The sequence below is a fragment of the Drosophila montana genome, unplaced genomic scaffold (genome assembly GCF_035044405.1).
Source record: "Drosophila montana isolate Dmon_TW-CO22-7 unplaced genomic scaffold, ASM3504440v1 contig_1853_1, whole genome shotgun sequence".
Taxonomy (NCBI): domain Eukaryota; kingdom Metazoa; phylum Arthropoda; class Insecta; order Diptera; family Drosophilidae; genus Drosophila; species Drosophila montana.
Window position 1 is genome coordinate 1,270,548 of NW_026996772.1, and position 228,333 is coordinate 1,498,880.

The window sequence follows — 228,333 nt, forward strand, 5'->3', positions numbered from 1 at the left end:
AAAATGAAAATGCGTCTGGCATAATTTTATAAAGGAATTAAATAAACGAAAGCCACAGTTTGAATTCAACCAGTTTGTGCTGCGAAACAAAAATTACAAATTGTAAAACTTCAAATTCCCAACTTGACTAAATTGACTTGAGAACAAATAAGTGTAGAGAAATTTCGCTATATACGAATATATACAAATAAATATATATATATGTATATGTATATGTATATACAAGCTGAAAATTATGTTACCAAAGGGAGAAGAAGACGCAATTTACTGCCACAACTTGCAGAAAGTTTTTTCATACATATAAATTAAGTATAAAGTTGTTGTACCTCATTTTCGTTGAAAGGGCTGCTCCACCAAAAAAGGACTTCAACGAATGTGTGTGTGCGTGTGTGTGTGTGTGTGTGTGTGCGTCTGTCAGTTTTTTAATTGAAATGAAAGTGAATGCAAAGTGAATATACTCATAAGTCGGCTAACAGCTTATGCAAAGGGTTCGGACTGAATTTCGTTTCGTTTCGTTTCGATTTTGTTTTCAGCCTACGCTGCGGACCCTGTTTCGCTAGGGACTTAAACTGTGCTGGGGTAGAGGGGAGAGGCAGGGTTCAAGCCTAAGCAGCTTTGGCCCAACTCTTGGCATAACCTTGCCGCCGTCACCATTACCAACAGCGTCGCCGTCATACACGTCATCAGCCAAAGAAATCGCATGACAAGCCGCAATTTTTATGACAGGAAGCGGCAAACTAATATACACAAGAAGTTTTTCATTTACATTGCGGTTAATGTTGTTATTGTTATTGGAATGACGTCACTGGGCCAAGCTAGAAGCGGGCAAGTTTCATAAAGCAGATACCCTGTAAATGGCGCGAGCACATTTTAATCACGTTATGAGCTTTAATATCTGAGCTTATCCGTTTGACATTTAGCTACTTTTTCTTTAGGGATTTGCGCTTTTAAAGCGATTGAAGCTTAAACTTTGACGTGCGTCTTTTAAGCTTAAGGTATATGTGAACTTGTTGGCAATTAAAGCTATGCGATTTAATGCGATCGAACAGAGAGAAGGAGCAGAGAGTTAAAAAATAAATTATCGCTGAAAGATATATATTCATTCCCTTCGTCTATTTATCCATCTATCCGAAGCTGCGCTTGACTTGGGTACACTTTTTACAGGGTATCAACTGTCTATAAATAGTGAAGCACAGCTTGTTGGGTAAACATCTCAATAGTTTTCTTCCTTTATTATGTTTTTTATTTAATTTGCTTCTCCTGCTTGTCCTGCTTGTCCTTTGCTGAATATTGCGCATACGCCACGCTGCCCCTCGACCTTGGGCAACGGGTTGAGAGTGCAAGTTGCAAGTGTTCAGTTACAGCTGTAGTGTTTGCTGCCTTTGTTGTTTGAGGTGAAGTCCGTTGCCGCAATTAGCCAGTTTATTTGACTTTCATTACCTTAACGATATTCCAGTTAATTATGCGCATTTAATCGCCGCTTAAATGCAACATTGTTTTCGCCATCCGCGAGCAAACTTAACTTTGATGGATGCCTTATCAACTTAATGCAGCCGGCGCTTATATTTTGCTTAGCGCAAATTAACGCATAAAAGCCACAATGTTTTCTATTGTCTGCAGCAAGTTTCCATAGAAACCTAGCGCGCGACTGCAACAATAGACATTTAATATACCAAACAAATTAAAAAGACATGATGAATCCCTGCATTGTGTGCAACGAAAATTATAAGTTTTGCAGCTTTAGTCGTTTGCACATGCGAGAGGATTTTCAATTTATTTAATTAAAGCTTTTAGAATAAACATTAATTGTGGTGGTAAAGCACAAATCAGTCTTTATTGTTCATATTTAGTTTTTTCTTTATTTTATGTTATTTAATTTAGACAAATAAAACTCTCTTTAAATATGTTAGACGAGCGGCTATTTCCCGGGCTTGCCCGTTTTCCACTCATTTACTTGCCTATTAAAGTTTTTCCCTTGAAAGCCCAATTTCACTTCGCAGCGTGGATTTTCCAGAGAGAAAAACTGATGAAAAATGTTTTAATTTCATTAAAATGATAAACTTTATAAAACATGTTTAAATCAGATGGAATGGTAAATAACGAAGTTTCGTGCAATCGTTTTCCACCATTTTTCCACACTTTCGCGTGGAATTCTCCATATAATGGCAGCTATTAATCACTCAGTCATTTAGTTAATCAGTCAAGAAAAACTAATTGATATAAATAGCTAAAGAAAATCTATTTTAATAATAATTTTAATTACTACGCTGAGTGTCGCTTAAAGTTGAATTGAAGCCTTGGCAATGTTTATGCAGAGAACCTTACTAGTTAATGTGGCTGAAGTGAATTATGTGTAATTGATATACCCATTATGGCCCCGCGCTGCTTCTCGCATCACAATTTCCTGTGTAAGCCAATTGTCATAAATTGACATTTGTAAGTTGCTCGCACTGCAATTAAATGTAATCGAATCGTGTGCTTTTGTCAAGGTCTAATCAGAAGCGGGTAGTTAAGGGAGCGTGAGGTTCGTTAATGACAAGGAATGGGTATTTGAGGGTCCAGACTTGGTCGGACTGGTAAATTTCCATAAGCAGCTTTTGTCAGTTGGGCGCTCAGTCGGTTAATCAGTCCACTTGCCATTCAGTCAGCTAGACACGTTCAAATTTCATTTAGTTAATTCAATGAACAGTCGCTGCCTGGAGTTGTTTTAGCCGCCAAGGGCTGGGCGCAGCGGACAGTTTCTGTGGCTGTGGTATTGTGACTTTGTTGGGGTTTCGCAGTTGCTGATGGGCTTTTGCCTTTTGGTTAAGACTGTGGTTAGGACTGTGGGTAGCTGCATTTTACTTTGGCTCTGTTTGCGGTTTTGTCACAAGACGTGCCGCAACTGAAGATGGCAAAACGTGCTGAACAGCTCTACAAACAGTGGGTCGGGGGCAACGAATGGCGCCTGCGGATAAACCAAATATCGAAAGAAGCTGACAATGCAAATGACAAACATGAGGACCCAACTGTAAGCAAGTACGTAAAAAAGGTTAAAAGTTGATATGTGGGAAATATTTATTCGCTTGATATAACATTAGTAATATAATAAATGAGCTCTGTGCATATTCGGTTTTCCCTCTTACCCCCACTTCACTCGCAGCCACTTGCTTTTCTTTCGCTTGCCCCGAATGCCGCCTTTCTATGCGATTTTCATGAACTTAAGTGACATTTAAAGTGTTTTTGGTGTGAATACTTTAAGCTTCTCTTCTCTCTCTATTGCTTCTTATTTGCTCGTCGCCCTTCTATCCGATTTTCAGGATCTTAACTTACACTTAAGGAAATACGTTACTTTGTTTTCTTTATCCTTATGTAGCTCGTACAGCTCTTTTTCAGGATAGACGATAGTATTGACACAAATTGTTGTCTATCGCTTTTGAGTTTTCTTCTTCACAGTTTTTGCTTAAATCCACATTGCTGCGTCCTTTTGTGAACTGAATTGTAAAACGGATCTCAAAATGTACTTTTTTTTTTAATGCCGCTTTTAGTATGTGTAGAGGTATGTGGAGGTATCTGCCACACCTCAGTTGAGCATTTCGACGGCAAGAGCCAGCCCTGACGGCGTTTTGACACTTTTCTCTGGGATTTCGGGTGAATTTGAATGGGAATATGCGGATAGAAGTGCAAAGTTGGCTGGGCGACTGCCGCTGTCAGAATTTGTGTCCCGTGATGAGTTTCTGCTGCACGGCTTAATCAGTGAAAGTATTCGTGCCACTTCCGCTGCTGCCAGCTCGCGTTCTTAAAAGCATTATTGCAATATTACGTATTCGCAGCGGTACGCGTTACATAAATAATTAATATACAGAAAACAACATCGCAAATGCCATACAGCTGGAGGGTTGGGTCAACCGCACAGCAGATGTCCTGCCACCCCCCCTCCTCTTTCCCTCTAATGGCCCAGCCGGAAGTGGGTGTGTGCATGTGTATGTTTGCGTTTGTGTGCTTGTGAGTTGCTGTGTATTTCTGTGGCTTAGTCCCAACCGCAAGGAGCATCTGTGTTGGTTGCTCCTGACCTGCCTCACCTGCAACTGCCACTGACAGTTAATAGCCTTCCGGCAGACCACAGCTATGTTAAAATTTTCCCAAGCAACAACCACACACACACACACACACACCCGCAGCTGTCACTGGAACTTGTAAATGTGAATGTAAATGAAAAAATAACACAAAAAATAAACCTGGCAATTAGTCGCATTAAAAAAGTCCATTCAAAATTATTTAAGTGCCCATAAGCACACAAAAAACAATTACTCAGTCGCGCAATCTAACATTAATTTTATCTCTCTTCTCTATTTTAGGTAAGCTTGACTGTACCCCTGCGCTACGGCGATATTGTGCCACAATTTGGATCAGGTCTGAGCAAAATATTTTATTAAAACTTGGCTTGATATCATTTTTTGTTTTGTGCATCTTTTTAAATATTGCAAATCGTGGAATTGCGGGCAGATTGCGGACAGAACTGTACAAGGTTGATAAGCAACAAGGGGAAAACAAGCAAACAAATAGCTTCAGATTAACTGTCAAATATGTCTTTCACAAAAACTCGATTCGCTCTGCCAACTTGTCAATAAGTTTTCACATTATGCAGACAAGAACTGAAATTTCGGAGGAATCGAATGCAGTTTTAGTCAAATAAACTTAGATAGAGAAAAGGAAAGGAAGAAGAGTTGAGTTATTTGTTATCTAACGATTTTCAAAAAGTTCATAAATCAGAAAAGAACGCCAGGCCAAAGATTATCAGAAACGCTTGAAGACATGTGGCTCAAAAGTGCTCATATTAGAAAACTTTATGTCTAACCGATTGTTCCTATAAGCCCCATATGATATCTAGACCGATTTGTTTTGGTTTTGCAGAGTTGTTAGTATATGTATGTTAGTAAAGTTCATAGGCGCTGTGTTTAAGCAGGGTATTTTCTGTCCATTTCTCGTATATAGCTAAATGATAAATTGGGCCGAAGTTGAAAAGTCTTCAGTCTGCCCACATCGAATCGACTTTAGCTAATGATTAGGAATAATATATATATATATATACACGTTATAAGATAGGCAACGTTTTTCTTTATGCATAACACATTTTGTTTCACAATTATAATACCATCTGGCCGGCTATAAAATTAATTATAAGTACATATTCATAATAAGAAATATAAATATTTCCTAAGCCTGTTATTAAGTTTTTAATAGCTAGCTGTGGCTTTAGTGGCTGCGTTCTTGGCGTTAAGTAGAATATAATATTAATTTTCATAAAAACTTGGCTAATGTGCCCTCAAGCAAATGCAATTAATGTTTTTTTCTTTCTTTCCTTTTTCGCCGCTTTCGGCCTTTTGCTGTTAACGTGGCACAAATGTTCATTTATTTCTGGTCCAAAGTCAACAAAACAAAATGAAAGTGTAAATCATATAACATCAATTTTCATTAGGGCGTTGACAGGCGCTGCCCATTTGAGGGTCAGTGCGCCGAAGGATGAAAGCGACAAATGGCGGGGGGGAAATGGTAGGTGGTAGGGGGTGGAGAGAGGGGGAGTGTTATTATGCTGGTAATTTAGTTGATTTGCTTAAAGTCTTTGCATTCGGTGAACAAAATTAATTGCATACAAATAGGCGGCCAGCAGTTGGCTCAGCTAAATAAATATGGGCGACAAACTTAGGCAAGACAGAGCGAAACAGAGAGAGAAAGAGAGAGAGAGAGAGAGAGAGATAGAGAAAGAGCACAAAAGCAGGCATAATAATTGGTATGCCCAGGAAAACACACTCTGTGACAGCAAGTGCCGAGCATCTGACAATGAGCATCAGCTAAAACTTTTGCCACATCCGCCGTATGTGGAACGCACATTTCCGATACTTGCCCCACGCCGCTCGCGGCCTTCAACTAAAGCTTTAAAATACGTGCAACGTGCACTTAAAGCTCTGACTATGGCGTGCCTTCTAAGTGCTGCTCGAGACAATCTCCGGATGGTAAAGTGTGAACCTTTTCCAAGTGGGAGTCAAGAAGGCATCTAATGCCCGCATTGTAGCTACTTTTCCTACAATCCCCAGCCAAGGATATTATCGTATTTTCAACAATATTGTTAAGTTTTGAAGCAGATATCTTGGGGGAGATATCTTGGAGGAGATATTTTGAAGGAGACATCTTGTTGGTGATATCAGGAGAGATATCTGAAGATATATCTTTGTGAGTACTTATAATTATAATTATAATTATAATATGCTCCCAACCAGGACTGCGATTCAATTGAACTTAGATTTATTCATCCTTGAAACCAGTTTCTGCTTCAAGCTTTGACTTACCATTTATTTACTAAGCTCTTATTGAGACAATTTAGTTTTTAATTTAATTTTTTATTTACTAGCCCGTTCTACTGAAAAAATATCTGTAAAATACAATATACCTGCTGTGCTCTTAATTTGAGCTCTAGTCAAAGTTCTCAGCCACCAAATATGTTTAGATAAATGGAATTGTGCGAGCATGAATTAATTTTGTTTTGTGGCTGCGTCTTCCTTCAAAGATTTTTATGTCTAACAATTCTTGGTTAGTATGTGTTTCGGTTTAACTGTTGTTGCTGCTTTGGTTAAAGATGTGGCTCAGGGTAAAAAAATTCAAAGTGGAATTCCGAATGGTTCAAAGTAGAGCAAAAGCTGCTTAGCACTGGAATTTTGATATCAAATAGCTTCCATGGGCACAATCGTGCCACAAGTAAGTTGTCTGAAGACAGATTAAAAATCAAAGAGGATAAATATTACACATTCAGCAAGCAAAATCTAACCGTTCCATCTTGCTTTGTGTCCATCTATCGCTGACATGAAATTTGTGCTAACAGCTCCATTTATGCAAGCTCAAGGATATGTTAAGAGGCAGTTTACGTTTGAATAACACGCACACATATACGCAGTCTCATGATACGATCTTGAATGGATTTCCTTCTGGAAAAGCACAGAAGGACAATGGTGAACCCTGGAAAAAGCTGCTTCAGTAAAAGAAAATGTTTCTTGTTGCGCTCTTTAAAGCCTGTGTCTCTTTGTGTCTCAATTTTGCGTTCGCCACTCTGTTGGGCCAAAGGAAATGAGAGTGGTGTAGGAGTGAAATGGAGCTGTATGAAGATGAAAGTTCTGGGTAGCGGCGTGACAGAGAGTGGGAGGGATGAAGAAGGGGGGGACAGGGGCATGTAATTGCCTGCCATGTGGCAAAGTGGCAATGACGAGTACAAAACTGAAATGTAACTGAAAGCGAAAGCGAAGGCAACAAACACGACAACGATGTTGACAATTTGTTGTTGTTCATGTTGCTGTTGTTGTTGTTTTTGTTGCTTATTTATTTCATTCCATTTCAATTTGGCGCTCATTTCATGCATATAATTTTAATTTTGGCTTAACATGTGTGTGTGTGTTTGTGCCGGTGCAAGTCCTCTCTCTTTTTTCACGCGCTATCTCTACTTGTTGTGCGCGTATGTGTATGTGTGTTGTGTGTATGTGTGCGCACATTTGCTCAGTTTTGTAATTTAATTTGTTGTGCACACGCATTGGCAAGCAAAATGAAATTGGCGCCAGGCAAGGCATCCCAAGATTAGCAGGGACCCAGGCCAGAGGCAGTCCAGGGGTCACCCCGCATGAAGCTTAGACAGCTGGAGCAACTGTCAAATGCTGCCAACAGATGGCGCCACACAAGCAGTCTCTTGTATGCTGCAAGCCAAATCATCAAGTGTCATTATACAATGAAATTGGTTCTGACCAGCAGCAGCAGCAGCAGTCACAATTGTCCGGCAGCAACAGTTGCACACTTGTTCATTCCGACTAATTGATTTTTGTATGACTTTTTGGCTGGCTCTCAGCTTTAATTAATCAGTTTGCACGCATGACTTCAAACATTTCTCTGAAGATCTCTGTAATAATTCGTTTTGGGAGATGTCTTCGCAGTTCAAGGAGAATTTCTCTCTTTAGGTGAATTAGAGTTGTTCTGAAATTTGCAAAATCAACTCGGGCAAAGCCGGATAATAAGCTTTGGGATGTAAAAGATAAATGGAAAAGCCAACTCAACGTTTGTTTATCATGAAAAGGAATCAACTTATTATCGATCCTCCATTTACATATACAAACATTTGATTTTATTTCTGAAATCAATTTAACAAATCAAAAAAGAAATGTCGCTTTGCTTGTTGGGCAAACGAAGATGTCCTGGAGCAATTGCCGAGTTGGCTTGGAGATGTGGAATGCCATGAAGTCGTGCGTCGTGTGTAAAACCGGAAATGCGAGTTATTTCAATGATAATTCGGTTGGGCCAAGAGTGAGGAATTTACGACTGTTGACATTGTGAGCAGAAGTTGCGTCACTTTTTTAGTGCTCGACTGGCAAACGATGTGTGAAGTTACTCAAGTTTGCTCTTCGACTTTTGTCCAAAATAAATGGGCGTGGCCAGTTGAGGGCGTGCAATTCATGCAGCTCGTCTGAAATTTACAACTATTTTTATGAAGCCAAGGCCAGGCAAAATGTTTACGAGCAAACAAACAAATGCGTGCAGATAGTCACAGCTAGAGCGACAGAGAAAGGGAGTGAGAGCAAGTGACAGAGAATTTTGGGTAGAAAGTTGCGAACCTTTGTCTGCCCACTGTCAAGGGGCAATCAGAAAAAATTTGTATACTGTTTGCCGCGCATACAAATAGCTGAGAGTTTGCTCAAATGAAGCCATTTGTATGGCCCGCCGGCCGGCGGATAAGTTGGGGCTGCTTTGTTATGCTGACAGTCCCATAAACGCAATGGAGACGCCGCCATGGAACTAACTGAAGAAGCGCAAGAAGTTGGCCAACTTGCCGCCTGGAAGTGGGCATAGATGGACTATGGTCTATGCTTGTTCAAACTGAAACTTGCCCATAAGTAATTTGCCTCATGAAAATGGCCAATTTGACTAAGAAACTGGTCAGGTGGCAGCTGGGCTGGTGCGTGGGGCGTGGCGCTAGGATCTCCGACTATATACGATACATTCACGCTAAAGTCTAGCGTTCATGGGGCGGGCTGGGGATGGGCGGCGCATGACTATGAAAAGTTTTGGGAAATTTGTGTGCGAGTTTCGGTTTGAGTTTAGGCCGAGGCTGAGGCTGCAAGGGACGGGTCTCATTGTTTCCGAGTTTCAGTCTAGTTTCGTGAATAGACAACAACAACACACACATAGCAAGGCGGCATTAAAGCCATACTCAAGTTATTTTCAAGTTGCAGTTGTTGTTTTCTTTGACTGACAAGCGATTGAAATACCGTTGAAATTCAAACTTCTAGGAATTTACCCAAGTTGCTTGCACATTCCAAGCGAAAAATACTTTAAAACAACTTGCGGCAGCAGCTGCAAGCCATAAATGCATACACAGTGATGTGGCGAAATATATCATCAGTGTGTCTGCGTCTGCATATGCAAATGCGAATGCACATGCGAATGCAAATGCAGGCCAATCGATCAATCAAGCAAACAACATCAATCAATTAATCAAACAGCCAAACAATCGAACAGGCCCTGCGACAGCAACCAACTGCAAAAGTGTTGCACAGTGTTGTCACACTGGTTGATATTCTTGATAGTATTGTTTTGACCATTGTCAGAAGAATTCAATTGTTATCTAACTGGCTTTGAATTTTTCTATATTTATTTTAGATTTTATTATAAAAATAAGCATTCAAATAAAATGGCTTCAAATATTGAAATAAATTAGATATAATAGTGAAAACGACGAAATATGGCGTAGCTTTTTAATATTTGCGTTTTTCAACTCTGGATTAGCTCGTGTTGAAAGGATGCTTGCCATGCATTGTTCAACACTGTATTAGCTCGTCTTCAATTTATGCTGGCCTTACATTGTTCAACACTGGCTTAGCTCGCGTTTAAATGGTGTGTGAGATATGTTGAACAAATGTGCTGGTTAAGTTTTGATAAAAATTATCAAGAATTTGAACTATTGAAAATATATGGAAGATTTTTTTGTCATCATTTATATAATTTAATATGAGTTGTAATCGTAATGAATATTATATTGGTTTATAAATAAATTCTATTCCACATTCAACAAAATAAACTGAGCGGCTTAACAATCCTTTGAAACACCAATGGAAATGCAAATAGAAGTTTTTCATTGGCATTTTCTTGTTGTTCTTCCACTGTAGCTCACCTGACTGCAGCTGTTGATGGAATTTTTACAATTAAATGTTGCTGCTGTTTAAATTGTTGTTATGCAATTGAAAAATGTGCTAAAAATTTACTCAACTGCGGTCAAGAGCAAGCAGAGCGACTCACCACCTGGTGGCTGTATTTGTTGCTGGTCCTATTGGTCTATTAATAGAAGTGGATCAGGTGGAAGCAGAGGCAGCTATCGATTTTCAGCATACACCATATACAAATGTGAACATCAAATGAATGAGGAAGGCGCCACACAAAAATAGTTACAAGCAACACGAAGGCGGCTGTTGTGTGTGTGTGTGTGTGCGTGTGCATGTGTACATGTGTGTGTACGTGTTAATTTTAAAATATTGACCAAATGGCTGAGTTTTATTACTAATTGTGTCCATTTGTCAATTCGTTAAAATGGCGAGCAACATTTTGCTGCATACTTTTGGGGCAGGACGTGAAGCTTAAAGTCTCCGCGCATGTGTGTGTGTGTGTGTGTGTGTACGTGCGTGCGTGTGCGTCTGTGAGTGCGGTCTGTGAGTGGCACATTTTTAATGGCCATTAAAATTAATTGCATATTAAGTTGAATTCATTATTTAAACAAATAATTGAAACTTAATAATGCAAATTGTTTGCTTGAAATGAAATTTTCGTAATGAAATCGACTCTTATGGAAAATTCATGAAATTGTTTTAGATTATTATTAATATTATTTTTATTATTCAAATCATTATTATCATTATTATTATTTTAAGAATAACATATCAAAATTAGCTATCTGCTAAACTTGTAGAAAAGCATTGGCAACTTTCGTATTTGACTATGAAATTAAGACATTCATAATCTAGCGGGGACTCCAAGGCGTATCTTCGCCGTACAACTGACCAAATAATTGGGTCATTTAAATAACTCCATCTGCCGTACACTGTGGTTATTTCAAACATTGTTTGCTCAATAATATGCAGTAATTATCATTATTTACTGGCATATTTTCACTCGATTTATCTGAAAATATTCGCAAATTCTTGTGTGACAATCTGTTGGCATTTACTTGCATGGAACGTGACCGAGTTGTGGTTAGTTTTATGGTGGAGCATCTTCTGTATTGCTGCGCTTGTGGCAGGGCATTATTTTTATGCATTAAATGCGTTGACAGCTTGTTTGGCACGCCCACAAGGCCGGGCCACACGCAGGCGTGCCAGCAAAGTTCATAGCCGGAATTTTGGGTCAAATTTTAATGCACGCAATGCCGCAGACACGACCGCAAATTTTGTGTAACAGTAAAAAGCAACAGCAAGGACATCCACATCAACAAAGGCAACAGCAGCAGCAACGGCAGCAAAAAAATGGCACAAGAAAAGCGACTCTGTTTCCCCCATATCTACCGCAACTCAGACCATCCCTCTGTAGGCCATCGTCCATGTGCCATTTAAGCACCTAACAAACATGCGCATAAACCTGTCCACACGGTAAAGCCAACTGCAAACAATGTGGAGCGGCTGTGAAGAACATTGGAAACAGGGGGAAACGAAGTAAAAGAGCAAACAAAATTGAAAACCGCAGGCAAATCTAAGGATCTGTCAGAGAAATAATAAAAACTATATATAAGGTTATAGGTCAGAGTAATAACATTTTCTTTATTAAACTCAGGGAATTTCTCCGTAAACATACAAAATTTGAAAGCAGTAAATATTATTGGGAGTATATATTTATTATTTTTTTCATTATCATTACCATTATAATTATTATCATTATCATTATCATTTGATTTGACCGGGTTATGGGGATGAGAAAAGTTGACCTATGTCTACATAGGATATTTAAGGGTACAATTTTCACTTAAATTTCGACCTAGAAAAAGGTTGCCAGATTTGGATGCCAAATTGATCAAGACGCCAAGCAATGAACAAAAAGCCAAACCTTATGAAAATCTGATGAGATTTGGCCGATTTATGGGGGTGGGAAATTTGGACCTATGTCTATATAGGATATTTGAGGGTGCCGTTTTCACTTGAATTTTGATGAAAAAAATTGTTGTTAGATTTAGATTCCAAATCGATCTAGAGGCCAAACCATAAACAAAGAGCCGAACCACGTGGAAATCGGATGAGATTTGACCGTTTTATGGGGTTGGGAAATTTGGACCTATGTCTATATAGGATATTTGAGGGTACCGTTTTTACATGAATTTTGAAAACTTTACTTACTTATCTTAGATCCGCACTTTTCGCCGATTTTGATTTTGCAAAAAATTGAATCACGTCTCAAATGATTTTCCATATAGATCCTTGAAAATGAATTTGAGCGCGAAACGTCACCCACCAAATCTTTGACCCCCATTTCTACCAAGAATGAATGCATTTCTTCGAAGATTGTAAAACACCTTTTAAATGAACTTCAACAAAGATCTTTGAAATTAGTTTAGGGCCATTCGGATGGTAAATGAAAAAGTTTCATACAAAAGTTTTTCGCGATTTGTCGACACATGCGGGTGAAATTTCCCGAAACCTCGTCTTAACGTGCACCTTCATCACAAAAGGTAACTACAGTGAAAATTTCAGCTGCCTAGCGCCTCGCACACCAATTAGTCAGTCAGTCAGTCAGTCATTCAGTCAGTCAGGAAAAACAGTTTTATAAATAGAGATATTGATAAAAAAAAAAAAGTTATTTATTATCTTATAAATAGCATTGTCTACTACTTATTAAAGCTATGACGTCATAACTGAAACAATACTTTCTTTGAGTACTTTCGCATAGTTTAGGATTATAAATATAACATTTTGAAGGTACTCTCAGAAAAAGAATAGAAAACATTTCTCTTAGGCATCATTAATATGAACACTCTATAACTGATGTGCTAAGATAACTGAAATTGACGGAGGGATACAATACAACTTAATATCGAATATCGAATGCTAATGCCAACATCATTATTGTTAAACACAATGCAACGAAATGTCAGTTATTTATTTTCTTTTTGGCGATTAGCTTCTGGTAGCCACTTCTGCTCTGATTATAGACACTTTAAGCTGACCAGGGCTAGAACTGATGAACAGCTGTAAGTGTCGCAATCGCTGTCAAACTGCCGTGACGTCAGACGACGTGATTGATGATGATGATGAGATAGACAGAGAACGGCAAATAGAGAGAGAGAGGGAGAGAGGGAGAGGGAGAAGAGAGTGATTTGTATGCGTATAAACCAGCAAATTGGGGTAGAGAGGAAAGGGAATGTTAATTATCAGCCCAGTTGGGCGACAACGGTAATCAATGGCGAACGCAACAATAACAACGATAACGAGAAAGTCAATGCACGTCATAAAATAATCGATGTACATCAATAAATTGGCATTAAATGAAAATCAGTTGAATTTGATTGATGCATAGATGCTTCAATTAATTGAGTGATTGACGAGAATACCTGTACGTACTTGAAGCGTAGGTCAAACATGCACGGTAATTTGCTCATTGCTCGCAATCATTGTAAATTCAAACGTTGGGCGGAGCAATAAAATGATTATTGTTTGTGCGTTGAGGTATCTGAATGATGGAATAGACACCCTATTTAAATGCTGGATGGACGAATCGACTTAGTGATGGCAATCAATTGGCTCGGATGATATATAGCTTAGTTATTTTCTTGTGCAGATACAGAGCATCTGAAAGTCGTGCACTCATGATAAGAACATACTTTCTATAAGCCAGATGTACTTGGCAAACGAAAGGGAAAAAATGGTATCTAGGGTATCTGCCTGAAAGTCTTCTGACCCTGCTATCTATCTGGTATATCTGACTTTTACAAATGATTATAAAGTATCTATAATCTAAGAAAACAGACAACTGGCTATACCCATTACTTTTCTGTGTGTGTGTGTGTGTGTGTGTGTACAGGGTATATTCCAGCTACGTAAACGTGGTGAAATCATGTAGAAAGCAATTGAATTCATGCATTGCTCCGATAGACACTTGTAATGCGGGACCGCATAACACTCACACACATATAGACACATACATAATTACAGGACAGTTCGAGACAGCTGACAGACATGTCAAAAGTTGCTTTATTGGCTTAGCACACACAGGAAATTGCAACTGGCAAAGGCAACACCAAAAGAAGAAGTGAAAATCAATGATGGCAACGCCTAGCCAATGCCAAAATGGTAAAGCATTTCTATTCCGTTTGCCTGCCCCAAGGACTCGCAACACTAACGCCAATGCCAACACCAGATCCTGCCGCAGGCACTGTCTCTGCTCTGTCTGTTAAGCGTTCGGCACGTACGTGTGCCATATATACATATGCATACAAAGCTAGGCACAGCCTGGATAGTTGCCTAACACGCAGATGTGTCTTACAACATGTATGCATGTTTGTATATATGTATGTGTGTGTCTATATAAATGTATGCGGCCACACCCACCAAATGGCAGCGCCCCGTAAAACTAACTGATTAAATTTATGTGCCCTTTGCATACGAAATTCACACGAAAATTCATTCTGCAAAGAAATACACAAAAATCCCAAAACCAAAGTGTGGAAACATAAGAAATAATAATAATAAGTTCAGCAAATTGGGTGCGTTATTATTTAGTATACACAGAAAGCAAAAAGTTGGCGCTAAAGCAGCGAGTTGCGCTGGCTACGACATGCTCTATAAGCAAAGCAAAGTTACCTAAAACTTTTCTGCTCTCAAACAGTGTTTGGATAGACATGATTTAACTTTATTCACTCACATAAACGTTGCCTAACTTTTATATACCATATATTTAAGTTTAAGCTCTTGTCGTGCCCGGTAGATGAGCTGTCTGAGTGACTCAGTCATTCAGGCAACTAAACAGGAAAGTTGCCGGTTCAAATCGCATTCTAGTATGCAATAGACAGTGCTGTTGTATAACTTTTAACTATATCCTATGCCCATAATAATTATTTATAATAATAATGCATTTAACTATAGTAATAACATTTAAGTTCCATATTAGATTTTGGCTATTGCAATCGCCAATCTTAAGAACACATGTTACTGACACAGAAACTTCTCCTACTTATTAGGCTACACCATTTCAATAGCTGGCTTTATAATGGCGTAATGATTGCCTTGCTTGGCATCTAACAAGGCTTGTTCTATGCCTTAATCTATGAACACGGAACAACACTTACTTGTTGCTGCTTCTGTCCCTCTCCATCTATCGCCCTCCCCCTCACACTTTAATAGTATTCCAGCGGGTTCCATTGTTTGTGGTGGCCCTCTAACAAGCCGCGCAAAGCAAATAACAAAACAAAATAAATAAATAAGAATGTGCTAGTCATGAGTGTATGACTAAAATATGCCCTGTGAGGCTATATATGGCTATAAGGCTATAAGGGTGAAGTTGTTTTATTAGAATATGTTTCTTATTTGAATCCGGATTTCTCTATTTTGTATTTACCATGATATGAACCTTTAACTGGTTCAAAGACAATCCTAACCTTTAAGAAAATCTTTATGGCATAATTGAAAATCTTGTTTCTATCATATTTTTTGACATTGCTTTGATATGAAAAGCCATCTAGTTTCGATAAGTTAAAAAAAAATAGGCAGGTGCCAGAAATATACTTTTGAAAATTGTAAAATTGTGCGAAACCAGGCTCAACCCAAAGCCTGGTTTCATGGAGAACCACTTTTACGAAAAGAACTTAAAGGCGAGTCCATTGTTTCGAATAAAGATTCGAGCCACATTTAATTTTTGTTGTATTTAAAGCTTCTAATGTCTAACATAGGCTAACTTAATATAGCATATACCCTTTTTACGCATGCCCATGATTAAAAGGTAAACAAATCCGTATACGCCGTGCTGTGATCTATATGGATATATCCACTGCATGTTTTGTTGTGGTTGCTGCTGTCGCTGCTTACAAATCCGTGGACTTTATGCTTGAAGTATTTGCAAATAAGAAGTACGGCACAATTTTCCCAAAAATTTGACAGCTCAACAATGATAACAAACAAAATGGAAACAAAAAAGAAAGGAAAAGAAAAGAAAAACCCAAAGACACCGACAAGGCAAACAAGGAGCAAGCTGCGTAATTGTGTGGTTCTTGTGTCAGCAGGAGTATGTATGCACACGTTTGTGTTTGATATGCATAATTGTGCTTATACGAGCCAGACGTGAATGTATATGCGTACATATACATGTAAGTGCGTACAGAACGTGTAATAAGGAGGCATTACAATGCGCTACGCACCGTCACGTCAAGCATATCAACATCAGGGTCGTCGCATGCCTGTGCAGTACAGGGTGTTCCACTTCGATTGTATCATGAGTTCAATTGAATACATGCCTTGTATTTTTCAAGCACTACGGGAACTTCACTCTTAATTGATTATATTTTACATACTTATTATATACGTTGAAGATGTGACAAATGAATAATGTTGAAAATGCGAGTAGTTCCCAAATTGTTCTTGTAATTCCCTCCAACTATAGGCAGAATTGCAACAATACGCTATTTATTCGTAATTTATTATTATTAACTTTTTCATTGTAAATATAAACAACTGAATTAGAATCAGCGACCCCTTGCTTGTTGGTCCAACGTTCATACGTCAAATTTGCAAGTTTCTTATACTATGGCCTATTGCAATTTATTATTAGTAAGTTTTTTGATGATGAACAAGCGACCGCCTGCTTGTTAATCCGAGGCGCTATGACCTCACGTTTGCAAAGCACATTTATATGGCTGCATTTTCTCCACTTCAGTTCACTTTTTATCCAATAAAAGTTGCAGGTTTCAAGCTCCAACGGTTGGGGCTGTACTTCGATCTCCAATCAGTCGGCCAGACAGACTAATCCCTTTTATGTTTATTATATATAGATTTTGCTCTATAGCTATAGATTTATTTCATGTGCGTGTCACCCTGTATGAACGAGTGTATTTCTGTATTCACATATTTTCCGTGTCTTTGTGGGCGTGTTAAAGACGAATGTCATTTCCATGCGATTTCCGCTGGCAACAACTTGGCTCTTCATCTTGCCCCTTTGCACCTACCCTAGCCCGCCGCAGCCCAGTCGAACGTTCATCAGCTCCCCCTCGACCGTAGCCCTGCGTTCGGTCTCCTTATTGTGTGGCACTCTTTCTGGCTGGTTTACCAGTTTCGCTCGCTTCTCATTATTTGGAAATGGCAGCAGCAGCAGCAGCAGCAGCAGCAGTAGCAGTAGCAGCAGTTACAGCAAGGTCCACAGCAACAGTTGCTGCCATTGTGTTGAATGGTTGCCGTTGTTGTTGTTGTTGTTATTGTTGTTGTTGTTGCCAGTTGTTCGCGTTGTTCTTTTGTTATTGTTTTCCATTTTTACAACCATTTTTATGTGCAGGAATTGCTGATGGGCTTTGGGCCTTGATGGCTTTGCTTTCGTATAGTACTTATTCCAGTAAGTATATTACTCACAAGCACGCACACACGCACACACACACACATATATATATCTATATTTATATGTGTGTGTATATTCAACTTGTTGCTTTTTCATTTCAACTCGCCATTTGCGTTGATTTTTGTTTGTGATGGCTTGAGACAACTTTAACCTTTTTTCCCTGGTGTGCAACAAAGTGAAGCGCGGCTATATAACCAAGGCAATCGTTTATGTGCATTTTAAATGGAGGCACTACAATTTCTTATTACCAAACCCCCGCTGTGACTGCGACTGCGACTGTGACTTTAAATGGCATTCAGTCGGTCTGTCAGTTCTTGGCGCGCGTCCAAATTAAATTTGCAATTTTTACGCCCAAAAAATTGAATAATTTCAACTGTTAAATAGTAGATTGTAAATTCCATTTGATTTAGCTAACAGCATCAACAATTTTTGAGGCACTAAAATTACGTTTCAAAAAACTGCTCGCATTCTATATGCCCCATCCCCGTAAAGTCCTTTGAGAGCGTCAATTTGGCGGAGTCCTTGAGCTCGGGCATGCAATGAAATTACTTAACAATCTTTGATATGAATTAAGATTCCAAGCTCTTCAGCAGAAAATGAAATACTTTAAGCGTATAAATTGCTCTTTAGCTTTCTTGATTTTTTAGCTGAGTTCCAGCTTAAACTATGAAATTCAGAGAACCAACTAATTGACAAGTTTAAGTAAGGGCGTTTTGTCAAGAGAATCTTCAGGGGACCTTGTAATTGGGAACTGGGTAACTGGCAAACATTTGTGAGCAGCCGTTCACTAAAGCGACAAAGACTTGAGTATCTGATTCAATAAAACCAAGCAATTCACTGAGCAGAAAACCAACGAAAATTCTTAAAGGGGTGAAATATGTAAAACAAAATGCGCACACAGCAAATGCAAGAAAATTAAAATAAAATTGAATCGAAGACTTTTGGTAATTGGTCACGATTTTCACATGGATTGCAAAATGTTTGCACATGAAAAAGTTTTGCTGATTTACATAATAAAATAAAATGCCAAAATGGAAATTTTTGTGCAGCACTTTTCGTAGCTATCGCATAACAGCGTAATACGTTTCTCTGGCCACGCCCACACAGTGGCTGACTTTAGAATAATTTTTAAGAATTGATTAAGCTTTGAGTAAATTTTTTGTGCTGCACAGTTAAAGCTGAATTCGATCTGTTTTTGTTTGTTAAGAGCCATCAATTAGAATCAATCAATCAATGTGCATAATTAAATTGCTCATTAGGCGCAGGGCAACAAGTAAAGCAGCAACAGCAACAGCAACAACAACAAAAACAGCAACAACATCAGCAACGTCAGCAACAACTTCAATTGAAGTTCATGTTGCTTTATCTGGCATACAATAATATATTATATTTATGTTTACAGGGCCAGCTCCGTGATGCAGGCACATTTTCATTTGCTTGTTGCCACGCCCAGATGCCGCATAAACCATGTGGCATGTGTGTTTACATTTATAGCTGCCCATTAATTGCTGCGTATCCGTTGACGTCTTCATTTCTGATTGATTCATGCTGTGCCATTGTTTTTCTTGACGTTTTTTTCCACCTTGCCCCGCCCACCTTGACTTGTATTGGCTTTCGCTTGCCAAACGTTGCAAGTCCTGGCAGCTGAATGTCGTTGAAAGCAAGCAAAATATAAATAATAACAACTCAGCGTATGCTAGTCCGTGTGAAATGGACTGCCTATTACCCTGTACTCATGTTTAATATATCAAATAATTAAAGTCTGATAAATTTTTTTGAAAATCTGTAACTCTTTGTGACAAGGTTTATCAAGCACAGCTAAGCCGACTCAACCTGCTGCTGTTATTGAAAAATATTGGCACTCTTTATGGTCGGAGAGATTTTCATATTGCCCGTTGCATAAGATTTTTATTGCTACAGGGTATTTGATCTGCTGTTCAGTTCATGCCAGCATCACAAATTTGATTCACCTGTTTCACAGCCACAGCGGGTGGTCTCCGACTTGGGCAAAATACCTAAATGCTCCCCGGGGCGCCGCTCAATGGAGAAACATTTAAAGTGCCATTCTGACCCGCATATGTGACAAAAGTGCAGCTCAGGCACACGCCATAAGGCCGAGGCCATTATATTAGCTCATATAAGTACTCGCGATTATGTTAATAAGCTGGTCCAAAGCGCCAACGAAAATTTGTCCGTTGTGCCCAAAACTGGCAAAAATGCTTGGCATCAAAATCTGTGGCAAATGACACAGCATAAAAAGCATGGGAATATATGAGAAATACTTTAGAATAATGACCAAACTGACCTGCTTTCGACGATCCATACTGCGTTGCTTTAAAAAGTATTTTTATTGAGCACTTGTGGCTAAAGTGGACCCATTGCATTCCTATCGAATGAGCTGGCATCGTTTTATATACACTCCAATATAGTTTCAAAATTAATGACAATTCCGATGTGTGCACATTAATCAATAAAAAAGCACGTATTGAATTGAGAGAAATCCACTTGGCGCAACATAACTTGAATTTTACACAACACTTATCACGCATACGCCGCATTGTACAGTCAAATATTTAGACAGGCACATACTACACACACACACACACACACACACACACAGGCACGCGCGCGCACTCGTTTATTTGAGTGGAAAGAAGTGCCATCAATGCGCAGCGAATTGCAGCAGACCTCTCAAATTATTTGCCATCAAATTCTATTGATTTATTAATGCCGCTCATCATTCGACAGTTCCCATAAAGTTGACAACGTTATCCGTGGCCATATCGAATGTTCACCGGGCACCCGCATTGCAAACATTAATTTTGAAAATGTCTCAATAAAAATCAATATCAAATATATTTTGTACTTTATGGCTTTATTAAGATATGGTCGCTCTGGTAATAAAAACATAAAGATTGTCGCATTGCACTTGAGTGATATTCGTTTGGAATTGCTTTCTCTACAAGTTTTTGGCAAATAACTCGCAAAAGGCTGTACATTATATGCAATATAAAAAAAAATATTTTTATCATAGATGTACATTGCGCAATATTGTTAGACTTTAAAATGTATTTGCACATTAACCGTTAAGGTAGATGGACATTTTAACAAATTCCCTAATTGGCGACTTGGCTAAAAATGGGGTGCTGAAAATCGCGAAAAAATTACTTACTATTGAAATTTTGATTGTTGTCATTATGAATAAAATTATCTTAACATTTGCTATGTGCTCTCTGTCTTGCATCACACTCTCGCATTTAACGCCCTTCTATGCAATTCTCACTTTGATAAAGTAGTGCTCATTGCTCAAGTGAAGCCTTTTTTTGAGTCGTCTAAAGTTTTGAGTGCTCTCAAACAAATGACAAATTGCTCTTGTTTATTATACATATTTAGCCATTAAAATTTGTCGTCTGTCTGGCGCCCATTGGTAGCCCATTGAATGCAAATTGCTCAACTTATTTGCTTAGCTCTTAAATTGAAAAGCTCTCTGCCACATTTTTGATATTACCACTAAAAATGTTGAAGCATATGTGTGGCTTCAGGTAAACAATAAGCCAAGTGTCATTCAGGAATGCAGCAGTTTTAGCCCAGTGTTATTTTTGTGCTCTGTGTGTGCTGTTGTTGAAAACTTGATCAGAGAATAGTTGTGCACACACTTGGGGCTGTTAGACAGCTCATTTAGCTCGCACGCCCGAGAGTATGCTTCAAAATTTTAATAATTTATTAAGGTAAAAACCATTTTTGCCTTTTTAACGTAAATTGACATTGAGTGGCAAGTGAAATTTGGGTTCTTGTTGCTATTGTCTCTAATGTAGTTGTCGTTCTAGCTGCTCTCGTTGCTGTCTGTGGCAAGTTGTTGAACCCATTCACCTGAGCTGTTGGTGTTGCAACTGTTTTTTTTTGCCTAACACACCGCTTGCCGTATCTATGGAAACGCTGACAGTTGGTATTTGTGTTGCCTGCCAACAAGTTTTCGGCTTTAAGCTTCAATCTCTCGACTGTGGTTTGTCTTGGCCTGAGTGCGCACTTGCGTTTAGTTGGCTCGATTTGACTTCTGGTCTTGGGTAATGGCTCATTCGGAATGGATTTGGCTTTAAGCCGAAGCTTTAAAATTGCCAGAAGTCAGCTGCTAATGGAATTATGTACAATTGTACAAAGTTCAACTTGAGTATAAGCAGCTCGCTTAATGTGTAGCTGGAAGTTGTTATTTTCTAGACAGACAGCTATTCCAATTGCTGAACACTGAACCAATTGTTTAAATATTTAAACATTTGTTGCAAAATGAATTGAGCGCATTTGCTGTACACTGTTTTGAACTGCATATGTTTTAATTTAGGCTGGCCTTAAGTTAAAAATTGCTATTATCCAATTTAATATTTACCTTATATACATTAAAATAGTTTATTTTCCTTGCTTTTATTTGGACTCATTAAAATGATGCCATTTACTCCTATTTCTGAAGAAAACGTCTTAAGGTTCTGTTAACCTATTCAAAATAGTCATGCTCCTGCAGTCCTGTGAATGAATCAATATATTCCTCTTGATAGTCAAAACCATTGTGATGCACATCCATATTGGGATAGTCTGCCACCCTGTAGTGGGAGTACATCAGCAGCCAGGGCAGCAGCAGCCACCAGGTGAAACCCGAACTCGTTCCACTTAAGAGACTTAAGTTCCCGAATGGGCACATTTAGTTGCCGCTGCGGGTGAGCTGTCAATGATACCAACTCGAGCTGGTCCCATCAATGAGAGCGCATGAACGGCTCTGTGTCCCATATGTGGGTCAGTTTGTGCAGCTGCCGTTGGGGTTGAGCAAACTGCTTCATACATACATACATACAATGCTCTAAGTGTGTCTAACCCACATTTAGCTGGGAAAAAGCATTCCTTTGTTGCATACTTTAAGGCGACGCCGATATTTTCTGCCGGAACTCTAAGTGATTTTTTTTCTTGTGTTTGAAATTTAACTTCGATTGAGCGCTTGATCCGCGCTAAGCGCACACAATACCCAACAAATATTCGATAACAAATATTATTTTAGGAAGAGAAGAAAACAATACTTATTATAATAAACATAATAGATAGCTCATATTAACCCTAGCCAAGGCCCACAACAATGAACACAACCGCAAGAATCTGGGTTAGGGAGGAAGTATTTGTTGTGCTCGTAATTGATCCAAATTGTTTAATTGCTTAAACTTACCAATTGAAATTTAATAATAATAATAAAGTAACTAATCAAATGTCTGCATTAACCTCTTTCATTGCAGGCCGAGAACTGAACGCCCAGTGGAGTGAAATGATGCTGTTGACTGCACCGCGAATTTTAGCTGTAGCTTAAGTGGGCGTGGCGTGGTATTCATGATGCGACTGGCGAAGCTGACGCAAAGCTTAACGCTCAAAAATGCAACGCAAAAGTGCACGGATCAGTCGCACTCCAAGGTTGACAGGGGCAGGGGCGGGCAACGAACTCAACTCTTAAAACTGATTCGATTTTTTTGTTTAACTAAATGCATGTGAATTTGGCCTCATTAATACTTAAATCGTTCTCTTTTGCTCGCAGCGTCACGGGAGCAGCAGCAGCAACGGTGCGAGGCAGAGTATTGGTAGCGGCGCCAACGTTAACGGCCTGGCGGCCACAGCGACAGCGGCGACAGCGACGACAGCGACAAGAAGCAGCAGCAGCAGCGGCGGCAGCGGCACCGCCACCGGCTCCGGCAGTGGCAGTGGCAGTGGCAACACCAACAGCAGCAAGCGCAAGTCGAAGCCAAGGACAAAGTGTTTCGGTGGCACAGTGTTTCGCTGTTGCCTACCTTGTCGCGGGGGCGGCTCCGCAGCCCCCGCCACAAGTCCGCCCCAAACACCCGCGCAGACACCGGACGATCTGAAAGCAAAGACACAGCCAGCAATACCTGAGAAGCAGGCACAAAGCGAGCTGCCTCAACAGCAGCAACAGCAACAATTAGACACAGACTTGGAGGCTTGTCGGGCGGGCGAGAAGAAGCATTCGCTCGCCGATACGATTGGCACATCGGTGACCACGCCCATATCTCTAAAGACACTCATCAACGACGTTGACGAGGATTTGGAACAACAGCTGACCGCAGCGGACATTGCAGCCGCCAGCTTGGCCAGCGGTTTGGTAGCCAGGCGCGCCGAACCCGAAACACTCAGTGACGCCAGCGTCTCACCCACCGTGGTGGTGCTGCAGCTGTCCAGCACAGTGACAGCTAGCACAGCGCCCAGCCTGACCCTGCCGGAAGCGACCAGCTTGACGACAGTAGCCACAGCAGCGGCGCCAACAGCAACCCTGCTAAATACAACCACCAGCGTTTCCTCAACGTCGCCTTCGCCCAGCGGCGTCTACACAGTCAATCAGCAGTCCAGCAGCAGCAGCAGCAGCAGCGCTGCTGGAGGAACAGCAGCTACAGCTGCAGGAGCAGCAGCAGGTGGACAGCGTTGCAGCTGTCAGCCGCAGACCTCACCACTGCCGCACATTAAAGAAGAGGAGGAGTCCGAGCATCAACAGCTGCTGCAACACGCCAACAACCGTCAGTTGGTCAGCAGCAGCCCAATCAAGGGTCTTGAGGAACCGCTGCCGCCTATTACTATTGCCGGCGGCGGATATTGCGGCAGCTGCGAGAGTGTGCATCACAGTTCGGGCACCTCATCCTCGGCAACGGCCGGCGGCAGTGCGCAGCCAGAGTACGGCGGCGCCTCGACGCCCTCACCGCGCATCAAACTCAAATTTCGTAAGCCGCACAAATCGTGTTGGTCGCGTATTGTGCTCACGCCCATTGGCAGCACCGGTGGCGGTGGCGGCGGCGGCTCATCCTCGGCCACAGTTATTGGCAGCAATTCGAACGAGACTCTAGCCTCAAGCGGCAGCACCGGCAACACCAATACCAATACCAACAACAGCAGCAGCGTCAGCGTCGCTGGCCATCATCGTTTGGCCTCGTCTTCCGCCTCGGCACTCGCCTCGCATCCCAGCAACTCGCAGCTGCTGCCCACCAGCAAAATGCAGGCCGAACAGGGCTCCATCGGTGATCTCCAAAAGTATCACAGTCGCTACCTGAAGAACCGTCGTCACACCCTGGCCAATGTCCGGTGAGTAGTCAGCCAATCAATATCTATATTTAAGTAGCTGGTATTTCCCGGCCTTGTTCGGTCCAAGTTATATGCTTTAATTTCCTCCATTTCTCGAGAAGCGGTAAATTTTTCGTAAAGTGTGAAACGCGTCTCAAACGAATTCAAGTTTCGCCGGCTCAACCAAATTTTCTATGAAATATGTCTGCATGAATATTCATGAAGCTATTTGGAATTGAGTTATTAACCGTAACCTCACAATTCCAATTTTTCGCCTATATTTCCACCAAGAAGGGCGGATTTGTCAAAGAGTGTGAAACAGCTCTTAAATTAGTTTGAACGAAGGACTTTGGAAATGAGCTGGAGATCGGCCTCCGTTTTTACAACGGGTTTCCTCGATTTTACCACACTTTTTATAATACATATTCGAGTTATGCTTAAATAACATGTCTAAATCTAATATCGACATTTATCGATATTATTGAAATCGAAATCGATATCGAGGCGGACATGGCTGGGCTTACTCAGCTCGTCGTCGTGATCCAGAATATATAGGTATATACTTTATAGAGTCGAAGATGATTGCCTCTGCCTGTTACTTACTCTTGCACAAAATTTGTATACTCTTCTGCCCACATTCAAAGAGTTCATGGCATTAAAACCCACTCAGAATCCTTCGCCAGCAACAGGCTTTATGTTTGTAGCTTGAACATTAATGTAGGCTTTAATATTCAATGTGTTTGAGTTTTATAACATTTCAATTCAAGGAATAAGTCTTTAAAGCTTTAAAGCATTGTGTGCTCAACAGTGTTGCGAAATGCAACGAACATTACCTGCGGCCTAATTACTTGGGCAACAAGAGCTTAAGGCCTCCTTTATAATTCAGTGTTGCGAATTTCGCGAAGCCTGTAAATAAGAGCCTTATTGCCAAGTGCAAAAGCAAACTTGACAGATTTTAAAATGTATTCTCGTTTAAATATATGTTGTACTTGCATTTGAAGGCACATTTATTAAAGATGTCTGAGTGTCAGACTAGCAAGCGAGAAGTCGACGGTTTAACGCCAATATTATCTACTAATAATGTGACCCCGGCGAGAACGGGTAATTTCCAATGAGTGTAGTTTATAAAACCGCGGAAATCAGGTCGTTCTTTGTGTGTAAGTATTGCTTTGTCAAATGCGTTGGGCGGAGGGCAGATGGATATGGGGAGCTCGCGGTTTCATAGATGCTTGGTGGAAATTATAAACCGAAACGCGCGCAGTTAAAGTCGCGTCGTGAAATGCTAGTACTATATAAAATAAATAATGCTTCAAGCGAAAGTTTGATGAAAACTTCGAGTCTCATGCAGCACTTTAAATGACGCCTACAGTTATGAAACACTTTTTTTTGCACAGCTTCTGCTGCTGCCTGCTTTTGGCATTGTGTTGACTTTGGCCTTAAAAATTGACTATGAACAGCTCGCGCCGCTGTTGAAAAAAAAAAAAAAAAAAACTGGGAAGGCGAAGGCAAGTGAGAAAGAAAGAATAACCAAAAAAAACGAAACCAAAACGAAAGCAAATAACATGAACATAAACGGAATCCAAACAAACGCAACAATATTATTATTTTATTTGTCAATATTTAGACAAATGCGGCGGCGGCTGCTTAAAGCCAAACTCATTAATTTTGTATTTTGTGGCAACAAAATGCGTCAACTCTGCACGCATCTGTGTGCCGGCTACGTGGCGTATGCGCTATTTATCCCTGAAAACAAAACATAAAAAAAAGAACTGCACAACGAACTTGGCTCAAAAGTTTGAGAACCAACCAATTAGCGACTTACAATCAAATCAATTTGCAGTTAGTCAACTTAATCGAATCGACAAAGTTAGGTGGCCCGAACACAGACAACGGGCCAGACCACAGCAGCCGGAAGCCATAGACAGTAGAATGCAGACACAGACACAGACACAGACTCAGTAATTGAGTCGGCTTCACCTGTATTGTATAGCTGGCACAAAGGCAGCGTAGTTTAAGGCCAACATAAAAAGGAAAATCCCAATGCATAATTGAATATGTTTTGACAATAATATTGCCAAATGAACTGAATGGGGACCCCGTTTGACAGTTGTAAATTGAATAAATGAATTGCATAAATTTTGCAAAAGTCTCTCTGATTATTTCTGCAGCAAATCAATATATTTATTTGCTTGACTTTTGTTTATTATTTCGCATGTGCAGGCCTTTTGTTTTTGTTGATTTAAGCTTTACACAATTTCCAATGAATCGCAATTATGCTTCTTTTTTGTTTTTGTAAATATTGAAAATTGAAAATTTATGGAAAAAATAAATGAGAATGTTTCAATTGAATAAGAATTAACACAACAATATATATATATTATATTGTTGCAATTAGACCACGTGCAAATGTACTCGACATGTGCTTGGCAGATAAATACCCTGTATTAATTTCTATAATATTCTTAATACTATGCAAATAATGGGAGTTGATTAATTAAAGCCAAATCGTAAAAATGTGTGCAAAATATTTTAGTTATTCCCTTCTCCGAACTGAGCTACGGAATTCCAAGTTGATTTAAACATATGCATATAAATTCTCATGCAGCACAAGTTCAACTTTTATTTTTTCGTTTCCTTTTGTGAGTGGAGAGCTTGAACGAGTTGAATGCCAAAAATGAAAAAATTCGATTGCCGAAAAGAATTCAATGTCAGATATCATGGATTGTTGGTCAAGGCCGCGTCAGCCGGATTCGCGTTCAGGCCCAGCTAGAGATCCTCGGGAGGAAAGCATGGGTGCGCGTTTTGACTGAGATAGAAAATACATTTATTTAAATAATATTGTTAGCTCGACACAATTAGCTACTGATGCAGCTGGTTTTCTTGACCGCTCTCGGCTGTCTTTTCAGAAAGGCATCTCGAGAAGCTGACAAGTTCCCCTTAACCTCAGACTTTCTCAGCCAAAAACTTGAGTTTTGATATAAAATCTTTACCTGGACCTCTTGGTTAATCACAAATTTGAACAACTAGTTTTCATTTATCAATCAAAGCTTTTAATATTCATAATTTAGGCCAAAAAAAAAAAGAAAAGATTTTGATAATTACAAATCGGATATGACACTATCGTTTAATATAATCCAGCAGTTCGGCGTTTTAGTTTAGCCGCGTCTTCTTTTGTTGTTCGCACGTCTGTTGTTGTTGGTTGTGCGCCTGTTGTTGCTGGTGTTGCGTCTGGTGTTGGTGTTGCGCCTGGTGTTGTTCTTGCGCCTGTTGTTACTGGTGTTGCGTCTGGTGTTGTTGCTGCCCCTGTTGTTGCCAGTGTTGCGCCTGTTACTATTTTGCCTGCGCCTGTTGTTGTTGCTGGCGTTCGGTCGGCGAACGGGTGTTCTGCGTGTCGTTCTCCGCACAGCCGCCTGAGTAGTCTCCTCCTCCTCATCCGTGCCCTCTGTATCCGTATCCGTATCTGTATCTATGTCTGTATCAGTGGCTGAATCAGTATCGACGCTGGAATCGGTGCCGGTTTCGGTGTCGGTGGCGTCCTCGCTGCCGCTGTCAACTTCACTATAATCATCCGTGGTGCCTGAGTCATCAGCTTCGTCGTAGGCAATTTCAGTATCTTCGGTGGTCTGTGCGAACGCAGATGATGCCCACAAGCAGAGGCAGGCCAAAATCAGGAAACGCGAGCTGAACTGCATTATGTTAATCTTCCAAATGTCAACCTCAAATTGTCGAAATTGCAGAAGCTGCCAGCCACTTTTATAGCCGGCAGTTTATCTAAAGACGTCAAGTATTTGTCGAATCGCAGAGCCTTTATTTGCTCAACTTGCGATATTATAAATATGTGAATAGAACGATAGACTTTGAAATTGGGTATGGAAAAACTCCATACAATGATCAGGTGATCAAAATTATTAACTATTAATGGAACCGACAGCTGTGCGAATTGATTCAGATGCACACAAATATAAAATTTGAGAAGAACAATCATCATTAAATTCATAATATGTTTTGGCTATGTTTGCTGCTTGAACAAAAACGCATTCATTTGCTTTTGAAAGGTATAACACATTCTTTAGATTTAAATTTTAGCTTCTGGCTGTCAGCCACGCTTTTCTTACTTAGTTAATATAAAATATTCACAATATTTACAGTATAAAGTAAAAGATAATCATACAACACTTTCTTAAAATTCATTTGTGTCAATATAAAATAGTTTGTCGTGTCTAACTGAAATACTGACTTGACGGTGATCAATGCACAAAGATAGGGTTTTAAAAAATTCGACTCTTTAGTATGGGCATTCGGTGGTCAAGGTGTAAAAAAAACAAGTGTGCTTTGCAAACCTTGCGTCATGAGCCTTAGCCTAAGCGTCTGAGCGTCGGACTAACAAGCCAGAGGTCGCCGGATAAAATTCAGCTGCAATTGTTAAGTGATAGATTTAAAGAAAAGCCAATAGAAAATGTAAGGATGTTAACAAAAATGAAAATAGCCAGAACTATAGGCGAAATATATAGGAGCGTAGCTTTGTATGTGGTGCGAATGACACAAAAATAATAGGTTCCACTTACATTTGTAGTAATATTCATATATGAGCGATGTTGGTCAATTTCTTCGAGTATATCATTTAATGGTTAGATAATAATCAAATTTCCCTAATGAAACTTGTAGCCCTACGGTTGTTCCCACTACTTCTACTACTACTTCCTATTATATTATATTGCGCTGTTTTTTACTTTGACATCTCAACAATTTCTTCGAACAACAACTTGCCTAACCCCATGAACCCAAACATTTGATGCTCAGATCATTTACAGTCTGGGGCAGTCTATAAGCGTACCGTTTATATATTAATAACATATAATAACATCGCCATCTGTCATAAAGTCAACAGGTGAGTATACCGAGATCCATAAATGGAAACAGACCTCTATGGGTCACTGCTTGAGGATGAAAATAACTCTGTTGCCCCCAAAGTCGAAAAGCCCAGCCTTTGACTCCCCTGCCTGCAACTGCTATATAAAAGATGCAACAGCCAAACAAGAGCAACAGTTACCTCAACTGCTCTGCGATGCGCATCTTCTGGTTGTTTGGCTTATTGACAGCTCTTCTGGTGGCTCTAGGGCCTGGGGGCGGCGACGCCAGCTGTGCGTGTGAAAGGACAACGACGCCGTGTCCTACGACAACGAAGCCGTGTCCTACGACAACGACGCCGTGTCCTACGACAACAAAAACGTGCACCACTACAAAGCCTCCATGTCCTCCTACAACACCGCCATGCCCAACCACAACAAGATCGTGTCCAACGACCATAAGACCGGTCCCTACCACAAAGAAACCATGTGAAACAACCAGGAAGCCGACTCCTCCAACAGAGAAACCGACAAAACCTACGACAGAGAAACCATGTGAAACAACCAGGAAGCCGACTCCTCCAACAGAGAAACCGACAAAACCTACGACGGAGAAGCCGACTCCACCCACTGAGAAACCGACAAAACCAACGACAGAGAAACCATGTGAAACAACCAGGAAGCCAACTCCTCCAACAGAGAAACCGACAAAACCTACGACAGAGAAGCCGACTCCACCCACAGAGAAACCGACAAAACCAACGACAGAGAAACCATGTGAAACAACCAGGAAGCCGACTCCTCCAACAGAGAAACCGACAAAACCTACGACAGAGAAGCCGACTCCACCCACAGAGAAACCGACAAAACCATCGACAGAGAAACCATGTGAAACAACCAGGAAGCCGACTCCTCCAACAGAGAAACCGACAAAGCCTACGACAGAGAAGCCGACTCCACCCACAGAGAAACCGACAAAACCAACGACAGAGAAACCATGTGAAACAACCAGGAAGCCGACTCCTCCAACAGAGAAACCGACAAAACCATCGACAGAGAAACCATGTGAAACAACCAGGAAGCCGACTCCTCCAACAGAGAAACCGACAAAGCCTACGACCAACAAGCCGACTCCACCCACAGAGAAACCGACAAAACCAACGACAGAGAAACCATGTGAAACAACCAGGAAGCCGACTCCTCCAACAGAGAAACCGACAAAACCTACGACAGAGAAACCATGTGAAACAACCAGGAAGCCGACTCCTCCAACAGAGAAACCGACAAAGCCTACGACAGAGAAGCCGACTCCACCCACAGAGAAACCGACAAAACCTACGACAGAGAAACCATGTGAAACAACCAGGAAGCCGACTCCTCCAACAGAGAAACCGACAAAACCTACGACAGAGAAACCATGTGAAACAACCAGGAAGCCGACTCCTCCAACAGAGGAACCGACAAAACCTACGACCAACAAGCCGACTCCACCCACAGAGAAACCGACAAAACCAACGACAGAGAAACCATGTGAAACAACCAGGAAGCCGACTCCTCCAACAGAGAAACCGACAAAACCTACGACCAGCAAGCCGACTCCTCCAACAGAGAAACCGACAAAACCAACGACAAAGAAGCCGACTCCTCCAACAGAGAAACCGACAAAACCAACGACAAAGAAGCCGACTCCTCCAACAGAGAAACCATGTGAAACGACCAAGAAGCCAACTCCTCCAACAGAGAAACCGACAAAACCTACGACAGAGAAGCCAACTCCACCCACAGAGAAACCGACAAAACCAACGACAGAGAAACCATGTGAAACCACCAGGAAACCGACTCCTCCAACAGAGAAACCGACAAAACCTACGACAGAGAAGCCAACTCCACCCACAGAGAAACCGACAAAACCAACGACAGAGAAACCATGTGAAACAACCAGGAAACCGACTCCTCCAACAGAGAAACCGACAAAACCTACGACCAACAAGCCGACTCCTCCAACAGAGAAACCGACAAAACCAACGACAAAGAAGCCGACTCCTCCAACAGAGAAACCATGTGAAACGACCAAGAAGCCAAGACCGACGACTAAGAAACCATGTGGAACCACAAAGAAGCCCCGACCACCGACAAAGAAACCATGTAGAACGACTAAGAGGCCCCGTCGTACAACAAAGAAGCCCCTACATACGACAAAGAAACCGTGTGCAACGACAAGGAAACCGCACCATACCACAAAGAAACCGTGTGCAACGACAAGGAAGCCGCACCATACCACAAAGAAACCGTGTGCAACGACAAGGAAGCCGCACCATACCACAAAGAAACCGTGTGCAACGACAAGTAAGCCGAAGCCTACCCCAAAGAAACCGTGCGCTACAACGAAGAAGCCGTGTGCCCCGACGAAGAAACCGTGTGGTCCGACAAAGAAGCCACAGAAACCACCAACTTGTAAGCCCAAATGTAAGACTCGTCGTCCAACAAAGAATCGTAAACCATCAAGTACTCCACGACCAAAATGTAAAAATCCTCGTCCACCACAGGAATGTCCCCAGAAAACTGCACCACCGAAATGTAAGAAAGCCACCACAAAAAAATGTCCTTCGCCAAAACAACCGCCAGCCTGCCGTAAACCGCCTCCCCGTCGACCTATCAGAAAAGCGACTCCTCCACCACCACCGCGACGCAGACCAGCTACTCGACGACCGCAGAGAAATCGTTAAGGCACACTGAACGGGACTGTTTGAAATACTTTAATTACCTTCTACTTTTTTGTTAACCTTTTTTTTTTCTTATGTAATTGTTGAATTGATCTAAAAGGTTTAGGTTACACTTGTTATTACGGGCATTTTTGTCTCGTAAACACACACACACATAGTATTCATATTAACCAATATATATTCGCAAAAAGCATTCTATTGACTTTTCTCAAATGTGCCATAGCATTAGTCGGTGCGGGCAAGCTCTAAAGTATTCCAATTGGTTCCTTAACTTCCAACATAATCTACAAACTCAATAACTATCGATAAATATCAATGTAGTCCTTTTGGAAGAGTTGTCTAAGTGGGCTAGTTCTTCAGACAATTGAAAAGGGAGGATGTGGGCTTGAATTCCCAGCTACTGTATTGTGTTTGTCAAATGCTATATGCGACAGTTTTATTTGAGCAGGAAGAATGCAATACAACACTTTCTTAAAATTCATTTGTGTCAATATAAAATAGTTTGTCATGTCTAACTGAAATACTGGCTTGACGGTGATCAATGCACAAAGATAGGGTTTTAAAAAATTCGATTCTTTAGTATGGGTATTCGGTGGTCAAGGTGTAAAAAAAACAAGTGTGCTTTGCAAACCTAGCGTCATGAGCCTTAGCCTAAGCGTCTGAGCGTCGGACTAACAAGCCAGAGGTCGCCGGATAAAATTCAGCTGCAATTGTTAAGTGATAGATTTAAAGAAAAGCCAATAGAAAATGTATGGAAGTTAACAAAAATGAAAATAGCCAGAACTATAGGCGAAATATATAGGAGCGTAGCTTTGTATGTGGTGCGAATGACACAAAAATAATAGGTTCCACTTACATTTGTAGTAATATTCATATATGAGCGATGTTGGTCAATTTCTTCGAGTATATCATTTAATGGTTAGATAATAATCAAATTTCCCTAATGAAACTTGTAGCCCTACGGTTGTTTCTACTTCTCCTACTACCTATTATATTATATTGCGCTGTTTATACCCTAAACCCATTGAAAATGGGTAAAAAGGGTATATTGTATTTGTGCAAATGTATGTTACAGGCAGAGTCGATCTAGCCATGTCCGTCTGTCTGTCCGTCCGTCCGTCTGTCCGTATGTATGAACCGAAGGATCTCAGAACCTATAAGAGCTAGAGAAATTTTAGATATAGGTCCGCGCCGATCGAGTTTGTTTCCGATATTCGATAACTTGCCCCGTTTCCAAGTAATCGATAAAAATCAATATCGAAATCCTGTTTTTTGCGCAATTTTTGTAAATAATAAGAGCTGGAGTCACCAAACTTGACATGTAGCTTCTAGAATAATATATATATATCAAGTATTTTTTATTTTATAGCTATAACCACCACCCTTCTACTACCTCATAGCTATAAATCAAGTAAATAAACCAACTTATGCTGCCCACCAATATAAGCCACAATTTAAATACAATTGTCATTTTGAGAATATACGAATATTTTTTAGTACAATAAGATTTACTGCTGAAAATTTCATAAAGATCGGTTAGATCGGCCTGCAAACACGTGCAGCAGCAAGCGCAAGTTCCAAGAATTTCTGTATACATGTACACACATGCATGATCTGCATTTGGTGTTGGAAGAAGAGGGTTCAGGGTATCCCCTAGTCGGGAGCTCCCGACTAGAACCTCTTACTTGTTTTTACTTTGACATCTCAACAATTTCTTCGAACAACAACTTTCCTAACCCCATGAACCCAAGCATTTGATGCTCAGATCATTTACAGTCTGGGGCAGTCTATAAGCGTACCGTTTATATATTAATAACATATAATAACATCGCCATCTGTCATTAAGTCAACTGGAGAATATATCGAGATCCATAAATGTAAACAGACCTCTATGGGTTACTGCCTGAGGATAAAAATAACTCTGTTGCCCCCAAAGTCGAAACCCAGCCTTTGACTCCCCTGCCTGCAACTGCTATATAAAAGATGCAACAGCCAAACAAGAGCAACAGTTACCTCAACTGCTCTGCGATGCGCATCTTCTGGTTGTTTGGCTTATTGACAGCTCTTCTGGTGGCTCTAGGGCCTGGGGGCGGCGACGCCAGCTGTGCGTGTGAAAGGACAACGACGCCGTGTCCTACGACAACAAAAACGTGCACCACTACAAAGCCTCCATGTCCTCCTACAACACCGCCATGCCCAACCACAACAAGATCGTGTCCAACGACCATAAGACCGGTCCCTACCACAAAGAAACCATGTGAAACAACCAGGAAGCCGACTCCTCCAACAGAGAAACCGACAAAACCTACGACAGAGAAACCATGTGAAACAACCAGGAAGCCGACTCCTCCAACAGAGAAACCGACAAAACCTACGACGGAGAAGCCGACTCCACCCACTGAGAAACCGACAAAACCAACGACAGAGAAACCATGTGAAACAACCAGGAAGCCAACTCCTCCAACAGAGAAACCGACAAAACCAACGACAGAGAAACCATGTGAAACAACCAGGAAGCCGACTCCTCCAACAGAGAAACCGACAAAACCTACGACAGAGAAACCATGTGAAACAACCAGGAAGCCGACTCCTCCAACAGAGAAACCGACAAAGCCTACGACAGAGAAGCCGACTCCACCCACAGAGAAACCGACAAAACCTACGACAGAGAAACCATGTGAAACAACCAGGAAGCCGACTCCTCCAACAGAGGAACCGACAAAACCTACGACCAACAAGCCGACTCCACCCACAGAGAAACCGACAAAACCAACGACAGAGAAACCATGTGAAACAACCAGGAAGCCAACTCCTCCAACAGAGAAACCGACAAAACCAACGACAGAGAAACCATGTGAAACAACCAGGAAGCCGACTCCTCCAACAGAGAAACCGACAAAACCTACGACAGAGAAACCATGTGAAACAACCAGGAAGCCGACTCCTCCAACAGAGGAACCGACAAAACCTACGACCAACAAGCCGACTCCACCCACAGAGAAACCGACAAAACCAACGACAGAGAAACCATGTGAAACAACCAGGAAGCCGACTCCTCCAACAGAGAAACCGACAAAACCTACGACCGACAAGCCGACTCCACCCACAGAGAAACCGACAAAACCAACGACAGAGAAACCATGTGAAACAACCAGGAAGCCGACTCCTCCAACAGAGAAACCGACAAAACCTACGACCAGCAAGCCGACTCCTCCAACAGAGAAACCGACAAAACCAACGACAAAGAAGCCGACTCCTCCAACAGAGAAACCGACAAAACCAACGACAAAGAAGCCGACTCCTCCAACAGAGAAACCATGTGAAACGACCAAGAAGCCAACTCCTCCAACAGAGAAACCGACAAAACCTACGACAGAGAAGCCAACTCCACCCACAGAGAAACCGACAAAACCAACGACAGAGAAACCATGTGAAACCACCAGGAAACCGACTCCTCCAACAGAGAAACCGACAAAACCTACGACAGAGAAGCCAACTCCACCCACAGAGAAACCGACAAAACCAACGACAGAGAAACCATGTGAAACAACCAGGAAACCGACTCCTCCAACAGAGAAACCGACAAAACCTACGACCAACAAGCCGACTCCTCCAACAGAGAAACCGACAAAACCAACGACAAAGAAGCCGACTCCTCCAACAGAGAAACCATGTGAAACGACCAAGAAGCCAAGACCGACGACTAAGAAACCATGTGGAACCACAAAGAAGCCCCGACCACCGACAAAGAAACCATGTAGAACGACTAAGAGGCCCCGTCGTACAACAAAGAAGCCCCTACATACGACAAAGAAACCGTGTGCAACGACAAGGAAACCGCACCATACCACAAAGAAACCGTGTGCAACGACAAGGAAGCCGCACCATACCACAAAGAAACCGTGTGCAACGACAAGGAAGCCGCACCATACCACAAAGAAACCGTGTGCAACGACAAGTAAGCCGAAGCCTACCCCAAAGAAACCGTGCGCTACAACGAAGAAGCCGTGTGCCCCGACGAAGAAACCGTGTGGTCCGACAAAGAAGCCACAGAAACCACCAACTTGTAAGCCCAAATGTAAGACTCGTCGTCCAACAAAGAATCGTAAGCCATCAAGTACTCCACGACCAAAATGTAAAAATCCTCGTCCACCACAGGAATGTCCCCAGAAAACTGCACCACCGAAATGTAAGAAAGCCACCACAAAAAAATGTCCTTCGCCAAAACAACCGCCAGCCTGCCGTAAACCGCCTCCCCGTCGACCTATCAGAAAAGCGACTCCTCCACCACCACCGCGACGCAGACCAGCTACTCGACGACCGCAGAGAAATCGTTAAGGCACACTGAACGGGACTGTTTGAAATACTTTAATTACCTTCTACTTTTTTGTTAACCTTTTTTTTTTCTTATGTAATTGTTGAATTGATCTAAAAGGTTTAGGTTACACTTGTTATTACGGGCATTTTTGTCTCGTAAACACACACACACATAGTATTCATATTAACCAATATATATTCGCAAAAAGCATTCTATTGACTTTTCTCAAATGTGCCATAGCATTAGTCGGTGCGGGCAAGCTCCAAGGTATTTCAATTGGTTCCTTAACTTCCAACATAATCTACAAACTCAATAACTATCGATAAATATCAATGTAGTCCTTTTGGAAGAGTTGTCTAAGTGGGCTAGTTCTTCAGACAATTGAAAAGGGAGGATGTGGGCTTGAATTCCCAGCTACTGTATTTTGTTTGTCAAATGATATATGCGACAGTTTTATTTGAGCAGGAAGGATGATGGTTCAAATTCCCGGCTAGTGTTTAAGACTAAACGTCATCTAAAACAATACTATTTATGCTAGTTGAGCAACTGAACAGTAAGAATGCGGGTTCAAATCCCCAGCTAGAGTTTATACACTAAAGGCCATAGAAGACTATGCTATTTGAGCAACTGAGCAGAGAGGAGGCTAGTTCAAATCTTTAGTTATTGCATTGGGTTAACTGAAGGCCAGCTATTTAAGTGGTATTGACTAATTGGCATCCGTATGAACCATTTTGTAAAATGTTTTCTTCATTTCAAAATGCTTTGTTTCTGTCGTTGGGCAACTTGAAGTTGAGCCATATGGGCCACCAAATTCTATCAATTTCACGCCCAATTGGAGCCGTCACCCGGACAATATGCACTCGATATATTGCGTGGACAATTTGATTTACATAATTCCAATTGATGGCAATCAACTGTTGCGCATTCGCCCTACGCTGGGCCCAAGCTCAAACCCCCAGTCGCAGCCGCAGTCGCAGCAGCACACAGCCTGGCAGCCTGGCACCCCACCCGAACCCTTTCTGAAGCACTTTTGTCATATTTCCGCTAAGCTGCTGTGACGGTCTCGTGCCGTCTGCCCCTTGTTCTCCGCTCCAGCCATCCTGGCAGCGTTTTCCTCAGCCCATTTGGGGTCCTTGGCAATAATTTACGCTTGAATGACGCTTCGTTATTGCTAGTCATTGAACTTTAGCAAATGTGGGCGTGTGAGCTGTGTGAGCTGTGTGAGTGTGGGTGTGTGGGTGTGTGGGTGTGGGTGTGGGTGTGTGTGTGTGTGTGTGTGTGAGTGTGTGTGTGCCACTGCTGGACAAGTTGGCCATAATCCGTAGCGAACGAAAGAGTATTTGCCCCATATTTATAGCTGCACCTTCTGAGGGGCTGCTTTACTCTTTGCCTTTGCCAGCGAGCGAAAATAACTCTTTCATTTAATCAATAAAAACGCACATGAGAAACAATTGCTGAGCCCATTAGCAACAACAATGACAGAAAAAGCTGTACAATTAAAAGAACTGCTATAAATTAATAATAACAAAAATATGCAAACAACAAATGAGAAAGCGAGAAAGAAAACTTAAATGATATACATATGTACATATTCTTTAATTTAACCAAGACACGTGTGTTCAATTGTTACACACGTGCACAGCCAATAAAGATGAATTAAGGAACAATTTTAATTGTTATTTAAATCCCATTAACAAATTTAATGCTCATGAAAATACATCATTTTAATTTAATTATTTCTTAATTGGTTTTTACCAGCTGACAACTTAAATAATACTTTTACGCTTGATAAACCTCGAACGTGCAGAACCGATGATCGAACAAGCATAATGGAGGAGGCTCAACCAGAAATGTCCGTTAAATAGCCGCATTTTTAAAGATAGAGCTTTTATATTCGCTTAAAGTTCGAATAGAACAGAACGTAACATAGAGCTTTGATTTCTTTAAGTTGCCCACGTATGAAATCTTTGGCACAATCTCCTAAAGTCCGCAGTTGAGCTAAAGAAAAGTGTTTAAAACAGTTATTTCAAATAGCTTTAGGTGTAGGGTTTCACAACTAGAAGAAGCTTTTGAAGCTCAAAGTTGCACAAAAGCTCTTCTGGCAGCTTTTTAACACAGCCTTATGAAGCTCAAAGCTGTTTGCGAAAGCTTTTTTGACACGACCTCGCTCCGTCAATATAGTCTGTTGTAAAACCAAAGTGAAAGCACAAAGCTTTCGCAGCTTTCACCACAATTCGAAAGCTGGTCTACATGGATCTGGTCCATTCTGCTTATATGTTATTTAAGACCAGATATGCCTTTTGAATTAACTGTAGCTGTTTCTAGGACTGGAAAACGAGCTGGTATGGACAAAAGTAAAAAAATAACACCCACAGAGTGCTGCAACTGACAGTTATGACATTTAAGAAAGTTATATTTATAAATATACAAACGCATGTCTTATGTGTTTTCTTTTGCGGCTTTGGTTACATTCAGGTTAAGACAGAACTTCTCATTTATTGTACATTTCTATTCTTGTTGCGAAGTTGCATAAAAACAATGGAAAAATATTCATATTTAGCTGTTACACAACCAACACTCGGAATTAAGCTCGATTTAACTTGTTCTCGCTCTTTCTTCGAATATATATACACATTTTGACCAAATAGCAGCAAGAGAACTGCAAATCGTAGATTTTCATGCGAATAATCTTTTATATTTTATATATATGTATATATATATATATATACATATCAACATCTTACTTATAGCCAAATAACATGTTTTATTTTCTCTCTCTCTTTTATCTTTCAGGTAAGCTTGCACCTTCATGTACCTCAGACGTAAGTAGAAACTAAGTTTGATAAGCGATGGGCAAGTGGCATGTAAAAACTTTAGTTAATCGTCGGCTCCATAAACGGAGTTGCAGCCGAAAAAGGCGCCTCCAAATCTTCCGTCCAGGGACAATATTAATAAACTTGGCAAACATTTGGGCCTTACCGCAGTCGGTTTTGCGGCAAGCGGACTAATAGGCCCGCTAACTTCATTATGGTTTAATTACGCAACAAGGTCTGTGGCATACATATTAAGGCCGCCATCAAGCATGCCGGCACTGCAATTTGTGAGCGCTGCCTAAGTCAAAGGGCAGCTGGCAACATGTTCAATCAATTTCATTGGCGTCCTTGCAGCTGCAACTATGAGTCTATTGGTCTATCAATAACAAAGAGCGAGCTGCCTGTCTCCCTTGCCCCTTCAACGTTTCCCCAACAATCTACAACTAAATGGCAGAACCTTTAATTGAAATCGAAGGGCACAGCCAGATGCTGCAAAATGTAATCATCAGTATGCATTTCACTTTCAAATGCAGCTTTAAGAAAGTTGTTGTTCGCCAAAGAAATTTTGCTCATTCTTCAAATAAAGGGACTTATAAATCAAAAGGCATGCGCTAATCCTAAAACTCTCACAGAGCATAAATATAACTAAGTATGACTATTATTGTTAATCTAGCTCATTAATTACTCTGATTATTATAAGCCAGCCAATTGATTTATATTTTGACACTCTTTAAAGTCTTTTTCGGCGACATTGCTAGACTTTAGTTGAACGCTTGGAGGTTCGATGTTTAGATTTGGAATTTAAATATTGTTTGATAATATTTCTCATTTGACTGAAGAGGTTGCCTTGGTCTTTGTTTATCTTTCATTGATTTGAAATACACAATTTTAAAATCAGTCTGTTGCGAACTTTTGCTAGATTGTTTTTAAATGTCGCACAGAAGTTTAAAAACCTTTCCTCCTGCAGCTTCTATTACTGTCAGAGGTAACTTTTCTGCTGTCTGGAATTAGCGTTCTCCAGCAAAAGCTCCTTTTGTTCTCGACCGGACTTAGGATCGGCAATGGTGATGACCTAAGCCGCTTTACCTGGTGCCAACAATTGAAAAACGCTTTGCCAAAGGTCCAACAGCATCTAGTAAAACCTCCCTTTTTTTGTATTTCCATCACAACCTTTGCGATTGTTTTAAGTCGAGAGGACTTCTTCGACCTAGTTTTTTGACGTTCTGGTCAATGTCACAGTTTATTTTCCCCCGCTCCTAAATTCTTGGATCTTAGTTATTCGACCGCGTCCAATTGAGTGCGAAATGAGTCCAAGGTTCGTGCGAGTATTGCCGCCCCAATGAAAACTCACAAGTGTTACAATACAATTGTTTTGTTTGGTCTGTTTGTAGACGGTTTAATTAGATAATCGGCTTCTGTTTTCCTTTGCAGTTGCATTTCAACTATGTATTTTAGAGCTTCTGTGGGCCAAGAGCCAGTTTAAAACACTTGAGCAAACGTAAAACAGACCGGAGAAAGCTTTCAATAGCCTATAATGAAAAACCTAAACTAAAGCATGTTAAAGTGAAGTGAGAGCGGGAGAGAGTGAAAAATAGAAGCGGGAGAAACCCAAAATTAACCTGCTTGTTACAGGATTTATTTAGAATTTTTTTTTTTTTGTCTTATTTGGTTTCAACATCTCTATGGGGAGTCGTCAAGTGCAGAAGTTGCTGATAAATGTTTGGTAATTCTGTTAATCATACGCCGTGTTGCACAACCCCCAATAAAAATCTGGTGCAGGTGCCCCCAAACCCCAAGCTCTGCACTCATAACCTCATCCGCCATTGTTGTCTACCATTTCTATAACTAACGCGCGTCTGGGATTTGCTAGCGACGGCGGCATCAGCGGCTGCTGCTGTTGCTGCTGTTGCTGCTGCTGGTGGTGGCGGTGGCGGCGGTGGCGGCGGTGGCGGTGTTGTTCGTCACAGCCACATCATTAATGCTGCCAGTCAGGCGAAGGCAGCCAACATGTTGGCTAGAAGCGAACTTAGCAACATGTTTGCTTTGGCCCGGGCCGCAGAAAAAACTGTAGCTATACGGAGTCTCGTTTTGTTCTTGTCCCTGCGCTGATTGTATTTATTAGAGGGTGCTTTGATTGCAGAAGTAATTGCAGCTAGTTTGAGACTCTCGATACTCAGCACAGTGCTACATTAATATTTATATGGTTTTTCTCTTTGTATTGATTATTGTTATTGATTGCAGTCCCATATTTACCCAGAGCAACAATTGTTTTATCTTTTAAGTTCGCAGCAGTAGCAAAAGTACACAATATTTTCTGTATTAATATAATCAAGTCCAGTGTGCCTCTCAATCAGGCAACGCTTCAATGAGCATCTCATTAAAAAGCCAATTAATTAGTTGGCAAAAGAATAACTAACACCTGGAAACGGATTCGAAAAAGGTTCCTTCAAACACTTAACAAATATTGCTTAGCAGTTATATCTAACTCCTGCTGCTACTCTAAGTCACACTGCTTCTGCTACTCCCACTGCCAAGCCTGTGCTTGTTTGACTCCTACTGTTCCCTCTGCTAATGCTGGCCATTGAGCACACAAGCACACACGTCGTATAAAAAAATACATTTCGAAATATAGTTTATAACTATATGCTCTACTTATACTAAAAACAAACGAAAAAAACAATAATGAATTTATGTACATAGCATGCGTTTGCTTTCTCTCCTTCTCCAATTGGATGTCTCACTAATGGAGCTGCCAAGTAGATAGTATGCTGAATTTCTGTCTGGAAACACCACACACAGATACTCACACATACATGAGCACGCCATTCGAACTGTACAATAATTCTCTCGAGTAGACTCGCTTGAAAGCATTTGAATTTACGTTTCTGCTTTGGCGTTCTTGACGACCATATCGTAATCCTCTTATGCTTGAAGTGATTTTCGCTCAGTTGGTGTGATAACCGATTTTCTAAAGAATCCCTACTCTACTTCTCTATTTGAAATATATAAGTGCATGCACTTTTGTACCACTATGCAGCATGTTGCTAGGGGTTACACTGCTGCTGCTGCTGCTGCTGCTGATGCAGTTTATTTATTTGCTCTTGTTGCTTTTGTTTGCTTTGTTTGCCCTTTTCGCAGTTGCCCACCAATTTCGTGCCGCAGCCAAACGAAGCCGAAAACTGTTAGTGCCCTGCACCCACTTTCAAGGGGTACCAAAAAGAGACGGCCAAAAGAAGACTTAGCGGACTTCAAAAAGTATATAGCTTCTCGATCAGCCGAGTTGATCGTCGAAAATTAAAGAGTGAAAGGCTTCAAATTTCTAAATATAAAGTAAATAATTCTGATAATCGATAAATATCGATTTTTACAATCGACCCTGAAAATTTAATTATTATTGGACTATAAGGAAGAAGGTGAAGAAGAATAAGGAAGATAAATACGCTGCATATGTATGTGTGTGCTTGTGTGTTTGTATGGGTCGAAGAAATTTTGAATGTTTGTAACAATTACTCGGCCATAGGATATCTTTTAGTCGTACAGTTCCGACTAGAGCACTTTTTCCTTTTTAATTTTATTTGATTTTTTTTCTGCAAGCTGCCAGGCAGCAAAAGCCGAAGAGCCAAAAAGCTGAGTCGGTGCAGCAAATACCACCGCTGCTGCACTTTCATTTGCCGCTCGGTGTTCGCCGCTCGTCACTCGCAACATGTTGAAATCGAACGTACGGCGAACCGAACCGCAGCCGAGTTGCGACTCGTTGTTGGCTCGTCGCAAGTCACGAATCGCTGCCACTTGTCAGTTGCGTAGCAAACGTCTAGCGTGAAGGTTTAGTAGCAGCGACTAGTCAAATAGAAACCGGCGGCAGTAGCAGCATCTAACTACCAGCAGCAGCACGTGCATACAACAGCATCCGCAAAATCAGCATCAGCAAATTCACCATCAGCAGCAGCAGCAACAATTGCATCAAGCAACAACAGAAGCAACAACTTTAACGTGCCCGTGTGTTAAGTCGAGTGTTTTACCATATCTAACTTAGGCACGATTGCTATATGATATTTTTTTGTTTTTGTTTTGGTTTGTTTGTTTTTTTTTTTTTGTTGTGTGTCGCGTTTTGAGTGCAAAAGGTGCTATGAAAGCGAATCAAAGTGCACAGCCCTGGAAAGGTGATGTGCGTGTAAAAGCGAAGCCAACGCGAGACTCTCTTAGATACTTGCTATCATTTTGTGCAACAGCCAACAACAAAAACAGCAAAAACAACAACAACAAAGAAACAGAACTTGTTGCTGGGCACAGAATTCATAGAATCAAAAAATAATAAAATAAATACAGTGTTTTTTTTACAAATTGTGGCACAAATTTTTTGAAATTTTTTGTTTTGGGCGCCATTCTTAGCCATATATGAGCACAATGATTAAGGTACACCATATAGACTATGTGACCCATATATGGTTGTTACAGTTTATGTATACGGCCCAAGCTCTGAGCACGGCACAGAGAATCGAAAAGTTGTCAAAGGCAGCTCTGTCTCCAGTGTGGGCGTCTCTCATTTCAGGCAATTCCCGATTTATTGCAACAAATTAATTGCTTTTATTGAGTGTTGTTGTTTGTTTAGCATCAATTTTAAGCCGCTGCCTGGGAAATTTGTATTGTAATTTATGGCCAGACAGCGAGAGAGAGAGAGAGAGAGAGAGAGAGAGTGACGAGTGTGTGACTGCGAGAGGGACGCGATTTGATGTTTGGCTAAATTTGTATAGTATTACGCGTATTATCGCTATGATCTACCTTGCTGAAACTACGGTCAGGTGGCTCCACAGATAAGCAAAATTTCAATTAATCACAATGATTAATGTTAGCCTTGAATGGCAGCCAAAAAACACCAGAAGAAACAAAATTGGTTTGAAGCAAGCAGCCTCCTTTTAGCCAGATAAAATCTGGATAGTCAACCTGTCACTGTGCTGCCAGCCGTTGTCAACGGGCCAAGAGTCCATATATGTGGCATGACTCAAAGAAATCAAATTCAAAAGCTAACACACGGCAATAATATATTTCTCATATCACTTGCTATCAATTAGCGCTAGAAACGCGTCAACTCTAAAGCGCGATACGACACATGCTCTTAGCCAACTATTAAGGGGTTGCGGCGGGTGTGGGCTAGGGCTGAGGGGGAGCGGCATAGTGTGTTGGACATAAGTAGCAACCAGAGTAGATAGAGAGAGGGAGAGAGCGAGAGAGCGAGAGAGAGAGAGAGGGAGAGCGATAGACGTTGTCCACATTTTCTTAGTGAATTGGTCGCCTTAGCCCAGGCAGGCGAAAATGCGGCCGTCTGTCTACGAATTTTTGGCAGCAATCAAAATTATTGGACGGCCCCCAAAACAAAGGAAAACAACAACAACAACAACAACGAGAGCAGTAAACGCATTTAAACAACAATGTCTAGAAAAATTAACACATATTTTTGCGGCAGCCGAAAACTATTTTAAAATACTCATCAAGCGAAAAATGAAAAGCGAAAAGCAGTCTACAATTTTACAACACAGTTCACCGCAGTTCAAATGCCCTACAAATCTTATAAAGGTCTAACGATAGCAACAAATTCTAAAACAATTTTCTATGCCCCTACTGCAGTTGTCAATATCTGTTGCCCTTAAAAACCAAACTTTTTTCTACTTGTTATTATATTAAATATATTTCCTGTCTTAAGAGATTATCCGATTATATTCTGGAATATGGCTTTTATCTTATAGAATTCATCGCACTGACTAAAGCGTATATTCCCTGCGCAATTGTATCTTATCGCATATATAGCTTCAATATATCAGCATTGATTACGAACGTTTCTTTTTTTTTTTGTTATTTTTACCATTTCCAATCTAAAGTTCCCCAAAATCCCCCAAATTTATAAACACATGATATAACCAAACTAGATATGCTCACGAGATCATATTAAAGTCTAGCATGGCTTTTCATAGCGGGAATATAAATACATTTTGATTTATTTATAGCAAGCCCAACTATTTATCAGTCTGTCATATATTTTGGTATTTGAATAATAATAATAATGCATTAAAATCGATAACACAAAAAAGAAAAAGAAAATAAAAAGGCTTAGTTCCTAAAAGTTCTTAAGTTCTTTAACGCAACTTTTGCGGCTTATATTGTGACAAGTCAGGCGATAGCATTGATGTACTCAATGCAGGGTATGCCACAATATTGTCTGTGGAAATTCATCAAATTGTTTTCAGTTCTTGGGTTTTTGTTTTTGCGGCAATGCTAAGTGCTTGTGTCGCATAATTCACGCACAGCGTAGTGCAACAAAGTGTGCGTAGTTGTATCTCATAGATACGCGTTAAGCGTTTTGGGTGTCACTGGCTCTACCTCTCTCTCTCTCTCTCTCCCTCTCCCTCTCCCTCTTTCTCTCCCTCTCTCTCTCTCACTGTGTATCTGTGAGTCTTTGTGTGCTGGTTTGCAGCTGGGCTTGGGCTTAGAATTTCATTTTGGTGGCCATTAGATGTGAAACTTATTTATTTATAAACACACACAACGCGCAGTCGAGTGTATGAATTCTGTGCTCTGAAACAACGAAGACAGGCGACAAATTTAACGATAAAAATAAAAATAAACCAAAAGCAAACAGAGACCAAATCCGCTGGCCAGCCAAAGCCAAAAGGTGCAAAACCAGGACATAAAATATTTAACGAAAAATTAGTATGAACAAAAGAACGCAACAAAAAAACAAAAAAAAACCAACAACCAAAAAGAATATCATAATAATATTAATAACATGAGCAGAAGCCATTCTCCGTATTTTCACTGTGTGCTTAAAATTAATTCATTCTTTTCTACTCTTTGCGCGTTAATTCCAACAGTTTTGGCCGCTTTTGCAGCCTTCAAAGCGGCCGCTTACCAAATTCCAGACAAGCATACCAAAAAATCTCTGAAAAGAAATTAAAAAAAAAAAACATCACGCATACGCATAAGTAAAAAAAAAAATAAAATAAAAAAAAACACAAAACCAAAAGCTAAAAAGCAATTAAAAACGAAACAAATTGTGCCGTAAGTCAAGTTGGGGGCACTCGCCCAACTACCACACACCGAACCCCACAAGCAACTGCAAAAAAAAAATACAAAATACATTTAAAAAACAAGGAAAATAAATAAAACAGCAACAGCAATAATATACGCATCGCAACAAGAGGAAGGTCGTCAGAAACAGCGATACAAAAGGTAATTTAACAGCAAACGGAACAGAAACTACAAATAATATAATTAACTTTAAAATAATTATAAAACTACAAATTGCAGCTGAAACTCAAACTCAAACTCAAACTCTAACTCAAACTCGAAGCGGTAAACTCAAACGTTAACTGCAGTTGAAGCTCGAAACACTCGAAATTTTGTGCAAAATATATTCGCACAACCGCTAAGGAAATACGGATCAGACATTACGCATCCGCCGTGTGTGCCCGTCGAGAGCACAGGATATTTGTCTGTGCTCATGTTTGTTGTTCTTGTTTGCATGTTCAACATTTGCACTCGGTTGCATTTAATTCAATTTGCGGTTAAATTTTGTTAGCCAACATCTCTTGCTCAAAATGAGAAGTTCAATGCGTTATATACCAAATATATACATATATTATATATATGTGTGTAACAAATAGCAATTATTTGCTAGATCTTATGCGAATGCAACGGCATGGACCTCATATTGTTGCCCAAGCCAATAATGATGCACATTTGTGACTATATTCATATATTCATAGGGTTTTCAGCTTAATTGGAGCTGGCGAAATAATTGCAGTTTGCTTCAATCTAATTAAATGCGGTGTATCAGCATTTGTCTTAGACCAGGCACACAATTTCTCGGGTACTCAGTTTATTCAAATTGCATTCCAATTAAAATGCGAACAAAATATCTTACCCATCGATCAATAAAATTAAAGCGTCTTTTAAAGCTTCTGTTACTTGACAAGATGCCAAATTAAGTTTTCTTTGCTTGCACGGCTCCTGTCAAGTAAACGTCAACAATTGTTTTGGCGACACCTCAACGACAGCCTGACAGGGCATGTTGATATTTAATAAAACGCATAGTTAACTGTCAGTTTCCAGATGTTTAATTTTTCTTTTGGCTGCTGACATATACGTCTGCATATTTACATGAATGTGCATTCTTCTTCAGGCAGTCGACGGCTAACTTTACACAGATAGCTTTGGCTGCTGAATAAATTGTTAAAAATGGTTGTTAACTTTGACAGTTACTTGACTAAATGCTGAAAGAAACTTGACTAAATACTGAGATAAACGTCAGAGAGGTAGCATCGCAGGATTAATTTGATGCTTCGGTGCATACATTCTCGATTTTAATATTCTTGAGTTTATCCAACCTGTGAAGAGGTATCAAAAGTTGATTAACTTTGCAAATCATTTGTGCATTAGATTGATTACAATGATTGCAACTAATTTGATTCAATTTAAGGCCCATGCATCTATTTTCTATGTGACTTTAAATGTTTACACATCCACGCGCACACACCCACACACACACACACACACACACACACACAAACACTCACTTGCACTCAGGCGTCAAAGCTGAGGCGCCACTTGTGAGTCTCTCCCACACGGACACGCACACACGCACAGCCAACTGCAAATGCAATTGCTGTAGCTTCTTCTGCCGCTGTTGATGAGCCAGATAATTGCCACATGATTGCCTTGTAAATTATACAATGCCGCACATAAGTTAGCCCACTTGCTACCTATTTGCGGTTTGATGATTTATTTTTCGTGCATTTGATATGGTTGCCACTTAAGGTACTTATATATATATATATGAGAATATACATATTTTGGGCGGACTGTTTTGCCTACTAAGTTAATCACGCTGGAGAAATGCGACACGTTTCATAATCGTATCGCTGGCCGCTAAAGCTGTTTAAAGCAGCGGGTCTTAGCCAGGCCCGATAAGATAACTGTGCTCGCCCACGGGCACTAGATAGTTGAAAACAGCAGCGACTTAAGACTCGGGTCTCAAGTATTGGGCCGCAACACGCATAAATTGTTTGCACTGTGCGACAACTTTTAACCCGTATCGCGCACAAGTTGCATGTAGTACAATGTTAATGCTTGTTCACAGTAGCTGAAATCTGAACATCAATTAATAGGCGACATTGTGGCTGTGTAGCACATTTTTATCAGCCGACATCCAGGCTCAGTTCACCGCCCCCGCGCCACGCCTCACACTGTCGCGCTCTCTTTTCGAGATTTGAGCTGTTTGATAAGCTGCGACACATGTGTGCGTCGATTGTGATAAGATTGAGATAAAGTGTTAACTTTAAACATATGCCATTTTCTAAATATATATGCTCACAATAGGTGTCTGTGCGTGTGTGTGATTACTTCTCGACATGACTGTGCTGACTGCCAACTGCCACACTGCCAAGCGGCTGAGGCGACGCCCCGCACTCATCACAAGTGGCCTGCACTTCAGCGGCACTTAAAGGATTTGCATTTACAGTGTCAATTACTGTTATGCAATTGCGACGGACAGCACACTCGAAAGCCATAGCCAATCCATTCGCTATCCAACACTCTACCGAGCAGACACTGCCGCTGCCTCTGCCTCTGCCTCTGCCTCTGGCTTACTTTAAATACATTTTGCAGTTGATTGGCAAATTAAGACAAATTTGTTGAAAATTGCTCACATTTTGTCATAGAAAAATGTAAAAAAAAAAAAAAAGTGAGTTTGCCTGGCAGCTGAAAGATGGCTGTGGATAAATTGTGGGTGGGGTTTTTCGTTTTGGGTGTTTGGTTGGTTGCTTGATTGCTTGGCGTGGCATGAGGCATATGCGCCTTAAGGCAATATACATTCAAATGGATGAAGCAAACATCTACTGAGGTTGAGGTTTCGCATGCTTCTGACACACACACACACACAGAGTAACACACTCTGCCATTCATTTCCCCATCCCAAGTACTTGTACTTGGCTAATATGAAATGTAAGAATTGCGTCCTTTATAAACTTTTCTTACGCAATTGCAACAGCGTAAAATGCCAAAGAACTTGCTCTTGCAACTTGTGGCTACAGCTGCAACAGGATCCATTCAAAAGGCTGCATTCATTTCATTCATATGCGTAATTGGTTTGAAACTGACGTTTGCTATTGCAATTCCACACATTCAGCACATTGTGGCTAGATCCTAGGCCGGTGCGTGCTTATACAAACCATTCAACTGCTGCTCATAATCTTGTTTTTGTCCATTTAACCATTGAAAATGTGTAAAAAGGGAAATAGATGCAATTTGCTTTATAAATATATCATACGCAGCGCAAGCTTATCAGTTTTTCAATATCTTCTCCCATTTCCATATAATATCGATAAATATATATTTTTAGATATAGTTTTTGAAGCATTAATCGAGGCTCATAAGAGCTGAATATACCAAAATTGGTATGTTGATTTAAAGTATTTCATTTTTGAATACTCTTCCCCAATTCGCTGACAATTGACGAAAAAACAGCTTATTTTCAAAGGTAAGCTATGAGCCTTGGCATTCACATACTTTTGTACGTCATATTTGTGCCCATAAAATCGAAATAAAAATTTTCATTTATGATTAGGTTCGGCTCTTTTTTGGTTAACACATCCGATTTAAGGTTCGATTCGAAGTAACCTACAACAAACAATAAATAGAAAGTCGGCTTGACTCAAACCCGATTCGCAGCTTTTCTATTTATTTATTCCTCAATTTTCATAAAAACACTTCAAAGCCAAAATCAAAAATTCTATACAGAACCGATTCCATTTGAATAAGCATGTGATTTTAAAGCTGACAAATCTTTTGGTTGACGTATGTGTTCATGGCTATTAAACACTTAATAAATGCCTAAGTAAATAATTAGTATAAATTGTTCTATTTGAAGAATGTTTCTCGTATACACGATTATTTCAATCAAGACCAATCGCTATTGTGATAAAGTGAAAATCTATTGCGGCACTCTCAATAATAGCTGGCATCAAATTACGCTTGAATAATCAACATGATTCAGTTGTATTCGTTGTTGAGCACTTGTTGTCGAATAAATATTCGTGGCTCTTCGTTTGCCACCGACCAACCCGCCCAGCCCGATGTCAATCATTAATTTGGGTTGGCAAGTATATTTATTTGTACTTAGCATTTCCATCTAATTTGTCACTCAAGTTGCCTGTGCAAAACAATTTTCCTCAATTTTCTTGCATTCACTTAGCATTCACTTTGTACTCACACTGTTCGTTATTTTCAATTAACGTTGCTTTTCCTCGTGCTGGCATTTGGCTGGTCGGGCACTAATTACAAATTAAATTCATCATATTTTATAATGTCAAGCCGAATTGTTGCTGTTTTCGTGCATATGAATGGCAGCGCTGCCAGTGTTGCCACTAGGTTAAAATTGTTTAATTTGCGATATTGGCAAATTGTTGTTGTTGCCCATAAAATGGCTGACTTTTGGCCATACGAACTTTAACTTGACACAAATTGCAGGCCCTAATTTGCCATTAGCACGCCACAACCGCAATAACAACAACAACAACAACAACAACAACAACAACAACAACAGCAACACAAAGAACAACAACAATAATAATAATAATGTCCAGCACAATAAATGACTAGCGACAGGTTGGCAGCTTCGATTTGCGTCTCAGTTTGGCATTTTTTTTCTCTCTCTTTTTTTTATGCAAATTGGTTGCCCAACCTGAACCTGAGACCACACAAAACCTATAAATAATCAATATGTGCGTGCATGTATGTCCGCGCGTGTGTGTGTGCGTGTGTGTGTGTGTGTGTGTGTGTGCCGTGGGAACATTTATGGCTGCCATTTTCTATTGGACGAGTTTATGCAACATGCCAAAAAGTGAGGCTCGCTTATTGATTGATTAGAAAGGTTTATCAGTAGCACGATTGCCAAAATGTATTCATTATTTGCTGCCCCCGACGCGTCTAATTTAATGACAAAAACTTTTCAGCTGTTATTAAATGGGCGTGTGTCTAACCGTGTGTGTGTGTGTGTGTGTGTGTGTGCTTGCCTTTTAAGTCAAGCAAAAGTTGTAGCTGCAACCACTAAAGCCAATTAAGCCTAGATACCCGGCGTGTATAATTTAACAAGAACTAAGTGCAAAATAAATGTCACACACGCACACTCACGTACACACACACACAAGCTAGAGCTTTAATAAATATCTGTAAAATGAATAATTGCGTATACGCACAATTGCCTTATGTTGTGTGAATGTTAACAAGTGAAGTTCCCAACGCACTTCTATTCCATTTGAGGTTATAATTTAAGCTCATAAATGAGTTAACATTAGATTTATAAGTTGAAAACAACTCAAAGTTAGTTCAATAAGCCCATTCGAGAAAGTTTCCCGTTGACAAACTTAGACTGGCTGGACTTTACACTGCGCACAGTGTGCAGAGAGCGGATGCTGCAGAGTCGAGAATTCGACAAGTAAAATGGAACTACACTTGGCCAAAGATCGAGTGTGCACAGCCAGATCATTATATTTAAAATTGCATAGAAGGGGAATTAAAATACTTTATTTAACTAACAGCTTATGCGGTATTTCCCAAGACTGTCTACACAGACGATATTATAATTTTGAACAGCTGCAAATATTTTGATTTGAAAAAGTAAATATTGAAGAAAGAGAAAAATTAAATGTATGTATGAGCTGCATATAAATAGATTTTCTAGATGTTACTCAGTGGATTCTATCACCTTGTCATCTTATATCTATCCGGATGTTACTCGTACAAGCCGCAGCACTTCTTAAGACCCAGCGACTTGTGTGTGTATATATATATGTGTGTGTGTGTGTGTGTGTATTTCTTGAGGCAATGGGGAAGTCGAGGATGTGGCCTGCTTTATGTTGACAGAGATTATGTGACAATAAGCTTGGATAATGCATGTGGAGGTGGCCTTGGCTGGGCGGTTGGGGGAGGTAGCTAACAAAATAAGGGCACAATCTTGTTGCGGCTCTTGTTGCTTGCCGCTGCCGCTGCTGCTGCTGCTGCTGACGCCGAAGCTGACGTAGCAGCGAGCAGCGAGCATCTAACAGCTGTCAATTGTGTAAATATTTTGTGCCAAAAGTACAAATAGAAATGCCATTCGATAAATCGAGGCACATGACTAGCCTTGCATTAACAGCTGCAAACTTGTTTCTTGTATCTTGTTCATTCCATATTGTATCTTTGTAATGTAAAATCAAACAGCACATTAAGTGCTGGGGAATTCGCTGTCAATTACAACTCAATTGTTCGATACCAGCACGCCCTGACGAATGCTCCGAATGAAATTATATATATTATTGATAGATATACATATATGTATGTAGGAGTATACATATAAGGGAGTAAGGTTAGCTACTAACAGTCAGTTAAGTTGTCTAAGTGCAACCTTTTGATGTCATGTTACTTTTGCAGCTTGTGTCTTCCATGCGATGTGGAAATGCAAATTTCATTGGCATCTATGCGTTTCCCAGGCGCTCAACGTTCTCGTTGCAGTTGCCGAGAATTTCGAATCGCATGCAAATTGAGTTGACTGTCAATTACTCAGCAGCTGGTCCAATTCAACTGTCATCTCAGTGTATCTACTGTGCGTTCGGTTCGATTATCTATGGTTTTTGTGCGCGTGTGCGTACGCATGGCATTGCATATATGTATGTACAATAAATGCTCGGCTAGAACATCAGACCGCAGAGTATCTGTTAGCCCAAAGCGCGTTTGACGTTTATTAAATGACATTTGGTAGCCGCATTCAAAATTCCCATGCCTTGCCATGCACATTGTCTTCTTCATTATTGTTTGCATTGCGAAAACTAATAAGCAAATCTTTCCGCACTTACATATTTACTGGCGTCTATCCACTGTTGCGTTTTGGCCATTGGCAATTAAAGCTCAATCAAATATTGGGCATCGATTTTCGACCATTGAAATCGCTAGCCAAATCGACGGTCAACATTTCACACCTCTGGTGAACTGCGGCAATATAATAAATTGTGCATTTAATGCTGCAAACGTTTCACAAGTTTATTGCAATTCCCGGCGGAGAGCTCATCGATTTACGTTATCATCGATATGCGAAAAGAAACAGCTTTGCATTTTTAATTGGGCGATTAATTCGCAATATTCATTTACAGATTGTTAAAGTGCTATGTCGATTTATTTTGAGAGCCTTTAGCTGCTCTGTGAGTGCACTCGAAAACATTTAAAACATCGAAAATCGATGAGTCAATTGACTTGTGGCTGGTTACTGGCGGCTCTTCTGTGTGTGGAGCATGTAAATGCTGAGCATTATTTTTATTCACATCTCGTTTTTCCGTGTACTCGATTGATATTGGCAACGGCTGGCTTTCAGTCTATGTTGAGCAACTTGAAGCCAAACAATCAAATTCAATTATTTCAAGACGTCGCCGAAAACGCGACGCAAACGCAATTTCAAAAGTTGTTTTTTTTCTGTCAATTGTCGACACGAAATGGAAAGGAAGAACGCTTGCAATTTAATTTTAAAGCGATTCAGCTTCGAAAAGAAACACGTTTCGATATAAATTGTGTATATCGATATGCATAAGCATTATCGATATGTGGTTTTTCAAACACACACTTGAACAACACTTAACCGACCTATTTGTATTCACCACACTTTTCGATATAAATTAAGCATATCGATAATCGTAAGCATTGTTCATATGTGCTTTTTCGATATAAATTGTGTATATCGATATGCATAAGCATTATCGATATTTGGTGTTTCGAATACACACTTGAACAACACTTAACCGACATTTTTGTATTCACCACCCTTTTCGATATAAATTATGCATATCGATAATCGTAAGCATTGTTCATATGTGCTTTTTCGATATAAATTGTGTATATCGATATGCATAAGCATTATCGATATGTGGTTTTTCAAACACACACTTGAACAACACTTAACCGACCTATTTGTATTCACCACACTTTTCCATATAAATTAAGCATATCGATAATCGTAAGCATTGTTGATATGTGCTTGTTCGATAACATGCTTGATTTTTCCAAAAACTTAGCTGAAATTTTTGCATTTTCCATGCAATAACAATTTTGAAGCTATTAATTGCCTTTTAATTATTCGACACACTTGCTGATAACATCGTTAGGGCATATCGCAGCCTCTTAACGAAATAAATGGGTTTATCGATATGCATATGAATTGAATTAAACAAGTGAATTCATATAAATCGCCTTTTTAACTGAAATTCATTCATCATGTTCTCTGCCAATTGTATCAATATTCAATCAATTTCTCTTATTTATCATATCAAATTGATCGATTGCATAACAATCACAACTGTTGATTGCCACTCTCATCTCGAAGTGGAGCGGCATGCGGCATGCGGCATGCGGCAGTCGTCAGCAACAGTTGCCGCCGGCAGGTGTGGGTCGCATAAGGCGGATAGCCATAGCTGGCCTGCTGCTGCCATTTGCCGATGCCATGTTTTACAGCTCATTGTGCCGTGGACAAAGGCGCAATGCTTTCATTCGGGCCATCAAAGCCGGCAACCAGCAGCAGCTGGCGTGCCAGCAAACCAGCCAAGTAATGCGATGCTGCCCTAAGCCCTGCTCATATACACATGTACGACACATGATAACAGCATTGTAATTAACGGTATGCAGCCGCAACATCATCATCATCATCATCATCATCAACATCAGCATCGGCAACAGTAGCATCGGCATCATCATCATCATTGCGAGGGTTATGCTCCTGTCGAGCTGTTCTGCCCCGCGTGGATTTTCTCTCACGTCTTTGACTCTGCACCTTGTGCCACATCCCATTGGCAACCAAACAGACGCCACATGCTACACCTGATATTAATGCCGCCCACTGCAGCTGACAGCAACTGTTTCGTGCCAGTTGACGCTCAATTTGGAAATATTTATGCGCGAGTATTACGCACAATTGTAGGGAACATGAAAGACAAACGAAATAGTACAGAGCCAAATGGCCTCTCGGCCAATCGCCTTAATGGCCAATATATCATCTTAAATGAATGCCACACTGCCCTTTAATTACACTCGACAGCAAAGTTTGCGGGCTCAAATTTAAAGTGAGCAAAAACAGGCGTCTATAAAAATAACAATATGAAAATCAAATCTTATTTTTAAAAGCTTTATACAAATATTTTCTCATTTAGCTGAAAAAAATCTTTTCATTTGTTTATTAGTTCTGTTGTCCAGTGTTTTATTAGCAATAATTGGATTATTTATTTATTTATTATTTTTTTATTCATTAATTTCTATGGCCATTTGGAAATTCTGAATTTGGTCAATTGGAAATCTGTTTTTGCTCAAACAAAATTACGCGCTAATCAAACAATCAAATTATATCGAAATGCCAAAGTGTTCATATTCACAACAACAACAACAAAAACAGCAGCAATATCACGAGCCACAGCAACAACAAAATTCAATAGAACTTGAAAATATTGCCGAATTTTATACAATTTCTTCTTCTTTTTTTTTTTACTATTTGTCTTTTTATGAAGCTCGAGGCAAAGGCGCCAAAAAAATTCGTTAAATCTAATTGAAATTTACGAAAGCGCTACGTGACCTTCTTTTTTTATACCCTGCCATAAATGTTTTGTAATACAATTTTGTAACTTATTGAGGCTTAAGGCTGCACTGAAAAACCTTTTCTGTTTCGCATCCCTCGAAAGCAAAGCAAAACTCAAACTAAGTCGGTGAACACACAAAAAGATAACTTTGCACTATGTGCTCTTTAGTTTGTTTTGTTTATAATGCGATATGTATTGCGAGTGAACGAGCTTAACTAGATCTTTACTGTAGTCTCGTATTTTATTCGGTAGGTCATATGGAGTTGATTAATGCTAAATGCGATATCTTTAATTTAAATAATCCTTTTAAATCCCTGTCTGATATTGAGTCGAATATCAGATAAACATATGAAGTCAATTAAAGCTAAATTTTAAATCCTTTTAGACCCTTCCCAGCTTCGACTTAAGATTGGAAAATCATATAAAATCAATATCAGATCATCATATGAAGTCAATTAAAGCTAAAACTTATATTTAACATTTAAATTATCATTTCAAAGCCTTGACAGAATTCATCATTCATCGGATAATCATATGAAGTCAATTAAAGCTATATTAGATCTTAAACTTAAAAAAATACTTTCGCATCCTCGACATATTGGACTTCATATCGGCTTATCAATTAAATCTTAAGTTGATATCTAAAATTTAAATAATCCTATCAAATCCTTGACAGATTTGACTCAAGATCAGATTATCAACCGTTTGCATACACACATATAAACTTTCTAATTGATTGATGTCTGTTAGGGTATTTCATCTTTGGCTAGCTGTTATATCCGGTTTAAGTTTAAAGTTGTTTGCTCTCAACTTTGCAACTTTCAGGCGCAGCAAGCTCCCCCAACCGCCCCATAAACTTAATTCGGTTGCCAACAATTTAACAATGTTTTAATGGGGCGCCTACACTCTGAGTGGTTGCCGTTGCTTCTGCTTTTGGTTGTGATGTTTTTGCTGTTTTTGCTATTTTTGCAGCCGCATAAAGTTTTAGCCAAACATTTAAATCCAAGCCTTTTTCTCATTTCGAATTCCTTTTATTTTTCACCTTCTATTTGGCCCCGACCAGCTTTTGATTGGCTGCCTGGCACAGCTCCATGGCGGCCATTTTGTTGTCGCTGGTTTTTGTGTCTTTTGTGTGTAGCTGCTACCTGGCGCCAGCTACCTGTTGTATATGAATTTGCAATGAGTTTTTGATTAGCTTTTGACATACATAACTAAGCAACAACAAACAGACAGCCAGCCAACCAGTCAGCCAGGCAGCATGCACTACAATAATCTTCAATGGAATCAAATGCAAAAGTTTTTGCGGCCATTTGCAACTTTTGCCATGACCACTTTTAAGTGTGTATGTGTGTGTTTGTGTGGGTGTGCGTGCGTGTGTGCTTGTGCTTGTGCGAGTGTGCGGGTGTACTCATGGCAAAGTTGCCCAAAGAGCAAATACTAATTAATTAAGCTGAAACTCTATTTAGTTGAAGCAAAGCCCCAACATCGAATCAAATCAAATGAAGCTGATTAAATACTAGACGAAACTGAGTCACATTTGAGCTGTGTATAAAACCCCAAATAAGTAACAAAAACAAGTTGGGCATTCATGGGAAACCAGAGTATTATGTTTAAAACAAGCCCAATTAATATTGTTGCCGTTCCCAATACACGACAGACTGTTGAAATTTAGATAGTGTTTGCTTATCCACTAGAATATAGTATTATCGCCCTTGGCTAGTTTGCCCGATAGCTAATGTTAATGTGTATGTTATTGCCTTTTAAACAAACTGATAAGCGCTTCAAAACAAATAACAACTAGTTGTTAACTATTAGACATTGCTTTAACAATGATTTTGATTTACAGTGCTCGGATGCTTATCGCACTGTGATAGTTGTTGTTATTAAACAACGAAAACATCAAATGAATCGATGTCTATTAAGTATCCACACCAACAGATTCTGACTTTGATATGAACAGCTCATGATAATATACATATATATATATATTTAGTGATATTTGGTTAGTTGGATATTGATGGGAAGCAAGACTTTAGAATATGCATAAATGTGGCTTGATTTCTATAGCAGTCAATCAATTTTATGGCAATTTATCGAATTAGTGGATAGGCTGTTGAGCATGTACACAAAACTTTTGTGGCGAAAGGATTCAATTATCTGCAAGACTTATGTATGCGTCGATAAAATGATCGAGAATGTCCAATAGCAAGATATAGAAGATATCGAAGCCAATGCTGCGATTGCAATAAACATGTTCTGGCGCAATTTTAATAAAGAAGAATTTGATTAAATTAATAATTTAATATATTAAAGCATCGATAGGAATATCGATAGTATAAAATAGCAGGAAATTAACGATAGCGAATCGATTAACATATAAATATCTTAGTTAGGATTGAAAAAGTAAGAAAAAAGGGAATTTATTTATCGAAGAAGCTTCATTTAAATTTTTGTGTATGCCTCGATAATAATATCGAGAATCTCGAAAATATAAAAGATATCGAATAGATTATAATCAAAGTGCATTAGTATGATTTGGAAAAAGAAGTATTTGATAAGCAATTCAATACGAACATAATTGCAAATATATGTTGAAAATATCTTTAAATTTATCGATAAACATTTCTGAAATCTTCTAGTTATAGAATCGTGCAAATTCGTTGCGAAATTCAATTCTTGAAGGGCTCAACTTTTTGATCTAATTGAATCAGGTAAAAGTTTTGCAACATGCAGGTAAACTTTACCTGCCATTCACAGTGTGGCCGGGCAGCAAAACGAAAAGCTGTGCATGCAATTAGTGACAAGAGACCACCGGCAATGCCAGCAAGCTAACAAGAATTCAAATATATGACATGTGCCATATACAGCCTCAAAGGCCACACCTACACAGTCAGCCCACCTAGTGGCAACTGGCTCAGCGCTTTGTCAACGCTTAAGGTAAATTTGCAAAGGGTAACAGGTAACTGGCAGCAGGTAACAGGTAATAGGTAGCTGGTGGCTGGACTTTCATAAAATTAGAAATATGCACTCATTGGCAAAGCCAATTATGACTAAGCACCAGTATGTGTGTGCATGTGTGTGGGTGTGTGTGGGTGTGTGTGGGTGTGCATGGGCGTGTGTGTGTGGCCTGTCAATGGCTGGTGTGGATGTTGGTATCGTTGACGGGGCCAAAGCAATTTGCCAGTATTTAGGCGGCATCAACCCCGAGAACCACCACCGCCTGCCAATTGGCCCAGTTAAGCTGCCTGCAGCAGTTGCCAGCGGCAGCATCGACTCTTTGCATGTTTCATAATGATTGGTTTTTTGCCACCGTTTGCAGCACAAGCTCCAGCTCCAAGCTCGCACACAGCTCCATCGAGTCAGCGTTTTGTCGACTCTTGAGTGGTGCACATAATAAGGCCATGCTTATTTATATGCCATATTGATTGCACTTGAGTTAACTATGCTCTCGACCATTCTTCTTGGATAACTCGCACTCACATAACTCACAGGGTCCAAAAAAACTTTGCGGCCAGCAACTTGTCTGAGTAGAGCGCAAAGTTGCCCAACATTTGCAGCAATCACCGCCCCCTGCCCGCCCAATCTAGAATGGTGGACCTTTGGCTTACAGCTGTCACTGGCCAGACATTAAAAATGTACAAAAGGTGTGCACGCCACATTGCGTTGCCTGCAACGGCAACTGTAATTTCGCAACGTGCCACTTGCCAGCTGCAGCTCCTCAGTGGCAGTTGCACGTTCTTGCCACGTACCGCAATGGTGCAGAAATTGCGCAACGAATTGGAAAACGAATGAAACCCTGTCAATTTGATTTAATAATGAGTGGCATTTGCAACGAATGGTCCAAACTTTAACCAAACTCTTGCCAAAGTGCCAGCTGCTCGGTAAGCTGCTAATCAGCAAGCCCTGCGATACCCTCTAACAGATAACCCCCATTAGTCAGATCATCTAGTACTCCCACGCCAGAAAAAATAGTTTGTTAAACAACATAGACTCGTGTTGAATTCAACGAAAGTTAACTCAATACTAAGAGGATATAAGCAGGTATCAGATATTCACTTTGATATTATGAAAATATATATTTTTTTGCCAGAAATTCAATTCAATCCAGTCAGGTTTTTATGCGTACAAAAGTCAGCCTTTGTCAGATAGAGATGAAATATTGTTGTTGCCTGCAGCAGGGAATGGGATATCAAATTAAATGTAGCTGAAAAAGGCAGAACAAAAAAAAAATATTAATAAAAAATGTGCTTTACAGTTGTACAAAGGACGTCATATTTAAATAAAATTTAATTATAAAAACTCATTTATTTTCTGTTTAATTGCATTTATCATCATATCTATATCGCATCATGTTCGCTGTGGCTTTATATGATCGCCACACATATTATTTGCGTGGTATCTTTGGGTTGCGCGCACAAAAGTTGCTATGGCGACCGAACGAAATGAACTGTGTGTGGTTTTTCACACTCTTTGTTTGTTTGTGCAATTTTTATGGACATTTTTTTTTCTTCCATTTCTCGTTCTCTGTTTTTTTTTTTTGTCGACATTTCATTGGCATTTTGTTGTACCTTCATTCATCACGTATACGCAGCGTGCCAGCGACTTTTCTTTTACTCTTTCGCCTCAGTCGATTGCCAATGCCGCCTGCCGCCTGCCTGCCTGCCTGCCTGCCTCATAAGTCTTTCATCATTTTTATTGGTTTTCTTTTGCTGCCGCAATCCCGCTGCTACGCACTCCACGCACACACACAAACACACGCCGCCTCCCTTAACACCCCACTTCCAGCCCGTGCTCATTGTGTGTATTCCAAATTTATTAATTCCGCGCGCCCGCAGCTGCTTTAAAGTAAAAATCCCCTGTGCACCCCCCAAAGCGTATGATTAATTACATGTGTGTGTGCGCACGTGTGTGCGTGTGTGTGTGTGGGGGGTGGGGGGTGGCAAGGCAACCAGGGCAAACGGTGAGGGTTAAGTAACCGATAAATAATGGGCCAAAAACTTTGTTGGCTGCCTGCTTCTTGGTTGGCATCTCGTTAAACTTGGCTCGCATCTGCTTGGGCTGTTTTAATGAGCGCTGTCATTAGCTTGTTTTATGTCGCTAATCAGGTTGACCACGCCCACAGCTAATGTTTATGACAGCGCATCTAACACAAATGTGAGCATATTTACGGTCCTAAGGTTATACAGAATCAGTTATATCAGAAACCTGATCAACGGCAGCCCCCACGTGTCCTTGGCGGCTACCTTGTTATTCTATACCCTTCCCAAGGGTATTATTATTTTATTTGTCGCAACGCAAGAGTTTTTATATATTTTTTGTATGTCGCTGTCTATTAGCTTATGCTGACACAACTTGGCGTAGATGCGCCGTCGAAACCGACTGCATAGAACCACGGTTGAAAACTAAATAACTTTTTGTTGTTTTTTAGCATGTAAGTTCTATCATGCGCCTTACAAGATCCGATCAACTTCGAACAACTATATCACATAGCTCTATGCGAAAAATCGGTCTTAAAATTAGTTAGAAGAATTTTCAATCAAACTCAGCAATCACAAGCTACTCGAAGCTGCAGACAAATTTGTAACCCAATTCTGAGCAAAATCAGGCTAAGTTGGAAATAGAATTCATGTCTAATAGAGCTGAAACATTTAGGAACCTTTTGCAATGTTTTTTGTTCGTTTTGTTTTATGTTTAGGCAAGTGTATTTAATATTCGTCACGCCGAAAAGTGAACTCTTTGGGCTTGTTTTCAACTGAAAAAACAGAAGTTGTTGTTTATTTTTGATGGCGCGTCAGCTGTTTTAAAGTTGGCAGCATCCGGCTTATAATCCGATCAAGCTAAACTGGAAATGGAGCCATTGCCATTTTCCACATGCCCTCGGAACTTCGTGGCTTCACTTCACCGGCCATCAAGTTGTCAGCCTGTCATCCGTTCCCAGACCTACTCCACTCCCCTTCCGCCCTTTTATTTTATGTAGTCGCTCGCCGTGTCACCACAACGGCTCGTCGTTTGTTGGAGCAATGCAAATATTTTGCATAAACTACAAGTGCCAGCCGGGAGCAGCAGCAGCGGCAACGTCAACAGTTAGATAGAGAGGGAGCGGGAGAGAGGGAGAGAGGGATGGGAAACGAGGCTACAACGAGGACTACAAGGACGGGCATCAAACATCGAGAGCTTCAAAGCTGTCAACTTGATGCCAAACGCTGACAAGACTGAGACGAAGATGGGGTCTGGAGCAGGCGTTGCAGCTGAATATGGAAATGCAAAAGGAAGCTGACATCTGCGAATAGCATTTACCAGACAGCCAAACAGTCAGCACACCCGCTAAACAGTCATACAGTCATACATATATATATATTTTACCCTGTCTCAGCTGGATATGACGAAAATATGCAGCAAGCACAATAGGCACATACATAAGTCTAATAGATGGTTTTGGGCGTTTGATTTGGGATCGGCGTACGCCTTGTGCGAGTGGATGTGCAAGTGCCATTCGTTCTAGTCTGTGAGAGTGCCTCTGGAAGACCCTTAAGCGCAACAACATTTATGGCTTGGCCAAGCGGCAGACCAGCACAAAGAGTATGAGCGAGAGCTACTGATAGTTGGCCGCAAATAAGCTTTAAGCTGATTTATGATTAAGAGGCAACACTGCACTCGGATACAACGAAATCATATAATGCCTTTGAGTATTATCTTCGGCAAGAGCCGGGCAGTTCCATTGTGCGCTTGACTAAGCCAAAAGCTCGAGCTGTATAAACATTTTTTATTAACTAGTTGCGAAGAATATGCTGAAATTTATTTTGTTTTGCTTTTGCATGAATTGTACATTTTTACTGGCGATGCCTTTGTGTTCTTATTTGATATCAGCTCCAAACTAGAGATGTCAATACATCGATTACAATTTCGATAATATCGATAATATCGATATTTTTGTTTTTCTGTTACTATCCATAAGTATTGATAGTTTTCGGCAGGGAAATATTGTTGGAAAGGTTTATTCAAAACATGTACAAACGTGTGGCAAACGCATAATTTTGAAATTAACGCACTTATCGGCCAATCGAAACGTTCCCGGTGCCATTTCGTTGAAAACAAACTTAAATGCTCTACCAAACGAATTAAACAAATTTAATGACAGACATTTGAAAGAGTCTGAATGCCGAATGGACGGACTCTTTGGTTCAGCTAAGCTCTGGCATGACCGACACTATGGGAAAGCTTAAAGGATTGTGTGAAAATGCTTTGTTATTCTAATTACAAGCTATTTGAGACCCAAAGAGCTGAGCTGGCATTTTCACTTGAAAGCTCTTCCGTGCTGGCCAAGAAGTTAAAGGTTCTGCTAGCCAGCTATCCATTTGGCTAATTGTTGTGCTCTCCAAACGTAACCACCTGAAACTGTCAAACGCTTAAAGCTTAAAGCACAACCACAAAAACTGGCAATCCACAACCGTCAGTGGGAGAATTGCATTAAGGGAGCTCTGTTGCCAACTGGGCTGTCCTGGTCTCGCCCAAAATGTTGTTGCACACACGAGAATTTGACGCGGCACAGCAGGTGAATGTGGCATACAAAGGCCGCGATCCGGGCCACTCTCGGCTGTCAGGCGGGCTGACAACATTCTAAATTGAAAATGAGCCTTCAGCTGGGCTCTAGGCCCAAAGGTGATGTTGCTGAAAATTGTGCAGCACGCGAACTAAATCGAGTTTCCGAATTGATTTTTCATGTTTGATACGTGGCCAGATTCCTTTCCCCATCATTTTGGTTGTGGAATACATGGGCATCGTGTCTATGCAGTTCTGTATCAATTTAAAATAAATCTTTTTTGGGAGCATGTGTTGTGGCTGAGGTTGGTTTTTTTTTATTCATATTTTAAATGGCTTTTAAAAGCTCTAAGCGACTTCTAGCCTGCTGTTTACAGGACCTTAAATTATGCTCCAAGCCTTTAGCCGGCCAATTCAAGCCGATCTCACAGTGAGTCAAATGATGATTGAGCCAGTTCTAATGGCCACGATGTCCATGGGGCATATGCCGTAAGTTTGCACATTAAATCCCTCTACTTGCTATTCCACGAGCAACTTTTTAAATCCCCTGCGGATTGGCGCTTCTCGGAATTTCAGTTCTCGTCTCGTTGCAATACAGTGAGACACAGAATGTCATAAGGCCACAATATTTGTGGGAAATGTTGAACAAGGCTTAAACAAGCGACACGCGCCATAATCCTGGGGGCCAACTAAGCAACAACCTGTTGACTAAACCAACTGCCAGCAACATCAGGAACATCATCAGCTTGTTTTCTTGTATTTCTTTTTTTTTTATTCGGTTCGAGCTTGCTTCCTGCGCTTTTATTGTCGTTTATCTTGTCTGCGCTCACAATTTACTTTTGGCTCAACAGTGAAAATCGATATAAGAACAAAAAAACAACACTGTAAGAAATGACCCCTCAGCTACAGCAGAGCAGCAGTAGCGGCAGTCAAAAGAAATAACGTCACATACACACACATCAGCACACATCAGCACACAGCACACACAAGCACACACATGCATAACAAATTTAAGACACAACATAAACACAAACACAAACCCAAACACATAAGTGAGGCCAATTTATGCCACAAGCAAATTAAAATGCAAAAAGCAAGCAAGAACGCACAAAAGCAGGAAAATGTGTGTAAGCCGAAGCTTAAATACACTTACAAAATCTTTTAAGCAAAGCTGAATACAAAGATAATTTGCCCAAGAACAAAATAACTCGGCCAAAAATCGAAACTCTAAAAATAAAAAATAATTGAAAAATTCCTGATAAATGTACAAAATGTTGTAAGAGTATGAAAGTTCAATACATTTTCCTGCTTATATTTATCTCTGCTGAGCACCAAATGCGTATAGCCTGAAAGGCAGAGTATGTCGACAAGCACAGGATAAGCAATGCGGCATATGGCACATTTTTGGCCTGCAAATTGGTCCATATACTGACTTCTACATATATGCAATCCCGCAAATCGTTATGAATAATATGAAGCATAAAATTTTAACGTGATGGGGCAGATTTTGGGGAAGCGGCGCGGCTGGGGCTGGGCCTGGGGCTGGGGCCTGTAGCTTGGCAGCTTGGTAGGTGTGCGGTACATCAAATTTCCTTTTGCATAACAATGGAAAGGAGAGCTTCACCTAATTATGCCAAATATGACTGGTATCAAAAACAGGACAACAAACACCCACGCGCAAACACGCGCAAACACACCCACACACATCCACACACATCCACACACACGCACTCACAAATTATGTCAAATTATGTAAAGTTAAGTAAAGCCTAAGAATGACACACCGCAACATCAAATCAGAGCCAAGCAAATACAAAAAAAAAAAGGGACAAGCCAGAAAAATAAAATAAATGTTTGGCAACGTATGAACACAACTTCAGGGTAACATACAGAATATGAAATACTCTACCCCAGCAAGAGCTTGCAGGCAAATCAGCTAAGGAATAGATATAACTGTTAAGCTCATTCAATGCAAAATATAAATTTGCTGTTTAAGTTCTAGTCAGTTGCCAGACACTTTCTGAAAGAAAAAATATACCAGCTACTTTAGCCTGCGGCTATGAAATTACAACTTGGCCTTAAGCCAACAACTTATTTTAAAATGTTATATAAATTTATTAAAATCCGATTCTATAACAACTATGCACTCATTACCAGAAGTACTTAAGGTTTTAAGCCAGCTACACATAAAGCACACTCATTAAGTTATTTGCGAGACAATTTTATTATGTTTTTGTGTACGTGTTTATTTTATGAACTTGTCACGGAAAAGTTACCAAAAACTTTCACTCACAATAGGATATTACAGCTTTTGTTTGTTTTCTCCACAACTTAATTTGGCTTTCATTCATATTTTGTAACGATTTATAATGAGGCGACCGCTTAAATTCCGTGCTTAAATTTACCAGGCGCCTGCCAATACAGCCAGTCAGCATTGTAATTGTTATTGCTGTTGTTGACCCTTACATTTTATTTGCCTACTAATTTGTATATAACAAAAGTTCCTAAATAGCCGCCGCGTCGCACACCATCAAAAGCACACACTCACACACACACACCCTCTGATATACATACATATACAGCAGGCAACAAGCCGTGCCGTGTCGTGTCCTGTCGTATCGTGTTGAGCCCTCAAACGCTCAGGCCAAGCACAAACAGCTTCCGTTTCCGCTTTCCTTTTTGCAACTTGAAGCCGTCGAGCTGTCGGGAACTTGGGCCTGCCACCCGCCTGCTGTGTCTGTGTCAGTGTGTGTGTGTGTGTGTGTGTGTGTGTGTGTGTGCGTGTGTGTGCGCAAGGGTTGTCGCCTGGCTGAGCATTTGAGCAGCAGCAGCAGAAACAACATCACAGCTTGCTAGTTACATGCGGATTGGATGCTTGAAGCACTGGCGTTGGGGGGGGCGTGGCATTAACGACGTGGGGTAAATGTAGCATAAAGCACTTCATAATTTAATTAGTGCTGCTGCCCGTTAGACATCTTGACGCTGCCCACGTGTGTGTGTGTGTGTGTGTTCAGGTAGCTCGAAAAAACATTATTAATTATTATAATAAACAATTTTATGCACGTTGTGATGGTAACAACCACAACAACAACAACAACAACAACAAGGGCACAAAAAACCTGAGGCTGCGACTGCTGCGGCTGCTGCTCGAAGCACAGACACGAACAGGCTGGGTAGAGGGGAAGGAACAAGGGCGGGGGCAGGGACAGGGGGCAGGTACAGTAACACTGATAGATATTGAGGCGTAAAAGTAGTTGGCGTGGCTAGAGGGCAACAGACTGATAATTAGCTGCACGCAGGCACAAAAGCAACAAGAGAGCAACAAAGACCCATAAAAGGTGTTGTGCGGACGAAGAGGGGAGCGGGATGGCGAGAGGTATGCGGTGGAGGTGGTAATATCTGGTTGCCCATAAAGAAGTGGGACTTTAAAGCCCGGCGAATAATTGAAAACCAAATGAAATATTCAAGACAAAAGTTTATTAAACATGTGGCATACTTTAAGGCGTCTCAAAGCGAAAAAACAACAACGAAAACACAGACAATGAAAACACATCAGACAGAGAGAAAGCGAGAGCGAGAGCGAGAGCGGGAGAGTGTGGGAGTGGGGGAGAGAGCGAGAGAGTGTTGGAGCAAAGCATAACGCAACGAAACGTAACGAAAGCAAAGCAAACACAAACTGAAAAACTGAAAACTGAAAACTGAAAACAACAAACGCAGTGAGCGCAAAAAAATGTTTTCAAGTAAATGAAAATAAACAATATATTTAAACAAGCGGCTGGGGAACAAAGCAGCTGACTCAAAAAATAAATAACAACAGAAACGAGACAGCGACAGAGCACAACACAATGAAGGCGGGGCGCAATGGAGAATATGCCGCCGATGATGATAATGTGGCCAAGAGTGCGAGATAATGGCTGGAACAAAAGAAGCCACAAACAGAAAATTGCGAGATTTGTGCGTGCTCGGAAAATATTTCAACTGCACTAATTGGAAATGGGAAATCAATTCCGATTACTTGATGAGCTGCAACAAGCTGGCAACGCATTGTTTCAAATTAAGTGCCAGCACTGCCAGTTTCACACAACTGATGGCAAAATTATTTTTGCCAATTAAATTGTTTTCGAAATGTTTGCATATATTTAGGAGTGAGTGTATAGGCCTCGGTGTGCTGCCAATTTCCTATAGTGTATTACCTTTATATTTAGGAGTGGGCGGGTAAATCTCCAAATGCTGCCATTTCACTAGGTTGCTTTTGTTTTCAAGTGAGTGCTGCCAATTTGCTAGATTGTCTTAACATTTAGGAGTGCTTGGTTGAATCTCGTAGTGCTGCCAATTTTTTAGAAGTCGCTTGGACAAGTTAAGGTATAATTGAAGATAAGATGAAATAAAAATACGTCAATTAACTCTCTGCTACAAGTATTTAAAATAGTATGTCATACTAATTGGGTCATATATCTCTATCTCTGTATATAAAACTGTTTGTCCTGACTGACTGACTGACTGACTGATTGGTGATCAACGCACAGCCCAAACCGTAAGAGCTAGGAAGCTGAAATTTTCACTGCAGTTACCTTATGTGATGTAGGTGCACGTTAAGACGGGGTTTTGGGAAATTCCACCCGCAAGTGTTGAAAAATCGCGAAAAACGTTTGTATGTAACTTTTTTGTTTACCATCCGATCGGCCTCAAACTTATATTCAAAGATCTTTGTTCAAATTCATTTGAGGGGTGTTTCACACTTTTAGGAAAATCCGTTCCTCCTTGGTGGAAATGGAGGTCAAAGATTTGGTGGGTGACGTTTCGCGCTCAAATTCGTTTCCAAAGTTCTATAAGAAAAATCATTTGAGACGTGTTTCACACTTTTCGCAGAATCCAAACTTTTTCGGGTGGAATGCGACTCAAAGATTTTTTGTGCGAAGTTTTATGTTGTGTCCGATTTGCTTCACACATATTTTCAAAGCTCTGCATAAGAATGTTATGAATACGTGTTTCAGCGATTTGGGAAATTCCACTCGCAACAGTGGTAAATTGGCGGAAAATGTTTGTATGAAAGTTAGTTGTTTACCGTCCGATCAGTTTCAAAATCATTTGAAATTTGTTTGAGAACATTGATTTTATAACATACTTGCCACGGGCAAGGCCGGGTTATACCCGCTAGTACTATATATATGTATTATAGAAAGGGGGCTTGAAAATCTCTGAGTGCTGCCAACGTGCTAGATTGTGTTTATATTAAGCAGTGATGCCAATTTGCTAGATTACGTTTATATTAAGTAGCGGTATGGTAAATCAGCGAGTGTCCCAATTTGCTAGATTGTCAGTATATTTCAGAGTGGGCGTGTAAATTCCTGAGTGCTGCCAATTTGCTAAATTGTCTCCAGGACTGGCAGCTTATTAAGTTACATATATGTATATATACTTACACTCTGCTACGAGTATTTCGAATAGTGTATCATTTTAATTGGGTCTTATAAATTATAAATACATATGTATATACATATGTATATCAAATAGTCTTTGGCAGAAAATCCAGATGACAAACGAAAGTTTGGACAAATGGCACTCAGGCAAGCGCGAAGTGCGCTTATATCTGTGTGTCTGTCTACAGATTGTCTCTCTGTGTGTGTGTGTGTGTGTGTGTGTGTGTGTGTGTGTGTGTGTGACACACAGCAGCTGCTGGAGTAAAACTTTTCGTTGCGCTTTACCATCAGTTGTGTTCATCATTTTTGGACCTCCCTCTACAAGCAGCCGTTGATATTATTACATAGCCTACTTGCTGACAGCTAAAATAATTTCAGTCGATAATTTTGTTGTTTTATACCGTGTAGTCATTAAACCCTCGAAATGGGGTATATGGTATGCAGTAAGCTGGATTATGCGACTCCATATAGCAAATGCGAAAAGCTAATACCAAGCGCAATGTAAGAGAGAAGCCCAGACATACCGACAACCGCATATACTTATGTCTTTCTATAGTAGAGGGGCAGCGGGTACTGTTGAGGGCATTGTAATTCATGACATATGTAAGCTATAGAAGTTTCACTATACTGTCTATAAGGGTATGTACTCTTTGGCCTGTCAAAGATAGCCGTTCTTTCAGGTTTTATAATAGCCATGTATTCTTTAGATTTCACGGAATTTATTCAAGAATTCTTAATAATAAATAAAGGCATGTCTATGCTCGAGTGCAAATATCATTCGAACCACTTCAGAGCCATTGTGTAGGGTATCTTTAATCTTATGGCCAATAGTGCATAGGTGAGACAGGGAGCACGTAGTAGGACGGAGTAGAGTCTGCAGCTTATACGTTTGATATTCATTGAATTATTATGTTACATAATTTTGCAGCCCCAAAAAGTATGCAACGAAAAATTGGAATCGTCGCAAAATGCCACAATATTGCCAGGCACTTATGTTCGTGTGTGGGTTGTGTGTGTGTGAGGCTGTGTGTGTGTCAGAGTATATGTGTGTATGTGCAGGTAAGAGCCCTTAAATATTTTGACAGCAAATACGGCCGAAAGAAAGAGCTATGCGGATAGAGGCACAGAGCGAGCGAGAGAGAGCGAAAGAGAGAGAGAGAGAGAGAGAGAGAAAGAGACAGAACAGGAGGTAGGAAAGAGAAGCAGCGTCAGCAACATTTTGAAACGAATGCTCAACTGTCCAGGTGGATGCATGTACATCACAGACTGTGATAAGCTATGCATGTGCGTGTGTATGAGTGTGAGTACAAAACAATTTGCTGGAAAATCTCTTCAGCACACACGCATACACACACACAGACATACCATAGACACGGCAAATGTTAGGAATTCGGCGCTTTAGCTGTTTGCATTGACTGTCACAGATACACACACATTGTACTATGAGTGCACACACAAAAGCGCGCACGGCATGTGCTTTGCCACGCACACATACCTATTTAACTCTGTGTAAGTGTGTGTGCGTGTGTGTGTCACAGTGCTATCCGCGCCAAACAGACAGACTGGCGAGCAGCTTCCTTTAAAGCTCAGAGGCCGCCTGAACGCCACAAAAAAAGAAGAGAAAAAAATCCTCAAATTTGCGTCCACATCGATTTTGCATTTCAAACGTGACTGCTTCGTTATTTTTTCAAAATTTCTGCCCATAGCCATAGTCAATTGTGTGTGTGTGTGTGTGTGTGTGTGTGGCAGGACCTTGTCGGGTGACCCAACTCAAGCCCAGCCAAAGACTGTTTGACAGACTTGACTTTGCCCGGCGAACGGCATGATTGGCGATTATGTAACATTTTTCAGCTAGCCATCAGCCTGCAGGCAGTTTATCTAATAGGTAAATACACGGAGTATTTTGAAGGACCAGCCCCTTCAAGATTTTCAATTAGAAACGCCTACACCGACTGCGCAATACTCTGTATAAGCTTTAAGCTGGTGGAAACTACTTCTCTTAATATTATTATTTTGTATCTATTTTTTTCATTATCAATATCATTATCATTATTATTTTTATTATCATTATCATCATTATTATTATTTTCATTATCATTATTATTTTCACTATCATTATCATTACCATTATCATTACTATTATCATTATCATTGTCATTATCATTCGTTTTATTTTTATTTTAACTTGTATTATTTTTATTAAAAGCATAGACAATAGTTAATAGCACTGGTTAATAAAGCCTTTGGCCAAGACAATTCTAAATCCATACGCTGGATTCGAACCGGCGTACTCCTTTCTCAGAGATACGCTCTACCGAGGAATAAGGCTGCGGGAATTCTAAATTTCCTGTTCAACTTTAAAACATCTCATCAGAGTTAATCTGAATGATCCACTTAGACGCTGCTTCTTTCTCTTTCATAAAAAAATTCGTGTGTGTTTCAGACTTTAACCTTGCCAGTTGATAATTGCATAAATGAATCAGCTACTTCTACTTAATATTTATTGGGCCATAACACCTTGAATATGCCAAGTTTATAATCAGATAATAAACTGAAATTGCTTTGCATTTCTCTTTTTCACGCTTCCTTTTGAGCTGCTAGCGAATTTTCAATAGGAAACTTTTCGTATAACTTACACATAATAGGGGAGAGCTCTGAATGCCACAAGTTCTGTTAAGCCATATTGTTGGCCAACTGGAATTTATATAGACTTTTGAACTTTGTTCAAACTTGCAGCCAACAATATGCTCTACAATATAAATGTATATATATATTTATTTATAAATATATATCTGGGAAATTATTATGAAAAAATCATATTGATGAAATTTTCCAAGTCAAAACACAAAACATAATGAGTTTTTCAATAAACTGGTGAGTGCGGCTGCTGCTTTTGACTTATCTTGCCACAATTTACCTTGCACCTACCACGCCCACGTCCCCGCCCTAGTACTTAGCGTGCGCCAGCTAACGAGCTGCCCATCAAAAGGTCGGACCTCTGTCAGCCCACGCCAGTCTTAAAGTCAACTTCAACCTCAACCCCATCATCAAATTGGTTTTGTGGCTTTGTAGCAACATCGCCGTCACCGGCAACGTCTTCTTCGGCCCTCCCCGCACCCCTGGCCACGGCCCCAACCTATTACTGTCTCCATTGTCGTCTTTGAGCTCTGCGCTCCAATTTCGATTGGATATTTGCGTTCAACGTTAGCTTTAAAGCCAAACAGCCCCACACAACACGCACAATAAATTAAGCAAATTTATGGCCGACTCCCTCGAAATTCTATCTTACCAACCCCCTCCCCCCCCCCCTCCCACTCAGCCCCTATACAATCTTGAAGCTTTTGAATTCATTGATTACCACTTTCGCGTACCAGTGGCTCAGCATTAAATTCATTGCTTCTGCCCCCAGCTCATTTACACTGTGTAACAAAATTGAGCTCTTGCTTAAAGTTGACAAATTGGTTGTCCGAAAAAAGTTCATATTCTTTCTAAGAGAACATAAAATTGTTTTGGCAATTAGCGTCAGCCTTAGCTTTATTTACGGGACAATTTAAGAAATGATATATTTATGAAATAGAAAGCTACTGCTGGATTTGAACCGGCGACTTTTTGCACGCAGGGTTATGACGTCACGTTAGCAAATGTCACTGTTAATGCTTTTCTTGCAAACCATGTCCAACATTTCGCCCACTTCGAGATCGAATTGAGCACAAAAGGAAGCTAAAGTATAAATATCAGCTTTTGTATCAATCAATCTATACAAAAAATCCTTAAGTTCTTCAGTTAACTCCTTTTCACTAACCATGCTGAACAGTTTCACCTTATGCTGGCAAATAACATGCCGAATATATTAAATACTTGGGCACCTCTTTTGGCAGCTGTTTGTCGCATCTCAATTTTGGAATTCGCTTTGAATGTGGCCAGCCACAAAAGCCAGCTCTTTGATTGTTGTGTTGCCTTTAAGAAATGACTGACTGACGACTGACTCCGGCCCAGTGCCCCATAACATGGGGGGCCACTCAGAGGCAATCCCCGCGAGCAACGCACGTACGGCTTAAACAAGCTTAAGCAATGTGCGCAGCTACGGGAGGTCGTCTATAATTTCAGTTGGTTGGCTCATTTAATTTAGCAGTACGCGACGGTATTTCATTATTAATGGAACTTTGATTAAATTGCAAGGCTGCCGCGTGGTGGCATATAAAAAATTTACGATGACAAATTTACACAAATAAGACGTAGCGCCAGACGCATCCGGCCCGGTATCCGGCCAAGGTCAGCCGCCTACCCTGCCTGTTGTTTAATATTGCAGAATACTTGATTAACAGTCGCCAATGGGCTTAACATTTAAGCAGTAATCGAGTCTCTGGCCAAAAGGTTAAAGGAATAAAATATACGTTTATGACATGTTGGCGAAAGTGAAAAGTTTAACTAATTTGTTTAATGTCAAACGCTTTTCACAAGATATTGCGATGTGGCAGCTGGGGGGATTTGAACCAGTTAATGGCGTGTGGGGCTTAAGCTAAATTAACTACTTATTGCCCCACTGTGGGATATATTAAGCAATTTGACTATTATATTGAGCGTTGAATAGATGGTTGGGAACTTCGCTAGCAATTGATCAGCTTTAATGAAAATACAAAGGCTGCCTTTGAGTTAACCTGAACCTTTGCTCATAAACTCCACCTGACTTATAAGAAGGCGTGGCTAACTGCAGTATTTCTGACGTTTACCAAATTCAACTCAACCCACACACAATCAGGCACAAGTTGAAGGTCAGCAAGCTGTGCCAAAAATATGAAAGCAACCAAAAATAACATCTGTCACGAGAGATCTCAAAAGTTATATTCAGAATAGGAATGCATTAGCATCGATATCAGTTAGCATCGACGTGTCAATGGGCTAAGAATAAAATCGAAATGTTTAAATTTGCGAGACGCGGCGAGAACGTTCGTATTTTAAATGCCAACTGCCGTTTCTTGTCCTTGGCATTTAATTATTGTTGCCTACTTCGCGGCGCGAGCAACGAAACCAAACGACGATTAAAAATAAATAAATGGCATAACAACTGGATAAAGCTGTCGGTTGTTGTATTTCATTTAGCTGAAATCTCTTACCTCTGTTTCTTGCGTTAAGTGCGCCCGTCTTTGCCAACTTTCGCGTCCAGTTGGCAGCTTAGGTGCAATATTTTATCAAGGGTGCCGGCACGATTCCATGGAAAGAAACAGTTAATCCGTCAACAATGGCCCGTTGCTCAGTTTCGTTTCGGTTGAACTTCCTTTCTGAGTGTGGATTAAACATCCTACTCGAGTTTATTTTCTGGCATTGCTTGGCTTTCGTTTTTATCTGAGAATTGTAGGCGTCACTTCTGCAAACCCTGTTCGTATTGTGGGAAATCGAATCCTTAATACTTAAAAAATAGTTGCAAAATGCATTCGTTCTTTTATAACGTAGAACTTTAAGGCATGAGCTGAAACTTTCACAAGGATCATTGAAAATGAATTCTAACTATTTCCACCAATTTTCCACACATGCGGGTGGAATATTATAAATGCAGCTACCTAGCTCTTACGGTTTGGCCTCAGTCTGTCCGTCGGTGGGTCAGGACAAAGATTCATAGATATAAATAAATATATATATACATATGTATATACTTTCACAAAGATCATTGAAAATGATTTAGAACTATTTCCACAAATTTTTCACACATGCGGGTGGAACTTTAGCTCTAGCGTGTTGGTCTTAGTCTGTCCGTCGGTCGGGCAGAATAAACACGTTAAAAATATATATATCATATATATAGATACTTTCTTCAATCAGTTAACTTGCGTTAAGGACACAGCCTTCATATGATACGCAACTCAAGCTGAAATTTGCATTTGCTAATTAAGTCTGGGGCATTTATGAATGTGCCTTATCAAAATTCAAGCGCATTAACAGATGTATTATTATTTATTTATTTTTTTTGTATTGCAAACGCATTCAGCCATTCATAAAGCCAATTAGTGTTCGATAAACTTGTGCATACACCTCAATAAATCGAAAACGTTTGTTGTATGCCATTTTTATTTTTTTATGTTTTTAATCGAATTACTTGTCTGCGCGTAATGCGAACAGAATTCAACACTGCGCAGTGTTTGTGATTGTGTTTATATTTCTGGGAATTTAAACATTTTCAGCGCTCATGTCAAGCGCTTGTAAATGAGGTTGAAGTATTCGCTCGATGCGACACCCTTTGGGATTGCTGGTTTTCAGGCTCATTTCACTAAAAATCAACTTGATATATGGCTAATGATGTTGACAGCAAACGAGGCGAATAAAAAAAAGGAGAAATATACAACCTTCGGCAACAATGGCGCCCTGGTTGCTTTATTAGACGTTCGGCAGGGGCTGTGGGTGGTGGGTGGTGGGGCGGCAGGGAGGCGGGACGGCGGGGCAATCCACACAAGCCCATACATGCGCTTATTGCAGCTAGGGCACACACGGCTTGTATCAATATAGTCGATATATGTAGGTTTCAGGCATTGTACGCAACAGCAACAATATCTACATGTTTGCGTAACTTGTGTGTGTGTGTGTGTGTGCCTTAATTAACAAATAATAAAAATGCATTTGCAACACTGTTCAATAGATCAAGAGACAAGCAGTTCGATATATTTGCCACAAAGCTATCGTTTCTGTTCCCGTCTCTGGCATTTTGTTATCGATATGCGCACTCGTTGCATCAATATGAATTTCTGCTTATTGAGTTCTTGTTGATTCTAAGAAAATTAATATATAAATAAAAGCTTAAAAGTAGACATGAAAAACTCGTTATTTGTATGAATATTTTTGAAATTTGAGCTTAACTCAATTACATGGAAATGCTTCTCGTTCACTCAACGTTGATTAAAGAGAATTTGTAAAGTTTAAACAAACAATTGCTAGCATACGAAATGCCTGAAATTAACTTTGAGCACTCGCCTGTTGCTTGGAAAATTATAGAAAAATTAAATAAAAAATTATGAATTTAGCGCGCATTCATAGTGTACTTTAGTTGAGGTATCTAATGGTCGGACCCTGCACTGATTGCTGTTGCATGTTGTTTAGGGTTTGCCGTGTGCATGCAAATTAGCATTTTGTTGTTGCCGTGAATTGATTTTAAGAATCGCCAGCAAAATAAGCTAATCAAATGTTCGCCAATTAATAAACAACCCGATGCGTAATTGAAGCCATCAAATAAGTGAAGGCGAGGCCTGCTCGTGATGGTCGCTGTCCTAAAAAAAAAATTCAAATCAAATGAAAAATAAAATTGATTTGCATTTTCATGGGAATTATGCAACATTGCAGCGACAGCTGTCGCTCGGCGCAAGCGCCACAATAACTGAAATGATGCAATCAATTCTTTGCAACTGTAATTACTTTGAGTGGGTCATCATCGCCATCACCATCACCATCAGCATCAGCATCAGCATCAGCATCAGCATGGCGAATAGAGGCAATCGGTGGCGAGGTATTTTTCCAATTCCACAGAAAATGCAAAGCATTAAAGGCTCCAACGTGTGCATGTTTCGCAAATATCGCAAAATGCACTCTCTAAAAGCATTTTCTGCTTCCGCATTTGTTTGCTTTAGTCACGATATCGAGTTGAATGAAACTTTTGGCTGATTTGCATATCGATTGATTTTTAAATAACTGCATTTCAATAAATATTGTTCACCTATCGAGAGCTATCGATTATCGGTAACCTTTGCGAGCTCCCATTAAGGTCATTGCAAGTGCATCAAAATTTCAAAAGCTGCCTTCAATACTATTTCGCAATGTACCGTGTTGCAGATTTCTCCTTATATTTATTCCCAACTGATTGAAAAATGCAGGAAGCGTGTCCTTTGAAGCTGGCAATCAGCTAATAACACCAAACTAAATAAGTCATCCATGCCAGCCAGGTCCAGCTGCCAGATGAATGATGGCCAACTGGCCAAGTTGGCCAACAGGAGAGTTGGCATCTGGCATCTAGCTGGTGGCAGCTGGCAGCTGGCAACTGGCAACTGGCAACTGGCAACTGGCATCAGCAGCAAATCAATTAGCATTGTTATTCGCTGTGATTCAGGGTCAATGTTCACGCCTCATAGTTTTTCCACTTCACAGTTGCTGGCCCGAAAATGTGTGCTCTTAATTATGCAGCTTGTTAGTGGCACAAAAAATTAAAAACACACACAGAACAAAAACTGCCACTACGAACTGAGCCCCAAGGCCAACATCTGGCTGCTACCGTGCAACACTTGGGCAAGAGAGCGAACTGTTGCCGCTGCCGTTGCTTGTGAATGAGCTGAGTTTTGGCGGAACAAATGGCACACACAAATGCTGTCGGGTTACATGTTGCGCTCGGGCCGGAGCCAACTTTTGTGTTGCTTGAGCATGTAGCATGCGATATGATGTGTCTGCGAGGCAGACACTTTTTACATTAGCCACACAGTTTGGCAGCGCCGCAAAAGTTCACTTGTTTTCCATTCTGAACAGGAATTGTGTGCGAATGCGTTTGCCTCACCTATTCCCGTTCTGCAAATGCAGCTCAAATTTGGCTGTAGTAGGTGCGAAAAGTTGTGTAATTTATGTTAAAAAAAAAATCATAGCAACATTCATTGCAACATTTGCTAAGCTTGTTCGAAGCTCGGATCCTGTACACCTCTGTGTTCAGTCTTCAGATCAAGCTGGATTTTAAATATTTGTAGACTTTTAAATACCGATAACATTTCGCTACAAACGAAACAATTTTCGGCACTATCGTTGATCTCTCTTATCGATTATCAGTTTTTTTTTAAACATTCTCGAGTATGTATAGGGTGTTACCCGTCGGCTAAAAATCTTCTAGTTTTAGCTTCTCTACTCGAAGGGAATTTTCAACAACATCTAATGAAAAAGTTGTTTTGTTTTTCGCAAAAGTTCTGCGCGTTGATTGAAGGCATAATGCCCAACAGCCAAACAGAAAGCCAGACAAAATTTAACAGCACGTCGAGACATGCAACAGTTGCGGCAAATTATAAAATTAATAAATAAAATAAAAGTATAAAAGAGAAAAGAGTTTGAGTAAGAGTAAGAGTTTCAGTCGCAGACAACGCGTTTTAATTGTGTTAAACAAAACAAAAAACAACAAGAAAAAAAACATGTTTGTGTTCCGTAGCCAAAGGAAACATCCCACAGTAACGTGACCACCTAGCCACAAGTAACCCGAGCCCAACGCAATGTCCGACAACTCCAGCGACAACAATGGAGTCACAGCTCCGGGCGGCAGTCATGTGCCGCCGCCGCAATACATAATTACCACGCCCAGCGAGGTCGATGCCGACGAGGTGCGCTCCGTGGCAGATCTGGAGCTGGGCTCGCCCGGCGACGACAACGTCTTTGTCACGGGCCTCACCGAGCTGCAGCAGCAACAGCTGCTGCAACAGACAAAGCTCACACACACCCAAAAGTACAGCCAGACATCGAGCAGCAGCAGCACCAGCACCAGCAGCAAATTGGCCACGCGCTCCTATTCCGTGACCAGCAGCAGCAGCAGCAGCAGCACCGCCGCTGCGGCCGCCGCTGCCGTGGCACAGCAGCTCCAAATGCAACAAATGCAGACGCAGACGCAGCATAGCCAGCAGAAGATCATGTCGAGCAGCACACGCAGCCAGAGCCTGCAGTCGAGCGCGATTGTTGGCGAGCAGAGCGGACACTTGCTGAGCACGGCGGCGGCCTTGGCCCAGCAGCTGAAGGCGCAGTCATCGACCTCGATCATCACCAGCGAGCAGCGCAGTGGCAGCAGCAGCAGCACCACACGTTACGTCAGCTCCTCAACGCAGAGCGGCAGCACGGCGACGGGCGTGGGCAAGGCCAAGTTCCAGAGCTTTCTGCAGCAGCCGGAGGCGCACGGCTTTCTAACCGCCCATCAGAAGCATGTGCGTCAGTTTGTGCGCTCGACATCGGCACACTCGGAGGCGGCTGCCAGCATGACACCGGTGAGCGGTGCTAGGCCGGAGAAGTGCATACGGAGCGCCTCCACACAGATCGATGACGCTTCGGCGGCCAGTGGAGATGGTGTTGGCATGGCTGAGGCGGGCATGCAGCTGTCCTTGTCAAAGCTGGGACTGCAGCAGTCCTCCTCGATACTCATCTCCAAGTCGGCCGAAACCATTGAGATGAAGAGTAGCTCCTCCTCGGCGGGCATGCGCACCCAGCTGACCCTCAGCGGTGGCTTTCTGGCGCCGCCCAATCGCAAGATTACCATCCTAAGTCCGATACACGCCCCACCGGGTCTTCATGATATGCTCAAGCGAGCCGGACGCTCGCCCTTGTCACCACGCATCAGTTTCCCGGGCAGCGAGACGGATCTCTTTGGGTATGTATGCAAGAGCAAGAATTTTATAATTGTCTCACGACATCTTCAATCCTACTAAGTTTACCACAATATATAATATCTACTTGGTCTTAACGGGGGCTCGATCCCTAAACTTCGTGCCTACGTTTGGCAAGCACATCAAGAGCAGAGTCCATATAACCATGTCGATATGTGCATCCGGAGCCTCTATCATATAGCTGCCATAACATCTAGACCCTTCGCATGCATCATTTGTATACCCTGTATCTATGGTATCATGAAGAAAGCATATCCGACTCTATAAGTTATATATGAAGTCCGTCTGTCCGTCTATGTGTCTGCCCTTTGGTCTGTCTGTGGGAACGCTTCTATCGTAGAGACTAGTAAGAAATGGGTCTTCAAGTCGACGGCTCCCCTCCCCCATTTGCACGAAATCGATAGTTATCGGAGAATGTCGTTTTTCAGTTTAGGTTTTGGGAGCATAGACAGCAAGAGACAGCAAATTTAGTATGTAAGATCTCGTAGAGGTTTTGGCTAACCCCGACCAGAGCCATTTTACCTTTTTCTTTCTTTTAAATATAGCTTAACCCAATTCACAAAGATAGATGTAGTTCACCCTAAGAAAGCTCCAGGAAAACGATGCAAAAGCTGTTTGGGGGATGCATGTGTGGTATATGCCTGCAAGGGTATTTAAGCTTCGGCACAGCGCAGAAAACTTAGACGATCCTATTCAACTAGCCCCAAGGGGTTGCTGGCAAAGCTGCTTGGCGAGTTGGTTGTCTTAGACACTCTGGACATATTTTTCTTTATTTCTTTTCGTGCCTTCGCATCGAAGCAAAGCCAAATTGCAAACAGTTGCCAAACAGTTCCGTAAAGTATTGACTAAGCGAGTAGACAGGCAAAGTTCTTATGCCATATAGCATTATTTTGAGACTTGTCAAAAGTGCCTCCAGCGGGAAAGCTGAGCTGCCTAACACGATAATATTGTAAACAAAAACTCTTGGATTTCTGTTTATGAACTTAGCTGTTCAACAGTTTTGACACAAAATCGCTTAGCTAAGTGATTCGCATTGTTTGTCTACCGAGAGACAACAAAAATCTTTTGATTAACAACATTGTCGAAACAGACGTCTGCCCTTGCCGCCTGCGGCTAATGCGCTTCCGTGTCCTGTGTCTGTATCCGCTTCCGTGTCCCGCTGCCCTCAGCCGTGCGCCCAGAATTTGCATGTCAAATGGTTCTCTTATTATTAATTGTTGTTTTGGCTGCGGGGCAAATCGCGCATACGCTCCGTGTGCGCTCCAAATGTCACTCGCAGTTCGACAGTTGCCAGTTGTCATTTGTTACCCGCCCCGCCCCGCCCCGCCCCGCCACACACCACACGCCACAAGACGCCCCTCCGTTGCCCACCGGCTGCGATTGCTGCCCTCGGCCCAGTTCGTTGTCAAAATGCCAAAATTGTTTGTCATAGTCGTATAATTAAATTTAAATGTTTTCGTTTGCGACGTGGCAACAACAGCGACATCACAGAGACGCAGAGTGAGAGAGAGAGTGAGCGAGAGACACAGAAGAAGAGAGGGAGAAAAAGAGGCGCACATGTATCTATAGAGAAGAGCAGATAGACCTTATCCACGTTAATTACAAACGTCAGAGCACGAAAAACAATTATGACAATTACCCGCAGCGGCATCCGCGGCTACAGTCAGTGCCATAAATAGGCGAACCCAATGACCAGCAAAGGGGTAACAAAACTTTTCGACGAAATGACCGCGAAATGCATTAATTATAAAATCAACCCAATATCGAATGTTAAATAAAACACGAACTGCACTTGGCCGCACACGTGGGCTGTTTTTACTCAAGCATTATTTAAACAGGTGTTGTCAGCCGTTGCTCTGCTCAGATTATTCACCTATTTATTTTATTTTTGCTTCATTTGCATTCAGCTCTTTTTAAAGACTGACAGATTGAGTGACTGACTGATTGATTGATTGACTGCCTGTTAGCCAGCTCAGCCCTAAGCTCACTTTCAACGATCTTTGTTTGAATTCGCTTTTCGCAAAATCGACCCTCTCGGTTGGAAAAAGGCGCGCGAGAGTTTTGTCAGATTCTCAGGAAAACTTTGCTGCCAACTTTTGGTTCTTTTTTCGAGGGACTTCAAACTCACCTTCAAATATATAAGTACAGTTCGAGAGAGGGCGCAAAATGTGTGGAAAATTGATGTATAAAGGGGCTAAAAGCTGTAAAGCCGGGCAATGTTAGCTAGTGTAGACTGAAACGTTCCACATGCGGCAGATGGGTGAAAATATGTTGCACAAAATTTGTAGCAAAAAGCCGCTGGAGCCGAGCAAGGCCGCAAAATGTCAGCTAGCGCATTATTAATAATAAATTAAAAAAAAAAAACTGGCGCTTTTAATATAACTTTTAATGTATGCACATAACGCTTGTAGTTTCCCTTAAATCCATGAACGCAGCAAAAATTATAAACATAAAAACAAATGAATACATAAAAAAACGGAATGCTATTCCCATATTTCTCTTATTGCCGCCGGCGTAAACGAATGCCAAACGAATGTTTTATATAAAATATAAAAACACATTTAATTCATTTGTTGTTGTTGTTTTTGTTTAAGTGTGCTTCGCCTGCTAATTTATGCAGGAACATGGCTTTATAATACAAATAAAATGCCATTAAACAATCAGCAACAGTTGACTCCGAAGTTCAAATACTCTCGCTTTTACTCATTGTAATAAAGGCAGGCCCAGCTGCTGTTCAAATAATTTAAAGCTATTTAAAGCAAAACTAAAGCTATAATCAAAGCCATCTAAACTTTGGTTAAATGCAGACAAATACAACTTTTTTCACAGTAAACTATTTATTAATAAATTCTATTAAGAAGAAGCAGTTAAACAGAATGAAAATGTATATACCAAACGGACTTTAATTACTTTTTCAGCTTAAAAATGAATAAAATAGGAATTTATTCAAGGAATCTAATGTTGAGCTTTGCCCTTAAACACAAGCTAGTTCGTCCAAAATGTATTTATAAATTCTTTTGAAATATTATATAAACCTAACTTGTAGCAATATTATGTTGCCTGCTTTTAGTGTGAAATTATGTTTTATCCGTGATTTGTTGAGTTTAAAATCCAATTTAAATTTCACTTAAAATGGAAATAGTTGTTTTTAAAAATTATATACAAAAACAAATAAATAAGCCGCACACCACAATGTGGATATTTTAAGGAAAACAAACGAAAACGGGCTAATTTGATCAAAGATTAAATACCCTAGCAGACTTGTTGCCTTTATGCGAGAGCTTTACTTTGGATATATCATATATTGATTTGTCTTTGCTGATATGTTAGGAGCAAAGGTTTCTATAGGAGACTTTTGATTTGAATATATTATGCCTGATATAAATGCAACTTTGCAAATATCTTAGGAGAAGAGGCTTTTATAGGAGAGCTTTACTTTGGATATATCATATATTGATTTGGCTTTTTCAGATATCTTAGAAGAAAATGTTTATAAAGGAGAGCTTTTTCTTGCATCTATTATTTGTAGTATTGAAACGACTTTACAGATATTAAAGTGGAAGAGTAAGATATATCTTTTCTTTAGATTATCCTACATAAGCTTATTCCCAATGTGGATAGGGAAGGAAGCACGGCTCACAATCTAGTCTGAAATTCGAGCCGAGTTCCTATTTGTGTGAAATGACCATAAGACTTGGTTACTTGCGTGTCAAAGCACCTGAATGCAAGTGTCTATGAATGTCAATATATATCAATCAGTTTCGTATATGGGAATAGCATTCCGTATATGTGAATTCATGGTGAAAGCTGTAATTGTAGAATTCCTCGAAGCAAATTCAAGATTGTAAAGGTAATGCCAGTGCTTACTGCAAAGTTTGGCTTAAATGTAAATTATTATTATACTACATATATCCTGATTGGACTGTCGATATTGCTGAGAATGTGTTTTAATGAGGCTATCAATTTGTAGGTGGCAAGTTCCAGCTCCCCCGGGGCGTTAATTAACCACTGATGCATATCAAGTGTATTGCAATGTTTGTTGACTTTAACAACTGCGCATGTTCGTTGCTAATGAACTCTTCAAACATAATAGGCCCGCACCCCGTCGCTTCCCCGCCGTCGCTCGGCGCGACTCTTGCGTTTACTGTGCCGCATTCTATCAAAACGCATATAAACATTCCGGCGGCTTTGTTAACAGGAATGTGTAGAACTTAACTATTTGGTGCTGGCTTTAAATTCCAACTAACCCGCACAGCTCAACCCAGTTCAGCCCCCGCCCCGCCCAGCCGAGCCCACGCTTTGGGCACAACTCTCGGAGTGTACACATAAATCTCTTAAAGCCAAGGGCTCAACTTTTGCGCTTTATGTATGCGTGACTTATGTTTACAGTTTATTTATTATTTAAAACATAACAGACAAATGGACCAGGCCAGGACAGGCCAGGCCAGGCCAGAAAAGCAAAGATAAGAATAATTTTTAAAGACCAAAAGAAACAGAGCGCAACCGACGAGAGAAACGGCAGAGTGGGATAGAGCTCTGGGGAGCCATTGCCCAGGGATTGACTCGACTTACACTCTGACTTGGACTCCATTTATTTTGTGTCCAAGTATTTTTCAATATGCCGCCTTTCTCCCCCCACCCTTCAAATGCAACGCCCAGTGGGCAATTCTAATGCCAAATTAAACTGAGCTGCTAAAGGCGTTCTGGGAGCTCGATTAGAGGCCAAGCGGAAGCAGGGAGATCCCCTCCAAAACAAAACAAAAGCACGCTCACCCGCTCGTCACACAGTTTCAGCCCAAAAAGGCAGTCGGAGAGGCTCCAATGACAAACAGGCAAATAAAACCCGTAGTAAAAGTACAAAAAAAAAAAATACACAAAATGAGACACAGAGAGGCGGATGGCCTGGTTGCTTAGGTGCGGGCCCAAAGGGGCGGGGGGGGGGGGGGGTGTTTGTGGGTTGGCTTTGGCTTTGGCCCGGCTAAGAAAACCCTTTTAAGACATCGGCACCGCGCGTGCCTTTTCGTTTGTATATATTAAATTCGCGTTGCATACTCCTCGGCGATAATGAAGGCATTTTTGCGCGCAGGATAACAAGGGAAGGGGGCGAGGGAGTGGGAGGTGCGGGTGGTGCGGGTGGTGCGGGAGTCGCTGTGAGCGGTGAGTGAGAAAAAGCTGAGCTAACCCCGCAACCCACCCACAAAAATTGTGCTTCGCCTCAATTAACTGCGAGTCGCGAAATGAAATTCCTCCCAACGCCAACATCGAGAGCTTCCTTTGAGGCGTAATGTACCAGAAAGCGTCTTACCTATCAGCTTTACCTGACTTAACTGTTAAATATGTATTTAAAATCACCTCGAAATATTGTCGGAGAGTGTCATTTGATTCCATATTTAAATATTATAAATGCATTCGGCCCAACCAGGCCACATATCCTATTCGAAACAGAGTTCAATTTCATGTTGCACGCAATTCTCATTATTTTATAATCCCTTTCGCGGGAAACCTGTTCTTCAGCAGTTGATAAAAAAAATAAACGTACAAAAACCTACATAAAAATGCCAAATCAGAAATTCATGCGAAATTCCCGGCTTACTCAAACAATTGAAATAACACAGAAAACAAAATACAGTGGGAATGAAAAGTATGTTATTTAATGGATGGGTTTTAAACGGCAAAAAGAAGCCATGAATGGCAAATAAAAAATAAATAAAAATGGAAATGGAAATAAAACAATGGCTTTTAAACAACATATGTACATATGTACGTAATATTGCGTATGCGCCGCGTAGTACAAAGGCCAAAGCGTATTAGATCCTAATTAATAAGGCATCAGAACTTAATATGCGAACGCAAAATGCTGAAGTGAGAAAGTGGCAGAGATAGCATGTGAAAGCAGAGGGGGGGGGGGGGGGGCAGGGGAGAGAGAGATGCAGAGAAGCAGAGAAATGGCGTGAGATTTTTGCGCTTTATTGCTTGTTGTTGTCTGAAAGTCGATGGCGCTTAAGGCTGAGGCAGCCGCAAAGTATGCAACACTGTGCCGCAACTGACGCCGCGGCACGTGCTGCGGCACGCTAAGGAGCACGATGCGGCGGCGGAGAACTGCGGAGAACTGCAGGCAAAGACCTTCAATAATGTCACAAAGCCCACAGAAAATGTGATGCAAAGAGGGGGAAAGCAAACAAAATTCAACGCAAAATATCAAAAAAATAACAAAATCTGTGCGCTTGCATGTGTCCGACTAACACATACCCTCTCCGCGCACATAAACAAGCATTGTTAAATTTATTTGTTAATGTCGTGCCGTTCTATAACTCGCAGATCAAAGGCAGTGAAATATCAAAACTCTAAGCGCGCCCAGAAATAGTGGGAGTTATTTTAAACATGAAATAGTTTCTGTATTCCATACAAGCAGTTATAAGTATATATATTGAATATTCCTTGAAATAATGCACAAAGGAAAAACTACAAATCGACACTAAGCAATAAATCGTTAAAAAAAAAGCTTAAATTATTATTATCTAATACTGACACTGGCTTATCTTGATCAAATATATGTATGTATATATTTATAAATCAAAGATATAATTATATCAATAGTCTAACCACAATCGAAATCTTGTGGGATTTATCTTAACTATGAAATAATATGTAAGCTCCAGACGAGCAACTACGAGTATATCCCAAATGTGGGGTCTGTAGCTCGAATATTACTCGAGATATACAACAAAGGAAAACTAGAAATCGACACTTGGCGATTAATCGGTAAAAAGAAATCCAATATTTATATATATATGTTATTTACGATACAATTCAGGCCGACTCGCTTAAATCCTTTTGAATGGCAACAGGGTATAGAACAAAATCTAACATGTCTCAGCAAAAAAGTGAAGCGCGTGGCATGGCGATTTTTACCTGTAATCAGTGAGGCAAGGATGGCTGCTGGGTGAGAGGGGGCGGCGCTGTGTGTTGTGCATGTGAGTTGAGCAAACCGAGTGGCAGCTGCCTTTCGATTTGTGTCAACACAGTGGGCGTACGGCAGTAGGGGGCCAGGGAGGGACGTGGGGCAGGGGCGCATGCCAAGCGTCTGGTTTGTTTGCATTTGCTTCGCGAGCAACTGAAGACTCACGTAATTACGTAATGCACATTACAGCGCATTAAAGCGGCGTCCAGTTGGGCCAAAGTGCAACCCAAATGGCTTCTTGCGAGGCTCAATCAGCCAGTGTCCTGCACAAAGACTCTCCGGGTCAGCGCGGGGCAAACGCTTGGCAAATGCACGGCAAAAACATTTCTCAAAAGTTAAAAAGCTCTCCGACAGCTTTTAAATACTGTTACTGATACTCCCAGTGCTTTTCACCACGACGAGCTTTTGCCTAGTGCAGACACATGCTGGACAGTTTTTCTGAAAGCTTTTACCCGCCTCGGAGCTTCTTCAAAAGCTTTTAAAAGCTACGCGGCAAACGGAATGTTCTTTACGCTTTTTGTTGCCCCACTGAAAGGAGAGCTTTCAAAAGCAGCTCCAATGTTTGCCAGCTGCAATAAAATGTTTAACAACAAAATTTAACTAGGAGCCAAGAGCTTTTAACAGCACTTTACTTAAACTCCTTGAAGCATTTGACAGCTCCCTTGCTGTTTGATGCTTAAAAGGAAACTGCGAAAAAATAGAATTCAATAAAAACAGAAAAAAAAGCTTTTTATTCTTAAGTATTTTAGCCCTGAAGATTTTGGGAAGCAGAAACGAAAGGAAGACATTTGAACAGAATAAAATAGTTTTCGTTTAAGTGACTGAACAGGTCGCCGGTTCGAATCCCCAATTGAGATGCACTGAGTGTCAGCTTACAACTGTGAAATTAAACTTCTTACTTTGCTTGCTTGGATATGATATCTAAAAAAATATAATACAGTAAACTCAAATAAAACAAAAAACAATTATAAAAAAGTTAAATAAAAACAAATATATAAAATACAATAAAAAAAGAAAATAATGAAATTAAATTAAATTAAAAAAACATTAATAAAATGACATAAAAAAAATTAAACAAAAAGTAAATAAAATAAAAAAAAAAAAATCAAACAAATAAAAATATAATATAAAACAATCAAAAAATCAAAATGATTATAACATAATAAACTAGCGGGTATACCCCGGCCTTGCCTGTGGTACGTATAAAATAAATAAACAAATAACCAAACCTCGTGAAAATCGGATGATATTTGACCGAGTTATTGGGGTGGGAAATTTGGACCTATGTGTATATAGGATATTTGAGGGTACCATTTTCACATGATTTTTGACCAAGAAGAATGTTGCCAGATTTAGATGACAAATTGATTTAGTAGTCAAACCATGATCAAAAAACCATACCTTATGAAAAAGGGTTGGGTGTTGACCGCGTTATGGGGGTGGGAAATTTTTACCCATGATTTTTATAATTACTTATAGGATATTTAAAAAAAAAAACACTTTTACATTCATTTTAAGTAAAAATAATGTTGCCAGATTTGGTTTCTAAACTGACCTAGAGCCCAAGCCACGAACAAAGACCTAAACCTCGTGAAAATCTGATGAGATTTGACCGAGTTATGGGGGTGGAAAATTTGGACCTATGCCTATATAGGCATAGGGATATTTGAGGGTAACATTTTGACATGAATTTTAAGTAAAAATTATTTTGCCTGATTTAGATGCCAAATTTATCTAGAGGCCTAGCCATGAACAAAAAGCCAAACCTTATGAAAATCGGGTGAGATTTTACCGAGTTAGGGGGAAGGGAAATTCCGACCTATGTCGATATAGGATATTTGAGGGTACATGAATTTTGACCAAGAATAATGTTGCCAGATTTAGATGACAAATTTACCTAGAGGCCAAGCTATGAACAAAGGCATAAACCTCGTGAAAATCGGTTAAGATTTGACCGATTTATTATTAGTGGGAAGTTTCGACCTCAGTCTATTTAGACTATTAGCGAGTATATCCCGGCCTTGCCCGTGGCACGTTCAAAATAAATTATCTTTAAGATCTCTTAAAATAACTTTTAAGCCGATCGAACGGTAAACAAAAAACTTTCTTATAACCGTTTTCCGCCAATTTTCCACTGTTGCGGGTGAAATTTCCCAAATCGTTGAAACACTTATTCACTAAGTTCTTATGTAGAGCTTTGAAAATACGTTTTAAGCATATCGGACAAAACTTTAAACTTAATCAAAAAAATCACCAAAATTTTGACCGCCATTTCCAGAATTTCTTCGAAAAGTGTAAAAGACCGCATAAATGAATTTGAACAAAGATCTTTGAAAATGAGTTTGAGGCCGATCGGATGGTAAACAAAAAAGTTTCTCGATTTTTCCACACATGCGGGTGAAATTTCCCCGTCTTAACGTGCACCTTTATCACAAAAGGTAACTACAGTGAAAATTTCAGCTGCTAGCTCTTACGGTTTGGGCTGTGCTTTGAATTACCAATCAGTCAGTCAGTCAATCAGTCAGTCAGTCAGTCAGTCATTCAGCCAGTCAGTCAGTCAGTCAGTCAATCAGTCAGTCAATCAGTCAGTCAATCAGTCAGTCAATCAGTCAGTCAATCAGTCAGTCAGTCAGTCAGTCAGTCAGTCAGTCAGTCAGGACAAACAGTTTTATACATAGAGATAAATAAAAAAATAAAAATAAATTAAATAAAAAGAAAATAAAATAAATTTTAAGATAACAAAACAAATAAAATGTTTTCAGAATTTAATTATTATTATTTTATTATTTTGTAAAAAACAATTATTCCTTAGCGATAAACACATCTAAAACAAAAAGCAACTAAATATAAATAAATGATTTAACCTTTAAGAAATAAACTTAAAGGCTTCTCGTTCTTGACCAAGACCCAAAGCTTTGCTTCTGCCACATATTAAAGCTCCACCTCAAATACTTGAATTCTTCTCAAATTTATTCTACTCAAAACTCGGAACTAATTTGTATGCATTTATTTTTCTCTTTATAGGTAAGTGCAAGTCAAAGTCTTTGCTATTATCTCTGGTATTCCCCATTCCCCGGTAAGTTCGCAAATGAGCTAAATTATTTATTATAATGTTCAAACGCTTGATTTCTTTGGCCACAAAGGGGCGTCGATTTGGTCTAAATATAAATCAATAAACGGTATTTGTGTGTGAATGTTGCGGGCCAGGCGAAAAGTCGTCGCGGCATTGAATTTTAGATATTGCGTATACGCAGGGTGTGCGGCAGCAGCAAGGCGCAACTGGTTGTGCGACTAGAGGAGGGAATGGGGCGGACTCGGCAGGGCGTGGCAGTATGTCGATCGCCGCGCTCAAAAAAAAATCGCAACATTTTGAACTTTGGCATTCCTTCTTTTTTTTTTGTAGCCTTGGACGTTTTTCTGATTAAATTTAAGGGGGCGGAAACGGGTTTTGCTTGCCAACCAGCCGCTCGTGAACTTGCGCGCCCCAAAAGACCACGCCCACCGCTTAAGCCGAGTATGCTGCTCGGTGGAGTGGGCTTGGAGGCGTGTCCAGCATCCGCCCCCTCCCGCAGCGCTCAGCGCCTGTTTGTTATCAAGTGCAACTTTTGCATCATTCACATAGAAAACTCAAAAGCAAGCAAAAAAGAAAAAAACAACTATAAGGAAAAAGAGAAATAGAAAATAATAAATGAGAAAAATATTATAAAACGTATGCAATTTGTTGCCTGGCTGTTGGCCACGCCCACCCGCTGGGCTGGCAGTGCAGTCGAGTTTAGTCAATGCCATGGCCATAATACACATGCATGCATGTATGCGTAAGCGCCACCCTCACACACACGCACACACACACACACACGCACACATACTTAGACACGCGCTTATTCACTCGGCAAGCAAATCTCAAACGAAAACAGAGTTCAAAGCGCAGGAAATTGAAAGCATTTAAGTAAACGAAAACTAGACAAAATTATCAGCTCGAATGTGCCACAGCGCAAATACCCTGTAAATGCTGTGCTCAAAGGGCTAACCCTTAAAAATAATTATGTAATGCCACGTAATGTCCACAACGTTGGAAACTTTTAAAAAAGTGGCTCTTAAGTTATGTCAAGGTCAGAGCCTTGTTTGCTGCCAGCCAGTTTACAGGGTATCGCCTTAGCGAAAGCTCTTAACTGCAACATTATTGTCTATTTCTCCATTAACAACTATTTTGACGTACATTTTCCACATTATTATGCTGGGCAAAAACAAAAGAAAAGTTGCGGGCAAAAAACCTTTTATTAATCTCAGCTTTTAAGTCCACACAGAGAAGTTCGCATATTGATTATAAAAGTGTATAAAAGTACTCTCTGTCACAAACGCCGAAACGCACAAATTAAATTGTCCAATTTATGGACATTTTTTAACAAGACAAAAAAAAAACGCTGTTAACATCCACCAAAGCTTCCAAAAATCTGGCACTTTACATAGAGCTGCGCCAACAAAGAACAACAACTGAAACAATCAAAAAATTTACAGACCAAAAAGCTCGCTCTGCAATATGATTGTTGTTGTTTCTGTTTCTGTTGTTGTTGTTGTTGTTGTTGCTTTTTTGTTGCTATTGTGGGACTAGTATATCTGTAAAGCGAGTGCCTCCTGGGTGCCATTTTCCATTCATTATTTAGTTGCTCTGCCCCTCGTTGTTGCTGCTGCTGTTATTGTTTATTGTTGTTCTCTTTGTTGTTGTTGTTTTGTGTAAAAAACACACAAAGCAGCAAGCACAACAGCAGAAACAGCAGCAGCAGCAGCAGCAGCAGCAGCAGCAGCAGAAGCAGAAGAGTACAAATTTAAAACACCGAAAACAAAGAATCATCGCAACGTTCTGCAAATGCTCTAAAAATGTTTGAGTGTGAGAAGCGAAAAGCCTTAGTCGGAAACGAGCCTGTATATCGATATCGATATATATCGATTAACCAAATAATTGTATATTATAACAATATAAGATTATTGAGCCTGTTTATCGATTTCGATATATCTATCGATTAGCTAAATAATCATTTTATATTATAAAGTCTGTTTATTGTTTATCGATATCGATACATATGGATTATAAGAAATCAATCATTTTTTATTATATTAAAACACGTATGTCGATATGTATCGATTGCGCAAATTATCATTGTATATGACATTTTAGCCTGTATAGCGATATATATTATAAAGTCTGTTTATCGATATCGATAAAACAATCATTTTATATTATGGTAAAGCATGTATGTATATATATATCATTATGTACCGATTACTCAAATAATCATTTTATATAATATTATAGCCTTTTTATTGATATATATCGATTACCTGAATAATCATTTTATTTATTATATTATAGCAGGTATATCGATATCGATATATATCGATAAACTAATAACTAATCATTTCACAATATATCATATATATATGGAAACGACTTGCATTTAATGCAAGGCAAATCAATTTGACTTTAGGGCTTGAAGAAGAAGCTAAAATTAAGTTTGTGCGATAAATTGAGTTTCATAGTGGAAGCTGTTTGATGCGATGAGAGAATACTCTCTTTAGATTCTATGAGAGTATTCTCTCTTTAGATTCTATGAGAGTTTTCGCTCTTTTGATTCCATGTGAGTAGACTCAGATTGTAGACAATTTATATAGATATTATAAGTGGAGCTTCGCATTAATTCGAAAGCTTTTGGGTCGAACTGCAAGTGAATTCGGCCTTATCCATAGAGCCCCAAAGGCGGCGAAAGAGTGTATTTGGTCCGAAAGCGAACCGCAGGCGGTTTGCTGCTCAAGAGCTCATCTTGACAGATCTTAGCTGTGGGCCGCTCTTATGCAAATGATGGCAGAGGGCAGAGCTGGAAAGTGACAGGACCCGCAGCTAGAGGCCATAAAACCGTAAACGTAACCGGGAGCCAGCTGTGGCCTCTTGGCCACCACCTGGCTATGCCGGGACCAACATCAAAATTAGCCACCAAGGAGCAAATATCAGCGCATCCGATTGCCCATTACGGTTGTTGTTGTTGCTGTTGTTGCTGTTGTTTTCAACGCTGGTAATTTTCATTTAAGACCAAGTGGCCCGCTTCACGTTGACCGCTGATGGATAACTCTCGAGGCGAAGCTGGCCGGATAATTGCAATGCGAGCCCGCAGCTCACAGCGTTAGCTCGCCGTGTGGCGGGTTGCGGGTTGCGGGTTGCGGGTCACAGCAGTTTTCTTATTGAATTGCTTCCCAAGAAATTTGAAACTTTGCAGGGGAGCAGCTGATGGACCCCTTGGACGCACCTGAGCCAGGGGCTCAAGAGCCAATAACGAAAAGCCAGCCAACTTGCAGCAGTTGCCACCTCGTGGGGTCACCCGCTCGCAATTGGCAACGGGAAGCGGCGGCATTGGGTTACCCAAAAACTGATGCCTCACCAAATTCACATGACTAACGCTAAGGCAGGGTGGTGGGGGGAGGGGGGAGGGGGGGGGGGGGCTGCTATATAGGCGGGTGGTTGTCGGATTCTTGTCACGTCAAGAGAATTGCGTCAAGTGTCGAAGCGAATCGCCTAATTATAATTAAATTAACAAGTCCAATTGATTGTAATTTCAAACTAGTGTAATTGATTATCATTAATCATAAATATAATTAAACACACTAAGTATCCCAAGTATAAATGGGTTAAAAGAATTTTTAAATTATTATTTTCTTAATCCCAATATTATTCATCATTGTTCATTATTATTATTATTTTTATTTTTATTAGTAATATTATCATCATTATCATTATCATTAACATTATTAGCTTTAACATTATAATTATTATTATTATTATTATTATTATTATTATTATTATTATTATTATTATTATTATTATTATTATTATTATTATTATTATTATTATAATTATTATTATTATTATTATTAATTGGTGTTATTATTATTATTATTGGTGTTATTATTAATACTACTAATATTATTATTATCATTAGTATTATTATTCTCATTATTATTATCATTGCTATTATTAATATTATTCTTATTGTTATTCTCATTATAATAATTAGTGTTATTTTTATTATATTTTTAATTTTTTTTTCATTTTTACAATGAAAAAAAGATAAGTGAAAAATTATTAAAAAAAAAAAATCTTGAAAATCAACAATATTAATTTAAACAATTTAATAATTAACTAATTATAATTAAAACAATTAATATATATGTCCTTGTTCTGTTCCCTTGTCAAAGGAATAATGGCCTTCGGACGCTGGGAAAGAAGTTTGGGATTCTTATCCCCGAGAAAACGGGAGATAGAATATTTCTTGCCTTTAAGTTCAAATTAGAAAAGGCTTTTAATTTGGACACAAGCTCATAGGCAATTTGTAGGAAACTGTACAAACAAAATTTAACATTATTGAATTGAATTAATTTTCATATATTAATGTTCATGTAATAATCTATTTTCACTTGCTTGAGCTACTTGTTTCGTTTTCCCTTAATTATCGGGAATATAATGTATTTGTTTTTTCGTGGAAAGTCTTGTTTTTCATACTGAGCAAGCGTAGCTTGAGAGTGCCTGACTTATGGACCCTGAACTATTTCAATCTGAAGGTTAACATAAACTCTTCTCCTCAACAGAAATCGACGCAATTACTAAATTCTATGAATTAGGAAGCGCTTCGCACAAGAAGCCTTTTCCAGAATCATTAAATATTACGCATATACTGATTTTCGAGGTATAAAGAAGCGAGGCATCCGGATGATCGAGCTCTTGCCGATTTATTAGTATAGGCGTAGATAAACCCCTTACATGGAACTCCAGCTCAGATGCCTATGGGGAATATAATTTATACTATCATCTTTGTTTTTGGGAAAAGAAACAGTTAAGACCATTTGTAGCACAATATTCATAATCAAAATTAATTTAATCCAAGCCCAAATCAGTCTCTCAACGATCAGGTAGTTAGTTAAAGTATTGATTGAATTAGCCAATTTGGGTCTCAATTCGGCAAAACTTGTGGTAGGCATTTTTTGTTGCATCGTGTTAGTCAAGACGGCAACCAGCACCCAATACTTGACCCCGCCTTGGCCGACTCCATTACAAATGCAAATGCCGTTGACTATTCTGGCCTGTGGCAGGGGGCGAGGTAGTCAAGGGGGAGGGCGAGGCTAAGAAGCGCAGCAATGCGTAAATGAAGTTTTCAAGTGCAATGCGCAACAACAACAACAACAACAACAGCAGCAACGGCAACAACAACAACAGCCGCTCTATGATAGCCGCAGCGCAGCAATGCTTGACGCCGGCAGCGCAGCAGCAGAAGAGCGCGCACTTTTGGTGTTGCTGCGCAAAGAGAGACAGCGGGAAGAGAGAGAAAGAAAGAGAGAGAGGGAGAGAGGGAGAGAGCGAGCGAGCGAGCAAGAATGTAGGCATTTAGCTGGCGCTTGCTCTGCTACTTTTTGGGCAACGGCGCTGTTGTTGACAATTGTTTAGCAATTGAAAAGCAGCCACAACAACAATAACAACAACCCAACCTGCAACCGATAAGAAACAACAACAACAACAACAACAACAAAAATACGCTAAGTTTGATAAATTTGTAAGCATTTGCTCTCTGCGCATGCAGCCTCCCACACAACAACAATAGAAACTACAATAACTGTTAGAAGCTCACACTTCAGCTTAAAAAAAAAAAATGATGCACTGCCTACGCAGCAGCATCGACATCGGCAGCGGCATCGGCATCGACATGGACGTCGACGTCGGCGTCAAAGGCAACGCTGGCGTCTACTACTGTTTTGCGCACGTTATTCACGTTGAAGCACGTAGCACGTAGACGGCAAAGCGCCGCTGTCTCCACACAGCTTCCATTGGCACTGGCTGGCTTTGGCTTTGACGTTTGGTGGCGTGCGTGGTCGGTCGGTCGGACGGTGGGTCGCTTGGTCGTTTTGCTCGCACGCTCGGTCAGCGTCGGCGTCGGCGTCGTCGTCGTCGTCGTTGTCGGTGCTCTCCCACAAAAACGTTGGCGTCGCGCGTCGCTGGCTCGATTGGTGCCAGTGTTGTGCGGTCGCTGCAGCTGTGAGCATCGCGAGAGCGCGTGATGCGTGCGTGTGTGTGTGTGTGACAGACAACAAACCGTCTCGCGCTCGAAATTTAAATAAAAACGTTAATTTTTTGTTGTTATTATAAACAGCAAGTGCAAAAAGCACAGCAAATTTTATGCATTTTTTTTGACAATTTTTTTGCAAGTGTTTCGGCAGCGCTGCGGGCCGGCGACTGTCGCAGCAGCAGCAGCGACGCCAAAGAAAGAGGCGCACAAAGCAAACAAAAATTACATAAAACAACAGCAAAAACGAGGCAAACAACATCGCGAGCAGCAGCAGCAGCAGCAGCAGCGACGGCAGCGGCAGCAACGGCAAAACCAAAAAGCGAATCTAAATTAAAATCGTAAATCAACGCAAATCACACAGCGACAGCAGCGGCACCGGCAGCGGCAATAGAAGAAGCGGCAGCAAAGAAAAAAACAGAAAAAAGAACAGAACAACAACAACAACAATCGCCGCTTATCAAATGCCGCGACGTCGACGACGCGCGCCGCGTGCGTGAATGTGCATTGGTGTGTGTGTGTGCGCGCCCTTGTCTGGGTGTCTGTGTGTCTGTGCATGTGTGCGTGAGTGTGCGGCAAAGTTTTGAACTGGCGGGCAAAGGCGACAGCGCTACCGCTGCCGCCGCCGCCTCAGCAGCAGCAGGTGCAGCTGTAGCGCCAGCAGCGCGTCAACGGCGTAGTCACAGTCTAACGGCAGCTACAACAACAACAACAACAACAACTTCAACAACAACAAACGGCGGAACAGCGGCTGCCTCAACGCAAACGCCGGCATTTCGAACAAGACATTTGCTAAAAGCCACCGCCAAAGTAAAGAAGAAGAAGAAGTGGAAGCAAATCAGCTTCGTCGATGACACGCTGCAGTCGACATCGCTGCTAGTGCCAACAGCAGCAGCAGCCGCCTCGCAGCAACGCAAACGCTCCACCTGCAGCGCACCGCCAGCGCTGGGCGCTGGCAGCGCCGCTACCCATTTTCATTCCCACTCGCAGTCGACTGCGGCGCGACGTCTAAGCAAATTCTTAAAGCACAGCGCACACAAAACAAGCAGCGACGCAGCGCCAGCTGCAGTGGCAGTGGCAGCGGCAGCGGCAGCGCAGCGACGCAAATCATCGGCAGCATCGATCATTGTCGAAACGGCGCTCAACGCCGCCGCCGGCCGTTGTGCAGGCGGCCGAACTGCAGATAAAGCAGAGGCAGAGAGAGAGAGAGCAGCAGCAGAGAGCGCCGAGCACACTGCCAGCCGTCACAGCAGCAGCGCCACGGCGGGCACCGCGACCGAGGAGAGCAGCAGCAACTGCAATACGAACACAAATACAAATACAAACGCCACAAGCGCATCCGCGTCCGCGTCTGCATCCGCATCCGCAACGACGTCGACCTGGTGCGGCAGCATCAACTTTCTCGTTTATATGGTTTGCTCCTTCTGCTGTTGTTGCTACAATTATCGCAATTCCCCAACAAGGTTAGTGACTAAGCGCCCACCACCCCCACCCCAACCCCACCCTCTGCAAATTATCCCCCTCCTCCACTTTAAACTCAACTGATCTATACTCTATATACCCTTGCTGTTGGGGTAGCATAAAAATGGAACACAGTTTGTCTGAAATCTTTGCTAACGGACGAGCTCCGCTTGTCCGGACATGTCCTCAAGTCTTCCAATTAGAATTCATCAGCAACAAAAATGATTTTTTTCCGAAAAGCTTTCGGGGTTCCAATCAGAATATCGTTTTATACACATGCCTTATCTGATCTTCTACTATCTGCAAGGGTATTTGAACTTCGGCAAGCCGAAGAACAAAAACTTGTTCGTTTCCTTTTCGTTGTAAGTCTCTCACGTAACCCTCTTGAGTAACATCTTTCTAGCTGTTAAGTTTCCACTCTTATACTCAACTTCTCTCTTATAAACGTAGCTCTTAAGTTTCTCCAGTGTGCTTAGACCTAGTATCGCTTCCTTTGTCACGCTCTATTATTTTATGTACATATGTACTTTACTAACTCGAAAGCCAGTTTTTGTTCCTTTCTTAAATCGATGCTCAACTTCTTGAAAGATCTTCTTATAAGACTTGCGTGTCGCGTGTCATTCGGAGGCTTGATCAAATTGTTGTGTGTGTTCTATTATTATGTTAATTTGAAATATAACAACAGCAAAAAAATAGAAAACTGGTTTGTCAACTGGTTCCCGCATAAAGTTCGCATCATCGAGCTGAGGCCAGATTAGGCAAAGCGGTCTTCAAAGAAACTAGAAACAGGTAAAAACTAGGGGTCGAAAGGGTTAAAAAAACTAGCATATCTTAATTACCTCAAAAGTTCGCCAATTATTCGAGTTCGAATTCGAGTCAACGCAGAATTTCCCAAAGTTTTGTATTTCCTCTTTAGATAGAGCTCAAATCCGAAAACTCTTTAATTGGATCGGCGCAAAAATTATAGTCTAATTGCGATTCCAATTGCAAAAATTTTAGTCCAATTACAATTCCAATTGCTGCATTGAAATTTCCATTTTTGAAAAATCCTGTTGAATTTTAACATTTTCAGGATTTCGAACGGTATAATTGCGGTATTAAGACACTGTTAGCCCCACCCTGCGTATAGTCCACTCGTTAAATTTTCAATTTTCAGGTGTACTCGTTGGATTTTCCGCAAATCATTGCACCCACACACACACAAACACACAAACACACACACACATACACACACTCTATAGACATTGATTCCGATGTTTCGGTTCTTTCTATTTTGTTCACAATCAGAACACTCTAGCTGACCACAAACCCCCCTCCCCTCGCCACCGCCCCAATCCAATCTGCCGTGAAGATAACACGACAGCAGCAGCCGCCCTCTCTGAATCAGGCCTAATGGCCGAGAGGCACTCGTTGCTATGAAACCCACTTGGGACTAATTATTAGTTTGCCATTCCGTTCGAGTTCCAATTCCATTTACCGTTCATCAGGCTCGTTCATCTCGCGGGCGCTGAGCGCGCCGAGTGGGAGAGAGAAGGCAATAAGAGCTGTCGTCACATATCGTCAATGGGCGAGAGGGTTGGGGGAGGCATGGCACAGGCAGGTCAATCAAATTTTTAGGCTCCGATTAGAATGCTTGCGCACACAAAGACACACACACACACACGCGCACATACTTAAAGATGTGCTAGCAAAGCTCTCTACTGGCTGCTTGGCCAGGCGCGAGGTCAAAGTTCAAGGTTGCCACACACAAACACACACACACGCACACGCACACTTGAGTCGCTCGGATTTCCTTTTGCTGCTATGCGAATTCATTCGGCAGCAATTAACTGTACTTCTCTTAAGCTTTTTTCAATTGTGTAAAATGCGAAATCTGCATCAAAGCAAGCAACAAGAACCACAACAAAGCGACAGTCACAAATCCCAATAAGAATTAGGCTGGCAGCGAAAGCTTCAAGCAAACACACACGCACTAACACGCACGCACACGACCACTTCAAAGCAACACCATCTGCATCGTTGCGTTCTCTTGCTCAGTCTCCCTCTCCCTCTCCCTCTCTGCTTAGCGCTGCGCTGTGCCGGCGCCGCAGCCGCTGCCGCTGCCGCTGCTTTGAGCTGCCTGGTGTGTCGTTTTCGATGCTTCTCTGCAGGGGGGCCGGTCCGGCAGGTGCCGTTTCTTGTGCGCTTGTTTGTTTGATAAGCGCACGCGGCGGCTGCGATCATAGCTGCTGCTGCTGGTGTTGTTGCTGTTGTTGTTGTTGCCGTTGTCGTTGCTGCTGCTGATAAGAATCGTCGGCACACTTTGAAGCTGCTGGCCGACTGCAAATAAAACAGTTTTTGTTGTTGCCTTTCTTTAGACCCTTTGCCCATTAAAAGTGGTTAAGCAGGGGTATATTAAAGGGTTGCCAAGGTATGTAACAAATAGAAGGAGGCTACGCATTTCCGACCCTATAGAGTACATTTTCGTGCCCATCTCTCTCTATTAGTCTAATCTCATAAGAAGAAGCACAGCCTCTGCCGTTATGTACTCTACATATCAGTTCAGATCGCATTTACAGGGTATCTTTAAGTCGACCACTCACGACTGCAGCACCTTGTGTATGTTTTTTATCACAAGCGATAAATACAGCATAAGAAGAAGCAGCAGCAGCCGCAGCACAAGATTAGCCCGCGACGCATTAATAAAATTAATAATAAACACAAAAGGTAAATAAAACATGTGCAACACGATATCTGAAGTAAGATCTGTGTCAAGTGCAAAGCAACATTTCGATAAACCGCTCAAAGCAGAATTGAAAAAAAAAAATTGATATGACCGATTTGCTGTAAGTTAGCATGAAAGTATGCATGTGCTTATGTGTGTGTGTGCGTGTGTATGTGTGCAATGCAAAGTAATTCGCAAGTTCGATTCTTCTTTTGGCACTCTTATACACTGTATCACTCACGTGTCTGTGTGCTTGTGTGGGTGTGATTGGCAGCGTCAAGTCATTGTACTTGGGTAAGCTGCAAGTTTTGCCGTCGTCGACGCTGTGTCTGCCCTTGCATTTGGGCTCTGCCGCTGCTCGCTGCTTGTAATTGGATTTCCGCTGTTTACTAAAGAGAGGAACAGGGATAGAAAGAGGGAGATAGAGAGAGAGTACGAACGCGCAAAGGAGAGCGCGATTGTTAGGTGCCGGGTCGAAGAGGACGACAAGCGCGGCAGCTGTTTGATGATGAATCTCTTGCAAGACGACAGCAACGATGCCTGATGCTGCCTGATGCTGTTGTCAACGTCACCGTCGTCGTCGTCGTCGTCGCCGTCGTCGCATTACAACTTTCAATTTCAATTGCCAAATGCTCTCGCAGCGGCACTTATTATGCGAAGGCACGTATTAAAAGGTTGGGGCCACCCAAAATCACCACCCACCTAGAACATGTTAACGCAAGGCTCTCACGCATGGCGACACGCGCTCTTTCCTTCTCAGTCTCATGCCGCGCTCTCTCACTCACGTCGCCTTGCGCCAGCTTCGTGCACTCATTCGTTCGCCTCGTTTTCGTTTCGTTTCGTTACGCTGCTGCTGCTTCTGCTGTTGCTGTTGCTGTTGCTGCTGCTGTTGCTGTTGCTGCTGCTTCTTGCTCGCGCTGGTCTCTGCCTGTGTGCCGTTTCGAGCGCGTTGTTCGTTCCGTTCGTCGTTGCCGTTTCGTTTTCATCATATAACGTATAAGCAACTTTGCTCGTGCGGCGGTTGGTGTGACTTTTCCTATGAAAAAAATTGTATTTTGTTCAAAAACAAATAATAATAAACACATAAATATATTTATTAAATTGCAATAAAACGCCCAAAGCCTACAAGAGATAAAAAAAAAAAAAAACAACTGTGAAAGTTGCATTAAACGCGCGCGCTTTTCGCATAAAATATATACATTTTTTGTAATTGTTTGTGCGTGATAAATGCTTTGTCGAAGAGCGGGCTGAGGGGAGTGCTGCTGCAGCACCAGCAGCGGCGGCTGCGGCAAAGGGGGCGCCGGGCCCACGAGCAACAGTAGCTAACGTCCAATCGAGCGACTAATTCGCAGAGTGTAGTACATAATAATAAAAATTGCAATGCACAAGTGCAAAAGGCGAAAGGCAAAAACAAGTGGAACAGACAAATAAACAAAACGCAGCAGCAGCAGCGGCGGCAGCGGCTGCACACACACACACACACACACACACGCACGCACACACACACATGCTCGAGCGAGAGAGGGAGAGAGCAAATGTTAGTGAGCGCGAGCCAGTGAGAGAGCAAGAGGTAGAGGAGAACGAGTGAGCAACTACTAAAAGTGCAAACTAGCGTAAGACAACAAAAACAAAAACAACAACAACAACAACAGCAGCAACAACAACGTCGCCGCAGAACGAAATTAATTAGAAAAAAAAGAAGCCCCGAACGACCTCATGGCAAAAATTTTAATGTTTTAAATTAATTGCGGCCGAGACGCGATAAAAAAAAAAAGTAAAAAAACAAAACCAACAAGAAAAAAAATCGTCCCATAAAAACAACAACAAAAGTCGACAAAACTGTTAATTTTTTTATCGCGCCGTAAATGCGAAAAACGTAAAATGAAAAGCAGCAGAAGCAACAACAACAACAACAACAAAACTCAACTCAATGAAAATCTTTGCTAGCACCCAAGTACATAGCGTGGTCATATATGTATGTATCTGTGCGTGTGTGTGTATGTGTCTTTGTGTGTGTGTGTGTGTGTGTGCACAGCCGCCTTATAAAAAGGCGCTCAATTGACATCGGGCTTCCCAAATTGTCGCGTGGCTGTTTGCTTCAAATTTGTATTTGCACTTGAAAAAGCAAGAGACATGCACACACGCTCAGACATACATATACACACGTACGTACATATATATATATATATATATATATATATATATATACGCATAGAACGTACGCAGAGCGAAAGCATCGAATAGTGCATACGCTTTCCAATCGAATACATAATCGTATAAAGCCTGGTATATATAATAAATACAAGACAATATAAGATATAATTATTATCTTATACACACACATACATACATATATATATATACATATGTATATGTCATCTATCTTCTTAAGTGCTTGTAAAATTCAACTGTCCCTGTAAATAGTCTTATGCTAATTACTCTTAAATATTTATGGCAATGGCACACTCCGACAATGTTCTAATTAGACCTATTGCCTAATCAAGTGATCGCCCTTTACCTTCTTCGTGCTCTCTTCGGTGCCTTCTCTTCAGCCAGCCGTTGTTTTAAGCGTTGCTTGAGAAATGTCGCATTCTGCTTTACAAAGTAAATCATGTGCATTCGTTTCACTTCCATTCTGTGTCTCGCTCACCTTTTACAACTTGTGATCTCTTGGCTGCAGAGCTTTTCTTCTTCTGCTGCTGCTGTTGCTTAAACTCTTTAAAAGCGACCCAAAACCAACACGCAGCTCAACTCAAGCTGAAGTGGGGTCGATTGAGGGGGGGGGGGGGGGGGGGGGTTGAGTCTTTTTACTTCTATTTCAACTAATTTGATATCATTTCTAAGCTGCTGCTGCTGCTGCTGCTGCTGCTGCTGCCGCCTCTGGTGTGCATTCAAACGAAAACGAGAACGAAAATCAAATCAAATCAAATTGAATTTTCAGCACAGTAAAACGGTTGCGATGTACCCCAGCCACGCCCACATGCCGCCCGGTTGCCAACAGCAGACAACGGGCAGGATATAACGTGCCTCGCCCCCATTCCCCCCATCCCCACGCCTTCACTTAACGCACGCTCACCACTCAATTTTCCCACCCGCAAACATATTGTACATAAGGTTGAATGGATCAGTGAATCAGTTGCTGTCTTCTTTATCTTCTTCTTCTTCTCCGTCTTTTTCTTCTCCGTCTTCTACATCCAACTCTGCTGCTCATCGAGCGTCATCTAATGCGACGCGCGGTTGCCGCACTTCTGCACAGCAGCATCGACACCGGACCCGACCCGACCCCGGCTCCCATACTGCTGGCTTAACTCTATCGGCAGCGCTGCTGGCGTTGATTTCAAAAATGTAATTTACCGTCCAGCAGCTGCTCGGCCCCGGCCAACATTCATATTCTATTTATTTGCCCAGCGCATTTCTATTTGCTGCTTGGCTTGGCCGATGCGACGCGTAAATTAAAAGCGGATGCCAAAATAATAGTAAACAAACAGTGGAACGGTAAAACGGTGGAAGCAGTGGAACTGAGTACTAGGCTAGCTGGAGTGAAAGAAAGAGAGAGAGAGAGAGAGAGAGAGAGAGAGTTGCGCTGGCGTCGGCGGCGGCGTCAGCGTTGGCATTTACGTCGCCGCCTTGTGCTTTGCATAAGCCAAACGCAACAACTTTTTACCTAAACAAATCAAAAAGTTTTCGGGGCCCGCGCCAAGGGACATGAAAGGACAACACTTTGTCTCTCTCTCTCTATACGTGTGTGTGTGTGTGTGCGTGTGTGTATGTAGCATCTTCATCATCGTCGGCGTTGTCTTCTTCTTCTTGTTTGTCGTCCTGGGAGAGCGTCCGTTGATGAAGTGCGGCAACATGGTCAACTGCAACTTTTGGCCAATATTTTAAAATAACAATTAAGACAAACGTAATTTAATTTAGAGCCAAGCAAAAAGCCAGCAACTGACTAAATTTGATTTCCATCCGGACCCCGAACATAGATGCAGACAAAACGGGATAAACTTCAACCCTTTCCACGCATTTTTCGCCCGCAAAATGTGAATTTAATCACATCTAGTTGTGCGACAACTAGAAATGGCAAAAGATCCTAAAATCTTATGCTTTTAAATGTTTTCAATTCAATTTAAATTATTATTTGCTATCAAAACTTTGCACTTTTCACGCATTTTACACCGCTATAGGTGGAATTAAGTGTTAAGCCTTCTTTTAATCTTTGTAGTGAGGTTTATAAATATTTAACTAGATTATCGTATCTTAACTGAACTTGTCATATATTCTCAACGAAGACGATTCCACATCGAAAAGGGTATGGAGCAGGTGAATATGTTCTGAATATGAATGATGAGTGTACTGAATGATCGGCTCGCACTTGGCCAGCGATTCGCCTAGAACTCGTACGTGTCTACGCGGGCTTATCGACCTTTTAAATAATTTGTAATATGTACATGGCCATAGCATTATCATTTTTCGCTGTCGCAATTCTCTCAAATGTCTGCTTAGCTATCACCTTTACCTGTCACGTACCTTGCTTAGCGGCGATTATTTAGCAGCCAGCGCGACAGCCGCCTCGCAACCCGTTGCTCTCGCGCCCGTTCGGCGTGCATACTATTTTGGACGTGACTGTTCGCGCGATTAGCACACAGAGGCACACATACACGCACACGCACTCGCTCACATAATTGATTCAATTTCGCTTGTTCCGCGATCTGCGCTTAATTTGGGCCTTTTCTGTTGGGGCGCCAGCGTTGACGTCGCCGCTGCTGTTCGCATTTAATACCCTGTTTACATAGCGAAAGCGAGCATATTGGTTTGGCGAATTTCCGGATAAAACTTAAGATTTGCTTGATGCACTTTTATTCCCGGCCACTCAACCACAAAGAACTTTAAATCTGTTTGCATTGTCGACTTAAGTAAACGTCAGTCAATCATTTGATTGATAGTTGATGCAATCTATCTGTGTAAAACCTCTGCTAGGGTATTTGGCTTTTTTCTCGGCTTTCGTGCGCACTTTGGCAGCACGTTTTTGCAAATAAGCATTGGCTAACCGCTTGGCTGATGCATTAATTGATTGATTGATTGACTGACCGAGACAGCCACTCAAATCGCTTTGATTCACTAAATGTCCGCGTTGTTCGGTTTGCTTGCAATTTTGATGCATTTGCGATTTATTGGCCGATTGCATTAGCATGCCAATCGCTAAGAGAGCCACACCCACCGCCGCAGCCGCAGCCACAGACAACCGCCCTCCGCCCGCCCCGCCACCCACTTCCGTTGGGAACTACACTACTTAACTTGTACAACAATTTATTGATTTTGTTTTGGCGGTTTTTCGCACATTTAGCTCTCATTTTTAGCTAGTTTTTTGTTGCTTCTATTCTCTTTTTAGCTTATTTGACATTCGCACTAAAAGTTGGCCCAAAGCACACACACACACACAGAGAGAGAGAGAGAGAGAGAGAGAGACACACACACACTCAGGGTCTGGCTACTGGCCGGTTCCGGGTATAGGAACCAGCTTCTGAGCTTCGGTTAGCGATAAAATTTTTATTTATTGATTTTCATTTATGCTCTCCATGCGGTGTTTCGCCCACTAAACAGCTGCCACATGCTTTATGTGCGACCCGCCCCCCTTTGGCCCCCTTCTTTCGCCAACCTTCTGCATTCCGCACAGCTTCCAAATGAGCGCATGTTGCCCTGCCGCACAGTCGACTGCAACCAGCTCCGTCGCAGCCGTCGCTCAGCGGAGCAATTACATGTTTTACCTACTAATAACAGATTTTATGGCCTTGTCCTAGGAAAAAATAGTGTGTGCGAGCGGGGTTTGGGGGAGAGTGTGTGCTTCTAAGGGGACCAGAAGTTAGGATCTCGTGCACATATCTGACCTATATGAACCTGAACTTAACTAAGTATCATATTAGTTGATGAAGAGTAAATATTTCAAGGAAAATATTAAAGGAACTGAAGTTCCGAAAACTTTGCTTACATAATGGTTAACTTATCTATGCTGTATTATAAAATATATATAATTTTCTTTCTTCCTTCCAAACTGTATTTAAGAAAGAAAGAAATATATAGGAATATACATATATATATATATATATATATATATATATATGTTGAGTTAGGAATAAGCAAGAGTTTGTCTCTTCAGCTCAAATCAGGGCTGCTTCAGCGAACTCAAGTTATTCTGGGTCATTTAGGTAGCCCTGGGCTCAATAGATCGTCTCGGTCATAGTATTTGATATATCATTTACAAGTCCTCGATATCTGAAGATCTCTGCAGTCTAAATATGATGGTCTTTCAGGCAACTGAAAAGGCAGGATGCTGGTTCAAATCCTCTGCTTAAGCTGATGCCACACATTAAACTGTGCCATAACTATGTCTTAGACTGTCTGACATTAAATGATATATATATCTTATGTATATAGATATACTTCCCATTTCCAGATAATTCCCATTAAGCTATAACTCCTATAAAAATATTGCTCTTCCATTTCCTAAGTTCCTACCTATTACAAATATTCCCTGAAACTTACATTGATAAAGTTTTATTTCTAGAATTTGTTAGGTAATTCCCAATGAATGTGAAATTGCAATTTTTAATAAGCCCAGCAATTTATTTTCTCTTGGACTTTTATATCTACTTAGTTATTTGTCTTTAAATTAACTTTACTCTGAAGAAAAAATGAAAATTCTTAGTTGGAATATTTTCATTTTCTTGGAAATAATAATTGCAAAATGCCAGCCAGCTTTAAATGTTTATCTCTTTGCAAGTGCATAGGTAATGCACTTTACAGGTATATAATTGAAAAATGTTATTAAAAAAAATAACTAAAAATCCGCAGAGCAACAAGGCAAAAGACTCGGCAGGAGCTGCACACAACATTTGCGATGGCCATGGCAACTGGCTGAAGTATATTCGCAGGCAGCCAACTTTGTTAATATTTGATGGGCGCGGGGCAGCGGCCAGGAGCCAGGGATCCTGGGGGTCCAGGGGTCGGCTTTTGTGCGGCTTTTTTAGCTGGAAGTTTAGTATCTGTTGCTGCTGACAACAACTTCTACTTCGGGGCGCCATAAAATGTCTGCTAAATTATTATGAATGGGCCGCGGTCTTTCAAATGGATGCCGCCATCCTCCCGATCTATTTGAATTATGAATTAATTGTTGTTAGATATTAGATAAAAATGGGATAATATGGGATATTACCAAGTAATTGGGTCGTCAGTTTTACATAATTGGTCTCTCAAATGCTTCCAAATCTTAATAGAGCTTCCTAAAGCTAAGACTCTTTCATTAAATTTGTCTATAAGAAACAGTTCGAGCATTAATCTGAGCTTTATTGTTATTTTAGCCGAAGAAGCAGCTATTAAGCTGTTAGCCTAATAGCTGTTAACCTTGAAACTGTAAGCCTAACAGCTGTTAATTTAGCAACTGTTATCCGAACAGCTCTTAAGTTGACATCCGTTAGCCTGACAACTGTTAATTTAGCAATTGTTAGCCTTACATCGGTTTTCCTTACATCTACTTGCCTTACAGCTGTTAACCTGCCTAGTTTTAGCCTGACATCTGTCAATTTGACATCTGTTAGCCTTACAGTTGTACACCTGACAGCTGTATGGCCAAAAGCTGTCAACCGTACAAATGTTAGCCTGGGAACCGTTAGAATAACAGCTGTTAACCTGTCAACAGTTTGCGTAACAGCTGTTAATCTGGCAACTGTTAATCAGACATCTGTTAGCCTAACATTTGTTAGCATGTCAACTGTTACTTATGTTTATTCATATCAATATATATCATAACAGGTATTTCTATATCTCATACACACTCTCTCTATCGATATAGCCTTGAGGAGTATATTATAAATTTATCACGGAATGCTTTGACGCTTAGAGTGAGCCGTTTCCGGCCATATTCACATGTGTAGATAAATGTGTGCAGCATATTTTGCGCTCTGAAGCATTTGCATTTGGTTCGTTTTCATCTTTTGTTCGCTTCAAAACTTGAAATTGTTCATCTATTAGAACGTCTTTATTATTATGCTTTATTGCGCACTTTTTGATGCCACACTTCAGAGCCCAAGATGGCCTGCGGGGCTGTTTAAAGTTGGGCGGGGATGTGCGTAGTGGATTGATGTCTTCTATAGTCGCCTTGGCACTTTGTCGACAGGCCGGCATGTGGATTTTAATTTCCGTTTTCCGTTACATGACGCTGTCATCGTTATCGTCATCGTCATCGCTGTCCGTTTCGTTGTCGTTGTCGCTGTCGCTCTTATTGTTTTTCTTCTTGTTTTTGTCGCTCCCGTTTTTGTTGTTGTTGTTGCACAGACTTAAACGAGCCCCATTATCGTAGGCCTTGGGCATGCTTAACCTATATGTAGCAACAGCATGGAATGAAGTTAAAGCTGCGCGATTACCAACACTGCCTTGGGCATGCTTAAACTATTTGCAGCAGCAGAATAAAAAAAGGTTAATGTAATGAGATTAATTGCACAGCCTTATGCATTTGCCAACACTGCCTTGGACATGCTTAACCTATTTGTAGCAACAGCTTGGTAAAAAGTTATAGCAACACGATTACCAACACTGCCTTGGGCATGCTTAGCTTATTTGTAGCAACAGCATATGATAAAAGTACATCTTCGCGATTCCCAACACTGCCTTGGGCATGCATTACCTATTTGTAGCAGTAGAATGGAAAATAGTTAACGCGAATACCAACACTGCCTTGTGTGATTACTAACACTGCCTTACGCGTTTACCAACACTGGCTTGGACATGCTTAACCTATTTGTAGCAGCAGAAAGGAAATTGTTTAAGTAACGCGACTACCAACACTTTCTTGTGCTGTCAGTGTTGTACAACACAAGTTAAGTGTTGAAAACGGTGTCGGGCCTTAAGAAAATCGTCTGTTTTAGGATTATGCTGCATATATGACCAGGTATATGCCCGTAAAAGGCAATTGAATGCCCAAACAGAAGTAAATTATAGCTGGAGGCAACTGAACAATCTGGTTCCGGTGTCGTTTCCCTAGGTGCTTATTAAATTGTAGCTTATTAAAAATGATAGATTCGCAAAATAATTGCAATGCATTCAGAGCACTATTATTAGTTGGCAACGATATAGATATGCATCCAATTCTATGGAATCGCACACAATCCATAATTTTGTCTGGAGTTTTGTGCAACAAATTGTGAATTAATAACCACTCGACTATTGCCAGAGCTAGCCACAGTCACAATAACAATTCGGATGATCGTCGCTCGTGGATCGCGTGACTGCCGACAATTGCATTGCCCCGTTGCCCAACCGGGTCCAGCTTTATTGGCGTCCCCATCCATCACCTGAGGATGAGCACCCATAAAACACACACACACAGACACACACACAGCAAACATTTTGTCACCAATCTGTCAGCGCGGGCTTTGAGCAAATGGCAGCTGAACATTTTGCTAGCTGGCAGCACTTGATTTCAGTTTGTGTCCCGCACGAGAGCAAAACAAACTTCCATTAACATTTCCCCATTTCCCCGTTTCCCCATTTCCCCATTTCCCCATTTGTCCATTTTCCCATTTACCCCCAATTGCTGCAGCGGCAGCTTTGACTTTGAGCCAAAGTTGTTGGGCAAAACTTTTGCCGAGCAATCATTCAAAGGGGGCGGGCTGACGGGCTGGCTGGCTGTGGGGTCGTCAGGAAGTATTTGAAATTGCATAAAGTCTCCGCTCAAAAAGATTTCAATTAAAGTTGTGCCCCCATTTTACCCATTTTTCCCATGCCTGGCCTACACAGCAGCTAATCCTGGCGCATGTTCTAGTTCTGGGGCAATAGGAGAACAAAATGTTTGCCAACCAAAGAACTCGCAATGACAGCAACATGCGATGATGAAATATCCAAATGCGGCAGCTGCAGCAGAAAGACGCTGGTCTACTCAGTATTGAGGTTAACACACACACACACACACCCGCACACACACACATGCACCTCAGACACATCCAAGTCTTCCCCAGTTTTAATGGCATGCATTGAAAACCTCGCTCAAAACATGTCCGAATGCCAGACGCAAAAAGGTGAACAAGTCGCAATTTTGCCGCCGGGTGTAACCAACTGCGCAATGCTCTTTTCTCCCATAGTGGGCGTGGCCTAAAAACAAATGTTAACCATTTTATTCTTACACAAACAAGGTTTCAAGTCTTTGGCTTCAATAACCTGGCACACAACGAATATGCACGTCCTCACCTGCTGAAAGTGTATCGAAAATGATGAAAATGTTGGCTCAGCATGATGGGCGCCAGTGTGACCAGCCATGCACAGAAGGTAGCCCCCGATGCCGACCCCGCGAGTGGCATTGATTTGCGCATAGATGAATCTGCCAGTTGTAACGAATTCGTTAGGGTTTCCCTTTCATTTTCACGTCTTTCTGCTGTAATTGGAACATATACAAAATGCAAATACAGTGAAGACTCTTTGGCGCGAATGGGTGTGAGCTGATTTAGAAATCTCTTTATTGAATTTAAGATTGATGCCTTGTTCCCTTTGTAGATGAATGTTGAGTGAGTTTTTACTCTATGTTAAATGCCGTTTTCAACTCTCAATGTGAATGATGAGAATGACTCAAATGACAGGACATTTTGCTGAGGGAATCCTTTATTTTGGGTGCTTACCAAATTGATCTCTGTCAAAAACTAATCATTTATTTTCTTGATTAAACGCAAATATTCAATTGCAAAACCTTTCAGTTTTTATAGACGAATTTTCATACTTCCTGTTTGATATTCTCATTATTTTAATATATTTTTTTATAATGTTTTTTATGGTAAGAAAATATATTCAACTATGTTAAAGAAAACAAAGAAAAACAAAGCAGCACAAAATCATAAAAGAGAAATGCAAGAGAGACAAAAAAATAGTTAATAGAAATAAAAAACATTTTTTATTTAATCTTTTTTGTTTTGCTCTTGACAATAGGAAAAAGTTCTGATAATTAAAGAAATATTGCAGCTTTACAATTAAAAAAGAAAATAAAACCGGGAAAAGTATAAGCAAAAAATATAAAAATGAAATGAAATTGAAAAGTCGTATATTTGTTCATTTTATATTGCAATGCATGACATTTTCCATATAACAAACATAAATTAAAATTTTTATTTTATTTTTTATTATGAGCCAAATATGTAAAGGTCAAAATTGGCGACGCGATTGACCTTTTCCTGTTGTTGTTGTTGTTGTTGCCTCCTTTAACAACGTGTGAACTTATTGAAAAGCAACATTTTGTGGGCGTGTGCAGCGGCCACTGGCCGTCCATTGTCTTAGCGAGAGAGAACATGAGCGAGAGCGATAGAGGAAGCCAAAGAGAGAGAGAGAGAGAGATCTAAGTAAATAAAAACGTGCGCTGCATGACATTAAAGTTGATCTAATGACCGCCTACGTGAGTCGACTGCCCAACTGGCTTCTTATTTATGGCCAACCAATTCAGTGGCCACCGCGGGGGCGCTAAGACCAAGGGGGGCGTGCCCATTAATGGCTACAAAGCGGATTAGCCAACTGGCGGCCTTGTGGTGTACGCAAGGCGCCCAACGAAGACCCAAAAAGTACACGCACATACACACATACATATATACATACATATGTATATGTATATATATTTAAGTATACATATATATATATATATATATATGTATATATGTATTTGGCGCTAAAGAGCATTTTTAATGCAAATTGTTAAAATGTCAGCAGGCAAATGAGAAGCCATTCGAGAAGTAAAAACAACATAAATAATATTCAGAGGACCGCGGCGCTGCTTTGTGAAGGGCGCGCTTATTGCACAAACACAATCAAATTATTACTGAGAGTGGGCTTCGGGGGTGGGGGGGGGGTCTCTCAAATTGGTGGGGGTGTGGGGGGTGGGGGCTGGTTGAGTGGCAGGTGCCGAAAGGGACGCATGCAAAGGCCATGAAATAGAATTAAAGCACTTAAAAAATTTTCATTGCATATATTCGGGCGCGCAGACGAACTGCGTTATGACGTGGGCGCAACTCACACACACACACGCACACACACACACACACACACACACAAATTGAGCGAGTGTGCTAGTGAGAGCGCCTGTCTTGGCTTACTTTTTGGCAGCGGCAACGCATAAATATTAATAAAGACATCAGGAATTGATTGGATCGAACCGCTTAGAGATGGGCGCGTGCTGCGGCCCAACCTCACCCTCAGCCTCAGCCTCAGCCTCAGCCTCACACTAAGCCTCACCTTTTATTTCGACCTTTCAATTTACATTTATTCAAATTGTTGCTTTCGATGGGAGTTGTCTTCCGCTGCTGGCATCAAGTTTCAATTCAACCGCACAAATATATATTTTTATGAATATTTTTATTTTACAATCCAAAGAAAAAAATAAAAACCCACAAAAGTTGCGCGAAAATTGCAAAAGCATTAAAATTAATTTTTAGAAATTATGCAACGCGCGTAGAAAGGTTCTTCGATATAAATATATATATATTTAAATATAGAAATAAATATTATACAAATATAGAAATAAATATATATAAATATATATAGTAATATAGAAATAAATATATTTAAATATATATAAATATGTACGCTTAGTCAGCATCAACATCCAGCTCGAAAACTATAAAAGCTAGTGACTTAATATTGATGCTTAGCGTTGTTTTTTTTCGACTGAAAATCGATTAAATCGATAAATATCGATTTGTTAATTGTGTTTTTTGAGCGTATCTTGGAGCTCACAACAGATAGCAATACGCAATTTGGTATGTAGTTTCTCGTATATGTAGATCCAGAACATGTCCCTTTCTGGGGGACCACTCAGCGCTGAGAAAAGGGAAAGTCACTTTTTGGGTACAATTTGCTTTTGAATTGCTCTAAGTATAATAAATAATTAAACTAAGAGCTGGCTCAACTTGAATATTTGTATGCCTAACAAAACAGCCAAATTTGCACTTCAATTAATGGATTTTTTTTTTTGTCAAACTCTCTAGATTTATTTTTGCAGTGTATATGAGTATTAGTCAAGCACGTGCGTGCGTTCGACACGTCACGTAAATTTTTTGTTCTGATTCGCAAATTAAACTGATTCTCGCACACGATCAATGTCTGTGGCCCGTGTGTAGCCTACTTTTGTGCGCCTCTCTGTGCGTGTGAATGAAGCTAGAAGCTGTACGGGGTGTGCTTGTGTGTGTGTGTGTGTGTGTGTGCGCTGTATTTTGGCTTAATGAGTTGCGCAAATGAAATACAAACAAAAATATGTTAAAATTCAATTTCAACTTGAAGCGGCAGTCAGAATAAAACCAAAACACACACACACACGCTCAGAAAAGTTTGTGCATAGGCTGTAGTGGTAAAGGGGACGTGGGGCTGCGGGCGGGGTTGCACCTCAGCAAGGGCTGACAAACAGCTGTAAATTGTGCGGTCGCCTAATGGCGTTTGGCTTGATGTTGATTAGGCGTTGCTTTAGCTTATAAACTCGCTGCCACGCCCACACGCTGCTTTTCATATGGAAATTTTTGTTGGCCACAACAACAACAACAACAACAACAAACAAAACAACAGTCAAAAAAGTGAAATGTAAAACTTTTTGGCACAAATATTTTTATGCAAATTGTTTTGGCATTTATTCATTAATATATGTACGTATATATCTGTGTTCGTGTGTGTGTGTGCTCTGTCCCTCAGTTTTCCACTTGTCCTCACAATATCATTGTGTCTGGCATTTTCATAATTTAACTTTCGAGAGTCTAACCCAAAAGTGCAGTTCATTTCTGGAAGCCAACTTGATTAGTGGCCAAAACATATTGTCTCCACATCCATGCCGCACGCTGTGCCAGCTGTCCTTGGGGCACACTTTTGTCGCTGCTTCGTTTGCCAAAAACCAGCAACAACAAACAAGAAAAAGAAGAAGAAGAGGAGCAACGACTGCAGCAGGCAGGCAGGCAGACTTGAAGAGGCTCAAGGATCCACTTTTGTGCGCCAAGTTGTTTTTCTTCCCATTACTGTTGTTGTTTTTCCTTTTAAACCTTTTACTTTTCTCATGTCGCATTTGTTGTTGCGTTTTTTTTTTCTTTTGCATTTTGTTAATGAGACTTTTGCAACAATATGAAACAAGCAGAAGAAAAACACAACAGCTATTATACATTCACTTGTTGCATAACTGCTTATTCAATACCCTTTAAAGGTCCATTGTAGCTTTTATGTTGTTTGAAAGAAAAGGCATCTATAGCTGAGCAAGAGCTAAAGCTTTATTGTTGCAGCCAAACTCCCTTTTAATTACTTCAGCTTAGATTTAAAAGTTTCATGCTTATACTTTTCCATATCCAATCCATTAATAAATCAAATTATTAGCTTATGCCTAAACCAGTTGAGAATTCTATTTGAGCATGTTGTGTTGCAAGCCGTTTGACTTATCATGCATGCCCTTTTGCTAGCGTAGCCAAACGGCAGACAAGGCAAACGAAACTTGTGCCAAAATGGCACATAAGAGGCAGCAGACGGCCCAGTCGGCTGTCCAGTCCAAGCAAGACAGAGAGAAAGAAAGAGAGAGGGAGAGAGAGAGAGGGAGAGAGAGAGAGAGAGGGAGGGCGACAAAACTAAACTAAACTAAAGAAAAAAAGAGGCAAAATCTGATGACGTTGTCGCACACTTAATGTTACATACTTTTGAGGTCCTTGTGCTAGTAACGTTTCCGTTCATTCTACATTCGCAAGTGTTTTTGTTGTACATACTATTTGCATGGCACATGTTTCTTTCCTGAGCTTGAAAGACTTGCTTTAAAGATAGTTTTTATTGTGACTCGCGGATATTTGAAAGTGTTGAACAGAGTTGAGAGGCTTTTTGTTGATGGCTGCAAAAATAATCGCTTGTAGCTGCAATCGACAGTTGAATTATTCGATAACGAGGTTCTATTTTTTATAGAGCCTATGCAAATCTATTTGAATACAAAGGTTTTCTTCATTTAACACTGGTTCTTAACACTATTTTGATGTTTGATTTCGATTAGTTTGCATGTTTTGCAACACTATTCCTGAACGTCTTTCAGACGTTCATTTTATCAGACGTTCCCTTAGCAGCTAGTGTGAAGATTTAACTCCGAAATATCTGCAAAGCTACCTGCACTTACACTCAGATAGCATATATATATATTATATATGCTTATATTTATCTGTTGTATATTTATATAACTGATTTCTTTGCTTTGAGCTGCTTCCTTTTTTTTTTGTTTCGCACCCTTTCCTCAAATACGCTCTCACATTTCAGTTTAACAACAGAACTACTTACATTTCCTGCATTTCCAACTCCTTTGACTGCCTTCACGCGTCACACTTGTCTGATTGTGTCTGTAAGTGCTTGTGTGTGTATCTGTGTGTGTCTGTGTATGTCTGTGTGTGTGTGCGCGCGCATTGTCTTTGTGCCTGCTTCGGCATGTCGTTGCTGTGTTTCTTACACTTTATTGCACTTCCGCTTTTGCAATTTCGTCAATTTGACTTCTACCGTTGCCCTCGGCAAGTCTCACTTATTCCGTTTGTCTCTCACAATTCTCCCGCTATCTCTTCGAACTCTCCTTGTCTCGGTTGCTCAGCTCGCATTTCGCCTAGCACCTACCTGTGCGAGGTTTTTTTTATTTCGCCTTGTTTCGCCTAAAACGATGCTACGATTTTTTCATAGACGCGCTGCTTGCTGTTTGCCTGCGAATTCTGCCACTTCATTTGTGGCATGCTATATGCTCTGTCTACCCGTCATACCCCTCCTCCCCACCTCCCCACCTCCCTCGCCAAGTACACTCTTCCGCTCTGCCTCGCCGCCTTCACTCACTTAGACGCCTCTGGCGTCTGCTTTGTGCTGCTTTTGTGCCCAAGCTGCTTGCAGTTTATATGACAGTTTTTGGCATCGTCACACACACACACACACACACACACGCTTGTCTTTATTTGTAGTAGCATCAAGCAAAAAAAAAAGGAAGAGAAGAAGAAAATTTACGAAAAATACAGAAAACCCTTTCAGGAGCCTTTGCCTTTCAAAACGAAATGCGAGTATATATTAATGTGCCTCAATGTGACCGCATTTATCTCCGTCTCCGTCTCCGTCGCCGTCTCCGTCTTCGTCTCCGCTTCGCTCATCATTCACTCACTTGTCAGACTCAAAACACACACACAATCCCCCCTGTCTCTCTCGCTCTCCCGCTGCTCTTGATCTAACGCTATCTCTTGACTCCATGTCTGTCTGTGTATTTGCATTTGTATTCAAAACGCTTAAAGTGGATTTTTATTTCCTGTTTCTGTAACATTCGCCAACAAATACCCGCCCCCTAACAGCCACGCCCCCATTACGCCCTCGCCCATCAAATGGCTTTGAATGCGGCTGGCTCCTGGTCTCCTTTTGTGTATTTCTAATGCCATTTTTATACGCATTTACTCTTATTTTGGGCCAACATTCCTGTAAGTACATATGAGCGAAATATTTTTATGTGGTATTTTTATATCGTTCAACAACAACAACCACAGCAACAGCAACAACAACAACAACAACAAGAAGAACAACAACAACAGCGAGAACAACCACAATAAGCAGCAACACAATAACATCATTATCCTTATGCTCTTCAATGCTTTTCAAAATGATTGTCGATTCTGCCGTAGGCCACAAAGGATATTTGTATTTGTACTCATATTTACATAGCAGCTACATTATAAATATCCCTTCCATTTGCTCTGCAACTTGAAATCGCATAAATCTAGACAGAAAACTGACATTAGAGCTTTGGAGAAATATTTAAAGCGCATCTAGTTCATAATTTTCCCACTGTCATATGGCAATTCTGCAACTTTATGGCTGGCAACGCTGCTCAGTGTTAAATTCCATATTAAATTCACTCTCTTAATTATTATTTTTGGTTAGCAGTCCTTTTTCTATTAGAGCAGAAGACTGAGTTTAGAGATCAGGATAAAGCTGGTCAATCAACTTCTTGCTGTCATGTGGCAACCTTGCAACCTTATGGCTGGCAACGCTGCTCAGTGTTTAATTCAAGCTTTATTTCACGAATATTAATATACTCTATGCTCATCATTATTTTTTTTAGAGCAGAGAACTGGCATTAGACATCAGGAGACACATTTAAATCGGGTTTAGTCCATTAACTTCTTGCTGTCAAGTGGCAACCCTGCAACTTTATGGCTGGCAACGCTGCTCAGTTTAATTCACTATGCTATTCACATGTCTTCACGTTCTTTTGGCGTTTGTTAGAGAGCAGTCGTCTCTTCTTTTGCTGCCAAACAATTTAGTCTTTCCTTCGGCTTTTCTTCTATAATTTTCTTTGATTAATACGCCTTTTGCCTTGTATTCTTCGTATGCCATTTGTTGTGTGCTTGCAGTTTGCATTACATAAATGCTCAATCTATATGCCACGCCCACTCGCTAACAGCTGCCCCCTGTGCTGGTTGTTTCTGCCAAAAGTTAAAAGAAAATCGAACGCTGGTCAACCCGTTGCGGTCTTTTTGTAACACTTAGCTCATTATCATTGCTATCATTATCTGCATTATTGTCATCATCATTACCATGCTCATGATCATTAGCAATATGTGGCACTGCGTTTATCGCCTGTCGCTATTTAAAGCTCATCAATTAAGCAGCGAAACGTTTAATTTAAATTTAATTTATGCACACACAGCTGTCGCCACGCCCACGCATCACGCCTTCGCTGCTGACAATTTGCAGTGCATTAAATGATTATAAACTAATTAACTATTTTGCCTGACAAAATTACATATACTCTAGCGCATATGGCGCCGTCCCATTTAATGCATTGCAATTTTAAGCAACTCCCAAATTTCACATAACTTAAGTCCATTTGGTGCTGACAATCTTAAGAGGTTGTGGATCTAATTCGACTTCTATTTGTATTTCTAGCCATTAATAGCATAAAAAAACTCCAAGAGAATTTCCTAGTAGTAGCAGCCCCCTTCGACACTCTCGCCTTGAAGCAAACGAATCGGGAAACTGGCTTTGATTTCTCTTTTTACTAAACTTTCATCTAGTAGATATCTAATTATGCACACAGCTTAAGTGCCTTCTAATTGCTGCTCTTTACTCTGTTTAGCTTGTAATTGAAACCTGATTAATGTGATTACTGCCTGTATTGCTGCTTATTGGAAATGCACACGTATGCTGCATCACAATAATTGTATTATTTTTCTTGGTTACGATGAAAATGTGCTGTGCTCCTTATTAACTGCCGCACAATTGACTTGCGCAGCTATTTATATATATGTCGGCGATACTGCCCGTATTTGCAGGCAATCCGTGGCGTAACTCAGCCATGCGCAGCTTTCTACGACTACAGTTCAAGTTTGACAGTTTAAACCTACTTAGCTTCGAAATTGATATGTCTTAGTACAATGGCTGCAAACTTTGTCTATGCGAATGGCGTTCAATTTAAAGCTTCAACTTTGAAGTTCCAGCTCGCCCAAGTACCTAGGCATACACACAGATATATATATATATATATACATATATATATGTGAGTATATAGATATATAATCATGACTGTGCCTGCCGGGCGCACATGACGTATGCGCAATTTGAGGCCGCATGGAAACTGCCTTGTCTCGTGTTTGTTAGGGCGGCAGTTTTCCATTCCCTTTCGCAAGTAACTGCTTGCAGTTTATAGCGCCTCACATGTGCTATCAATGTGCTAAAACACACACACACACACACACACCCGCACACACAGCAGCAGCAGCAGCAGCAGCAGCAGTTGCTCTCCGGAGTGCCGCATGCATTTTTGTGGGACATTAGCACACAAACAACAAGAGCGTCAGCAAATAGCGCACATTATAAGACAGAGGCAACACACACACACACAGCATGACACTAATATATATACACACACACACACACACACACACAGTCATGTATATATATATATATATATATATATATATAAATTTATATACAGGCAGTCAGTTAGACAGGCGAACAGCGAGTCGATTGTTGCTACAAGCATAATCGTTGCTTATTGGCAGCTGCTGCTGCTGCCATTGACTGGCGATAAAGATGAGAACGCTGATGGCGCAGCGATGACTTTCATTCCAGCAAACAAACTCTCTGCGATTTCGCCAACACATTTGCCGGGCTTGACGCCAAATCTATCTCTGCATGCCAAGTGCTATCAGCTACAGCAAAGTACTGTAAAGCTTGCCAAGAATTAAATATTAAAATTGCTTCATTGGCATTTCCTGCAGCTTAACAACACTGACTGCTCTTGTCAGCCATTAACTTGCAGCACTTGCAACTGCATTTGACATGAAATAACATGAAAAGCAATTTTCCCAAATCTCAAACTGAATTATTAGCTGCCATAGTTAGACTTTGTTTCATAGATTCACAGCAAAAACCAATCTTCAAAAGCGTCTTCCAACACTCTGTTGTCAGTTTCAGTGTTCAGTGTAGCATCCATTTAATTTATAAAGTGGAACGCAATTTTCTTAAATGTCAAGCAAAATTACTTCTCTACGCTTTAATGGTTTTACACGGTAAAATGTTGATTTTAAAAGCGTCCTGCAACACTCTGCTGCCAGTTTCAGTGCTGTGCAGCATGGATATATATTTAATATTCTCATTAATTTATTTCATTTAACATATTCAGTTTAGTCTTTTAATTTAATTGAAGTGTAATATTTAAAATTTTTGCCTCAGTTTCGACAGAAATTCGCCCAATTTTGCTTTGCGAAACAACATTCCAAATGCCTCTGTATGTGTGTGCCTATGTAGAAGTATTTGTCGCACCTGCCTGCTGTCAGAGCTACAAGCATTCTTTGGCTTTTTCCACTCACCATTTTCCAAGTGCCTCGCTTTTCCTTTTGCCATTGCCTTTAGCGTGCATAAAGCATACTTTTAGGCAGCCATTTTCACTGTCACATTTAATTGAGTTTGCCTCGGCTGGCACGCTAAAAGCGACGTCATTACCTTTTACCCATGCCAATGCGCAACATTTTTAAGATACCCCCCTGCCCCATCCTTGCCCCCTTGCCAAGCTCCTGCCACAGTCACAGGCTCCTATTTCCACAGCAGCTGATCACCCACTTATTGTTTTGCCCAGCAAGCGCACCATTTAATTGTCAAATGGTACTCGACGGCAAGGACTCGACTTCGACTTCGACTTCTTGGCATGGGCTGTCTACAGGCTGCTGTATATGGTCAGAGGGAGGGTTGGTCCTGGGAGGGGGGCAAGTGGGGTGCGGCATGTCTCTGACGTGACATTTGTTGCAAGCTAAGCTATTTTTATGGGCATCGGACGAGTCGAACGGGCAACTTACATAGTCCCCCTCTAGATATATTGCTGCTTCGTCTTCATCTTTAGCTTCTACTTTTTCCTCTTCTTGGCCGCATTGTCGCTTTGCTGTGCTCCTTTGTGACGTCACCAGTTGCCATTTGAAGCGAGTGTCCGTTTAATTTTCCCGCTCAATTTGCAGTCACTAGAGAAACAACAACTCATGAAGAGATGAAAGCCAAAACCGGGGCACAGCTGACAGGTAGCGGAGTGGGTGGAGCGGCGGGGAGGGGGGGGGGGGGGGTGTAGATGGTGTTACGGGAAGTGGCCTTTTAAACAATCGACTGCCAAAAATCAAATGAAACATTTTGCTATCCACATTTTTCTTGTTTTTCACTTATTTTTATTATTTTGGTTTTTTTTTTTTTGATTATTTTTATTGCATTTTCCGCTTTGATTTCATTTTGGCAGCTGGACCAAAGTGGGCGTGGCTGGCGCGTTACCTTGCCAGCGGCAGCCACTGTGACGCCTTTTGATGTCGTGTTGTCGTGCTTAGCAGCCAGAGGCGTGGCCGGAAAACATTTTCGCTGCCAATTCGCCAAATTTTAAAAGGTTTTCTTTCATCCTAACTTTAAAATAGATTCGATGTCTATATAGCATTTAAATATTGTGAAAGCTGCTCAGTTTGATTTTTCGTTCATGCTGCGAGACCATCTCAACTTTCTTTTTTAGCTGAAAACAATTCGCGAAATTGCAGCGAAAGCGTTTATTTTTTGCGACAAGCTGTTTTTCCGTTTATATTTCTCCTTTGGCTGTCATGTATTTGTGCGCGCTGCCAGCACAGTTTTGAGCACGAGCCAAGTGTCAAAGACAAAAACCGAGACACAGACTGACACACACACACCCCTCCCACTCCCCCTCCCCTCACGCACACCAGCACGCACGCACACAGGCGCACAGTTATGAAGATGTTTTCATGTGGGTGTCAACTCTTGTCTGCTTGACATCAATTGACTTTTTGAGCATGCACACACACACACACACTCACAAAAACTTCAGAGTAAGCCTGCCCAACTACCAGTTGCCCAATACCCACGCCCCTCCCCCGACCCACTCTACGCCCAGCAGCCGCCGCTTAATTATGTTGTCATTGAGTTTAATTGAAATTTTTGGGCACGAATTTTAAAGTGGAAAACATTTTGTGTATTATGCAACACATGCATCACGCGGCACGCGGCATGCAGCATGCAGCATGCGGAAAAGTGCAAGTGAATGGGTGCATGTGTCTGTGTGTTGATGGGCAAGGGGGGGGGGGGGGGTGAAATGTGGGCGTGCCAAGTGGGTTAAGTGTGTTAGCTACAAATTCATGGCATGCACACAGGCACCAAGGCAGGGCAGCAACAGCAACAACAAGAACAACATCACGACGTTGACACACATATGCAAATTGCAACGCCATTAACAACAACAACAACTACAACAATAACGTGTATCTCTGTGTGTGTGTGTGTGTGTGTGTGAATCAATACGTTTGACACTAATTTGGGCATCATTTGCATTGAGATTCATTGAAAACGGCATCGTCATTGCCCAAACAACAACAACAACATCATCATTATTATTACCGGCATCATCATCATTATTATCTTTATCATCGTCATTATCAGCATTATCATTGTTGTTGAAGGCTCGACCGAAAACACGAACACAAAAGCTTCAAATTGCAGCTGGGCCAACAAACGAACAGGCGAGTGATATGGGCAAGCGGAGCGGGTGCTGGTGGCGGGGTGGGGCGGGGCACTCGTTAAACAGCGAGGCACCAGGGAGCAAAAGCAGGAGCACAGAGAGCGAGAGAGAGCTGAGGGCAGACGGGGAGATGAGAACAAAGCGTAATAAAGCGACTAAAAGTGCTTGGGCTAAGCATGAGGCACAAATCTGCTGCTCCTCCTGGTTGGGCGTCTCTCGCCTCCGCTGCGTCCCTCCTCTGGGTCTGGGTATGGGTCTGGGTCTGTCCAAAAAGGAAGCTGCCTGTCAGGCGAAGCAAATGCCCGTTTGGGTTGTGGCTAAGGAGTTAATCCCAGGGCGCATTATTGGTTATATTGCCAGCTAAAGCGGTCGCAAAGCTGTTAAAATCAATTGTCGAGATATAAAAAACATTTCGATGAACTCTCCCCCCACGCTGCCCCTCTCGTGTCTTTCACTCTCCTGCTTCAACTCTCGATTATAATCGTGTGGAATGTGTGAGAGTTTCAGCCGATTACAATCGATAATTAACGCTCAGGAGTATATCACTTAACATATGCTAGTATAGCCTATGGAAGGAAGCCTCTTCAGCTTTTCTGAAAATATACTTGAGAATTACATTTATGCATTGTCAGCCTGGCTTATCAATCGTTAAGTTCTTGGGGCTTGTTTTTGTCAGGGTTGAGACAAGTGCTGAATATAACATTTTCTTGGTCTGTCGGGAATTGGAAGGCGGGTCAGTTCATCACAGTCACGAGCCACGCCCACTGCACTAGGCCAAACTTAAAGATGTTTTGCAATAGCAGAGATACATTTTGAAACTCAGACCACAAGAATTGCTTTTAAGCAATCAAATTAAAGCTACAAAATAATTATTGCTCAACAATAATTATAGCAACCTGAGTTTAATTATATTTTTGTGAGCACATAAATTAATCGAAAGAAAAAGAAAAACAATAATTAGCCTGCCAAATTAAATATTTAAGGCCCTGTTTTGAGTATTTGCCATCAGACTGTTATACATATACATATATGTTATATATGTGAAATATATATGCCACAAATTTAGCTATTCATATACTCATACTTACATCAATACACTCCATATTAACTTGCATATATATTAAATATATGCTCAAATGTTATCTCACTCTTTAAATTCGCTTGTCGCGCATCAGTTTGCTTTGCCATTCTGATATTGGCGTAAATTAATAAATACGTTCAAAGTTTGTTAATACCGAAACGATAATTGAATTTGCTTATCGGAGAGATGCAGCTGCATAAACATAAGTGCACTCAGACACATGTGCCAGTGTGTGTGTGTGTGTGTGTGTGTGTGTGTGGATATATATATATGTATTTATTGAATGGGTTTGGGCATTAAATTTTCAATATTTGTGAAATTGCGCATACGCAATGTTGTCGCGGCGGGCAACCAACCAATCGCTTAGCCAACGAAATATGCTTTGCATTATGCAATGCGCCTGGCTGTTAATGCACTTGGTCACACACACACTCACTCTCACACACTCACTCACACACACATACAGAGCCCCGGCCCAAGCTCACACCGAGCGGCAGCATCAGCCTCCCATCGGCACGCCCGCTGCACTCCATGTATAAAACATGTTTTTGCATTAAACGTATTTCACATTTTGGATTTTGTATTTTGCACACACACACCAACACACACACACACACACACACACACATGCATGTGTATTATGTGTATATATTGTGCTACATTATTTATGAGGGAAGGACGTTAGGACTATGACGACCTCATGATGTTTCTAATGATTGCAGCAATCATGATAATGATCGTCATGATGATGCTGCCGCTGCTGCTGCTGCTGCTGCTGCTGTATTTAAGTGCACACACACACACACACGCACACTCGCCTGCCGTTTAAAGATGTTTAAGGTGCTCTGGCCTGGTTGCTGGCTGCTGGCTGCTGACTCGTTGCCAGCTCTGCGACCTGTTTGACGTCATTTGGATGCTCGTTAGCTACGCGCACAAAAGTATCTACACACATATATCTATATATATGTAGCTAAGCTGATCAGCAGACATTGAGCTCGCCTGGCTCCACCCGGCCCACTTACATCAAATATATATAAAGATATGTATAATTGAAATTTCCGCGTCGCGCCACATTTGTCATCCAACGCATGACTTCAAAAAAAAGATTCCAAAAAACTTACTAGCTAAGTGCTTGCAACTACTATTGTGATAGTTTCTGATACCCTGTATACAGTAACTGCGTGGTATACTATAATTTATGGCTGATGCATCTGCACATTACGAATTCAGTTCAAATTGATATCAAATATTTGCCTGATCTTGAGCTGGTTATATTCAACTCAAATTATAATCCATAATTTATTGGGTAAATAATCGCCATCAGTATCTCAAGTAGCTCAAGTCGTGCATGCTCGACTGCAGCAATCTCGTAATTTGTTGGTTTCTTTATGTTGGCCTGGCCAGTTGCTTAGCGCAGCTCTGGTTCCGTTTTTTCCTTTTTGGCTGGCGACGCGCAGTCTGAAGTCCTTTTTCTGATTGTCAGACAGTTGTGTCCGTGTCTGTGTGTGTGTGTGTGTGTGCTGGCCAGCGAATAAATATCATAGCATACTTTTTTGGGATTTGTCGATGCGCTTTATTAATGAACATGGCGCGCAGCGTGTCAACATGGCTCAGCGGCTGGTCGAAGCAGCGGGACGGGAAGGGAACACCAGGCCAGAGCGAGACGGCACAAATACATTGTATAAATATTATGTAAACACGCAAACAATGAAGTGATTTGTTGCTACTTAAATTTAGCCCCCCGAAAGAGAGAGTGAGAGAGGGAGAGAGGGTGTGTGCCAACAACAAAAACATTGGCAGCACTAAATTTCTATGCTTGCACGGCCGCAGTGGCAGGGCGGGGAGGAGTGTGACTGTGTATGTGTAGGTGTGTGTGTATTTGTGTGTGTATGTGTGTGTGTGTGTGTTTGTGGCAGCCACTGTTGTTGCGTCTAGTTGGCTGCCCACGCTTCGCTTAGCTGATGCTGCAACTTGAAGAAATCTTTTCATTTTTTGCTTTCATTTATTTTTTTTTTTTTCGTGCTCTACTTTGGCCGCAGTCTCCACCAAGCCCCGCGTGTGTGTGTGCAGAAAAACTGGAATTAGTTGCCAAAGAAAAGCGAAAGAGAAAAAAAAACATTTTTGAAAGGAAATATGTAGCCGGGCGTCGGTTGTCGAGCGCAGTCGCTGTGAAAGTAGAAAAACAGCGCCCAAGGCGGCCCAAAAAAAAAAAAAAAAAAAAACAAAAAAGAAAATAGAAAAAAAAAAGTGGGCGGCAAGGGTTCGGCAGCCAGTTTCCAGCTTGTTTACCAACACTTAAACAGCCCGCCGAGTGGCACAAGCGCCGCCTGCCGGGCGCGATAAGCAAGCCGCAGAGCCCGCCGTAGATGAGAGCGCGAGAGGCTTGGCTCGAAACTAAAACGGATGCGTTTACCTGTGGCTATGTTGCCAGTGTTGCCTCTGTTGCTTGTCACGATATACATATATTGGCCATATACACATACATATTGCATACACATTTATATACTTATAATATATGCACTGCTAAAACACTTTGTCGCACATGAGGAGCGCAGCAAAGAGCCAATTAAAAAGCTTTATTGAAATAATTATTTTTGTTCCAAGAAAATGCATATGAAAAACGTTTTTGTTCATTTATTCTGCGTATCGAAATATTTGGTTAAATGCCTGCGTTTGAAAGAATTAGTCATGCGAACACACACATGCACACATACTAATGTATAGGCATTTTACACGCTCAAAAGCATTTCAATTGCATTCTTCTTGTTCGTGTCGCATTCTTGAATGCTTCACTGAAATTAATTTGAAGATGATTTATTCTCAAATCGAAGCTCTGCTAATTGAACATAAATAACAATATATATAATATTCTATATATGTTTCTATTATTATTTCTTCAAAGTGGTAAATATTTGTGCAGCATTTAATTAAGGAAACCTTCAAGTTATCCTTGACATTCAGTAGCTTCTGCCTTGTGGTGCAATAACACTTTGTTGTAGCTTCTTTTTACACTCACACACTCGCCACTCACACACTCACACACACACTCACTCACACACACACACGCATGCACACCTGTGCTGCACTTAATTCACTTAAATACGCTCGGTCCATATGGCAAAAGCCCATTGCCTTCACTCAATTAGCCCGGTCGGGGTGCCCCGCCGCTGGCATCCACAATTGGCTGCCTGTGTGGGGCACTTTTTTGTTGTAATGCAATTTGAAACAAATTAAAAAGTTGTGCGTGGATATATTTTGCAGCCGATACACGATAGTCGTGTGGCATGCAGCAAAAGCTGACGTGACCAATTTGGGCATAATCAAATGATATATGCGATAATAATGTCCAACTAATAAAGCTCAACTCAGCTATAATTCAATTCGTATAGCTCAATGCAATTGGCTTTGGCAGCATATAGAAACTGTCTTTGACGGGCAAGGCCCAGACCCAGACCCAGACCTGACCACTTGAGCCAAGTGCTTACAGGGAAACGTAGTTGGTGGCCATTGCTGCGGCTCCTCCGGCAGTACTTAGCTCCATCGCTCCATCGAATTGAAATTCTAAATGTGCGACTGCAGGCAAGTCCAAGTACGGCAACTAAGCAGCTCAGCTTAATAGTATTTAATTCAAGTGTATATATTTATGCACACGTATCTATTATCTTTTATCCATGTGTATTTATATAAATAGAATTCTATCTAAAGGCGCAGCTGGAAAAAAAAAGTCCTGCTACTTGACGTGGCATCCTCTGAACGTGGCAACAAAGACCACTGACAACATCTGATGTGACAGCTCGGCAGCTGGGCCTGCATTGTGTGGGCGTCCTCTGTCCTGTGTGTTGTGTACGCAAGTGTGGGCGTGGCAGGGGCGGGTAACGCGTTCCCAGTTCAATCCAATCCAGCTGATAGTCCCGTGTGCATTCTGTTGTGCAACTGTTCGCCATAATTGTGCATTGATTATCATAATGCTAACCATCGAAATTACGCAGAATATTGCGTCAGACTCGGGCCAAGGGGGGCGCACTCAAAGGCCACTCAATCGCCGATTCAGTTAATCAGGCAGTCAATCAGTCTGTCAATCAGTTGGTGCACTCGATCAAATGAAGCGTATACTAAAACTGCCACATTACAGCAAACATGCTAAGAGCCTGCTAATAATATGCTATGTTTAAATTCAACTAATGAGCGCTTCTTATTCTGATGTATTGATTGATGCTTGAAATGTATGCAGCTATGCGGTATGCCAAAGCACAAAAGATCCCATTCACATGCTACGAGCCTGTAAATAATATGCTGTGTCTACATTAAGCTAATGGGCGCTTCTTGTTCTGATGTATTGATTGATGATTGAGATGTATGCAGCTATGCGGTCTGCTAAAGCACAAAAGATCCCATTCACATGCTAATAATATGCTGGTCCCATTCACATGCTACGAGCCTGTAAATAATAATTCAGCGCTTCTTGTTCTGATGTATTGATTGATGATTTAGATGTATGCAGCTATGCGGTATACCAAGGCACAAAAGATTCTATTCACATGCTACGAGCCTGTTAATAATATGCTATGTCTAAATTCAACCAATGCGCGCTTCTTATTCTGATGTATTGATTGATGCTTGAGATGTATGCAGCTATGCGGTCTGCCAAAGCACAAAAGATCCCATTCACATGCTACGAGCCTGTAAATAATATGCTGTGTCTACATTCAGCTAATGGGCGCTTCTTGTTCTGATGTATTGATTGATGCTTTAGATGTATGCAGCTATGCGGTATACCAAGGCACAAAAGATTCTATTCACACATTGATATTGCCTAATTTCTATAGCTATATTCATGTTTGTATCTTGTTATGTAGCTGTTAAACTGAAACCAAAATTAGATTCAATGTTAGCTACCTGCTTGTTAAATCTTGAACTCTTTTGTTTTTCTTAACTTGCTGTCAAAGCTGACAGTCCCTTTTTGATTTTATTGTTAGCTCTAAACTATTTTTCAGTCATTGAAAGTAAGATATTTAATGTGAGCTGTAAAGTACATATCACAATTAACAGCTGGTTGGAAGTTGGAATACTCTCGATGTTTATTCCTTTCAAAGATACTCTATAAATAACATAAGGGTAGACCAAAATATAGTTAAATTATCAGCATGAAAGCCTTCTTTGACTCTGACTCTCTCTCTATCTCTCTCTCTCACACTTGTTGTGCTGCTATCCCTCGCTCTCTCTCTCTCTCTCTCTCTCTCGCTCAGTCTCTCTTTATCTGCGTATGTTGGTGTATGCCTATCTGTGTGTCGGCTCGACTTCCGTTTCCGCAACAGCTGTCCGTTCGTCTCACTCTCTCCTACATATCTCTCCCGCTCTCTCTTTCTCTTTAGCGCTTTATATGCTAACTAAATGTTAAGTGCAATATTAAAAGCAAATACGAATAAAATTAAAGTTAATTAAAATATATCGAACGCATTGATTGAAAATAATCAGAAACGAGTAAAGTGAAGCGCAACGAAACGCGACAATTAAACGAATTTCAACTCGAGATGCCAGAGAAGCACTAGACCCACTGGATAACAGCCCACCAGCAGACGAGCTAACCAAAGCAAACCAAAACAATATGATTGCCACATTGTTTATTATATTTGCATTTATACGCGCCTTTCCCTGGAGTCGCCGTCGCGCATATGGCGCCGCAGCCGGACGCCCACCGCTGGCGCTGACCCTGATGCCTGCCACGGGACCGGCTGCCGACGAGGAGGAGCAACAGCAGCAGCAGCAACAGCAGCAGCAGCAACAACAACAACAACAACTGTTTAACAATAACAACGGACCGCGCTCATCCATCACAACGATGGGCAATGGCCATGGGCATGAGGAGCATATGCCGCGTGCGCGTCGCAAATCCTCCAAATTCCACGAGGTCACATTCAGCGGCAGCGTCGGCGGCGGCGAAAGCGACGGCGAGGGGGAAACGGGCAACGCTGAGCGCAGAGCAGCCGTAACTGCGGCATGCACAGGCATTGGCATACCAGCTGGCGGCGGCGGCGGCGGCGGCGGTGGAGGAGCTGGCATGAAACGCCATTCCCTGGGTGCGACGAGCACGACAAGCAATTCGGGCTCGACAACGGGCACGGCAACGGCGCCATATCGCACGCTGGGCACGAGCAGCAGCCGGTCGCGGGGATCGCGCGACTTTGGACATGGCCAGCCTGAGTATTACCAGCTGCAGGCTGGCTCCACCTCGTCGAACGGTGGGCGGGGACTGACGCAGCGCAGCGATACAATGGCCACCGAGGCGGAGGAGTTTGAGGATGAGGAGCGGCCGCCGATGGACGACGATGAGGATGAGAGCTATGATCGCGAAACGGAGGAGTTCTATAGCAATATACAGGATGCCACCGGCACCTCGAGCAGTCGCAGCAAACGCTCCTCGCTCTTCTCGCGCTCCGATAGCTCCGCAACGACAACATCATCAAGCGGCGGCGGCACCTTTACGGGCGCCAAGCGCAGATCGGCTGCCTCCATCATTTCCTCGTCCCTCTGCTCCGATGTGATGGGCGGCAGCGATCGGCGCAGCTCGACGACCACCGATAACAGTGGACGCTCCGTAGCCGGCTCGGTGCCGATCAGTAGCCAGCGACGGTCCAGCGGCCGCATTAGACGTTACGTCTCCCGGATGACCATCGCGGGAGCGAGACGTCGCACAACGGGAAGGTAATGCCAACGCATCGAAACGCTGCGTTCATATGTCTCTTAACACCTTTTTACTATCCGTTTCGCTCTCTTTCTCTCTCTCTCTCTCTCTCTTTCTCTCTCATGCTCTCTCCTTATTTAACATTGTTTTCTTTGCTTAAAACCTTTAAGGGGCTTGCTCTCGGGTCCGATGTTTCTCTTCTCTCTTGAATCAGCTCTCACATAGACAAGCCAAGAGATGCATTTGACCGACGATACGTTCCTATGAACTGTCCTTAGTATTATAATATATTATAAGCCACCTGTTGGGTCGATTCGACCTTAAATTGGGAGGGAACATCATTAAGAACGTAGTCATATAAATGTGCTTTGCGCCTGAGACGCTTTGAGCCCGTGTGGTTTTGGTGTCTGAGCGTCGAACCAGCAGACGGAAAGTTGCTGATTCAAATTCAGCAATAAATGTTAATGTTGAACAAAAAATTTTCAAATCAATGGAATTTGATAGGTTTTTCAGCGGCTTTCTAACTGCCTGACCCACCTTTTTGACTTGGGTAATTTCTCGATACTCTTTATACTAAGCACTCCCATTAATCAGTTATTACCATCGATTGTAGCGACAATTGGCATTAGGAAAGATTTATTCCGTATTTTTTGTTTATTTTTTCCTTGTGGACTTTTAATTCAGTTTTCCCTTTCACAAATACCCTAATATCTATTGTTGTAAAACGTTCTTGCTTAAGGCTTAGGCATCCATAACTTGCATATCTCCCAATATCTGCCAGTCTGAAGCGCAGACGGAAAAACTTCCATTACTAAAGATTCTGTTTTACCAACCACCTCCATTTTGGGCTCTCCTAGTGCAATGTTTTTATTGAAGCATTCGACAATGTGCGTGCAAGGCAATAATACTTTCGTTTGATTTGGATTAATTTACTCATGATCCGTTCTCCTGCTGCCACTGCTCGTGCCTGGCCAGCAGCTTCATGCCCAACGGCCGTATCTGCTTGAAGGCACGCTCCAGAGTCGCCTCCTGCGCGGCCGGAGATTCCTTTGGTGCATTCGCCTCCTTGCAGGCGCGCGTCGCGCAGCGCATGCGCTGCATGCTGATCTCCTTGCAGGCCAGGCGAATCTCATCGCCGGTAAAGTGCTCGGAGAGATGTACCAGCTGTTCAAGCAGCCGGGACGTCAGGCTGACCGTTGTGCCCAGCAGGCGATTGATGAGACTGGAGCGCTCGGCGGCGCTGGGCAGCTGGACGAGCAGCTTCTTCTCGAAGCGTCGCAGGAAGGCCTCATCGATGTCCCAGGGCAGATTGGTGCTGGCCAGGACAAAGACGCCGCTGAGCGTATGCTCCATGCCGTCGAGCAGCTGCAGCAGCTCGTTCTTGAAACGTTTCGAGGACTCATGATCGGTGGCGCGATCTCGCTTCGAGGTCAGACTCTCAATCTCGTCGAAGAAAATAACGGAGGGTGCACGACGCGCCGCCATGTGGAACAGCACGCGCAATATTTTCTCCGACTCGCCGCGCCACTTGGATACCATAATGCTGGCCGTGATATTGAAGAATGTCACCTTGCCACGCGTCTCGGCGTAGAGCGCCTTGGCCAGAAAGGTCTTGCCACTGCCCGGCGGTCCGTGCAGCAGCAGTGAGCGCCAGGGCTTCAGGCCGTGCGCAAATAGCTGCGGATACTCGATGGGCGTCAGGACCGCCTCCTTGACCAGCTCAATGGCGCACTGATTGCCGCAGACGTCCGTCCAGCGCAACTTGATGTCCTCGCACAGAATGCTCGTCTTGACCAGCTCGGCCAGCGCCTGCCACTCCAGCGAGGCAAAGAGGGCATCGTCGCCCGCATGGCCGTGCTCGATTTCGGTCAGTGCACCCAGACGTGGCTCTGGCGTCGATTCGGCCGTCTCCATTTTTTTGATGTGCAGCGGCAGACGATTGGCCTGCAGCTGTCCAGGTCCCTGCTGCTGCAGCTGCTGCTGTTGCTGCTGCTCTGTGATCAGGCTGGCGGCAGCTGCGGCTGTCGCAGCGCCGACGCCCGCATGCCAACAGGCCTGTGCATCACCGGGACGCTGCTGTGACTGTGACTGTGACAGTGACAAGGACAGTGACTGGTCCGGTGCACCTGTCGCATTCTTCCCGGATTTCGTGGAGTTGAGCTCCACCTTGAGCTTGGGGCCCATCTTCTTGAGAATGCGCGGATATTTGCCAAACTTCAGGTTGAAGAAGCTCGCGTACTCCAGATAGATGGCGTCCAGGTCCACATTGTCGCACAGCTCGTACTCATCGGTGAGCCGCCCCTCGCCCTTGAGCGCCTCCGCGCTGCTGTAATAGCCGTTCTCCAGCAAGTAGCGGTGCATCAGATACAAGAGATTGCGTCGCCGTGTGGTAAAATTTCGCACATCCTCGCAGAGCACCGTCGAGGCGGCTGTGGCCGCAATCCCATATTTGGTCTGAGGCTTCATCTGGCTGCGCAGCATGAGTTTTCCTCTAGCCACTAACTGTTGGTGTGTGCTTTATGTGTATACAATATATATCTATATATATATTTATCTTTCTATTGTTGCCTGTTTATTGTCGAGCGCCGCGCGCCTAACTTCATCTATCTCATCAAAATGGGAGTAAAATACTATTGACAGCATTCGCATTGTTTGCCTGCTTCAAATAGAGTTGCCATAACAAACACGCCAGGGTTGTGCAGGGCAACGTCACACACAGCTGCACAGTGGGGTCGATAGTCAAAAATCATGGCATTTATTTTTTAACAAACTGTGAAGGCAGCTAAAAAGTGAAGTGCTCTAAAGGTAGCACAGAGCATATATATAGAGAGAGGTAAAGATGATAACATAGGTATTCACTTTTGGAAATTTAATGTTAAATAACTTATTGTTTCTCTTCCGTTGTTCGTGAAATTCAATGGGCATGACGTGGAATGACATTCAGATGTGTGTCTGTGAGCCTAGCTATAATTTTATCCCCAAACTGTGTTTTTTTGGCCCCACTGTGCGTATTGCAACGTTGTTGCCATTGGCTGCAGTCCACCAGCTGCAGCAAACAGTCATCAACATTTTGAGTAAAGACAACCGCAAATATGCTCAGCCGCAAAAGTCAACAAGATGCGAATTGTTGCGGCGAGATGAGTGAAAATGCGGCTGATTAGCTGATAGATTGGCTGGGGTTTGGCATCTGTTCAGCTGCCACGAACCGTGCGTCAAATGTGAGTGTGTGTACGTGAATGTGTGTGTGTGTTAGCTACTAATTAAAACTGAGCAGAGCGTGAAGGAAACACCAAAAATAAACGGCCAAGCCGCAGCCAAATACAATTTTCTCAGTTTAAGCTGGCTGAGAATCGCATAGAAAGGCAGTTGACGTAAACGAAGTATAAATGAAGATTGAAATGTTAAAAAAAAACAGTTGTAACTAATTGTTTTTTAAATTAAGTTGAAGTTTAATGATAGTTAACCAGGGCAATGAAGATATTATCTTCCCTGAAAGCTTATAGGATCCAAAATAAAACTTTAATATTAAATAAAAAATATATAATGTTCTGGCAGCTATGTAGGCTCGGCTAGTCTATAGTTCACATTAAGAATATGTAAAACGAATTGATCAACTCTTTGCGTCAAGTGGACAAGTGTGATTAGGTAGTGAATGGGCTCGCATTGGTGAGTCATCAGGTAAATTGCAATCATTTGGCCAATGTGCGTTGGCCGTTTTGTCGTCCAACGTTGCCAAGAAGTTGCATGCACAATTTGTTTCTGGTGGCCACCAGGGCGACAGCTGTGCCAACGGTTAATCAAATGCGCGACGCAATGAAATGAAAATCAACGATTCTCATGGGCGGCTTCTTTTTGCTGCCACACTTGCAACACGGCCAGGCTATGCAACATTCATATGCCTCAGTGTTCCATATTTTTGCTTTTCCTCAATCGCTGCCTATCAGAATTTTGCCTCTTAAAAAAAATACCAACAGCCAAGGTAGCTCCGAGGTGGGCCAAATGGTGGGCGGGCTACGGTTGGCAGTTAGGGGAAGCTCTGACTAGTTGTGTGTGTGTGTGTGTGTGTGTGTGTTGCATGACTGATGCTATTCTGTGTGTGTGTGTGCTCATTTCATAACGCACGCTGCTTCGCTCGCACTTTTAATTTAGTTTGTACACAGCAATGGCAATGGCTGCCGTGACGCCTCCAGCTGCTCGAATCTTTTGGTGTCAAACCCATCCCCTGCACAGGCTCTGGCCCAGCCTGCTTTGCACACCCATTGCACATGGCAGTCAGTCTCAGGCTTTTGTTAATGGCCTTGTGATAGTTGTTTTTTCTTTCTTTTTTTTTTTTTGTTTTTGTTGTTTTTTGTGTTTGTGCTGGCTCAAAAGCAGCTGCCACACACAAGTGTCGCTGCACGTGTCGCTGGATTGGTTTCTGGGTTCGGTTTCAGTTTCAGTTGCAGCTGCTGGGAATATTGTGGCCAAGGTCTTATATCAGTGCAGTTCTGAATGTATTCATTGAATGCACTCATTGGCCTGCGCGGCACTCCATTAGTGAGCCTCGGCATTAATGGGTATGTCAGCAGTTCGTGGCAACAGCAAAAACTTGCTGCTCAATGCATTACGCACGCTTTGAGCTTTAAGGCCAAGGCAAAAACAATTGTATTGTGTACATTTAAATTGCGTGCCCCAACAGCTCGACTCGTGCGTGTTGCATACTTGCAGGCGTTGCCAAAGCCGAAAGCAACACCTATCTAGGCAAAAAGACAATGAATCTAAAAAGGGTTGGAGGCTGCTACGCATAGAGCTTTCCATTGTTGTGGCAAGCAGGCGGCAGGCAGGAAATGTGCCCCACGGCAGTCGCTCCTCATGCGCCTAATTAAATGTGCAAATAAATGTACGACCCGAGCTGATTGTGATGAGTGTGTCACCGAGTGTGTGTGTGTGTGTGCTCTGATTGTTGTGTGGCATAGATTCCAACTGCTGCCAGAGGCAAGCCAGTAAGAAGCCAAGACTCAAAACGGCCCAACTTAATTAGTTTGTTAGGAAGGAAGTAGCTGGATGTGAAATGATTGTATGCACGACTGAATGAATGGCTAAATGAATGGGAGAGTGAGTGAAAGAATGAATAAAAGAATGAACGACTGAATGACTGAATAGCTACAAACTTTGCGTCACATGGCGGGGTGAGGGGCAGCAAGAAACAAAGAAAAATATATATATTATTCAATTCTCAACATTATGTGGCAAATATGTTAAATGAAGCACGCTTCGAAGAGAAAAAACAACAACAACAACAACAAAAATAAAATAAAAGCTGCAAAGCGAAACTGAAAGTTTTGCCAACTTAAAACTGAAAACTGTGGCTCGCTGCCTGCCTCGTAACTTTGAAAAGTACTACAAAGTATGCCATGGTAAATGGCGACATTGTTGCGCACGACAACAACAACAAGAACAACAATAAAAAGCGATACAACAGTATCAGCAGCAGCAACAACAACAACAACGACAACAACAACAACAATAATATTTGGCTAGCGTCAACTTTGTGCCAAGTTTACTTAATGACCCCGATATAAATTTTACTTAAAACATCATTTTTCTTTACGACTTTCGCTGCCAAAAGCGTGGCCTTCAATGAGCTGACTGGCGGCGGCGGCGGCTTCGGCAGCGACGTCGACGATGGGCAACAGGAGCTATAAGGAACATAAGGCTGAACGAGGCCGCCAACAAGGACACAGCTGCGTCACAGCGTCCACAGGCCAAAGTACTATGACCAGCAGCCGAACGGGCTAACAACTTGCTGTACGGCATCTGGTTTTGCTTATGAAAGTATTTTCCTTAATTATGACAACGCCCTCTCAGATTGATGCCAGTCACTGTCTCTGGCCGTTAGTGTTTGTTGCTTTGCTGTCTTTGGTTGCAACAGAATTAGGGCAGCTGTCGACTGTGGCAACTAGCAATAAATAGCTGGCAGCTGCATTTCATAGAGCTCCATTTAACATTTTAGCTTGCAACTTATCGTATGGCCAGCCATAGATTGAATAAGTGTAATTACGATTCAAGTACAGATTGAGCTCGTTAAGCTCTAAACATACGTAATTGACATCAATTATAACTAAGAAGTATTTGTTTGTTACATATTCATTTAGAGAGTATTTCGTTAAGAATTCCCAAATAGTTTTAGCAGCACACCAAAAGCGAAATTCCGCCAGAGGACGCACAAAAGCCAAATATATTTGGCGCGCCATCTAGCGGATAGGCTTACTTATAAAGTTGATGCTCGCAACCGCTGTAACTTGATCAGTGGCACAACTTTGGCGCGACTTCAATACGCCGTTGACGGCGCCAACGGCCCTAGGGAAACGCGTCTCTGTAGTGAAGTCAACTTTCAGCAAGTTCTCAATAAACTTGGCTACATTCGGCTCGCGGTTGCCAGCGACGCGCGGCTAGAGGAGGCTAGAGTTAGGCCCTTGTTTTCTTGGCTGGGGCTGGGGCTGTTACGTTTTAAGCAGAGTTGGCGCAAAAGTTTTCATAAGCAACATTGACGCCGCTGTCGACGTCGCAGTCGCAGTCGACGCTGACAAAGAAAAACCCTACGAAAAGGGCAAAAATGTCTAACGAATTGAAAAACTTTAAAAGCGCCTTATTAGGCGCGCTTCCGTTTCCTGTAGGTCGTCGCTTTTGTATTTTCCCCCGCCCCTCCTTTCCTCTCCCCTGCACCCCTTTGCAATCCATTGCCAACTGCCTTACCAACCGAACCACTCGGAAAAAGTTCGCTGTGTCAAGTCAACAAGGCCGTCTATAACACGACTCAAGTTTGGGTCAAATGCCCGTCGACTTTTTGATTATTTACGCTCACAATGCGAGTAGTTAGTAGCTGACTAAATAGCTAAGTAATTAACGCACCAACTGCTCAACTAATTCATATAATTTTCTTGCAGCTTCGATGTAGAAAATGGCCAGGGCGCCCGATCACCACTTGAGGGCGGTTCACCCAGCGCCGGTTTGGTTCTACAGAATTTACCGCAACGTCGCGAATCGTTTCTATATCGTTCCGATTCGGACTTTGAGATGTCACCAAAGTCAATGTCAAGGAACTCAAGCATTGCTAGCGAAAGGTAAGTACCGATTGCCAAACTTCATTTGATATTTATCGGTTCGGTCTTGTGCTTATTTTCCAATTGACATCTCGCATATCGGCAACATTTGATTATCGAGTTATCCAGACTATATTGCGTACTTCATATATTTGTTTTCATTTTCATTTACATTTCCATTTCCATTCAGATTTTCATTTTCATTTTCATGCCTTAATATGATTCGATTTTATACAATATTCATACCCATTTTAAACTCAACATCATCATCACAAGTGACATTCTCATTAACTTTCTGTCAAAACTTCGAACGCATAAAAATTACGAGTGTAAATCTAAAATCCCTTCGCTCTTTGTTCTCATGACAACTTCACAAATTGCCTAACACATTTATCACTCATGTTCATTTCTTGTGAAATACTTTGTGAAATACAAAAGTCCAGCAGCTCTTTACCTATTCAATTCTATTATGAGCATCTCCTACTATTGCTTTCACTAAATCCAATTATACCAGCTGATGTAGCTCAGCCTGATTTCATTTCCGTTTACAATTCCTTATACTTCCTCTTTTAAGTCAGCTTCTACTAATATTTTGATAAATGCCTTGCCTTATATTATCGTTTTCACACCTTATTCTACGACTGCTACGATGACGTCATCGACTTCTTCTGTTCCTACTGCTTCTAATTTTACTACTACTTTGATTACTATTTCGTCTACTATTACGAATTTTCCTCTTTAATCGATGTCTTCTACTCCTACCTATAATACTATTTTTACTACTAGTCAACTTCTACTACTACTTTGTCCATGGGCTTTTCTTATATTCCTACTTTTACACCTAATTCTAACGACTGCTTTTTATGTTAAGTCGACGTCTTCTGCTCCTACTCTTCTAAATCTACTACTACATCGACAACATCCTATTAATTCTACTTAATGGACTTCTATTTTCACCATTAGTGCTACTACTATAACGACGTATTCCACTCCTACTCCTTCTAATATGTTACTAACTTTACTACTATTCTTGTACTTTTTATTGACTTTTCGAGTTTTTTAACTTCTACTAGTGCTACTACTACTACTATTTTGCACTACTTCTTCTATAACTACACATTCACTGCCATTTCTACTACTATTTGCAAATATTTCTATTTCTACACTTTCTACAACTTTGTTTTTGTTTACAACTGAACCAGCTTTTGCTACAACTTTTTCAACTACCTGAACTGCTGCTTCTTTTAACACTATTTTTTCTAGTAACTCGACTGCTGCTACTTTTACAGCTACTTTTTCCACGACTTATACAAAATACTATGATTTCTACTACTATTTCTACCCAAACCCTTTGCTTCTAGAACTTTTGTAGCCCTGCTTCAAATGTATTTCACAAGTCATTTAAAGAAAATTTCTTCAACTATTTTTGGTATTTCACCTTGTACATGTTATCTTTTCGCTTTTGAACATTTCCATTACCATCTCGTAAATATGTGCTACCAATTTCCAGCATCTGTTGCTCTTGTCTGGCTGCCTTTGCTGCCACTATTCGCCATGCCACACCTTTGCTGCATGCTCGTATATAAGTATATGTATGTGTGCGCGTGTGTGTGGGTGCAAGTGTGTTTACCATCGTTTGCGGTATTTCAGGCACTTTGCCACATTTCAATGGCATCGCTGCGCCGCCTCTAGAGCCGAGCTGGCAACATCATCATTCGATGCTGGTCAAGAGCCGTCCCATTGATGGCATTTCTAAAATTCATAGCAAGCATTTCGCCACATCTGGCTGGCTCTTTGGTATAAATTCCTGACCAGCAGCTCCGGGCTCCTCTCTCTCCATTCTGTGCTCTAAACTCTTTAGTCTGTAGTCTTTTGTCCGTTGCTTCTCCGAGTGAGTTGGCACGGCTTTAAGCATTGTTTGGACAGAGCCTTCTCGACAAGCAACAAAAACTTTGGTCAGTATGCAGAGGCGTAAAAGAACGTTTAGCTTCAATTTTGCTGCACTATTCAGACTATTCGATTGCATCGTTATGCAACTGGAAACCGGAAATGCATTTTTTTGGCAGCCATGTTTTGTGCAAGAAGCGCGACAACATTTCAGTTTTTGATGCGGTTCTCAACGCCAAATGAATATGCATTAAAACAATAATAACAAAATAATTGCACAGAACAACAAAGCCAACGAGGGTGTTCTAGTGGGGAGTGCCCGACTGGCAGATACCATGAACCCAACGCAGAGCTGCCTTTCATGCTAGCTACCATCTATACACACACACGCACACACGCCGCTTCTTCTTTCCTTCCATACTGTGTGCAAAGCTTTCGTGATTATCTTTGGTATTTATTGTCCGATCTTTATCAAATATCAGGCCATAAAATCGTCATTCAAATGTGTGTTCTAGTTAATATCTATAAAAATGGGATTTTTTTTACATTTTTTGGGAAAAGTGAATTATTCTGTAGCTGTCTGAGCTATGTAGGAATCTGCATACCAAATTCGAGATATGCTCAAAAAAAATTATATATCTAATTATTTTTATTGATTTCTTGTAAACGACGCAAGCTATCGATGAATAAACTTTATCTGCACGGACAACATACGGACAGATAGACATTCAGACAAGCAGACAGACTGTAAAGCTAGATCGACTCGACTGTAGATGCTGAGAAGAAGAAAATGCATACACTTATGGGATCGAAGTTGCTTTCTACTGCCCGTTACATACATTCGCACAAATCCAGTATACCCTTTGTGCACAGATTGAATGAGTTCGGTGTATAACAACAACTGTAAAATCAAAGCATCAGGTAGCATCTAGTCAAAATAAAAGAGGGCAAAAAAATACTACATCGTATGGAATTGGCCTGGCATATGGTCAGCGGCAAAATGCAACCTTGGGCACAGAGGCATTTTACAGCTATTTTTACACGACTTTTTGGCTCTCTCTGCCCCGCGTCTGGGCGATGCTCAAAGGCCGAAATGCAAAAATATATCGCGCAAATCGTAGATGAAAAATTGCAAAAATATTTGGACCGCAAAACACTTAAAACACCCCCCTTGGCCACCTTGCTGCTCCGTCCCGCCGACACGCCTTCAAATAAAAACAACAACATGAACCGTTTGCCCATCAAGTGTGTGCCACAAACATACTTATAAACACATTAAAGCGAAGGCAGCAGAGCAAAATAAAATCGAAGCAAAAGAAATTGCACCGACTTTTTAATACACTTCACAGAGATGTGTTCGGTGCAGTTTAATATACAATTATCTACAATTATCTTGGCGAAATGCGCGCAATAATTATTAATTATAATTAAATGTTGTCAAATGATTTATCACAACATATTTATCATTAAATCAGAATTCTCATACTCTTCGATTTATATGTGTCTAAATTTAATATCTTTCTTGAACATGCTTAAGACCAAAAGATTTTTAAAGGATGTCCCTTTGATCCCAATTAACTTCTGAATGTCGTCGCTTCATGTCAGTGTTATGTGTGTGTAATTCTAGTAACTCTCTCCCTTACTCTCTTATTTACTTTCTCTCTCTCTATCTCTCTCGCTCTCGCTCTCTCTCACTCTCTCTCTCTTCCTTTTCACTCTATTTGTTCTGTGTCAAGAAAAGATGTTTCGTATCCAAAATATATACATATATACATTTTTTATATGCATGAAGCTTTTTAGAACAGTATTGAAATGACGAACGAGAGAAGTTTCTCTACGATATTGGGTCCCCTATTGAGCCCAGATCTGTGATGTTTTTGTGCAGACAACTTTATAAACTGACTGATTGATTGATGATCGAGAACATAAATAGCAGCTGCATTTTTACAGTACCTTTTTCCTTCATAGTTTTGAAGACTTTCACCCGCAAGCGTGGAAAATAGGCGAAAAAACCTAATGAGATAAACTATAAAACTTTGTTTTCTAAACAAGTTGCGCTTAGGTAGCAAAAAACTTTATAATCTGACTGATTGATGACTGACAGAATGAATTGCGGCTGCTTACCATTGTTTCCTCTCAAAGCTTTAAAGACGTTCACTTGCAACCGTGAAAAATGGGCGAAAACACAATATATAATAAATTGTAAAACATTGCTTTTTTAACAAGGTTCTCTAAAGTAGCAAATGACTTTATAAATTGACTGACCGATTGATGATTGACAGCATGAGCTGCAGCTGCATTTCCGCAACATAATTTCCTTTCTTAGAAGAAAGGTCGAAGACTTTCACCCGAAAGCGTGGGAAATGGACGAAGCCAAATCAAATAAAGTGTATTACTATCTTAACTAGCATTGTTTATAGCTACAAAAAATCCCTGTCCTCTGCTAAGTCATTCAAAGCACATACCCTAGAACTGCGAATCGAAGAGCTGAGCACCAACTCAACATAAATTAAGCGAAAAACAAAACTTTTGAAAAAATTCAAGCCTGTGACTTTTTAGCTATGCAGTGCAAAGTGCTTGGCTAAAATGTGTGCCACATATTTATTATATAATCTGGTAGCTATGCTATTCATATAGAGGCCGAAAAACAGAAAGAAACAAATTTCTTTTGGACTCAAAGCAAATGTGTCCTTGTGTCACAAATTGCTGGCTAAAGTTAGATGTGCCCCCGAGTGCAGTGGCCCCAGGCGCTGCTGCTACTAGACAAGAACATAAAAACGATTTAATTATACATAGTTGAAATAAATATTTTCGGTATTTTTGGTATTTTTTGGCTCCCTTTTTCGGCCATTTGGCAGCGACAGCGACGAACGACGACCGACAGCAACGCAATTTGCATTTATTTCTCTTTATTTTCCGCATTTGGCTGTTCCCTTGTTCCGACCTGACTGGGCCAGGCCAAAAAGTTTTGGGTCTGCTTTAAAGTTTTTGGCAGGCCTTTAGTTACCCTGCAAACCCCCAGCCACCCCCCTCCTTCCGTAAACCGTCGAGCGTCTTTTAAGCGTAATCCGGAATCCGTTCGCTGCGTTTGCTTTCAATCAAGTTGAACATTTTTGGTAAGACATATCGCAGCTCCCTCGTCTGCCAGTCTGCCACTTCCAAACAATGTTGTTGATGAGCCTGTCAATTGCACACACACACACACACGCACACACACACAGACGAACTCACTTATATACCCTACACTCTGGCGCTGACTGGCCCCAGCTTAGCTGTCATGACAAACAGCGACCAAGTTGAGCGAAAATTTCATAAAGATTTCATCACTAATAACAAATAATTAGCTGACTGACTGCGGCTGCCAAATGTCAAGGGCAAATAAACAACATAAACAAAATAACAACAACAAGAACAGGAAGACACAACAAAAGAAGAACAACAATTTAATTTATGATGAGAGTTGAATGCATCAGATAAATAGTTTAATAAATAAGCACTCCAAAGCTTTTATGAGAATTCCAACATAAGGAACTGTACTCTGTACTATATATCATGTTTTCAAGATCTATGTATATATGGGTATATATATATGTTATATGTATTGTTCATATATGAAACAGTTTACCTTGATCAAAGGCACAGTCGGAACGGCTAGAAAGTTGCATTTTTTAATCTGCATGTCCATATGTAGATATACATATGTATGACATATGTATGATATATGTATGACATATGTATGCATATGTGACATATGTATGTATGTACACGTCACGTTGGGATTTTTATATGTTTCCACATCCGTGGTCCCAAATATACCTTTCAAATCGAGCTTTGAACACATTTTCCTCATAAAATTATATGAAACGCATTTCAAACGTTTCGCAAAATCCACTCAGCAGCGTGTAAAACGTGCGAAGTCTCAAAAATTGATTACTTAAACTTTGCAACCAGGCAAAGCCGGATAATGCCCGCAAGCAATGCATACAAATCATTGCGTAAAGTGAATAAAAGTCAGCATTTACGTGGCAACAGTTAATTTTCATTTATTAAATTCGTATATAATTGCCGGAATACGGGTGGAATCGAGTATTGATTAGAATTTCGTCAACTATTCGGAGTTCACTTGTTCCTTCAATAGTAAGTGGAGTGCAGGCAAGCAATTTAAGCCACAGCCGCAAGCCAGCTGCCGAGTGCCAGTTGAGGGCAGTTAATATTGGCCAGCTGTCAGGCAGGATCCTTTTTACCGTTGCATTCAAGTGCAGGACGAGTGCCAAAACCAATACTCGAAGCCGTTCAGGCGATAATTGTGCCAGGTGTTGATGCCAAAAGTAAACGTAGCTGAGTGCCGAGCAGGTGTGTGGTCAGGTCAATTGCTGGACATGCAGCAAACACCACAACAAGACACACACACACACACACACACAGAAATACACGCACACACACACACACACATAGCAGAAGACATGCAAAGTCCTTTGAAACTTGTAAGCTGCAAGTTGCAACTTGCTGACTGCTGCCTGCTTCCTGCTGCTTGCAACTTGCTATTGATCAAAAATTTTAAGGCCAAATTACGAAACTAGCTGGCAGCCAGGGCGTGGCTAGCGGGCGTTTTGTGTGTGCGTGTGTGTGTGTGTGCCGTTGGCATTTGCAAAATGTTTAAAATGCAAGTCAGAGACAAGCTAGTCGAGTGTGTGTGGTGTGTTTTTAAATGTCAACACTTCAACTTCGACTTTTGTGCTGATGTTGCAGCTGCCTCTGCTGCTGCTGTTGTTGTTGTTGTTGTTGTAGTTGTTGTCGCTGTTGTCGTTGTTGTTGCTGTTGCAGTTGTGACGCGCGCAACACAATGACGTCATGACATTGCCCCAAAGGAGCCACTCGCTTATCTATCAATTGCCGACGGGGTCATTGCCGTCGTGGTGTCTACGTCAACAGCAACAGCGGCAACAGCAACAAACGTGCCACAATTCGTGCCCAGCTTGTCCCGTTGGCCGTGCCCGCAACGCTTAACTGCTGCACGTGATGTCTCAATTAAGCTGCTTCAATCCCATTTGCCTCTCATTGCATATCTCAGGGCGTCACGCACAGGCACACACACACACACACACACATACACACGCACACAGAGAGAGCGACACACATAAGCACATACAGCTACACAGACACACACACTTACACATTAGCATTCAGTTTTTATTTACAACAATAAAACAAGCGTCAATTATTTTTTACAATAAATATGCAATAGAAAAACTCGAGTAAATTGAAAAACTCGCTAAGAGAAAAACCAAAATAAAATCCAATCATAAAATGAAAATTTCTATTTGATGTTCGTTTTTTTTTGTTCTTGTTTTCGGTTAGTGTATTTCTGTTAACTGTTGTTTGTTGCAACTCGATAGCTGATAATCGATACATGTGTTTTGTACTCGTTTTACCTCTATCTACCTCTATATTTAGCCTATCTAACTTATTAATGTTATTTGTACTATTATCGTTGTTTATTATTGTAACCCTTTGCAGGTTTAAAGACCAGGAGGCCTCTATACTCATTGACAGATCGTACGTATGCCCAGTTCTCTCAATCTATCTATCTATCTATCTAGATATTTCCGACTAACTTGTAGCTTTCTTTTTGACTATTGCTTGATTGTATGCTTGACCTGCACTTGATGTTTGTCTTGTTGTTGTTGTTCTTAATATTTTCTTATTGTTTTGTATTCGATTATGTTGCATGTTTGTCTCAGCTTACCTTTTTTTGTTGCTCCTTTGTAAAAAGAACATTTAGCCATGTTCTATAAACGTTGGAATAATATTTATAATAATTTGACGCCTGTTTTATACTCGTTTATACATCATTTTTTTCTATTAAATTGTATTATTATTCTTCGATTCTCTGCCATTTCATTAATTTTTGCAATTAGTTAGTTAATTGATTTCTACTTTTGAGGCATGTTGCACAGCAATTGCAGCACTCTCCAGCTGAATAAAATGTGTATACTCTGTTCCCAATTGGAAGAATGGCATATTAGGTTATTTAATGACTCTCTGTCGTCTTTTCAGATCAAGTTCAATTGTTTTTTGATATACAATAGAAAACCTCCATAAACCACATTTAATTTAATTTCCCCCGAATTAACTTACTTTTTTAGACGTCTTATCAATTGCCACGCCCATTGTAGCTGTCTTTGTAGCTGAAACCAGGAACAGAGTATCCCCGCAGTCGGTAGCTACCGAATGCAACTTATTGGCTAACAAAAAAATATCAATATTTGCTTGAATATCAATATATATTATATCAAAATATTCTCCAGGATCTTTGGCAATATTATTCGTAATTGAAGAGCTCTCCATTTCTGCTGGAAGAGCGTTTCACTTCAAACAGTTTCTCATGTTTGTGTGGTACACTTTGATAGCTTGTTGAAATATTTGATTTAGGCCCAAAAAAAAGAATTTCACATACTTCCCACTCTATTTCTGTGTGTGTGTGTGTGTGAGTGTGTGCAACACTCGTGAGTCAGATCACGCCGCTTTTATTTTTGGGGCAAAGAAGCTCACATGACGTGCCGCGCGCGCTACTCGATTCACCAAAAATGTTCATCCCAGTCATCATTTGTCGTTGTCGTCGTCGCAATTAAAGGCGCAAAAATTGTCGGCCAGCATGGGGCAAGGCTGGCGAGGCGCAGCCAAGGGGCAGCTGTTGAATGAAAGCTGCCAAAGATGTGGCACAAAACAACAGCAACAACTAGGCGATGCGGCGACAGCGCAGCTAATTTAAATATGAAAAACATTTCCTACTTCCTGTGCGACAAGCACAAGAAATAGGAAAAGCCCAGTCCAAATGCAAAATGCAAAATGTCAAAATCTCAGCGCTGCCTTCGCCGAATCTGACCGCCCAACTATCGTTGGCCAAATTCAATCACAGGCCAAAGCGAATACACAACCAGCGTCCCTTGCATCCACACTTGGCCGCGTCGCCACATGCAGCGACGCTGTCGTATACGTAACGTGCATATTATTCATACGCAGCGTGACATCGAGGCAAAAAAAAAACCAAAAATGAGATGGAGGAGCAAAATGGGATTGCAAACCAAATGAAATATGTTCTTTTCGCGTATTAAATTTGCCGCCTCAACAAAATTTTGACATGCGCCCAATGCAAATCACACCCAACTACGTGTGTGTGTGTGTGTGTGTGTGTGTGCCAGATGCACTGTATGTGTGCGGGTGTGTGCGTGCGTGTGTCTGCATGCATTTGAGTGGCCTCTTTTGCTTTTAATAAAAATGCATCCCACACACAAATTTGTCATGCAGTCAAATCTCAAAAAAGCATCCATATTCTGTACATGCAAAATTCCCATATGAACACTTGATTTTCTTTTCTAATGTGCAGCGAGGTGTACAAAAATCGAAATATATTCAGTAATTCCGATTAAAGTTATTTAATGCCTCAAAAAGTCCGCAAATGTTGGTCACATCTGTGCCGAGTTCCAGTTAAAGAGAAGATTGGGTAACTCTTTAATAGGTATTATTTGTAAGCAAAAGAATTTAATTTAAATTTTATAAATAATATTTACAAACACATTTAACTTTATTCAATCGGGAATTGTAGCTATTGTAAATATAATTATGCACGATTAATTGGTGTCAAATATATATGAGGTATTTAATATAAATCTCCAGAGAAAAAGAAAAATGCACGACTTATACTCATAAATCCGTATTGAATCTCGGTATATACCTTTTCAATTATTGAAATATATGTGATAGATATTTATTATGAATCTTCATAGATTATAAAGTAGGAGAGGAATAGTAAGAATATATGTATATCGTACAGATATAGTAAAATAGTATAATAAAAAATCTCGAAATAAAAAGAGCTTCCTTTGATTGTAGCTAATCAACATTAAGCTGAAATATCCCATAGATACATCTATAACAGAGCATATGTTATGTTATGTTATGTTTTGTAAATGTTTATGAACAATTTCATCAGTCACTTGACTCGACGTCGATGCTTTAGATGCCCACGTTGCTGTCAGTCACGAGATTTCTTTCTATGCTGACCCAATGCCCCCATAACGCGCCAACAGTTGCTTGATTTGTTTTTCTTCTATTCTCGAGTTTGAGTGCCCCATCGTGTGTGTGTGTGTGTGTGTGTGTGTGTGTGTGTGTGTGTGTGTGCGTGTGCGGGTGTGTGTGTGCCCAGCCGACATTTGTTTATTGAATGCAGCGCCACTTGCCGCTCGTCATTCAAGTGGGTTAAGTGACGCAGTGGGCGGACCAAGTCCAAACACGATGCGAATGATTATCGCAATCGGGAATCGGGCATGTGAAATCATCGGGCGGAGGAATCGCAATTGAAATTGAAATTGGAATCGGAATCGGAATCAAAATAAAAATCTTGGCGGCGGCGGCGGCAACGGCGGCAATTTATGTGTGACGCTGGCCCATGCGGCGTATGAGTAATGTGCCCATGCATCTCTCTCTCTCTCTCTCTCTATCTCGCACACTCTCAGTCACTCATATGTGCTTAAGTGGAATGGAAGAAGCAGCAGCCGAGCGGGACACACAAGTGGGTTAGCTAAATTAAAAATTGCTCGAAATTATTATTAGAATTACGTGTGTGCGCTCATTTACGACTAACCTGCCAGAGATATTAAAAATAAACGTTAGTAGTTAAAATACAAATGGGCATATTTACATGTCGGCCGCCTGGCTGCCCCATTTTACTCTCTCTCTCACTCTCTCTTTCTCTCTCTTGTACTTATGTAATGAGCGTTCAAGCGAAACACAACAACAGCAACAACAACAAATGGAGATCGCCCGAAGGCAGCCAAATGGCAATTTGAGTTGAGAATTTATTAAGCATTAGCGTGGGTAAGTGCGCTAGAGGAAAAGAAGAAGACAAAAGAGCGAGCTTGACAAACAAAGAGAGAGAGAGAGAGAGAGAGCGTGAGAGTGGGACAGGGAGAGAATGAAATTAATTTTGCGTGAGTTGTAGAGAATGAAAATAAAACAGAGATAGACAATCAGGTGAAGGCATAATATGCGCGAATTGTGCTTCTAGATGATGATAATGAACATGATTATGATGAAGATGTTGATGATGAAGATGTTGCTGATGATGATGAAAATAATGTGTTTGTTATTATTGTTGCCGTTATGTCAGGCAAGGACGCCAGCTTGCCTTGCCGGACATTGGATATGTCGACTATGTGTGTGTGTGTGTGTGTGTGTGTGTGTGTGTGTGTGTGTGTGATATGGTAATAATATAGGGTGTGCACATGTTTATGCTTGATTGGAACTCAATGTAAATAACAGTTATTACTGAGAGTATGTAATTTATTAGAGGGTATTCCCGAAGGATCTACCCAGTTAGTTCGATGGCATACAATTGATCGAAATGTATTTAAATAGCCCGTTTTCTACCGATCTTCCTCAAAAATAAAAAATCAAATAAAATGTAATGTTTAATTACAAGACTTCTTAATAATTTATTTAAGTGCAGACTTTCACAGGAACATTCTGTAAAGTAAAATATGAAGACCTTTTGCTGTTCTGCGCCATTCGCCATTCGCCTAAATCCGAAGAGAGATTCTTCTTGCTTGCATTCGATAAGCAAATTTGTGTCATGGCGACACCCTGTATATTTCAATAATTGAGCGAATGTTGTACATGTTGTGTCATTTCATTTGTTCAAGCAAAAATCTTACGCGCGCAAAAAGATGAAGAAGAAGACGTCGAAAAAAAGCACAGGCACAAATGATGAAAATGAAATGACACACAAATACACACGCTCGCACACATGCACAAATTTAATTTTATTTATTTTTATATGCATATTTTTTTAAGTTGAATATAATTTTTTTCTTACGTTACGTTCAGCCCAGCTGATGGCTGCCGCCCGTTGCCCGTTGCCAGCTGCTCAGCTGCCTCTGACTGCGCTGCGCTGTCTCCGTCTCTGTCTCTGTCTCTGTCTCTGTGGCCGCTGGCGTCGTCGTCGTCGTCGTCGTCGTCGCCGTCGTCGCCGCTGTCGTTTTCTACTATAATTTTTCTTATTTTTTTTTCATTCCTGAGCGCGCGAGTTGTGTTTTGAGTTTTGTATTTTTGCTGGCCACGCCGCGGGACGCGCTCATTCTCGGCCAGCGCGCACTCGTGGAAAATTCAAAAAGCATTTGCGTTGTCGTCGCGTTGTTGTCGCGTTGTCGCGTTGTTGTCGTTGCCATTGTTGTTGTCATCTGAAATAATCCGCAAAATAGTTGCAGCAATCCGAGAAATCGCACTAGATACACGGAAATTAAGTAGAATTGAAATTGTGATTGAAAATTGGAATGCCAAATCGAATTTGGCATTAGCCTGTTGCTTCTGGCCAAACTGTCGCCGGCTCTAATGATCGAGCCTTAAATTTTATTTTCCCATTCTTTTCCTGTGTGTGTGTGTGTGTGTGTGTGTGTGTGTCAGTGTATGTGAGCTTGTGCGTATGTGTGTGTGCAAGTGTCGCCATGTTGAACAAAAAGTCAGCGTCGTCGCAGTCGCTGCCGCGTGTGCACAGCTTCTTCAACATGATACCCTCCATAATGCAGGACGATCTGGCCGTTACCATACTGGCCGATCGGGATAACATGTTCTCCATCAAATCGCAGCGCAGGTAAACCAGCCCCAGACCCAATCAGAATCAACTAACAAAAGCTCGCCTAGTTCTGCCGTCCCTCCCTGCCTTTGTATTTGTATTTTCATTTTTAATGATGCCACAAAAACAACACACACACAAAAATCTGTCTCGGCTGTCAGTTTATTTAGTTACGCATTTCTGGCTAGCATAAATATTTCTTAATTAATTACACGCGCACACATCACCTTAGAAACTTTGCTAAAGATACAAATGAAGTATCTGATCAAACGATTTGTTTGTCTTACTTTCTTTATGGCGCACTCATTTTGGTTTAATTAGTGTGTGCTACCAAAAGACAACTCAGTGAGCTTTTAATTTCATCGTGATTATATTTATTATCAGCATCAATTGGCTAATTAAAATTGCTCTTCAAATCACTTTCGATACAAGTTCACTTGTTTTGTGTGCGAAGCAGCTCATTTTATGCTCAATAACAATTAAATTAAATATATTAATTGCATTTTCTTATATCGATTTTAATATTCTATTCACGTTGGCAACATTAAATTATATGACAAGCTATAAGATTAGAAATGATTTATATGGAAATATATATTTGTGTTCTGTTGTTATAATTTGATTGAATCCAAGAGAAATATAACCCATAAAATGATGAAAGGGAAATTTCTTTTGAATTTTATATGCTTTCATTGATACATTGAAAATTTGTTAAGAAAGTAAGAAACACATATCAATGTTTAGAGACATTTTACATTTTGTCTACCCTTGTGGAGCGTATTATAGTTCTGTCATGAAATGTGTAACGCATAAAAGGAGACATCTTCGATTCCATAAATCATATATGTATATTCTAAATCAGCATCAACTGACGAGTTGATTTAGCCATGTCCGTCAGTCCGTCCATCAGTCCATCAATCCGTCCATCCTTCCATGCGTCCGTCCGTCCCTCTTCCCGTCTGTCTGTGTCTATGCGAACTAGTCTTTCAGACCTAAAGCTATCGTCTTGAATCTTTGCATAGGACCATCCTTCTGTTGGAGGCAGTACATGTGTTGGAACCGGCCGGATCGAACCACATTATCATATAGCATATAGCAACGATCGGTCGGAGAGTAGGTTCTAGTATGAAAAACTCTTTGGTTTTTCTATATATTTTAACCAAACTTGGCATTTATAATTTTCACCATGCTTTCTACATGCATGCAAAATCTTATAAACATCGGACTTCTATAAAATAGGCACGATCTATGAAAAGATAGTTTCTTGTTTGGCAAAGTTTTCGGTTTTGCAATATATTTCCCTCAAACTTAGCGTTTGTGAGCTTCACTATTATTACATATCTGGTTTGAAGGGTATTAAATCTTCGGCGTACTTTCTCGTTTATATTTATGAAGATATATTATAGTTTTAATATACTTAAATACAACTCAAATCATTATTTCAAACATAAGGCAGCATATTTAATATATTTAAATTAATATATATTTATATGTTATTTAAATATATTTTTTTTTTATTTAAATGTAATTCCCGTCGAACTAGCCATGCCCCCAAAATGGGCGTCTAGGCTTAAGTTCTCATGGAAAACACTTTTACAATCTGAATTTGGGTTAATACTAGCCTACATTTGGCATACATTGCTTTCGATATGATATTTTCTTATAGTATTAACAAAATAAAGCTGCAAATGATTCGGAATGCATTTGAAATATCAGATTTGATGAGCCTTTATTCTGAAACTAAATACGAAACGCGACGTGTGAGTCATGAACATGTTTTTGAATCTGGCGGCGAAATGCGTCGCAGTATTCATAATCGAATAACGAACTAGAAACGGTCTAATAAACGGCAGAGAACAGAAAAAACGAGAAAATGTGAAAATGAGAAATTGAGAATACGAGCTGAGTAGAGACATGATTTAAAATGACAAATCGCTAACGAAAACATTTTGTCTGGCTGCAAAGTGGCAAAGTCTGGCAACAAGATGGGGCCAAAAGTGAAGAGTTCAAACTGAAGGTGGAGCTGCCGCTGAAAAATGTACACACAGGTGAAGACTGGGATTGGGATTGGGATTTGGGGCTGGGACTGGGACTGTGACTGTGACTGTGACTGTGACTGTGACTGTGACTGTGACTGTGACTGTGACTGTGACTATGACTGGAACTGGTTCTAGGTCTGGTATTGGAGGTGAATGTGGTTGCATTTGGCCTGCGTTTGCCGCTTGTTGTTATTTATGGTTGGCACTTTGGATGGACAAATGGATGGATGAGCATATACAACATCGTATTTGTACAATTGTTGCGACACACACACACACTTGCATCAGAGCGACGTGCCAAAAATCAGGCAAACATACCACAAGGCACAGCGATTGGGAGCTTTGCGGGTGGAGGGGCTGGCAGCCTGCCTGTAAATGAGTTGGCATCATTAATCGTATATCGTTGTCACTGTTCCCATCTCTCTCTCTCTCTCTCTCTCTCGCTGTCTCTCTTTCTATATATACATATACATATATGTATATGCATCTGTCCGTCTCTTTTAAAAGGCGTCGCTTCGCGGCATTTTCATTGAACATTTTTCAACAGTCGCCAAATCTCTTATGAAAATTTCAGTTTTCCAACCATTTTCATTGCCAGCCAATTGGCTTTAAGGCTGAACGGCCCAGAAATGTGCGTACGTGTGTACGCGTACGTACACTATAAAATTAACAAGATTGCTCTAGCCGGGCGTGCCCCACTGATAGATACTCTGCTTCGCGTCTATCTAGCTGCCACTAAAAACATTCTTGCTCCCTTCTCAGAGCCTCTTCACGTTGCGCCACATTATGGAAATAACGTGAAGAGCATCGGCGTTTACAGTCCGATCTATTTGAGATTTAAAATAATGAGAGTCTTCAGCATTGAAGGAAATGTGGGCTGGATATGCATATGTATATCAAATTTGGTGCAGCTAGCTTTTATAGCTTTTGAGTTATGCTTAAAAAATCAAGCCTCCAAATCGATTTTAATCGGTATTGTCAAATTGGAGCGAGATAAAAAGAAGATAACGTATGTATATGTCGTTGCCAAGATCGATGCCGCAATATAGACGGACTCAAGAATATATATGCCAGACATTTGCACAAAGGCATGACCTTTCTTTACCCATTTTCGATGAGTGCAGGGCATAGAAATAGCAATGCTCTAGTCGAAATTGCAAGACTTGGAGTTACCTTGTACCAAGTTTTAACATTTATGGCAAACATTTATAATTTGAAGATGTTCTTATATGTAACTGCATATAAACTCTTGCTTTCTCTGCTATATAATATAATATATTTTGATTTTGATCTATTGACATGATAGTGCGGGGTTAAAAGTCTTCGGCAGCAGGTTAAGTGCTTAGTCTTTGAAAAGTTGGTATATTGATTGGTTGAGCCGTAGTTCGACTTCCAGAAGGCCAGAGGGTCTAGTCTAGGGTATGGACGTTGTAGTCCTTGTTGGCACGTATACAAATACAGAGAAAATCACAGTAAACAACTCATAGTTAACTTTGGAAAGATTTATAGAAGTTATAAACTGTATATACATATATATAAAATACCTATCTAATATACGTGCTCTCTAGTCAAGGAGACGAATATACTAGTTAATGGTAGATAAGGTTGACCTTCAAGACACAGAGTTGGGTCCTTGAACAACTTGTAAACACCGCTTTTTAAGAAAATTATGTGAATACAGGGTATGAATAAAATATAAAAATTAAAAAGAAAGAAAGGAAAAAAATGTGAATATCAATTTTAGCGCCGCCAACGGCGTCGCTTCGTGACGTCACAGATGGGTCGAAAACTTTATTTTTGTTTGTTTTATTTATTTGTTGTTTTTCTTGCCTTTTTTTTCTTTAATTTTATTTTATTAATATTAATTTATGCCATTTTTTGTTTGTCAACGACAAAGTCTTCGTGCCCGTCTCCTTGCTTACATATACATATACATATATATACTTATATGCGTGTGCGTTTTTTTTAATTTTTCCTTTTTTTTTACCCATTTAATATTTATTTTCGGCACAAATATTTCAAGCCAAGTGGCTCGTGTGCGGCGAGAAACGTTTTCACAAATTGTGCGCGCCGCTTTTTGTTCCGCATAACTGTGTGGAAATTTCGAGGCAACCTGCATCCAGTTGGTCGGTGCAAAAAACTTGAACGTCCTATATTCCATAATTCACCGCTTTCCTTTGCCTGCCTTTCATATATACATATATTTTTTTTGTATTTGAGGGGGGCAAGTCTATTCGTGGCAATGCCTGCCGCTGACCTTTTGCGGTTGGCCAACAACTGTCCGCCACCTGGGCAGGCGCCCGCTTTGGGGACAGGTTGTCATATCATATAAGGCTTTGGGCGTTGAGGCCTCTGGGAGTATTCCAGTTGATTTGCCAGCCAATTGGTTTAGGCACACAGGCATTTCGATTTAAATCAGCTAGAAAATTTGAATGTAAAAATATAATAAAAATTGCGTATGGATATGGAAACCAAAAACTTCATCGTCTAATTGAAGCTGTGCTGAATTCTGTGTTGCCATTCATGGTTTCAATTCGGGGGAAAGGGTCACTCAATACCAGCACTTATGAATCTATTTTCAATATATGTACACACTCATGTCGAAAATTGCACTACATGGTAATCATTCGATAGTTTTGGCCGGCAGCTTATAGGCTTTGAGCTAACCAATTCGTGCGCAAACCGCAACATGATAGAACGTTTTTCGTTCTCTAATTAATCAATTCGCTACTCTTTTGTTATTCGGTACTATTAGTACTCCCTACTATTGATTCTCGATACTTTAGGTATTAGTTATAGTTGTAACCCGCTACTTATGCTAATCTTTGCTTCTATTACTCTCTTCTTTTGATACACGCTATATCAATTACTCGCTATTTCTGGTTTTCGCCACATCTGCTTCTCGCTTCTTCTGTTAGTTGCTGCTTTTATTGCTCGCTACATTTATTACTCGCTTTCACTGTTTCTTGCAGCATCTGTTGCTTCTCTTGTTACTCACTACACCTGTTTTAATCGCTACTTCTATTACTCGCTACATCTGCTATTCGCTACGCCTGTTACTCGGTACTTCTGTTACTCGCTTCATCTATTACTCGCTTTATGTAATAGTCGTTACATCTGTTACTCTCTATATCTTAACCCGCTACTTGTGTTACTCGGTACCTCTACTACTCTCTTCTTCTGTTACTCGCTACATCTGTTACTCTCTACTTCTGATACTCGCAACTCCTGTTGCTCGCTACTTCTGTTACTCGCTACATCTGTTACTTGCTGTTTCTGTTACTCGCTTCATCTGTTACTCGCTACTTTTGTTACTCACTACGTCTGCTAATCGATCCTCGTAATACTTGCTACTTCTACCTTTAATATCTCATGTAGTCACTTTTCGCGGTACTCGCTACTGTATGGTTGTGCCACCAGGAGTGTGATAGCCGGGCAAGATCACTCTCTTCGGTTCCATAGCCTCACTTATCGCTTACTCCATGCGCTCATTTCATATTTTGCATGCCTGTGTGTTAAAGTGTTTTATGTGCTTGTGTGAATTGTAAACTACTCTCTCTAATATATTTTTCTCTCTCTCTCTCTTTCTCTCTTTTACAGCCATGGCGAGGATCTCATTGTAACGCCGTTTGCCCAAATTTTAGCCAGCTTACGTTCAGTGCGCAACAATTTATTAAGTCTGACAAATGTACCAGCATCAAACAAGTAAGTCGATTGTGAACTTGACACGCCCACTATACCATTCAATCATGACCACCGCGATCCGTGACAAACCAGCTAAGATGAGATTTCCACAACCCAGCCCACTCTTCAGCCTTACCTCTCCCTGACTCTCTTGCTCTTATATAGCTGTCTGTCTGGCCCTATCTGACTCTCCTTGTCTTGCTGCCTGTCGATGTCCCTCTCGCTCGCTCTCTGTGTGTGCTCTCTCTCTCTCTTTATCTCGCTCAATATCTTATTGTCATCTCACACTTTAATTAATCAAGTGGCAACTACAAATAACAATAACAAGAACTTGAACAACAACAAAGGCATAAGGCATTCATATATTCTTCCGACTAACAATTATTTTGTCTACACATGTATGTCTATGCATGTTAGTGTGTGTGCGTGTGTGTGTGTATTTGTAATTCCCACCAACACCCAGCCGCACCACACTTACACACACACACACGCACACTGACACGGACAAACACAGATGAATAAAGACCCACTTAAAGAGAAATGACGACAATGATGCGAAGAAATCAGCCTACAGTACTCAAAGGGCGGGTGGGGCAAGAGGCGGATGCGTGGGGTGGGGCGGGGAGGGGAGGGGCGGAGCGGGGCTGAGAGGTAGAATGAATGAGGTGTCGGGACAACGGTTTGTGTGGCACCGTGTTGACGTGCCAAAAATACCGCAAATAAAAAACCGTATCGTACAATTTATTTATAATTTTTCCATCGAATATGACGGAACTCAAATTTAGAACATTTTCAGTTCTATTGAACTGGGCAGGCAACAGACCGAACGGGGCGTGGCGGGGGTGAGGCGGGGTAAGGCCGAGTGAAGCGTTCAATGTTGTTGCTTGGAAGAATGTCTCTCTATATTTTGATGCTCCCATTGTTGTTGTTGTTGTTGTTGTTGTTATTGGCACCAATATCTAACCATCTAGATGTGTTTGAATGAAAAAAATAAATACCAATTAAATCCCGAAAATTGTTAACCCCTCGTAAAATCCCCCCACCCCCCCGTTAAGCCACATAAGTCCATGAGTATGCAAATTAAATATAAGCTAATCAATAATTTTTTTTCAATGTTGTACAGAAAACCACAGATTCTTCAATTAAATTTTGTTCATATTTTTTTCTCTCTTTCTCTCTCTCTCTCTCTCTCTCTCTCTCTCTGTTTCTTTGTCTATTGCTCTATATATATATGTGTGCATATATATATATATATATATATACTTATACTTATATTCTTATTTGTGTCTCGCTCGCTCGCCAAAAACGACATTTACTCGTTGTTGTTGTTTTAATGCAAACATTTCTAATTCTCAATGTTGTAAACACGTGTATTTCTTGCTGTGTGTGGTTGTAAAAAAAAAAAACAACAACAAAAAAAACTCTGTTAAAACTCTGTGTAACTCCCCTTGCCCCCTTTAACCCCACATTCCAACTGCCTGTACACCCATAATTCCGTGACCTTTTGCATATTCCAATATATTTTGTCAATGTTCTCCGTTTTTTCTCATTCTTTTTGATCGTTTATCATTTCTAATTTCTTGTTTATTTTTTTTTCGAATTTTGTTTGTTCTCTTGTTTGTTGTTGTTCTTGTACATGTACCCGTACCCGCACCCGTACCCGTACCCGCACCCATACCTGTACCCGTTCTTGTTTCTCCCAAATTCACAATTATTCCCACGCTATTCTCCTACTCCACCTATCTCTCTATCTCTCCCACACTCTATCATCTCCTCCCTCTCTTCTATCTGTTACTCCCACTCCGTCTCACTGTTTCTGTGCGTGTGTGTGCGTGCGTCTGTGCGTGTGAAAATCATGTATTAATCAAACAAGATCCAGGCGGCCAGCTCAATCATCATCCGGACGTGGCGGAAATGCTGGCGGTGTCCTACTAGCACAGGGCGATGAGGCCTACACACGCCTAGCCACCGATACCATTGAGGAGTTGGATTGGTGTTTAGATCAACTGGATACCATACAAACGCACCGCAGTGTCTCCGACATGGCATCGCTTAAGGTGCGTTTATCGATAAATATTTATCGATTTCGCTACTAATTCTAATACGATCCTTTTCTATTTTGCAGTTTAAACGCATGCTCAACAAGGAGCTCTCACACTTCAGCGAGTCCAGCAGATCGGGAAATCAGATTTCCGAATATATATGTTCAACATTTTTGGGTAAGTCCAGCTAAATCGTAAAAATGTTATATCGAAGTTTTCGAAAAACAAGTAGAAATAGAAAGGAGCAAAAAGATTATCAATACTATCGATAGACATTTACGATAAGTCGTAAGCTATCGGTGTCGATAACTTTACTGCTTTAATATTGAAATTAACGATAGCTACATAAACAATTGATGATAGATAACAGTGAGCGGTGTGTTATCGATAGTTTAACTGCGCATTTATGTGTTAGTTGAAGTCGATAGTATCGAAGTATCGAAAGGGTTTCGTCAATTGTAGCATTCGTAACCGTTAACCGTCCTAATAAGTTCATAAATTCAGAAGTCTTTCAATGCTATCGATAAAATCTCTTTCATAATAATCGCCTTGCAATATAAATCACCGTTTAACGGTTCAAGCACTTTTCTATGGGGAAAGCCACTTTTCCGAACTAAATCAGTTGGTTGGGAAATCTTTTTAAGTCCATATCAATGGCAACAACAAAGTGTAAGTCCAATGCAAATGTACTGAAGGATGTTCAAGAGCTTTCACGGGTTCAACTCCCTTCTGTCTGCAGCTGATGACATTTCTATAGTTGTTGTTGTTGTTGTTGTCGCTGTTCGGCGACACACAAAAGTATGCAATAAAATCGCATTAGCCACAGAAAAGGTCAAGTAGCGACAACCCTGCCCCTTACCCCCTTCCACCAATTAGAACTAGGTAAAAAACAAAAACAAAAAAAAAACCACGCGAAATCGAAAACTTTTGTGAGATGCGAGACGCCAACCAATTGCGAGAGAAAAGTGCACAGTTATGCACAGCGAATAAATGGAAAAGCAGCGAGTAAAATCCAACAAACTGAAGAAAAAAACAAATAAATATAAAAAATAAAAGAAATGCGTGCCAAAACAGAAATAATAAAACTTAAGTCAAATCCGGCGAATTGAAAGTGCAAAATTTAATTATGCAGAGCAGCATAAAAACAGATGAAGTGGAAATTTCATTGTTTAACCTAAGAGCCCAACAGCCACGCCTGCCAGCGCCCACCTTAGCACAGCCCGCCCCACCCGCCTTCTGGCTATTGGAGGAAGAAGAAATAAAACTAGGACCACGTTTGACGCTGCCTTTGCCGCAGGACGTGCACAAACAAAGGTGCAAAGCGCAAAGGCAACACACGGTCAAAGCAAAGCAAAACAAAAAAAACAAAAAACACCAAAAATAAAAAGAGTTAAGAGAATGTAAAAGGCTTTGGGGGCGGCCTATGCCTAAATGTGTGGGTGTGGCCAAGCATAAGGTGGGCAACATATTTGCACATTTGTCCATATTTCTGCTTCGCTGAGCTAAGCCAAAGCCGAACTGAACTCAACTCAACTCAACTCAACTCGGCTCGAACTTAACTTAAATGGCCAAGTTGCCAACTGCCCAAAAATGTTGCCAACTGGCCTCGCTCGCTCGCCGCACCGGGCCAGGCCTAAACTGGCTTTTTCTGCCCACCTTTGCGGCCACTAGCGTGTTTTTGTTTTTGTTTCTTTTACGGCCCTTTGCCTTTGGCAGTTGCTTTTGTTGTTATTGTAGTTTATCAAGCATAAAATCGCATTTCACCCAAACCTATCTCGCACCTATGTATATGTACACACACACACACACACACGCACGCAGGCGGCCCTAATGTCCATTTGTAACACTTCATTTGAAACAGAAGCAGCTGCCGCTCGCTCGACCTAAAAGTCACACAGGACCAGGACAACATAAATGCGTCGCCCAGTCGATAAGTCGACTAACCAAACCGAACTCACAAAAAAATCAACAAAAATAAAAGAACGGCACACCGAATATTCAATGCACTTGTAGAAAGGGTTTTTTGAATAAGGCTTTCAAGTAGAAGTTTAAAACTTGCAATCAAAAAAAAAACTTGCAACTGAAAAGTTGTCCATGCAATAACTCATTATTCAACGGATTGCTACTATAACTCTATAGGATATAATATATATATATATATGATATAGTACATATATATGATATACATGGTGTATATATCAAGATATGATATAGTAAGCTAATTTTAATTATATTTTGCTAACTCGCAAGGAGCAGGACACAGCCAGAAAATGCCCCAAATGTGGAAATATGTGGAAGAACAAAAAAATTTCAGATACTAATTTTTGACCGATCTATCCTATGTCAGCTAAATAATATAGTAATTCGATCTGGCCAATTCTGACATTTCAGATCTATGCAAAGTTTTATTACAAGACTCTGCAGACGGACAAGGCTATATCGACTCGGCTGTTGATACTGATCAGAAATATATATATACATATATCTATACTTCAGAGGCTCAATGATGCCTTCTTCTATGTGTGACACGACTGTAATACCCTCTATAAGGGCATACAAAGAAAACAAAAACAAAAATAAAGCCGTGCGGCCACCGTGCGTATACGTGATGTCCACGAAGCTAACTGCGATTGCGAATGCGGTTGGAGCTTAATTGAAACAGCTTTGCAATACGAACACACACACATGCCTTTAAGGGAGAGAGGGAGAGTGAGAGAGAAATGTCTCGCGGCTGTCGCATATGTTAATCAGCCAAATCGTTGAGCTTCACGCGGGCAAAAATAAAAGCTTCGACACGGATTTCAGATTCAAAACTCAAAACCAAATCGTAATCATATGCAAAATATGTACATATGTCTGCATATACTCGCATCAGTGTGTCCGTATGTGTGTAAGTGTGTGTTAGTGAGTGTTAGTGTGTGTGTGTGTGTGTGTGTGCGTGGCATTAAAAACAGCAGCAGCCAGCTGAGACAGCTTTGCGTCGAGTTAGCGCCGTGGGGCAGGCGAACGATGTGTCATGGATAGGATACGTGCAGGTCTTTCTCTATGTGGATATGTGGGCGTGTCATGCTGTGTGCATTTTAAAGACCACCACCAAAAGTCATGCACAACCACGACAGGCAGATACCCTATGTGCCATCTTATCGTGGCACAAGCACTTTGAGTGCAACTTTTCATCTGCCTTTAAGAATTCATTAACAAAGAAAGCTCGTAAAATATATTGATGGCTGGCAATATTTTCAATAGATCGAGCAGCTGTAAATAAAATACATTAAAATAAGTAAGAGGCCCTAGCCGAGAGTTCCCGACTAGGGGATACCCTGGACCCTCCTCTACCAACGCCAAATGCACATACGAATCTTTAACCACTTGAGAATTACAAGCAAAGAAAGATATTTTCATTTTTGTATGCATATATGCATTTTGTGTGCAATTTGTATTTTTCAACCATTTAAAGGGTGTCTTTTTGAATGAGTTTGTTTTTCTTTTAATTTGGTATCAACGAGTACCCAAAACTAAACTTTTAGCTTAGGCCCGTTTTGCCCCCTCCAGATACAGCTAAAAGCACAGCAACAGATACAGCCACAACATTCGACAAAATACAGAGTAAATGCAGAGAAATGTAATATTGCGAACATTTCGTATTCTCTCTTTACACTGTACTCAGTAGCCATTCGTAATCGGGTATATTGGCATTCCTCATTTGTTAAGGTCTATATACATATATTTAAAAATATATATACTCCTCATTATTAAGAACAGTCAGACAGATCTTTTACTATTGAAACTAATGACTACAAATGTGTTTTGTTTCTATCACATTTTATGCTTACAAATCTTTTTGAGTATCCAAATGTTTGCTTGGATATTCATATAGATGTACATATCCTTGGCAGGGTATCGCCTAACTAGACTAAAGCCTTCATACATGTTGCTGTTATTGTCTACAGACCCATTCAAAATTCGCAATCTGAATAAATCTTAATCTATGCACAAGCAATTTGCGTTATTGCTACACTGAGAAAAAAAACCAGCAAACCACGTTACGCCCAAATGTAGGCAATGCAGTGCGGATTGTAAAGTTCGAAAAAAAATGAAAGAAAGCCATTTAACCAGAGCGTAGTCATCTATGTAGGCCATCAAGCGGATCAGCAATGGAAAGAAATTTAATTCATTTTTAACACATATTTTATAAAGCCTGCCTTTTTTCAATTGCCAATAGATAGTCTTGATCGCTTTGGTTTATTATTTCAAATTCGGAGTTAAATGACACGCGATATGCCAATGAAACATGTCTTAAAGATTTGGTTAAATCAAGTCAAATCTTGGTATGAAATATGAGTGTGGCAATACATACATGAATTACTTGCAATTGCTGCCCCTGAAAGTATGCAACAATTCAGCTTTCATCTGATTTTAAATATCGTCTGCGCTTCGTGTTATCAATGGCAGCTCGAGGATTCACAGGATCTAACCATCGCCACATTTGCAGATGACACTGCCATCCTACCACTGATGCCCTGCATCAATACCTCCACAAATTTGATTTGTGGGCTAAACGTTGGAACATTGGCATAAATTTAAATAAATGCGCCAATGTGAGCTATGCGCTCCGCAGAGATACATGTCCGGGAGTTTTCTTGAACATTAGTTAACACATCGCAAGTATCACAGGAGCCCTGAAAAGCAGATTAGGCAAATTAAGATGGCTGCTGAACAGTAGCAATGCGCTATCTTTAAAAAATTTATATAGACAAACTACATAATGCGACTGGGAAACCATCCAAATCGTCTTCGTAGGCGCCTTCTAAAGAGGCGTAGAATTGGAGGAGTCCGAATGCGGAAGAGATTGCGGAGTTCTCATCCAATCGATCTCCCAGATCGCTTTATATAGTCACCCGACTTAATAGTGGACTAAGTAGTATTATAAATTTGTATATAAATTTAATTAAAGTTGTTTTCATATTAACAGGAAAACTAAGAAAAAATAAAATAGTTATCAATGGGAATTTACATTAATTTTCCAATATCTATTTGACTGAGTGATAATTGTTGTTTAAATTTAATTGTTGTTGTTGTTGAAAATAGCCAAGACGCAAAAGATGGGTAGGAAAGTGAACTTGATGAAAGAAATACTTGAGCCGTGCAAAGCCGGGTAGCGCTCTCTAGTACCAAATATTAATTTATAGTACTTCCAACTAACCTCTGTACTTTTCCTTACCATTGCAGACAAGCAACAAGAGTTCGATTTACCCTCGCTGCGCGTCGAAGAAAACACAGAACACACGGTCGCACCGATCAACCAGCCATATCGCAGTCGATCGCCGCGCGGTCCGCCGATGTCACAGATCAGCGGCGTGAAACGGCCATTGTCGCACACCAACAGCTTCACCGGGGAGCGTCTGCCCACCTTTGGCGTGGAGACGCCCAATGAGAACGAGCTGGGCACCCTGCTCGGCGAGCTAGATATGTGGGGCATTGAGATATTCAAAATTGGCGAGCTGAGCTGCAATCGTCCGCTCACCTGTGTGGCATACACCATATTTCAGGTAAGACAGCCAATCGAATATCCAAGTTTCAAAATAGATACTTTTAAGCATAGATATTTCACATAATACACAATGCCTTATAGCAGAGGCTAAGCTATTGATGGTAGTTGAGAGTCTAAAGTTTAGACTTGCAAGCTCTTTATTTATGCCCTGCTCCCATTGAAAATGGGGTATATTGGTTCTGTGCAAATGTATGTAACAGGAAGAGGCAGCCATGTACGAACCCATATGGGTCCGTATGGGCGTCCGTCTGCTTTCCCTCCGTGTGTCTATCCCTCTGTGTAAGCTACTTCTATAGACTGAAATAGAATATATGTACACTCCAATGCCCTAGGAAAACGTGTTTAGAATTTCTTCTTTCGATATCTCCTCTCATTTCCGAAATATCGATAAATATCGATTTTAAGACCTGGTTTTTTAGGCTTTACTAACAAACTATAAAAGCTAGATACTCCAAAGTTGGTAAGTAGGCTCTTGTATGGTATACACAGATTGGAAATATTTTAGTTTTTGTATTCCTGCTCCCATTTAACCTCAAATTAAAAAGAGAACTCAAAACTAGAGCCATGTACTTTGGTATCGACACACATCTGAATGCCCTTCCTTGAAGAACCTTTCATTGAGATCGAACAATAAACATAAGTTATTCAACATTAAATTTCGAATAGTGAATGCAGCTCTTAGTACTAGGATAATTAGTACTTGGACTATATTATATGGTTCGATAATTTCAATTCAATATATTATATTAACTGAGAGCTGCAGCGTATTTGGTAGTCGATCACACTAAAACCTATTTTCTTGTCTTGTGTATCAAAAGCTAATGCTGTGATTTCTTTTATTATCTTCACATGCTCCTGATGATGACGCTTACAGAGTAGAGAATTACTGACCAGTCTTATGATACCACCGAAAACTTTTCTTAACTTTATGACTACTCTGGAGGACCACTATGTCAAAGACAATCCGTTTCACAATTCGCTGCATGCCGCTGACGTGACACAGAGCACAAATGTGCTATTGAATACACCCGCATTGGAAGGTGTATTTACGCCCCTCGAGGTGGGCGGGGCGCTGTTCGCTGCTTGTATACACGATGTTGATCATCCTGGCTTAACCAATCAATTCTTGGTTAACTCAAGTGAGTAGCAGAGATGCCTTTGAATATATTTGTATATGCGTTAATATCTTCCATTTTGTATAGGTTCCGAACTAGCATTAATGTACAATGACGAATCTGTTTTGGAAAATCATCATTTAGCTGTTGCCTTCAAGTTGTTGCAAAATCAAGGATGTGACATATTCTGTAACATGCAAAAGTACGTACTGCCTAAGGCGAACGGGTATCGGTGTATCATATTAATTTGCTGTTTTTGTGTATTGATTAGGAAACAGCGCCAAACATTGAGGAAAATGGTTATTGATATTGTGCTCTCCACGGACATGTCCAAGCACATGAGCCTGCTGGCCGATCTGAAGACTATGGTCGAGACCAAGAAAGTTGCGGGCTCTGGGGTTCTGCTGCTGGACAACTACACAGATCGTATACAGGCAAGACAAACCCTCTCTCTCTCTCTCTCGCTCTCTCTCTCTCTCTCTCACTCTCTCACTCACTCACTCGCTTTGTCTCTATCTCACACTCACACTTTGCTTGTTTTGTGCACAGGTGCTTGAGAATCTGGTGCACTGCGCTGATCTGAGCAATCCCACCAAGCCATTGTCGCTATATAGGCGTTGGGTGGCACTGCTTATGGAGGAGTTCTTTCTGCAGGGCGACAAGGAGCGCGAATCGGGCATGGACATCAGTCCGATGTGCGATCGCCACAATGCGACCATCGAGAAGTCCCAGGTGGGCTTCATCGATTACATTGTGCATCCGCTGTGGGAGACCTGGGCCGATCTGGTCCATCCAGATGCGCAGGATATACTTGATACGCTTGAAGAGAACAGAGACTACTATCAGAGCATGATACCGCCATCGCCGCCACCATCGGCAGCCGATGATATGCCCCAGGATGAGAAGATACGCTTTCAGGTATTTCATCAAATCATTTAATGATGCCACCTTCTCGCCATGCTCAACCCATTCCCATTCTGGCCAACTTGCAGGTAACGCTGGAAGAGTCCGATCAAGAGAATTTAGCCGAGCTAGAGGAGTGCGACGAGAGCGAGAGCCGTGCAGATGCCGGCTCCACAACCACAACTGGCACAACGGCCACCAGCGCGGCGGGCAGCGGCTCAGCTGGCGCTGGCAAGCCGTCAGGGAGTCAAAATCAAGCGCAACACGGTGGAATGTGACGGAGAGTCGTGGGAATTTATCGCAAGTTTTCGGAAAAGGCGCACAGCTTCTTCCTAATACGTTAGTGACTATAATTTAAAAACAAAAACAACCAAAAACTTAAGAAAAACTAAAATCGACAAAAAACAAAAACAAACAAACAAAGTTATACAACAAATGCAAAAAAATGCAAGAATTAAAAAAATGTTTAAAGCATAAAACCAAACAGCAATAGCAAAAGTACCGTTTAACTTATAGTGAAGAAAAACGAAAAAGAAAACTAAAAAACATAAAACAAAAAGCATAAGAAATTAGAAATTTACCTAATGAAAAAAATGAGATTGATGTGGAATACACTGAAAACAAACAACAACAAGCAAAACTAAGAAAAAGATATAGAAAAAGAAAACAGCATTAACATAACATTAAACTAATCTTAAAACCTTCCCAGAAAGCCTACCCAAAATTAAAGACAAGACAAAAGCGCACTGAAAGAAACAAGAAACAAGAAAGAGAAACGCAAACAAAAGTAAAGCTTTAAAGAAAGCTAGAAGCAAAATAACCCAAAATGCCCAAAAGCACAACCATAGACGTTTATTGTTGCAATATTTTATTTGAACTTTTATTAAAATTTTTTTTTTTTAACTAATTATTAAGCAAGCGAACTTTAGTTTTTAACATGCAACAAAAAAAAAAAGAAGATAAAGAAAGCAAACAAATTTCTGTTAAATTTAATATTCATTGCGTAGCTTAAGTCAACAATTTGTTGTTTTTATTACATTTTATTATATTGACAAACCAAGGCCAGGAAGGCAACTAGAGCAAGAACAACAACAAATAACAAGTTAACTATTAAGTTTTTTTTAAGCTAATTTCTAACTGAACAACGCTTCAAGCTCAACAAAAAAAAAGAAAATTATTGTGCATGCTAAAATTTAAAAACGTACATAATTAATTTAAAAACAAACAAACAAACAAAATGAACGTGACATTTGAAACTTAATTTATTGAAAGGCGACAAAAACAAGAAAAAAACAAAAACAAAAAACAATATCAAACCCAAACTGCAATTAGATCTATACAAAACATACTGTGAACCTTCCCTCTACCCCGCCTAAAAAATGCAAAAAAAAAAAAAAACAAAAAAAAACAAACCAGTGAATTAAACTAAATTGAAAACACACAAAACTAACTTAATTGAAGCTAAAATGAAAGAAATTAAGCCCAAAAACATATATGTACAGTCTGCAGCTTGGACTGCGGTTGTAAAGTACTATATACATACATACGTATGTAATCATACATATTTATATATATATATACATAAATATAATACGTTGTTTTTTTTTTTTTAATATTTGTACATAATTTAAATGTTGGACTCGAATTTAAAATAAAGCAGCAAATGCTTGCAGCTAAAAACAAAATGTTAAAAAAATAAGAAAAAAAGAAAGAAAACATAAACAAAGCCAAAAAGAAAAGAACACATGTTTAATTTGCTTGTAACAAAAAAAAAAACAAAAACAAAATTAAACAAAAAAAAAACAAAAACAAAACCAAAAGCAACAAAAAAAAACATAAAAACAAACAAACATATTTTGTACAACTAGCTAAAGAAATATTTGATTTATGTTGCTTCCAAGTAAAACGCTGTCTTCGCAAAATATTATTTTAGTAGTAGACAAACAGAATGAGTAACAGTAAAAGTAACAGTAACAGTAGAACTAACGTGTAACAGTAGCACTAACCGAGTTGTTAACAGAGCTGTTAAATCAACTAACTGAAAGCAAAGAAAATTCGGTCTGTGTATGATAAAAGCGCAGCTGCCAAATGTTGTCCTACGAACGCCACACGAATTTATACATTTTGATTGATTTAATTTCATTTGATTGATTTAATGGACTTACGATGCTTTTTGGGCCACAGTTTACAACAACAACAAACAAAGTAAAACTAAAGACTTTTCAAGCACAAGCACTAGCAAATTCTTAATTGAAAGCGAAAAACCAAAAAAACAAAAGAAAAATGTAAGAAAAAGTCATTGGCTATATACCATACAAATACAACTATGCATACATGAATACATACATCATGTATATAAAGCAATCTATGCAATATATATCTATATATATATATATATATATTTAGTCACAAGCTCACGCTGGCGCGTGATTGATTGAAAGTGTGGCAGGCCAAACTAAAAAGCGCATAATTTATTACGTTTATTGTTATTAATTTATTTTATTTTTTTTTTTAATATACAAAACTATATATATTTAACCCACACACATATAGACACACACACATACATATATATGTATATGCTATATATATATATATTTTTATTTTGTGTTTTATCGGGCAGGATCCGTGAAATTGTGTTTTATTTTTTTTTTAAATATCTACATAAAATTATACATACATATATATATACATAAAATAAAGATGAAATGAACGAACCTTGATGGTCTAAAAATATCATTAAAATTATTATGCACTATCCAAAATACAAAAATTATATATATATAAATATATATATATATATTATATGTACATTAAAGTAAAAATGTATATTGTTTAATAATGAGCAGAGCGTGTTGAGTAAATTGTTGTAACAGAAAAATTTGGAGTCGAGTTCGATGAGAACGAGAAGAAGAAGAAAACACTGTAAAACTGTTAGTTAAAAACCAAAACAACAACAAAAACAACAACAACAACCAAATGCAAAGTCGATAAACAAAATAATAATATTAAAAAATGTTAATAGCAACTTAAGCAGCATTGTAAATGTGCGCTTCAGATTTACTTTTGAAATTAATGAGTAATTCTGCAATTAATTCAAATAATAAACAAACAAAAATTCAAATTAAACAAAAAGAGATATATACAAACAATAGTTGAAAGCAGGGCGCAGTCCATGGCAAAAACTGAAAGCTACTTTAACAATTGAGTGAAATGAAAATTACAAATAAATGAAACCAACAAAAACGAAATGACTTTTTTCTCCAACAAAAACAAAAACAAAAACATATATATATATATATATACCTAAAGAAAACAGAGATAACAGTTAATTATATTAAATTATATATCGATGTACATGCATACCTACAATATTACTAAAATATATATGTATAAATATATATATATATATATATATATATTTAGTAAATTATTCAGTAATGTTTTGTAATTGGTTCGAACTACACTCCAAATAATCGCCATGTTAGTGAGAATGTGTGTAATAACAACAATGACAACCTTTTAAATATAAATATATTCACATGTATGCTTACACTTACAGCACACACACACACACACACACACACACACACACGCAGACAGGCTGGCAATGAACTCTACACACAGCTACACACATCACTTCTGATATCTGATAGATACAGATACCAGTTACAGATACACATTGATATATTTACATTTATGTATAGCTACGGGCATAAGTAATTTACAATGTATTTACACACACTATACCATATGCATATACATTGTACGTGTATAGGTATATACTATAAAGATATATATATATATATATAAATATATATTATAATTGCTTATGCCGTTACGTATTATGTATACAGTTACTTATATGTATGTATCTAACCATATGTGTCCCTGTAATTGATGAATTTAATATATATACATATGCATAGTCTATATGTGCATATATATATGTATATGTGAATGTATATGCATATATATACGCATATATATATGTTATGCATCTTAGCACTTAACCCGATAAATGTCATTGACATCAAATCTCGCATTGGTAAACCAAAAGCAATTCATAAACTTAAAACTAAATTTATATTAAAATATAATATAAAAACGAAAAAGCAGACAAAAAAAAAAAAACAAACGAAAAGAGAAAAAAAAGAGACAAAATTTAAATAAAATATATATATATATAAATATCCAGATATATATATTTTATTTCTATTTTTTTCATAACATATACCTATTAGTAATATGCCAATATACAAGGCTCTTGGCAACTACGAGTAGGATTATCTACTGTCTTCTTTTTCCATCTTCCCCTCCATCTCCTACTCGAACTCTGGCTCTCGATATGTGCACAGGCATCTATCTAACTATCTATCTAACTATCTATCTATCTCAATTTCGATGGCTGTGGCCCAGTTTTTGCCCAGTTTCGACTGAAATTGCAGCATCGTTTAGTTTATATACATATAAAGTCAAGATCCATTTCACCTAAAAAACGTCGTGAATTAAAAGGGCATGCCGTCAAGTATATCAGTGTATATACATAAATATATATATAATAATATATACATATGCGTGTAGTATTATATACATAAAAGTCCTTTTTTTTTTGCTAGTAAGCTACGTCCCATAATTATAGATGTTATAGTACGGATAGATCAGCATTAGAGCACAGGTTGGCCAAAGAATTTTTTTTTTCGAAAGCTATGCGAAAAATGTTGGAAAATATTTATTGGATTGTTGTGCTGAGAGCTGTTAATCACAGCGTATTTTTTTTTTGTGAACTGCAAATAAAAAATACATACATACATTGTGTATATGTATGTTTAGATTAAAATGAATAAGAATATATATATATGTATATATATATATGGTTATGCGAAGAAGCCAAAAGAAGGGCATTGAAATGTATCTATCAAAAAGGGAAAAAGTCACAGGAAAATGTATTTACTAAAAGGCAAGGCAAGTTTTGTACTTAAATGAAATGTAAAACACCAAAAACAAAACTCAAATGGAAAAATTGAAAATGTGCGCAGGCGACGGTTGTTAAGAAAAAATATTAATAATAATACATATAAAATAATAAAAAAAAAACTAAAATAGAAGAAGGAAAACGCATGGAAATGTGGCAAAAGATGAGCCTGGCAATTCGGGCAAAATTACAAAAAGAAAAAGATATATACGAGAGCAAGAAAACTAGCAGAGATATGATATATATATTATATAATATATGTATATATATATATAGATATGTGTGTATATATATATTATATATATATATAAATGTAACGCTGGCGTTACATGGAAGCAGTTAGACATTTTTTTTTTAAATTTTTACAATTATATACAAGATCAACAAGAGAACTCAACACAGACACACGCACACAAATACACACACAAATACAGACGCACACACACAGTATACATGCATACAGACATAAATTCACACACACACAGACACACACGCAACTGATATTAAAAGGCAAACGAATGTTAAATGGAATATAGGCAAAGGTAATCAATTTGTTAATACCAAAAAAAAAAAATGGCATAAAAATAGTTAAGGAAAAGGTTTGTGAGGCAAACTACGAGTACGCTTGAGGTTAGAGAAACGAATTGAACCGTTAATAGCCAGGTAAAAATTGCAATTGCAAAACGAGTTTGAATTCAAGATTAAAAAAAAAAACCACAATTACTTACAAATTAAAAAGAAATTGAATAAAATTGAGTAAAGTTGAGTAAAAAGAGCAAACCTTTCCACTGAAGGGCGTTTACATAAGTCAAAAGTATTTATAAAAAGAAAAAAATTAAAAACAAAACAAAAAAAAAAAAAACCTGAATGGGCTACCCATATTACATAACAAGTTTATAGGTATTTTTTTCGCTCGTCTCTGTCTCTCGAATAACCCATTAAATGTACATATATACTAATATATACATATACGCATGTATATGTATTTAAGTATATACATCTGTAGCTATATGTATGTGAAAAAAGCATTAACATTTATGAAATGAATTCTACCCAAAAAAAAAAGGCATGCAAAAAACCAAAAAAAAATATTAAACAAAATATAAATAAAAATTTATTCATTTTGGCAAACAATTCGCAGAGATGAGATATGCATACATGTAAATCCCTAAGCATATATTGTAAACCAAGTAATTGGCATACCGGACATACATATATGTGTATATGGCAAGAGAGCATGTATATATATGTATATATGTATATGTATACATATGTGTATATGCGTAAAAGATACAAACGTGAGAAACAAATATAGAGAGAAATAAATAAATCTAAATGAATTGGCAGAAATTTATTAATTGCATTCCAGGGTCTGCTACAAATATTGAAATTATTTCCTTATTATACCTCCTTCGCAAGTTGAACAAGAGTATATTGGTTTTTTGGTTTACAGCGTGCAACGGACAAACCTCGAAAATAAATATATTCTATGGTTTTAATATGAATTTCTAAAGCAAAGTTCACGCTTATAGAAATACCTTATAAATTTATATCTAGTTTATCCATTTCCCACTTATCTAACTTTTTAATATGAACCCGACCTCAAACCCAATTAGCTGCCCAAAAGACAACTGAACAGCAACTCGAACCGAACCATTTCTTTTTTTTAACAAGCAAGGGACTCTAGTCGGGAGTTGCCGACTTGGGGATACCCTGAACGCTCTTCTATGCTATAAAATACTTAAGATATTTGATAGACATAATCTTACAATCAGGATTTCGGTATCGATGTTTATCGATTGCTTGGAAACGCGACAAGCTATCGATTATCGTTGCTAGGAGAACCTACGTTGTAAATTTCAAGTCTCCAGCTCTTATAGGTTCTGAGATCCTTGCGTTCATACATACGGACGGACGAACAGGCGGGCAGATAGACGGACAGATAGACGGACATGGTTAGATCGACTCGGCTATTGATGCTGATCATGAAAATATATTCTTGTGCTTCCTCCTGTCTGTTAAATACATTTGCACAAATACACTTTACACCATTTTAACCATTTTCAATGGGTTCTGGGTATAAATTTGTTTCAATAGAAAAAACTATTTGGGCAAGACTCGGGCTCAAAGCATCAACAAATTAGGCCCCAACCATTGGGTTTATCTAAACCAAGGACAATATCAACGCCTGTTTTTATTGTCTTTTATCTAAACATATTTGGTAGCTCTCAATTTTGGATGGAGATCAAATTTAGCCCCCAGCTGCTCTTTGAAACTTTTTATGGCTTGCAATATTTTCAGTAGAATTGAAATGTTTAGCTTATTGGCCATGAGCTGAAAGTTGGGTTTAGGCGCAATTGGGTCCACTCTGGGCTGGCAGATTTCTTTGTAAAAGTCCGCTGAAACAGACGAAGAGCTCTACACAATATAGCCCAAAGAATTTCAAGCAGAATTGGCCCTAAAATGTGTTCACAAAATCTCAGCCCACATATGTTGGGCATATCTTAAAAAAAGAGGACATAGTTAATTCTCATATTTATGTTTATTTTAAATAGTTGCTTTTAAATTTTTTTCGTTTTATTACTATTATTATTATGTGTATATAATTTTTCCACTATAATTTTCATTTAATTATTATGTTGCTTGTTGCTTAATTAATCATTTAAAAAATAAATTCATTAACAATTCGTATTAACAAATTAGGAGTTTGTTTCTCAAGACAAAAAATAGAAATTAAAAAAAAGTCGTATATATACATATATACAGATATATGTATATATCTGTGTATATATATGTACGTTTCCGTTTGCCTCTTGTTTATCTTTTAGTCTGCTTTGTCGTTCAGTTTTGTAAACTCATTTTACTTTGGTATAATACGTCCATTACGAGCTCTATTTTAACTGTTTTACGGAATTCTGGAATTCGCTTCTAAGCCAACAGCTATGTTTCGGGCATAGTCTGGTTTCGTTAAAAGAATTCTTTTGGTTACACTATATAATTAGGTATTGTTTAGAAGACGGTTATAAAATTAAATCTACATTCAACAATTGAAAAGGTGTTGTTTGCTTATAAGAAAATTGGCGAATTTGAGGTGAAAGCGTTTTCGTCTAAAAAAGTTTAGCGTAATTGTTCGATTTTGTGGTAAATTGTAGACAAATTTAAAAGAAAAAAACAACTTTGGTCAATGCTCAGCTACGAGACGCTTCTACAAAATTGTAAGTGAATCCGTTTGGCAAATGCCTTTAAGAACTAGAAGAAGACGTAAAAAAAAATGTTCTATTCACTGCTCGTTGTTCTTGTTTTTGTTTTCATTAACTACAAAAAGCTTAAGGTAAAAATTTGCAGAACAAAATTCGGTTAACTGGAAACTGTGCTATCTTAAAAACGAAAATTTTTGGTGGATGTTTGCCCATGTAGGGGCAAATGGTGTGTGTGTGTGTGTGTGTGTTGGGGTGTGTGCGTGTGTTGGTGTAGAGGGGGAGAGTCTATATAAGTATTATATTTATATAACTTAATATATATATATACGTGTATATATATGTATCAAGGTGCAAAATTGAACAAGCGACCTGGGCAGAGAGTCAGCATTTTAGACATCGATGACGCTGTCGTTCTTCTTCATCTCCATGAGATGCGTCTGCTTGAGCTTCTCCTGCATTTGCGTTAGCATGTCCTGCATGCGTCGAATCTCCTCGTCCTTCTGCAGCAGCAGGCGATCCGTTTCCGAAATGGCCGCATCGAATCCGTTCGTTGAGCTGATCGAGTCGCGCTTCAATTTGCCGCGCTCGCGCAGCGCATGCTGCGATATCTGTGAGATGCACTGCGCCCGAAAGTTCTCGTAGTGCACATCCTGCGAATGCGGTGGGAAGGACATTAGCAAATCTTTAAATATATATTCACCTGCTTAGGGCATTAACTCACCTGTGTGGTGTCCTTTAGGTCCTGCATGTGCGTTGATATAAGGAATGTGCGCAGCTTGATGAAGTCGCTGTGCTCAGCGTCCTCCACATTGACCACGCCCCACGGATACTGACGGCCGCGCACCTTCTTGCCGGCAACCTCGAGTATGGTATTGCTGCCAACAACGGCAAATGGTATGGAGGCCTTTAGCTCGCGATCCTGCTGCTTAAAATCATCATCCTCATCGGAATCGCACTCGGGAAACTGATATAGCTGTATGTGATTATCCTCGAGATCCTGCAATATGCGCTCCTTCAGCTTGCGCACCTCCGTCTTGTTCAGGCAATCGGCCTTGCCAATGACCAGCACAATATTAACCTTTCGATGCAGACGCCGTATCAGATCCAAATCCATCTGCCGCAGGCTATCAATGGACATTCAAGGCGGTTAAAAACATTTTGTGGACATTGCCCGGCAGCTACTCACCTGTGACCCCAGGGCGGCACAAAGTACAAGCAGCAATGGACACGATTGTCCTGTATATTGCGGCGATTGAGGCCGCTCTCGTCGGTGAAATATTGACGGAACTGCTCATCTATGTACTGGGTGCAGACGCGCCAGCTATCCTCACAATTGATGGCATCCCCAAAACCGGGCGTATCGACAACGGTCAGACGCAGTCGAACGCCGCGCTCCTCAATGTCCATGGTTTTCTTTTCGACGCGCGTTGTCTTCTCGATGCGGTCCTCCACATTTGGCATCTGGCGATTCTTGTAGAGATCGCCCAGAAACAGGCTATTGATCAATGTGGATTTGCCCAGACCCGATTCGCCAACGACCATCAGCGTGAACTCAAAGCCGCGCTTCACCGACTTCCGATGCACCTGCTCCGGCAGCGTTGCAAAGCCAATATAGTCCCGATCCTTGTCAAACGACGGTGTCTTTGCTGCAAATACGAGCGGAGCAACAAGAATGAAACATTAGTGTCAGCTCAATTGGAGTCGAGTGCACAATGCGCAATGCGCAAGGGGCAACACGGGGCACTGGGTTTGGGGCATGTGCAGCAGAAGCACCAGCAGCTGCCGCCTCCTGGGATCTGAGTGCCAGCAGCTCCATTTGCTCATTAGTGCAAAACAAACAAATTGCTTGGCCCGTTTAGGCCAAGTGCCAGCACACACACATGCACACACTCTCGAGCTACTTCACAGTGGCACACCCGCTGCCACTTTGCCACCTGCATGTGCGTGTGTGTGTGTGCGGTGTGCGTGTGTGTGTGCGGTGTGTGTTTATTATCTACTTACACATGATGCTGTGTGTTGATTTGTCTTTCGCCTAGCGTATCTGGCTGCTGCGTGTGTGTATATACCCAACGCCGCCTATTTCGGTATCTAAGGGGCCTCGCCTTGGACCCAAGTCTTGTGGTCTTTTATGTGCTTAGTTTAGAGTCGAATTGTTTATATATTATTTTCGAAACATTTAATTGAAAAATCCCCGAGTTTATTGAACACTTTATTGTATTTTGTTTTTCCTTCCTTCGTTCGTTTTCGTTCGTTTTTCCCGTGCGTGGAACAGCCTCAGCACGCTTCAAGCCACGGAGCTGAACAGAGCGTCGCTCTGGCGCAAGCAAAACATGCCCAAAAAACAGAAAATAACAACAACAAAAAAAAGAAGAAAAGGAAAAAAGAACAGCCCATGAAACTTTAATGGGCTATTTTAGCGCTCTCACTAGTCTCTCTCTCTCTCTCTCTCTCTATACTCTCACTCTCTCTCCTTCTCACGCAAGGATAACGGGATGGCAGCACACCCGCGTATTGCGCTCTCTGCGCCGGCGCCCAACACTGGCCGCCCGTGCAATTCTCGGGGGTGGGGATGGGCGAGCGGTAGCAGGACCTGTGTCCATGCGAATCTATGCCACTTGGTAGCTGCAACTAGTTTAGTTTGGGGTTGCAAGCGGCACAGCGTTGCCAGATCACATAACAAATGCTAGAGAGTGGAATAACTATACCCTGTTCAAGAGCTGAGAAGCAGTATATGGGTTTTGTAAAAGGTCCGTCCTGCTGTCCGTCCGATTGTCCATTTGAATGCCCTTTCCTTCGGCCAAATCGCGAGAGTCTTTATGTTTAACATAGTTAGAGCTAAATTCCCAAAACATCTCTAAAGATTGACCCACAAATAATACGACCCTATAAATTGTACACACTATATTTTTAAGTCACAGTTTGAAACTCCCTCCATTGCCTGCTTTGGGCTGTGAAATAACACTGTGGGCAGAGTATTTCGCAGTCGGACATACGTTCACAAAGAAACCCACAAATTATCGATATTAATCGTTATCGATTTCGATAGTTATCGATTGAAATACATTTTAGCCTGGCAAGAGCGAACGCTTTAGTGAAATTTTTAAGAGAGGCCAACTATAAAATCCAAACAAATTACATATTGATTTTATTATACTATGTTAGTTTATCGATTGGCATATCGCAACTCCGGTAAGCTGGGCCACCTTCGCGCAATGTGGCAACTCTTGTCCGTGCACCCACCCCTCGTGCGCTACTCAGGCTAAGGGTGGTCGCCCCGCATTCTCTGCCTCGCCACTGTCACTTGCAATGTGTGGCAAGCATTTAATCGAGTTAAGTAGGCAAATCCATTGGACAACTCTCAACAACTCAGACGCGTGCGTCGCACATGAAATCGCAGAGACTATTGGCACCCTCGTGGGTGGTTTTCAACCCTTAAGCACTACTGAGCGCACTTATCGATAACAACAACATTCAAATTGCAACAGAAACCGGATATCAGAATGTGCAAAAAAGAAAACACCACGAAAGACAAGAGTACACAAGTCGAAGGGAGACCCCCCCCCCCCCCCCCACCAAGTGGTCGCCCAGTTGGCAATTAGCCAAAGGAAGTCTTGCACTTAAGTGTTTACAAAAAACGATTTCCTTGTTTCCTTAAGGGCTGCTTATGCAACACTTTTAAGAGCTGCCAGCTAAATGGCATTGACAATTTTGGCAGAACAAACTGTAAATATGTCACTTATTAGGGGTAGTCCATGGCTTATAAATATATACCACTTAGACTTTCAATAATATAAGCAATATCTGAGCGGGCATACTTTGAATAAAAATCAATTAGATATGTTCCTTGCAGCTGGTCACATTGTTTTTTTTTTCTTCTGTGACATCATTTGAAAAAATTGACTTGTTATCGATAGTTTTTAAAGAGAGAAACTTGATTTAAACTTAATTTGGTTTGGCTAGAAGTTGTGGCTTTAGTTTTCTGAAGTAAACATTCCCTGTAAGTATTTCAATTTCCGCTTGTTTTATATAATTTCTAGCACGGCCGGGTATTAGGCTTTGATTGATAGAGTATGCAAATAAGATATAGAGTGTTCAAAGGTATAGAGTATTCAAAAATAAAGAATTGAACTTTTTTTATATAGGAAATATGTTTGTCCTGACTGATTGACTTACAGAAGATCAACGCATAGTCCAAACCGTAAGATCTAGAAAGCTGAAATCTAGTTACTTTATGTGATATATGTTTACCATTCGATCGGTTTCAAACACATTTTCACATTGAATGTGAAACGCGGGTCAAAGGTTTAATATGCGAAAGTTTATTTGGCGGGTGAAAGATTCTCACCAAAAGACTAACATGGGCGTAAATAGTTGGTTCCAACTTTTAGTTCTTAATTTAATGGATTTTAAACTAATTTTCATAAATCTCTGTTAAAATTAACTAAAGACTAATTTTAACTTTAGTTCAAGATAATATGGACGGCAACTGGATGAATAAGCTAGGTCTAAAATATTAAGCATAAAACTTGCTACGGGCAAGCGGAATACTCGCTATATATGTAAGTATATATTCGAATGTATGAACTTATTTATGTATGTTTGTATGCATGTGTGTATATATATGTATGTGTTTCTGTAGGTATGTATACATTGATGAAGCAAATGAAGACAAAGTTAAATTCCCGCTGCGCTAAAATTGTAAAAGCAACGAACTTTTAAGTGATGCCTTACTCCTCGATTCTCATGAATTCAAATAAGCCCACCAGGTTTCCTTACTTTTAGTAAGTGTTTTTTTTTTTGTGACAAATTGTGTTATGTTTTTTATAGAGGTATGTGTGTGTGTGTGTATGTGTGTATGTATGTATGTATATATGTACATATGTATGTATGTATGTATGTATGTACGTATATATGTATGTATGTATGTATGTATGTATGTATGTATGTATGTATGTATGTATGTATGTATGTATGTATGTATGTATGATGTATGTATGTATGTATGTATGATGTATGTATGCATGTATTTATGTATGTATGTATGTATGTATGATGTATGTATGCATGTATTTATGTATGTATGTACATGTACGTATGGATGTTTGTATGTGTGTATGTGTGTATGTGTGTATGTGTGTATGTGTGTATAGCTACATACATACACCCATAATAATAAATAGATACGTACACCCATCAATACAAACTGACATGCATACATATACATATATAAAAGTAAATAAATGTATGCATATTATGTGTAAGTTTACATGCAATTTGCGCTGCAAATTTAAAAAAAAAACGTATTCCCAACAAATGCCCTACTACGCGATTCTCATGAATTCAAGTAAGTCTCATAGACCTTACTTCAAGTAGGAGGCGGCGGCTTGACTGTTGGAGGAGGCGGATTCAACTGTAGAGGAGGCTGCTACTTAAGCAAATTAGGAGGCGGCTACTTGAGCAAAGGAGAAGGCGGCTTCAACTAGGGAGGAGGCAGCGGCTTTAATATTGGAGGAGACGGCAACTTAAGCTAAGAAGGAGGAGGCGACTTTGATATTAGAGAAGACGACAACTAAAGGAGGAGGTTGCTTCGACAAAAGAGGAGCTGGCGGCAACTTGAATAAAGAAGGCAGTGAATTCAACTATGAAGGAGGCAGCGGCTGTGGCATTGGCGGAGCCCATTGAAAATACTGGTACGTATTATAAACCTAACCCTTTTATTATTATATTTAAAAAGTAACAACTATTGCAATCGTATGCACGTATATATGTATTTAAATATATGTGTATGTTAAGCTGAGCTGACAATGCACAAGAAACGTATTTATAATTATTGCTCTTCTACGCGATTCTCACTAGTTTACGTAAGGTTGAGCAAGCAAGCTGCGTTTTTAAGCTTATAAACATTATCTCTTCTTTTCTGTTCTTTCAGTGATGTGTTTTTAGAGAAGTTCGTCTCCCGCCTTATGATCGATGACGATAAAATAATCATTCGTGTGAATTTACAGGTGAGTGCGTAATTATAAATATATATTTATATAAATACAAATACATATTTTACATACCAGAACCCATAGGTTTTATTATAAATGGGGTATATTTAAGCAGCGCGTGGGCTTATGTATGTTTATACATATTCTTTAATATGTAGATATGCATTTTTCCGAGCTGACTTAACCGAGCATTCTGTCACTAGAACCGTATGATGATTCACTCAGTTGCATGGCTTTTCTTGAGGCGCATTCCAGGAAGCGTATTGGTTAAGTCGTTGCCGCTGTAGTTGATCTGTAAATTTGCTCATTTGTTGCGAAATTCGCGCGTAAATCAACAAACAGAACAAAAGACAAACTCGAAAGAACTCTTACTCTTGCACGCCGAACTTTCAATACTCTCTTAGACACACGCCTTAGATGAATTTTAACGACTTTTCTGATATAGTATTAAGAGAGTATTGCTATTTGCTGAGTTTGGACAAGATATCTTGAGAAACAAAAAAGTTTTTCATACACGAAATGAATATTGAAAGGATCATGCCCATGACATAGTCCATGACAAATTCATAATAGCCCGTGCAAGGGTATAAACAGACGAAGAGCAATGAGCGCTGTTTACTTAAGACTTTTGACGACTTGGACTTGTGCACAGATAACTCTTCAGCTGTATCTGTATCAGTATTTGCTTCGGCATCTGTCAGATAAATATGCAAAATCCGCTTAATATATACAAACAAATGTTGCCAAAATGTCGGCTCTGTTGAGCAATAAAAACGCAATAAAAAGCATTGCCATTTTTGAATGCATTCATCATGCAATCATTTATTCAATCGGTCAGTCAGTCGCTCATTCAGGCCGGAGCAAGTGCCACACAAATCTCGGCCCTAATTCAAAAATCAACTCACAGAATCAGATCTTTATCCGCGCGGCGCTTTGCTTTGTGCGGGCGAATGCTGTTAGTTCATTTGGCCCCCCCTCTGCCCCTGCCCCTGCCCCTGCCCACTGCCCCTACCCCTGCCCACTGCCATTTGACATGTTTATGTGGTCGTTTGTAATGCCTCGAGTTCGTTTAAAAGCCAACCCCTGCCCCCACTCACAATGCATTCACAGTTCATTGGCTAGACTTTGTCATCGATATGTGTAAAGGGGCAACAGTGCTGAGGGGGGCGGGAGGGGGGGGTCTGTTTGGGGCACATATTCTCATCGTTAATGGCTGCGTTACATTTGCTGTTAGACACATTTGCTGGAGTTCACGGGTGTCAACCACTTGAGCATGGTGGCCCCCAAAATGGGGGTCCAGCAGAAATGTGCAGCATTTAACATGCGAGCCGTTAGAGGTGGCAGCGTGTCACGAGCACGAAACGAGTTGATACGATATATAAAGCAACTTCAGTTAAGTTGGTTTCAATCGTTTTTAGAGAGATAAGATCTAGCACCAAGATTTCAATAGAGAGTATTCAATGAATAACCGAATTGTTTCCTTATACGAACGAGCTTTTATTTTATTTTTTTTTTCAATATTGCTTCCGATTTTCTTACTATCGATAAATATCGATATAAGGGCATGGTGTTTTAAGCATAACTCGAGGATTATAGGTGCTATTTACACCAAACTTGGTATGTAGGTTCTCGTATAGTATGCACACATGAAGAATAAATCATTTTCATAATACCTCCACATAGAACAAGGTTCAGGGTAACTCGTAGTCGCACACTCCTTTGCCTGTTTGTCAAGTGGACTTGGCTTCTTCTGCTCGTTAGCATTGTTTATCCATTTTTGAGGCTCTTAAAAATAGTTCAAACTTTTGACACGACAGTCATAATTGTACAACAACAAATTGGTATCTTTATTATCACTTTTCTAATCGTGTCGTCCATCTCTAGCCAAGTGTACTCCACTTCTAGCGACGATATCATCATTATGACAGCTCATTTGACGGCGCACTTAGCACACAGTTCCAAATTGAAGACGACGCATGAGTTTGAATGAATCTCTGCGCGCGGATTCTCGCGGTTCGAAGCTCGAAGCTCGCAGCTCGCAGTTCGCAGTTCGCAGCTCGCGTCTCGCGTCTTTTCGTCTCATGTATCAAGTCTCGTGTCTCAATTTCATGCAATTAAGTTCAATTCGAGCTGGTTTTAGGTGGGCCTCGTATGTTGCCTTCATCGGCTTGCAGCTTGCAACTGGCAACTGTAGTTTCGAGTGGCTGTTGTTGAACGCACGAGTGCAAAGGCAACACCCCCGCCGCACCGCCAACGCCCGGCCAGCCATTGAACACAGTGCTGTATCGTGTTGCAGCTTTTGTCCGCCAGCCGCCTCAAAGGCATGAAGTAAACAAACAAAAGGCAGAGGCAGCAGCAACAGCAGCAGCAACAGCAGCAGCAGCAGCAACCACCGCAGATCGCAGCAGCAAAGGGCCACTCGACGTGCTCCCAATGTTCCATAAATAGAGTTGCAGCACGTTGAGAATTCCAATCGTTCGCCTTTCAAACAATTGATGCACGTTTGAAGTAGCTCCACAGCTTTAGCCAGTGGCCCCCACCACCACCTCCTCCTTCCAAATTGCCTTGCCATGCCCGTCTCTCCAGCTCTATTGGCATCCCCAACTCCTGTTCCTGCTGCAATGTGCATGCGTAGAAATTACATGTGAAATTCTTGTCTTGCATTTTTCTACAAATTTCGTTGGATCTCAAGATTCCATTCAATATCATTCCGCTCAATTCCTTTCATCGAATTCCATGCGATTCCTTTGACTTTGATACCGTCTTCTATGCAATGCCTTTTCAGGATACTTGTTTATTTGAGGGCAACAAATCCTTTATGTTAAATCTACTCAAAGACCATGCAAGCTAAACATTTTACTAGATAGCTTCTACTTTATACTTAAATAATGATAATACAGTCAGCTTTTGTGTCATAGACAGGTTTCAGTGCAATTTTTAATCTACAATTATATCTATATAACTATAACTCTTCACACATTGATTACATATTAATTTTACATAACAATTAAATATATACTCATATATATTTATATATACATATCTCTTATATGAGCCTATATAATTCTTTTCTGTGGTATATTATGCATATACATATGTATATGTATATATAAATATATAATATATCTTACAAAGATCTATGTAGCATTTTTTTAAAATTAGGTTAAACTTTAATATCAAGAATTTCTAATCTGATTGGACTTAATCCAATTTTATACATATACACGCCTTTAATTATTGAATGACCTCAAAACATTTAACAAACAAAACATTATGGTCAAGTGACAATTGGGATAGATTTTAAGACTTTTATTTATCAGAAGACCGTGGTCCAATTGCAAACATTGTTCTATGTCCAGACAATCAAGTATCTGGATCTCAGTTAGTTGTTTGTTAGGTTAAAGATTACATATAGTATAGAAAAACCAATTGTTAGAACCGGGCCTTGAGCGAGGCATTGGTTCAAACCGTAAAATGAAGCGGATAACATTTTCCGACTGGGTTTGCAGCCTGGTTTCAAACACATTGCAGTCTTTCAAGCAATAGCCATGTCCTTCGCAAGCAAATTCTACTTGCTACTTGGCCATTCTGCAATTGCCATTGCTTTGAGCCAGTTGACAGGGGCTCTGCGCTGATTTACGCTCCAGTTGCGGCAACATTAACATTTGTTTCCCTTATTAATGTTGCCGACCCCCCCCCCCCTCCGCCCGGGTAATGCACGGGCATGGAGTGCAGGCGGGCATAAACGCCCCTTATTTAGACATGCAATGGAACAACAATAACATGTGTAATCATTCGCCAGCTGGGACGACAAAAACGTTTAGCTATGTACAACAATGAGGCATTTTTAATGACTTCTCAAACGCAGCATTTCAAGAGGGGCCCCGCACAGTAATCGCAATTAGAAAGAAAGATTAACAATAGAGAAAGAGAGAGAGAGAGAGAGAGAAGGAGAGAGCGAAGCAAAAAGTAAACACTAATAATTTGCAATGTGGCTGTTAAATGTTCAGTTTTGTCACAAATTACCGAATGGAAATAAGCTTGTGAGTTTTAGCTTGTGACGTCAGCGCGTGACTAAGGTAGATAAAATACCAATGAGCACAGTTCTTCAATAAATAAATTGAATAATTGACAATACGACAAAGCAGCTAGCTAAAATATTGTTTATCTTATCAAGCATGAGACTGATATATATATGTGTGTGTGTAGTATGAATACTCAGCCCGAGGCTGTTCAAAGATAATCACAAAATGTATTTCAGAAAGATCTGTCACTTTCAATTAGGAATAACTACATGTAACTCCAGTTGAGGGCCTGATATTTAGGAAGTGACATATTCTTGGCATGCGTATGTTATACAAGAACCTGCATACAAAAGTTGGTGTCTCTAGCTCATATAGTTCTCGAGATATGTTCACAAAATGTATTTCAGAAAGATCTGTCACTTTCTATTAGGAATAACTACATGTAACTCCAGTTGAGGGCCTGATATTTAGGAAGTGACATATTCTTGGCATGCGTATGTTATACAAGAACCTGCATACCAAAGTTGGTGTCTCTAGCTCTTATAGTTCTCGAGATATGTTCACAAAATGTAATTCAGAAAGATCTTTCACTTTCTATTGGGAATAACTACATGTAACTCCAGTTGAGGGCCTGATATTTAGGAAGTGACATATTCTTGGCATGCGTATGTTATACGAGAACCTGCATACCAAAGTTGGTGTCTCTAGCTCTTATAGTTCTCGAGATATGTTCACAAAATGTATTTCAGAAAGATCTTTCACTTTCTATTAGGAATAACTACATGTAACTCCAGTTGAGGGCCTGATATTTAGGAAGTGACATATTCTTGGCATGCGTATGTTATACAAGAACCTGCATACCAAATTTGGTGTCTCTAGCTCTTATAGTTCTCGAGATATGTTCTCAAAATGTATTTCAGAAAGATCTTTCACTTTCTATTAGGAATAACTACATGTAACTCCAGTTGATGGCCTAATATTTGGGGAGTGAGTGGGGAGTTACACGAGAATGTACATTCCAAAGTTGGTGACTCAAGCTCTTATAGTTCTCGAGATATGCGCAAAAGTTTGGAGCTGGCAAGCAATATTTATCGACTATACTCTTTTGAAAGAAAATGCAGTTAGCTTCAGCAGAGAGCAGCAATTGAATTAGGTTGGGGTATTAGTTTATTTTTATTTTTCCATCTTTTTGTACTCTTTAATTTGTGTTTGTGTTGCTTGCATCGGCTTGGCCCCAAAGCATATCAAATGGCCGCAGCCCAGCCCAAGTCGGCCCAACCCGACGCCCCTTTAAGGCGACCCAAAAAGGGGCTCGAGCAAGAAGAAGACAAAATGTCAGCACGAGTGAAGCGAACGCTAACGACATGTCAACTACTGTTAGCTGCGGTCACGTTGCCATTGCCATTGCCATTGGCCATGGCCATGGCCCCCACTCTGGGCCTCCTCGGGGCTGCAGTCTGAAGTCAGTCGGCAAACTGGAAATAGTCACGGCGCACGCTCTACGCCCACCGAAAATGGGCAGACAACAGAAACAGCAGCGTGATCAGCGGCTAGTTAAGGCCGAGACCGAGACTGAAGCCGGGGCCGGGGCCGGAGCCGGAGCCGGAGCGAAAGCGGCTGCGACCGCAAATGTTGTTGTGCCAAAATGAGAACGAGCTAAAGAAAATAAAAGAAAGGAAAACAGATAGTCGAAGGGAACGAAGCAACAACAACAGCAACAAAATAAATAAAAGCACAGTCGAAGAACCTATTCAAACTATGTAACTGATGAGCTTATACGGTCACACTCTGTTCAATTATTTGGAGAGTACACTGAGAGAAGAGCAACAATGTGACCAGTTAGTTAACTTATTTCATTTATTTTCTTAGTAGGAAAATACTAAATACATGCTCTAGCCCGTGGTTCGAACCAGCACCCTCCCTCCTGTTATTAGAAATTTTTGCTAAACTGAAAGGTGTCTAGAAATTGAATTTATATTTTTCTGTTAAACTTGAACTCTGAAAAAGCCTAGAAAAAAGTTACATTAAATTTTGAATATATTTTATATAGTATGCTATTCATTAGTTAAGAAAAGTGATTACCTGATAAAGTAAAAATTCAAAATACTGTACTTTTTACCCGTACTTATATAAAATATCTGTCTAATTACAGACTCATCCAACTTAGAGATATGTACCAAAATCTCCCGATTGTGGACTAATTTCTGTTCAGTATAAAATCAGCTAACGAGAAAACGGAAAAGTGCTCTCATTATCAAGCGGTAAGTGGCTATATAACTGTACTATATATCTATTTTAGCGATTTGCTAATAGATGCTTGAGACTTTATCTAACACATAAGCATATACATATATGAAATGTGGAATGCGTCTGTTTGATAATAATACAGTGGGTGCTCGCTAATTGAAACGCGGCGGGTTTAAAGCTGATTTTAGTATACAAAACAATTCGGATTTCAAGAAGTCTTTTCTTTATTATAAAGGAAGTACTTCTCCAGGTTCTTTAGATATAATATACAAAAAATAAAAGAAGTACTTCTCCAGGTTCCTTAGATATAATACAAAATATAAAATAAGTACTTCTCCAGGTTCTTTAGATATAATATAAAATATAAAATAGGTACTTCTCCAGGTTCTTTATATATAATACAAAATATAAAAGAAGTACTTCTCCAGGTTCCTTAGATATAGTAATATACCCAAAAGAATAGAAACAATAGGGCCGTAATTCAAGGAATTAAGAATTTCTGGAAGACCCAGTCCATACGTTTGTTTACCCTGTGAGCTTGTTATCGCAACCAAAAATTCCCAAAGTTGATATAGAAAATTGCCACAGGCGACTTAAATTAACTCGAGCAACTAAAGTGTGCACGCTGAGCGATTACCTAATTTCACTCGTCCGTTCACTTTGATTGCGATTAAGAGTCTCAGACTCTGAATCTTGGGTTTAGATGAATCGCTGACACACATTCACCAGCGATTTGAGTGAATCACAAATGGGCATTCGCGTTTTGAGAGCTGTGAATGGTTTCGTGCACCTGCGACTATTTGAGTTAAATTCTTTAATGGATGAAACACGTTTTCAATAAATATTTATTCATTATCGAATATCAAATGAATTTTTGCATCGATTTTAAGAACTAATTGATTGAGGACAGCAAAAATTGTATAAAGTAGTTTTTCACCAATATTCCACCCTAATGGGTGAAGCTTTTGTAAAAGCTCAGCCTGGTAGCTAGCTCAGGTGCATCATAACAGGTAACTACTGTGGCAAATGCAGCACGCTTGATCAATCAATGAATCAATCAGTCAGTCAGTTAGTCATTCATTTTAATTAAATATAATACATATTAGTATATAGATTGGAACTTACGTTTTGGATACAAAGGTGGGCGACACTTGGCCGTTTCAGCATTGTTGTTGTTGTTGTTGTTGTTGTTGTTGTTGTTGCCATTGAGACTGCTTATGGCATGGGCCACGACGCTGCCCTCAGCTGCTGCTGCTCCTCCTCCTCCTCCTCCAGTGGTTGCCTGCGACAGCGACGGCGGCTGCGTTTGTGGCAGCGGCGGCGGCTGTTGTTGTTTCATGGATCCGCTGCCGCCCAACGCGCCGACGCCGCCGCCGCTGAAAAGGCGACGCTGCTGTAGAAACGCCGTTTTGTCTGCCTTTGTCCCGCTGCTTCTTATTGTTATTTATTTATGTTTTTTGTTTTTGGGATTGTGCAAAATTTGACGCTAAACGTTCTACTGCAATAGTTAAATGTTTATTGTTGGTTCGGCTGCTTATCAGCGATCGAGATAAATGTGTGTACACATGTAGGTGTACGTGTATGTGTGTGTGCTGTGCAATAGAGTTGCTGCGCGAGTGCGAAAAGGAAAGCAAGTATTGCAAAAAAAAAATAGTATGTGGACTTTTAAGGTTTCACACACACACACACACGCACACATCCACACAGCTGGCCTATATTTACGTCCTGCTGACACCGTTAAATGCGTAATTGAAAACGAATTGCGCTCAATGAGCGCCAAAGCAACAACAACAATAACAGCAGCAGCAAACTAACGGTGCTTTGGGCAGCTGTTTCTTGCAGTCCTCTTTGCGCTGCCAGCCGCTGCCTGCAGCAGCGGCTTCACCTTGACCTACACAATTACAATAATAATCGAGCGCAGCCTGAACAGCTCTACACAAACACACACAGTAAAAAAATATTAGGTTCAATTGAAATAAAATCACACGCAGATCTGTTATAAAACAAACAGAACTAACACAAACTATGTATATCCGTTGCACTTTGCTTTCAAATACCTTTCCACTCGAGCAACAATGTAAAACACAACCAAACCGCGGGTAGTGTAACTGACTATTGTGGGACTGAAATGGGTATTGCATATGTTAGCCCATAAGCGGGCACACTGCCTAATGTAAAACTCAATATGACACTGTTATGTTAACGTTTCTGTTAACTTAAACATCAATTATATTATTCCGCATTAACATGCCATTCACAGATAGGCAGTGAATATTTTGGCGCCAAACTACAATATTAATAAATAATAATTATTTTGAAGTCAACTGTGCTGGGTCAAGTAGTTCAAAATTGTTTAATTTATTTAAGTCAATTTTTCTATAATGTTTATGTGCATTGGACAAATTTATCGCAACGGATGCCGATAGTGGGGAGTGTTAGTTAACGATATTTTTCTTACAATACATCGCCGAACTAGTAATTGAACTGATATCGATATAGAAGACTCCAGAAAACATCGATACAGAATCATTGTGAAATCGGTCCCCGTTGGATACACATCGTGTTCTCCGTGAATATTCTAAAAAACTAAATAAATTATACATTTACGTCACGGTGAGTGGGCATTTACATTTATTTTATCAAATATATTGTTAGCCACATTTGTTTGGTGTTAAATGGTGAAAGTGCCCACGTCGATGCTCTCAGTGTCGCAATTAGTGTGTGACATAGTAATTTGTTTTGTTTTTTGATGTGGGGGGCTCCTTTGAACGGCCGGCGGAGCACCACTTTTCGTGCTAGCTTAGCTTTTTTTTTAATGGATACACACAATGCGACAGCGACTGCGGTTGATGGTGACTTCGTTTGCACGACGGGTGCATGGGCACACTTTAGTGTGGTGTACTTGTTGTTGCGTTTTCAAAATGGCGGCCATTGCAGACAATTTGAGGAAAAAGTTTATAATAATTACAAAATATTTATCCAACAAAAACAGTTGTTTGAGTGTTGTTCAAATTGAAAAGAAAAAAATGAGCGCGCAGATGTTTGTGTGTTTGTTTAGTTCGATTTATAAATACTGTACTTTTGATTATGACATATCAACTTGATTCTGGCCAACTTTTATTGTTATTTTCGTTATATTTAATTGTATGTGTGTGTATACTGGCGCTCGACACACAAACACACACACACATCCATACACACTGGTTGTGACACATGCGCATGAACTTTTGAGCATGCGTTTGTATGTGTGTGGGCTTGTTGGTTTTTGTGCACAAATGGTACAGCGTTTCTTCTAACCCCAATTACTGCAATTTCGGCATATCTACATGCATGTATGTATGCATGTTGCATTACACCCCCACACACACACAGCTGCATTTTGTCATTAGGATGTGCAGCTGTTTCATACGCACTAGCAAGATGCGATATTGTTTTGCGCGCGTTTAATGCGAACGACGCAATTTTCGGTTAGGCACCTTTCGCTCCCTGTGTACAGCTCTCTTTTCTTCTATCCCGCTCGCTCTCTGTCACATCTATTGCTATAAACGCGCTGTTTTATGCACAATATTGCCAGCCCGTTTGCACATTTGGCATTCAAATGGGCGCCAAGTCTTCGTGTTCCTTTATATTGCTTACTAATATTGTTATGACATAGGCAATGCACAAAAGGAAGCACCTGCGTACATATATGCATGTATACATTTGCGCATGCATACTTGCTAAAACACACGTATGTATTCGTGATCACCAATATTGGCATGGCACAATATGCATATGTAAATGCAAGCTGTGTATGTATGTACGTGCATATACATATTTACATACATGTATATGCGTCGTTTGTGCTGTGTATTCATAGGACATTCGATGCATTGCGGTTTTTGTTTAGGAGTAGACGCTGAACATATCATTAAAACACTTCAGTTGTGGTATTTATTCTAATATGCTAACAATTTTAATTGTTAAAAACGAAGTTCAGATTCAATAAAAATTCCTATATTAGAACATGAACTGATTTTCCAAAGGATTGTGTCTATCAAAATGATATTTTTCTTAATATTATTTCTAGCTTGAGCTATGTATCTATATCAAGATATTTATTGAATATAGAAAATATATATAGACACATTCATTAATAGGCATCATCACGGCATACTTTCAAATTCATGCATGGGTATGCAAGTTTTCGATGCCCACAAAAAATATCGATGCTTTTTGTTGTTGCTTACTCGAGTGGCGTTTACCGTTTATTGCGGGCCTCCTAGAAAGTCTTGTGCATATTTTCCAAGCGAATGCGTTGAGTGTATGTGTGTGTTAGTGTGTTCCAGTATTTGTGTGTGTAGGTCTAAAACTAAAAACTACAACTCATTACTTCAACTTGATTGATTCTGCGCGCATAAAAAGCAAAACGAAAAATTCACGACGCTCGAGTGGCATGGCACAAAAAAAAAAAAATAATAATGAAAAATAAAAGAAAGGCTGGGGCGAGAAAAAAAAGCGATTCATGCCGAGCTCAAGGCACACAACAAAAAAAAATGTATGCACTCACACAATGGCTCAAGTGGGCACTCAAAGCTGTGGGCTGCCGCACAGTCGCTGCAGCAACAGCAGCAGACGGGGACGACGACGACGACGTCGCAAGTGAAGTGGAAGTTATGAAGTGTTCCCAGAAAGCAGCCCAATGCCCAAACCAAATACAAAGCTTAGGAAAACGCACAGCACGTATCCGAACAAAAGGAAAATTTCTGCAGCTGCTGTGAAGCTAAAGATTTCAACCCTCGTCTTTTTGGCGCTGCTGCTGCTGCTGTTGCTGCCTTCGTTGCAGCCACAGTTGGCACATTCGCATCAGTCGCGCGCCAGCGCTTCGGCGCTGAGCGTCGCATTTGTGCCCAGCTCTCTCTCACGACAGAAAAACCAGTGCAGTGGAATCTAATCTACAAATTTCTTGCAGCTCATTAAGTGAAAATGGCACGTACCAAGCAGACCGCCCGTAAATCGACTGGAGGCAAGGCTCCACGTAAGCAGCTGGCCACCAAGGCAGCCCGCAAATCGGCACCGTCCACCGGCGGCGTTAAGAAGCCCCATCGTTATCGTCCCGGCACCGTTGCTCTGCGTGAGATTCGTCGCTACCAGAAGTCCACTGAGCTGCTTATCCGCAAGCTGCCCTTCCAGCGTTTGGTGCGTGAAATTGCTCAGGATTTCAAGACCGATTTGCGTTTCCAGTCAGCTGCCATTGGTGCTCTGCAGGTTAGTAACAGCAACAATATCGAGGTTTCCACAATCGACAGTCTCAAACGTTTCGCTCTCCAATTGCAGGAAGCCTCCGAGGCCTACTTAGTGGGTTTGTTTGAGGACACCAACTTGTGCGCTATTCATGCCAAGCGTGTCACCATTATGCCCAAGGACATTCAGTTGGCGCGTCGCATTCGCGGCGAGCGTGCTTAAGCGCAGCAAACACAAAAAACATCAACAAAAACAAACAAACATAATACAAAAAAATCACATTCATATTATATACACAAGCAGCATAGTAATTTGTTAAACGAACCGAAACAAAATCAGTTCACTAATATTCGTCAATTGGAGCTTGATTTCATTTATATCTTACACAAACATATACATAAATATAAATACTATATACATATATGTAGCATTATAATTGTATAACCACACACAAAACAAAACAAAAGAGAATTCAGAATAACGTGCATACTTATGCTTCGATTTATTATACATACATATATAAACATAATCTATGAATATTTTAATTAATAACTGTAACTCTTATTATTATTATTGCTATTATTAAAAATTTGTATATTAGTTTTTAAGTTTGTGGCTCGCCCGCTGCTCGCATTGCGTTGGTCGACGCCATCAAATCCGATCCCAAGATAGATGCCGTTGCAATGCCAGCCGTTGGCATCGCGCTGCCGTCTCCAACATCGCCCTAACGAACTCCAACAGCGCATGCAACGTGTTGCCACAGGAAGCGTTGCACTCTAAACGGCACCGCACAGCGGTACCCTTTAAATAACAACACCATCCAAGATACAGAACCGAAAGAAGCCGCTGTGCGTCGCCAGCCGCCAGACACGATCATTGGGCGAGTGCGTGCAACGCTTCCTTTGGCAGCGTGATGCGTTGCATGTGCGGCAAGTCGGCGGCATGATGCCAACGGTTGTTGCAACAGCGTCGCGTTGCCGTTCAGGCGCAATGCGGACAGCGGGCGGCTGGGCTGAATGAACAACATCCGATTTTGGTCAGCAAACATACATATATCAGAAATGAGTACACATAATACTGCAACCATTTTATATAATAATACTTTTACACATTTTTTTTTCACTTAATATTACATATATAATTTTTTGGAGGAAACAGAACTTAATGAAAAAGTATGGATATGTTGAACGGGCCCAACTGTCGACAGGCGGTGCGGTGGGCGTGGTAGTTGATTAAATAAGTTTTAGATTTACATGCATTTTATACGTTTAGACAAGGAAATAAATACAAACAGACAACAAAAAGAAACAAAACAAGCAGAAAATAAGTAAGAAGCGAAAAACAAACAAAAAATTTGATAAACAAACCCCATGAAAAATGGAAAATGCAAAATGCAAAACCAACCGCATTAACTAACAATTTCTTTAAAATAGTATATAATACATTCTTAAAATGTATGTCAAAAACATATACATATGATTAATGAAATGTATTACGAATATGATCTATTCTATATATATATACACTTAAATAACTTAACATAAATGTTTACGGAACTTACAAGATATTCATACGATATATAAACACAAGTAACCCCTCCAACAATGCACTAAAACGAAAAGAGATTTGCAAATACAAGAAGTTGCATAGTTTGTTGCATTCAGAAAGAAAAAAAATAAAATTACAAAAATCTTATAAATGTTTGTAGAACACAAGAGACAATTCAATAGAACACGTCAAAACAAAAATCCCCAAACACAAACTTAAATAAACGGTTTTTTCTAGAGAAGAAACCAAAAAAAAAAATATATATTTTTCTTATCTACGGTACAGTTGCGACAAAACGTCAATTGTTGCTGTCGTAACAGCTATGTGTGCGGTGTTTGTATTTGTGTATATATGTGTGTGTTGTGTGTGGAGAGCTTTTGTGTGGTCGCAGGTGCGGCAGTCAAAGGACTGGTGGCGCCATCTTTGGGTCAAACGCATTGCAGCTTGATGAAGCATGCAGTTTGTTTACTTTTTGTTGGTCGAACTAGTTTTCAAGAGACTTGATATTTACCATTTACTCACAAACATACATAAATACATATGTAAATCATGCCCTTGGAAACTAATCTCACGCAAGCATAAGAAACTGTATCTATATATGTATGTAAGTAAGCTGAGCTTATGCTAAATCTCGCCTACATGTACATATCTGACCTCGAGATAGATAAAAATGGGATTTTATAATTTGAAAGAGATTAAATTCAACAATCTTATGCAAATTAGATCTAGGCTTAACTTAATTGAAGTAGATAAGATTGTTCTTATAATTGTAATAATCACGCTTGTAGCGACAATTAGCAAATCGAAAGGGCGCATAGACTTGCAAATGCTCTGCCACGTGCTCATCAAAGGTATACAGTTATTGCATTTAAAGTACAATAATTAACATGAGCGAGTTCAAGGAAAATATATATTGCACATATATATTTCCAACAATTGAAGCTAGGTCTAGCTAAGTTGAGCTCCCCATCTGTTGCTATTCAAATATTGATGTAATTATTGAGCTGCTCCAATATGAAAGTGTTGCCACTTATTTTTATTTGCATTAACATTAAATATTTATTTATTGTTTGTTTGCATTCCTTAATGAGATATAGATATAATACAATTATCTGTTTTGTATAACGTTACAAATTGCATGAGAGCGCAGCGTGACTGCGCGTGGAAAGTGTATTGAAATGACAGCTGCGTTGCCAGCTGGCTGCGTTGATTGGCAGTGGCAGGGCTGCCAGATCGATCGGCCGCGTTGGCTTGCGCGTATTTAATTTTCCATTCACACTCACACAATGGACAGCAACAAGTTTGGCAAACTGCAGCAGCAATTTCTCTGCTGTTATCCCGTCAATAAGATGGCCTGGTCGGTAAGTAGTCGTGGGTTACTTGTAATTTCGAATTGTTGCCACTTGCTTGCCGTGCAGACGCTGGAGCTGCCGCTGGAACTGGAGGCGCAACGTGCTCTGATCGCTGCCACCTGTGGTCATCCGTTGAATCAACGGTACCCGGTGCGCCGTAGCTATCAGGAGGCGTTTGTGAAGCGCCTGATGCACCTGCTCAAGGATCACGAGGAGATGCACGACGACATCTACGACAGCCTGTGTGGCCAGCTAGCCAAGGCAACCATAGACGCCTCCACAACTACGGCTGCATCCCAATATGCCTACAAGCACTACATGCTGCAGCCGGATAAGTATATTACGCTGCGTGAATCCACAAGCTTTGTCAGCGAGGGCACCACCGGCCTGTGCACCTGGGAGGCGGCTTTGGTGCTGGCCGACTATCTCCTGGCGCATCCCAGCCTGCTGCAGGGCAAAAATGTTTTGGAACTTGGCGCCGGCGCTGGCCTGCTTGGCATTCTGCTCAAGCAGCCGGCGCTGCAGCTGCCCGTCGGCCAGGTGCTCATCACCGATGGCAGCGCCGCCTGCGTACAGCTGATGCGCGAAAACATTGCGTTAAATTTTGGCGATCCAAGCGATGCGGCGACACCGCAATGTGCACAGTTGCGCTGGCATGAGATCACCATGTTTCCCTGGTCGGAATATGCTTCACCCGATCTGCTGCTGGCCGCCGATGTCATCTACGATGATACCCAATTCTCGGCCCTGCTCGAGGCGCTCGACGCCATCTACGAGCTGCGCGGCAATCGCTGCGAAATGCTCCTGGCCAGCACCGTGCGCAATGTGGATACCGTGCACGAGTTCATGCAGCAACTGGGTGAGTTCAACTGACAGGACGAATCGAACTGACTGCCTGGCTTAAGGTTCGGTTCGTGAAGTCGCTTTGAAGCATCCATGAAGCCAGGCGTTGACTTAAACCTTCGTTTGTCATCTAAATTCGAATGAAGCAATTTAATTTTTTATTTTAATTTGCCCGTTCTACTGAAAATATTGCAAGCCATAAATATTTTCATAAAGAAGTTGCGGGCGATTTTTGAATAAGACAGTTCTGTTCGGCTTTTAGTTCGACCAACTTTGTACCGATTGGTTTGGTTTTACTTTCGGTTAATAGGAATTCCGATTACGAACCATTTCGGTTTAAAATTGATTTGCAATATGAGATATTGAATATATCAAAGAGTTGCCGGCTTGGAGCTCAGTATCATGTAGTTGCTGAAGGATCATTTTTTGTACACAATTCTTTTTTGCTTTCAAAGATATTTATATTTTGATTAGAGCGAGTGAAAATTGGACAATAGTGTGTAATATATAGTTCTTGTACTCTGATATCCTGAGAAAATGTGTATGGTGCTATATTATAAAGTTGTCAGAGGAACAAGCGAACAAGGGATCGTTTAGAAATTCCTTGCATATGTGCTATAGATATGTATATATGTATATATATATATATATATAGAGTATACATTATCAATCTTAACATATAAGTTCTATATATACATGATACACTGTGATTATGTGAGCGCAGGCAAGTTTATTGAGTTTTTGGTCCCGTGTTAGAAACAGTTTAGCTGATAAACTAATGAGTGTGTTTGTATTTTTACTTGCAGAGCAACATCGATACCAGGTAACGCCCTGTGCGAATGTCTCGACCTGTGCCAGCCATTTCTGTCGGGATCAGACGGCCGCCGTGCAGATTGTGTGCATTAAACGTTAGAACTAGCTTTAATTAAACTAAACGAAAACAACAACAACAAAAAAGTAATACCAAAAAAACAACAACAACAACAACATTAAGAACAAGAACAAGAACAATGTGAACATGTGTGAGCAAGTGCATCATTGATTGATGGTCGGTATGGTGCCATCGTTTAGCCAGCGCACATTCAGCTGCTCGATCTGATGCTTCATAAAGATAATGCCATACACCTCGTGCTGTATATCCAACAATTTGCTGCGGTGCGTGCGCGGCACCTTCATGCCAACGACCAGCGCCAGCAGAGACGTTATAATCATGTATACAAATCCCTGGGCGATCAGCGTGCTCTCATCCTTGGCATAGAAGTACGAATTATTCACATTGGCCACAAAGTAATAGTACACGATGCTGGTGCTGACCAATTTGAGTGTGTAGGAGACAAAGATGATGCATTCGGTGAAACGCAGATGCGTTACCTCCAGCAGAACAATCTGCAGACTGGAATAACCCATGCCGAAGAGCACCAGGAGCAGCCAGAAAGTCACCTTGGAGCTAGTCGCGCTGTATATAATCATTGCCAGCACCGTGAGCAGCAGCAGCAGCAGTTGCGTGGTCACAAAGTGCACCTTGGCAGAGTAAAAGCACAGGCAAACTATGGCCAGAACGCTGCCAGCGAATATGACCCAGAACATGGAATCGATGTGGGCCAATTCATCCAGACGCATCGCGTCGTTGAGGGCAAACCAAAAGACCAGATAGATAAAGAGCGCATATTGGATGGCCTCCACGAATAGCAGCAGCAGCGTCACGTGCCACTGTTGATTCTTGATGACATAGAAGAACTGCAGCCGCTTGATGACATCCGCGCGTGACTCAAAGATGCTGCCGTTCGCATTCGCAATCCGCAGATCGTTGTCCAAACTGTTGGTCATGTCCACCGTGCCCAGCACGTGCAGCACCTTCAGTCCAATGAGTATGGCCAGCATGACAATCGCTATGGACAGATAGGTGGCAGCAAAGTTCACATAGATGCCATCGATCAGTTGTTCCGTGGTTGCCTCCTGGCCGGCATACTGCTCCAGATTCTTTACATATGTGCCGCCAATTAAGCTCACCGCAGACGCAATGCCCAGCAGATAGCAGCTACAACAGCCGGATATCATTAGGGACCGACTGCCCTTCGAGCTGATGGTGTGCAGGAATCCATAGCCAGCCACAAAGGTCAAGCTGTGCGCCACATATGACATATAGGCGCCCACGTGATCTGTAATCAAACCAAAATTTATATTAGAGATTGTCAGACAGTTGAGTTAAATGAGGAATTCAAGATATCGTATAGATCCCAATTTGTCAAGTGCCTTTCAAAACAACCACGAGCTGATTGTTACCTTCAATCGGAACTCAGATAAAGCCCATTATAATAGATAGACCTTATATGCCCATGCTCCTTATATATTCCCCATGCTCTAGACTCTAGTCTAAATAATTTTAATACAACATTTTGAGAAACTGATGGGTAAAGCATGACCAGCTGGCATTTATATATTTATTATTATTTATAGGTAATTCGGCACGCCGAATATTCAAAACTTCTAGAGATCTATCACATATAAGTGCTTAAGTACAAAAGCTTTATTTTCCACTGGGGCCATTTGATATAGTAGTTCACTTTGATACGGGTTTTCGGATTTTTGCCGATTTGTTCCTTTTGCTATATGATATAGTCCAAAGCCTTGGCTCATAATTATGGCGAAGCGCTTAACTATATGATATAGTTGTTCGATGCGGTCGAATCCGACCAGTTTCCATAGTTAAAGACAGATGGACAGATGGACAGACGGACATGGCTATATTGATTCCTTTATGTAAGACTAATGAGGCAGGAGACGTATCGTTCTGTGCTCTACAATGGTGGCACAACTAGCTGATAATCCGCCCAAATGGCGATGTCTTCTGGATTGTACACTTTGACTTAGGCTAAGCAAAGGGAACGCCTCTTCGTGGGATTTGGACTCACCAAAGCCATCGGCAAAATAGAAACAGCTGGAGATTACATTGAATACGCCCGCCGCCAGCAGTATGAATGGCTGCCAGTAGAGAATGCAGTGCTTGATATACTTTAACGCCAGCAGGCCGACGGCGGTGAGGAATGACAGGCAGGCGCCCAATATGAGTGGTCCATAGTCATTGAGGTTGGCCTCCAGATTGCGCTCGGCCACAAATGAGCAGATCGTGTAGCCAAAGATGAGGCCGCAGGGCAGAAAGCATAAACACACTGTATAAAGATTAAAATGTTATTGTTTATATAATGAGATATGGGCTCCATTTGGACGTCGATACTTACCCACATAGCTGGGCGCGTATTTGAAAAACTTGTGCACACATGTGCTCCATAAATTCGACATTTTCATTAAACTGTTTGAAATTCGTGTCGTGACTAATGCATAATTGTTTATAGTATTCAAATTGAAATTGAATTGAATTTTCCGCGAGAGGATCTTGGCCAGCAAATGCCAGCGGAGACGTTTGAAATGCGACTGAGAATTGTTAATGTCAAATCATGCGCAGAGTTGATTAGATAAAGTCCACAGCAAGGCGGCACCTGCATGATGACTAATCCCGGCCAGGTGAAATAGGGCCCCAGCCATGTGTGTGGATAAACGGATGCCCACAGCAGCTGATAAGATGGCAGTTGGCGTGTTGGCACATTCAAATTCATGACCATCGATTTACCGCTCTCCCTGTAGCGCCCCTCTTCAGAGATATATACGTGAAGCTTTGCTGCTGATAATAAACCTAATCTTTCCGCTCCGGCTCTGATAATACCTCCCCGTTGGCCCCGGCACAATAAAAGCTCCCCCGGGAGCGTTTAAAGTGTGCGCTACTTAAGTGGAGCAAACGTTTGCCTGTCACTTTCCATCTGTCTCTCTGCCCGGTTGAACAGCCGGGGTGGGGGGCTGGTTTACCAGTTTGTTTACTTTTGAGCACAGTTTGGCCAAGGGTTGAGGGTTTGTGAGAGCAGCGGCACAAGCCACAAGATTGCCTCGACGTCAAGCGACTCTCACATTTTATTGACGAAATGTTTCACTATATTTCAAAAAACATATGTACAGTATAATTTGCTTAGCTGCCTCGATACTTAGCTGCAACAAGAGCTAATTTTGTATGAAATTAATTAGGTTAAGTGCATCTAACTAAACAGCCTTTTGCATTTAAGCGCCTCCTATCGGTAGTAATTTTTTGCCAATTTCTATGAATATCATGTAAGTCACCTGCGCCATCTATGATCATAAGTGTTGATTTTTGATTTGTTTTTCTTATGCATGCAATAAAGTGCATTGAAATTGAATTAAATGTAATTTAAATACATAAAGTTAATAAAAACTATCGAATAAATTTATTTAACTTTGTACTGTTAGATTTCAGTGCAACTAAAAAAAAATAGAGGTTACTATGAAATCGATTCACTTTTAGGAAAAAAATAAATGAAGTTAACTGCCTTTTTAGGATAGCTGCCTCAAATGTCTGTGCAAAGTACGAGGCAGCTAAGGAAATTATACTGTATTTAGAAAACTTGAAATGTAGAGAAGATCGTCTTTTTAACTTTCCAAACGATTATCTCACGGAAAAATTTAGTTTAAGCAATTAAGTTAGAAATATAAAAATGCTTGCAACTATCGCAAAACTATCTCCGAGGCAAAAAAAATTGCATACTTATCTTGTTTTAAACAAAATAAATGGCGATGCATTAGCTACAAGCATTTGTGACGTCATGTGCAGTGGGAGCGTGCAGAAAGAGTTGCCACCTTTTTAAAGACACATATTCGCATATTCGCTGTTACGTAAGAGTGAGAACATGCACAGGCCACACATATAGACAGATATAGGGTTAGAGAGAGAGAGAGAGAGAGAAAAAAGAGAGCTCGCGTTTGCGCTTCTGACCCCAGAGGACGACCCAGTAACAGGGATTGTGTTTCCTTTGCCCGCCTGATATCACTTCCGGAATTTCGCTGCAACGACAACAACAGGCGACAAATTCAGCGCAGGAATTCTGCATTCGTAGACGCAGCTGGCGCTGAAGTTGCCACAATATCTAAAGCCTCGCTTTTGCCAAGAATGCTCAACGCGCTGTTTTAGACTAGCCCCAACAGCCGGCCGGCTGGAGCTATTATTAATCCCAACTGGCGGCCACAATCATGGAAAGGACAGCAGCGGCACAACGTGGCTAACTGCGTGCGTTTGTATGTGTGTGTGTGTGTGTGAATTGGTGTGCTAGTGTTTAGCGTCATGTATGTGAGCATCTGGTGCCACAATCTGAATTTGAGCAGCCGCAGCCTGGCCATTGCCCTGGTGGTCTGCGTGACGCTCGTCTACTTCTCCTACAGCTTCAATGCCTGCCTCTTTGCCAGCATCAGTCGCTCCTTGCAGCAGGTGAGCTACCGTAAATGCAATCCAATACGCTTGGTTTCTCACTATTTAACCGCACACAGAGCAACCTACGCAATTTGCTGACGCTGCAGCGGCGGAATGTTAGCAAAGATGCCGATACTGCTCCTGAGGCTACCACCAGCACGGCTATGATGCCTAATAGCACCGCCAGTGTGGCCAGCATTGGCAATGGCATTGCCAGCGTCGACGGCGCGCCCAAATATCAAATGCTGCGCCAGCAGGGATTGCGGCCCTCGCGCCATTTGCCCGACACGCTCATCATTGGCGTTAAGAAGAGCGGCACCCGGGCACTGCTCGAGTTTATACGCCTGCATCCGGATGTGCGTGCCGCCGGCTCTGAGGTGCACTTCTTCGATAGGCACTATCAGCGCGGCCTGCGCTGGTATCGCCATCATATGCCCTACACCATCGAGGGCCAGATCACCATGGAGAAGACGCCCAGCTATTTTGTCACAAAGGAGGTGCCACAGCGCGTGTATCACATGAACCCGGCCACAAAGTGAGTAGAAACCACATTCTTAATATTTCCAATTTGATCCAACGAACCTGTCAAAACTTTAAATATATATTTAAGTATATATGAAATGAGGGCCTATTATTGTATTGGACTCCCGACTCCCAGATATTTGTAGTAGGATTTAAGGGGTATTGAAGGGTAATATTAGGCTCGACGACATAGAACTCCGACTTGCCCTTGATGAAAGATTGTTAATTTAGATAAATACAGTTTTTCTTTCTAGTCTTACACTGAAAATGGGTTAAATTATTTAAAATAATAACATAGCTTTGTGGAAGAAGCCCATAAACGATATATATATATATAAAGTATATATTCACATCATCGAGTCGATCTAGCCATGTCTGTCCGTCCGTATGTATGAAGATGTAAGAACTAGATCTTTAAATTTTTGAACGTAGATCCCGCGTTTTATTTAATCGATTATTTGCTCCGTTTTCATATTATCGATAATACCAATATCGAAATCTTGTCATTTGAGCATATATTGGGGCTTTTTAGAACTAAGATAAGATCCAGAATATTTCACTTTTACCCTGATCCGCAAAAAATTTAAAGAAAACAACAAGTTTTTATAGAGGTTTACTATTTAACTTGGTATTTACACCCATTTGGATGTCATATTGATGCCCAACAAATTGCATTAAGATCGGACGCAGCAAGGTCAATCATGAACGAATTTTCCGTACATACGTGTAAGGAAAAGGGAGTAAGTGCGGGTGTGTGTGTGTGTCTTTGCGTATATGTATTGTGGAAGGAGCTAGAATTTTCGTCACGGGGTTCAAGGAATCCCTTAGTCGGGCCCTCCCCACTAGAGGACTCTTACTTGTTGGAATATATCTTTCTAAATTCAGAACTTCTTTGGTTTACTTTGACTACTGATCCTTGAATTTTCATAACTGTTCACATGAGGATTGGTACTATTATCATCAAATTGGAAGTGATCTTATAAAGAATATGTGTATTTTCTTCTATGGATTCCATCTCTTAGACTGCTGATTGTGGTGCGAGATCCGGTGACCCGCGCCATCTCGGATTATACTCAGGCGGCTAGCAAGAAGGCGGACATGAAACGATTCGAGCAACTGGCCTTTGTTAATGGCAGCTATTCTGTGGTGGACACCAACTGGGGCCCAGTCAAGATTGGTGTCTATGCGCGCTATCTGGAGCACTGGATATTGTACTTTCCGCTCTCGCAGCTGCTCTTCATAAGCGGCGAGCGATTGATTATGGATCCGGCCTACGAGATTGGACGTGTACAGGACTTTTTGGGTCTGAAGCGTGTGGTAACCGAAAAGCATTTCTATTTTAATGCCACCAAGGGATTCCCCTGTCTATTCAAATCGGAGGCACGCTCCACGCCCCACTGTTTGGGCAAGACAAAGGGACGCAATCATCCGCATATCGATGCCAATGCGATTGAGCGACTCAGAGAGTTCTACAGGCCGTTTAATAATAAGTTTTATCAACTGACTGGCATTAATTTTGCCTGGCCCTAAAGCTAACTATAAGAGCGAGTGAGAGCATTAAGCAGAGGGTGAGAGAGAGAGATGTTGTTGCAGCGGAATTTAGCAACAGACTGATATTGTTGATTGCATTTTTTATACATACCATTGTACTTATACATAGAAGATATATATACAAACATATATGATATTTGCTATCGATGTGATGCAATTGCTGTATGTTTAAAAGATACGCTACGTAATCTTGCTCAATTATTGAAAACAATATGATATCAACAAAATAAACGGTTCCTTTTCTCAATACACAACGCACAGACACACGCACACACACACACACACAACTATTCAATCAAAACTACTATATATAATGCCTAAAATATATATATATATACATATAAAAACGAATAGAACAAGTAGAGCTTACTACGTATTCCTACAGAGTATGAGCATGAAGATTAACAGAGAGCTACGCATCCAGATCCTAAATCAATTACTTAAAAGACACTATATAAAAACGTACTGATAGCATGCGATTAGGCACACGCACACATACACACACACTCCCTATATTAAATTTCATATGCAATTTACGCATACCTACATATATACATATATATATATATATATATATAGCTCAACATCTAAATTGCATGTTACAAAATGGCCTAGCTAAAAACTTCAATTATTACAATTTAATAAAAAGATTTCATAAATGTGGGCTTACACGTGCTTTTATATTCAAAGTTTGATATCCAAATATATAATAATTCGATTTGGTACGGTCTTGCAGATCTCTTAGGAGATTAGTTGCTGAGTTTGGTTAAGATATATTAAAGAACAGAAAACTTTGTAATACGACAGATTCTCTTATAGAGCTATGTGATAAAGTGGACCGATTTTGACAAGCTCCCAAGTTTGTAGAACGTATATTGAAACACAAAAGAGCTTAGCATACAGATCATATATTAGCTATATGAGACTATATCAAATCAGATCCGGACAATTCCGACAGACGGACACGGCTATATTCACTCTGCTTTATATTCGTTTTCGGCTTTTACAATCGTATACCCGACTCCTTAATTTCCGTGATCTTTGGGAAGATATGTTACAGCGTCTTGTCTAAAAACCAGCCGCTTCGTCGATTGTCTAAAAACCAGCCACACAGCCTATTTTACGATAGTCCGAATTGATGGAAATGCTGTCGTTATTTTGGGCAATGCCACAAATAACTGAGCCACGATTTCGATAGCGTTCGCACTGATGACCTTTGGCCTGGAGGCTGTCGACATGTGCTTGGAGCATGCCGTATTCGTACTGTATTACATTGGGCTGCATCTGATGATGGAATCTGTTGGCATCGATGGCCTTTTTAATGTCCGCCTGCTGCCAGAGCATTCGAACCAGCAGCGGCACAAGAGCCGATATGATTTTTGTGCCTCCAGCCGCGCCCACTACCAGTCGTACTTGACCGGTGGAGCGTTCCGTAACAATGACTGGAGACATTGAGGACATGGGCCTGGCACCGCCAGCTATCACATTCCTGCCATCCACATACGGCAGATCGAAATAGTTCTTCAGATGCTTCATAGAGAAGTCGGACATGGCATTATTGAACAGAACGCCAGTGCGTTTGCCCATGCGTCCACTGCCAAAACTGCAAGCAATTGATGAGCATGATATCGGCCAGAAATTCAAGAGCCTCGCACTTACTAAAAGTTTAAGGAACTGGTCACTGAAACCGCATCATTATTGTGCAGCACCGAAATATGCGATGTGCCATGCTCGTTACGCGATTGTATGTCCGATAATGCCCCATAGTGCTCCGAGCTGTTGTACGTTTTAGTATCATCAATCAGTTTGGCGATGCTGGCGGCAAACGTTGGACTTGTCAGCTTGGCCAGTAACTGTGTGCAAAAGGAACAAGACAATAGCAAAGAGTTAATAAAATGACAAAAATATATAAATATATACAGATACTATACAATTTTAAAGAAAAGCAAAAACAAAAAGTTAAATTGCCGTTCAAATTTGCTTAAGACAACAATGCATAGATGCTTGCTGGGAATCCGTTTCTTGAGCCGGGCGATGCCGAGTTATTTCTTCTATTATTATATATTTTATAAATGACAACAATTTGATATCACAAATATTGTGTATGAAAAACGAATTTTGTTCATGAAAACAACTGAGACAGATAGATAGTATTCTGTGTAAGAGAAAGAGAGATGGGAGTATACGCATATGTGTTTTGGAGAAAAAGATGCTTAACCTCTTCATCAGCTCCATCCTCCAATTGCCAACGCTGAACAAAACTAAATTTCAAAGCCTCCACTATCCGATGGGTTTCCAAGGGACCCAAATCTCGTGCTGCTGCGAAGTCCGCTCGATACGTATGCAGTATGTTCATTATAAGGCCAAGGATGTGTCCACTGCCTGGCGGTGGCGTCAAATGCATATCATACTCATCTAACGGTACAATTATAGAATCCTTGAGTTCAGCTTGTGCGTTCGTCAAATCGACTATGGTTATGCCGCTGCCAATATCGCGCAAATCACAATGAAGCTTTTTTAGCAGCGATCCTTTGTAGAAGCTGCGCGGTCCTTTTAAGGCAATTTCTTCATAAGTGTCGCATAGCTGCTTGGGCGGCTGTATATGAGTACCAATTGGCCAGAAATCACCCGTCCTGGGATCGACAAACATTTGGCGCAGTAGTGCATCATTTTTGATCATATACCCATTCAGTATGAGCGCATCGTATTGATGTTTATAAAGCTGATATCCGGCGAGGCACAGCGAGATCGTCGGTATAACCAAATCCTTCCAGGGCAGTTTGCCGTAACGCTCATGGGCCAACGCATAGCCCAGCAGCTCGGTGGGCACAGCGATTGACCATGCGGACTGCTGCAATTGTTGTTCGCTCTCAAAGACCGTAAAATTCTCGGGCGAGAGAGAGCGTGGTGCAATCTCCCGGCTGAGAATAGTATATGCCCGTCGCTCCTTGTGCATGTAAATGTTCATGATCATGCCACCACCCAGTCCCATGCTCTGCATCCCAGTGAAGCCATTGCAGATCAGTGCGGTCAGCGCAGCATCTACCGCACTGCCACCAAGAGCCAATGTTTCCCTATGCGAAAAATACAGAATTAGTTGCTAATTGATGGAATTCAATAGCGCATACCTGGCTATCAGACTGCAGGGAGTGTTGTCCGTGCATATGCCTGTCTGCTTGAATTGGTGCAGCGGCGAACTGGAGGGCGGCAATGGCTCCTCAGGATTTGGTGGAGTCCTCGGTGCATTCCGTTTGCCTAGAAAATCCATTGTTTAGTTACCAAATAAAATACCCTTCATATGGCTTACACCTACCACGCTTTGCCACAGGACTATGCAAGTATATTGCAATTAGCACACAAATTAGTGCAAAAATAGACGAGTACCAACTACAAATCCATTGCAAGTGCATAACTGTTTAGTCTAATATTCATATTTATTTTCGATTCGCCTTATTTTGCCTGCTTTCCGCAAAATGTAAACAATCAATTGCAGCAATCGATAAGCTGGCATATCGATATATCCCATTAGCATGTGCGATAGTGCGAAGGATACTATCGATACTTTTGGCGATATGATTTTAAATTAAACAAATTAAATGTTTATTAGCAAATATTTACAATTATGTAAATGTAAATGTCCTTCAGACACTGGACCAAACTATTCCTAAATGGTATTTCTTAATTATTTGTTTGACAAATGATTTTAAATCTTAAACATTTAAAAGTACTTTAGAAGCAGTTAATTTTCTCTTTTAAATGTTCAGCTTGTTGGCATTTCGCATTCGATTCGATCATTTGGTAGACTTTGAAGTTCGCATGACTTAATAGTTCATAGCATTTGCAAAGTTCATTTTGCAGTCATTCTACAGAATCGAGCTTAAGTATTTGTACTTAAATGCATTGTTAATATTTGAAATATGCATACATATATGTTTTAAGTGGGCATGCTCATTTTTCTTCTAATATGCTCTTTGGATTAGGTTGCAACCCTAAAAATAACAGCAAAATCCTGCTTGCTGACCCCATGACCTGTTCGGCCAGAGCATCTACATATATAACTGAAGTCGTGACGTTGTTAAATGCTGTCAGTTTGTGGCAAATTTAATAAATAAAAGTTATGGCACCTTTGTAATTGGATTTTCTTTGGTCACCAACACTGTTGATTCCCATACAACTATTGCAATTGATTTGTGCATCCGCTTTGCAGCACTGCAAATCTGCAAATATGCACATAATGCGTAGATTTGTGTATATATGTATGTACATATGTGTGTGTGCATTTAAGCACATGCATACAAACAATCAGCATGAACATGAATGAAAATTTAAAAGCCATAAATCTTGCACTTTTATACACTTTCACACTACGCAGCGTGGCAATCAAATTAACTGAACAGAACTGAGAAACAGGAAGAGACGGTCCGATTCGTTGATCGTTGGGCACATCTGGGATCGGAATGGATGAATGGATGTCTGCGTGTATGCGTGTGTGTGTGTGTGTGTGAAAATCGGAATTGGATGGCATCTCGTTTGCCTGCAACATGGCTAACTAATTCCAGCACGCGTCTCAAACTACTCGCATGTTGTATGACGAAATGTACACGCCAAATGCCTCTATCATGGCACCTGTCAGACGTCAACGGCGGCTTAACAGCTTAATGACTCAACCAACGATGCCGATGCCGATGCCGATGCCGAGCTGTAATGTTTAAGTGACGAGGGGTGTGGTGGGAAAGGGGGAGGCAGGCGGGTATCGGCTGCTGCTGCTGCTCCAGATTGTCAGCCGCGTCAACACCTTGGCAGCGACAACAACTCAACTCAACATAATTTGCCTCAAGTATTTGTGTGTGATGCAGTATATATTTTTAATAACACTTCACAACAAAATTTCGTACGAGTATGTATCTAAAAAGATTGCAATACGAGAGGAGCAGCCTTCTATGCGATTTTCATGGGTTTGCTTAACGAATTTTTAAAGGTATTTTTCACTCAATTATTTGTTTTTGTTATTTTGATTGCTTAGACTCTTTCTACCATTACACCTGTCACTTAAATGCAGAACGCCTTGCTATGCGATTCTCATGAATGTATTTGTTGCTTTCGATTGTAGCTGAAGTGTTCTATTAACCAAGTGTTTCATCTTATCTAGAGCAATCTTGTTTGTGTTTGTTGTTGTTGTTTTGTTTTGTAGCTTGTGTTGCACAGTGTTATCATCAACGTTGACAATGTTGTTGCTGATGTGCAGACGGCAGGTGCAAACAGGCGCATTGCTGGAATTGCCTTTTAATTGTCTCTGGTTGCTTTGATGTTTGCTGAGTCCGTGGCATAAAAAAGTTGATGCAGTTAATCTGGCCAGGCTTAGCGGGCGCTTTTCAGCTGACTGTCATCGATTGGATCTCGATGCAGGCACGCTCGGCGCACGGCACACGACACTCACAAGAGTTTTTCCAAAAAAAAAAATGAAGAGAAGTGCAAGCCATGTATGGAGTGGGTACGGACTGGGATCGGGGTGGGGTTGTTGCTGCTGTTGCCGTGGCAAGTGAAAACATTTTGTTTTTCGCGTAGATCCCGATCCCAATGGCAACGGCTGCCGCTGACATGTTGTTAAGTTTTATTTTTAAGGGACGGGCCCACCATTCCACAACAAATGCGACGCATTCGCTGCTGCTGCTGCTGCTGCTGCTGTTGTTGTTTTTGTTGTTGTTGTTGTTGTTCTCTTGTATTTATAGACCTGGCCCTGAGGCCGTTTTCACAGTTGGCTTCATTCAGTGCGCCCGCGGCTCACGTCCAGCGGCCGCTTCCTCCCTGATCTTTTGCATGTGTTGACGCCCCTTCGTTTGTTTCCATTTAATGTGCCAGCTCTTAGTTGGAATAGATGTCTACAGCATACTTGCCATCCACTTGTACAACATATTTTAATTTAATTGCGTTTAATTTGAAACTAACAGTCACTTCGCCCTTCGCATACACATAGCCATTGTCTGGGCATTGATGTTTGGCTGATTTGTAAAGTTCAACAGTTCTAGAAAAAACATTTCACAATGTTTTGCAGCTGATACCCGGCGCCCCTGATGCCCGGCTTGTCCCTCAAGGTCCGCTGGCGGGATTTACTTCCTCAGAGCATAGTACAAATATTATGCTGTGCGATATTCGACTTTAGAAGAGATTTACCAAATATGTACTTAATTAATGTTTAATCCAGATCTCAAGCTTCCAACACTTAGTGTTTTATTATGCAGTCAGTCTTTAGTCTTGTTTGATTTTTCATCTAAGGATTATGAATTGTTGGAAATATCATTTTGTTCGAGTATCCTTAGTTAAAACTCTTTCTAAAAATAATTGCTTATCAGAATTTAGTTACAAACCCTATTTTAAATTGTTTCTGATTTTGAGCTGCCTTTTTTGGACTGTCAAAATTTATGCCAAAAGAATTTATCTCTAGAAGGCATATATGTACATAAAAACTTGATGTACATTTTTTTTTTAACCCAAACTTAGCCTTATTTCGTTTTGGAAAACCATTTGGATCATGATTTTATTTATAAAGATCGTATGGAATTTTCTGCATTTTGTTCTCTCCAAAATGTAGGAGTACCATTTGGATCATATCATATCTGAATCTTATCCAGTTAAATAATTTTGTTGATATTCTTTTAGAATATTAACAAGTTTTACAAAGAAATCTTTGCATAAATCGTAATTATCCTCATCTAGTTGCCATTGGATTTCTGGCCAAGATTTCTTTAGGGCTTTCTGTGAGTCTGGCTGTGGAATTCAGTAGTTTTTGTAAGCTCGTACGTGAAGCAGCCCCGGGAAACAAAAAAAGCGAAAAGTTTATTCAAAATTTCTATAAATATTAAATATATATATTCTTTGAGTATTTGTTTGGACGATCTGAGCCGTAGCAAATAATGCTTCGGCTTAGATCGGGATTGCGCTTGCTGGAGGCATCGGTGCGCAATCATATGACCAGGACATATGGGCTTGCATCGGCAATGCCCTTCGTCAAGGCGGTGAATGATGATGTGGATGTGGTTTACTGCAAGAAAAAGGACGAGAATGCAGGCAAGGACAAGCTTGAGAAGGCCGCGAAGGCTGCGACGTCCGAGAAGCTTGACAAGCCCAAGCAAGGCAGCCAGCCCGTGCGGATGAAGAAGGATGGCGACAAACAGGTCGGCGAGCCACCTGCCAAGGAGGTGGCCGCCAAAGATGGTGACAAAAAGGACGAAGCGCCAAAAGCAAAGCCCAAGCCCAAACCGAAGGAGGCACGCATGAAAACATTTGAAATCTATCGCTGGAAGCCCGGCGATGAGCCCAAAATGCAGACATTCAAGCTGGACTTGAACAAGTGCGGCGCCATGGTATTGGATGCCCTGATCAAGATCAAAAGCGAGGTGGACGCAACGCTCACGTTTCGCCGTTCCTGCCGTGAGGGCATCTGCGGCTCCTGTGCCATGAACATCGATGGCATCAACACGCTGGCCTGCATCCAGGCCATCGACACGAATGTGGGCAGGCCGTGCAAGATCTATCCGCTGCCGCATCTGTATGTGAAGCGTGATCTGGTGCCGGATATGTCGCAGTTCTACGATCAGTATCGCTCCATCGAGCCCTGGCTGCAGCGCAAGGACTTGGACAGGGAAATCGGCAAGGCGCAGTATCTGCAATCGTTGGAGGATCGCAATCGTCTGGACGGGCTGTACGAGTGCATTCTGTGCGCCTGCTGCCAGACCGCGTGCCCATCGTACTGGTGGAATAGCGAGAAGTATTTGGGTCCGGCTGTGCTGATGCAGGCATATCGCTGGGTAATCGATTCCCGCGACGAGGCCACCGATCATCGTCTGTGCCAGCTGATGGATCCTTGGAAGCTCTATCGCTGTCACACCATACTCAACTGCACCAATACGTGCCCCAAGAACTTGAATCCGGCCATGGCCATTATACAGTTGAAACAATTGCTGGCCGGCATGAAGAAGAAACCGAAACCAAAGCTCCAGACCGATCTATTGTTCCAGAATCAAATGTAGTGCTTGCAAAATTGTGTAATATTGATATCTTTCTTATTTTTTTTCTCATTCACAATTCGAATTTCTTTTCGCACGCACACTAACGCAACGGGGGATGCGTCTTTAATTGGACATATAACGTCTCAGGGACTTGTTGCGACCAAGCACATTCATATGCGACACACTTCATGCAATCTCCAAATATGATACGCCCAACTGATCTGTATACAAATCGTACTCGACTCCTTAACAATCATTCCATTACCATTAAAAAACACAAAAAAAAAGCACAATAACTTTACATATTTCACAAATAGCTAGAGCTCTTCGCAAATTGAAAGGGGGTTCATTGGCTTGAAGTGATAATAAAAATGTGTACTGCTCAGTTTTATTATGTGCATGATAATGAATACTCCTTCATAAGCCCAAGTTTTTGTTCAAACCTTACGTTGTCATAGTTTTAGTTTTATAATTGCCCTTTCTACTGAAAATATTGCACACCGTAAATATTTTCATATCTAGATTTCGGGCTAAATCAAACACTTTTTTAATAAATATTGTTAGCAAACCAATTACTCCAAAGACTGTCAAATCCTATCATATCTTTTTCAAAACGTCGTAAATAACTTGTACCCCAACCCTTACGCTTTTTCTAACCCTTTTTTTTTGTACCTCCAATATCTATTTTCTAGTATTTCTGCACAATAATCTGTTATAAGTTGAAAATACCATTTTTTCATTAATATTTTAAAAACATGGAACAAACCAAAGTTTTGGTCCAAGATTTTGGTTCAAGAATGTATGAAATCAGTTTGACGAACCGAACCCAAAGGTAGGGAAGCATAAAGCGAACCACTGACTCTTTTTTTCTTTAGTTTCTAACACTGGTTATAGCAATGCCTATGTTTTTTTTGAACTCCCTTTGAACTGATGGGTTAAAAAGCATCAATCAAATATTTATTAATTAAAGTAAGTTAGTTGTAATAACAAGTTAATTATTTTTCATTTGCTCTAAATTGGACTTTTAGCCAAAATGGTGAAGTAAAAATATAATGCCTTGATTTAGATCTGCCTGAAACGATTTTTCTGTGGAACCAATTGAATAAATGGAACTTATGTTGAACGTATATACCCGGAGATATAAATGAATTTATAGAATAGAATATATAAGTAATCAAGGCCGATTTGAACACGGAAATGTCTTCTTATACTCTTTTTTTTCGCTTGGCTTGGTTCAACTGAAAAGTCGTTTCGGTGAGGCCTCGACCAAGGCATTGATTTATTTTTCTAACCATATTTGGTAGATGCCATTTTTGGCTAAATGTCCCATTAAGGGCACTTGAAGAATAATTAAACCATCTGTATTATATGTGAACCAAAGCTGGATTCGAGGAAGTAAACATTGTGTTGACGAACTAACCCTACAAACGCAATTTGATTTGAGCGGTGAACCGAACCACTGACATTTCTTAGAGTTCCCAGGACTTGCAGACCTTTAAATGATTCTAAGGAATGCTTTGAACAATAACATAAAAACATATTGACTTTCAGTTGAAGAGCGACTTCCAAGAATATGTTGACTATTCTGAACAAAAAGCTGTTGCCCTTACAAATATACAATTTCTAAGTAATTCTATGTAACATGAAAGAAATTATTCGGAAAAGCTTGCGTATTGCATGCTCGGAACAGGATATTCGATAAGCTCAAAAGCCTAACGAATGACTGTGAATGAGTTGTGCAGTTGAAATGACTCATTCGGCTAATATTTTATTTTATTTTTCCTAAATTATTCTCTCGCTCCGCAGATTCTATTTACGCAGCAGCAATAATTAAGCGATGCATACACACACAAATATACATACATATATAAAATATTGAATATATTGTACGCTCAATAATTTTCCACAAATACGCTCAATAAGTGCTTTCAATCAAATACATTCATTCATTGCGAAGCTTTGTTAGATATTTCATGAATGTACATACGTATGTATGTATGTATGTGAGCATGTTCTAAAGTTGATTTATTTGTGAATCATTTCATGGGTTGATCTTGAATTCGTGTTGCGGAACTTGAATGTGCGCGTCACAGTTGACCAAGTTTGTGGCTGCAGCTTGCTAAAAGCTTTTCACTCGCCCTCTCTCGCTCTCGCTCTCTGATGAGATGCTCTCTCCCTCTCATGAGCAAAATAAATACATTTCTACAAAAAATACTTGCACAACAATTATTTGCATATGCGAAAGTAGGCGACTCTCATCTGCATGTGGGCGATTATATATACATATATATATATGTATATCTGCCCACGTATGTAGATATATGGCTAGGGCCCCGTAAGCGTCGCCACGTGCAGCGGCATACCAACAGAATCAAATCTGAGCGGCAACACGACGGCGAAAAAGCTCAACGTGTGGTGTACGTCACCGACTCGGGCCGGAGGTGGCCCGAACGGAAGCTTTTGGACGCCTACAAAAACCAACCCCAAAGCGAAAGCCGCTTCGCAAATCAGTCGCAAAAAGTACGTCGCCAGAACGCAAAAAAATAAACGAGAGCTGGGCGCTGCAAACCAAAAAGAATTCAAGCAAAAATATATAAAAAAAAAAATCTAAGAAAAAATTTAAAATAAAAACAATAACAAATTTATTGAGAAATCTCTCAAATTGAATCTTTTAACCAAACAGCAGCTGCATACATATATTTTCATTTATATATACATTTATATATGTATATATAAAATTCTAGACGTGTTTTTTGTAAAGGTGCGTTCAACTAAATTTGGGAAACTTTTTATCCCTATTTTATTTATTTTTTTCAAGTGTGTGCCTAAAATTTTGACTGAGATTTGTTGCCAATCAAAACAAGTGCAAGACACTTCTAATTTTTTTTCTGGCACAGCGACTTTTCTAGCTGTTGCTGCTGCTGCTGTTGTTGTTGTTGTTATTGTTGTGTCTACTGTAGTTAACGATTATCATCTATTATTTTGCATTTACTCAACACCTGAACACAAACAAACAGGAAGGTAGCCACAGCAACGCGTAGCGGGAGCAACGAACGTGTCGTCGTGACCAGGAGCAACAGCAGGAACAGGAGCAGGAACAGGAGCAGGCGCAGGCAGCGCGACGAGGCAGCTAATAAGGAAGCCAGCACACACACGAGCACATACAACACATACACACAACACCCACCCACACACACACACAGAAATTGATTAAGATGTCATGGAGATATGCGGTAAGTGGCCCAAAATGAACTTCATGACAGCACCAAGTGCATTCGCTCCTGGTTTAGTTTAGCTTAGTTTCGTCCCCTCCAGCTTTGTCCTGTGCTCTGGTCACACTTTTGGGCAACTGTCAGCTAGAGCAGCTGATGGTTAGCAGCTGACCATGCTGTTGATGCTGTTTTCATCACGGCGCTGCTGACCTTGAGCGCATCTTCATGTGGCTGACCCAATTTGTGGCTACATTAGATTACAAAGGCAAAGGCCAAGCCCACTTTGCCACCTTCACCTGTGTGTGTGTGTAGGTGTAGGTGTAGGTGTGTGTGCCATTTTGCAGCTGCCAACAGCCACCTTGCAGCACAGAGTCTTAGCACACACACACACAAACACAACAAGCAATCCAACGTGCTCCGCAACCCTTAACCCATTCATGCACACAAGGCCTCCTAAATGCAAATGCTCTATGGCGAAAGCAAAGTTCAAGTGCCTTTTGTACAATGCTCGGTGTACACACCCACACACATCGACTCACACACCCACTCGCACACCCACTCACAAACCCACACACACTTTCGTATGTTCTCCCACAACAATAACCATAATTTGCTGTCGTTAGCTGTTTAGCAAACATTTCCGCTGCATTGGCGCGTAATTTAAAACGCACAAAAGCTCGCTATTTATTATAAACTTCATTTTATGTTTTATTTGCATGTAGGAATTTTGTTTATTAAGTTTTCCCAGCAAAATTGCAATCATTTGCGCTGTGGCGCCCAACGTGGGGCGTGCACATCCCTTTGTAACGTGCTGCATTCGCAGCTCATATTTCATATATTCATATTTTTAATACGTGAGTGAAAATACTTCAACTTAACCCTGTCTAAAGTTGGGTCCAGTTAGAACAGAGAAATTAAATTGGCTGTTTAAGTCAGACAAGTAGCATACGATTAGTTAAACTGATTAATTTACGAATAAATAACCCACCAAACATAGCTCTACGTTTAGTTAATGTTGGGAAGATTCATCCTTAGTAAACAATTGAAATACAATATTCAAGGGACAAGCGTATCCCAATTTAATTAATTTAGTCTACCCTCAATGTTTATAAGCAGTTTAAATTGAGAGCACTCCAGTTTCTAAAGGCTCTTCAAATTGAAGAGTCATTTATTAAAAATCAGCTGATATTAGCAAATGAAGCAAACTGAAACTGGGAATTCAAATTTCATTAAAGGTATTCAATTGGGCGCACTCATTGAATTTTATTTCTGCTTTCCAAATATACATTATCCTAATTGAATGTAATGTAACACTTATCAGCTTTGCTTTTGATCTATATTCGTGTGTGCATTCACTTAGACCCGGGCTCATTCTCCTGCTTCTTTTGGCGCCCAATGTGGGGCACATTGCAGTTACTTGCCGTTTTGGCACTTATCGGGGCTACGACATAAGCGTCAGCTGCATTACGAGTATTGCATTTGTCGACTGACCCGCAAACGGATATATGTAATTGGCTTTTGAAGGGTGGGTGGGTGTAGAGACGGGTGGGGTTAAGCCTAAGCAGATTACTCATACGTCGCGTGGGCCAATTAACTTAATTATCAACGAAAATTTTACAGTAAAATGCCCCAAAGCGGTAACACCCGCTGCTCTGACCATGTGGTGGGCCTTCAAGGCTAATCTGCCTCGCCAAACACACACACACAGACGCACACACACACAAATACACACAGTGACACACTCGAACATAGCGTGAATCAAATGTTTGGCATTTGGGCGTCGACTTGGAGTCGCATCTATTGAACTTGAAAAATAAAGCAGCTGAATGCAAAATTAATTGAATTGCGGGCGCTGGCATAGAATTTGCGTTTTGGGCTGATTGCTGGGACTAATGTGGGGCGCAGCCATTGAAGCGATTGAAGCCCTTCCCCATTCCCCTACCCCCCCTCAGGGGCGTGCATTTAATTGGGCAGCCGCTCGCTGCTTCCGTGTAATGTGCAGCATAAAAAAAAGAGGGGAAAAAATGTGGAAAAAATAAAAAAAGAAAAAAATTAAATATAAAGCCCAATCGCTTAGCTGAAATGTCAATGCCACTCGGTTGGCTGTCAATGTTGTTGTCGTGTTGTTGTTGCCGTGTTGTTGTTGTCGTTGTTGTTGTCGTTGTTGTCCATTGTTGTTGTTAGGTTGGCGCTGAGCGCGCTAATTGAACGATCGATAGAGCGTTGTACATCTGCCCGTTGTGGCTAGATGTGCTGTGTATGTTCTATATATGAGTATACGCCTATATATGGCCTATATATAGATGGCGCACACTTAACAATTATGTGGGCGCACATTGTGGGCGTGTAGCATCGCCAGCGGTCGTCGATTGGCAGCTGTTGCGCCTCATTGAGCAAAAGCGAAAGGCAAAATGCCGAGCGGCCACTTTAAAGCGAATTGTTGTCGCTATTGTTGTTGCCGATGCCATTGTCTAAGAAATAATGATAGAAAAATAAAAATAAAAGTAAAAAGAAAAACAATTATCACCAAAAATGTAATGAGTTAGTTAGACATGAACTGTGCACACAGTCAGCTTTAAAAGGTAACCCGTATTCATTCAAGTTGCTACAAGTATTTTCCCATAGTACTCACATGCTACTCGCATTGTATATTGAAAGTACGCATAGTACTTCAAATACTTAAATGATTAGAACATACACAAACAATGGTGGCGTATTTATATATATGTGTAGGTCTTAAAAGTAATACTGGCAAGTACTCATATCCTACTCACAGTGAATATCCAAAGTTCTTGTAGTACTCTAAACAGTCAAATGCTGCAATATTCAAAGTATTCGTAGTACTTTAAGCACACAACTGCTCAAAACACATAGAAAATATATTAATAATAAGCATATTCATAACTATTGTTAGTATATTTCATATATCCTTGGTACTTGTATGATACTCATAGTACTCTAAGTACTCAAACGATGAAATATTCAAAGAATTCATGGTAGTCTTAGCACACAAAGGATGCAAAATATATTATATACCTATAAGCCTAAACGTGTCTATTATTAATATACTCTTTATTTTCGTAGTATTCATATGCTACTCACACTGTAAATCCCAAGTACTCGTAGTACTATAAGCACACAAAGGCTTAAGACACATACAAAAGTTATCTGAAATATGCATTTACATTTATATTATTAGTATACTTTTTATTTCCGTAATACTCATAAGCTACTCTTATTAAATAGCCATAGTACTCATAGTACTCAAATTCATATTGGATATGTAAATGGTATCAAATATACTAATCTATCTTTTCAGTACAATTCCCATTTATATATACTCGAATATCGTATATATTTAGTAGATTTCGTTATACAAAGATTGAATTGAAGTAATTGGTTATTATTTCAAGCAAACCGCAAATGGTGTAAAGCTATTATAGTGTAAAACACAGTCGCTTACATTAACTAATTTTATTGTTATTTAGCCAGTCACGACTATTACATTCACGAGCGTATCACGTGCTCATCGCTAGCTCAGCTATTCAATATTTCGAAAACAATTTCAAACCACATTTCGAGCGCGCCCCATGTTGGGCGCCCTATCAGCCTTGGGCATTGCATTTAATGCATTACTTGTTAACAAATACAGCAACAAGATCGAAAAAAAAACAACAACAACTTGTATAGCAATAAATAGACAATTTGATGAGCTGTCCCACACCTCGAATCCACAACACAACAAATGTGCCGCACACCTTAAATGGCAAATTAAAAACTACTGCGCATTTAATTTGCGCAATTTTCATTAAGCAGTCTTTCAGATTTTCTGCTTTTCCGCATTTGTTTTTGTTTTTCCCGTTTGCTCTTTGCTTGAGTCATTGAGTAAATGCGACAAAAAAAAATTTTAGCTGCCAACTTGTTTGCGCATCCCTTAGCACGTGAAGCCCGCGCTGAGGCGCATTAACAATCTCAGCGCCAAGTCGCAAGATCTTTAATAATTCTACTTGCTATTTATTTAATTTTGTTTATTTATTACCATTACTTATCGTCTTTTTGGCGGGCTGTTTAATCAATAAATTTGTCTGCAAGCTTGCATGTCATTGCATTCGGATTGTCCTTTTCTCTTTTTGTTCCTAGACGCTGCACTATGGGCCAGACTGGCACTTGCTGCCACAAAATATATGTATATTTACTTCGATCTTGTTGAGTCTTAAAAATAGCAACAGAAGACAGTCCAATAAACCTGTATCACATGTTTAGGCTATACAATTTTGTCCATAAAATTTTCAATTTGGCCCACTGTGTTGGCGCTGTGAGCTGCAGAATACGTATACGTACTGTTGGACGATATGCATGCATATTCCTAGCAGACCCTTTCCTGTGCCCCTCCGTCGAATTCTACATACACATTATCTCCATATCCATTCATATTTAGCTTTTAGACCAACGTAATTCACACATACTTAATTCTTCCAATTCGTATTGTTTTTCTATTTCCCTGTTGTTTTGCCCATAGTTTTCAGCATGCCTGGCGATTTTTCGCACTTATTGGGCAGCTAAAATTCAATTTTGAGAATTTTTCATTTGCACTCTTGTGTGAAATAAGGCCGACAGTAAATAGAATGAACAACAAATAGAAATGTGTACATTACTTTATATGCGTAAAATAGTTTTTAAATTTATGGAAAATTAATTGGGTAACAACAGAAAATTCCGTATAAAATGTAATCAAATTTCAAAAAAAATCTTGAGTGTGTTATATGCGAAGAACATTTGTATACAATTAATATAACTTAATATTTAAATATATATGAAATGAATTTGCCAAAACTAGTAGTTCGTATAGAAAAACATTCTTTCGTTTGAGCTGGTTCAAAAATGGAACTAGTTCCAAAAAACAAGTCATGAATTTTTAAAAGACTATAAAAGATGTTTTTTAAATGGACAGTTTCTGATTTTGTTTTCTCCTGACAACTGTTGATGAGAATTTATGAATAAGTTAAGAAAAATAAGTTGTATGCATTTTGTAAGCTTCTGCTTTTTTTTGGTTCTGTCAATTGTCAATTAGACAAAATGAACTAGATCCGAAAAACAAGTTTAATGTAAACTGTGAAAGATATTTTTTGAGTATACAAGTTGCAGACTTTTGTGACTCGAAAAAGCGATTTTTGCTTATGTGAAAGGCATAAGAGAAATTGCTTGGCTTAAGGAGGGACCCAAGGGACCTGTCCTTTAGCAGAGCTTTCACTGTAGAAGGGTTGATGATCTTAGCGATGTTAGCCATTTAGTCTGTCATTCGCCCCAAAAGGCTATCATTGGATGGTATTGATGAGGCCAGTGTCTAGTGGCAGGTCGCAACAAGGGTGTGCGACACGTATACGCCACGTTGCCAGCATTTGGTTGGCCTCCAGAGAGCGAGCGTCGCAACAGTTTGCAGCTGCAGCTGCAGCTAGTCGATTGGTCAAACGCTTGACCTGGCCTGAGCTGAGCTGACACAGTTTAGTTATTTGGCAGGAAGTGCTCGGTGTCGAACGGTGTCAGACATGGGCTAAACACACATAACCACAACGAAATGGAGACGAGCCGACTGACTAATAGATCAAACAATGTGGCCATGCACGTGTGTGCCTGTTGTATCTGTATCTGCGGCAACAATCAAGTAGCTGGCTTTATAAAGGTGTCTATGCGGGCCAGTCCGTTGGCACTGTGGCTATTAAAAGCGACAAAATCGAGCGACACCTTGCATAGACATGGGGCGAAGTGCCAATAAAAATGCACAAAATAACATACTCAACGATATGCTAAATATACGTGACTCGATTCGGCGGCGAAATGCTGATGATTAAGTTCCATTTAACATCTAATCACAGACTAAGTCCAGCTAAATTGCCTCGACATGCGGGTGGCATCCAATGCTGATCGTTCGCCATGACGCATCGTCGACAACATCAGCATACTGAACGCTCCTCGAACAGTGTTGTCAAGTGCCGCTACAAAAAAGTAGCTGAATCCAGTGTTAGCAACAGCTAAAAATAGCAGAATTAGCTAGCTGAGCACAAGTGGGCAATAAAAAGCTGTCAAAAATAGCTATTTCCCCTTAAAAATTGCTCAATCGTATATGTAGCTAGCTGTTTTAGCTAGAAAATAGCTGAATTGGCAACACACAAGCACATTTTGTGGATTTTTGAAAATATTTCCAACCGTTCGAGGAATGTGTCGAAAATGTTGTTCGCTGAGCGATTTTCATTTAGCAGCGCTTTTCGCAGCATTTTATGCATGTGCTGTGTATTTTTAGACACACGCACACACACGCACACATGTATACACACATACATACATATATGTGCGGTTAGAGTGAGCATCTTGTTGTTTGTTTGTGTTTTGCGGAACAAGGTCAAGGCGTCGACAGTGACCAAAAAAATCAAAAAAAATCCAACGTCAACGACGCCAACGCCTTTTTCGTGCACCTGAAGGCGAAATGCTTCGGTTCTGTCTCATCTTCATATCCCAAGGCCCCCCTCCTTTAGAGCTGTCAGCCACCTGCAATTTGGCCTCAAAGAATATTTCTATATTATATCATATGCATATATTGAATTGATCTAAATATAGCTATTACTAGACTTCGACGTAGGCTCGTTGCCTAGGCAGCTTTTTGGAATAGCGTATGATTTGACATATATGAAATTCAATTTCAAAGAGATATTTTCTATTTATTTTATATAATTATTTTAAATTTAAATTATTATTTTGCTATGTGGAATTATTTGTAATCTAACTTCTTGTTTTAGTAGTTCTTATTATATATTTATTTTATTTCTTTTTTGAGTGCTTAAATGAACGTCTTATTTCTATCACTCTCATCTTCTTATCAATACCTACTTAGAATTGACATAGTTAGCAACACAGTAAAGCTGCCTTATCCTACTACAATGTCTCTAAAGATCATTTAGAAGTCTCAATCACACACATATTGTTTTGAAATTTGATTAATATATACTTTAAAGCAATTTAGTTTTAAGTCTTCATTTTCCTTAAAAGATTAAATCGCATATTAAAAAATTATAAAAAGATATTTTAAAACTTCGTTGGGCAAAGAAAATTGTTGTGAGTTTTAATAAACATTTAGAAATCAGTATTTTTCGATAACATTTCTCTCCATTCGTCATTTCCGGCAGTTTTTGCTCTCCAGTCTGTGCTTAGTTTGTAAGGTATTTAAGATTTACGTGTTGTCCACACTGTATGTGCACTTATCTTGCATTAGCCATTTTGCAACACTGTTTTGATTATTTTGTACTCTTGATCTTGAACACTTTTTGCAGCTACTCACCGACAGATACAGCAGCAGCATTGGCGATAGATATAGTCCGCACTATTATCAGGTTTGTCTGGGTTCCTAAGCACAATGCATGCGTCCAGTGTTGTGCAATTTCGTTCGTTATGTGCTGTTAAACAACGTGTTACACAGCACTGCTATAGCCAACTTAATGCTAACCTTGCTCAAATGGCCAAAAGTTTAAGCTTATTAATAGGCATTTGCTGCTTGCAACAAAAATCTGCTAATCCAAAACAAAAAAAAATGAAAATAAAAAAAAGACATTTAGCCTTGGCGAAATCTAACATAAGTTTAATGTTCCATAGATTCAAAGTTGTTGTTCGCATAAATCTTGTGGCTAAACGAATCAAATGTTAATGTTGTGTATAAATATGCTTCAGAGATATGCAAATGTATAGCTAAGCATATACATAGATATGTTTGTTTGTGTGTGTCTACAAAAAATTGTCGTGTCGTGTCAATTTGTTCGTGTATTTGTATGTGTGTGCATATGCCAGAGATCAGTCACAATGGATCAAAATCGAATAGAAAAAGTGAAAGAACTTTTGCTCTCTGATTTGGCTTTTGCTTTTGGCTTCTGTTCTGCGGTCTCAGGGTCGAATGCCGCGGCAAAAAGTAAAAGTTTCTATATACATATTTCTTCTTAAACAACAACAACAAACATTGCGTCCCTGCTCTGCCCGCCCGCCTGCCAGCCAGCCAGCCAAGCCCACCTCGCATCCATCCCCCAGCTCTGCTCTGCTCGGCGCCGCGCTGTCGCTGATTTTATTTGAATATGTTATGACAAAGGAGAGACAGCCGATAAGCAAAACTAAAATGAAAAAAAAGGAAAATAGATGAAAGAAAATACAAAAAAAAGAAAATGTTTCACTTTCCCATTGACTTTGGCGACTGTCCCTGACAATTGACAAACGAGCAGGCGAGACAAGGACGCGAAAAGGCGCGACCTTCGCCTTTGCCATCAAATTTTCTGGCCGAGCTTTTGCAAACAAAAGATGCCCATAAATAATTTCCACTTGCCAAAATCTACACAAATTTACATTTCAACAGCGCGCAATTCGCGAACAAAACAACCCAACTTCGACATATTGACTTAAATGATGTCGGCTCGAGTCAAACATTCTTTCATCATTCTTTCTATCATCAATAATACAATTGCTAATACTTAAAGTAATATAAATGTGCATGTGCTATGCATGCTAATTAATGTTATTTAATTTTTACTAGAATTGTTCTGTAGAAAACGCAGCTCTATAACACTTTACTACGAATATAATGTTGGGCATATATGTATGTTAATATTAAATATGGGCGTCGCTTGCTTAATGATCTTCATGTAATATGTTTATTTATTAAGGTTCCTTTGATATCTGACTTAAATATTCATTAAAATGCAGGAATTCCAAGCCATGTCCAATGTGAATCATTAGCTTTAAAAGGTTTTTGATTTTTATATGTACATTTTTTTTCAGTTTGGTTTTGTAACCTCGTTTTTTATTTAGAATAGAATTTAAAATATTTACTATTTAAACTTAGGTTTGTAAATATTTCATGGTTCAAGTCAAGACTTAAGCTTGGGTTTGTGCATTCGATTTAATGCAACTGCATGCCCAGGCCTGGGCTTGCGTCGAATCTGGGCTGGTCAAATTTCCTTAAGCCTTCAATAGAACTCTTCTATTTGTTATAAATAGAATGATTAATTTTTATATATATTAATTTACCCAACATTTTGTTAGTGGCTTGTTTAAAGCTGAAAAGTATAACAATAATTTTTGCAAAAAGCAAAAACATCTTTTGAACCAAATTGCTTTTACCAAATAATGCGATTTAGGCTTCAGTTTGACTGTTGCAGGGTAAATATGTATGTATATAGGTATATACAATATATATATAATTTTCAATTCCGGGTCTTCGAAGACTTTTTGTAAGGGTACTTCAGTTCGGAAAGTCTTTTGGACTTCAGCCACATTTATCTATTTGATTGATAAGTAACATCTTGCGCAACTTCCGCTGATAGATGTCAGAGTTGTTTATCTAAAATTTATGTGCCACACATTAACTTCTTAAGCCCAGTTCGAGTAAAGCTCTCAATTAACTAGCTAACATATCATATTAATATTGAGAAATGCAAATTTGCGCATGACAAATATATGCAACAACTTCCAAAAATGATGTTGAACAAATTGAGTTAATCAAATTGCTTAATAACTATTTGCTTGCAGTCGCCCAGCCGTCTGGAAACCTCCGAACAGACCACAGGACGCCAGCTGCAGCGTGTACTGCACTATTCGATGGCCCCATGCCGGACATTGCCCGGCCTGAGACGTGCCGAGTGCGCCATACACGATGTTGACAGTGATGAGGTCTATCCGGGCATTTATATTGGCGATGCGTGAGTTCTTGCTGCACTCCTTGAACTCTATTCCTTGCTAATACTCGATATGATTCGTTTTGCCTTTCGCAGCGCGGCGGCCAAAAACAAAACCTATTTGCGAATGATGGGCATTACGCATGTGCTGAATGCCGCGGAGGGCTGTCGCTACGGTCAGGTGGACACGGGACACAGTTACTATCGTGATATGCCCAGCATTAGGTGAGTGTGGAGTTGTTAAGGCGTCGAGTTCATAATCAAAATGCGGGGGCTGCTCATGCACATTACTTATCGATTTATTTGCTCAATATCGATTCTGGCATTTTGGTTTATCGCAAAAACGCAAACAAAATTTTGATCAAACAAAACAAAAAAATGCAAAAAATTTCCTTTTCTTTTTATTTCATCCACCGCACACAATCGTTTGTATATATGTATGTATACACATGATCACCCACAAACACACACCCACACACCCATCCACACACCCACCCACACACCCATCCACACAACCAACCCACACACATTTGACCACCCAAACCACGCATTGTCATGTCTCACTGTGGGCCATTTTGTTGTGCTACTCGCAACATATTTGTATCTATGTGTGTGTGTGTGTCCAGACGCCAACATAAGGATTGCATTTTTAGATATATGGGCTTCCCCATGATCGATGCCCCAACGACAGATATATCCCGTTACTTCTATGTGGCAGCCAAATTCATAGACAGCGCCATCAGCAGCGGCGGTGAGTACAAAATTCTATATCACCAACTTTCTTCAATTAATTTCAATTCAATAATTATTTTTAGGCAAAATTCTGGTGCACTGCCTGGTGGGCATGTCCCGGTCGGCCACTTGCGTGCTGGCCTATCTGATGATCTGCCGCAAAATGTCCGCCGTGGATGCGATACGGACGGTGCGCATGCGCCGTGAAATACGACCAAATGATGGCTTCCTGCAGCAGCTGGCCGATCTCGATATGGAGCTGAAGCGCAAGAATCTTTATCCCTACTAAGGCAATACCAAAACCCCAACACAACCAAAGATATATATATATATCTATATATATATATAACACACACACACACATACATATATATATAGATGTATAGGATAAGGACAGAAAGAATGCTGATGATGGGCTGAAGAAAAACAAAAAACACAGAATTGTTGTATTGCTAAGAGTTATAAAAAAACAAACACACACACACACACACACACAAACAGATATACAGGCAACGTTTATGCGCTACGCTCAAATCATGATATGAACTGTGTGTAAGTATAGAAAAGAGTTTAAATCTGTATTTCATGTTTAAGCAATCAGTATAAAGAAATCGGTATACAGCCGTATGTCATGTTTAAACAAGGTTCAATATAATGATATGTCCGCAACGTATAAACGTGTGCCAAAACACAAAACACACTCACACAGACAAGCACACAAATGCAACGTTTACACGCGTTGCCGAAATCATGATATAAATTTTGAAGATGCATAAAAAATCGTAAAGAGATATTTTGATGGGTATATATAAGAGTTTGACAGAATTCCAAAAGGGGCGCATTATGATATGGGTGTTCCGTATATATACTACTACTCCACACACACACACACACACACACACACACACAGAGAGAAAGCGTTGTTCTAAACTATTTATAAAGATAAAAAGCTAACGACTTAATGGTAACTTGGTCTTCTGATATAAAAAGCTGTTCAAATCAATTGTCTTATCGTGACATCTCGTTATATGCATACATACATATATATATTCGGTCGTACTTCCATTTACTGGGTATCAAGTTACTTACACACACACACATACACACAGACCTGCACACCCCTCGCACATAGCTACCTAGGCATAGATCCACGATCTACAACACAGCGTGAAACAATAATTGCAAGGATCGAGCTGACATCTGAACACCAAGGCATATATATAGACATACACAGATATACATATATATAGACGTGTATGTAGAACGGAAACTAAATATATATACTTACCTATACCATATACACATATATTGATATACATGTATTCCTATGATATTTTTTGTATGCAACTCTTTGTTATTTTACGGTTCATGTCCTACCTGCATATATAGCCCACATACAAGCATATACTCTTAAGCGTATATGCACTTAGGCATATAAGAAAAGCTGAAAAAAAACCTAAACGAAAACAAAATAAAACAACACAAAATGGAACAATGTATAGAACACAAGAAGCGTATAAAATTAACAAAATAAAACAAAATAAAAAATAAAAAACTGATAAAAAATCTGTGTAATGTATAATTAGTATATACAACATGCGTTATACACACCCTATATGAAATGATATATACACACAAACTAATATGTTTGTACATATATGCGTATATTCAACTATTGTACAATGAAATAGCAAAGCTAGCGAAAAGGAACACAACAAGAAGAAAATTCCACAAAAGTGTATAAAAAACAACCAAATTCATATTTTCTAGAACATGTATGAGCAGAAAAAAAAACAAAATAATAAAAGCGAAAAAAATAATAATAATGAAAAATAATAAAACTAAACTAGACTCTAAGAAGTGATTAATAAAAAAAAGAACTTGAAAAATATTATAATAACATTTCTGTGACATTATTCAAAAACCGTTTGTGAACTCTGTCAAAAATTTAATATAATTTTGTCTTTATACGTTTTTTAATCAGTTGAAGGAAGCAGGTGGTATTAATTCAAATAAGCTGAATCGATATGTATCACATTTAATCGATATAAAGCATATGTAATCGAAATATATCATATATAATCGATATACATCATATATAATTGATATGTATCATATATATCATTGATATATAGTATGTATAATCGATATATAGCATATATAATTGATATATCACCTATATCATTGATACATATCATAATTAATCGATATATAGCATATATACAATCGATATGTATTCTACATAATCGATATATATCATATATAATCGATATATAGAAAATATAATCGATATATAGAATGTATAATCGATTTTTATCCTATATAATGACAACAGATTTTAGTCGCATAAGAAATTGTTTATAAGTTCGAGCATATAAATAGCGCTATGACCTAATCGACTAGACCAAACATATATATACATATATATATGTTTTATATGGTCTACTCATCAAGGCAGCAAGCGCAACAAACATTTTTGGTAGCTCGGTTAACGGTGCCAAACTTGGCTTAAAGTTGGCTACGTGAAACCGATTTTCCACGTCTTTAAGCTCAGGTTCTTTCAGTTTGCTATGTAACTACCTAGCTTATCATAAAATTAATCAATTATGTTATTTATTTATTGAATTTTGTGCACTATTCTGATTTGAAGTACTGCTACTATTGTGAGCGCAATTATCCAATTAAACCGGTTTAAGGATCGATTCATGGTCAAATCGATTTGTTGTAAACCTGATTTGCAGCCTAGCCATGTCCTATGTCCATTAAAAAAAGGTAAATTATTTGTAAAGGTTATTATGTTTATTTACTTGTCCTGACTGACTGACTTTTTGACTATATTGAAGCTGAAATTTTCAGTTACCTTATGTGATAACGGTGCACGTTAAGACGGGGCTCCGGGAAATTCCACCCGCATGTAAGGAAAAATCGCGAAAAACGTTCACATGAAACTTTTTTTTTACCATCCTCGGCATTTTCAAAGATCTTTGTTAAAATTCTTTTAAGGGGTGTTTTGCAAAATCAAAGATTCCCTAGTAAATTCTAAGATTTTTTTGGTGTAGTTTTAGGTTTTATCCGATTTGCTTCAAACCTTTTTTCAAAGCTCTACATAAAAAATCAATGAATATATGTTTCAGCAATTTGAGAAATTTCGCCTGCAACAGTGGTAAATTGGTGGAAAACGGTTATATAAAAGATTTTAGTTTACCGTCCGATCGATTTGAAACTCATTTCCAAAGATCTTCGAGAGGGGCATGTCCGCTATTATCCTATATAGGCAAAGTTCAAAATTTCCCACGACCATAACTCGGTTAAAACTCAAGCGATTTTCATAAGGTTTGGCTTTTTGTTTATGGTTTAGCCTCTAAATCAATTTGGCATCTAAGTCTGGCAATATTATTTTCGGGCAAAATTCTAGTGAAAATAGTAACCTCAAATATCCTATATAGACATAGGTCAAAATTTCCAACTCCCATAAACCGGTCAAATCTCATCCGATTTTCGTAAGGTTTGATTTTCTGCTCAAGTTTTGACCTCTAGATCAATTTGGCATCTAAATCTGGCAACATTATTTTAAGTCAAAATTCAAGTGAAATTGGTACCCTCAAATATCCTATATAGACATATGTAGGTCAAAAGGTCCCACCCCTATAAATCGGTCAAATCACATCCGATTTTCACGGGGTTTGGGTCTTTGTTCATGGCTTGGCCTCTAGATGAATTTGTCATCTAAATCTGGCAACATAATTCTCGTTATATATAATTTTTAGACAGATTGGATATATGTATATATAGCCAAGTTATTCGTGCAAAAAAGAAAGCAAAAGTAAATTCTTTTATAAGGGTTTATAGTATATATATATTAATTCCAGTTGCATAAAAAGAATTGCAAATGTGTGCACTAGGCAAAAATAGTATTTATAGTTCAATCACATGTTGGGTATACAAGTTTCTAACTCTGGCATATACACATATTTGGAACTTATATTTAGGCCCAAAAATGAAAGAGCACCTGATCTCAAATTAATAATCTGAATTATAAGAAGTCCGCCCTCTCCCTCCTTTGGTTCTCAAGCTAGGTATATAAAGTCTGACTAGAACGCATTATATAAAGCATATTAAGCCCTTGGCTTGGCTTGGACTTGTTCATGCTAAGAAACCTTTTTGTTTTCATAATCTGTAACGATCGAAATATGCACGTGTGTGTGTGTGTGTACTTTTATGGGCCAGTGTATTTTGTAGTTTCCGCCACCAGCTGAGAAAACGTTTAAAATTTAATTTTGTGGCTCATACTTACAAATTGCCACCGTAAATCCAATTGCCTCTGGTTGAGGTTTGTTGTGTTTTCTTCTTGCGGCTTCAGTCTGCTGGCCAACAGTCTGTCGGGTGGGTCGCTGGTCGTCTGTCGGGGGGAGGTCAGTGGGGGCCCATTATCTAGACATTAGTTGCGCCTGCTAACTGCCTGGCAACACCTGCAGCGGCGACGACTGGTTATCGGCGCGAGTGTTGTGCCTCAAAAGCGGAGCTTGTAATTAAAAGAAATTGCTACCTGGAGCATGCCGAGAGCGGAGGGGGGGGGGCGCAACTGTTGAACCTGCAACTTGGAACCCGCAACTCGCAACCGGGAACCTGGAACCTGGACGCTTCGCGCCGCATTGTTGACCCTAATTTAAAACAATCAATAACTGCGCCACAAGAACACTCAAGATTGAAGATTTCGATCTTGCGCGCGCGCAGTCCAAACAATAAAATTAATGTCTCCGGCGGCTTTAGCTGACCAGCAGGCCACTTAAGAGACCCGCACCATCGCCCAGCCTCGAACAGGTAGCAGTCGTAAAAAGTCGTTCAACAAAAACAAACTGACAGACAGTCAGCTAGGCATGCAACAATAACTAGCCGCTGTATGTATACCCTATAAAATAGAACAAATATTTTCCCAAATTTATTTATCCAAATTAATTTAATATATAATTATTTTTTATTATTATTATGTTTGTTTTTTTTTTTTTTGGCAGTGAATCAATTTTTGGATTTTATAAAAAGTTTCTCAAGTCTGTTATATGTATATTAAATTCCGAAAAGCCTGCAAAAAGCCGTCTAATTGAAATCGAGATATAATTAAGGTAAGTACTTGAAATGCATACAAAACTGACTGCATTAGTAGAAATATTTTGTAACAGCTAAATTAGATTAAGTCAAAGTTCTAATTGAAACAACTTTAGAGAGGATTCGAAATGTTTTCATGATTTGGCTCAAATTACAGAAATTTATATATATTATATTACAGAATATATATTTTAACAGAAAACTAAGATTAGGTCAAAATTAAAATTGAAGTTCTAGTAAAATGTGCAAAAAATGAGAATTTTTGGGCGCATTCGAAAGTTTTTTTTTGGTTTAATTATCGAAAATTTGTCTAGAGACATATTTGGAAATTTTTTCGATATTTATTAGTATATCTTATTAGTCGAATTTTTGTAAACAGGAAACTTAGATTTAACGAAATTCTAATGGAAATTCTATTAAGAGGTAAAACAAATGTAGAATTTTAGGACGCATTTCGAATGTTATCATAATTTTGCTTTAATTACAGAGAATTTTTCTTGATAAATTTT

General features: G+C 40.4%; 10 protein-coding genes across 32 annotated transcripts; 6 read left to right on the forward strand and 4 right to left on the reverse strand.

Moving 5' to 3' along the window:
* Nucleotides 1–22,926: 22,926 nt before the first annotated feature.
* Nucleotides 22,927–167,259, forward strand: dnc (phosphodiesterase dunce). 16 transcript variants are annotated; one of them, XM_064700698.1, is made up of 13 exons: nucleotides 22,927–23,022; nucleotides 23,144–24,690; nucleotides 136,277–136,453; nucleotides 143,837–143,875; nucleotides 154,589–154,693; nucleotides 156,546–156,729; nucleotides 156,798–156,891; nucleotides 161,944–162,263; nucleotides 163,140–163,404; nucleotides 163,468–163,582; nucleotides 163,652–163,814; nucleotides 163,930–164,298; nucleotides 164,373–167,259. In XM_064700698.1, exons 1-13 carry the CDS (start codon nucleotides 22,942–22,944, stop codon nucleotides 164,559–164,561), a joined length of 3,648 nt encoding a protein of 1,215 aa, XP_064556768.1. In that variant the 5' UTR covers nucleotides 22,927–22,941; the 3' UTR covers nucleotides 164,562–167,259. The 16 variants fall into 16 exon arrangements, with proteins under 16 accessions (XP_064556768.1, XP_064556769.1, XP_064556770.1 ...); XM_064700699.1 differs by having other exon boundaries at nucleotides 156,552–156,729; XM_064700703.1 differs by lacking the exons at nucleotides 22,927–23,022; nucleotides 23,144–24,690 and adding exons at nucleotides 46,437–46,591; nucleotides 78,121–79,320 and having other exon boundaries at nucleotides 156,552–156,729.
* LOC135441171 (katanin p60 ATPase-containing subunit A-like 2) lies at nucleotides 129,986–131,956 on the reverse strand. Its single transcript, XM_064700670.1, has one exon. It carries the CDS (start codon nucleotides 131,829–131,831, stop codon nucleotides 130,284–130,286), a length of 1,548 nt encoding a protein of 515 aa, XP_064556740.1. The 5' UTR covers nucleotides 131,832–131,956; the 3' UTR covers nucleotides 129,986–130,283.
* Nucleotides 167,260–171,781: 4,522 nt separating the features above from the next.
* Sep4 (septin 4) lies at nucleotides 171,782–186,888 on the reverse strand. Of its 3 annotated transcripts, XM_064700553.1 has the most exons (5): nucleotides 186,778–186,888; nucleotides 185,846–186,218; nucleotides 173,645–174,104; nucleotides 173,180–173,582; nucleotides 171,782–173,108 (listed from the first exon to the last, which is right to left on the reverse strand). In XM_064700553.1, the coding sequence occupies exons 2-5, from the start codon at nucleotides 186,057–186,059 to the stop codon at nucleotides 172,848–172,850; spliced, it is 1,338 nt and encodes a 445-aa protein (XP_064556623.1). In that variant the 5' UTR covers nucleotides 186,060–186,218; nucleotides 186,778–186,888; the 3' UTR covers nucleotides 171,782–172,847. The 3 variants fall into 3 exon arrangements, with proteins under 3 accessions (XP_064556623.1, XP_064556622.1, XP_064556624.1); XM_064700552.1 differs by lacking the exon at nucleotides 186,778–186,888 and having other exon boundaries at nucleotides 185,846–186,295; XM_064700554.1 differs by lacking the exons at nucleotides 185,846–186,218; nucleotides 186,778–186,888 and adding an exon at nucleotides 174,460–174,618.
* A 291-nt stretch (nucleotides 186,889–187,179) lies between these two features.
* Nucleotides 187,180–190,200, forward strand: LOC135441091 (histone H3.3A). Its single transcript, XM_064700555.1, has 3 exons — nucleotides 187,180–187,333; nucleotides 189,672–189,967; nucleotides 190,037–190,200. The coding sequence occupies exons 2-3, from the start codon at nucleotides 189,686–189,688 to the stop codon at nucleotides 190,163–190,165; spliced, it is 411 nt and encodes a 136-aa protein (XP_064556625.1). The 5' UTR covers nucleotides 187,180–187,333; nucleotides 189,672–189,685; the 3' UTR covers nucleotides 190,166–190,200.
* Nucleotides 190,201–192,691: 2,491 nt separating this feature from the next.
* LOC135441099 (protein-lysine N-methyltransferase EEF2KMT) lies at nucleotides 192,692–194,703 on the forward strand. Its single transcript, XM_064700571.1, has 3 exons — nucleotides 192,692–192,852; nucleotides 192,910–193,702; nucleotides 194,493–194,703. The coding sequence occupies exons 1-3, from the start codon at nucleotides 192,778–192,780 to the stop codon at nucleotides 194,597–194,599; spliced, it is 975 nt and encodes a 324-aa protein (XP_064556641.1). The 5' UTR covers nucleotides 192,692–192,777; the 3' UTR covers nucleotides 194,600–194,703.
* On the reverse strand, nucleotides 194,589–197,315 carry LOC135441097 (uncharacterized). 3 transcript variants are annotated; one of them, XM_064700567.1, is made up of 3 exons: nucleotides 196,926–197,315; nucleotides 196,599–196,856; nucleotides 194,589–195,845 (listed from the first exon to the last, which is right to left on the reverse strand). In XM_064700567.1, exons 1-3 carry the CDS (start codon nucleotides 196,990–196,992, stop codon nucleotides 194,722–194,724), a joined length of 1,449 nt encoding a protein of 482 aa, XP_064556637.1. In that variant the 5' UTR covers nucleotides 196,993–197,315; the 3' UTR covers nucleotides 194,589–194,721. The 3 variants fall into 3 exon arrangements, with proteins under 3 accessions (XP_064556637.1, XP_064556638.1, XP_064556639.1); XM_064700568.1 differs by lacking the exons at nucleotides 196,599–196,856; nucleotides 196,926–197,315 and adding an exon at nucleotides 195,970–196,083; XM_064700569.1 differs by lacking the exons at nucleotides 196,599–196,856; nucleotides 196,926–197,315 and adding an exon at nucleotides 196,012–196,028.
* A 1,098-nt stretch (nucleotides 197,316–198,413) lies between these two features.
* On the forward strand, nucleotides 198,414–201,693 carry Hs3st-B (Heparan sulfate 3-O sulfotransferase-B). Its single transcript, XM_064700570.1, has 3 exons — nucleotides 198,414–199,012; nucleotides 199,072–199,529; nucleotides 200,539–201,693. The coding sequence occupies exons 1-3, from the start codon at nucleotides 198,869–198,871 to the stop codon at nucleotides 201,044–201,046; spliced, it is 1,110 nt and encodes a 369-aa protein (XP_064556640.1). The 5' UTR covers nucleotides 198,414–198,868; the 3' UTR covers nucleotides 201,047–201,693.
* A 104-nt stretch (nucleotides 201,694–201,797) lies between these two features.
* Nucleotides 201,798–204,541, reverse strand: LOC135441096 (glutathione hydrolase 1 proenzyme). The gene is made up of 5 exons (XM_064700566.1): nucleotides 204,381–204,541; nucleotides 204,196–204,322; nucleotides 203,286–204,141; nucleotides 202,727–202,920; nucleotides 201,798–202,670 (listed from the first exon to the last, which is right to left on the reverse strand). The coding sequence occupies exons 1-5, from the start codon at nucleotides 204,475–204,477 to the stop codon at nucleotides 202,163–202,165; spliced, it is 1,782 nt and encodes a 593-aa protein (XP_064556636.1). The 5' UTR covers nucleotides 204,478–204,541; the 3' UTR covers nucleotides 201,798–202,162.
* A 3,307-nt stretch (nucleotides 204,542–207,848) lies between these two features.
* SdhBL (Succinate dehydrogenase, subunit B (iron-sulfur)-like) lies at nucleotides 207,849–209,470 on the forward strand. Its single transcript, XM_064700660.1, has one exon. It carries the CDS (start codon nucleotides 207,979–207,981, stop codon nucleotides 209,092–209,094), a length of 1,116 nt encoding a protein of 371 aa, XP_064556730.1. The 5' UTR covers nucleotides 207,849–207,978; the 3' UTR covers nucleotides 209,095–209,470.
* A 2,131-nt stretch (nucleotides 209,471–211,601) lies between these two features.
* On the forward strand, nucleotides 211,602–224,433 carry LOC135441141 (dual specificity protein phosphatase 13B). Of its 4 annotated transcripts, none has more exons than XM_064700623.1 (7): nucleotides 211,603–211,834; nucleotides 212,091–212,306; nucleotides 219,608–219,667; nucleotides 221,844–222,013; nucleotides 222,086–222,214; nucleotides 222,616–222,740; nucleotides 222,805–224,433. In XM_064700623.1, the coding sequence occupies exons 2-7, from the start codon at nucleotides 212,289–212,291 to the stop codon at nucleotides 223,008–223,010; spliced, it is 708 nt and encodes a 235-aa protein (XP_064556693.1). In that variant the 5' UTR covers nucleotides 211,603–211,834; nucleotides 212,091–212,288; the 3' UTR covers nucleotides 223,011–224,433. The 4 variants fall into 4 exon arrangements, with proteins under 4 accessions (XP_064556695.1, XP_064556693.1, XP_064556694.1 ...); XM_064700624.1 differs by having other exon boundaries at nucleotides 222,643–222,740; XM_064700625.1 differs by lacking the exon at nucleotides 219,608–219,667 and having other exon boundaries at nucleotides 211,602–211,834.
* Nucleotides 224,434–228,333: the final 3,900 nt, after the last annotated feature.

Bases quoted from the DNA above. Each gene is read 5' to 3' on its own strand.
- LOC135441097 (XM_064700567.1), bottom strand. From the start codon at position 196,992: ATGAAAATGTCGAATTTATGGAGCACATGTGTGCACAAGTTTTTCAAA. The intron at 196,857-196,925 runs GTAAGTATCGAC...ATCTTTATACAG, and splicing joins ATACGCGCCCAGCTATGTGG to TGTGTTTATGCTTTCTGCCC. The intron at 195,846-196,598 runs GTGAGTCCAAAT...GTTTGATTACAG, and splicing joins CTATTTTGCCGATGGCTTTG to ATCACGTGGGCGCCTATATG.
- LOC135441091 (XM_064700555.1), top strand. From the start codon at position 189,686: ATGGCACGTACCAAGCAGACCGCCCGTAAATCGACTGGAGGCAAGGCT. The intron at 189,968-190,036 runs GTTAGTAACAGC...CTCCAATTGCAG, and splicing joins CTGCCATTGGTGCTCTGCAG to GAAGCCTCCGAGGCCTACTT.
- dnc (XM_064700698.1), top strand. From the start codon at position 22,942: ATGATGCGACTGGCGAAGCTGACGCAAAGCTTAACGCTCAAAAATGCA. The intron at 163,583-163,651 runs GTACGTACTGCC...TGTATTGATTAG, and splicing joins ATATTCTGTAACATGCAAAA to GAAACAGCGCCAAACATTGA. The intron at 164,299-164,372 runs GTATTTCATCAA...GCCAACTTGCAG, and splicing joins ATGAGAAGATACGCTTTCAG to GTAACGCTGGAAGAGTCCGA.
- LOC135441099 (XM_064700571.1), top strand. From the start codon at position 192,778: ATGGACAGCAACAAGTTTGGCAAACTGCAGCAGCAATTTCTCTGCTGT. The intron at 192,853-192,909 runs GTAAGTAGTCGT...CTTGCCGTGCAG, and splicing joins TCAATAAGATGGCCTGGTCG to ACGCTGGAGCTGCCGCTGGA. The intron at 193,703-194,492 runs GTGAGTTCAACT...TTTTACTTGCAG, and splicing joins CGAGTTCATGCAGCAACTGG to AGCAACATCGATACCAGGTA.
- Sep4 (XM_064700553.1), bottom strand. From the start codon at position 186,059: ATGAAACAACAACAGCCGCCGCCGCTGCCACAAACGCAGCCGCCGTCG. The intron at 174,105-185,845 runs GTAAGTTCCAAT...TCGTATTTGCAG, and splicing joins CCCACCTTTGTATCCAAAAC to CAAAGACACCGTCGTTTGAC. The intron at 173,109-173,179 runs GTGAGTTAATGC...CCGCATTCGCAG, and splicing joins ACCTAAAGGACACCACACAG to GATGTGCACTACGAGAACTT.
- LOC135441141 (XM_064700623.1), top strand. The intron at 222,014-222,085 runs GTGAGTTCTTGC...TGCCTTTCGCAG, and splicing joins GGCATTTATATTGGCGATGC to CGCGGCGGCCAAAAACAAAA. The intron at 222,741-222,804 runs GTGAGTACAAAA...AATTATTTTTAG, and splicing joins CAGCGCCATCAGCAGCGGCG to GCAAAATTCTGGTGCACTGC.
- SdhBL (XM_064700660.1), top strand. From the start codon at position 207,979: ATGCTTCGGCTTAGATCGGGATTGCGCTTGCTGGAGGCATCGGTGCGC.
- Hs3st-B (XM_064700570.1), top strand. From the start codon at position 198,869: ATGTATGTGAGCATCTGGTGCCACAATCTGAATTTGAGCAGCCGCAGC. The intron at 199,013-199,071 runs GTGAGCTACCGT...AACCGCACACAG, and splicing joins TCAGTCGCTCCTTGCAGCAG to AGCAACCTACGCAATTTGCT. The intron at 199,530-200,538 runs GTGAGTAGAAAC...TCCATCTCTTAG, and splicing joins CACATGAACCCGGCCACAAA to ACTGCTGATTGTGGTGCGAG.
- LOC135441171 (XM_064700670.1), bottom strand. From the start codon at position 131,831: ATGCTGCGCAGCCAGATGAAGCCTCAGACCAAATATGGGATTGCGGCC.
- LOC135441096 (XM_064700566.1), bottom strand. From the start codon at position 204,477: ATGCACTTGCAATGGATTTGTAGTTGGTACTCGTCTATTTTTGCACTA. The intron at 204,323-204,380 runs GTAGGTGTAAGC...TGGATTTTCTAG, and splicing joins TAGTCCTGTGGCAAAGCGTG to GCAAACGGAATGCACCGAGG. The intron at 202,671-202,726 runs GTAAGTGCGAGG...AATTGCTTGCAG, and splicing joins ACCAGTTCCTTAAACTTTTA to TTTTGGCAGTGGACGCATGG.